The sequence below is a fragment of the Punica granatum genome, chromosome 2 (assembly GCF_007655135.1).
Source record: "Punica granatum isolate Tunisia-2019 chromosome 2, ASM765513v2, whole genome shotgun sequence".
In the NCBI taxonomy this organism is placed as follows: Eukaryota; Viridiplantae; Streptophyta; class Magnoliopsida; order Myrtales; family Lythraceae; genus Punica; species Punica granatum.
Genome location: NC_045128.1, coordinates 39,203,168 through 39,426,344, shown reverse-complemented (window position 1 = coordinate 39,426,344; position 223,177 = coordinate 39,203,168). Strand labels below are relative to the sequence as shown.

The 223,177-nt window shown below is 38.9% G+C and overlaps 32 protein-coding genes, 1 long non-coding RNA gene and 1 other non-coding gene across 59 annotated transcripts; 23 read left to right on the top strand and 11 right to left on the bottom strand.

Moving 5' to 3' along the window:
• The first annotated feature begins 1,424 nt into the window (after positions 1–1,424).
• On the top strand, positions 1,425–3,756 carry LOC116197134 (ubiquitin carboxyl-terminal hydrolase 12-like). The gene is made up of 4 exons (XM_031527169.1): positions 1,425–2,083; positions 2,210–2,325; positions 2,425–2,585; positions 2,790–3,756. The coding sequence occupies exons 1-4, from the start codon at positions 1,886–1,888 to the stop codon at positions 3,044–3,046; spliced, it is 732 nt and encodes a 243-aa protein (XP_031383029.1). The 5' UTR covers positions 1,425–1,885; the 3' UTR covers positions 3,047–3,756.
• A 4,898-nt stretch (positions 3,757–8,654) lies between these two features.
• On the top strand, positions 8,655–12,393 carry LOC116197131 (ubiquitin carboxyl-terminal hydrolase 12-like). Its single transcript, XM_031527165.1, has 10 exons — positions 8,655–8,720; positions 9,313–9,375; positions 9,478–9,597; positions 9,960–10,082; positions 10,360–10,437; positions 10,519–10,607; positions 10,707–10,815; positions 11,103–11,171; positions 11,278–11,385; positions 11,526–12,393. Exons 2-10 carry the CDS (start codon positions 9,346–9,348, stop codon positions 12,192–12,194), a joined length of 1,395 nt encoding a protein of 464 aa, XP_031383025.1. The 5' UTR covers positions 8,655–8,720; positions 9,313–9,345; the 3' UTR covers positions 12,195–12,393.
• Positions 12,394–21,106: 8,713 nt separating this feature from the next.
• On the top strand, positions 21,107–26,205 carry LOC116197128 (ubiquitin carboxyl-terminal hydrolase 12-like). 3 transcript variants are annotated; one of them, XM_031527159.1, is made up of 13 exons: positions 21,107–21,241; positions 21,660–21,756; positions 21,864–21,983; positions 22,373–22,495; positions 22,773–22,844; positions 22,926–23,014; positions 23,117–23,225; positions 23,501–23,599; positions 23,709–23,816; positions 23,927–24,042; positions 24,143–24,300; positions 24,504–25,397; positions 26,008–26,205. In XM_031527159.1, exons 2-12 carry the CDS (start codon positions 21,727–21,729, stop codon positions 25,391–25,393), a joined length of 1,914 nt encoding a protein of 637 aa, XP_031383019.1. In that variant the 5' UTR covers positions 21,107–21,241; positions 21,660–21,726; the 3' UTR covers positions 25,394–25,397; positions 26,008–26,205. The 3 variants fall into 3 exon arrangements, with proteins under 3 accessions (XP_031383019.1, XP_031383017.1, XP_031383018.1); XM_031527157.1 differs by lacking the exon at positions 26,008–26,205 and having other exon boundaries at positions 21,108–21,241; positions 24,504–25,533; XM_031527158.1 differs by lacking the exon at positions 26,008–26,205 and having other exon boundaries at positions 21,112–21,241; positions 21,682–21,756; positions 24,504–25,533.
• Positions 26,206–29,666: 3,461 nt separating this feature from the next.
• Positions 29,667–35,649, top strand: LOC116197129 (ubiquitin carboxyl-terminal hydrolase 12-like). Of its 5 annotated transcripts, none has more exons than XM_031527161.1 (13): positions 29,667–29,810; positions 31,363–31,440; positions 31,542–31,661; positions 32,055–32,177; positions 32,455–32,526; positions 32,609–32,697; positions 32,791–32,899; positions 33,188–33,256; positions 33,365–33,472; positions 33,565–33,680; positions 33,780–33,937; positions 34,131–35,080; positions 35,322–35,649. In XM_031527161.1, exons 2-12 carry the CDS (start codon positions 31,411–31,413, stop codon positions 35,018–35,020), a joined length of 1,884 nt encoding a protein of 627 aa, XP_031383021.1. In that variant the 5' UTR covers positions 29,667–29,810; positions 31,363–31,410; the 3' UTR covers positions 35,021–35,080; positions 35,322–35,649. The 5 variants fall into 5 exon arrangements, with proteins under 5 accessions (XP_031383021.1, XP_031383020.1, XP_031383024.1 ...); XM_031527160.1 differs by lacking the exon at positions 29,667–29,810 and adding an exon at positions 30,643–30,767; XM_031527162.1 differs by lacking the exon at positions 29,667–29,810 and adding an exon at positions 31,002–31,026.
• A 1,200-nt stretch (positions 35,650–36,849) lies between these two features.
• LOC116197132 (MATH domain and coiled-coil domain-containing protein At3g44800-like) lies at positions 36,850–38,998 on the top strand. Its single transcript, XM_031527166.1, has 4 exons — positions 36,850–36,999; positions 37,245–37,362; positions 37,459–37,616; positions 37,973–38,998. The coding sequence occupies exons 1-4, from the start codon at positions 36,903–36,905 to the stop codon at positions 38,917–38,919; spliced, it is 1,320 nt and encodes a 439-aa protein (XP_031383026.1). The 5' UTR covers positions 36,850–36,902; the 3' UTR covers positions 38,920–38,998.
• A 583-nt stretch (positions 38,999–39,581) lies between these two features.
• Positions 39,582–45,262, top strand: LOC116197133. Of its 3 annotated transcripts, none has more exons than XR_004154997.1 (13): positions 39,582–40,143; positions 40,255–40,412; positions 40,582–41,503; positions 42,167–42,237; positions 42,341–42,413; positions 42,691–42,746; positions 42,831–43,006; positions 43,120–43,390; positions 43,756–43,841; positions 43,950–44,033; positions 44,132–44,251; positions 44,351–44,426; positions 44,531–45,262. XR_004154997.1 is itself a non-coding variant. In XM_031527168.1 (3 exons), the coding sequence occupies exon 3, from the start codon at positions 40,736–40,738 to the stop codon at positions 41,528–41,530; it is 795 nt and encodes a 264-aa protein (XP_031383028.1). In that variant the 5' UTR covers positions 39,603–40,143; positions 40,255–40,412; positions 40,582–40,735; the 3' UTR covers positions 41,531–41,760. The 3 variants fall into 3 exon arrangements, 1 of the variants encoding a protein (XP_031383028.1); XR_004154996.1 differs by having other exon boundaries at positions 39,585–40,143; positions 43,319–43,390; positions 44,531–45,261; XM_031527168.1 differs by lacking the exons at positions 42,167–42,237; positions 42,341–42,413; positions 42,691–42,746; ... (5 more) ...; positions 44,351–44,426; positions 44,531–45,262 and having other exon boundaries at positions 39,603–40,143; positions 40,582–41,760.
• A 972-nt stretch (positions 45,263–46,234) lies between these two features.
• Positions 46,235–48,445, top strand: LOC116197611 (MATH domain and coiled-coil domain-containing protein At3g58410-like). Of its 2 annotated transcripts, XM_031527789.1 has the most exons (4): positions 46,235–46,412; positions 46,483–46,648; positions 46,770–46,927; positions 47,317–48,445. In XM_031527789.1, the coding sequence occupies exons 2-4, from the start codon at positions 46,536–46,538 to the stop codon at positions 48,204–48,206; spliced, it is 1,161 nt and encodes a 386-aa protein (XP_031383649.1). In that variant the 5' UTR covers positions 46,235–46,412; positions 46,483–46,535; the 3' UTR covers positions 48,207–48,445. The 2 variants fall into 2 exon arrangements, with proteins under 2 accessions (XP_031383649.1, XP_031383648.1); XM_031527788.1 differs by having other exon boundaries at positions 46,235–46,648.
• Positions 48,446–50,278: 1,833 nt separating this feature from the next.
• On the top strand, positions 50,279–52,471 carry LOC116197506 (MATH domain and coiled-coil domain-containing protein At3g58410-like). Of its 2 annotated transcripts, XM_031527671.1 has the most exons (4): positions 50,279–50,474; positions 50,572–50,691; positions 50,812–50,969; positions 51,343–52,471. In XM_031527671.1, the coding sequence occupies exons 2-4, from the start codon at positions 50,603–50,605 to the stop codon at positions 52,230–52,232; spliced, it is 1,137 nt and encodes a 378-aa protein (XP_031383531.1). In that variant the 5' UTR covers positions 50,279–50,474; positions 50,572–50,602; the 3' UTR covers positions 52,233–52,471. The 2 variants fall into 2 exon arrangements, with proteins under 2 accessions (XP_031383531.1, XP_031383532.1); XM_031527672.1 differs by lacking the exon at positions 50,279–50,474 and having other exon boundaries at positions 50,549–50,691.
• A 1,947-nt stretch (positions 52,472–54,418) lies between these two features.
• Positions 54,419–56,627, top strand: LOC116194107 (MATH domain and coiled-coil domain-containing protein At3g58270-like). Its single transcript, XM_031522829.1, has 4 exons — positions 54,419–54,583; positions 54,682–54,801; positions 54,922–55,079; positions 55,515–56,627. Exons 2-4 carry the CDS (start codon positions 54,689–54,691, stop codon positions 56,402–56,404), a joined length of 1,161 nt encoding a protein of 386 aa, XP_031378689.1. The 5' UTR covers positions 54,419–54,583; positions 54,682–54,688; the 3' UTR covers positions 56,405–56,627.
• Positions 56,628–59,859: 3,232 nt separating this feature from the next.
• On the top strand, positions 59,860–70,000 carry LOC116196205 (ubiquitin carboxyl-terminal hydrolase 12). Its single transcript, XM_031525819.1, has 32 exons — positions 59,860–60,014; positions 60,296–60,362; positions 60,532–60,682; positions 60,785–60,942; positions 61,572–61,837; positions 61,927–62,145; positions 62,231–62,339; positions 62,450–62,565; positions 62,657–62,755; positions 63,042–63,151; positions 63,656–63,730; positions 64,147–64,225; positions 64,308–64,454; positions 64,555–64,635; positions 64,727–64,846; positions 65,401–65,523; positions 65,669–65,746; positions 65,850–65,938; positions 66,018–66,126; positions 66,443–66,511; positions 66,580–66,684; positions 66,988–67,043; positions 67,128–67,305; positions 67,407–67,508; positions 67,603–67,674; positions 68,094–68,159; positions 68,319–68,384; positions 68,574–68,660; positions 68,761–68,877; positions 68,989–69,063; positions 69,149–69,235; positions 69,406–70,000. The coding sequence occupies exons 1-32, from the start codon at positions 59,985–59,987 to the stop codon at positions 69,445–69,447; spliced, it is 3,348 nt and encodes a 1,115-aa protein (XP_031381679.1). The 5' UTR covers positions 59,860–59,984; the 3' UTR covers positions 69,448–70,000.
• A 1,323-nt stretch (positions 70,001–71,323) lies between these two features.
• On the bottom strand, positions 71,324–76,778 carry LOC116198114 (probable glutamate carboxypeptidase AMP1). The gene is made up of 10 exons (XM_031528458.1): positions 75,452–76,778; positions 74,230–74,472; positions 73,832–73,984; positions 73,665–73,733; positions 73,157–73,244; positions 72,987–73,070; positions 72,809–72,897; positions 72,191–72,304; positions 71,944–72,078; positions 71,324–71,802 (listed from the first exon to the last, which is right to left on the bottom strand). Exons 1-10 carry the CDS (start codon positions 76,373–76,375, stop codon positions 71,599–71,601), a joined length of 2,103 nt encoding a protein of 700 aa, XP_031384318.1. The 5' UTR covers positions 76,376–76,778; the 3' UTR covers positions 71,324–71,598.
• A 693-nt stretch (positions 76,779–77,471) lies between these two features.
• On the bottom strand, positions 77,472–80,612 carry LOC116195925 (amino acid transporter ANT1-like). The gene is made up of 3 exons (XM_031525355.1): positions 80,104–80,612; positions 79,152–79,793; positions 77,472–78,296 (listed from the first exon to the last, which is right to left on the bottom strand). Exons 1-3 carry the CDS (start codon positions 80,326–80,328, stop codon positions 77,778–77,780), a joined length of 1,386 nt encoding a protein of 461 aa, XP_031381215.1. The 5' UTR covers positions 80,329–80,612; the 3' UTR covers positions 77,472–77,777.
• Positions 80,613–81,071: 459 nt separating this feature from the next.
• LOC116195926 (amino acid transporter ANT1-like) lies at positions 81,072–84,099 on the bottom strand. The gene is made up of 3 exons (XM_031525356.1): positions 83,531–84,099; positions 82,579–83,220; positions 81,072–81,521 (listed from the first exon to the last, which is right to left on the bottom strand). Exons 1-3 carry the CDS (start codon positions 83,753–83,755, stop codon positions 81,108–81,110), a joined length of 1,281 nt encoding a protein of 426 aa, XP_031381216.1. The 5' UTR covers positions 83,756–84,099; the 3' UTR covers positions 81,072–81,107.
• A 4,302-nt stretch (positions 84,100–88,401) lies between these two features.
• LOC116196522 (myosin-binding protein 7-like) lies at positions 88,402–92,204 on the top strand. The gene is made up of 4 exons (XM_031526279.1): positions 88,402–88,663; positions 88,954–90,528; positions 90,910–90,956; positions 91,697–92,204. The coding sequence occupies exons 2-4, from the start codon at positions 89,155–89,157 to the stop codon at positions 91,809–91,811; spliced, it is 1,536 nt and encodes a 511-aa protein (XP_031382139.1). The 5' UTR covers positions 88,402–88,663; positions 88,954–89,154; the 3' UTR covers positions 91,812–92,204.
• A 5,580-nt stretch (positions 92,205–97,784) lies between these two features.
• On the top strand, positions 97,785–101,886 carry LOC116195410 (calcium-dependent protein kinase 20-like). Its single transcript, XM_031524583.1, has 7 exons — positions 97,785–99,271; positions 99,582–99,725; positions 99,802–99,954; positions 100,344–100,459; positions 100,593–100,760; positions 100,875–101,099; positions 101,363–101,886. The coding sequence occupies exons 1-7, from the start codon at positions 98,404–98,406 to the stop codon at positions 101,435–101,437; spliced, it is 1,749 nt and encodes a 582-aa protein (XP_031380443.1). The 5' UTR covers positions 97,785–98,403; the 3' UTR covers positions 101,438–101,886.
• A 7,545-nt stretch (positions 101,887–109,431) lies between these two features.
• LOC116195409 (ABC transporter G family member 22-like) lies at positions 109,432–114,504 on the top strand. 2 transcript variants are annotated; one of them, XM_031524580.1, is made up of 11 exons: positions 109,432–109,583; positions 109,899–110,340; positions 110,990–111,063; positions 111,599–111,834; positions 111,912–112,067; positions 112,154–112,337; positions 112,441–112,749; positions 112,833–113,120; positions 113,225–113,509; positions 113,681–113,788; positions 113,885–114,504. In XM_031524580.1, exons 2-11 carry the CDS (start codon positions 109,917–109,919, stop codon positions 114,101–114,103), a joined length of 2,283 nt encoding a protein of 760 aa, XP_031380440.1. In that variant the 5' UTR covers positions 109,432–109,583; positions 109,899–109,916; the 3' UTR covers positions 114,104–114,504. The 2 variants fall into 2 exon arrangements, with proteins under 2 accessions (XP_031380440.1, XP_031380441.1); XM_031524581.1 differs by lacking the exons at positions 109,432–109,583; positions 109,899–110,340 and adding an exon at positions 111,199–111,277 and having other exon boundaries at positions 110,993–111,063.
• A 404-nt stretch (positions 114,505–114,908) lies between these two features.
• On the top strand, positions 114,909–118,877 carry LOC116195411 (sucrose-phosphatase 1-like). 3 transcript variants are annotated; one of them, XM_031524584.1, is made up of 9 exons: positions 114,909–115,234; positions 115,857–115,933; positions 116,024–116,323; positions 116,492–116,593; positions 116,791–116,985; positions 117,073–117,363; positions 117,602–117,788; positions 118,305–118,351; positions 118,454–118,858. In XM_031524584.1, exons 1-9 carry the CDS (start codon positions 114,955–114,957, stop codon positions 118,547–118,549), a joined length of 1,575 nt encoding a protein of 524 aa, XP_031380444.1. In that variant the 5' UTR covers positions 114,909–114,954; the 3' UTR covers positions 118,550–118,858. The 3 variants fall into 3 exon arrangements, with proteins under 3 accessions (XP_031380444.1, XP_031380445.1, XP_031380446.1); XM_031524585.1 differs by having other exon boundaries at positions 115,049–115,325; XM_031524586.1 differs by lacking the exon at positions 114,909–115,234 and adding an exon at positions 115,736–115,760 and having other exon boundaries at positions 118,454–118,877.
• LOC116195412 lies at positions 115,067–115,694 on the bottom strand. The gene is made up of 2 exons (XR_004154638.1): positions 115,472–115,694; positions 115,067–115,394 (listed from the first exon to the last, which is right to left on the bottom strand). It is a non-coding gene; the product is annotated as an uncharacterized LOC116195412 (long non-coding RNA).
• Positions 118,878–119,217: 340 nt separating the features above from the next.
• On the bottom strand, positions 119,218–119,289 carry TRNAC-GCA. Its single transcript has one exon. It is a non-coding gene; the product is annotated as a tRNA-Cys (tRNA).
• Positions 119,290–120,111: 822 nt separating this feature from the next.
• Positions 120,112–120,798, top strand: LOC116195408. Its single transcript, XM_031524579.1, has 2 exons — positions 120,112–120,429; positions 120,517–120,798. The coding sequence occupies exons 1-2, from the start codon at positions 120,297–120,299 to the stop codon at positions 120,735–120,737; spliced, it is 354 nt and encodes a 117-aa protein (XP_031380439.1). The 5' UTR covers positions 120,112–120,296; the 3' UTR covers positions 120,738–120,798.
• Positions 120,799–124,153: 3,355 nt separating this feature from the next.
• Positions 124,154–125,693, top strand: LOC116195406. Its single transcript, XM_031524578.1, has one exon. The coding sequence runs from the start codon at positions 125,057–125,059 to the stop codon at positions 125,546–125,548; it is 492 nt and encodes a 163-aa protein (XP_031380438.1). The 5' UTR covers positions 124,154–125,056; the 3' UTR covers positions 125,549–125,693.
• A 1,098-nt stretch (positions 125,694–126,791) lies between these two features.
• LOC116195405 (dihydroneopterin aldolase 1-like) lies at positions 126,792–129,197 on the top strand. 6 transcript variants are annotated; one of them, XM_031524577.1, is made up of 5 exons: positions 126,929–127,080; positions 127,173–127,284; positions 128,002–128,183; positions 128,461–128,761; positions 128,853–129,197. In XM_031524577.1, the coding sequence occupies exons 4-5, from the start codon at positions 128,559–128,561 to the stop codon at positions 129,061–129,063; spliced, it is 414 nt and encodes a 137-aa protein (XP_031380437.1). In that variant the 5' UTR covers positions 126,929–127,080; positions 127,173–127,284; positions 128,002–128,183; positions 128,461–128,558; the 3' UTR covers positions 129,064–129,197. The 6 variants fall into 6 exon arrangements, with proteins under 6 accessions (XP_031380433.1, XP_031380432.1, XP_031380437.1 ...); XM_031524576.1 differs by lacking the exon at positions 126,929–127,080 and having other exon boundaries at positions 127,092–127,284; positions 128,466–128,761; XM_031524575.1 differs by lacking the exon at positions 126,929–127,080 and having other exon boundaries at positions 127,092–127,284.
• Positions 129,198–132,408: 3,211 nt separating this feature from the next.
• LOC116195404 (E3 ubiquitin-protein ligase RHF2A-like) lies at positions 132,409–136,444 on the top strand. 3 transcript variants are annotated; one of them, XM_031524570.1, is made up of 10 exons: positions 132,409–132,551; positions 132,644–132,754; positions 133,496–133,645; positions 133,890–133,936; positions 134,035–134,097; positions 134,175–134,283; positions 134,396–134,769; positions 135,027–135,134; positions 135,231–135,603; positions 136,109–136,444. In XM_031524570.1, the coding sequence occupies exons 2-9, from the start codon at positions 132,740–132,742 to the stop codon at positions 135,547–135,549; spliced, it is 1,185 nt and encodes a 394-aa protein (XP_031380430.1). In that variant the 5' UTR covers positions 132,409–132,551; positions 132,644–132,739; the 3' UTR covers positions 135,550–135,603; positions 136,109–136,444. The 3 variants fall into 3 exon arrangements, with proteins under 3 accessions (XP_031380430.1, XP_031380428.1, XP_031380431.1); XM_031524568.1 differs by lacking the exon at positions 132,409–132,551 and having other exon boundaries at positions 132,558–132,754; XM_031524571.1 differs by lacking the exon at positions 132,409–132,551 and having other exon boundaries at positions 132,558–132,754; positions 135,924–136,444.
• Positions 136,445–144,134: 7,690 nt separating this feature from the next.
• On the top strand, positions 144,135–148,414 carry LOC116195888. The gene is made up of 4 exons (XM_031525283.1): positions 144,135–144,906; positions 145,819–145,977; positions 146,065–146,754; positions 147,068–148,414. Exons 1-4 carry the CDS (start codon positions 144,568–144,570, stop codon positions 148,133–148,135), a joined length of 2,256 nt encoding a protein of 751 aa, XP_031381143.1. The 5' UTR covers positions 144,135–144,567; the 3' UTR covers positions 148,136–148,414.
• Positions 148,415–148,565: 151 nt separating this feature from the next.
• Positions 148,566–150,750, bottom strand: LOC116195889 (putative phosphatidylglycerol/phosphatidylinositol transfer protein DDB_G0282179). Its single transcript, XM_031525284.1, has 4 exons — positions 150,509–150,750; positions 149,997–150,098; positions 149,085–149,245; positions 148,566–148,922 (listed from the first exon to the last, which is right to left on the bottom strand). Exons 1-4 carry the CDS (start codon positions 150,582–150,584, stop codon positions 148,815–148,817), a joined length of 447 nt encoding a protein of 148 aa, XP_031381144.1. The 5' UTR covers positions 150,585–150,750; the 3' UTR covers positions 148,566–148,814.
• Positions 150,751–152,211: 1,461 nt separating this feature from the next.
• LOC116197230 (putative RING-H2 finger protein ATL71) lies at positions 152,212–152,995 on the bottom strand. The gene has a single exon (XM_031527304.1). The coding sequence runs from the start codon at positions 152,873–152,875 to the stop codon at positions 152,333–152,335; it is 543 nt and encodes a 180-aa protein (XP_031383164.1). The 5' UTR covers positions 152,876–152,995; the 3' UTR covers positions 152,212–152,332.
• A 1,865-nt stretch (positions 152,996–154,860) lies between these two features.
• LOC116197403 lies at positions 154,861–157,278 on the top strand. The gene is made up of 3 exons (XM_031527550.1): positions 154,861–155,301; positions 156,603–156,710; positions 156,801–157,278. Exons 1-3 carry the CDS (start codon positions 154,990–154,992, stop codon positions 157,110–157,112), a joined length of 732 nt encoding a protein of 243 aa, XP_031383410.1. The 5' UTR covers positions 154,861–154,989; the 3' UTR covers positions 157,113–157,278.
• Positions 157,279–157,412: 134 nt separating this feature from the next.
• On the bottom strand, positions 157,413–159,538 carry LOC116197402. Its single transcript, XM_031527549.1, has one exon. It carries the CDS (start codon positions 159,439–159,441, stop codon positions 158,068–158,070), a length of 1,374 nt encoding a protein of 457 aa, XP_031383409.1. The 5' UTR covers positions 159,442–159,538; the 3' UTR covers positions 157,413–158,067.
• A 9,260-nt stretch (positions 159,539–168,798) lies between these two features.
• On the top strand, positions 168,799–171,800 carry LOC116195827 (nuclear transcription factor Y subunit A-7-like). Of its 3 annotated transcripts, none has more exons than XM_031525211.1 (6): positions 168,799–169,045; positions 169,719–169,953; positions 170,458–170,516; positions 170,618–170,686; positions 170,832–170,975; positions 171,073–171,800. In XM_031525211.1, the coding sequence occupies exons 2-6, from the start codon at positions 169,773–169,775 to the stop codon at positions 171,406–171,408; spliced, it is 789 nt and encodes a 262-aa protein (XP_031381071.1). In that variant the 5' UTR covers positions 168,799–169,045; positions 169,719–169,772; the 3' UTR covers positions 171,409–171,800. The 3 variants fall into 3 exon arrangements, with proteins under 3 accessions (XP_031381071.1, XP_031381069.1, XP_031381070.1); XM_031525209.1 differs by having other exon boundaries at positions 168,800–169,045; positions 169,719–169,974; XM_031525210.1 differs by having other exon boundaries at positions 168,800–169,060; positions 169,719–169,974.
• A 394-nt stretch (positions 171,801–172,194) lies between these two features.
• LOC116195826 (syntaxin-121-like) lies at positions 172,195–174,304 on the bottom strand. Its single transcript, XM_031525208.1, has 2 exons — positions 173,304–174,304; positions 172,195–172,790 (listed from the first exon to the last, which is right to left on the bottom strand). Exons 1-2 carry the CDS (start codon positions 173,854–173,856, stop codon positions 172,357–172,359), a joined length of 987 nt encoding a protein of 328 aa, XP_031381068.1. The 5' UTR covers positions 173,857–174,304; the 3' UTR covers positions 172,195–172,356.
• Positions 174,305–175,771: 1,467 nt separating this feature from the next.
• Positions 175,772–182,171, top strand: LOC116196206 (DExH-box ATP-dependent RNA helicase DExH1). Of its 2 annotated transcripts, XM_031525820.1 has the most exons (16): positions 175,772–176,140; positions 176,526–176,671; positions 176,974–177,073; positions 177,267–177,482; positions 177,593–177,688; positions 177,776–178,051; positions 178,670–178,873; positions 178,973–179,128; positions 179,397–179,489; positions 179,665–179,879; positions 179,995–180,154; positions 180,239–180,512; positions 180,600–180,792; positions 180,895–181,081; positions 181,290–181,658; positions 181,733–182,171. In XM_031525820.1, the coding sequence occupies exons 1-16, from the start codon at positions 175,817–175,819 to the stop codon at positions 181,880–181,882; spliced, it is 3,159 nt and encodes a 1,052-aa protein (XP_031381680.1). In that variant the 5' UTR covers positions 175,772–175,816; the 3' UTR covers positions 181,883–182,171. The 2 variants fall into 2 exon arrangements, with proteins under 2 accessions (XP_031381680.1, XP_031381681.1); XM_031525821.1 differs by lacking the exon at positions 175,772–176,140 and having other exon boundaries at positions 176,531–176,671; positions 176,970–177,073.
• Positions 182,172–182,313: 142 nt separating this feature from the next.
• LOC116196207 (dof zinc finger protein DOF2.5-like) lies at positions 182,314–184,061 on the top strand. Its single transcript, XM_031525822.1, has one exon. The coding sequence runs from the start codon at positions 183,038–183,040 to the stop codon at positions 183,917–183,919; it is 882 nt and encodes a 293-aa protein (XP_031381682.1). The 5' UTR covers positions 182,314–183,037; the 3' UTR covers positions 183,920–184,061.
• Positions 184,062–189,935: 5,874 nt separating this feature from the next.
• Positions 189,936–191,773, bottom strand: LOC116194648 (E3 ubiquitin-protein ligase PUB22-like). The gene has a single exon (XM_031523510.1). The coding sequence runs from the start codon at positions 191,526–191,528 to the stop codon at positions 190,266–190,268; it is 1,263 nt and encodes a 420-aa protein (XP_031379370.1). The 5' UTR covers positions 191,529–191,773; the 3' UTR covers positions 189,936–190,265.
• A 9,585-nt stretch (positions 191,774–201,358) lies between these two features.
• LOC116195380 (BEL1-like homeodomain protein 1) lies at positions 201,359–206,258 on the bottom strand. 3 transcript variants are annotated; one of them, XM_031524533.1, is made up of 8 exons: positions 205,815–206,258; positions 205,538–205,662; positions 205,095–205,290; positions 204,808–204,900; positions 203,465–204,350; positions 202,863–203,248; positions 202,527–202,587; positions 201,359–202,448 (listed from the first exon to the last, which is right to left on the bottom strand). In XM_031524533.1, the coding sequence occupies exons 5-8, from the start codon at positions 204,323–204,325 to the stop codon at positions 201,654–201,656; spliced, it is 2,103 nt and encodes a 700-aa protein (XP_031380393.1). In that variant the 5' UTR covers positions 204,326–204,350; positions 204,808–204,900; positions 205,095–205,290; positions 205,538–205,662; positions 205,815–206,258; the 3' UTR covers positions 201,359–201,653. The 3 variants fall into 3 exon arrangements, with proteins under 3 accessions (XP_031380393.1, XP_031380391.1, XP_031380392.1); XM_031524531.1 differs by having other exon boundaries at positions 205,209–205,290; XM_031524532.1 differs by having other exon boundaries at positions 205,209–205,290; positions 205,820–206,258.
• Between the last annotated feature and the right edge of the window lie 16,919 nt (positions 206,259–223,177).

Genomic DNA, 223,177 nt, shown 5'->3' with positions numbered 1-223,177 from the left:
GATTGGAGAAAATTCACGATTAGAAAATATTAGCCCCTATTAGACCGACCGCATTCAAATATAGATTAATTGGTGCTTGTTGGTGTTCAATACAAAGCGGCGTAAATCAGAAAAATATATATATAGTTTATTTATAAAAATATCAAAATTTTAAAAAGTATATATTCATTATATGTATAGATTGTTGGTGTTCGGATAGCAAGCGTGTAAACTGAGAAAAAAAACATATTATCTATTTGTGAAAATATCAAAAATAACTTTTATTTAAAAAAAAAAGTTGGGTGAGAGTGGGGAAACCCACCCACTCTCCCCAAGAGGTCCAAAAGGGACCTGTTTTCATTATATATAGAGATTGGACCTGTTTTCATTATATGTATAGATAGATAGATAGATAGATATGTCTAGATAGAAGATAGATATGGATAGATAGATAGATAGATAGATAGATAGATAGATATGTTCATTCGCAGTTCTCCAACTAAAATTCCGCAATTATTACATATGTTTATCGGATAGTCAATTAGTGCCTTCAGCTCTTCTAGTGTTAAATTTCAGAATCATTTTGGAGCAGAACTTTAGTTACTTGCGATATGTTCTTAAATGAATGACAAAATTAATGAGCCACAGGTGAAAATTGCCAGTGTCTTTGGCATACCAGTGCAGTTTCAACTGTTCTGGAGATGGGCACGGCAAGAAAACCATACGTACCGTCCTTTGAAGCCTCTAACACCCGAAGAGGAATCAAAACCTGTAACCATATTTTTCTCTTTTTCATCTTTATGACTGGCCTCTCTTTTTTAATATGAATTGTTTATCGGGAAGGCTCGTCATTTATGTCCTGATTAATCAAGTAAACCCCAAGTAATCTCATTGTAGTTGCAAAACGTACCCGCGCTACGCATGGGCAAAGAAGAAAAAGAGAGAAATGATTAGGAAAAAGAGAGGAAAATAAGAAGGGGAAGGGGTGAAAAAAATAAAGTGAGAGTGGGAATTTGAAAGGAAAGTGGGTGAGTGGACTTGAAAGTTAGTTGATAAAATTAAATTGTCCAAAATATAATGATGGTAATTAATTGGAGATAATGTATCATGGACATTTTGAAAAATAAAAAGTCACATAAAAAAGGAAGGTTTTGGTTTTATATAATAGTACAGATTTACTATTATTTGTTGCTAAATAAAAAAGGATCGTTGGATTAATAATAGAAAAATAAATTCAAAACATAACTGCCAACTACTTGTTTCTAACGTCCCTATTTTTCCTCCATATATTTCTCTCTCAATTTATTTTTCCACTCTCTCCTCCAACATCTTTTCCTTTTCACATTTCTTTCTTTTGTTTTGCATTTACTTAGAAATTCAAATTTGAAAATATTAAAAGTTTTTATTATGATAATCAAAATTGAAATATGCTTAATATGTATGAATACCTACTTTAAAAAATATCTCTCATGCAATTTTTTCTCTTTATATTGTTAATTTTGGGGAAATAAAAATTAACTAAAACTCTAGAAATACGTGTAATTGTGGAAGCGGGTATATCACCGAGCATAGCGCGGACACAAACCTTAGTACTATTATCTATATCTATACTACTATATAATGGAAACCTTTGGAATCCTCCAGGAGTTAGTTTTTATTTGATTTTACACAATTATTTATTTGATTTTACACAATTATCCTCATCATCCTTTATTTCCTCTCTTTTCTTTCTGTATTTAGTTACTGTTAACTGGAAATTTTTTAAGAAAAAATAGGAGCTGCTTTATGTTAGGGAAAATTGAAATGCGCTTAATATGACGTGTATAAGAGTACTTAAAAAATATCCTCGCGCGTAGCACAGACAAAAACTCATTGATGCGGCTGCTTCATTTCGATCTAATCAGATATGTCTTGTTGCTGCAGATCCCTTTTGTTTTTGTTGTTTTGCTTTTTTGCCTCTCTGTTTCTTTGTAATTGCAGATCCCTTTTGTTGTATCTTGGCAATGGGGACATCATTTGCTTTCAGAAAAGCTCCGTTCGGGGTGCCGAAAGTTGCAGATATTTAACTGTTCCTTCATTTTTGGAACACATGCGTGATCACCAGGTTATACCATTCATTCATATATTGCTGATTTCAAATGAGTTTGATAATTTTTACATGAAGAACTGTTTACCTGAGTATATATATATATATATATTTTTTTTCCTTCAACTGAATGTGGAAATACAGGAAATGGAAGCACAAAATCGTCCATCCGAGAGATTTACGTGGAAAATCAGCAATTTCAGCAAGTTAACTTCAAGAAAATACCACTCAGAAGTTTTCACTGTTGCCGGCTTTAAATGGTAAAAGATTAACTTCTAAAAGTTAATAAATTCAATTAGCTACCATGTAGGATATTTTGCGGCATGACATTTTCTTGATATGTGTGGTTCACTGAGCAGGTGGCCGATATTGATTTTTCCGAAGGGGAACAACGCCGATTTTATCTCTATATACTTAGATGTTCCTGATTCCGCATCTTTGCCTATTGGATGGAGCAGAATTGTCGATTTTAGTTTGACAGTGATCAATCAAAATTGCCGGGATTCCTCGATTACAAAGAGTATGTTGATACTTCAAATATAAGTTATTTTGCATTTCATGCCAGTTATGCACTTGAGTATCTTGTGAATGGTCATCATGTAGTTTTCCTTTGGCCATTGCATCGATGGTGTTTCTTCCATAGCTTTTTTTTATTTCATCATAACGAGGCATTTACGAAAAATATTCAATTGAGTAAATATGAGTTGTATTAACGTGATTTCAGGAACAAGTCACAAGTTCACAAGGCTAGAAGCCAACTGGGGTTTCACATCGTTTATGCTCCTTTTTGAGCTTCATGACCAGACTAGAGGCTTCAGAACACAAGATACTGTGGTTGTTGAAGCTAATGTTATTGTCCACAGCGCTGTCGGTGTCCCTCCAATTGTTGTTCCTGATGCGGTTCCTCCTCCATCTGCTCCTTCACTTGATGCTTATTCAGCAAGAGAGATGGACAGAGAAGGACCAACTTCGGGCACTTGAACTTCTCATACACTTCCCAAAGCTCCCAGTTCAGAAGAGGTTGAGAATGCTAAGCAGTTCTTGAAGGAATGCCTTTTGGACCTTTTCAAGCTGAACATGAAAGATAGAATAGCTCCTGCATTGTCTACTCTCAGCATAGCGGAAACTGGGCTATTGCATGAACAGTGGAGATCAATCTTGGAATTCCGGGTTGACTTCGATGATTTTATCTTGGATTGCTTGATTATTGAGCCGGAAACTCCTCTTTTCTGCCATGACGAACAACCGGGAGACCCACCTTTAAATAAAGAATTGTCGGAGAAACTCACCGTGGAAGAGGAAGAGCCCAAGAAGAAGCTGGCAGAGACTAGATCTAGGAATGCAAAATTTATTTCAGATTGGGAGGCTCTAACAGCAAAGTCAGTGGAAACAAAGTCGAAGTACATTTCTCAGAGACCGAAGCTACCAGAGGCTGAGGAATGGAAGATGATATTCGAGGAGAGGATGTCTCGCTTGACAGCTGCTTTGTCATCTTTGAAAGCCCAATTCCTTTGAATAGGCTGCGCATTATAGTGCTGGAACTGGTTTTTTTAATCAAAACATCTGTCAATAGGTAGTAACATTTCCAATGTCACCACAGCTTTGAATAGATTTTCTATCTCGGCGAACCTGGAGTTTTCTTATTCACATCTCTTGATTATAATATCGAATACGTCTTGACTAATGAAGTTATACAGGTTGTTCTTTTCTCTTTTCGTTAATTTTTCACGGAATCTCCTCACCGTTGGATGTGTAGTGGGCCACGAAATCCATGCGCATCTTACACGGGGGAAACCGTGTTAACATGACACACAGTCATGCCAGAGGGGGTCCCCTTTTTATCGATTGGTTTTCCTACCGGGAAGGGAAGGGAGGAGAAAGAAAACAGCGATTTTCCGGCGCAAACCTAATATGATCAAATCAAAGTTCCACCAAGCCCAGAGAGAGGTCCTCATTGCGCCTTTTGGAGGTTTACGAAGAATGGGCTCTTCTCGGTGAAGTCATGGAGAGGACCTCCAAAAGGTGAGGAATTTCCGGTGGTTGGTGGGACATGGCAAGCTCCTTACAAGCGAATAGCGTTTGCTTCGTGGCTTGGGCAGCACCGGGCTTATGCCCCCTGTGCAATTCTGCTAGCGAGTCGCTATTACATGTGCTTCATGACGGTGCACTTAGAGCAGTTATATAAATTAAAAATTGAAATTATGTGTATTTAACGCGTAGTGCGGGTCAAAACTCATAATATATATATATATATATATATGTCTTATATGATTATCTATTACTTAGTAATGTTCAATTTTGGAACCACCTCCTTAGTTATATAGGGTGATTAAAAAGTAAAAATATCCATTACTTTTAGTTTATGTATCATACTACTTAAAATAAGACATTAATTGAAGAATAATATTGTCCATTTTGACATCTATACATGTCAATCTCTTCTTATTTTATTATCTCCTCTCTCAATCTCTCAATCCGAAATTTGTCGGATTATATTTGTTCATTTTATCTCCAACTCATTCTTTTTAGAGTAAATTGGCAAATTGGTCCTCTAGAATTGCATGTTACATCAAATCTGACCTCAAAAATTTTTTACATCAAATTAAACCTTGAGAGATTAAGTGTACATCAAAACCGACCTTAAGAAATTTTTTACATCAAATTGAACATTGAGAGATTAAGTGTACATCAAATCCGACCTCAATCAAATTGAATTTTGAGAGATTAAGTGTACATCAAGTTGAGCCTTGAGAGATTAAGTGTATATCAAATTCGATATTATGTCAGAATGCCGTCCAAAAATGGATGGAAAAATCTGATCTGACATTCAACAACTGATGTGGCATTATTTGGTTGTTTTCTTTCATTTTTTTATTCTTTATTTCTGTCTAGCTTTAAAAAAGTATTTCCTATAGTTTTTTCACTTTTCAGTTGGAGGCGGAAAAAACTTCCTCCTCCCGGCGCGTTCTTGTCAATCGTTGGTGCTCTTGACGTAGACTCGCCAATCGTTGCCGTCATAATCTCTTCGTCACACTCTCTCCTTGCCTCTAGCTCTCTATGCGTTGCCCTGCCTGATTGTATTGTGTGTCCCTGCGAACATAGAGAGTTAGAGGTGCGACGGAAAAGCCCGCATGGACACACGATACAGTCAGACAGGACAAAGCATAGAGAGCTAGAGGCAAGGAGAGAGAGAGAGAGAGTGACATAGAGATTATGGCGACAGTAATTGGCGAGTCTACACCGAGAGCACCAGCGATTGAGGAGGACGAGCCGGGAGAAGGAAGTTTTTTCCACCTCCAACTGAAAAGTGAAAAAACTGTAGGAAATACTTTTTTAAAGCTAGACAGAAATAAAGAATAAAAAAATGAAAGAAAACAACCAAATAATGCCACATCAGTTGTTAAATGTCAGATCAGATTTTTCCATCCATTTATGGACGTCATTCTAATAGAAGGTCGGATTTGATGCATACTTAATCTCTCAATATTCAATTTGATGTAAAAAATTTCTTGAGATCGAATTTTATGTACACTTCTCTTAAGCTTCAATTTGATGTAAAATAAATTTTGAGATCAGATTTGATATAACATGCATCTCTGAAGAACCAATTTGTCAATTTACTATTCTTTTTATTTTTCTCATCGTTTTTTTTCTCCTTTTTCAAATCAATTCATCTATCCATAAGCATATTGAAAAATTTCATTACAATTTCAATAGGTTACACACGGATGGTCTTTGTATATAGGAAGAAAGGGGAAAAAACCAGAATAAGATTATGTACCACGAGGCATTTGGTTTGACTATATTATAAAGATATAACGATAACTTAACCATGAACTATATAGGCTGGAACACAAATATGCGATATTGTTATATTTGGTAGATATATTCGGATTACTGTAAATGTGGATAACTGCATAACATATAATTTTCTTTTACAGAGATAAAGATGTGGCTACCACGATTGTAATTTGGTTGTAACTGACTATCGTGAGAATCTCATGATGTGTTTGGTTTTAGAGTTAAGTAGAGTTTAAGTTTTGATTTTAATTGAGTTGTAATGATTGTGTCGTTGAATTATTAGAAAAAAGTGTAAAAAAGTAATGAATAGTTGAGAAAAAGTAATGATTATATTGTTGAATTGTAAAAAAAAATAATGGATAGTTGAGAGAATTTAATATTAAAAATTGAATTGAATGGTTAAAAAATTAAAGAAAAAAGAAAAAGTAATAATTGTATTATTAATTTTTGTTGTATAGTGAATAGAATTAAAGTTAGAATTAAAATTTTAAAAATGTAAAATCAAACAGAGCATCATAGTTCTCGAATTTAAAGTTACCATCTTTGTTTTTTTGTTTTTATAAATTAAAGTTTAGTTTATGAAGCTGTGATGTGGAAAAGTAATCCCAGTGACTCGCTACAGAAAGTTCAACTTTTGATAAGAAAGTACCCTTTCCTTCTTTTGGATAGATAAACACATATTTTATAGGATTTTATTTTTTATGATTCTTTAATTTAGAATATATTTTCTTAAAATAAGCACGCCTAGGATTTTTCGAAAATCAGAAACTTACAAACAAACTGCCCATTCGATTCAAACTGGCGGACCCCACATTGGGAAAAAAAGAAAAAGAAAAAGAAAAAAGTGACCCGATGCTTTATTAGAACGTACAACCTTTTGATATTTTAATTAATCAAAGTCAAGTCATCGGACAATTTCAAGACTTGCTTGAGAAGATAGCTTCCCCCTTCTCCTGAGAAGCTCCTTCTCCTTCTCTTCAGTGGAAGTTGCAATATGTTTCGTGTTATGTTTAAACAGATCATGTCTAAATGAATTCGTGTCAAATAATTCTAAATTCGAACACGACACCTTTAATTACGAGTTAACACGGATACGACACGTATAATCTATTTAACTAAGCGTGTCTAAATGCGTATATATACTTACCTATGACACTATTACCTTTAAGTATATATTATATATACATGATATGATACTGTTAACTTTAATTTCATATTACTACACGATAAAAGCACCATAAATGAGTGATTTATATAAACAAATTTAGATGATTTTAATGTATTTTCTTTTATAAATTTATACAATATGTGAAACAAATTTATTAACACGATAACATATAATATAAATTGGTTTAACCGTATCTAAATGGATTATAACGGTTGAACTCATTTAAATACGTTTACTTATCGTGTCTAAACTGATTTGACATATTTAAATGCGATTTAGTCTTAACTCAAACCCGCTTAACTCCGTGTCGTATTCATGTCGTATTATCGTGTCGTGTCAAATACTTTTGGTTTTCTACGGTCCTTGAAATTTTTTAAACCTAGCTCGAGCGATTACGTGTTTTTTGCGTCCTTGAAATTTCTTTGTAATGTTTGGCTGATCAACCCAACCTTTGATGAAAAGTTCGTGTTTTGGTTGTAAGTTTATCGAAATCGAGTGGGAGATAGTTATTGCTTCTTGCTGCGGCAGACCTATGAAATCTGTGCTTTGGCAAAGTTGTCACCTTTGTTCTGCTCCAAGTGCCCGTCTGGAGCTCTTATTTACTGCATTGGCTTTAATGATGTCCCATTTGGCTTTCTGTTTCTCCTGATACGATGTAATCTTGTACATTCGTCCTGAGATGGTTATTGCTGCTTACTGCGGAAGACCCATGAAATTAGTGATTCAGTAGTTTGCCAAAGTGGTCACCTTTGATCTGCCCATTTGGAGCTCTTGTTTACTGCACTGTCCCTGATGATGTCTTGTTTGGTTTTCTTATTATCTAGTAAGTAATTTACTAATTTTTTTTTTTAAAAAAGTTTCTTATTAGCTAAAAAGACTTATTATTTAGCAGGAAAATTCACCGACAATCACCTGATATGAAGTGACGGCTCGTCCGATGGGTCGGTAATTTTGCTCCTTTAAGGAGCTTTCTTAGGCAAGTTCATTGACAAGTACATTCTTAGGGAAGTTAACACTCCGTTTGGTTTCGCAATCGAATTTTAAGGCATGTTTGGTTTGTAAGTTAAAATCAATTTGATTTTAATTTTAACTTTAACTCAACATATTACATAATAAAAATACACATTTTCCAAATCAAAAATTTTAATTTTAACTTTAACTCAACACGCTATACAATAAAAACACACGTTTTTCAAGTCAAATTTTTAATCCCAACTCATTTGTCATTTTTCACAATCAAAATCAAAGTTACTTTAACTCTGAATCCAAACGCACCATAAGATTTTAACTCTAACTTTAACTCTACTCACTATACAACAAAAATTACATCTTCAATGTTAAAAAAGTGAACTCTATACATAAACCCACATTCAACTCCATTATACTCAGTTCAATTTTAATGCTAAATTCTCTCAACTATTCATTACTTTTTCACATTTTTTTTCATAATTCAACAACACAATCATTACAACCCAATTAAAATTAAAACTCAACTCTAAAACCAATTAAACTCAACTCTAAACCCAATTAATCCTTTACTACTTTAATACTTTACTCTTTTTTTTTGCTGAAAATTTAATAATTTTTTTTAATGAATGAAACTTTATTAGTTCATTAATAGCTTCTTCTCCTTCACTTCAGTCACCTGCAGCTGCAACAAGCTACTTGAGAATCGTCAAGCCTCAGGTTCTCTGTCATATCCTGTAAATCCTATAGAAGTTCTGATTAACTTGGTTTTTTTAAATAATCTAACTCGAGGGATTAACGTGTTTTTTGCGGTCCTTGAATTTTCTTTTTCCTTTTTTTTTTGGGTAATGTTTGGCTGATGAACCTAACCTTTGATGAAAGTTTGTGTTTTAGTTGCAAGTTTATCGAAATCAGATGGGAGATAGTTATTTGCTTCTTGCTGCGAACACCCATGAAATTTGTGCTTCGGTAGTTTGGCAAAGTTGTCACCTTCGAGCGGCCCTTGTCCTGTTTCCTCTGTTTTTGTTCTGCCCAGTGCCCATCCAGAGCTCTTATTGCACTGCCATTGATGATGTCTCGTTTGGTTTTTTGTTTCTCCCGAGACAATGTAATCTTGTGCATTTGTCCTGACCAGTTTGGCAAAATTGTCACATTGGGTTGGCTCTTGTCCTGTTTCCTCTGTCCTTGTTTTGCCGATTTAAAGCTCTTATTTACTGCAGTGTCTTTGATGATGCCTTGTTTGGTTTTCTGATCCTCCTGATATGATGTAATTCTATGTATTCATCCACTTGATCATTCTTATTTCACGGAGGAGTAATCCCTCAATATTCCGGAGGAGTAGGAAATGGACAACCCAAGTTATAAGATCATAAGGGTAACGCTTTTTTACAATCATAGTTTATAATACAAAGAATATTGAATAGTAAGCCTTATTTGTATTGGCATGAACTAATCAAAGAAACTGATTAATGGTTAGGTTGCCCGAGATCAGGACCTCATCGAGCAAATAGGAAGAGATATCTATTTTGATGTTGTCGACCATGACAGAGTTCGGACTTTCCATGTCCTGAAGCAAACGCCCTTTAAACTTTTCAAGGTAATTACTTATGTAGCTGCCTTTATGACCGTCCTAGCAGCTTCAGAACCGTCTTTTCAGGTTCAGAGGCAAACACTCTTTAAAACAATTAATTAATATTTCCCCCTTTTCTATAACCTTTCTATATGTCGATAATTGTTTTTGTAATTTTGTGTGCATATGCTGTCATTGCTAAGTAGTTTTACTTATCGTTAAATAGTCACTGTGCATATGATTAAAATATGGAAATTACCATGGATGTTTATAGGACATAGTCGATTAGTGCATTTAATTCTTCACTACTTGCATTGAATTTCAGCATCATTTTACGCTTAGTACTAGCAATATCTTCTTAAATGAATGACAAAATTAGTGAACCACAGGAGGAAATTGCTGAAGTCTTTGGCATACCAGTGCAATTTCAGCGGTTTTGGACATTCGCAAATCGACAAAATCATACGTACCGTCCTCGGAAGCCTCTAACGCCTGAAGAGGAATCAAAACCTGTAACTGCACTTTTCTTGTTTTCATTCTTATGACGGGTCTCTCTTTTAATATGAATTGTTTATTCAGAAGTCTCGTTATTTATGTGCTAGTTAGTCAAGTAGACCCCAAGTAATCTGATTATAGTTGCAAATATTACATAAACTGGGATATCCATATTAATTAGAGAACTAGCTCTTCTTTTTGCCAATGATGCTTTTTCTCATATTGAGATTTCAATTCATATTTAGTTGTGGCTGATTGAAGTAGAATTTATAATAGCTTATGCTTTTGTCGTAGGTTGGAGAGCTGAAGGAAATATCAAAGAAGGCTGAGGAAAAGGAGCTGAAATTGTTCTTGGAAGTAGAGCTTGGCCTGGTAAGGTTGCCTTACCTGCACTAAAATTTCAATTTTAGCCAATGACATGATTATATGTTGTCAATTCTGCAAATCTTGCAGCATCGTCGTCCTGTTGCTCCGCCTGTTAAAAGTACAGAAGATATTTTGTTGTTCTTCAAGCTTTATGACCCTGAAAAAGGAGAATTAAGGTAGCTGGAAATTGTTTTTTTTAATCTATGTTCTCTCATTCCTTTTCTCTTCTTCACTGATCCCCCTCCTCTCCTGGAGCTTTTGTTTTTTGCTGCCAGATATGTTGGCAGGCTCTTCGTGAATAGCTATGCCAAACCTTATGACATTTTAGGAAAAGTAAATGAGATGGCAGGCTTCGGTCCAAATGAGGAAGTTGATCTTTATGAGGTTTGTCTTTCTGTCCTATCTTACTTTCGGTAGAAAGAAAGTGGACAGTCTGCTGTACACTTACTCGGATTTTTTTCAAGGCCTTTGGGCGAGTAATCATTGAGTTTATGATCTTCAGGTTCGTACATGATCTTCACTGACCATTATATCATCAACTGTAAAAGAATAGACTCCCCGCCTTCTGTGACTCCAATAGGATCTCTGTTATGTTAAGAGCATGAGTTATGTGCCAATGCATTTACATTTTTAAAAAGATGTATCTTTTGTGCTTTCACGTTGACTTGCAGGAGATAAAATTTGTACCCTTTGTCATGTGTGAGCTCATTGATAGGGCCGCTTCATTTCGAACTAATCAGGTACATCTTGTTCCTGCAACCTGTGCCTTTTGTTTTGTATTGATTTGTTTTGTTTTTTGGCTTTTTGCCTCTTGTTCTTTATAATTGCATATCCGTTGTATTGTAGCTTGAAGATGGAGACATCATTTGCTTTCAGAAACGTTTCGTTGGTGCTGCTGAAAGTTGCAGATATTTAACTGTTCCTTCATTTTTGGAACATATACGTGGTCTCCAGGTTACCCATTCACATATTGCTAATTTCAACCGATTTTGATAGTTAACATGAAGATCCACACACACACACACACACACACACTCACACACACACATATATACGCATACCTTGTTTTCCTTCAACTGAAAGTCGAAATGCAGGAAACAGTCAGATTCGTCTCATATTTCAACAGCCTGGATGAATTCATTGGTGCTGCTGAAATTTCTGGTTCCGGAGAAGGACCAAGTTCAGGCACTCAAACTTCTCATATACTTCCCAGAGCTCCCAGTTCCGAAGAGGTTGAGAATGCTAAGCAGTCCTTGAAGGAATGCCTTTCAGACCTTTTCAAGCTGAACATGAAAGATAGATTAGCTTCTGCATTGTCTACTCTCAGCATTGCGGAAACTGGGCTATCGGATGAACAGAGGAGTTCAGTCTTGGAATTCCGGGTTAACTTCGACAATTTTATCACGGATTACTTGACTTTTGAGCAGGACAATTCTGAGTATGAGTTGCTTAAACTACAGAGCGACCTACTCTCTTCTGCCATGAAGAAGAACCGTGAGACGCATCTTTCCTATAAAGAATTGTCGGAGAAACTCGCCAGGGAAAAGGAAGAGCTGAAGAAGAAGCTGGAGGAGACAAAGTCTAGGAATGCTAAACTTATTTCAGACTGGGAGGCTCTTATGGCCGAGTCAAAGGAGACAAAGTCGAAGTACATTTCTCAGAAACCGAAGCTAGCAGAGGCCGAGGAACGGAAGAGGATAGCAGAGGAGAGAATGTCTCGCTCAACAGCTGCTTGGTCATCTTTGAAGGCGCGGTTCCTTTGAATAGGCTGTGCCATTATAGTGATGGAATATGCTGTTTGGGATCAAAGCATCTGTCAATAGGTAGAAATATTTCTAAAGTTCTGCCTTGTTTGGTTTCACAAACCGACTTTAACTTTAGTTTTAACTCTAGCTCACTCAACTCCACTTATCTTCAATTAAACAACATAATCATTACTTTCTCTCAACTATTCATTACTTTTCCCACAATTCAACAACACAATCATTACTTTTTCTCAACTATTCATTACTTTTTCACATTATTTCTCATAATTCAACAATACAATCATTACAACTCAATTAAAATCAAAACTCAATTATACTTAACTCTAAAATCAAATACACAACCAACTCTGAACTTGATTGTCTATCTTGGCGAACTTGAAACTTGAACTTTCTTTATGTGCTTCTACGGGTGATGTGGATATGAAGTGATCTATGTTATCGTACTAATCAGGTTGAAATTTGAAATTCTCTCTCCGAAATTTTTCCGCCTTTCCTATTGTTGACTAACGATGCGACAGATTTCCTCTATTAAGATTTTCAACTCCTCTCTTTGCTGTCTATGATCGGTTTTGTACCGGGATGGGAGGAGAAAGAGAAAAGGTGCGTTTCCGGTGCAATCTATGGAGAAGGTCCTACTCCCTTGAGCATTCAATAAAATGGAACCATGATTTGATTGGTAATGAGGCTCGGTTAATGTTTAAAATTTGATCGTGCTGTCATGAAGATTGTACAATTTAGCATACATTGATAAGGTAGTATACCAAGGATTCTAGTGGAGTTGATGTTTCTTTCCTGTCGCGTTTGAAGCGAAAGTTCCAACAAGCAAACCGGACGGGTTATATTTGCCCTGTTTTTTACTACATTATGAAAGTTTGGGATCATGAAACAAAAAAAATAAAAAATAAAAAATGGGGGTCTCAATGTAATATAACCTAACTATTGGACGGTAGAGATCGCCGCTGTCCAGTCCCAGAGTACGGGGGCTGCCCGATAGACTATTGTGCTGCACTGGGCTTGCATTTAAACCCGCGGTTCAGACCACCACAGGTCCAATTTCCTGATATTTGACCTTGCATGCACCTGTTGTAGCACCTGAACGATGACGGTCTGACTAGCCAAGACTTGATTGAGAAGATAGGTCGAGTCCACTCACCTGTCCCAAGCTCACATTCGGTAGGCCATGCAGCAGTTATGGAACCACATATTACCAATTTTAGAGTCGGCTCTCCTCGAGTTCAATGAGCTATATGTTAGGCCCAAAAAGCTCTAATTCCGGTTTTTGGAACCTAAAGCTCTTTTCACAGGTTTATCGAGTTATAATTCAGCAAATAATGATATCCATTATAAGTTGGAAAATAGAATTGGGATGGAAACAAAATAAATGATAATGAAGGACACCATGATCTAATGTGGAAAATCCTCACAGCGGATTTCATAGCACATGATGGAATTGAATAGTAATTTCATCATGAATAAGAATTTGTAACGAATGAAATTAATGGAGAATGGAAAATGAGGTCAGGAATGAGGTTTACTTAGTTTGATAGCGTGGAATTGAAAATGAATTATAAATAACATTATATGATTTGGTATGCATGATTAGCTCATAGTAAATGTCCTTAGATACAAATGAGTTTTACTGAACTCTTACATGGTTCAACTATTAAGTTGATTATTAAATTATTTTAATTAATGTTAGATTTTACAAAGAGCATTAATATATAATATAGAAAAGTGGAAGAGTGGAATCGTGTAAGCTCCATTTTGAGAACCCTTAACTTCCGATAATATGTCATATATTGCTCGAATCACTCAATTTGATAACTCTCAACTTCACGTGAATTGATTTTTCATTTTTAGTTAAATGAACATATACTATATTTTATTAGTTTTATATTCAACGAATGTTCAAAATTTGTCTAGATTAATAACATACAATAAATTGTTTTTGAAAAACAAAAAAAGTTTTCTCGATAATCGGTAAAAACTCATCGAAATACACGATATGTTTCAACTTCAATGCGCTCAATTCTCTATAAATACTCGGCAAAATTCATTTTAACCATTATCTTTATATTCTCTATATTTTTTTCCTAAGCACTTATACATATTTCAATATTACGGCCTCTGTATAAGCACACTATTAGCTTTATATGTCAAGAGTACGTGTTTGTTTATTGTGATCATAGTTTTACTTATGCGGCTACTTTTTTCATTATATTTTTATCTATATTTATTTATAAATCACATGCGTTGATTATCCATGTTGTGAAAATAATGAAAAATTACAGCACAAGGCGGGAGAATCAATTAGTTCATTAATTAAGCTTAACTTCGTTTTTTAGCTTTGATACGTGATAGGCTCGGAATTGAATGGGCCATCCATGCCTACCGAATAAGACATCGGATTCGGAGGACGAGCAACTAATGGCTTGTTTGGTTTGGGAATGTGATTTAAAATCACAACTTTAACCTAATTCTACCCACAACAAAACAAAATAACTCATACAAAGTCAAAAAGGGGCCCCATTTATACCACTTTTTTTCATAACAAAACAAAATAACTCATACAAAGTCAAAGGGTGAGTCCCATTTATACCACTCTTTTTCAAAATCAAAATCTGATTTTAAAATCCTACTTTGAAACCAAACGCAGCATAAGAGTCAATGAGTAAAGATTCCACAGTATAATCAACTCCCGACATAAAAACTGGTCTTTTATGGATCGACTATAACTGGATCAAATTCAAAATTGTCTTCCCGAAGATCGATCACGCTCTTTACTTGAAAACCCGATATATTAATTCTTTGGAATAAATATACTGCATATTGCCTTAGGGAAGAAGAAACATTGCTTGAACCACCTTCCCCCTCTCTCGCCCGTACAATTTCAATCTCTCGCTCTCTCAATTCACTTGAGGAGCTCTCCGTACCAATTGCCGTAGGGAAGAAGAAACATTGATTGAACAATTGAGCTAGTGGGCACACTGACATATCTCACTTCTTTGCCTATTGGATGGAGCAGAACTGTCGATTTTAGTTTGACTGTGGTCAATCAAAATTGCCGGGATACCTCGATTAGAAAGTGTACCTTGATACTTCCAATAGTTTATTATGCATTTCATGTCAATTATGCACCTGGGTATCTTATGAATGGTCATCGTGCAGCCATTGCATTGATGGGGCTTCTTCCTTAGCTCATTTTTCCTTTCATCATGATGAGGCAATTATAGAAAATATTCAATTGCCTAAAGATAAGTTGTATTAAAATGATTGCAGAAACAAGTCACAAGTTCACATGGCTAGAATCTGACTGGGGTTTCACTTCGTTTATGCCCGTGACTGAGCTCCATGACCAGACTAGAGGCTACATAGCACAAGATACTGTGGTTGTTGAAGCCAATGTTATTGTCCACAAGGCTGTCATTGTCCCTCCAGTTGTTGCTCCTGACACAGTTCTTCCTCCATCTGCTCCTCCACTTGATGCTTATTCATCGGCGCTGCTGAAATTTCTGGTTCCAGAGAAGGACCAAGTTCGGGCACTCAAACTTCTCATATACTTTCCAGAGCTGCCAGTTCTGAAAAGGTTGAGAATGCTAAGCAGTCCTTGAAGAAATGTCTCTCGGACCTTTTCAAGCTGAACATGAAAGAATAGCTTCTGCTTTGTCTACTCTCAGCATAGAGGAAGCTGGGCTATCGCATAAACAGAGGAGATCAATCTTGGAATTCTGGGTTGACTTCGATAATTTTATCTTGGATTGCTTGATTATTGAGCCGGAAAATTATAAAAAGGAATTGCAGAAACTAATCTTTTCTGCCTTGAAGAAGAACCGCCTTTCCTATAAAGAATTGTCGGAGAAACTCACCAGGGAAGAGGAAGAGCTGAAGAAGAAGCTGGAGGAGACTAGATCTAGGAAAGCTAAACTTATTTCAGATTGGGAGGCTCTAACAGCAAAGTCAGTGGAAACAAAGTCGAAGTACATTTCTCAGAAACCGAATCTACCGGAGGCTGAGCAATGGAAGAGGATATTCGAGGAGAGGATGTCTCGCTTGACCGCTGCTTGGTCATCTTTGAAGGCCCAATTCCTTTGAATAGGCTGCGCATTATGGTGCTGGAATTGGTTTTTTTTTAATCAAAACATCTGTCAATAGGTAGTAACATTTCCAATGTCACTACAGCTTTGAATTGATTTTCTATCTCGGCCAACCTCAAGCTTTCTTATTCACATCTCTTGAATATAATATCGAATACGTCTCGACTAATGATGTTTTGCAGGTCATTCTTTTCTCTTTTCGTTAATTTTTCACGGATTCTCCGCTCCGTTGGATGTGTAGTGGGCCATGGAACCCATGCGCATCATACGCTGGGGAAACCGTGTTAGCATGACACATAATCATGCTAGAGGGAAGGGAAGGGGGAGAAAGAAAACAGCGAATTTCCGGTGCAAACCTGATATGATCAAATCAAAGTTCCACCAAGCCCAGAGAGAGGTCCTGATTGCGCCTTTTGGAGGTTTACGAATAATGGGCTCTCCTCGGTGAAGTCATGGAGAGGAACTCCAAAAAGTGAGGAATTTCCTGTGGTTGGGGGGACATGGCAAACTCCTTAGGAGCGAATAGCGTTTGCTTCGTGGCTTGGCTGGCATTGAGCTTATGCCCGCTGTGCAATTCTGCTGGCGAATCGCTATTACATGTGCTTCGACGGTGCACTTAGAGCGGTTATATAAATTAGAAATTGAAATTATGTGTATTTCACGCGTAGTGTGGGCCAAAGTTCCTATATGTATATATATATATATATCTTATATGATCATATATTACTGTGTAATGTTCAATTTTGGAACCACCTCCTTACTTATATAGGGTGGTTAAAAAGTTTAAAAATATCCATTACTTTTAGTTTATATATCATACTATTTAAAATAAAACATTAATTAAATAATAATATTGTCTATTTGACATTTATACATTTCAATCTCTTCTTATTTTATTATTTCCTCTCTCAATCTCTCAATCCTGAGTTTGTCAAATTATGTTTATTCATTTTTCAAATTCTATCTCCAACCCATTCTTTTATTTTTCTCATAGTTTATTTTTTCTCCTCTTTAAAATCAATTCATCTATCCATGAGCACATTGAAAAATTTCACTACAATTTCAGCATGTTACACACGCATGGTCTCTATATATGGGAAAAAAGGGGGGAAAACCAGAATAAGATTATGTGCCATGAGGCATCTGGTTCGAGCATATTATAAGGATATAACGATAACTTGACCAAGGACTATATGGAACGCAAATATGCGATATTGCTATATTTGGTAGATATCTTCGGAGTACTGTAAATGTGTATAACTGCATAATATGTAATTTTTTTTACAGAGATAAAGATGCGGCTGTCATGACTATAATTTGGTTGTAACTGACAGAATCTCAGGCTCCGTTTGAGAACGGAGTTTAATTTTAGAATCATGATTTTGATTTTAACTCTACCCACTACACAATAAAAACACACGTTTCCCAAGTCAAATTTATAATACAATTTCATTTGTCCTTTTCCAGAATCAAAATCAAAATCAAAATCAAAACTCTGTTTCCAAACACACCCTCATAGTTCTCGAATTTAAAGTTACCATCTTTTTTTTTCTTTTTGATAAAACAATGCTTAGTTTATGAAGTTGCGATCTGGAAAAGTAATCTCAGTGACTCACTACAGAAAATTCAACTTTTGATAAGAAAGTACTCTTTTCTTTCATTTGGATAAACACATATTTTATAGTTTTTTTTATTGTTTATGATTTTTTTAAATTTAGAATATATTTTCTTAAAATAAGCAGTCACGGGATTTCCCGAAATTCAGAACCTTACAAACAAATTGCCCATTCGATTCTCAGAGGCGGACCCCACGTTGGGAAAAAAAAGAAGAAGTGACCCGATGCTTTATTAGAACGTGCAGCTTTTTGATATTTTAATTAATCAAAGTCAAGTCATCGGACAATTTCAAGACTTGCTTGAGAAGATAGCTTCTCTACGTGTGCTGGTCCGAATACTTTTTTTTTTTTTTTACTGTATTCAAATCTTACCAAGAAAAAGATGTATTTTAGGATGTGTTTGTTTTTCAAATAATGTTCAATTCAACTCCACTTATCTTCAATTCAACATCACAATCATTACTTTTTTATTTTTAATATTTTTTTAACCATTCAATTCAATTTTTAATATTAAATTCTCTCAACTATTCATTATTTTTTCACAATTCAATAACACAATCATTATTTAATCATTATTTTCTCTCAATTATTTATTACTTTTTCACACTTTTTCTCATAATTCAACAATACAATCATTACAAACCAATTAAAACCAAAACTCAACTCAACTCAACTCTAAATCCAAATGCACTCTAATGTTTTGAAATCGAATTCTATCCTATTAAAAGTGTGTTTGGATTGAGAGTTGAGTTGAGTTGAGTTGAGTTTTGGTTTTAATTTGTTTGTAATGATTGTATTGTTGAATTATGAGAAAAAGTGTGAAAAAGTAATAAATAATTGAGAGAAAATAATGATTAAGTAATGATTGTATTGTTGAATTGTGAAAAAGTAATGAATAATTGAAAGAATTTAATATAAAAAATTGAATTGAATGGTTAAAAATATTTTAAAAATAAAAAAAAGTAATAATTGTGATGTTGAATTGAAAATAAGTGGAGTTGAGTTGAGTTGAATTAAATATTGTTCTGAAAACAAACACACCCTTAGTCATGAAATCGGAATTTATCTAGAATCTGTATTAAGTTTTGGATACTCTATTGGAACTTGTAAATTTTATCTGGCTAAATAAAATTGAAAACGTCTCATCCATAATCAGTAATCACGCATAACAGAATGTCGACATGAATTTAAATTTTCTTTTTTAAATATAGGAATATCTAAATATAACTATATATATATAATGAGAGAAATTATTATCTGGATCCGGGTATGGGTTCCGGTTCTGGTACCCCATATGCGAGAATCAAAATCGATTTTTATCGGTTCTTTATTTTAATACCGGGACCCTACCTTATTTTAAATACGACTTACCCAAACTCTACCATAACGGGTAGATTACCGATTCCGAGTATACCCGGTATCCGTGCACACCCCTATTTCTCCCTTCTCCTTAGAAGCTTCTTCTCCTTCTCCTCAGTCACTTGAACTGCAACAAGCTTCTTGAGAATCGTCGGGCCTCAAGTTCTCTATCATATCATGTACATCTTATAGAAATTCCCATTTAACTTTCTTTCCTTTCTTTTAAAAAATCTAGCTCGAGGGATTACATGTTTTTTGTGGTCCTTGAAATTTCTTTGTGATGTTTGCCTGATCAACCAAACCCTTGATGAAAAGTTCATGTTTTGGTTGTAAGTTTATCGAAATCGAATGGGAGATAGTTATTGTTTCTTGCTGCGACAGACCCATGAAATCTGTACTTTAGTTGTTTGGCAAAGTTGTCACCTTTGTTCTGCTCCAAGTGCCCGTCTGGAGCTCTTATTTACTGCACTGTCTTTGATGAGTGATTGGGTACCACAACCTACCAGCTCGAGCTTTATGGGCTGAAGATGGATCCAATTGCTTATAAGCCCATGGTATTTTATATGGTATTAGAGCGGATTATGAAGCATCAAAACCACTTGTTACTACATGATGGCGAGTGTTGAGATATATTGTCCTACACTGAAAATCTTATGGGCCGTTTGATTTCAGAGTTTGATTTTAGAATCATGATTTTGATTTTAACTTTACCCACTACACAACAAGAATACACGTTTCCCAAGTCAAATTTATAATACCATCTCATTTGTCATTTTCCGCAATCAAAATCAAAATCAAAATCAAAATTACTTTAACTCTGAAACCAAACGCACTATTAGTCCTGCCCAAGTGTGGCCTCATTATCAATTATCCTCCATCCTCTCGCCCGAGATGTAAGAAGAAGTTCATCTCGTGGTTAAGTCCCAAGCATGGAAGTCAGTCCTGGCTCATAATAAGTTCTTGAGGGCGGGTATTCAAGGCCACATGGCACGTATAGGTGAAACATCAAAGAAATTCTTAGTCCCGCCCAAGTGTGACCTCATTATCAATATCTCCCATCCTAAGAAGTTCATCTTATGGTTAAGTCCCGAGCACGGAAGTCCAGTCCCGACTCGTAGTAAGTTCTCGAGGGCGGGTGTTCAAGTCCACGTGGCACGTGTAGGTGAAGAAGCATCAAAGCCACATGTTGCTACGTGATGGTAGGTGTTGAGACATATTGTCCCACACGGAAAAACTAAAGAGAAATTCATGGGTTTATAAGTGATTGGATATCACAACTTATCAGCTTGAGTTTATGGGTTAAAGATGGACTCAATCGCTTATAGGTCCAGTAAATATTTTACGATAATCTTGTGCATTCGTCCTGAAGATGATTATTGCTGCTTGCCGCGGAAGGCTCATGAAATTTGTGATTCAAGAGTTTGGCAAAGTGGTCACCTTTGATCTTTGGCAAAGGGTTACCTTTGATCGGCTCTTGTCCTGTTTCATCTGGTCCCTGCTCTGCCCATTTGGAGCTCTTGTTTACAGCACTGTCTCTGATGATGTCTTGTTTGGTTTTCTTATTATCTAGTAAGTAATTTACTATTTTTAAGAAGAAAAAGGTTTCTTATTATATAAAAAGACTCTTATTATTTACCAGGAAAATTCACCAACCACCACCCAACATGAAGTGACGGTGCGTCTAATGGGTAATTTTGCTCCTTTAAAGAGCCTCCTTGGGCAAGTTCATTGATGAGTACCTCCTTAGTGAAGTTAATCATTTACTACTTTAATACTTTATTTTACTTTTTTTGCTATAAATTTAATACTTTTTTTTTAATGAATGAAACTTTATTAATTTAAATAAAGTCATGTCGTCTGACAATTTGAAGACTTGCTGAAGGAGACAGCTTCTCCCTTCTCCTTATTAGCTTCTTCTCCTTCTCCTCAGTCACCTGCAACTGCAATAAGCTTCTTGAGAATCGTCGAGCCTCAGGTTCTCTGTCATATCCTGTAAATCCTATAGAAGTTCTGGTTAACTTTTTTTCTTTTTAAATAATCTAACTCGAGGGATTAACGTGTTTTTTGCGGTCCTTGGATTTTTCTTTTTCCTTTTTTTTTGGGTAATGTTTGGCTGATCAACCCAACCTTTGATGAAAAGTTTGTGTTTTAGTTGCAAGTTTATCGAGATCAGATGGGAGATAGTTATTTGCTTCTTGCTGCGGAACACCCATGAAATTTTTGCTCCAGTAGTTTGGCAAAGTTGTCGCCTTTGATCGGCCCTTGTCCTGTTTCCTCTGTCCCTGTTCTGCCGATTTAAAGCTCTTATTTACTGCAGTGTCTTTGATGATGTCTTGTTTGGTTTTCTGTTCCTCCCGATATGATGTAATCCTATGCATTCTTCCACTTGATAGTTCTTATTCCACGGGTGCGCAGAGTTCTGCTATAGATTGATCCCTCAATATTCTGAAGGAGGAGGAAATGAACAATCCAAGTTATAAGATCATAAGGGTACCGTTTTTTACACTCATAGTTTATAATTCAAAGAATATTGAAGAGTAAGCCTAAGCCTTATTTGTTTCGGTATGAACTAACCAAACCAACTGATTAATGGTCAGGTTGCCCAGGATCAGGACCTCATCGAGCAAATAGGAAGAGATATCTATTTTGGTGTTGTCGACCATGACAGAGTTCGGACTTTCAATGTCCAGAAACAAATCCCCTTTAAACTTTTCAAGGTAATTACTTATCTAGCTTCCTTTATGACCGTCCTATCAATTTTAGAATCGTCTATTCAGGTTCAGAGGGAAACACTCTCTAAAACAATTGATTACTGTTTCCCGTTTTTCTATGACCTTTTTATATGTCGATAATTTTTTTGTAATTTTGTGTGCATGTGCTGTTATTGCTAAGTATTTCTCCTTATCCTTAAATATTCACTCACTGTGCTTTTGGCTCAATTTTATGTTCGTTCACTGATTAAAATGTGGCAATTACCACAGAAGTTTATATGACGTAGTCGATTAGTGCATTTGATTCTTCACTACTTGAGTTGAATTTCTGCATCATTTTATGCTTGATACTAGTGATATCTTCTTAAATGAATGACAAAATTAGTGAACGGCAGGAGGAAATTGCTGAAGTCTTTGGCATACCAGTGCAATTTCAGCGGTTTTGGAAATTCGCAAATCGACAAAATCATACGCACCGTCCTTGGAAGCCCCTAACACCTGAAGAGGAATCAAAACCTGTAACCGCACTTTTCTTGTTTTCATTCTTATGACGGGTCTCTCTTTTAATATGAATTTTTTATTGAGAAGTCTCGTTATTTATGTCCTATTTAGTCAAGTGGACCCGAAGTAATCTCATTATAGTTGCAAATATTACATAAACTGGGATATCCATATTAATTAGAGAACTAGCTCTTCTTTTTGCCAATGATGCTTTTTTTCATATTGAGATTTTAATTCATATTTGGTTGTGACTGATTTAAGTAGAATTTGTAATAGCTTATGCTTTTGTCATAGGTTGGAAAGCTGAAGGAAATATCAAAGAAGGATAAGGAACTGAAATTGTTCTTGGAAGTAGAGCTTGACCTGGTAAGGTTGCCTTACCTGCACTAAAATATCAGTTTTAGCCAATGATATGATTATATGTTGTCAATTCTGCAAATCTTGCAGCATCGTCGTCCTGTTTCTCTGCCTGTCAAAAGTACAGAAGATATTTTGTTGTTTTTCAAGCTTTATGACCCTGAAAAAGGAGAAATAAGGTAGCCGGAATTTTTTTTTTTCTATGTATGTTATCTCATTGCTTTTCTCTTCTTCACTGTCCCTCCTCCTCTCCTTGAGCTTTTTTTTTTTTTTGCTGCCAGATATGTTGGCAGGCTCTTCGTGAATAGCTATGCCAAACCTTGTGACATTTTAGGAAAAGTAAATGAGATGGCAGGCTTCGATCCAAATGAGGAAGTAGATCTTTATGAGGTTCGTCTTTCTGTCCTATCTTACTTTCGGTAGAAAGAACGTGGAAAGTCTGCTGTGCACATACTAGGATTATCTTCAAGGCCTTTGGGCGAGTAATCATTGAGTTTATGATCTTCAGATTTGTACATGATCTTCACTGACCATTATATCATCAACCGTAAAAGAATAGACTTCCCACCTTCTGTGACTCCAATAGGATCTCTGTTATGTTAAGAGCATGAGTTAAATGACTTGTTTTCATTGAGTATCTTTTGTGCTTTCACGTTGACTTGCAGGAGATAAAATTTGAGCCCTCTGTCATGTGGGAACTCTTTGATAGGGCTGCTGTCATGTGTAAGCTCATTGATAGGGCTGCTTCATTTCGAGCTAATCAGGTACATCTTGTTCTCGCTATCTCTGCTTTTTGTTTTGTTTTGTTTTGTTTTTGATTTTTGGATTTTTGTCTCTCCTATTCTTTGAAATTGAATATCCGTTGTATTGTAGCTTGCAGATGGGGACATCATTTGCTTTCAGAAAAGTTTAGTTCGTGGCGCTGAAAGTTGCAGGTGTTTAACTGTTCCTTCATTTTTGGCACACATACGTGGTCTCCAGGTTATACCCATTCACATATTACTAATTTCAACCGATTTTGAGTTAACATGAAGATCTGTATATATATATATATATATATATATTTGTATATAATGAAAGTGGACATGCAGAGAATGGAAGCACGAAATCGTCCATCCGAGAGATTTACGTGGAAGATCAGCAACTTCAGCAAGTTGACTTTAAGGACCTACTACTCAGAAGTTTTCACTGTTGCTGGCTGTAAATGGTAAAAGATTGACTTCTGAAAAATTAGAAAATTGAGTTGGCTACTATGTATGATATTTTGCAACCCAATATTTTCTTAATATGTGCGGTTCACTGAGCAGGAGGATAACGATTTCTCCAAAGGGGAACAACCCCGGTTTTGTCTCTATATACTTACATGTTCCTGATTACACGTCTTTGCCTAGTGGATGGACCAGAACCGTCGATTTTAATTTGACTGTGGTCAATCAAAATTGCCGGGATTCCTCGATTACAAAGGGTACCTTGATACTTCCAATAGTTTACTATGCATTTCATGTCAATCATGCACTTGGGTATCTTGCGAATGGTCATCATGCAGTTTTCCATTGGCCATTGCATTGACGGGGCTTCTTTCTTAGCTCATTTTTCATTTCATCATGATGAGGCATTTATAGAAAATATTAAATTGCCTAAAGATGAGTTGTATTAAAATGATTGCAGAAACAAGTCACAAGTTCACATGGCTAGAATCTGACTGGGGTTTCACTTCGTTTATGCCCCTGACCGAGCTCCATGACCAGACTAGAGGCTACATAGCACAAGATACTGTGGTTGTTGAAGCCAATGTTATTGTCCACAAGGCTGTCATTGTCCCTCCAGTTGTTGCTCCTGACACAGTTCTTCCTCCATCTGCTCCTCCACTTGATGCTTATTCAGTGATGGGAACAGACAGATTCGTCTCTTATTTTAACAGCCTGGATGAATTCATTGGTGCTACCGAAACTTCTGGTTCCAGGGAAGGACCAAGTTCGAGCACTCAAACTTCTCATATACTTCCCAGAGTTCCCAGTTCGGAAGAGGTTGAGAATGCTAAGCAGTCCTTGAAGGAATGCCTTTCGGACCTTTTCAAGCTGAACATGAAAGATAGATTGGCTTCTGCATTGTCAACTCTCAGCATAGCAGAAACTGGGCTAACAGATGAACAGAGTAGATCAGTCTTGGAATTCTGGGTTAACTTCGACAAGTTCATCTCGGATTACTTGACTTTTGAGCAGGACAATTCTGAGTATGAATTGCAGAAACTACAGAACGACGTACTCTCTTTTGCCATGAAGAAGAACCGTGAGACACATCTTTCCTATAAAGAATTGTCGGAGAAACTTGCCAGGGAAGAGGAAGAGCTGAAGAAGAAGCTGGAGGAGACAAAGTCTAGGAATGCTAAACTTATTTCTGACTGGGAGGCTCTTATGGCCGAGTCGGAGGAGACAAAGTCGAAGTACATTTCTCAGAAATCGAAGCTAGCGGAGGCCGAGGAACAGAAGAGGATAGCAAAGGAGAGAATGTCTCGCTCAACGGCTGCTTGGTCATCTTTGAAGGCCCGGTTCCTTTGAATAGGTTGTGCCATTATAGTGATGGGATATGCTGTTTGGGATCAAAGCATCTGTCGATAGTTAGAGACATTTCTCAAGATATTTCGCTTTGTTTGTTTTACAATCACGTTTTTAAAATTTTTCCTCTAACTTTAACTCTACTCACTACGCAACAAAAATCAACAACACAATTATTACTTTTCTATTTTTCTTTAATTTTTTAATCATTCAATTTAATTTTTAATATTAAATTCTTTCAACTATCAATTACTTTTTCTACAATTTAACAGCACAATTATTACTTTTTCTCAACTATTCATTACTTTTTCATTTTTTTTTATAATTCAACGACATAATCATTACAATCTAATTAAAATCAAAATTATATTCTATTTAATTCTTAAATCAAATACACTAGTATAGCTCTGAATTGATTGTCTATCTAGGCAAAACTTGAACTTTCTTTGTGCTTCTACCGGCGATGTGGACAGGAAGTGATCTATGTTATCGTACTAGTCAGGTTGAAAATTGAAATTCGCTCTCTGATAATTTTCCCCTCTTCCTATTGGCGACTAATGATGCTATAGTTTGCCTCTATTAAAATTATCAGCTGCTCGCTTTGCTGTCTATGATAGGTTTTGTACCAGGATGGGAGAAAGAAAACTGAGTTTCCGGCACAAACTAAGGAGAAGGCCCAACTCCCTTGAGCATTCAATAAAATGGAACCAGGATTTAATGGCTAATGAGGGTCGCTTAATGTTTGAATTTTGATCGTGCTGCCGTGAAGACTATACAATTTAGCATACGTTGATGAGGTAGTTACATTATGATTCTGGGGGAGTCGATGTTTCTTTCCTTTCGTGTTTGCATCAAAAGTTTGAACAAGCAAACGGGCGGGTTATATTTGCCCTATTTTGACAACATTATGAAAAAGTATAGGATCTTAAAACCAAAATGTATATATATAAATAAAGTGTTTTTGGTTTATTTCGTTGGGGGGGTAGCGATTGCCTCCGTTCCGCCCCAGAGTATAGGAGCTGGGCAATATACTATTTTGCCGCCCCGGGTGCTCATTTAAACCCACAGTTCAGACCACCGTGGGTCCAATCTCCTAACCTTACATGCACCCGTTTTAGCACATGAACAACGACGGTCTGACTAGCCAAGACTTTATTGGGAAGATAGCTCGAGTCCACTCACCTGTCCCAGGGTCACATTAGGTATGCCGTGAAGTCGTTAGGGATCTGCATATTACTAATTTTAAAGTCAGCTCTCCTTAAGGTCGATGAGCCATATGTAAGGCCCAGAAGGCTCAAATAACGGTTTTTGGGACCTAAAACTCTTTTCACAGGTTTATCGGTGACTCAGCAAAGAATGATATCCATTCCAAGTCGAGAAAATAGAATTGGGACGGAAACAAAGTGAAGAATAATGAAGGACACGAGGATTTAAGGGAAAGGAGCGGGTTTCGTAGCGCAAGATCGATAGAATTGAATTGTAATTTCATCATGGATAAGAATTTGTGAAGAATGAAATTAATGGAGAATGGGATGAGGTAAGGAATGTGTCTTATATGGAAAGAATATTCATTTGTGATAGTAAAATAAATAGTAGAATAACACTGTAGCAACCCACTTATTTATTAACCACCGTTTTTTCCCTCAACATATTTTTGAGAACAATTAGCCCCAAACGTTGGTATTCCATCTACCATTTATACCATTCCGTTAACTTCCGTGACGGAAATTTCATGGACGGCGTTACCTTTTCCCTCACTGTTCCATTACGGAAGGGTATAAATGGTAGACGAAATGCCAACGTTTGGGGCTAATTGGTGGCAAAAATATGTCAGAGGCAATAACGGTGACTAATGAATAAGTGGATGGCGACAGTGGTAGTCTACTCTAAAATAAATGGTTAATCATATATAAAGACACGACCTTTATTCAAATTCACAAGTCTAGCACGACCTTTCGAAAATTACACAGAAAGCACGACCTTTCGATGATTTTATCTCGGATCGCTTGATTATTGAGCCGGAAAATTATAAAAAGGAATTGCAGAAACTAATCTTTTCTGCCATGAAGAAGAACCGGGAGACGCACCTTTCCTATAAAGAATTGTTGGAGAAACTCACCAGGGAAGAGGAAGAGCTGAAGAAGAAGCTGGAGGAGACTAGATCTCGGAAAGCTGAACTTATTTCAGATTGGGAGGCTCTAACAGCAAAGTCAGTGGAAACAAAGTCGAAGTACATTTCTCAAAAAACCGAAGCTACCGGAGGCTGAGGAATGGAAGAGGATATTCGAGGAGAGGATGTCTCGCTTGACAGCTGCTTGGTCATCTTTGAAGGCCCAATTCCTTTGAATAGGCTGCGCATTATGGTGCTGGAATTGGTTTTTTTTAATCAAAACATCTGTCAATAGGTAGTAACATTTCCAATGTCACTACAGCTTTGAATTGATTTTCTATCTCGGCCAACCTCAAGCTTTCTTATTAACATCTCTTGAATATAATATCGAATACGTCTTGACTAATAACGTTTTGCAGGTCATTCTTTTCTCTCTTTGTTAATTTTTCATGGAATCTCCTCACCGTTGGATGTGTAGTGGGTCACGGAACCCATGCGCATCCTACGCGGGGGAAACCGTGTTAGCATGACACAGAGTCATGCTATAGGGGGTCCCCTTTTTATTGATTGGTTTCACTACCGGGAAGGGAAGGGGGGAGAAAGAAAACAGCAAATTTCTGGCGCAAACCTGATATGATCAAATCAAAGTTCCACCGAGCCCAGAGAGAGGTCCTGATTGCACCTTTTATAGGTTTACGAAGAATGGGCTCTTGTTGGTGAAGTCATTGAGAGGACCTCCAAAAGGTGAGGAATTTCCTTTGGTTGGTGGGACATGGCAAACTCCTTAGGAGCAAATAGCGTTTGCTTCATGGCTTGGGCCGCACTGGGCTTATGCCCGCTGTGCAATTCTGCTGGCGAGTCGCTATTTCATGTGCTTCGCGATGGTGCACTTAGAGCGGTTAATAAATTAAAAATTGAAATTATGGGTATTTCACGCGTAGTGCGGGTCAAAGTTCCTATATATATATATATATATCTTATATGATTCTATATTACTTAGTAATATTCAATTTTGGAACCAGCTCCATTTTTATATAGGGTGGTTAAAAAGTCTAAAAATACCCATTACTTTTAGTTTATGTATCATACTATTTAAAATAAGACATTAATCGAAGAATAATATTGTCTGTTTGACACATATACATGTCAATTTCTTCTTATTTTATTATCTCCTCTGTCAATCTCTCAATCCTGAGTTTGTCATATTATGTTTGTCCTTTTTCAAATTCTATCTTCAACTCATTCTTTTTATTTTTCTCATCGTTTGTTTTTTCTTCTCTTTCAAATCAATACATCCATCCATGAGCATATTGAAAATTTTCATTACAATTTTAGCGGGTTAAACACGGATGGTCTCTAGTATATTAAAAAAAGGGGAAAAACCATAATAAGATTATGTACCGCGAGGCATCCGGTTCGAGTATATTATAAGAATATAACAATAACTTGACCATGGACTATAGGCTGGAATGCAAATATGCAATATTGTTGTATTTGATAGATATATTCGGATTACTATAAATGTGGGTCATTGCATAACATATAATTTTCTTTTATAGAGCTACCACGATTATAATTTGGTCGTAACTTAGTAACGTGAGAATTTAATATTTCTCGAATTTAAAGTTACCATCTTTTTTTTTGATAAATTAAAGTTTAGTTTATGAAGTTGTGATGTGGAAAATTAATGCCAGTGACTCACTACAGAGAATTCAACTTTTGATAAGAAAGTACTCTTTCTTTCATTTGGGTAGGTAAACATATATTTTATAGTTTTTATTTTTATTTTTATGATTTTTTAAAATTTAAAATATTTTCTTAAAATAAGCAGGCCTAGATTTGTCAAAAATCAGAACCTTACAAACAAACTGCGAGTAAATTCCCTAAAATAACTTTGGGAGATGAAAGTTATCTTAATTGAATCCCGATTCATTTTTTTCATTAAACTAAATCTTGACAGTTGAAAGCTACATCAGATCAGTCCTTCCATTTAAAAAGTTGCGTGAAATATAATCGTATGATGTGACTTTTTATATTGTTTCTCAGTCTGAAAAAAAAAAAAAAGTGACCCGATGCTTTATTAGAACGTACAACTTTTTGATATTTTAATTAATCAAAGTCATGTCTGTCGGACAATTTTTCAAGACTTGCTAGAGAAGAAACTGACATTACACAGCCGAATATACAAATGCCATTTGCAAAAGCTTCATGGGAGAAGGTATCCTTTCTCATAGTCAATTCCTCTCAGCAACATTATAGCTAAAAGGAGGACTGTGAAGCCAGGAGTCCCTGAGGAACCTTTCATCTCAGGTGATTAACTTCGATTATTCGCTTCCCGATCTAATTTGCTTCCCGCTATACCAAGTTTTCAAATTCGAAGCCTTCCACAGACAAGAGCTATCCTTTTATTTCCTTTTCCGGTTAAGCGTATTGATTGTTCCGGTGACTGATTTTAGTTTATCAACCCAACCCAAACCTTGATGAAAAGTTTGTGTTTTGGTTGTAAGTTTATCAAAATCGGATGGGAGATAGTTATTGCTTCCTGCTGAAGCAGAACCGTGAAATCTGTGCTTCAGTTGTTTGGCAAAGTTGTCGCCTTTGTTCTGCTCCAAGTGCCCGTCTGGAGCTCTTATTCACTGCTCTGTCTTTGATGATGTCCCGTTTGGTTTTCTGTTTCTCCTGATACGATGCAATATTGTGCATTCGCCCTGAGATGGTTATTGCTGCTTGCCGCGGAAGACCCATGAAATTTGTGATTCAGTAGTTTGGCAATGTGGTCACCTTTGATCGGCTCTTGTCCTGTTTCATCTGTCCCCGTTCTGCCCATTTGGAGCTCTTGTTTACCGCACTGTCTCTGATGTTGTCTTGTTTGGTTTTCTTATTATCTAGTAAGTAATTTACTATTTTCAAAAAAAAAAATTCTTATCATATAAAAGGACTCTTATTATTTAGCGGGAAAATTCACAGACAACCACCCGATATGAAGTGACGGTGCGTCTGATGGGTCGGTAATTTTGTTCCTTTAAGGAGCCTTCTGAGGCAAGCCCATTGATGAGTACCTCCTTATTAAATTAATAAAGTTTCATTCATTAAAAAAAAAATTGCTGAAAATTTAATAAATTTTTTTAATGAATGAAACTTTATTAATTTAAGCAAAGTCAAGTCGTCTGACAATTTCAAGACTTGCTGAAGGAGATAGCTTTCCCTTCTCCTTCTCCTCAGTCACCTGCAACTGCAACAAGCTTCTTGAGAATCGTAGAGCCTCAGGTTCTCTGTCATATCTTATAAATCCTATAGAAGTTCTGATTAACTTTTTTTTTTTTTAAATAATCTAACTCGAGGGATTAACGTGTTTTTTGCGGTCCTTGAAGTTTTCTTTTTCCTTTTTTTTTTTTGGGGGGGGGGGGGGGGGGGGGGGGTAATGTTTGGCTGATCAACCCAACTTTTGACGAAATCAGATGGGAGATAGTTATTTGCTTCTTGCTGCGGAACAACCATGAAATTTGTGCTTCAGTAGTTTGGCAAAGTTGTTACCTTTGATCGGCCCTTGTCCTGTTTCCTCTGTTTTTGTTCTGCCCAGTGCCCATCCAGAGCTCTTATTGCACTGCCTTTGATGGTGTCTCGTTTGGTTTTCTGTTTCTCCCAATACGATGTAATCTTGTGCATTTGTCCTGAGCAGTTTGGCAGAGTTGTCACATTTGATCGGCTCTTGTACCGTTTCCTCTGTCCTTGTTTTGCCGATTTAAAGCTCTTATTTACTGCAGTGTCCTTGATGATGTCTTGTTTGGTTTTCTGTTCCTCCTGATATGATGTAATTCTATGTATTCATCCACTTGATCATTCTTATTTCACGGGTGTGCAGCGTCAGCTCGGTTAGGAGTAATCCCTCAATATTCCGAAGGAGTAGGAAATGGACGAGCCAACTTATAAGATCATAAGGGTAACGCTTTTTACACTCATAGTTTATAACACGAAGAATATTGATTAGTAAGCCTTATTTGTATTGGCATGAACTAACCAAAGCAACTGATTAATGGTTAGGTTGCCCTGGATCGGGACCTCATCGAGCAAATAGGAAGAGATATCTATTTTGATGTTGTCGACCATGACAGAGTTCGGACTTTCCATGTCCAGAAGCAAACGCCCTTTAAACTTTTCAAGGTAATTACTTATGTAGCTGCCTTTATGACCGTCCTAGCAGCTTCAGAACCGTCTTTGCAGGTTCAGAGGCAAACACTCTTTAAAACAATTAATTAATATTTCACCTTTTTCTATAACCTTTCTATATGTCGATAATTGTTTTTGTAATTTTGTGTGCATATGCTGTTATTGCTAAGTAGTTTTACTAATCGTTAAATATTCACTGTGCTTTTGGCTCAATGTTATGTTCAATCTCAGTTTTCTGATTAAAATGCGGCAATTACCACGTATGTTTATAGGACATAGTCGATTAGTGCATTTAATTCTTCACTACTTGCATTGAATTTCAGCATCATTTTACGCTTAGTACTAGCGATATCTTCTTAAATGAATGACAAAATTAGTGAACCACAGGAGGAAATTGCTGAAGTCTTTGGCATACCAGTGCAATTTCAGCGGTTTTGGAAATTCGCAAATCGACAAAATCATACGCACCGTCCTTGGAAGCCCCTAACACCTGAAGAGGAATCAAAACCTGTAACCGCACTTTTCTTGTTTTCATTCTTATGACGGGTCTCTCTTTTAATATGAATTTTTTATTGAGAAGTCTCGTTATTTATGTCCTATTTAGTCAAGTGGACCCGAAGTAATCTCATTATAGTTGCAAATATTACATAAACTGGGATATCCATATTAATTAGAGAACTAGCTCTTCTTTTTGCCAATGATGCTTTTTTTCATATTGAGATTTCAATTCATATTTAGTTGTGACTGATTTAAGTAGAATTTGTAATAGCTTATGCTTTTGTCATAGGTTGGAAAGCTGAAGCAAATATCAAAGAAGGCTAAGGAACTGAAATTGTTCTTGGAAGTAGAGTTTGGCCTGGTAAGGTTGCCTTACCTGCACTTAAAATTTCAATTTTAGCCAATGATATGATTATATGCTGTCAATTCTGCAAATCTTGCAGCATCGTGGTCCTGTTTCTCCGCCTGTCAAAAGTATGGAAGATATTTTGTTGTTTTTCAAGCTTTATGACCCTGAAAAAGGAGAATTAAGGTAACTGGAAATTGTTTTTTATCTATGTTCTCTCATTCCTTTTCTTTCTTCACTGTTCCTCCTCCTCTCCTTGAGCTTTTTTTTTGCTGCCAGGTATGTTGGCAGGCTCTTCGTGAATAGATATGCCAAACCTTGTGACATTTTAGGAAAAGTAAATGAGATGGCAGGCTTCAGTCCAGATGAGGAAGTAGATCTTTATGAGGTTTGTCTTTCTGTCCTATCTTTACTTTCGGTAGAAAGAAAGTGGAAAGTCTGCTGTACACTTACTTGGATTTTTTTCAAGACCTTTGGGCGAGTAATCATTGAGTTTATGATCTTCAGATTTGTACATGATCTTCACTGACCATTATATCATCAACTGTAAAAGAATAGACTCCCCGCCTTCTGTGACTCCAATAGGATCTCTGTTATGTTAAGAGCATGAGTTATGTGCCAATGCATTTACGTTTTTAAAAAGATGTATCGTTTGTGCTTTCACGTTGACTTGCAGGAGATAAAATTTGAGCCCTCTGTCATGTGTGAGCTCATTGATAGGGCCGCTTCATTTCGAGCTAATCAGGTACATCTTGTTCCTGCAACCTGTGCTTTTTGTTTTGTATTGATTTGTTTTGTTTTTTGGCTTTCTGCCTCTCCTGTTCTTTATAATTGTATATCCGTTGTATTGTAGCTCGAAGATGGAGATATCATTTGCTTTCAGAAACATTTTGTTCGTGGTGCTGAAAGTTGCAGATATTTAACTGTTCCTTCATTTTTGGAACACATACGTGGTCTCCAGGTTATACCCATCAACATGTGTGTGTATATATGTATACACACACACACACACATGCATACGTAGTTTTCCTTCAACTGAAAGTGGAAATGCAGGAAATGGATGCACGAAATCGTCCATCTGAGAGATTTACGTGGAAGATCAGCAATTTCAGCAAGTTGACTTCAAGGACCTACTACTCAGAAGTTTTCACTGTTGCTGGCTGTAAATGGTAAAAGATTAACTTCTGAAAATTAGTAAATTGAGTTAGCTATTATGTATGATATTTTGCAGCTCAACATTTTCTTAATATGTGTGGTTTATTGAGCAGGAGGATAACGATTTTCCCAAAGGGGAACAACACCGATTTTGTCTCTATATACTTAGATGTTCCTGATTACGCGTCTTTGCCAATTGGATGGAGCAGAACCGTCGATTTTAGTTTGACTGTGGTCAATCAAAATTGCCGGGATACCTCGATTAGAAAGGGTACCTTGATACTTCCCATAGTTTATTATGCATTTCATGTCAATTATGCACCTGGGTATCTTGTGAATGGTCATCCTGCGGCTATTGCATTGATGGGGCTTCTTCCTTAGCTCATTTTTCCTTTCATCATGATGAAGCATTATTAGAAAATATTCGATTGCCTAAAAGATGAGTTGTATCAAAATGATTGCAGAAACAAGTCACAAGTTCACATGGCTAGAATCTGACTGGGGTTTCACTTCGTTTATGCCCCTGACCGAGCTCCATGACCAGACTAGAGGCTACATAGCACAAGATACTGTGGTTGTTGAAGCCAATGTTATTGTCCACAAGGCTGTCATTGTCCCTCCAGTTGTTGCTCCTGACACGGTTCTTCCTCCATCTGCTCCTCCACTTGATGCTTATTTAGGGAGGGAAGCAGACAGATTCGTCTCATATTTTAATGGCCTGGATGAGTTCATTGGTGCTGCCGAGACTTCTGGTTCCAGAGAAGGACCAAGTTCGGGCACTCAAACTTCTCATATGCTTCCCAGAGCTCCCAGTTCCGAAGAGGTTGAGAATGCTAAGCAGTCCTTGAAGGAATGCCTTTCAGACCTTTTCAAGCTGAACATGAAAGATAGATTAGCTTCTGCATTGTCTACTCTCAGCATCGCGGAAACTGGGCTATCGGATGAACAGAGGAGTTCAGTCTTGGAATTCCGGGTTAACTTCGACGATTTTATCTCGGATTACTTGACTTTTGAGCAGGACAATTCTGAGTATGAATTGCAGAAACTACAGAACGACCTACTCTCTTCTGCCATGAAGAAGAACCGTGAGACACATCTTTCCTATAAAGAATTGTCGGAGAAACTCGCCAGGGAAGAGGAAGAGCTGAAGAAGAAGTTGGAGGAAACAAAGTCTAGGAATGCTAAACTTATTTCAGACTGGGAGGCTCTTATGGCTGAGTCAGAGGAGACAAAGTCAAAGTACGTTTCTCAGAAACCGAAGCTAGCAGAGGCCGAGGAACGGAAGAGGATAGCAGAGGAGAGAATGTCTCGCTCAACAGCTGCTTGGTCATCTTTGAAGGCCCGGTTCCTTTGAATAGGCTGTGCCATTATAGTGATGGAATATGCTGTTTGGGATCAAAGCATCTGTCAATAGGTAAAAACATTTCTTAAGTTATTACAACTGGATTGTCTATCTCGGCGAACTTGAAACTTGAACTTTCTTTATGTGCTCTACGACTGATGTGGACATGAAGTGATCTATGTTATCGTACTAGTCAGGTTGAAATTTGAAATTCTCTCCCCGATATTGTTCCCCTTTTCCTATTGGTGACTAACGATGCTACAGATTTCCTCTATTAAGATTTTAAACTCCTCTCTTTGCTGTCTATGATCAGTTTTGTACCGGGATGGGAGAAGAAAGAAAAAAGGTGAGTTTCCGGAGCAATCTAAGGAGGAGGTCCAACTCCCTGGAGCATTCAATAAAATGGAACCATGATTTGATGGGTAATGAGGCTCGGTTGATGTTTAAAATTTGATCACTGTCATGAAGATTGTACAATTTAGCATACATTGATAAGGTAGTTTACCTTGTGATTCTGGTGGAGTCGATGTTTCTTTCCTTTTACGTTTGCATCGAAAGTTCGAACAAGCAAACAGGACGGGTTATATTTGCCCCAATATTTGACCAAAAAATATAAAATATAAATGGGGGTCTCAATGTAATATAACTTAACTATTGGGCGGTAGCGATCGCTGCGGTCCCATCCCAGAGTACAGGGGCTGCCCGATAGACTATTGTTTGTGCTGCATTGGGCGTGCATTTAAACCCACAGTTCAGACCACCACGGTTCCAATTTCCTGATATTTGACCTTACATGCACCAGTTGTAGCACCTGAACGATTGACGGTCCAACTAGCCAAGACTTGATTACAAAGCTCACAAAGCTCCCAGCTCAGAAGAGGTTGAGAACGCTAAGCAGTCCTTGAAGGAATGCCCTTTCGGACCTTTTCAAGCTGAACATGAAAGATCAGTTAGCTTCTGCATTGTCTACTCTCAGCAGTGCAGAAATTGGGCTATCGCATGAACGGAGGAGATCAGTCTTGGAATTCCGGGTTAACTTCAATGATTTTATCTCGGATTACTCGACTTTCGAGCAGGATAATTCTGAGTATGAATTGCAGAAACTACAGAACGACCTACTCGTTTCTCCCATGAAGAAGAACCGTGAGACACATCTTTCCTATAAAGAATTGTCAGAGAAACTCACCATGGAAGAGGAAGAGCTGAAATAGAAGCTGGAGGAGACAAGATCTAGGAATGCTAAACTTGTTTCAGATTGGGAGGCTCTAATAGCCGAGTCAGAGGAAACAAAGTCGAAGTGCATTTCTTAGAAACCAAAGCTAGCAGAAGTCGAGGAACGAAAGACGATATCCGAGGAGAGAATGTCCCGCTCAGCAGCTGCTTGGTCATCTTTGAAGGCCCAGTTCCTCTGAATATAGCTGGGCCATTATAGTGCTGGAATTGCTTTTTGTAACCAAAACATTTATCGATAGGTAGTAACATTTACAATGTCAGTACAGCTTTGAACTAGTTACCTGTCTCGATGAACTTGACCTTTCATAAGTGGATCTTATGTCAGATTGAAATCTGAAATTCTCTCTTCGAATTTCTCCCTTTGTCTTTGCCTTGATATACGTTGTAACAGTAATTTTCCGGGGGAAGAAGAGAACATATTTCTAAAGGATAACAAATTAAGAATGATGTTAAGGGTCGATGGTTGGAGCCCTTGAGGGCAAATAAGGAAAACAATATTTGTTAAAAGGACTTGGCAGTTGTATTATACAGTATAGAAATATATTAACAAAGACCAAGAAACAGGGCTATTTATGCTGAGGCCCAATCATGCTTGCAAATGTCAACTCTGCCACTGGACAGAAAGGGGAAGTCAACTGACATTACACAGCCGAATATACAAATGCCATTTGCAAAAGCTTTCTGGGAGAAGGTATCCTTTCTCATAGCTAAAAGGAGGACTGTGACGCCAGGAGTCCCCGAGGAAGCTTTCATCTCAGGTGATCAACTTCGATTATTAGCTTCCCGATCTAATTTGCTTCCCGCTGCACCAAGTTTTCAAATTCGAAGCCTTCCACAGACGAGCTATCCTTATATTTCCTTTTCCGGTTAAGCGTATTGATTGTTCTGGTGACTGATTTTAGTTTCTGATGTTAGTGTTCGTTTGATTCCTGTTAGATCGAGTTCCTCTTCTTCTGAAGAATCTGAACTGCCAAAGTTTTTGGCTATCTCTTCTTTTTTACAGCAAGAATGGATACCCGGAGTCCTTCCTCGGGAAGTTATACATGGAGGATCAACTACTTCTCCCTGATGACTCAGAAGAAGTACTACTCCGATGTGTTCACTGTTGGAGGTTGTAGATGGTATGTTCAATTAGTTCTACTAAACTTTATCAACAGAATTGTTATGCAGCGTTCGAGTAATTGTTTCGTTCCTACAAACGGGTTGATCTGAAACAGGAGGATACTAATTTTTCCCAAAGGAAATAATTCGGACTATTTCGCCATTTACTTGGATGTCCCTGACTCTGCAACTCTGCCATCAGGGTGGGCTAGAGAGGTCTTCATGACCTTCACTATGGTCAATCAGCATGACCAAAGCCGTTCGACAAAGAAAGGTTACATTTCTCTCCCGTTATTTCTACTCACTTCAGTTTGCTGCCGCTTGTTTCCTGTTTCTGGTGCATGTTTGTTGTATTTTAGGAGCTGTAATCTTTTGGATTTTCAGTCTGTTGAGGACAGGATTTGGTATATTGTCTTGATACTTCTGGCTGTTTTTTGTCTTATTTCTGGGGTTAGAAATTCCGTCCGATTTCAGGAAAATGTCATAACCTGCTAATGACAGAAACCGTTTCAGTTCAGAATGTGTGATTCTGTTGTGAAATTGTGAAAACTTGTCTTTATTTTCCGTAAGTACGAAGAAGAAGGAACTTAGGCACAGGTTTTACTTGAGAAAATAAACTATGATTTGCAGATACTCGCCATCGGTTCAATGCGCGGGAGGTTGACTGGGGCTTTGCATTGTACAAGCCTCTCACTGAGCTTCGTGACAGGACCAAAGGTTTTCTCATTAATGACGCTGTAATTGTGAAAGCTGAAGTTGAGGTGCAAGCTGTCGTCCCTCCAATTCCTGTCCCCCCAGTTGCCGTTCCTCCAACTGCCGTCCCTCCAACTGACTTCCCTGAGGCTGGAAGTAGCCCTCCTAACGTGGTACCACCGGCTGTCACTGCTCGCTTGATCACAGATGCAAACCGCTTTGACTCTTTCTTTAGTGAGCTGGAGGAACTTATTGTTAGTGCTGAGACCTCTGCCAACAAAGAAGGACCGGGCTCAAGCAGGAGTAATGATCAAATGTTTGATTTGATTTCCGGGTCTCCGAATTTGGAAGAGGTGGAGGAGGCTAAGCAGTCCCTGAAGGAATGCCTTTCCGACCTCTTCAAGTTGAACATGAAAGATAAGCTTGCCGCAGCATTGCAGACTCTGACCCGTGCCGAGGTCGGATTAACATCGGATCAGCAGAAAGTGGTCAAAGGCTTCTGGGACAATTTTAATGAGTTTATCTCCGATTTCTTAAGCTTTGAGCAGGAGAACTCTGAGTTTGAGCTGCAGAAGTTGGCAAGAGACCAAATGTTCTCCGCCATTAAGAGGAACCGCGAGATCCACCTTTCGAACAAGCAGCTGCTGGAGAGCCTCAACAAGGAGGAGGACGGGCTCAAGAGGAGAATGGAGGAACTAAAGTCAATGAGGCAGAAGCTCATGTCCGACTGGGAGCGCCTGATGACCATGTCCGAGGAAACAAAGTCCAAGTACACGGCTCAGGAGAAGAAGTTAGCAGAGGCCGAGGAAAAAAAGAGGATCGCTGAGGAAACGATGTCTCGGTCTGCTGCAGCATGGTCTTCACTTAAAGCACAATTCCTTTGAAAAACTTGAACTGGCTCTACCAAAAGTTCTCTGTAACCTATATAAATGAATAAAGGATGTGCCGTCCATTGCTGCTTTCTGATCTTTCCTAAGGAAGATTTCAAATGAAGTGCCTATGGTTTAGGAAAGTGATTTGATGTAGCGTTCGATCTTTTTTCACATTCAAAAACAGAGTCGGGAACTGTAATACGAGATCTTAATCCAGCAACCTCGTCTGTTGCTAGAACTCCCGGACTGGGACCCAGGCACCTCAGTGCCGGTATAATTTCTTGTCGGGATGAATATTCCATGATCTGACACAGATCTCTTGATGGGTATTGCTTAGAAGTAATATTGGATTTATAATCCATCCATCAGTATACAGATATGATAAAACTTTAATAAAAAAATTTACATAGAGACGGTTGGATAAACAAAGTTTGTGGTAGACTTTTTAATTACTGATTACGAGAAATTGAAAAAAATGAAATAAAAGGAAGAAAAGGGATACGTATGAGAAATGCTGGGTGACTTTTGGCCATTTTAGGCGCCTTTCTCCCCAAGTTACGCGGTGGTATGTATACATACACACACGCATATATATTGTTTATATTAATTATATCTTTGTGTGGATATATTTGTTGTACGAGTGGGTTGACTTTGCCAACCATGGCTTTCAGCAGCAGGAGTTGACCTTGCAATTCCCACCAGCAAAACATTCATGGCGGAAGCTTACATCGGAGTTGGCGGAAAGTTCATAGCAAATGAATATATATATATATATATATATATTTCAATTGTTTCTCAAAATAATCGAATCCCCCCTAAACTTTTCTTTATTTTTCAGCCCACGCTGAACCAAAACTATCGAATTATTGATCGTGTCATAAAGACATTTATGTCCACGCACCGATCGTCCCCACCCCCCCGGATGAATATGTGCTTCTCAATCGATTTCCATTAACGGAAAGATTTCGAAGTCCAAGCTTTTCATATCAAGTTTCTGTCTTCCTCAAAGTTCCTGAACTTCGAAATGACAAATCTGTAGCTGGGTAGCTACCTCTCCCTGACAAAGCAGTTCTTTGTCCGCTGTTCAACAGAATTTTGCTTCCCGTTGACCAACCAGTCGAGAATGGATTTGCAGAATCATCCGTCTGGAAGCTATACATGGAGGATCAACAACTACTCCTCGTTGACTCAGAAGAAGTACTACTCTGATGTCTTCACCGTTGGCGGTTGTCAATGGTACGTGATTTCAAACCTTAGATTGGAAAGGTATCTTCTGGTAGAATTTGAAACTTTCGAGTGATTCTGTTTTCCTTTCTCATTCAGTGTCAAATGATTTTATTGAAATAGGACGATACTGATTTTTCCCAAAGGGGTTAAGTTGGATCATTTCGCGATTTACTTGGCCGTTCCGGATGCTGCAACTTTGCCAACAGGATGGAGCAGAGAGGCATACTTCACCTTGACCATGATCAATCAGAACGATGGAAGCTTTTCCACCAGAAAAGGTAGGTATCCCCGTAATCTGCTTACCTATTGGTACGTTGGCTGTTTCATCCGCACAACTCATTCGGCCTTTTTTTTTTTTGGCTTTCCGAGAAATTGGAAAAGAAAGAAATTACTTGCACTCTCATACTTCCGAGAAAGCATTATTTAACACCCTAAGAAAAACTGCAGAAACCGTCTACGTGTTCAAGGCACGGGAAGCTAGTTGGGGATATGCATCATTTACGTCGTCAATGACACTGTCATTGTCAAAGCTGAGGTCGATGTGCTTGCTGTTGTTCCTCCGGTTGTTGTCCCTGAGGCTGCTCCTCGTCCCGTTCCTTACATGGCCACATCAGTCGTCAACTCTCACCAAGTCGCAGAGACAAATAACCAACCTAATGCAGTCCCATCAGTTGTTGCTGTCAATGCACGTCCAGTCATGGAGACGAACCATTTTGACTCTTTCTTTACCGAGCTTGAGGAGTTCATTGTTATCACTGAGAACAAAGAAGGATCGAGCTCAAATAATGATAGTAACATTCAAATGTGTGATATGATGTCTGGTTCTCCAAGCTCGGAAGAGGTGGAGGAGGCTAAGCAGTCCTTGAAGGAATGCCTCTCGGACCTCTTCAAGTTGAACATGAAAGATAGACTAGCCGCTGCTCTGTCGACTTTGACACGTGCCGAAGTCGGCCTCTCATGTGATCAGCAGAGATCGATCAGAGCCTTCTGGGACAACTTTGATGATTTCATATCTGATTTCCTGATGTTCGAGCAGGACAACTCTGAGTTTGAGCTGCAGAAGCTCACGAGAGATCAGATGTTCTCTGCCATGAAGAAGAACCATGAGGCGCACCTATCAAACAAACAGCTATTGGAGGCGATCACTGAGGAGGAAGAAGAGATCGGGAAGAGATTGGAGGAAGTGAATTCAAGGAAGGAGAAGCTCATCTCGGACTGGGAGAGTCTGATGACCAAGTCCGAGGAAATGAAGTCCAAATACACATCTCAAGAGAAGAAGTTAGCAGAGGCTGAGGAGAAGAAGAGGATCGCTGAGGAAAGGATGTCCCGATCCGCCGCTGCTTGGTCTTCCCTGAAGGCACAATTCCTTGTAATGCCCCCGTTCTCTGATGCTTAATGGTGCTCTTTGATGCCAACTTTATGAGCAATTGTAAATTGATATTGGTTTCCGCGGAGTGGTATGCTGATGGTTGCACGAAATTTAATGTGCATGACCATAGTTGAACTTTAATGCAGGAGCAATACGAAAACCATTGGCTGAGTTCTATTTCTAATTGAATGTTGATTTTGGAATTATCCGCTACCATGAGATGTAAGGCAGTATGATTTGTATGTATCAGAATTTAAGAATGTGTTTATTTCAACTTAATTAAATAAGCGCTTAAAAGTTAGTTCCAAGTTAGTTATATGAGAAAATGAGTGTAAAGAGGAAAAGATAAAGAGATGAGGGTCTAAACCACTTAATTATTAAGCAAAAAATCACTTAATGAAATAAGTAGAAAATTTTGACTTAATGAAATAAGTCATTATTCACTTATTGTTGCTCTTATCTCTCACAAAATTCTCTTTTCCTTATTCTGTCATCCCTTCTTCCTATACGTTTCTTCCATTAACTAATTAAGTGCTTAATTTTTAAGCACTTAATTTATCAAACACAGCCTAAGATGACGGCCTTTATCATGTCTAAAATTCTAGATGTGATCTACATTCATTTCAACGCGTTTATCTGTTCTGGTTGGACATTTGCTCTTAGGAGATTAAAGTTCGATCCCAAGTGACACATCTGAGCATCAAGATGAGATGTCTTTTGTTCAAATGAGTCAGGTATATACATTGGTGTAGAGCATCTTTAATTCGGAATCCATTGTTTATCAACTTCTCTGTTCCTTTGTTATATACTGAAGATTGGGATATCATTTCCTTTCAGAAAGCTCTGGTTGAAAGCGAGGAAGGAACTCAATGTTCTGATGTTCCTTTACCTATGGAATATTAATCACCAGGTAGTGTCCTACGAACATGTTTCACCTTAGATTGTTAGTCAGGACAAGGAAATTATATCACGTGTAAAATTGTTATTTACCCTTTTTGCTTTGTAAGAGCTGTATACTTGATGATAAATTCGAGTGGGACACTTTATTTGCCTTGAAATTTCTATTTGCTGTTTACTTTTCTCCTTGAATTATGAATGAGGTTGGTATTACAATGGTTGTACCTTTAGTCATTCCTAACTCCTTATGCTGTTTGTTAGCTGATATCTAGTTTATCATTGCTGCACAGATTGTTCACTTCCGATCCTTGGAAAGACCAAATAAGGAAGAATTTGTTCTCGAGTTGTGAGTACTGCTTAAAAATTGCTACATGGATGGATTTCGCAGTAATGCTAGGCATTGATGAAAACGTGTTTGTGATTTTTAAAGGTCGAAGCTACATGCTACGTTGAAGTGGTGGCAGAGTGGCTCATCAAATCGGTTTAGATGATCCAACCAAAATTCAACTAACGTCTCACAACTGCTACTCTCAACAGCCAAAGCCACGACCAATCAAGTACGGCGGCGTGCAGACCTTGGTAGACATGCTGGTTCATCATAACCAGGTAGATGTCACATACTCCATTCGAATTTTGGTTTGTTCTTACGAATTATCATCTCGAGCATCAGATATTACTGGTTTCAAATGGCTCATTACTCTTGCTCTCTCGCTTAGCAGACTTCAGTTATCTTGTATTATGAAGTTTTGGGCATACCTCTTCCAGAATTGGAAGGCCTAAAGAAATTGAAACTTGCTTTCCAACATGCAATGACTGGTCAAGGGCGTTTCTGTTCCCGGCTATCTTCTTCTGATGCCATTTTATGTTCATCTGGTTTTGTCTTGACCTCTTTAGTAATGGTGTATCCCTCTATTTTAGGTTGTGATTCATTATCTTTGGCCGCTGAAACAGAGCACTGTGGGAGACGGGCTCAACAAGCTCAAAAAGAAGGTGCGATTTGCTTATTATTGAATATGCTCCGGGGCATCAGAGTCATTAATTTAACATCTGATACTTTTTATGCATGCTCTCATTCCTGAATTTCATTGTTCCATAATACACCTTGAAGCAGGTTTGAGTTTATCTCATCCAGTAACCGAACTTAGACTGCTGCAAGTTTTTTACCACAAAATCTACATGGTACCATGATTTCCTCTCTCCATTGAATACATGCTCGTGATGAGGCATACATTACGATTCTATATCTTCTCTTACTCAACAAAGTTTGCATCGAAATTGGCAACTAAACAATCAGGTTATGAACGAGCCCATTACAGAGAAATCTTTGGTTTAACATTGTTGTTTCATCCCTGCAGATCTTAACTCTCAGTGACAAGATTGAGAACATAAATGATCAGTACAGGACTTTACGTGCAGAAGATGTAACCTGCCTTTCTATTCAGTGGGTTGAGTTAGCAGTGAAATCCTGTTTATGTATTTACTATTCCGAATTAGAAATTGCCCAATTTTTCCTGAAAGAGGTTCCTCTGTTTATTCCCATCTGAACCAGATCCTAGAAGAGGAGAACCTTGGCCCCTTCCACCACGCGATTCACGCTTATCACTTCTGAAAAAAAACTGCTAAAAACCAGATGGTACCGAGCTCTCCTATTTCCATTTCACCGTTCTTGCTCTATTTGGACTTCATATAATTGGTAAACAGCTCATTTGGTCATTTTACCATCGATCTCAGCAAATAATATGCAACTTTGGGGAACCATTTCTATTGGTCATACATGAAGGTGAGACGTTAGCACACATCAAGGTCCGGATGCAAAAGAAACTGCAGGTTCCAGCTGAGGATATCTCACGGGTAACTCATTCGGTCATCTCTTCGCCTTCTGGCAACTCAAACTAGTTTTCACCTATGATGGCCACTTTTCAAATGTAATATCCTATGGCCATCTTGCAGTGGCGCTTTGCCTTCATGTCGCTTGTGCTTTCCCCAGTATCTCAATGACTCTGAAATCCTATGGAACCATTTCAAGGTTCGAAGTACTGTCTCTCCCTCTCTCTATTTCCCTCTCCCCTCGACACACCATGTTCAGTTCAGTTGCCATTAATACATTGTTGAAATTCATTATGTGAACAGAGAAAAGATTCTTATGAAGCTTGGGAGCAATGCCGCGGCTTGCAGCATCCCGAATGCTCCCTAGAGGTCTTATAAAGGTCTTATACAGAATTTGATGAGATACCAGTCACTAAGGACTTTCGCATGCTTAGTTTCTCTTCTTCGCTTTTCATGATTGTTGCATGCTACGTCGGTCTTATATCATCGGATGGGAAAGAAGGAAAAGGGAAACAGTGAGTTCGGACAAACCATTTGTACCCTTGGCCAAATTTGCAGAACTGTGCCAGCTAAAAGCCTGCCGACATCTAGAACAAAGGTGAAACAGACGATTGTTGATATTATCGTAAATTTCGATGACACTCCCTATAATTTGTAAAATGGCCAGCGATACCCCCTTTCAGAATTAGCCACACACCACCCCTTCTTTTGCCGATTTCTACTATTTTTTCTTAAATCAAGTCAGATTTGATTCGGATAAATGAATCAGATAACCGGTCGATTTGTGCAGTTCCGTGACATGGGATCCATGTAGCAAAGTGAATATTCTCTTAGTGCCACGTCAGCGAAAGTAGGGGTGGGGAGTGGCTAATTTTTTAAAAGAGAGGTGTCACTGACTATTTCACAAACTATAAGGAGCGTCGTCGAAATTTACCCTTCATATTAATGTGGATTTATTGAGATGCTTATGCAATGTTCTTTTGAAACGAAGTTGTTGGGTTCAATCATCTCTCGTGGGACTTATGTGCCACTTTATTTCGCTTTTTTCCAATTAATGGACCTCTTTTAAGACTAAAAAATAAGTAAATATAATTTATCTTTTTAATGAAAAAGAATTTAATTATCCATATATTTTTTTTGATAAAAAAATTATGGGAGACATTACTTTTCCAATTCAAGGATCGAGCATTAAAGTTATTTTCCCTTTCAATAAGTGTTATTTCTGAAACTCAAACTTGTATTCTTCTCCTTATATGGGTTAAAGTTGCTTACTATTCAACTAATACTTTGTTGGTGTATATTTTTTCCGATGAATATTTGTCATATATATATATATATATATATATATTAGGTAGAAATTATATTGATACCCGCCCATTTATTAGGTACTACGATTTTTATTTCATTATACTAAATTCACTAACTTTTTTTGTAACCGAAACAAAAGTTTTCTCCTCCTCCAAGGTCTAGCCACCCTTAAAAGCTATTTATAAAAGTCACTCTCTCCCCTCCAAGTTTTGTTAGTCTTTTATTTTAATCTACATAAACTAATGAATTACAAAAAATTTCTTATCGTTTTATTTCGACGCGTCATCACATGTTTAAATTGAAGAATAGTTGAGTAACTTTAACAACCGAGTGTTAAAGGCACATGTGATGACTAGTATAATAAAATAAAAATCATAATAGTTAATAAAATGCGCATGCATTCTCGCAATGAGTATTGAACTTGAAAGTTATCAGATGAAGATATATGCTATTGTATTACGTTCTCTTCTGTAAATATCATATATTCTTTTAATTTTAATGAAAAGGTTTAAAATTATTCTGAAATCAGTATTATTTTTCATCAATTATCACAACGGTAAGAACACTTCTAAATCAAGTCTAAACTTTACTATCGGTTGGAAATTATTAACACCTCAATCAAAAGAAAAAAGAAAAAGAAAAAATGGATAATATGGGGGAATGATTTAATTATGTAGCATTCCGCTCCTTGGACTATCCGAAAGGTCAAAAAGGTCTCCGGTCATTTTGTTGGAGTTACAGAGGCAGAGATTCCGTCGCGGAGAAGTTTGCTTTCCCTCGCCCATCTTCTTCTCCTCCGTATCTTCCCCACCCCATCAGCTCCCTCCACTATAAAGAAGCTCGATCTGCAAATTCAGTGGGGCTTTGCTTCGTTAAGGTTTGAGCTGATCGTCCATTTACCTTCAGGTGTGGCGTTTCTTCCTCACTGAATCCGAAGCTTTTAACAGACAAGAAGACTTTCCTTTCTGGGTTTTCATCTTGGACTGAGAGCAGGCGAAAAATGGAATCTCTGAACCCGCAGCCGGTGAAGTTCACATGGACGCTCGAGAACTTCTCTCGGCTGAACGTTAGAAAGCTCTACTCCGACGAGTTCACGGCCGGCGGCTGTAAATGGTACCGCAATTCAGCCCCCAACTCGACCGACTTGTTGAAAAGAGCCAGAAAAATTCGTTATTTCTTGCTCCCTTTGCTTGATTCTGTAAAAAGGATGGTTGTTTTGATTGAATTAAAACAGGCGGCTGCTGGTTTTCCCCAAAGGGAATAATGTGGACTATGTCTCAATATACTTGGATGTTCCTGATGCTTCGACTTTGCCGTCCGGGTGGCGCAGGGAGGCCCAATTCAGCTTGATCATGGTGAATCAGAATCACCAGAGCTCTTCCACGAGGAAGGGTAATTGCATACTTTATTCAGTTGTTTTTCCTCGTCGTGAGTCTTTTTTAGAATTTCGAGTTTCTTGTGCACTGGTTGTGCTTTCCGAGCTGTTGTCAACTATGTCACACGTGTAGGATCGATATCGTGTAAATCATTTAATGCAGTAAGATGCTGTAATTTGCTGTGGGGTACTAACAAGCTTTTAACTTTCTTCGCGGATAGTATAGTATCTAAGAACAACAGCAGCAATTGTAAATGCTATTTCTACTTGGGAACCGTTGTTATACATTCGAATCTGCGTCGGTGTTAGATATATAGATAATTTTTCGTTTCACTACAATCGCAGAATACTCTGAGATGCAAACTCTCGGATAGTTTATGTGGCCCTCTTTTTTCTATTTTGGCAGGATCACGCCACACCTTCAAAGCAGGGGAGGCTGACTGGGGCTTTACATCATTTAAGCCTCTCGCTGAGCTGCATACCCATATAAATGGTTTTTTGGTGAATGACGCCTTGATTGTGGAAGCCGAGGTTGATGTGCTCGCTGTTCACCCACCGGTTATTGTCCCTGAGGCTGATCGTAGCCCTCCTGACATGGAACCACTGTTCGTTACAGAGACAAACCGCTTCGAGTCTTTCTTCAGCGAGCTCAAGGAGTTCATCATTACCACTGAGAACTCAGCTGCCAGAGAAGTGTCAGGCTCGAATAGTACCGAGAATGATCAGATGGTTCGTTTGATTTCTGGGTCGCCGAGCTTGGAGGAGGTGGAGAAGGCTAAGCAGTACCTGAAGGAATGTCTCTCGGACCTCTTCAAGCTGAACATGAAGGATAGGCTCTCAGCAGCTTTGTTGGCATTATCCCATGCTGAAGTTGGGCTCTCGTCTGATCAGCAGAGATCAATCAAAGCCTTCCAGGACAACTTTGATGATTTCATCTCCGACTTCTTGACCTTTGAGCGGGACAATGCCGAATTTGAGCTACAGAAGTTGGCAAGAGACCAGGTCTTTTCCTCTGTGAAGAAGAACCACGAGATCCACCTTTCAAACAGGCAGCTGCTGGAGAGCCTCGACGCAGAGGAGGAGGAGCTCAAGAAGAGAATGGGAGAAGTGAAGATGAGGAAGGAGAAGCTCGTTTCTGATTGGGAGATTTTGATGACCGAGTCTGAGGAAGCGAAATCCAATTATGTGACTCAAGAGAAGAAGTTAGAGGTGGTAGAGGAGAAGAAGAGGATTGCCAAGGAAAGGATGTCTCGATCCACCACGGCTTGGTCTTCACTGAAGTTACAGTTTGTCTGAGACTTGGAACTTCACGCCTGTGGCGATGATTAAGCCCGTAGACCACTTTGCATATCCGAATCTGTGAATAAAATGTCAGCACGGTGTTTGATATCCATGTAGAGTAGGTGTGCTTTGTGAATGGACCTTACCTGGTATATAGTTATTAGGTGTTCTGCTATTTGTCGGGTTCGAACTTCAGTGATTTTTCGCTCGATGTTCCATGGAGGGGATTGTTCTTTACATGATTTTCTTCGTTATTCCCGCTTCTCGGAGTTGGTTGTCAGCCAGCCCCATTTTTATTAATTTGCAGCAATGCCCCAAAAACTTTTAAGTAACTGCAGAATGATCCTATTTGGGGACGCGGCTGAGGGGAGGAAGAGTGAGAGAGAGAGAGAGGCACCAGCAGTTGAGGAGAGGGGGTGGTCGAGAGCTCTGATCCATCGTCGCTCCAGAGACCTCATCTATGGCTGTAGTGACGGGGATATGGGCCTCACCCCCTCCACAAACAAAAGCTCTCCAATCTCTATTTTGTTATGGCGGCTGGGATCGGAGCCTCCATCGCCCATGATCTCCCGACTCTCTCTTTGTGACTGGGGAGATCATGGGCAGTCGAGACTCCAATCCTTGCCACTGCTGCTCTATACAAGATCGCTAGAGGCAGCTGCCATCGCTGCCCCATGTCTCTGATGGCTGCAACTTCCTTTTCTTAATTTTTAGCCAAAAAGAAAAATTAAATAATATGAAAATGTTGGGTCAAACTGAAAAGAAAAATGAAAATTATAGGGATGTCAAGTGAATACAAGCTCCCATATTTATGCTACGTTTGGTTTGTAAGTAACATTTTAAAATCAAATTTTAATTTTAAAAAAGAGTTGTATAAATGGTTATGTATGAAGTCCACATTTTGACTTTATACGAATTATTTTGTTTTGTTGTGGAAAAAAAATGATATAAATAGGACACATCATTTAATTTTGTATGAATTATTTTGTTTTATTGTGGATAGAATTAAGTTAAAATGTGATTTTAAAATCACATTATAAAACCAAACAAAGCATTATTAGTTATTGTGATTTTTACTTTATTATACTAAACTTACTTACCTCTTTTCCTCCTCCAAGCTCTAGCCCCTTTAAAAGCTATTTATAAAAGTCACTCTCTCCCCTCCAAGTTTTGTTATTGTCTTTCATTATAATCTACATAAACTTATGAATTACATAAAATTTGTTATCATTTTATTTCGACGTATCATCACATGTTTAAATTGAAGAATAGTTGAGTAACTTTAACAACTGAGTGTTGGACTTTATGGGCAAGAATTGGAGTTATATTAACTAGTTTTTTATAGCACTTCTTTTATCAAGTAATTGGTAAGTATATCGTATTCTTTTTCGGTCATGAATGAGGCTCATACAACTGGTATAATAAAATAAGAATTCTAATAATTAATAAAAGGTAAATGCAATTTTGCAATGAGTATCAAACTTGAAAGTTGTCAGGTGAAAATGTATATTATTGCCTTGCGTCCTCTTTTGAATATATCATATATTCTTTTAATTTTAATGAAAAGATAATCTATTCAATATTAAAATTATTTTGAAATCGGTATTATTTTTCATCAATTATATCACAACGGTAAGAACGCTTCTAAATCAAGTCTAAATTTTACTATTGGTTGGAAAATTATTAACGCCTCAATCAAAAGAAAAAAGAAAAAGAAAAAATGGATAACTCGAGGCAACGATTACAGCCCGTTTGATTTCGCAATCTGATTTTAAGATTTTAACTCAAACTTTAACTCTGCTCACTGTACAATAAAAGTCAACAACACAATTATTACTTTTTTATTTTTTTCAATTTTTTTAACTATTCAATTCAATTTTTAATAATAAATTATCTCAATTATTCATTATTTTTTTCACAATTCAACAATATAATAATTACTTTTTTTACTTTTTCATATTTTTCTCACAATTCAATATTACAACCATTACAAACGAATTAAAATTAAAACTCAACTCAACTCAATTTTAAAATCAAAGATAATCTGTTTGCTACTTAATAGCATTCCTTTCCTTGGAATATCCATAAGGTCAAAAAGGTCTCCGATCATTTTTTTTGAGTTACAGGGGAAGAGACTCCTTCGCGGAGTAAGTTGCCTTTCCCTCGCCCATCTTCTTCTCCTCCGTATTTTCCCCATCCCATCAGCTCCGTCCAGTATAAAGAAGCTCAATCTGCAAGTTCAGTAGGGTTAAAGCTTTGTGCTGATAGTCCATTTACTTTCAGGTGCGGGCGTTTCTTCCACTCTTTCTCTCCGAATCCGAAGTTGTTAACTGACAAGAAGCCGTTTCCTTTCTGGGTTTTTGTCTTGGACTGAGAGCAGGTGAAAAATGGAATCTCGGAACCCATAGCCGATGAAGTTCGCATGGAGAATCCAGCGCTTCTCTCGGCTGACGGAAAGAAAGTACTACTCCGACGATTTCACGGCCGGCGGTTGTAAATGGTACCGCAATTCAGCCCCCAACTCGACAGACTTGTTGAACAGAGCCAGAAAATTTTGTTCTTTCTTGCTCCCTTTGCTTGATTCTGTAAATAGATGGTTGCTTTGATTGAATTGAAACAGGCGGCTGCTGGTTTTCCCCAAAGGGAATAATGCGGACAGTGTCTCGATATACTTGGATGTTCCTGATGCTTCGACTTTGCCGTCCGGGTGGCGCAGGGAGGCACAATTCAGCTTGATCATGGTGAATCAAAATCAACGGAGCTCTTCCACGAGGAGGGGTAATTACATACTTCATCCAGTTGTTTTTTCCTCGTCGTGAGTCCGTTGTTAGAATTTCGAGTTTCTTGTGAACTTCTTGTGCTTTTCGGGCTGTTGTCTACAATGTACAGGTGTAGGATCGATATCGTGTAAATCATTTAATGCAGTAAGATGCTGTAATTTGCTCTGGGGTACTAACAAGCTTTTAACTTTCTTCGCGGATAGTATCTAAGAACGACAGCAGCAATTGTAAATGCTATTTCTACTTGGATACTGTTGTTAAACATTCGAATCTGTGTCTATAGACAATTTTTTGTTTCATTACGATCGCAGAATACTCTGAGATGTAAACTCTCAGATAGTTTTTGTGGCCCTCTTTTTCTATTTTGGCAGAAACACGCCACACCTTCACAGCAAGGGAGGCTGACTGGGGCTTTACATCATTTAAGCCTCTCGCTGAGCTGCATACCCATATGAATGGTTTTTTGTTGAATGACACCTTGATTGTGGAAGCCGAGGTTGATGTGCTCGATGGTCACCCACCAGTTATTGTCCCTGAGGCCGATCATAGCCTTCCTGACACGGAACCACTGGTCGTTACTGAGACAAACCGCTTCGAGTCTTTCTTCAGCGAGCTCAAGGAGTTCATCATTACCACTGAGAACTCAGCTGCCAGAGAAGGGTCAGGCTCGAATAGTACCGAGAATGATCAGATGGTTCATTTGATTTCTGGGTCGCTGAGCTTGGAGGAGGTGGAGAAGGCTAAGCAGTCCCTGAAGGAATGTCTCTCGGACCTCTTCAAGCTGAACATGAAGGATAGACTCTCAGCAGCTTTGTTGACATTATCCCATGCTGAAGTTGGGCTCTCGTCTGATCAGCAGAAATCGATCAAAGCCTTCCGGGAAAACTTTGAAGATTTCATCTCCGACTTCTTGACCTTTGAGCAGGACAATGCCGAATTTGAGCTACAGAAGTTGGCAAGAGACCAGGTCTTTTCCTCTGTGAAGAAGAACCACGAGATCCACCTTTCAAACAGGCAGCTGCTGGAGAGCCTCGATGCAGAAGAGGAGGAGCTCAAGAAGAGAATGGGAGAAGTGAAGATGAGGAAGGAGAAGCTCATTTCTGATTGGGAGATTTTGATGACCGAGTCCGGGGAAGCGAAATCCAATTACACGGCTCAAGAGAAGAAGCTAGCGGTGGTAGAGGAGAAGAAGCGGATTGCTGAGGAAAGGATGTCTCGATCCACCATGGCTTGGTCTTCACTGAAGGCGCAGTTTGTCTGAGACTCGGAACTTCACGCCTGTGGCGATGATTAAGCCCGTAGACCACTTTTCATATCCGAATCTGTGAATAAAATGTCAGTACGTTGTTTGATATCCATGTAGGGTAGGTTTGCCTTGTGAATGGACCTTACCTGCTATATAGTTATTAGGTGTTCTGCTATTTGTCGGGTTCGAACTTCAGTGATTTTTCGCTCGATGTTCCATGGAGGGGATTGCTCTTTACATGATTTTCTTCGTTATTCCCGCTTCTCGGAGTTGGTTGTCGGCCGGCCCCATTTTTATTAATTTGCAGCAATGCCCCAAAAACTTTTAAGTAATTGCAGAATGATCCTATTTGGGGACACGTCCGAGGGGAGGGAGAGGAAGAGAGAGAGAGAGGGGCACCAGCAATTGAGGAGAGGGGTGGTCGAGAGCTCTGATCCATCATTGCTCCAGAGACCTCGTCTGTGGCTGTAGTGACGGGGGTATGAGCCTCGCCACCTCTCACCCCCCACCACAAACAAAAGCTCTCCAATCTCTATTTTGTTATGGCGGCTGGGATCGGAGCCTCTGTCGCCCCTGATCTCCCGGCTCTCTCTTTGTGAATCATGGGCAGTCGAGACTCCAATTTTTGCCACTGCTGCCCCATACAAGGTCGCTAGAGGCTGTTGCCATCACTGCCCCATGTCTCCGATGGCTGCAGCTTCCTCTTCTTAGTTTTTAGCAAAAACTAAAATAAAATAATATGAAAATGTTGGGTCAAAATTGAAAGGAAAAATGAAAATTTTAGGAATGTCGAGTGAATACAAGGTTCCACAAATTTTGAATTTTCAACATTTACTCTACCAAACAATTTTTATTTAATCTATTAAACAATTAAACAAATTTTAAGTATGTAAGCTCATATTATTTTAATTTCAAACGTTTAAATTGGTGGACTAATTTATTATTGTTTTAAGTATAAAGTGTTTTCCAATCTTGAATTGAAAATTATAAATTCCATTTTAAAGTTAAAAATCCTAATTTTATATTAAAATAAATTCATTTCATTTATTCAATTTTTCTAATATTATTTTCAATTGTAGAATTTAATATATTTTTATGTGAATCGAAGTAATAGAGTTAACTTACAAGAATGAATTCAACATTTTTTTGCTTATATTTTGACTTTACTAATAATTTCGCTTAACACGTGGGTGAAGTGATTAGTTGTTTATATTCTACACTAACTTATAATTTATGGGAAATTAGTCATTTTATCTAGGTGTGTAATCACATATCTACATTAAGGAATAGTTGAGTAGCTTTAACAATCAAGTGTTGGACACTGAGCAAAAGTTGGAGTTCTATTAACTAATTTATTAGTAATTGATATTACCTTTTTTTTTCCTTTTTTCTTAGTGAATTGATTGAACTTCTTTATTAGGTGATTAGCATATATATCATTTTTTTTCCTTTCTTTTTCTTTTTTTAGAATTAAAAAATCGCTTTTTATATTACCTCCAATATAAGGGTAATCCTCTCAATTGCAAGTGTCTGGAAATTATCATCACCTCACAAACTTTATATTATAAATCTCTTAAGCTCCGTTTGGATTCAAAGTTAAAATTTTAAAATTTTAACTTTAATTTTAACTTAACACACTACACAATAAAAATACATATTTTCCAAGTCAAAAATTTTAACTTTAACTTTAACTCAACAAACTACACAACAAAAACACATATTTCCCAAATTAAATTTATAATATCATCTCATTTATCATTTTCCACGATCAAAATTACTGTTACTTTAACTCTGAAACCAAACACAATGTTAAAATCTTAATAAAACTAAAAATAGGGGTAATCACACTCCAAAACCCGATATTTTATAGGCATGGCTACTCTTGCGGGGCGCAACCCCCGCCAGGAGGCCATCGGCGAGCAGGAACAACTACCCCGTACAAATTTTTTTTTTTTTATCACACTAAACTCTTTATTAGGAGAGCTACAGTTACACGAGAGCCCCGAGATGTTAATGCAATCGTTGCCCGCTGTTACCACCAGCTGCTAGACCTTAGTGGTCCTTTTATGTTTTTCCACTGTGTTTTCAAAATTAATGACTGGCTCATTCAGTTGGAGTAAGATCGGCTCGTTACTCTCTTAACCAACAGGTGTATCAGATAGACTGCCTAGAAGGTCAACCTATCAAACAACACGTGGACTCTCCAAAAGTCAAAAGTCTCCGATCGTTCTGCCTGTTGCAGAGGAGTACAGAGACTCCTCCTCAGAGAAGTTGCCCATTCCTCGCCCATATAAAAACTCAGTCTGCAAGTTCAGTAGGGTTGGTTTGTTTCCACAGCTTTGAGCTGATCGTCCATTTACTTTCAGGTGCGGGCATTTCTTCCACTCTTTCTCTCCGAATCCGAAGTTGTTAACTGACAAGAAGCCGTTTTCCTTTCTGGGTTTTTGTCTTGGACTGAGAGCAGGTGAAAAATGGAATCTCGGAACCCACAGCCGATGAAGTTCACATGGAGAATCCAGCGCTTCTCTCGGCTGACGGAAAGAAAGTACTACTCCGACGAGTTCAGGGCCGGCGGCTGTAAATGGTACCGCAATTCAGCCCCCAACTCGACAGACTTGTTGAACAGAGCCAGAAAATTTTGTTCTTTCTTGCTCCCTTCGCTTGATTCTGTAAATAGATGGTTGCTTTGATTGAATTGAAACAGGCGGCTGCTGGTTTTCCCCAAAGGGAATAATGCGGACAGTGTCTCGATATACTTGGATGTTCCTGATGCTTCGACTTTGCCGTCCGGGTGGCGCAGGGCGGCCCAATTCAGCTTCATCATGGTGAATCAGAATCAACGGAGCTCTTCCTCGAGGAAGGGTAATTACATACTTCATCCAGTTGTTTTTTCCTCGTCGTGAGCCCGTTTTTAGAATTTCGAGTTTCTTGGAACTTCTTGTGCTTTTCGGGCTGTTGTCGACTGTGTTTCAGGTATAGGATCGATGCCATGCAAATTGTTCGGTGCAGAAAAAAATTGTTACGTGCTTATATTATGTTTAGTGCAGGAGATGCTGACAACCTTTCCACTTTCTTCGTGGATAGTACCTAAGAGCAGCAGCAACTGTAAATGGTGTTTCTACTTGGAAGCTACTTTTAAGCGATCGTTTTTGTCGTATGTTCTGTTGCAAAAGAATACTAATTGCGTCTGTGTTAGAAAATTAGATGATTTGCCATTTCACTTCGATCACAGAATACTCTGAGGTGTATACTCTCAGATAATTTTTGCAACACTCTTTTTTCTTTTTTTTTCCCCAGAAACAAGCCACATCTTCAACGCCGATGAGGTTGACTGGGGCTTTGCGTCGTTCAAACCTCTCACTGACCTGAAGAACCATAGGAATGGTTTTTTGGTGAATGACACCGTGATTGTGGAAGTTGAGGTTGACGTGCGCTCTGTTCACCCACTGGTTGTCGTCCCTGAGGCTGATCGTATCCCTGCTGATGTGGACCCACCAGTCGTTACAGAGATGAACCGCTTCGAGTCTTTCTTCAGCAAGCTCGAGGAGTTCATCATTACAACTGAGAACTCAGCTGCCAGAGAAGGGTCGGGCTCGAATAGTACCAAGAATGATCAGATGGTTGATTTGATATCTGGGTCGCCGAGCTTGGAGGAAGTGGAGAACGCTAAGCAGTCCCTGAAGGAGTGCCTCTCGGACCTCTTCAAGCTGAACATGAAGGATAGGCTCTCAGCAGCTTTGTTGACATTATCTCGTGCTGAAGTCGGGCTCTCGTCTGATCAGCAGAAATCGATCAAAGCCTTCTGGGACAGCTTTGATGATTTCATCTCTGACTTCTTGACCTTTGAGCAGGACAATGCCGAATTCGAGCTACAGAAGTTGGCAAGAGACCAGGTGTTCTCCTCCATGAAAAAGAAACACGAGATCCACCTTTCAAACAGGCAGCTGCTAGAGAGCCTCAGCGCAGAAGAGGAGGAGCTCAAGAAGAGAATGGAAGAAGTGAAGTTGAGGAAGGAGAACCTCGTTTCTGATTGGGAGATTTTGATGACCGAGTCTGAGGAAGCGAAATCCAATTATGTGGCTCAGGAGAAGAAGTTAGAGGTGGTAGAGGAGAAGAAGAGGATCGCCGAGGAAAGGATGTCTCGATCCACCACGGCTTGGTCTTCACTGAAGGCACAGTTTATCTGAGACTTGGAACTTCTCACCTAATGACAAAGATCAATGCCGTAGACCACTTTGCATTTCCGAATCTGCGAATGAAGTGTTAGTACGGCGTTTAGTATCCATGTGTGGTAGGTTTGCTTTGTGAATGGACCTTACCTGGGACATAGTTTTTGGGCATTCTGCTATTTGTCTGATTCGATCTTCATTAAATTTTCGCGATGTCCCATGAAGGGCATTGTTCCTTTCATGATGTTGTTCTTCGTCATTCCCGCTTCTCAGAGGCTCTTGTCAACGGAAATTTGAACTCATGAGCCTTCTCATTACCCAGTTCAAGGGTGACCGACTGTAAGGCACTTTGGGCTGTGCCAGCGTGAATATTGGGCTTCTTGTGATATCCAGGCCCACTAGTAATTATATGCTCGCCAGGCCCAGTTGGCAAGGCCTTGTTGGCTATGTTCTTAAAAAGCATGTTTAGGGGGATGAAAAAAATTCTATATCGTAAACGTCTATGTAATTTGTGAAAAGCCACAAAATGAGGTTCTTCGGGTTCGAGCTTGGCCATGATATTCAAATGCAGGCATGCACTCAGACTGGTCGAATTTCAAAAATACCTGCGTTATTCGTCTACTACTAAATAATGAAAAGCCTATATATGTCAACTGCTCAAACATGCTATAATATAAAAAGCGACAGGTTATTGATTCTGATGTTCCAAATGAGCATTGCATTGCCTTATCCAACGAATTTAAAGAGATTGGATCGATTATTTGGTAGGTTGGTGTAAAGATTTGGATGTCATGCAAGGGAATCAATAAAGATAAAAACAATCAAGAGAGAGTGTAGCGTGATGGTATACGCCATCGCCTGTTAATCTAAATATCACAGGTTCGATACCTAGTGGGACTACCCGTGCCACTTTATTAATTATTGATTTCTCTTGTATTGTACTACGCCTTAGACCTCCTTCGTAACGGAAAAAATAAAAATAAAAATATATAATAACAAACCCACGACTAGCCACCTCATCAAAAGTAACATAAGCATTGCCTTCTCATGCCACCGTATCAACATATAATATTTTTAAAATTGTCAAACTTTTTTCTACAATATAATTTCAATATATATTTTCCAATTAAAATAGAGTTTCTACTATGCAATATATTTTGCACACGATATCTTAAATATTTTAGTCATCTATTTTAAGAAGTTTTGTTTGATAAATAATTATCATATTATCTATAGAAAGGAGAAATTATATATACGTTAGAGCTATAATTAATTTTATAAAAATTAAAATGTTAATTCGGGCTTTGTATACATATATATCATATCTATTTGAATTACACATAGAATTGCCATTATATTTATTAGCATATAATCATAACTAACTCCTCTTCATTAGGTATGTCATATTTTTCTATATGTTACTATTATAGCTTATCCTTACTGTATATATTTCATTTGATCCCAATACCTTTTTGACACATAATATCATGATGGGATATATTCAAATATTATGAGGATTGTTTTATTTAGTAATAAAAAGTAAAAAGTGTATGGGGTGCATTATAGTATTGAAAAAATGCACCAAAGTACAATAATACAACAAACCTGTAAATACGAAATATTATAATTTTTGTAATTTTTATTTTTATTAAGTACATATTTAATTGAAGATTCTAATATTAATCTTATCTCGAAAAGCATACATGACTGTAGGAGAAAATATCAAAATCCATCTTAATAGTATATGGATTAAATATAAAAAGGATACAAATGCAGAAATAAATAAAAATTTAGTTGAAAAGAATTCTTGTTTGAATTAGTGTAAAAATTATCACGGAAAATTCCGTTAATTTTAAGTGATCTTCGAAATTCATTTAAAATGTCTCGTGATCACGACCAATCAAGCGCTGCAAATAGGCTGGAGCAGTCTTGCATTTATTTGAAGAGAATAATTAGGATATTTCCAATATCATGATAAAAACTACTTAAATTGGTGATGATTTGAAATGAATATTTTATATTTAGGTAAATAAATTATTAAAAATATAAAAATAAAACTATTTAATAGATTATAAAGTAATATTAAAAAATAAAAATAAAAGAACCAAAAACTAATAATTTGATATGTGTCCGTACCAACAAGAGAATTAGTTTATAGTAATGATGATTGTTTCAATATGCTATATCTATACTATTAATAATATATGGTCGATATATACTCATATACGTGACTCCATTTATAAATTCATGAGTATATAATATATGGTGGAGAGATGCTTATGTAAACATGTCTTCTATTTAATTACATCATTTTTATCTATGAATATAATAATATATGTAGTTGAGAGACGATGTTTATATTTATCAGGATATATCTTTTATTGAATTATGTAAATAGTTGGAAAATTAATATGCATCAACCAAAAAAAATTTTTAAATAGTATCATGCACACGGGTTGTAAAATCGAATTTAATCGAGGATTCGTATATTTAATTATGTAATTGATATTGAACTCTCTATATATAAAGTTTTTCTTTAAAAAATCATGGTATGCGCTTCCGTGTACTAGTGTTTGAACGCATCAATATTGATTCACCCATAACTAAAGATGAATTTCCTTTTGTTTTCGACAATTCATGAAAAAATGAATCAAATATATACAAAATTAAATGAGGTAAAAGATGAAGTTAAACGAGTCTATCGAATACATTAAACTAAAAAGGAAACATTTAAATGAGCTAATTCTCTAAAAAACCCATAAATTTATAATACTGTTTTCCACTGAATTAGTTAAAAGATTTATTTATCAGTTTCTCTACAAAGCAATGGCATTCTTCTAGGTAATTAACTTCGGTTCAAATGCTCCTTGAAAGGAGGATTTTTCACAGCACGATTGAAGATTGTCACGTTACAATCTGTTGGATAATTGTTGATAATGAAATAATAAGAAACTTGTTCAATAGCAAGAACATTATTATTTAATAAGAAACTTGTTGTTTTTAATACAATTAAATGCATGTTAAATAACAAAAAACTTGTTATTCTATAGAAAACTTATTATTTTGAATACTACACGACTTAAATTAAATAATAAGTTTCTTGTCATTTAATAAAAATTTTATCTTTTTTAAAATACCCTTAAAATCCAGTTTTTAAAGAGGTTTCTGATACTAACAACTCCGTTCTTCTAGTTTATTTAAAAGAGGTTTCCAATACTAACAACTATTTGGAATAGAGCGGAAAAAGAGAATCCGACCAGTCCGAGGATTCACTTCGACCGCCGCCGGGCATCCTCCCCCGCACGTGACTTAAAGCGCTGTCGCCACGTCACATTTATTGTGCACCCCCAGACTCACGTGGTCGCGCACGATTGGGTGTCGCCCTGGCCTCCTTTTCCCTTTATACCCCTGAGTTTTTTCGAAATCCCCTCCATGTCCTGACACCGAGCAAGCTCCGTCCGACCCGACTGCTCTCGGAGGGACACACTACGGCATATATGCAAGGGCTCGAATCGCCATTGAAGGTACTTGCTGTCTGTATATTCTCTCTCTAGCGCCCTCGCTCTCTCTCTCGCTTGCTGATCCAGTTGCTGAATCCATGACTATGATGACTCCTCCGCCATTGGAAGTAATTGCCGCCGCCTCCCCTATCCGTCCCATTCACTGAATGCATCATAGTTGACTGCTCTCAATTGCTGCGTGGCGGTGCCGCTGCCGCCAGTGGCGCTGGCGCTTCCACCATGTACCCTGTCGGAATTGTGATTCGTCGCCGTTCATGTTCCGCCTGGGGGCTCTGAATTGAGTTCAGTTTGGACAGTTCGTTTGTCCAGTGAGCTGTTTCTCTAGGGTTTTTGATCGGGTGTATTGGGTCTCGGTTTTGATTGTGTTGTATTGCTATGGTTCCTGCAGCAGGAGGACGAGGAGATGCTGGTCCCACATTCGGATTTGGTCGTCGAAGGCCCTCAGCCAATGGAAGGTGGCCTTTTCCTGCTCCGCTGCAATTCACTTGCTGCAGTCTTTCCTTTTGCATTTCTTTTTTCCAGTATAATTAGTCTGCTTCAAGTAGGGCAGGGTCAGTGTCGTTGATTTATGTAGTTTTCTGAGTGCCAAGACATATATGAATGACGGTAATCTCGGTTGATCAGTTGTGGCGCAAGTCGATCCTGGTAGCACGGCGGAGAATCAGACGGTGGAGGATCCTCCATCCATGAAGTTCACTTGGACCATCGAGAACTTCTCTAGGTTGAACACCCGGAAGCATTACTCGGATGTTTTTGCCGTTGGCAGTTACAAGTGGTAAATACATTTCCTTTTGAGTGGTGCTCGATTGCAGTTTATGGCTGCTTTGTGTATTCCGTGTTGATTGGTTTTGGAAAGTAATTTATCTGTTTTGGACAGGCGGATACTTATTTTCCCCAAGGGAAATAATGTGGATCACTTGTCCATGTATCTAGATGTGGCTGATTCAGCGGCATTACCCTATGGGTGGAGCAGATATGCGCTATTCAGTTTGGCTGTGGTCAACCAGATCCATAGCAAATATACTTTGAGAAAAGGTATTTCATAGTTGAATCATTTTATTGATTTTTTTTAAGCATCTGTCATCTTTACTTATTTGTGATTCCGCCTTATTTACTTCGTGTACTTCGAGTAAATGCATCTAGCTGGAGAGAATTTGAGTGGTAGATATCTTTTTTGCTCAATTACTTATGCTGACGCCGAAAATCCACAATAATCACTAATAAGGAGAAAAATCAACAGGAAATAATAGAATGCTCTCCCCACTTGGATGTTGGAGAGATTTTCTTAATTCTCATTCCTTAAGTAGATACTTCAGCCCCAACACTCTGGAACAACCAATTGAGGTGTTTGGCTGTAAACTTTTTGCTGGAAGCATGTATTTGGTGAAGTTATTTGCCTAAGGTTGCTAAAGCCCTAAACCTTTCAACAAGGGGAAGTTAATGGCTAGGTGTCACTTTAGGCTTTTCTTTGTTTGCATGGTTAGCCCCTGAAGTTAGAATAGTGTTGTATGGTTGCGTTGGTCTACTGATTATATCATTTTAGAAAGTTTACGATCCAAAATATTGTTACTCATTCTGCACCCAAATTTTCTTTTCATTAGTTCAAGAAATAATTTATGATGAAAACGTCTATGTCAAAAATCTCATTATCCATGCCTTTGCAGAGACACAGCATCAGTTCAATGCAAGAGAGAGTGATTGGGGTTTCACGTCTTTCATGTCTCTCAGTGATCTCTATGACCCTACGAGAGGTTATATGGTAAATGATACAGTTGTGGTAGAAGCTGAGGTTGCCGTTCGTAAGGTATTGGATTATTGGTCGTATGATTCCAAAAAGGAGACTGGCTATGTTGGACTTAAGAACCAAGGCGCAACTTGCTATATGAACTCTCTTCTACAAACTTTATTCCACATCCCTTACTTTAGAAAGGTAACGGCTGCTCCTTAAACTTGTTTCTCCATAGTTGGTATCTAAATCATTATGAACCTCAAGTAAGTCATATATTTGATATGTTTCAGGCTGTGTACCATATGCCAACCACAGAGAATGATTTGCCTACTGCGAGCATCCCTCTGGCTTTACAGAGTTTATTCTACAAGCTTCAATACAATGATAGCAGTGTTGCAACGAAACAATTAACCAAATCTTTTGGATGGGACACTTATGATTCTTTCATGCAACACGATGTCCAAGAACTCAACAGAGTATTGTGTGAAAAGCTTGAGGACAAAATGAAGGTATAAGAGGAGTTTGGTCAACCTCCATTGTTAAGTCTTCGTACTTTGCTATACATCCTGGTTGATTGCTGTTTTGATGGTTCAGGGAACTGTAGTAGAGGGGACAATACAACAATTGTTTGAGGGTCACCATATGAACTACATTGAATGCATTAATGTGGACTACAAATCAACTAGAAAGGAATCATTTTATGGTAATTCTTCTAGCCGTTATATCGGAAATTTAAGCTTTCATTGTTGACATTGCATGATTTTGATCTCTTAAAAATAAATGCAAGTGTCAAGAATTAATGTTTTTCATCAGATCTCCAGCTTGACGTAAAAGGGTGTCGGGATGTCTATGCTTCATTTGACAAGTATGTTGAAGTGGAACGTCTTGAGGGTGACAATAAGTACCACGCTGAGGAACATGGTTTGCAGGTAAGTGACAATTAATGGGTTGGTGACTCGTCCAATAATGATTTTTCCCTAGTACATGAAGTGCTCGTGCTGAAAATTCTATTATCCTCAGGATGCAAAGAAGGGTGTCTTGTTTATTGACTTTCCCCCAGTCCTTCAACTACAACTAAAGCGGTTTGAGTATGACTTCATGCGGGACACAATGGTGAAGGTTGGTTTAGGATCTCTGCATAAGCCTATGTCATTCTTTTTTGACTAACCCATCTAGTGTTTCTCTTTGTAATTTTGGGATCTCTGATCAGATAGTATGCACGAAGAGTTACTACACTAGCAAGATAAAATTGTTTCTTTTTCGTCATGGCATTACTCTCACCACTTCATTTTTTTTCCCTGTGATCAAGCTGGGTCTTGTTTCCTTTTTCAAATAGTAAGGTGTTCCCATATTTCTAATTATATATGCATGTTTTTTAGTGTTAACACATTTCTGTTTGCTTCAGATAAATGATCGCTATGAGTTTCCTCTTCAACTTGACTTGGACAGAGAGAATGGCAAATATTTGTCACCTGACGCAGATCGGAGTGTCCGAAACCTTTACACACTTCATAGGTATTATCATGTCATAACACTGCATGTGTATTGCACTTTGTGAAATTAGAGTCATACCTATTTTGGCTTCCTTTCTGGACTGGCCACATGTGACTTGATTGCTGCTTTCCTGAAACATCATTTTGTATTGATTATTTCTCTTCTTGCTAACTTTTTTCTGGACATTGTTATCTGACTATTTAGTTTAAGCTGTAAATGACACCAGGCATTAGTTTGCTAGTAATTGATTGCTGAAGTAGAGTGGGCTACTCTCATTTAGAATTTCTTTTTTATCTGCAATTCTGATGAAATATCCGATCCACCTATCCCCGCTTCTCCACTCTATTGCGAAAAGAAATGAAGGATAAACGGAAAAGGCAGAATAGGAAGAAAGGCACGGTTCCATGTTCCAGTTGTCGATGTGACTATTAAATTCTGTCTATGTGCCATACTTTTTTCGCGTGCATCCAATTTTTTTTGTATCATCGGTTGCTTACTCATTTGTTCATGGCTTTGTCTTTTCAGCGTCTTGGTTCATAGTGGTGGGGTCCATGGTGGACATTATTATGCCTTCATCAGGCCAACTCTATCTGATCAGTGGTGCGTATTGCTGGACCTTAGATAGTAGTTTTATTTATGTGCATAAGTATTCCCGGTTTCTCCAATACAATTTCTTGCGTCTGCTGCACCTCATATGATCCTATAAACTAAATCTTATTTTAGAGTTGCCTGACTGGTTCTACATGCTTAGATACTGGTTAGATGCATACGCTGTTCTATAATATGTAGAAATTGATACTTTAGGATGCAGAAAGGTAAAGTATTTGAAAGGGCTGGCAGAAAACGTTAGTTTCATAACTTCTGGATTGTCATGTTTATTATTGTTGTCATGGATAGAATGCTCAATTATATTTGAAATGGTTAATGTTTGTCTATGGCTATCTTCTGTTGTTGCTTAGGAGCTTTGCTTGCAACTCCACCATTATATAGCTATTTAAAGATTCTCTAAGTTTCAGGTTTAAATTTGATGATGAGCGGGTGACAAAAGAAGATATAAAAAGGGCCTTAGAAGAACAGTATGGTGGAGAGGAGGAGGTACTATTTTTCTAAAAACTGAAAAAAAATTATTTGTACCTTGAATTCTGAACTGACTGCTTTCCTCTGTTATGTTTAACAGTTACCACAGACCAATCCTGGTTTCAATAATACTCCCTTCAAATTTACCAAGTATTCAAATGCTTACATGCTTGTCTACATAAGGGAAAGCGATAAAGACAAAATAATATGCAATGTCGATGAGAAGGACATTGCAGAACATCTCAGGGTAAATGCTCGTGCAGGCACATATTTCTTGTGTTTATATAACCTGTTATTTCCTTTTCTTTTCTTTCCAATTCTGAACTAACAGTTGCTTCTTATTCCAGATAAGATTAAAGAAGGAACAAGAAGAGAAGGAAGATAAGAGAAGATACAAAGCACAGGCCCATCTTTATACTATGATAAAGGTTTGAACTTGTCATAGTTTTCCTGCGCGCGTCAAAAAAGAAAAAAAAGGCCTTCCCTAGAGATGACTGACATACCCAATTGATGGTCTAGGTTGCAAGAGAGGAGGACCTCGCTGAGCAGATTGGACGAGAAATTTATTTTGATCTTGTGGATCATGACAAAGTTCGCAGTTTTCGTGTACAAAAGCAGTTGCCATTTACTGCTTTCAAGGTACTGCTTGCATCTATTTGTCAATTGCGTTATTTTTTTTCATTTTTTATTTTCTTTTAAGTTCCAATGGTTTCATTGCCACTTTTGGCTGTTTTTGAATGGTATGATCGCATTTGTCACCACTCATGCTATTTCAAGGTCACCTACCAATTGCTGCAGATCTTCTTATAAGAGAAGCTCTATGGATTGTGTGTGCTGAGTATTACTACTCCCCCAGTAAAATGTTTTCTTCTTACTGCCTTAATCTGGAAGTAAATATTTCCAATTATTTAGTGCATTTGTATTTTGTGAATCTCCTTGGTGATTTAATGCTTGTGTCTTGCTCGTTGTTGTGAATAGAATAATCAAACACCTATGACACATGTGAGTGTACATGACAACTGCTGCAAATGTCTGCCCATTTTTGTGATTTGGTAAATTCGATCATCTATATTGTAGCTTATGTCACGTCTGTATAAGTTTGTGGGTTGAGTGTAATTCAGTTTCTTCTAATAATTTGTTTCGGTAGCAATTTAACTGTGAGATTCATAATATAACTGCTTGGTGATTTGCAGGAGGAAGTAGCCAAAGAGTTTGGCATACCAGTGGAGTATCAGCGGTTTTGGATATGGGCAAAGCGGCAAAACCACACTTACCGTCCAAATCGACCATTGACATCCCAGGAGGAAGCACAGCCTGTAATAACATTTGACTTTTTCATCTCGCTAGGGGAATTGTATCAGTATTATCTTACTTTACATCTCATTTTTCCCATAAAAATATTCTAATGGATAGGCCTATAAGTGGATTTGCTTCAATTTCTGACACAGAGTCTCATCGTAGGTTGGACAACTGAGGGAAGTCTCAAACAAGTCATATAATGCTGAACTAAAGTTGTTCTTGGAAGTTGAGCTTGGAGCAGTGAGTTGTTTGCGTCTTGATTCTAGGATGACCTTTCCTAGTAGGTTCAGTGTCATCATATTTGCCTTATGTATGGCTTGGCATGTTTATGTTTGTGTCGCAGGATTTATGTCCTGCATCTCCACCTGAGAAGACTAAAGAAGATATCTTGCTGTTTTTTAAGCTTTATAACCCTGAGAAAAGAGAGTTGCGGTAAGTGAGTATATCTTCTTCACAGTTATCTTTTTTCCCCCCCTTCCCTTTTCATGGACATGGAAGTGGTTACATACAGATATTTGGGGAGGCTTTTTGTGAAGAGTTATGGCAAACCGATTGAAATTATATCCAAACTAAATGAGATGGCTGGCTTTGATCCTGATGAAGAAATCGAATTGTATGAGGTTTGTCTCCTTCCATTTACGACACAATCATGAGGGTCGAATGCTTGTTGTTCAGCAAAGTCATCTTGAAATTGAGTCCAACCTTGCAATTTTTTGTCAATGCGTACATATTGATGACCTGTTATAGTTTGAAACTTGATAACGGGCATGGCAACCTTGGAACTTTGTATAGAAGTTATAGTGAAAACCAAGAAATTCATATTTTTTTATCAGTTGCACTTGGGCCTTTATCATGTCTACAATTCTAAATGGAAAGATATCACCCTAGACCTTTGCATATCCTGAATATGTGATTCTTTATTGTGTTGTCTCTCAGGAGATAAAATTTGAGCCAGGTGTCATGTGTGAGCATCTTGACAAGAGGACTTCGTTCAGAATGAGTCAGGTAGGTACTTTAGTGGGGAGCACTTTAGTTATGAAATCTATTCATTAACCTCTCTATCTTTGTTGCAGATTGAGGATGGAGATATCATTTGCTTCCAGAAAGCTCCAGTTGAAAGTGGAGGAGCTAGATATCCTGATGTTCCTTCATTTCTGGAATACGTGCATAATCGTCAGGTACCATCTTAGGAATTTTAACACCCTAGTAGATGTTTAGGATAAGATTGAAGTATATTATTCATAGGTGTTGTGGATCCTGGGATTTTGTTATCTAAGAGTCTGAATCGTTGATCATATTTGACTGTCGGGATGTATTAGGACATGTTATTTGCCTCAATTTGTCTTTTTCCCTTTTCTTCCGTGTTTTTTGAGTTGCCATCAGAAGGTACTTAGGTGGTATTGCAACAGCAATACCTTTACATTTTCTGCTAACTTTTTTGCTGTTTGTTTGCTGACATCTATTTAATCTGTGTTTGATAGATTGTTCACTTCCGATCTTTGGAAAGACCAAAGGAGGATGATTTTGTTCTAGAGTTGTAAGTATTACTCCAACAGTTGCTCCACAGATTGGACTCTGTAGTAAGACAAGAAATTGACCAACCATATTTGTTATTTTTAAGGTCAAAACTGCACAACTATGATGAGGTGGTGGAGAGAGTGGCCCGACAGGTCGGTTTAGATGATCCATCCAAAATTCGGCTGACATCTCATAATTGCTACTCTCAACAACCGAAGCCAACGCCAATTAAGTATCGCGGCGTAGAGCATCTGGTGGACATGCTGGTTCACTACAACCAGGTAACTCTCCATTCAAATTTGAGTATCTTCTCTGAGTTATCTTGTTTGGAAATTGAATATGACTTGCTTCCAATGGCTTATCATTTTCTGTTCTTTCACAGACTTCAGATATTTTATATTATGAAGTCCTGGACATACCTCTTCCCGAACTGCAAGGTCTAAAGAACTTGAAAGTTGCCTTCCATCATGCAACAAAGGATGAAGTGTGTCTGAATTCGCAATTACCTTCGCAGGGTATATTTTAGTTTTGGTACTTCACCTTAATACTCTTTAGTAATCTCTTTGCATATATGCCAGGTTGTTATACACAATATTAGGTTGCCCAAACAGAGCACCGTGGGAGATGTGCTTGACGAACTTAAAAAGAAGGTAACGTTTCTTGTGAATATAGCTGGTGATCATTACATTGAGGGAGGGGGGAGGATGAAAAATAGGAAGAACGTATGAAGCAGTTTTGCCTTTTTCTTGCCCTGTGAACCTGGCAGCCGGTCTCCTCTTGTGGATCCTTGAGTTGACCGTTTCATCTAATCTAGGAAATATTCTTTGCTCATCTAAGAGCTTGGTTTTCTGGATATTTAAAAGAGATGGTCGTTGCACTCTACCAATCATATCCATCATAGGCAGTCAATTATAAAGTTCTACAATTGCAATTGGAGTATAGGATTTCTCATGAATTATCAATATCTTGAGTTTTAAAGATCTGATACCTTTTTCTACATCCTGCAGTTGTATCTACTTTAATTGCCCTTTTCAATTTTTTGGTATTGTAAAATGCACCTTTTGAACAGGTAGAGTTGTCTCATCCAGACGCTGAACTTCGACTGCTGGAAGTTTTCTACCATAAAATCTATAAGGTACTGTGCTTTCCTCGTCTGTGTGTTTAAATAACTTATTCATTGTAAGAAGTTGACTATCATCTCTTTATCTTATTATATAAAGTTGGCATTGCATTGACAGTTACTTAATCCATTACTGCAAAACATTTTGTGTAATGTTGCTGTTCCGTCCTTCAGATTTTTCCGCCCAGTGAGAAGATTGAGAACATAAATGATCAGTATTGGACTTTGCGGGCAGAGGAGGTAACACAGGATTGGCATCTTATGTGAAATTCTATATGCTTTCATTTAGTTATGCTCTACCTGGAGTGGATTTCTGCTGTTTGCAGCTTTCTTTCCCTTGTCATAGATGCATTTTCCATCTCGGAGGTCAAAATTTCCAAGTTTTGCCTCTAAATGCTAGTGTCTTTGTTTACTTCAAATGTGAACCAGATCCCAGAAGAGGAGAAGAATCTTGGCCCCAGTGACCGCTTGATTCATGTCTATCACTTCAGGAAAGAAACTGCCCAAAATCAGACGGTATTCTTGGCTGTTTTATTCCACTTTCAAAGCTCTTGCTTTAGTCGGAATTCAGATATTTTACGTGCGAATCCATTGTTCTTTCTTTCATTGTTCTCAGCAAGTTCAGAACTTTGGCGATCCCTTTTTCTTGGTGATACATGAAGGTGAGACTTTAGGTGAGGTCAAAGTGCGGATACAAAAGAAGTTGCAGGTTTCAGATGAGGAGTTCTCAAAGGTAAATTTATTCATCTCATCACCTTCTGTAGACCATCCAGCTTTCACTTTGTGAATCTAAATAGATAAGTGGCTGTTTTTCGAGTATATAATCCCCAAAGCATTTTTATAGTGGCATTTTGCTTTCCTGTCCATGGGCCGCCCGGAGTATCTTGATGATTCTGAAATCCTATCGACACGTTTCCAGGTCAAACGCCCATCTCTCTCTTTTTATATACTCCCACTATGTTTAAGTTCCTTGTATATAATATCTGACGTAACCATTGGAACAGAGAAGGGATGTTTATGGAGGTTGGGAGCAGTACCTTGGGTTAGAGCATCCGGACAATGCTCCGAAGAGGTCTTATACGGTTAATCAGGTGAAGTATCGATGAATAATAACTCTTATTTGCTAGTCATTCTTTTCTTAATTCCAGTTCCTCTTCTTTCCTTTCTATGATCATTACATGCTGTGTTGGTTTTCTCCCGGGGAATTAGGAAGGAACGAGGTTCTTATGCAAATTATCCATACATTTAACCGACTTTGCAGAACCGCCACACCTATGAGAAGCCCGTTAGGATATACAACTAAGGAGAACAGATGATTCTGACTCAAGCCCTCACTGAACAAAAGATGATGCCTTTCAAAACCCCAAATCGAACAATGCGGTTGAAGTGTAGAGGAATGACTCGGGCATCTCAGCAAAAGAAGATACACACGTCCTGCAGGGTTTAAGGTATTTGTTGCATTGAGGCGCCTGAGAGAGAGGAAGAAAGATGAATAGGTGATCGGGTCCATGGTGGAGTTCCTACTGATTATTCGCCTGCCCTGGAGCATTTTAGATATATACATATATGAGCTCTTCTTTGTTCATTCAACGAAAGCCTCTACTTTTCTTATATCGGCGCTAGTTCCGTTTGCATATAGAGATTCTTTGTCATTTACAGAGTACCTAGAGACAATTTTTGGACGAGAAGGGGGGACATATATAGTCCGTTGAATATGACATTTGATTCTTTCTTTCCGTCCGCACTTTTCTTCCGACTTTTTCAGTTTTTTACTCATATATAAGTGTAACGGGGATAGATCTTGTAAAGTTTTCTTCTGTTATTAGTTGAAGCATTGACATTTTTGTTCATATAAAGCACATTCGAAGTTTATGTTGAAATCTATGCACATGAAGTCGTCGATTAGTGCCGGGGACTGATCAATCGGCCATTTTTGCAGTACTTACCAGTGTCGATAAAAAATCATAATCCTGAATGCACAAAACTGGAGGCCGCTGCACGCTGGGTTAGTTGTTATTGATAGTTCCATGGTTTGCTCATGAGGGCGCGGCCTGATTGAGCGAATGGCCTGAAAATGGGCCCAAGCTTGGACTCGACTCCTCTCTTTTGACCACAATTGACGCCTGTCCTAAAGGAGATGTTGGGTTGGGCCTGAGCTGGGGCAGTACGAAGTCATGCGAGTAACATTAGATCCGTTATGAATTCCATAGAATTTCCTTCACTTGCCCGAGATTCAGTTATGTCAGCTGCATCAAACGATCTTTCAAATTGGTTGTCTCGAGTTTATGACCGCTCCTTTATGGTATCAGTTGTTGCTTCATTGAATTTGCTTCATTAATAGGCTTGGAACTCGACTTTGATCGTTATGGACTGGTACCGAGATTGAGTCCTGGACAGGCGGACCTAATATTAACAGCTGGCTCAAAAACAGTGAAGTTGATTTATTTTTTAGTGAGATTATATGAACAAATTAAATGCATGAACCGAAATATGTTATTGCTAGGGGAGCGTGTACAATTACAAGGGGAAGCTCAGTAGCGATTTTTGTAGTACTGCTCGAAGAGTAGACAGCGGGTGTGTTTGGTTTCAAAAAAATTTTCAACTTTGCTCAACTTAACTCAAGTTATATTCAATTCAACAAAACAATTATTACTTTTCCTATTTTCTTCAATTTTTTTAACTATTCAATTCAATTTTTAATATTAAATTCTCTTTAACTATTTAATAATTTTTTTCACAATTTAACAACACAATTATTACTTTCTCTCAACTATTCATTACTTTTTCACACATTTTCTCATAATTCAACAACACAATCATTACAAACCAATTAAAATCAAAACTCAATTCAACTCTAAAACCAAACACAATTTAATTCTTGTTGATATCTATTATAAACCGCCTAAACCTTAGGAAGAAACGCCTGCATGTAAGTTTTAACTATGAATATGGCACTAGCAAGAAGCACCCGTGGCTCAGTAGAGCGTCAGTTTCCTAAGCAGAGAGTCGAAGGTTCAACCCCTACCTGGCACGCATTTACTTACATTTTTTTTGTCCCTCTTTTTTTAAAAGAATATATTTAAGTATATTCATTGTTTATTTGCTTAATTCATTTTTCTATGTTTTGCTGGATCTTTCATTATGCAGTAAATTTCATTTCTCAAGCTTATCATTGGCAGTTTACTGCAGAAAATCATAATCCCTTCTATTTCCTTTCTTTCTTTTTTTTCTTTTTTTTTTCCTGTTCTAGTACATTGAACAATAATATACAACTTTGGTTATATATTTACAGTGCAGATACTGCAAGGTACAACACCAACAAGGCAAAATCTCCTCCCTCACATAGTTTTTGTGCCTTTGTAGTGTGCTGCTGTCTGTGGGAGGAATTTGCGGCGACTCTTTCTTTTCCGATCACCATCATATGGCGTAGTCATAGTCAAAGCTTATGAATATATTACTGTGAGAAGACATCTCCTCTAAGGGCATTGGCAGCCCTTTGAATGGCCCTGGAGGCCCTCCATATCTCATGCTGGATCAGTGCATTCCCTTCTTCATTCCCCCTCTCCTTCGCACCCCTTGATTCTGCCGACATCATAGCATCTGCTACACCGGGGAAGAAACCCAGCTTGCTCCTATAGTCACCATGCGGGCCATAGACCTGCACCGAACCAGAGAATTTTGATAGAATAAAAACTACAGGCACTGACTTCAGAAAGAGCATTATGCACTTGTACATGTCTGCAAAAGATGCAAGAAATTTGAATTATAAAGGCAAAGGATCGTTGCAAGTCGAGCTCACCAAGTGCTTGAACCACCGCCTGCCTTGAAGACCATCGGCATCTAAGAAGCCTCTCTCGGCAAGCATCAATCGATCATTCAATCCCCGCATCCTCAATGCTTGAAGTTCCCTTTCCGTTTCTTGTTCCTTCAGATCCTGCAAAATGAAGGTAAAAAAAGACCCCTCAGATAGATTTAACATGAATTTCTGAAGCAGGAAGCTACCTCCACCTAAGTAGTAAATCAACATAAATTGGGTATGGAATTACCCTTGCTTCAGTTTGCACGTCTTTGGCCACAGAATGAAGCGCTTGAACCGACGAAAATAAAGGATACAGAGAGATGCTTCCACTTAAAAGGTTACTCAACACATCCACGTAACCCTGCCAGAAACCAGGAAGAATGTGTTTGTTGGTCAAATTTGAGGGTATCTCCAATAAATACCAAGCACTCCTCATCTTCCCTTGTCCCTTTTAGCAAGAAGTAATTTTCTCATTTATCTTAAGGCTTTTTTTTTTTTTATGAGTCACTTACCTTAAAGCTGCTACATAAAAGTTATCTTCCTATTCATTAATTTTCTTTCTCTTTCTCTTTCTTTTTCTTTTTCTTTTTTTCCATTAATAGGAAATCATGCTTGTCTTCTCAGCTGCGTTGTCCAGCTTGGCACCCCCATTTAGGATATTGGACTTCAAAGCATGCAGACTATGCCATAAAAAGCGATGCAAGTATAATTATGCACCTTTTGAGCTACCATGATCAACGCCATATTGGTGTAGCTCTACTGAGGAAAAGTTTATGCTTAATGAATCAAGGAATATTTGTGAATCATACTTTAATAAGCCAAAAGTTAAATGGCAGAACTATGAACACACTAGACAGGCATGTACCTGTAACTCGTTAGCATAAGAGGTGTAATTGAAAGGTAGGACCAGATCATCAGCCAAGCGAAGAGCTAGTAATCCCCATATTCCTGCGGCTGAGACAATAAAAGACAGGGGCATGCTTCATTCTATCTACTCATTCTTATAGGGAAAAACAAACACGTCAAAAGTTTGAACAGCTTACCAGCCACATGCCGCTGAAATGTAGGATCCCCACGTTTTGCCATCCATTCATATGTGTCATATGCAGTATGATAGACTGGAAAATCTGCATATGATTTGGACAAAATTTTTAGCCTATTATTGACTTTCTGAAACATCAAACATAACAAAGCAAAAATAGCAGCAGTATACCTCTTCCATAATATATATCAATAGAAGGAACCCCAGCGTGCTGCAGAAATGGAGCAAAGTCTGAATCCACCCCACTGAGTCTTTGTATCTATAAAAGGATGGATATGCCTAATCAAAATCTTAGCTGAGAAGTACATACACGCATGCTGTAATATTACCACTGATAAGACAGTTGTTCGGCATCTGTTAAAGCTAAAGTTGGATAATCTTGTGGAAAGGCCATAGGCAAATATCAGAAGATTAAGTTTCTTTCTCTGAGGTCCAACTCCTAATTAATTTTATCATATCCGTACATCACATTGCAAGCCCAACTGAACTACGGCAACTAAAAAGCAGTGTAGACTGTAGAGTGTAGAAAAGCAAAGGTGAGTACAATGATGGAGAGTGCAAAACACCAGCCCATAAAGCTAAAACGTAAACCAAAAGTTGGGGTCCATTATAAGTATCTGCAAGCAAAAAAAAAAAGAAGATTTCATGACCTCTTGAAAAAAGGCCAGAAAGGACTTACATTGATGGCCTTGTTCGCCTTTGTCCACATTTCGTATACTGTTGCTTCTGCGAAGTCAGGATCCTTTACCTGAAAATTAAAGTGTCATCAGTCTTGTTGTATCATCCCATATTTGATGAAATAGCAGATGTCCTACTTATAGAATATTGGCGCTAACTTTTTCAAACCTTCTTTGTGACCTCAGTGAGGAGATCATCAAGCTGAGGAGTAGCCCCAGCAAAAAATCCAGGCCCTTGCACTGCACAATCTACATTGAGGTAAGCCACAGCTTTCGAACCCAGATTCACAAGATTTTGCTCGACCCATTCAGTAGATCCTATCTAAAACAGAGGACCAATGAGAAAATCCATCAGAATTCAGAAGAAATAATACACATTCATTCACAAAAAATTTCTCCGATCGAGCACTCCATATAATTGATTTATGCAACTGGTTTAGTACAATTCAATTAATTCTTCAGCAGAAGATGTTTCAACAATAAGCCAACAGCAAAAGAATCTCAGAAATAATAATCATGAGATGATTACAGAAATAAATAACTGAACTATAAAAGATTTTCCATTACCATTCCGAATTCCTCCGCATCCCAACTACAGAGAATTATAGTCCTTCGAGGACTCCAACCCTTCCGCACCATATGAGAATATCGGTGAGCAATGTCAAGAAGGGCAGTTGTTCCACTGTTTGGATCAACAGCTCCATATGTCCATGCATCTCGGTGATTGCCTAGTAGAACATAGCGATCGGGCTCTTCTAATCCCCTAATGACAGCAAAGATATTTTGGATGGTCGCCATTTTCTTCTCCCCCTGATGGAAAGAAACATAGCCATTTAAGCTGCCGACAATATAAAGCCATAAAAAAGGCTCCAGGTTTTATCTGATAGTTAACCAATATTCCTTAATCTTATGAGGAGTGGCCAAAAATTCTTTAGATGATTCATATAAAAAAATTACAAGAAGAAGTTAAGAAAACAATTGACACATAACTCCAGACAAATTATAACCTACTTGCCGAAGAAAATAATAGGATACTAGCTTAGCATCTTTCTGCCTGGCTATTCTACTTCTTTTTCGTGGACCATTGAATCTAGCTAGGTACTAGGAATTTACTAACATCACAATATCGAGCCTATCGGCGAATATCATTAATCTTTATACTAAGACAACTCCATTTGGGTAATAATCTAGAACGTCGAAACTATGGCAAGAAAAACGTGAACTTGTACAAGGGAACCAATCCCCAAGTCCATGGAAGTTGACAAACTTTTATTAATAAAGTTGGTGTTCCCAACTACCACGATCTCCATCTCCTGCCATCTCGTATAGCATTTCCCGTTAAGAGCCTGAGGTTGATTCATATCCATAGTAGTCCATTTCCAGTCATAACTTCGCATGTCATGTATGGAAATGTTACCCATTTGACTAAAAGCCAGTCGCTTTCAAAGGAAAGCCACTGAATGTTTCCAAATGTATAAAAATTGACTAGTTTCCATCAATTGAGTCACCTATCATTTCATCAAACCATCCTATAAAAGTCAACTTCTTCGAAACAATCCAGGGTATAAGACAACCCCTGTCCTGTTTTATAAGAGGTCCCACTTGCCAGTAGAAAACATCCTCAGTGAATCCAAAATCTTCCTGAAACTCCATGACTGAGACATTCAACTCAAACATTGGCATAAGAGACAATAGAAAGAACAACAAATGAACACCACTAACCCCAGATGTCTAAATTCAACCATATCTGTCCCGTCTGAACCAAAAACAATAAGGAAAGACTACAAACCTGGTAAGTCAAATTCAATACCACAGGGCCGGCCCCCACTCCCCGGACAGTAGACCTTATGGACCCCTTCCACTCTGCCGGCACAGAGGCTCCCCCGAGCTGACGCAGTATCATCTCAGCACATTCCAGGGACAGCGGCAAAGACGGGATTCTCGGGAACCTTGCTAAAACTGCAGTGTCCTCTAACCCCAGAACCTCCCCGCCATTATCAGCCTCGACAGCCCAGCCGGGGCTCACCGGGTCCCCCACGCCGCTCATGACCGTCCCTCTCTCGACCCCACTCCTGACTGTCTTATCCTCCTCCGCGTAAATGAGAACTGCCGCCGCACCTGCGCGCTCAGCCACCCGAACGACCCCACCCCGAGAAAGGTCACCCCCTTTCCTGACCACCACGATGGACCCAGTCACGTCCACGCCCAGCTTAATCAGAGCCTCGTAGTCCTCTTCGCGACCGTAGTTAGCAAACACCGTCTTGGAGCTGACGGAACCCGAGGGGGAGTACGCGTGGTAGGGCAAGACGACGCCCGAGCTCCCTGGCTCGGCCAGGGGGAGGCTGAAGGCGGAGCCGTTGGGGAAGTGCAAGGAGAGGGAGGAGTGGAGAGGGTAGGAGAGGACGGAGCGGAAGCGGGCGGAACGGGTCTCGAGGCCGAGGGACTGGAAGTGGGAGAGTACGAGGCGGGCGGTGGAGAGGGAGGGAGGGGTCCCGGCGAGATGGGGGTGGCGGGTGAGGGAGCGCAGGTAGGCGGAGAGGGTGGCGTTGTTGGCGGAGGAGATGAAGTGGGAGTGGAACCGGGAGGGGTCCCGGGGCCGGTGGGGGCGGTGGCGGATGGTGAAGACAGCGAACGTCAGGACGAGGAGGAAGGAGAGGGCGGTGAGCGCGGCGGGAGACAACCTCGGAGGAAAATGCGATCCGGGGAACTTCATCACCGGAGAGAGGAAGGAGATGAGGCGGAAGCTGAGGAGGAAAGGGATTGATGAAGGTCAGGTTAGGTTTCCAATGAAGATGGCGAGCTCAGACGAGTGCAGAAGAAGAAGCAGAGGAGACCTCTCTCCTGAGACAGATTAATCAGATAGAGAGAGAGAGAGAGAGATGCATGGAGATTGGAGAGGAAGAAAGTGGGGCCCAGACAGGGTGCAGGAGGGGGAAGGTAGGGCCCATCTACCAGCTTTGGGTCGGACACATGATCGTAGGACGCCGTCGGTGAGTGTCCACGTCTGGTGTTTGCACCAAACATGGGCGTGGGCCCATGTCTTAAAATGTAGGCCTCCAAGAATCGCGTGGGGCCCAATACATCGGATCATCCTCTTCTCCTCTCCCGTGTTTAGATTAAGATTGAGTTTGAGTTTGAGTTTGAGTTCGAGGATGCAGCTCAACGACCAACGAAGCTCTTAATAAACGGACTTCATTTACAGTATAAGAGCTTGAAATTTACCGAAGACACAAGTCCATGTCCGTATAGAAACGTATATGAGCAAATCAACTTAATATACTTGGTGATTATATGCATTGCTATCTTTATGCGTATACGATACGGTGAATCATATCATTAGTTTATATTAGGAGGAAGAAGTTTGGTTTTTTGGGATGGTCGTGTGTCTTGTGGCTGTGATTTAAGGGGTGGGAAAATGTCGCGCCCTTCATCATATGTTTAGTCACTATTGATCGATCGGACCGGGGACGGAACATGGATGCTTTCTTTCAAATCGACTCTCAATCACCCGTCCTTGTCAAGGGAATTAGGAATAATTGTCCTTCCTTTGGCTTTCCGCATCACTTTAGCGGCTGATGTTTTTTTGTCCCGACTCTCGACCAGCGGATGGAGCATTTAGTTCCCCACCCAACATGTTAAATGCCAAATGATTGTCCACTCATATGTGAATGCGATGCTCCTCGTGAAAGGCATGTTATCTGGTACGACACGCATTACACGAAGTTTGCTCCCGATGCATTCCGGTCACCGGATAAGGAAATTTTTGGTATAGTGCCCGAACTTTCATGCCTATGATTGCTTCAGATCAGTACTATAAATTTCATGTCAATCCAATTCGAAGTCTTAAAACATCGATGTACAAGGAGTAAGATGAATAACGCTACATTATTCGAAAAGAATCCCATAGCAGCCAGAATCCCAGGCGGAAATTGAGCTGACTATACTAGAGCATGCGACCTACTAGCTGGTCTGTTGCATGGACACAGACTCCCTCTCCCCCCTCCAATGATCGTAAACCGACTCTAGTCGTTCTCAATGCTGCCCGATAACAGGGAAATGAAGAGATCTGAATATTACTATACAGATTCCAGAGAGCTTGACGAGGAGCATATTGCCTACTTACAGCACTTTTGTTCAACTAAGGCGTATCCTCCTCTCGGTGATTCTACCAGACGAGAGATCGCCGTGCTTCCAGTTGAAGTTTCAGTTCGAGATCCTGTTTCTGCTCCGATTGCGGTGTTATAAGTACCATAGGCGGCAAATAGCAACCCACCCAACAGAATAAGAGAATCCAAGACCTTCTGCCACAATCTCATGCTTGGGCCCAACAACTGGAGGTGGAACGAGGCTGGCAACACGAACGAAAGGAGTGCGCAAACTGTACTGCCCACGAGTGAAACAAAGACTCCGAACCCCGGGACACATAACGCCACAACCCCCAAGACTATCACCACGATGGAACGGGTGGTGAAAACTATCAGCTTCCAAATTTTCGTTTTAGAAGAATCGATGTCGTTATCGCTGCGAAGGAGCTTCTGAAACCATCCAAGCCTCTTCAAGTTGTCTTCGACGATCTCGTTGACTGGATGGATCATGATAGGGAATGTGAAGGCGAGCCCCAAGCACAGGCCGATCTGTTGACAAGAAGTGTACGTTAGCTTAAGCCATATAAATCATTGGCTAATCTCTCTAGTCCTCTCTGTTTTTATTTTCGTGGAAAAAGTGCCCCTTACGGAGCTAACCGGGACCCTGCAAGCGAACATGGGTGTCCTGCAAGTCCCTGGACAAACCACGCCCTATGTGGCGAGGGTACAGGAAGGGAGCTAGAGATGTCGCTTCACACCTCTATCGACTTCTCCCGTGATCAATTTGTAGGAGATGGCTTTCTCACTAAGTATCATCATTGCAAAAGGTACGAATAAGTGCAACTAATTTGAACCCAGAAAAGAAGAGTGCAGAAACATGAAGCTGCTGAAAGCGTGAAAGATCTGAAGGTTGTGTTTGCAATCGACTTCACGGAGAAACTACGATTTCTACCTAAATTATTGATTGTGACCAGTTTAATGCACCATGTCGCATATTCTATAGGACAATCATAATAATTCTTCATTGGTTATGCATTGTTATCTCGCTATGTCCTATCCTAAATGACGAGATTATCTATCAGCCTCGCAGACATGCAGATTGCAGGCAACCCAAATACATCGGGAACCTATTTCAGAAATCAAATTGCAGAAAAATGTTGTTGGGGGTCGGTGACAAGCCAATGGCAGCTCAAATATAAGACCGGTATGGCTAACATGTAGTGACTTGGGTAGTTTTTTGTACGAGGTAATTGATTCAGAGGCCTTAATTTCAGAGCGATATCAGAAGGCTGCCAAGTCATTATAACTGCGAGGGGTTCCACTCAATTCCCATTCAAATCCGATGCACTAAATGTGGCAATGCAGTTTGTATATTGTGCTCATCAAAACATGATGGTACATTACCTGAACCGTAATGGCGGTCCAATCTGCGGGAAGGTTAAGCGTCACGATATCCCTGGTCTCCTCCCCGTAAGCCATGTAGCCTAAAAATCCAAACAGAACATACGCGAGAGTTATACCGGCAAAGGCCAGGGCCAATACCTTCGGGAACGTCCTCCTCTCCTTCATCGAAGCCTCAAGAGAAAGTGTCATCCCAAACCCCTCGAAGCAAAACACCGCCATTCCACCTGCAAAGGGCAATCCCCCGATATTTGGCGTTACAGCCTTTCTGTCAGCAAACGAGAACTGGCCCCCTAAAGCTTGCTGTATATCTTGTTTCACCACGAAACCCATTGCTAGTACATTGCAGACATTGGCGAAAGTGCTGAAGGGGGCTAAAGCGGAGAGAGTATTTATCCACGAGAGAAGGATCTCGAGGGGGACCAGCATGAAGACGAAGGACGCGAAGGTGAGACTGTGAACTTTGAATATGGAGGAGAGGTTTTGGCCGATGAAGATGAGGTACGCGACCGAGCCTCCACACTGGGAGACCAGGATGAGTGTTTCGGTGAAGAAGCGGCCAGGCTTCCCCATGCACTTGTAGCCCAGATCGCCGTAAGTTTTAAGGTCAGCCGAGTCCGATGCCATCTTCTCCCTGCACTCTATCTGTTACAGATTGACCCGCAAGTACAGTTACAATGGGACCATTTCCTTCTACATGAAGGACATGACAGAGTACGAGGTTATGAACAATCAAATCACGAGTTGTGATGCAAATGGCGTACTGGCCGCATCTCATAGTCTCATCGAAAGAAAAGAAATGGACAAATCACGAAATCATACGGTGAGGTGTTACGAAAAAATTAGCAAGTTGTTCAGATTTAATCCAGGCAGCTCAACTCAATTGCGAGCCCAATACCAAACAAATCGATCGATGGCCATAGAAAGAACAGAAAAGAGCAGAGCGTCTACTGACGAGAATAAGCATGCAGTAGTAGGTGGCGATGCCGGCGACTGCAACTCCGATCGACCCGGCAAGCCAGCCGGCGATTTTAAAGGCGAAGGGCAGACCAAGAACTCCGGTCCCAACAATGGAGACAATGATATTTCCCAAAGTCTGGATCGACGTCGCCAACCCGGTGCTGGACGAAGGCGACCGATTCAACAAAGGAGCGACCAATTCGTTGCCCTCACGTTCCATAAGCCCACTTTCTTTCAGCAGAAGAGAATAATTGTTGTATGATCGGATTTAGCGTCCGATGATGTTGTCGGGTCGTCCCTGTTCTGCCACGGACGAGGAGGGACTGCTAGCGCCTAGCGGTGGTGCGTGGTGACAGGTGGGATGGAGCAGAAAACCATCTGATGGATGATGCATCACATATTGTCCTGAAAATTCTAACTAATTAATTAATTAATGAAAAATAAACAGAAATGGAAAACGCAATCTCGGGTTCTGCTTCAGCTCTTCCTGTTCTATCCAACTGGATTGGTTTTGGATTAGGAGCAATGGAAAAGAGGGTGGCGTGTCAGAATCTTGGAGGTGAAGCCCACATTCAAGGCCTAAATGACAAAAAAGATTAATTGCCATCAAAGTGCTCGCAGTCCACTCTAATCATTGTACACGTAACCACATTGCGTTCCAAAGAAATATATATGATTTATTTATTGAAAGATTAATATTACTGTACACGATATTTTATAATTTTTCATTACAGAATACATATCGTATTAATTTCATCATTCAATATAATATTTTAATTTTTTTTTATGAAATAACAAAATAAGTAATAATTTCATCAAATGGCACAAAATTTTAAATTTTTTTCGTCATATAGCACAAAAAACTAACGTCATGCTACACGATGAAAAATTTTCAAAATTTTGTACTACTTAGTGAAATTATTGCTTGTTGGGATATGTCACGAAAAATTTTCAAGAGATCTCTGTGCTTCCAGTTGAGGTTTCGGTTCGAGATCCAGTTTATACTCCGATTGCGGTGTTATAAGTACCATAGGCGGCAAACATCAACCCGCCCAACAGAATAAGAGAATCCAAGACCTTTTGCCACAATCTCATGCTTGAGCCTAACAACTGGAGGTGGAACGAGGCTGGCAACACGAATGAAAGGAGTGCACAGACTGTACTGCCCACAAGTGAAACAAAGACTCCGAACCCCGGGACACATGACGCCACGACCCCCAAGACTATCACCACGATGGAACGGGCGGTGTAAACTATCAGCTTCCAGATTTTCGTTTTAGAATAATCGATGTCGTTATCGCTGCAAGGGAGCTTCTGAAACCATCCAAGTCTCTTCAAGTTGTCTTCGACGATCTCATTGACTGGATGGATCATGATAGGGAATGTGAAGGCGAGCCCCAAGCACAGGCCGATCTGTTGACAAGAACTTTACGTTAGCTTAAGCCGTATAAATCTGTTTTTATTTTCGTGGAAAAAGTGCCCCTTACGGAGCTAACCGGGACCCTGCAAGCGACCATGGATGTCCTGCGAGTCCATGGACAAAACAAGCTTTATGTGGCGAGGGTACAGGAAGGGAACTGGAGATGTCGCTTCACGCCTCTGTCAACTTCTCCCGTGACCAATTTGTAGGGGATGGCTTTCTCACTAAGTATCATCATTGCAAAAGGTACGAATAAGTGCAACTAATTTGAACCCGGAAAAGCAGAGTGCAAGAAACATGAAGCTGCTGAAAGCCTGAAAGATCTAAAGGTTGTATTTGCAATCGACTTCATGCAGAAACTACGATTTCCACCTAAATTATTGATTGTGACCGGTTTAACGCACCATGTCGCATATTCTATAGGACAATCATAATAATTATTCATTGGTTATGCATTGTTATCTTGCTATGTCCTATCCTAAATGACGAGATTAGCTATCAGCCTCGCAGACATGCAGGTTGCAGGCAACCCAAATACATCGGGAAGTTATTTAGGAAATCAAATTGCAGAAAAATGTTGTTGGAAGTCGGTGACAAGCCAATGGGAGCTCAAATATAAGACCGGCATGGCTAACATGTAGTGACTTGGGTAGTTTTTTGTACGAGGTAATTGATTCAGAGGCCTTAATTTCAGAGCCATATCAAAAGGCTGCCAAGTCATTATGAACTTATTTGGTTTGGAAATGTGATTTTAAAATCACGACTTTAACATAATTCTATCCATAACAAAACAAAATAATTCATACAAAGTCAAAGAGTGGGTTCCATTTATACCATTATTTTTCAACAACAAAATAAAATAACTCATACAAAATTAAATGGTATGTCCCATTTATACCACTCTTCTTTAAAATTAAAATCTAATTTTAAAATCTTACTTTGAAATCAAACCTAGCTAGGGGTTCCACTCAATTCCCATTCAAATCCTATGCACTAAATGTGGCAATGCAGTATGTATATTATGCTCGTCAAAACATGATGGTACATTACCTGAACTGTAATGGTGGTCCAATCTGCGGGAAGGTTAAGCGTCACGATATCCCTTGTCTCCTCCCCGTAAGCCATGTAGCCTAAAAATCCAAACAGAACATACACGAGAGTTATACTGGCAAAGGCCTTGGCCAACAGCTTCGGGAATGTTCTCCTCTCCTTCATCGAAGCCTCGAGAGCAAGAGTCATCCCAAACCCCTCGAAGCAAAACACCGCCATTCCACCCGCAAAGGGCAATCCCCCGATATTTGGAGTTATTGCCTTTCTGTCACCAAAAGAGAACTGGCCCCCTAAAGCTTCCTGTATATCTTCTTTCACCACGAAACCTATCGCTAGTACATTGCAGACGTCCGCGAAGATGCTGAAGGGGGCTAAAGCGGAGAGAGTGTTTATCCACGAGAGAAGGATCTCGAGGGGGACCAACATGAAGACGAAGGATGCGAAGGTGAGACTGTGAACTTTGAATATGGAGGAGAGGTTTTGGCCGATGAAGATGAGGTAGGCGACTGAGCCTCCGCAATGGGAAACCAGGATGAGTGTTTCGGTGAAGAAGCGGCCAGGCTTCCCCATGCATTTGTAGCCCAGATCGCCGTAAGTTTTAAGGTCCATCGAGTCCGATGCCATCTTGTCCTTGGATTCTATCTGTTACAGATTGACTCGCAAGTACAGTTACAATGGGACCATTTCCTTCTATATGAAGGACATGACGGAGTACGAGGTTACGGCCAGTCAAATCATGAGTTGTGAAGCAAATAGCATACTGACCGCATCTCATAGTCTCATCGAAAAGAAAGAAATGGACAAATCACGGAATCATAAGGTAAGGTATTAAGAAAAAATCAGCAAGTTGCTCAGATTTAATCTAGGCAGCTCAATTCAATAGCGAGCCCAATAGCAAACAAATCAATCAATGGCCATATAAGGAACAGAGGAGAGCAGAGTTTCTACTGACGAGAATGAGCATGCAGTAGTAGGTGGCGATGCCGGCGACTGCAACTCCGATCGACCCGGCAAGCCAGCCGGCGATTTTGAAGGCGAAGGGCAGGCCAAGAACTCCGGTCCCAACAACTGAGACAATGATATTTCCCAAAGTCTGGATCGACGTCGCCGACCCGGTGCCGGACGAAGACGACTGATCCAACAAAGGAACGGCCAACCTGTTGGCCTCACGTTCCATAAGCCCACTTTGTTTCAGCAGAAGAGAATAAACTGTTCTACGATCGGATTCAGTGTCTGATGATGTTGTCGGGTCGTCCCTATTCTGCCATGGACGAGAAGCGACTGCTAGCGCCTAGCTGTGGTGCGTGGTGACAGGTGGGATGGAGCAGAAAACCATCTGATGGATGATGCATCATATATTGTCCTGAAAATTCCAAGTAATTAATTAATTAATTAATGAAAAATAAACAGAAATGGAAAACGCAATCTCGGATTCTGCATGTGATTCTGCTTCAGCTCTTCCTGTTCTGTCCAACTGGGTTGGTGTTGGACTCTATCCACATAAGAGTAATGGAAAAGAGGGTGGCGTGTCAGAATCTTGGAGATGAAGCCCACGTTCAAGGCCTAAATGACAAAAAGGTGAGTTGCCATAAAAGTGCTCGCATCCACAACCTTCATTGTACATGTAACCACATTGTGTTCCAAAAAATATATACCATTATTGAAAGATTAATATCATCGTATAGTACGATATTTAAAAAAATTTTAGATAGTATATATTGTATTAATTTTTTCAATTAGTATGATATTTTGAATTTTTTTTCATGAAATAGCACAATAAGCAATAATCTCATTAAATAGCACAAAAATTTGAATTTTTTTCATCATATAGTACAAAAAATTGACGAAAAACTTACATCGTGCTATTACATGGTAAAAAAATTTCAAAATCTTATGCTATGTGATGAAATTATTGCTTGTTGTGTTATGTCGTGAAAATTTTTTAAATATCATGCAGAATGGTGAAGTTAATACGATATGTGTTATATGAGGAAAATTTTTAAAAAATCATGCTACACTGCGAGTTTAACTCTTTAAAGAACCGTCCATATAGTTGCATGATTTTTGAGAAGTGAAACTGCACTGTAAAATGTCGATCCAAGTAGACGATTGGGACGTCGGTCAAAGAAGCTACAAAAAGGTCATCACTTCTTATGGTTGTAGATCAGGGAAAAGTTATTTGATTATCGAATCATGTGTCAATGAGTTATCTGATTACCGACCTTCCCACTTTTAATCCAACTAATATTGTGTTTCGTTTAGATCGGGGAAAGATTCGTCAGAACTCGAGCTCCATTTCGGAATATCGTAGTTCATGGTTCTTGAATAACTCTGTGGTGGACGAGAGTGCTTGTGACGTTTAAACGTCTCGAGCATAGACTTATCAGCGTATGATTGGGTAACGATCGGGGACTGGATCATCTGTTTGTCCAAGGCGACAAGGGAAGTCCGTTGAGGCCCCATATGTAATTTGATTCGATTCAATATCTGATAGTTCCATTGGATATTGTCCCCTGGAAAAGGTATATGTTGACACATAAATATCAGTCCATTCCATCCGTCGAAATAGGGCATTTCCAAGCTTCTTTTATTTATTATTTTTTTCCCCATTCATATAGACTCTAGGGCTCGTGATGGACGAGCAACTATCCCGTTTGTTTTCTTGGGGCAGGCCCATGGTCCGTCATGACAAGCCCAGGGATCAAGCTTAGGCCCATATCACTTTTTTTTTTTTCCGATTATAAGAAAAGCTCTGTGGATTTAGTATAATCTAATAAAAATCATAATATCTAATAAAAAGACACAAATAGTTTTACTGAATATCAAACCCGGAACCTTATAGTTATCGCGAGAGCATACGCCACTACGCTGCATCCCATTTTAAATTTTCTTTTTTTCCCTTCAAAGAAAAAGTTTCATGAAGTAAAAGCTACGCCCGGACATACTCTTCACATACAAATTTAATAAATAATAAATTAGCATATTTAGTGCAGTAAAACTTACCTACTTCCATTCGAATTGTTTGCTAATTTAATTGTCCCTGCAGAATAGAGTCGGCGCTCTAACGTGTAATCAACTGCACGAACTGATCTCAATCGCATGCCCACGAAATTGGTTTATATAAATTTAATTTAATTCGATAAGCCATACGACGCAATATAGTCTTTTCTGATGATTTGAGCAACCTCGATGTTCTTTCGAGACTTTGGGGGCCCCCTCCTCTCACTGAGCAAAATAAAGTAGCGGCCAAGGAAGCAAGTGAGAATAGAGAAAATTATCACCGAGACACCGCTTTGGTCCTCTCACTTATTTTGTCACCAATTTCACTCAAACGTTGGTATTACGTCCGTCAATTTGATCCTACCATTAATAACACTAATGTAAATCTGACTAGCATAAAAACGACGTCAAAAAAATATTTATTTTTCATCATTCGTGTCAAAACGATATCGTTTTTGTGATTTCTTTTCAAGGAGGGGCAGATGGATGGTGTCTAGTCGATCAGCAACCGCCTCTCGAGCTAGGGATAGTGATCGCTAAGGAGCCCCGATCAATTCCAACACCCCTTCCCTCTCCTACTTTTATGACAAGGGGAGAGGGGGGAAGGGTGCAGACCGGTCATCCGCTACCCCTTCGGCCAAGGTCGTCGAAGGCAAGATGAACCTTCAACGACCTCATCTAAGGGGGTGGCAACTAGCTAGGAAGCCCACAATCGGTCTGCCTCCTCCCCCCTTTTCCCCCATTTGAAAGCCAAGAGGAACCTCTTATGACCTTAACTGAAGGGGTGGCGGTTGGCCGGGGAGCCCCTAGACAACTTCGACCAAGGGGGCGACAATTGATTGTGGAGGTCTTAGTCGATTTGCCCCTTAATTTGTTTTTTAAAAAAAATTTGTAAAAACAACGTCGTTCTGGCAAATACAAATAAAAAATACATTTTTTTCGTTTGTTGCCATGTCAGACTTTCATTAGAGGCGTTGATGGTGAGGACCAAATTGGTGGACGGAATCCCAACGTCTAGGCCGAATTGATCGCAAAATTCGATGAAGGACGAAAGTGGTGAATCGGTAAAAGTATGAGAACAACGGTGATAGTTTTCTCGTGAGAATATCATATTCAAAGGGCCCACTCTTCTTGATAAGCTTGGAGATGCAGACCCGCCGGCGGGCCCCATAGCAGTAAAATCAAAGGGACCCAGACAAAATCATCATCCAGTCACGAATTTCCGCTACTCCTTTATGTTTATAATTCAAAATCAATTATTAAATGGAACTTCAATCAAAATTTCCTCTCGCGCCAAAAGCTTGGAATGAAATTGAATCCCCCATCTTAAAATTTTGAATCCTTTTTATTCATGTTATTCAAAAAATATGATGGAAATAAAGGAATTGCATTTGTATTATCAATATTGACTAATCATGGAGCCTGTGTATTAGCACGGGATAAAACGTGAAACTACGTGTGAGATATTGCTACCAACGTAAAAATGATATATTTCTTATAATGGTGCATTTGTCATCGATATCGCATGCCCTCTCACTCTACCACCTTGAAATTATTGTAATGCTATAAGCTACTCGGAAATTTGATTACCATCAATTTAAACTTAGACACATATGGATCATTAATTTCTCAACATATCGAGTAAAAATTCGTTTGGAAGTGTGGTGGGTGATTCCATAATCATTTTTCTTATAATCTAAGTGATTTTTTCAAGCATGTGAATATGTGCTTGTAAAATCTGATTCTGCTTATTATGTTTCAAGTATTAATAATTGTTTTTTTTACTTTTAACAGTTTTCAATTGTTACGTCCCAAACACTTTTATTTATTCTAAAATTAATATTTAATTTTTAGCAATTATATTTTAGTAACAGCACTCCCAAATCAAGCCTAAGTATACAAGTCGACATGGTCTAATGTAATAATACGCATTAACTAAACTTCACGTCCTTGCCTTAGTAGGAGGAGAAAAAAATGATTTTCTCCATAAACCATTTTTAGAAGTTAGAAAGAGCCTTAAAAGGTAATTTACTGCAAGAAAATTTTAAAATTCCGATTAATTATGTGAAACGCCAAAGTACCTTTCAATAGGTAACTGATAACCAATGGTGTGACTATACATAAAGATTTGGATATTACAGTACAAGTTACAGAGCAAAAATCCGGGCCTTAATCCCCTTTCTTGATCAAATTTTGACAATTCCACTCCACCAACCTGTCGGGAGCTTATCGGACGTCTTTAAACAATCAATCCGATTGCATTCTCATTCTGATTGTAATTACGGTATATAATTCATAACGATATGGAATTCATATCGTAAAAGTTGATTTGATAATCACAGCAAATGCAAACACGTTCTTGAGTGGATCGTGCAGGGTCTAGTTTGGTCTCTGTAGGAGGAAGCAGCTGACCATGCTTGTATTAAGGAAAAAAATTATAGAACGCAAAATCAAGAAAAATGTGATTTTCTCGGAGGAAAAAAGAGAGGAGAAATAATTTACCTGTTAAAAATAAAAGGAAAAATGTGATTTTAAATTCTTTTATTAAAGAAAAATCAACAAATACCCTAAATTCCTTTTTTGAAATATAAAAAGAATAATCCACACAATTGATTTAAACTGTTCGAGTTTCATGATTAGCTTATGTTCCTTTACTAGAGTCTCGAGCTCGAGTCCTGTAACGGAGAAAGTTCATGATTGGAGAATTTTACACTTTAATAGGCTGACTCAGTTCGAACCTATTAGACTTTTAAATATTGGTTCGGAACGCGCAATAAGGAAAAATTAAAAGAAAAGAAAAGGAAATAAAAGAAAATCTCTCTCTTCTATTTTTCATTCTCTCTCTCTTTCTCTCTCTACGTCGCGCGCCCTCCATTTTTGCACCCTCGCTCCTGCCTGCAACTGCAAAGGAAGAGTTCCCATGCTCCATGGAAAATTGATTCTTCCGAGAAAGTTGGAAGGCAATCCATCGTTTTTCTTTCTTCAGTCAGCTCTTCCATCTCCATCTCTCTCGCCATTCTCTCTGGGTTCCATTTTCCCGGGAAGAAATTGGCTCCGTCCCCAGCTCCCCCTTCCCCTCGATTAGGTCAGTCATTCTCTCTCTAGATACGTTCTCCGGTGCCATGATTTTCCGGGAAAATGGTCCCCGCATGGTCCGTACCTGTTCCTCGGGTGGAGCAATTCCGCGGAGAGATTGTTCCAACAGCAGGAAAGAGCGCCACCCTCCCCATCGAGCTTGATTTGTTTTGTAAAGAAGTGGGATCTTGTTTTGTTTGACGCTCGTCAAATTCGCAAGCTGCAAAGAAGAAGATGTTATACGTTTTTTTAATTTTTTTCAAGAAAATAAGAAACAGAAGAATTTCGATTTGGTTTTAGGTTGTGTTTTGGAAGAAGCTGGCGTTATTTGTTGATCTGGTGGGGTTAGAAGGACAGGGGAGGGTCATCACTCGAGGTGTTCATATCAATAGAGGGGGATTTGACGGTTCGACGGGAAAGAAAATATCGAGAGAGAGGAATTCGAGGGGCCAGAATCTGCTCCAGGGGTTGTTTCTGTTATGTTTGATTGTTGCCTGTTTTATGGATTCAGAAAAAATTCCCTCTTCCGCAGATGCGGTCCGGTGTTGCAATTGTGGCTGTAGTGGTTGTTCAATTTACGGGTGTTCGGGGACTTGGCTTCGCTCGGTGAAACGCAAGTACGATGAGTTCGAGCAGGAGAAGTTTTATATTCCTGGGCTGGCCTATGATTCCATCGCCAGAGTTCAGGTCGAGAATGAGATTGTTGCCCTCAGGGAGATGGTTAGTAGCCAGCAGCAGGCTATACAGGATTTACTTTCAGAGCTGGAAGAAGAGAGGAATGCGTCTTCCACCGCTGCAAATGAAGCCATGTCGATGATCCTGAGGCTGCAGAGGGAGAAGGCGGAGGTGCAAATGGAAGCACGACAGTTCAAGCGATTTGCGGAGGAGAAGATGGGGCATGATCAGCAGGAGATCATGGCTTTGGAGGAAGTGCTTTACAAGAGGGAGCAGGCTATTCAATCTCTGACATGTGAGGTTCAGGCTTACAAGCACAGGATGATGAGTTACGGGCTCACAGAGGCAGAGGCTGACGGTGAAAACAGCCGTAGCAGGACCAATGAGGATAGCTTGGATAGCTTGTATGACCTCCCAACCTATGAATACCCTCCTCTAAAATGCAACACGAATGAGAATCCCGGTAATTTAGAGGAGGGCGAGGACAATGTTGTGGACATTGAAAAGTATGCATTTGGGGAGACCCCTCGAGATCATCTAAAGAATTTGGAGTTCCGCATTTACCAGATGGAGAGAAATCCGAGCAGCATTCAGTTCAACAGCGAATCTCCCAGTGCGAGGAATATCCCAGAGAAGATTATAGTAGGTCTATCTCCTCGAAGACCGAGGCATCAAAGAAGGTTTTCCGCTGATAGTTCGAGCTCTTTTTTCGGGACAGGCAGAGACGTTGGCTCCGATTTGCCCACTGAATCTCCGAGGCTCACTAATGCTAGCTTCAAGAAGATGGACTACGTCTCACAGCCTGAAGAATACTCAAAGTTGAGAAAGATGAATGATATATCAGAAGCTGGAGATGACATGAGCGACAGAATTTACACGGTCGATTCCATACATACTCGGGTGCCAAACTCCACTGGTGGTATTGGGATCTGTGAAGATTACATCACTACACCAAGGAATTCTTGGGCCCACACAGACATTGGGGATCCTGACATCAAGAAGCTATATGCGAGGCTTCAAGCTCTTGAGGCTGACAGGGAGTCGATGAGGCACACAATCATGTCTATGCAGACTGATAAAGCTCAGCTTCTGTTACTTAAGGAAATAGCGCAACACTTGTGTAAGGATGTTCCAGCTGAAAGACCCACCCCTGCGAAGACATCTTCTCTGAGAAAATTCTCAATTGGGTCAATGTTTAAGGTAAATTTCTCTATGCTGGTATTTACTGTTTCAGAAGTGCAAGAATCTGCTTTCGGATGGGGTGTGCTTCCTTTTCACTGTTACGTTGATTAATCTCGTCCTAATTTTCTTTTATATAATGGTATATATTTAGCTAATTTATGATTTAAAATGGAACATAAGGATGCGTCTGGCTTTTTAGCTTAGATTTTCCCTGTTTGTCGCTTTGTATTGGTTAAAACTTGATTTTTCCTGGGAGTCACTCGTGTTCTTTGTGCGAAGAACTAAGTCATTAGTCTTAGCATTGAGAGTGTTTGGGGTCTCTGTTGGTGGAACTTCTCGCTGTGCATGGACTTTCTAGTATCGGTCCTTAACATGCTTCCTTCATGTGTTTTTACTCAGTGGATGGGGTCCTTCATCTTCTGGAGGAAGAGAGCTCAACAAAGCAAGTAAGTGTAGTCCTGTACAGTATTAAATTTAAATTTGCATGTTCGTGCCTCTCCAACTGATATTCCAATTCGAAAGAAGCCAAAAGGAAAAGCGGGCAAAGAAAATGATGTGCTGTGTTTTAACATTCTTCATCTGGGAGGAAATGGCTTCAGCTCATTAACTTATAGCGAGAGGAAGCTCAAATAAAAAGATAAATCACACTTGTATTTCACGATTTACGGGAACTGAAAAAAGGAACTAGTAAGTTATAAGACAGGACATATTCCAGTACTTGAACTCAGACGATATTTGTGTTGTTATACTCCATATATTTTGTGATATCGGAGTAACCTGTGGGGTATAGGGAAGATGTTGATTTTCTAATCTGTCGATTGGTAGAAAGCATTGCAGTAGTTCTTCAGGTAAGGATTTTTTCACTTTCATTTCTAGCGAATTCCAGCTAGCTGTCTCGTATAGACCAAGATTGTGATCGGTGGCGGACTAGAAAACGTGACATTGAGTAAGAAACTATACCCCCTGCTCTTATTTAGGAGGAAATAAGATATTCGGAGGGTGGCAAGACATAATGGAAGAGGATGAAAGTTATGCAGAAATAGACTCTGATATTCTTGGGAGACAGTAACTAGCTATTCGACAGTGTCATTATTAGAATCCATCTGCACCTACTAATCAAAATATTTTGGTAAAACAAGTCATGCAACTCATCGAATTGCTTGGTTTTGATGGGCTCTATTTGCAGGTACATGTTCGGGCTCTCACCTCGCAATATGGGATTGCTGATGATTCTAGACAAGAGCCCCCAAACAAGGCAGAGGAAGCTCCTGACAAGAACCATTACAAAAGCTCGAGTCTGAAACTTCAATTTGATGCGAAGCCTCTTCTCCAATGTGATTCCATACCAATCGTTTTCCTGTCACACTGCTCATTAGGCTTTTCAATTCCTTTTTTTATTTTTTTTCTCCGGTGGATTTATTGCTACTGCATTGGGTGTTCTCGCGGCGGCGTTACATATAATGTTGAGGGTTTTAGCATTTGAGCTTGCAACTAAACTAGTGAAACGTGGATATAATGTAGCTCTAAGTGCTCATATGTGTTCAAATTGTTTGTCAATTATGAGGTACGTTCTTGGATTGACCTCTGTACAATAGTTGTTCCTTGTATTTGGTCCTTTGGGCAAATGAGAAATATGTAATGTAATATTTTTACTTGTTATCAACTATGAGGATGTGATGTCCCGCTTTACGCCATCTTATTCCGATGTTGTAGAACATCAGCTGTGTTATTGCTCTTCTGTCGAGTTTCTTCAAAACCCCTTGTGCATCTTTTAAGTTTAAGATCCTCGATGCTGTCCCATGGTGGTTTGGCATAATTGAAACGATGTAAGAAATTGCCGATATGCTTCGTCAATCATGACTTACTGAATCAAGTCTTCATTCTATTGCTAAGTTTCACATCTTTAAAAAGGGAACCATTTTCAAGAGCTAGGCGAAAAATAGAAACAGCTACTAACTGCGTGAATGGGCTCAAGAGTTTGTACACAAGCCTTGGCTGCTGCGGCCCGAGTCATCGGAAGAAGTCGGCCTTGAAGCTGCCAAAGAATCCGAAGATCCAGCCGATGATGCCGGATTATTCCCAGTTAGCAGTTGGACCATCTTCATGAACTCCTCGGGCTGGACATGGATAACTTTAGGGGACCTCAGATACACCACGACCGGGTCGGACTGGTTCCTTCTCTGAGCCACTGGCTTCTTGATGCCGGCCAAGCATTTGTTCACCGTCAGAGCCGCCGGCCTCGGGCCTTGCAGCTTGATCTCCGTGATTGTCAGCCCGGACCTACTAAGCTCACCCAGCACATCCATCTCAAGGTGAATATGTTTCCCCGTCGGAGTGCGTCTGAACCAAAAGAGACTGCTCACGTATCGATGGAAAAGGTTTTGAGATTGTGATAGTAGTAGAGTGGCTAAACGGGTCCATATATATATATATATATATATATATATTTGTCGAAGGATGGCGATCTAAGAATAAAGAGAAGATGGAAGAATCAATTAAACGGTCATGACCTTTATGAATGGGTCATGGGATATTTGAATATTAGTTTTTGCCGTTCCGAGGAGAATTCTTCCCGCCGGCGGTGTTTGTCTTTGCGGTTGACATTGTCGATTGCTTGACGCAATCCGAAAGCATTTTGATTTGACTGTCTGAAGAAGTCCTTTTATTAGAAAACAAAAGGTCAAAACTGAACGGAAGCATACTGGCAATAATTTGATTTGTTAATTAATTTAGCAAAGATGGTCGTTTTGGCTTTGCCTTTTAGACCTGAACTTTTTACATTTGGATTAATCTCGCTCGCACATTCATTCACCTGACCCCATTAATAAAAAGCCGAAAGAGTTGACCACGCCTTGCAGTGGTTGAGACATACAATATGTTTAGTCAAAACTGTATATGTAGGTCTGAGTTTGACCCGATTTATGTGGAGTGATTAAGACAGACAATATATTTAGTCAAAACTATATATGCACGTCTGAGTTTTACCTGGTTTATGTGAATGCGACGGCATTCGTAAACATATGTAAATGATGTCATTCTAGAAAAGGGACTTCCCTATCGTGAAGGTAATCTTTTGGTATATTCCACCCTATAATGTGAATTAATTAATAATATGTTATAAATAATGAGCCTTTTTTTTTTTTTTAATGTACTGAGTAGTATTATCCTTTTCAATTTCTTGTGAAGTTTACATTGTTTTATTGGGTCTACCGAGGTTGGCCATGGACCGGTCCAGATTCGGCTAATCGCCCTTTATTGGGCTTCACAAAGTCAAACACATCTGGCCCAAAACCAAGAACAGGAGCAGCCCTTCGTAATGGATTGTTTGGTCGTCAACTTCAGTACAATCTAAACGGCTAAATGCATACGGAAGTTCTAAACTTATACGAAAAGTTAAATTTAAATCTTAAATGTATTAATTTGGTTTGAGTAGTCCTAAATGTTTAGCCATTAGATATTTTCTGTCCGAAAGCGTAATTGAAAATTAACGTCGCTAAATCAGCTCATATGAAGCCTCCTAATTGATCGATTAAAATTTTTATTTTTGAGGATGCAGGACTTTCTTATGGCCCCTTGCATGACATGAATTCCAGTCCTAGTACTAACCGAACAAACTTTCTATTTGATGAAATCAATTGTAGCACGCCGTCAACTTTTTCATTAATTTGGACGGAAATTATGAACACGTAGTATCGATGTCACGTGACACATGATGATAGGTCGAGTGGGACCCGTTGTATATCTAAGCGGACTTCATCGACCATGTCTTTATATTATATTAATAGTTAAATATGCAATGTATGTTAACATCAATTACCTATACCCATGATTTCCAAAATTAGGACCACATAAAATATAAAAATCTAAAATAAGCATTGCACTTTAAATAAGAGAATTAGTAACAAAATCGTCACTAAATAATTTAAAACTAGTCTAATATTTTAACATATTCATATTTATAAGTTGTTATTCTAAATTTTTTAAATTTTGAATAATTAACGTTGAAAATTAACTCGTACATCGCACGAATTATTTCACTACCTTATTTGTAATTTGATACTTTATTAAGGAAAAAAAAAAGGACCCGCAACGAAATACTAGGCCATTCTTACTATTACATTTAAAATTAACTAGCAGCTTCAATGGAAATCAACGCATCCATAAGCTGGAACATCTGGAACATCGTCGATATGCCACTGAGAATTGAATTGCTCGAACTACAAATTCGGTGTCTATATAGTTTTCTGAATTCCAAGTTCAGCATTTTAGTTTGACTTTTACCTTTTCTCGCTTATGCTTCATGTTGCTGTGGGGGGCCTGGAGTGAATTCCGACATTTTCTTTTTGTGATTCTCAGGTTCGAAGCTGCTGCACGTAGCGAACTATTGTTTGATCCCAACGCCCAAGGGTTGTGAAGTCTGTACTCTCTGATTGATAGTGTCATCAATTCATTCGTGCTCGAGTTCAAGAGCTCAGTATCTGGCAGTTTCCGAGTTTCTACCGGAAGCAGATCCATTTCCCACTCTTTCTACTCGATACATATATTGATGGGAAACACAAGTACATGTTATTCCTTCAGGTCATTGTAAGTAATGATATTAATATGGATGTACACTACAAACTGATCATCGGACTGTCAATTAGGCCCTTGGCGCTTTTCCAGTTAGTGAATTCTTTCTCTTTGTTGTCGTCTCGCATGCCAATTTTAGCAAGAAACATTGCCTTGCTGGAAATTGTGCCGGATTGCTTCATTTGATTCCAAACAGTGAGAGCGTGGCGTCTCTCATCCATTCTCAACTGCTCATACCGAACTTTCACTTGGTCATCGTCTTGTTTTTCTATACGATTTATTTTCTCCACCTTAGGTCGTGCAATACTGCAACTGCAGTGAAGACTCATCACTATTCCTTCTGCTTCATCTGCAAATGAAACTACTACCGCTATCGATGAACATCAATGCAGAGGCTCGGGAGACAATCATGTCCAACACCTCGGGTTATGAGTACATCCCGATGAAATCGAGTCGAGGTGCAATTAAACAAATGAATTGCCGGTCATTAATCAAGGCGACAGCAAAGGAGCCTCGTGCTTGCTGGTATTTTTCCCGCCTTCTGAACTCTAATATGATGTGATATGACTTTAGAGATACAGTCTGTGTCATGTAAACATCTTCGATGCTTAAGTACAATGAAACTGTTATTCACGTTTGAAGTCTGATTGTGGACTTGTCGGTAGTCTCTTTCCCCTGCCTTGCAGCCCGACCTTCTTCGAGGAAGGAGTTTTTGTTTGGACTATGGATACGCGCTTTTTGCTGAGTTGCTCGTAGTTTTCAACTAAAGTGTTCCCGGTTTTTCATAATCTTATGGCGGCGAGGATTTGGCCGAGTTGCCAAAGACAACAGTAGAGACATGTTTGGTTGATCTTCCTCTCAAGGAGCGGAGGCTGTACGATTGGATGGAAACGGGCAAAGAACATTGTCAGGAGTTGTATTCAGGGAGGGTACTTTGACGAGGAACTACACCACGATTCTCAGTACAATTCTACGGCTACGACAGGTCTGCATAAGCTTGGCCCTGCGCCCCCCTGATCTTAAATCAATTCTTCCAGTTGAAACCACTGAAGACTCCTGATGATTTGAATGGTCACGAGCACATACTAAAAAGAGGAATATATTGTTCGTTTACTTTATGTTCATCATTGCGTTAAGTCACATTAACCAGAAAGCAACTCTATTAAACTATATTTCCTGCAGAATGCAATTTACCTACTTCTGCAGTTCTTTGAGAGACAGCGATTCCAACAACCAAAAACAGTATTAAGGAAGATGAATACTACATTTTAGGTAATCAAAAGAAGGAGATTTGGATTGTCGTATTTGCATTTCTCCACCCAGAGATATGGTTATCGCTTGCTGTGCCCATATCTTCTGTCGAGGGTGCATTCTCAAACTTATGGGAAGCACGAACAGCCGCTTCCCCCCCTCCTCTCTCTGTCGCAGCCGACTATTATAAGAAGCCGAGTTGTTCTCAGTCCCATCGGAATCTCTCAAGAAAGTCCGACCAAGAAAATGTGGATTCAAAACCCACCAGCTCAGCCCCGCAGTCTTCCAAGGTCTCTGCTCTGGTAAAACTCCTCGAGGCCTCGAGGGAGATCAAAACCCAGCAGTGGTACTGTGAATGCTAAGAAATCTGGGGAAGAAGGTGAGACCTCTGAATTTGTCCCGCCAGTTTCGGGTAGTAGAAAGAGGGGCAGAGCACCTAAAGGGTACATTGATCGGTCTAAGAATGAATGCAACACCGAGAAGATCAGTAGGCCGAGGAGCAACAGTGCTCAGATAAAGCATAAGATGACATTAGTTGTATGTCCACTGGCACTAGGGGACCATACTATCCCTGGGAAGCTCAAGGTGTATTTGCGTTGCCGCTCTGTTGATTGGACTAAACGATTAGGACTAGTTGAGCCAAATTAGGATTTACGTTTAACTTTTTACATACTTTTAGGACTTCCATAGGAACTTTGCCCTATCATAATTAATCGGATGAATTATTATATAGTGTAAAATATGGGAAATTCTATGTTACAATTTTTTTTTTTGCTGCAATTACTTTTTAAATTGTTGAATTACAAGTATTTATGAATATATAAATAAAAATAATTATTAACCATCGAATGGTCAAAAAACTGATTGCACCGTACGATTGTATTGTGAACATTCCCGTAAAATACATGATTCAGCCGTACCGAGCAAACATGTGCCGCACAGTGTGTTTCAATGCAATGTATTGGTTAAGGGGCGATTCTCATGTGTAAACCAATTCCGACATTATGAAACTATCTGATCAACTTTCTATGTTAGAATGTACAACGTAATCGGTTAATATGGTGCTAGGAGAGAGAGAGAGAGAGAGGGTGGACTTTCCCGTGCGGATAATTTGATTTTAATGATTTTTTTTGTTATAAAAGAGATAAATAAATTCTAAATAATTAATAAATGAGCACGGTAATTTCACTAAATATCGAATCTCTAACTCTAGGTCGATAGGCGATGGAGTGTACTACTGTACTATATCCCATTTTGATTTTGATTTTGATTTTGATTTTAATGATTTGATTAGGCAAAATATATATTTTTTTAATATAATCTTTTTTTATGAAGGAATGATAAATTACGTAAAGGTGGCGCAATTAGACCGCCATGCAAATGCAACGCTATTTTGCTCATCATATCATCGTCGTCGGACTTCGAGCAATGGCTCTGTCACGTAATTGGAAGAATCAGCGGTTCTTTCTCTCTCTGTTTCTCTCTCTCTCTCTCTGTTTCTCTCTCTCTCTCTAACAAACTCTGGACATGGCGTCCTCTCCATTTCTGAACAGGCTCTGATCATTCATCATCATCTTCTTCTTCAGCTCCCTCCTTCTTGCTTTTCTTCTTTCGGTCCATTCACCGTACACTTTCTTCAAGTTCGACCACGAGGTGTTTGATCGTTGTTGAATCAACAGCTAGTCCATTGCTCTTTACACAATTCCTAATTGGAGGTTGAATGGTTGATTTTTTGGGACGCCAAATCCATGATTCATCTATCGCAGGAGATCCCACGGATTACGCATTGTTCCCATCTTGCTTGATCTGGTGGCAGAGTTTCGCATTTTTCCTCTTCAAGCAAGTTCTCATCTTTCAGAAGCTCCACATTTGGGTCGTCTAACATCTCCGCAGCTTGGGGCGATTCAATCACCTCCTTGATTGCATGCTCTGTGGAGCATGAAAACGAAGGTCCGTATTTTCATTCCATTTGGGCTGTTTCCTTTTGAGACTCTGATCGAGAAAGACGAAAATTTGGATGCGGGGAAGGAAACAGGGTGTTGCTGTTAAGGACTTAGAATTGGGGGATATTTGATGGGCAACTCATGTGTAGGACCAAACCTTGGTAAAAATGGTTTCATACAGTCGGTCACAGCTGCGGTCTGGCGTACACGGCCACAGGACAGGCTTCCTGGTAATGGAGAAAGAAGTAAAGCTGCCCCCGCCACTAACAATGACCTGAAACCCTCCGACAGAGAGCCCCCTAGACCTTATGTTCCCATACAAGAGACAGCACCCGAGGCTGTCAAGATTAATGCTCCCGAGGTCAAACCCGCGGAGCCCGAAAAGCCTGCCAAGGCTGAGCCTAGAGAAGGAGCGAGTAAGCCTTCAGAGTCGGGGAACCCGAAGAAACCTGTCCATGTGAGAAGGGTGTCGAGTGCAGGACTCCAAGTGGATTCTGTGCTGGGGAGAAAAACTGCAAATATAAAGGAACTCTACAGTTTGGGGCGGAAGCTTGGACAAGGACAATTTGGTACGACATTCCTTTGTGTGGAGAAGGGGACGGGAAAAGAGTTTGCCTGTAAATCGATCGTGAAGAGGAAACTGACGACGGAAGAGGATGTGGAGGATGTAAGGAGGGAGATTAGGATAATGCACCACTTGGCAGGGCATCCCAATGTAATAAGCATTGTGGACGCCTTTGAGGATGCTGTTGCAGTTCATGTTGTCATGGAGCTCTGTTCAGGAGGGGAACTTTTTGACAGGATAATACAGAGGGGCCATTATTCAGAGAAGAAGGCTGCAGAGCTTGCACGCGTGATTGTTGGTGTGGTGGAACAGTGTCATTCTTTGGGCGTCATGCACCGGGACTTGAAACCTGAGAACTTTCTCTTTGTCAACCATGCAGAGGAATCACCTCTAAAGACGATAGACTTTGGGCTGTCAATGTTCTTCAAGCCAGGTATATGTTTGGATTCATTGCCATAATTTTCACGTTAGCCCTGCTGTTTGGTAGGAGATGTGATTTGGAGGAAGAAAAAGAATGAGTCTCGATCATCGCCAGAAAGGCTCACCACGATATGCAAGAGTAACGATCTGATGCATTTTAATGATGTGGTTCTGATTGATGAGAGCGTGCATGCTTGTCTCTCCGGAGGGACAAGCAGTCTATGGAGCTCCAATACGGACTAAATATTATGTGTTATGGGATTCCTTCTTTCTCATCATGTAGCAGTCCAATCAAGTGGGAAGTGACATCTCTATATTTTCAGGTGAAAAGTTTACCGATGTGGTGGGAAGCCCTTATTATGTTGCTCCAGAAGTTTTGCGGAAGAATTATGGTCCAGAATGTGATGTTTGGAGTGCTGGTGTTATCATATATATCCTACTGAGTGGTGTCCCACCATTTTGGGATGGTGAGAATCTCATTATTTTTCATATTTTCTGGTTGGTTATCTAATTACTTGGGCTAAATGATACGTTCCTGATCAGAAACGGAGCAAGGAATATTCGAGCAGGTCTTGAAAGGCGATCTTGACTTCATATCAGAACCGTGGCCTACTATATCCGAAGGTGCAAAAGATCTGGTCAGAAGGATGCTTGTGAGAGACCCCAAGCAGCGGCTAACTGCTCATGAAGTCCTCTGTAAGTAATGCGTGCATCCTGATTATCAGAGTTGGTTGTATTATTCAAAAGGCCTCTCCTCACAAGTCAAATTTCACATCAAATTTTATCTCGTGCGGTTTTAAAAGAACTTTCTACATGTTCATTCCATTTTATCTGCTAAGTGTGTGATTTTCCAAAATCATGCATGATCCTTTGACGTAGAATTCAACTGCAGTATAAATTCTGGACAACAACATAGACACAGGACATAGTGATGATAGTGGAATATTCACGTAGCAGTCTAATGTGATTTCATTTTGAACTGCTGGATCTTCTAATTTGGCAATATTACTGCGTAAATTCTGTAAGTCCTTAGATTTTCAGATTCATTAATGCTGGCGAGAATATCTCCTTTTTGTCTTGTGCAGGTCATCCGTGGGTTCAGATTGAGGGCGTCGCTCCTGATAGGCCTCTTGATTCTGCAGTTTTGACTCGCTTGAAACAATTTTCTGCTATGAACAAGCTAAAGAAAATGGCCATCAGGGTCTGTACCTTTTTTTTGTCCCTATGTATAATCTTAAACTTGAGAATATGTGTTAACAGAGCAAAAAATTTTGTGCTGGGAAGTTTGTACCATGGCTCTTTGACACCATAATCGTTCGGTGATGTTTCCACAGGTAATTGCTGAGTCCCTGTCCGAAGAAGAAATAGCAGGTCTCAAAGAAATGTTCAAGATGATAGACACAGATAATAGTGGTCATATCACTCTTGAGGAGCTGAAGATTGGCTTGGAGAAAGTTGGGGCTAATCTTCAGGAATCTGAAATCATCGGGTTAATGGAAGCAGTAAGTGCTACTATATATACACAACCAGAGCTCCATGATAATGTTGCTCATTTCAATACCATGATAGAAAACCGATTACTTTCTGTTTGATTACTTTCATTTTTTGTACTACAGGCGGATATTGATAATAGTGGAACAATGGACTATGGCGAGTTTATAGCAGCAATGCTTCATCTTAACAAGGTCCAGAGAGAGGATCACCTGTTTGCAGCTTTCAACTACTTTGACAAAGATGGGAGCGGATATATTACTCCAGATGAGCTTCAAGCAGCTTGTGAACAGTTTGGCCTACGGGACGTTCACTTGGAAGACATCATTCGCGAAGTTGACCAAGACAATGTAAAGAATCTCAAGCTTATAGTCTCTTTCATCTCAATCGCCATCATCATCAGTCTATATGCTTTTAGCAGCCATATGTAGTTGTCTTCAATACTTTCTCAAAGCTCGTGCTTGAAATACTTGCTAAAAATCTTGCTTCGACATACAGGTTGTGAAAAGAAATGTGTTTCCAAGTAGTTTTTTTTTATAAAAAAAAAAACAGAGGACCTAGGAACTAGGATACAGGCTCCACATTGATGTTTTGTGATTTGTTTCCCCTGCAGGATGGACGGATTGATTACAGCGAATTCGTGGCGATGATGCAAGATGTTGATTTCGGCATGAAGGTATTTCAGTAAGAACAATGCATCAGATTAAAAGCTTAGAACCTCCACGCTTTTAATTGTGTGCACAAAAGAAACAAAGTAGGAATCGACACGCAAACTATCCAAGCAGTTCACGCCTGCTTCGTCGAGATCAGAGAGGCTCCACATAGGACAGAGAACAGTTTTTCGCCTATAGCATTAGATACGAGCATTGATTTACAGTTTGGTGTTTCGCTAATCATCTTGACTAGAAAAGGCTGCAAAAGCCTTATTGTACAAATACGTTTGTCGTCCCAGTTTTGTTTTTCGATCCATTAGTCATGCTAAAAGAGTGTTACAGAAGAATGACCTGTAGGATGATTCTAGCTAGTAGTATATCTGCATTGTATGTCGGTGTCGACTCTTTATTATTTCAGACTCGGTTCCATCTCTCGGTGTACTCTCATTCTGATAAACTAATAAAAGTATGTGCTTCCAATTAATTGCAACCTAAGCTGGTTCCTTCTCATGAAACTTTGTTTTCCTTCTTAAGATTGTAGACTTTTTCCTCACTTTCTGCCTGAAGGTTAAAATTGAAATGCTGCGAGCAAGAGAATAATCATCCATGGAAATAGAGCTTTGCCTTTTTGTCCATGACAGGGCTCAAAGCACATGACCCTTTAACCTAACACACAACCCATCTTTTTCTCCATTGCTTTTCTTTCCTCCTAATTAACTCTCTACCCTACCAACCCTTTTTTTTTCCCCCCCTTCTTGGACTCATACTTCATTTTCATGTTCACAGAGGGAGTGAATGACACCTTTTTATCAAGGAGTCCATTTTATCCTTGTGCAATTGGCCCATTTCCTGGTTTCTGGCTTTTTATCGAAAAATTGTTGGGTCTCTCTGTGTTCAGTTGTTAGGATTCTCATAGTATTTCATGATTATGCTCGTTGGCGATTTCTACGTGTCATATATGTTTCTGTACATTTTAATCATGCATGAGCATGAGCATTGCCTTCAGAACATACAGTAATACTGTGGTACATTTATACGCCGAGCATCGAAGAATACGAGCCGAAAGAAAGGAACAGGCTGGTGGCTGGTGGGTGGGATGGAGGTGCTGTATTGCACCTCTTTTTCGTGACTTTTGCTTTGCTTCCTATTGAGATGGCAACATCAAGCAGATAAATCCAGTCACTGTGAAAGCTTCCTTTTTTTTTTCTTTTTTTTTTCATCTTTTCATTATGACAGGTCAACCAATCATTGACTTGTCAGTCTTCCTCTGCCAAATATTTCCAACGCTTGAAATTTTTCCCATTTCCCAATTTTCGACTAAAAACATGGGATATATCTAGCCTCGTATCATACATGCATTGCACCATGCCATGCATGCCAAACATTATCAGCTCGTCATTAAAGAAGATTCGAACCGTTTATGGAAACTTCGACCATTTTATTTCCCATCGATGTACGCGTGCTTCTGTTCCGTGACTTTCATGCGTATGTTCATGCACTTGAAACTCGACTTCCGGAACAGTGCTCGGGATATATGTGATCTCAGATGAGTGAAAGTAACATACTCCGATTTTCTTTTTTGTTCTTCTATAGCAACAGGTTTCATGTCAAATAAATGTATTTTAGATAAGATTATTATTTGAAAATTATTATATTTTTCGCTGTTAATTTTGGCATCCGCAAACTTAATTGAAACCGACCAATTCAATCGAGTCAGATCGACCCATTAAAGATCAAAATTCTCGTTTTATGTATTCACGTGAACTCAAATCTGAATAATATGAATTATTATTGCTGAATCAATTATCAACTTGCTCGTCGGAAAGTATGATAACGACGGGGCTCTGGTCTTGTCATAAAACGTGACATTGAGTGCCGACGTGGAAGAAGGACAAAGGCAATGGGCCCACGTGTGGAGCATGTGCCTCCGAGGAGACAGTTGATTACAGCCATCAGTTTGGATGCTGAGGTGTCCCTCGGAAGAATCTAGGCCAAGCCACGTGGTGGTGGAATGACTGGCTAGCCAAGTAACTGACTAACTAACCATAATTTAACGGTTCCCCGCTAAGACAAAGGCAAAGCAGCCATCATAACGACGAGTAGTGATCCCACCGTTAAATAAACTCAGGCAGGACCCGGAGGGCCGCAGAAGAGACGAGACGGTAACGTCCCTATCACGTGACTCCCGCCCCCTTCCATTGGTCGGCACCGCCCCCGGCTTTTGTTCTCTCTCTCTCCTCCCTTAGCTAAAATTGCAGCATATCGCGGTAGATATTTTATCCTTTAATAAATCTTAGACCGTGTCTCGGAGACGGTTCGATAACGCATATCCGCTGTGTCGGAATCAGTCCGGGCATCATATACCATTTTTGTTAATGTAAATGTTATTCGATGAGGAAATGGACGTTCTGACTCCAGCTTACGTGATCAGTTTGACGAATCTATGTCCATCTTTTTGGTTGGCTTTGCCTGCTTCGTTAAGTGTGTACGTGAAATTTTATCAAAGTTATTTTTCTAGCTGTATTGTGTCCATTAATGCAAGTGGGGTTGATCATTATTGAGAATGTCACTAATAATAAAAGGTACGAATACGAATGTGGGTGTGTGTGTGTATACATATATATATATATATATATATAAGTAGTGGAGACAATAATGGATGCATGAGTAGTGCAAACAAGTGTGCTCGTTGAAATTTGAAAATTTCAATCATAGCATCAGAACTTATTTCTTCCATTTTTTATTTTTAGTTTTTTTTTTCTTTTAAAACGGCAGAGGTTCCCACTGATCAGTCCTTGCTTGTCAAGTTTAAGTAAAAGAGGACATCAATTTCACAATTAGGTATACGGAAATGTAGACTAAACCAAAAGTGCCAGGATAAGGTAATTTTTGTATCACGTCAGTGCCTGTCAAATAATCAACTTTTCGTTAAGCTACCAATCAGAGTTTGCAAGAGTCGGTTGTGGTCTATTCAATTTTTCACGTGATATTGCATATAAGTTTGAGTCACCGTATTGGTAAAAATTGAAATATATGTTTATCATACGTACCGTCTGATATATATTTTTTCGATTATAATGAGGTTTTATGGATCTAATACAATGATATTGTGAGATATATTTAATGAGCCGGTTTTGGTTTGTTGTTAAGAGTGCTGTTGGTCATACATGTAATTGTATGTGGGGGATCATTACAAAAAGAATCATACCTTAATTGATTTATCTATGTATCATGTGTAAAAGTGATTATGTTAGCTCATTTAATAAAAAAAAATAAAAGACAAAGTGAGCATTATATACACTAGACTTCATGCCACGTGGCTACTATGGGAAACAATTATTGACAAGGCATCTCGTCTGGTGCACGCGAAGCTTGCAATGCAAGACCGACACATATATAAAATAATCTCCTATTCAAGGAAAATTCTACAATATATGCACTTGAAATGCACGCATGATATGTATTTACTTGAAGAATTTCAAATAATTTACTTATAACTCAAACAAATGTATGTAAAAAACAAAAAAGTAAATTACTTAAGATTAAATAATTTAATTGAAAAAATACAAGTAATTTATTGGATTCGATTCGATATATGTATTGTAGACCAATCCTTGAAAGCCTCCGATTCGATTCTTCTTCATGGCTAGCTTTAAGTAATGCTCATGAATGCGATAACTCGGATTTAAATGGCCTTACTTGGACATGCCTATGATAGGATAGTCTTGGTTTAATCTCAGAAAAATTCTAATAATATAAAAATGAAACCAATGATAAAAAAAGTTATTTGAATTTTCTTTTCTAGTGAGAATATGATGAGGTGTTTCTGTGAGTTCGAACCTCACACTATAGATCAAATTTGTGCATACAAAATATTATTTATCAATTGAATTATACCTCGTGATTTGCTCTCCAACGAATATCTTCCCTTTCCTGCGTTCTTCTCTGTCTTTTTTTTTTTGGTCTGTACCCTTTTCCAAGTGGTTTGAAGATCCCCAGATCTCGAGTTTGAATCCCCCAGGGGACATATGCTAGGGTAAGCTCTTTCGCTTGGGCCTGGGGTCATCTCCGATTTCTGTGAATTATACTAGACCTCTGGTGGTGTTACGCTGACGGAGCCAGTACTTGCGTTAATTGTTCAGTTCGTCTGAGATATTCGCGGTTGAATACGAGAGCCTGAATACTGCATAACGGGTGTGGCAATGTTGCCATCACTGCTGCCAACAAAAAAAAAATTCATCAAAAAATTTGATTCTAATCGGGTCGATTCATTAAAGGATAAAGTCATTTCAATGTGACGAACGAGAGATATTATTTAAATGGAAGGAATATCAAATCAGTTTAACCATAATCGACAGACAAATCAGAAGACATTTAGGGGGCGAACTTTCCTTCTCTGGACAGCCCACGGCCACTAATCTTTTCATGCATTTGGAATTTGGAGGCTCCACCACAATTCGCAAACTCCTCTTCTACCTTTACGAATCTTGCGCTAATTACACATAAGCCACTGCCCATCCAATCTTAATATTTTGATTCGATATTTTTAGCTTATCGAGCTAGTTCTAATCTATATATAATATATATAAAAACTCAGATGAGAATAAGAAACATGCCACTTAAGTGAGCTCTAATTCGTGATCTTTCGAGTCGTCATGAATAATACTTGTAACAAATATTCATGTTTTTCGCCTATGAATACCGCGCCGTTTTTGGCAATATTCATAGGCGAAAAAACAGGATGATGGCTTGATTGGTGGGTATACAAAAAGCCTTTGCAGCGGGGATCAAATCGCTTTCTGTCTGATATGGAAGGTTCTCTTCTTAAGAGATAAATGATTAGTGTTGAGTAGAGTTTCAGTTTATGACTTGAATTGTGTTTGGACGGCTTAAATTGCTAATTCAATAGCCTTAAGCATATACATATATACAATATACAGATTTAGTTGCTCATGGAAGACAAACCTAATAACAACAATACAAAGATTGGAAAAAAGGTGTTCCGATATATAAATTCATAATTAAGATTATTTTTTTTTAACTTATGAAGGGTCTGTTTGGTTTCGCGATAATATTTTAGAATTACAATTCTAACTTAATTCTACCCACTACAAAACAAAATAACTCATGCAAAGTCAAAAAGTGGGTCTCATTTATATAACTTTTTCCCACAACAAAACAACAAAACTCATACAAAGTCAAAGGGTGGGCCCCATTTGTACCACTCAAAATCAAAATCAAAATCTGATTTTAAAATTCTATTATGAAACCAAACGCAACCGAACTATGTCACTTTTATTACTGATCAACAATTATTTCCGTAACCCAACGATTCTAACCCGTACACAAACACACGCCTTTTATCTGGCTCTAATTAGTCCAAGTCCTGGACTAAAAAGGAACAGAAAATGATCTCTGGCGAGAGAAAAATACATTAAAAGGAAAATTTTCAACTTCTTAACTCGAGAATTTTCTTCGATTGTGTATCGGTGTCCGACTTTGTACCACCTACATCGTATAAAAATTTTCTTCCTCATGTATATTTCTCTCAAATGAGAGATGGAATGAGGTGGGGCCATCCTAATTGGAGTGTATGATGATCGTATTTAAACGGGGCGACACTTTTCGACCCTTGAAATGATTCTGACGATGGCACCGGAAAGTGAAATCATCGAGGCAAGAAAAGGAGGGTGTTGGCTTTTACCAAAGTTGGGATAGACCCGCCAGATACATGAAGATCTGACGGTCGCTGCCTGTCATTTGGCCGTCCGTATCTCGGGGACGGCCTTTTTCATTTCTTACAAGCCATAGCCATTGATTAGAGAGACATGATGTTGAAGGCACGTAACGAAAACGAAACGAAAGGATAAGAAAAAGGAGATGAATGTGAGGAAGGCAAGAAGGGAGAGGACAAAGAGAAAGGTAGGCAGAGGCAGGACAAGGCCAATTATGTACGATGTACAATGTGTGCCTTCCCATTCATGAGCTCCTAAATTTTTTGCGTTATGGTACCACAAGGGTACATTCCGAAAATCTGTACATTTTGTAGCCGTGCAATAAAAATTCCAAAATTTAATGACTACTATTTATACAGTAGCGCCACATGTTGTACGTCGAAACGACATCTCAATAGTACTGCGGATAGGGCGTTGCTATGCCCTTATCAATAGGTTAGATTCAAGGAACCGATAGGTCCGAACTTTACAACTTATATGCCCGGACTAATAGCTTACGCTTTCGGTGGATTAGTCAAATTACATAATTGATTATCTCATAACCGAAAGAGAAAATAATTAATGATCTCATACGACAATTAGCATATATATCTTTGAAGAGAGGAGGAAATATCAATCGATCGATTATTATTAATTATTATCTATACTATTATTATATATAAAAAACTGAAGAATGAGATATGTAACCTCCATTTTGATACCTCTCAGTTTCTGTAATTAAATTAAACTCTCATTTTTTGTCATTTTAATTGAGCAAAACTACTGTATTGGAAATTGCGTACAAATGTTAAAGATTTTCTTGAAAAAAATAGAGAGCATGCATAAAGTCTTCTAAATAAATTAAATACTATTATAAATTTAGAATAAATTATATACTTTATTATTTTTTTCTTTTTAAATTTGTATCAGTGCGGATCTGTACCTCATTAATAATTAAGTTAAGAAATACTCAGTTGCTGACGACACGATGATCCAAGTAGCCTGTAACATGAACGATCCGACAAAATATGTACTCACGTGTCATCGACATCAGACAAGGCAAGCGTCATGAACCGTGAAATAGTATTCCACGAGATGGCCAGGCCGGAATTTTTCCATGGAATTTATAGGGGTGGAAAATTATTAATACTTAATTTGCACATGGGGCTCGTAAGAAGAGATAGCTAATGTGTATAGTTCCAAAAACATTGGGGGTTCCCTGTTGGGGAGGTAATGTGAGATCGAACATACACCGCATGTTTGGAACAGGGACAAAGCAGGTCCTCAGGATCCAGCAAGCCAAATCTAAATGGGCTATTGTATAATTTTTGAATTACACATTATCACCATCTTTGTGTGTCCCTTTACGTTGTGTAGGCACATAAAGTCTAGAGATCATTAATGCTAAAAGCTGGGTGATCGACTCAATCATGTATCGATCCAAAGTTGACGAGATCGATCGACATCCGTCCAGAAAATTCCGCGTAAAAATTATTAAGCTGTAAAGTGGTACACTGTCGTCCGCAGACATCCGTGTCATGGAATGGTCGTGACTGATAGTGCATCCAAGCTGGATTGTTTCTCGATGAAATGAAAAACTCGATGCTACGAGGAATTTGGGGTGACAAGTCCGTTATCGACCCCCATTCTTTGGTATGTTAGAGGAGTACAACTGGACCTTTGTGGGATAAGATCGAACTCTTGTATTAATTATTTACAATGCAACAGCCCGAATGCCCTTCAAAAAGTACATGTATAATGTTCGATGGTCGAGCGTATTGTTCTAATTTAAATTAGAAATAATGTCCACATTACCAAGTGCTAAACTAGCAAAAAATAAACCCGATGAAGCAAGATCCTTAAATAAACTATAATCTTACATTGGTTAATTCTTCATCTTTCAGCATTGCAAGAACCTAGCAAAAAAGTAATCCAGCATCAAATTTTCAATGAAACAGTATTCTAAAGTAATAACGGAACAGCTTAAGTTAACCACTAATCATAAGAGCTTATCATTGCATTATTAAACCTTTTTTGTTTCTCGATTTCAAAGAAGACTCGTGAGTTTGATAACGATAAGAATATAAGTAAAGAGGCATATGAATTTTCATATTAAAAATTAACGACCCAAATCTCAATTGAGGGATGTTGTCACTGTACTAAACTTCTTTTCTCAGACGACTGTACGCTCATGATTTTATGGCTCCTCCAAGCACGACTCTGTATTTGTCGAGAAGAGGGGGGGGGGGGCAGTTCCGTAATTACAGATAGGCCCTTCATTAAATCATCCTTTATAAAGGAAGGGAGAGTGCATATATTTGCACCACAGAGAGAGCATCAGTTACAGTTGAAGTTCCAAATTTATAGTTCTCACCCCCCCCCCCCCTCTTCCTAGCTCAAAAGAAACGGCTCCTCCTCCTCCTCATCTTCTTCTTCTTCTTCCTCCTGCAAATTTAACCAAGAAAAGGTATGGAGATTTTCTTGATCTTAATCCCGACTCGAAGTTCATCTTGGTCTGCATTGGAAAATTATTATCGAGGTTCCCTTTTGAAAAAAGGAAGCACCCGGTCGTATACTCGTCTTTGGCTCGCTGTAATATATCTTATAGTCTTGTCTAGCTGATAGAAACGATACAATATTTACAGACTCAATCAGACACTCCACAAACCACATGAAGTGGACCATATCTGTGTTTCTAACTATGGAATGAACATGTGTATGATAATTATGGGAAGAATGATTGATTAATTATTATATGTCTGTGTGCCTGTATATGGTGTAGCGTTGGGGTGATTGGTCGATGACTACGATGGAGAAAGCCAGCCCGTCGACCGGACTAGCGAGGACGATATCGGACCACCTGCTGGAGACGGTGGTGGCTGCATTCAAGTCCCCGCCGCCGCTGCCGCCGAGCGGGCACTCTGCGGAGAGCGGAGGGGCAGAGGGGAGCTCTGGAAGCGGAGGGACCCTATCGAGGAAGTCAAGCAGGAGGCTGATGATGTCTCCGGGGAGGTCAGTAGCTGGGGGGAGCGGTGGCAGCAAGAACACCCACATAAGGAAGTCACGGAGCGCCCAGATGAAGTTTGACGTGGACGAACTGAGCAGCGGCGCCGCTCTGAGCCGGGCGTCCAGCGCCAGCTTGGGCCTGTCCTTCTCCTTCACTGGCTTTACTATGCCCCCCGAGGAGATAGCCGACTCTAAGCCCTTCAGCGATGATGACATACGTAAGCTTCATTTCCATCTTCTCTTTAGTTAAGTCAATCACAACAGTTGATTGTTGTAAGTCGTATCAAACCAGTATGGAAAAAAGCCTTTTATTTTACCCAATCTAGTAAAGGAAAATAACTAACCTGGTTCGTAATGATCGTGATTGTACGATTTGCTCATCACTCCGTAATCTACTATGTTACGGTTGCAAAAGGCACCACCCGGGTTACCTTTTAAGCAATTGGGTCAATGATGGTTCATTTTTCTATCTGTGCTCTGGACCATCTGCAGCTGGTCACCTCCTTTTCCAATTTGATTTCAAGAGGTAGGTGGTCACTCATTGACAAATCTCATCCAGGATGCAATCACTGAACCCATGTGACGAACTCGTGCCACCCTTTAGTTTCCTGATATCCCAGTAATGTCATATCGGCTTCGTAGAAATTAGCCACGGTCGCATTCTTACGTTGCTGGGCCGAGGTGGGACCTTGACATTCATACCTTGAGGTCTTAGATCAACTAGAGTCATTTAAGTCAACCTAAACAGGCTCGGAATTCCTCGGAGCCTCAGAAAAAAGTTCCTGTATAGATTTTGACGTGAATAGAACTTTTTATCAGAATATCTTTTTTTTTTAGTACTAAAATTAAGGTTAATGCATGTTGCAGCAGAAGACATCGAAGCAGGTCTAGCCAAGAAGCCAAAGTTTCGCACAGAGCCGACTTTGCCCATCTACCTGAAGGTCATTTTACTAAAAATTTCGTCCCTGCCATTTTATTCTGCGATATCAGCACATATGTGGAGTTCGAAGCGCTATATGTTCTCGCATTTCCAGTGGCACAAGGATTGATCGGGTTACTACTATCTATTTGGACAGGCAAAAAGGATGGAGGTTTCATAGCTATGAGTAAAGATCAACGAACGGAACCTCCTCTAGAACATGATCCTAAGATATGGTCAGGTTATCAAATTAGTCTTGTACCGAGTTTCATCTTATATGATATTTGCGTACAAGACTTTCTCTTCTTTCTCGCTTAGTGCAGCGTGTTAGTTCACAAAACTAGAAAAGATTGTGTACTGGTTCTAGGATCGAACCTGAGTCGAGCTGAGCTAAAAAGACTGACCTCAATGGTGGAATAAACAGAAGAAAGAAAGATGAAGCACGCTGCTGAGGAAGAAGAAAAGAAACCGACGAGTCATAGCATATCATCATAGAGATTTTTCTATTTTTACACAACTTTGCTGTTGTTCTCACTCGGAGTTGGTTCATGTTGCAGTTCACGGATGTCACGTACAAGGTGGTTCTTAAGGGCATAAGGACCAGCGAAGAGAAGGAAATTTTGCATGGAATTACCGGTTCCGTGAATCCGGGGGAAGTTCTTGCTCTGATGGGACCCTCGGGAAGCGGAAAGACAACGTTGCTGAATCTGCTAGGAGGCAGGTTAAGGCAGTCCACTGTCAGTGGTTCGATCACCTACAATGATCAGCCTTACTCCAAACTCCTTAAAAGCCGGTACACTTTTGAAATTCGGGTTGCTAATTTTCCCCCGACAACGATTTTGGATGCTTATAAATAATGGTTTCTGGCAGGATAGGATTTGTGACTCAGGATGATGTTCTGTTTCCTCACCTTACTGTGAGAGAAACATTATCCTACGCAGCTCGACTGCGACTACCAAAGACACTGACGAGAGAGCAAAAAGAAAAACGAGCGATAGATGTTATCTACGAGCTAGGCTTGGAGAGGTAAATTATCCGGTTTCCCGCAATCCATTGTCTGTTTCAATCTCTCTCGACCTTAAAAGGGACTGACTTCAAGGTGCGATAATCAGGTGTCAAGACACTATGATAGGAGGCTCCTTTGTCCGGGGAGTATCAGGCGGGGAAAGGAAGAGAGTCTGTATAGGAAATGAGATCATAATCAATCCTTCTCTTTTGTTACTCGATGAACCGACTTCTGGCTTGGACTCTACGACCGCTATGAGGACCATTCAGATGTTACAGGACATTGCAGAGGTATTTTTGCAAAGATCAATAAAACAATCTCATAAGTGTCGTTAGTTCCAGCTCGGATGATAGATGCCTTGTCTATGGTTTAAGTGTCCGAAGTGAATGGCAGGCTGGGAAGACGGTGGTGACGACTATACACCAGCCATCAAGCAGACTCTTCCACAAGTTCGACAAGTTGATCCTACTTGGGAAAGGAAGCCTTCTCTACTTTGGGAATGCCTCGGAAGTCATGGTTTACTTCTCATCAATTGGATGTTCCCCTCTCATCACGATGAACCCTGCTGAATTCTTGCTAGATCTTGCGAATGGAAATATCAACGATGTCTCAGTTCCATCAGAATTGGAGGATAAGGTTCAGATGGGGAATGCGGAAACACAGACTAGGTCTGGGAAGCCGTCTCCTGCAGTCGTCCACGAGGTAGACTCTTTTGTTCTTAATAATGTTTTAGTAATTATTTAGAAATGAACTTAATTTGGCTAAGATACGTTGCATTTGAGCAGTATCTCGTGGAAGCATATGAGGCTCGGGTTGCCGAGAATGAGAAGAAGAAGCTCCTAGTACCGATTCCTCTCGATGAAGAGCTGAAGTCAAAGGTTGTGTCTTCCAAGCGGCAATGGGGGACAAACTGGTGGCAGCAATACTGCATATTGTTCTGCCGGGGGATCAAAGAGCGAAAGCACGACTATTTTAGTTGGTTAAGGATCACTCAAGTCTTAGCGACTGCGATCATTCTCGGACTACTCTGGTGGCAATCCAATAGCAACACTCCAAAAGGCCTGGAAGATCAGGTAGGATCTCACCTTGAGAAAATAACCGAAGCCTCTTACCATCACATTCGCAATCCCATTCAATCGTCAAACAAAGTTTTTACATGGCTGCCTCCGGTTTGCAGGCAGGGCTGCTATTCTTCATTGCCGTCTTCTGGGGATTTTTTCCCGTCTTCACTGCCATCTTCACGTTCCCTCAAGAACGAGCCATGCTCAGCAAGGAACGCGCTGCTGATATGTACAGGCTCAGTGCATATTTCCTTGCCCGAACGACGAGTGACCTCCCACTCGACCTTGTGCTCCCCATACTCTTCCTCCTCGTTGTCTATTTCATGGCGGGCCTCAGACTGGACGCAGGATGCTTCTTCCTCAGTTTGCTTACAGTCTTCCTTTGCATAGTAGCTGCTCAGGTATGTTCAAAAATCTAGCAAGCTACTTACAGAGAGCTAGTTCGTGTTCGGCTGGATTCAGGTTACTCTCAGGAAATTTAATTTGTGTAAGGCTGAGTCATGTTGCCATATCGTACAAAAAATTACCAGCCCTTTGAACTCTCCGATATGATACCATTAATGCAATGGCAGGGTCTTGGGCTTGCTATCGGGGCTACACTGATGGACCTAAAGCGGGCCACCACGTTGGCTTCGGTGACAGTCATGACCTTCATGCTTGCTGGCGGGTACTTTGTTGAGGTGAGCGAGAGCGAAGCATTCGCTCAACTAAAACTCGACTTTCCATTTATATAGGAGAAGAGATGCTAACCGAGGTCACTTTCTCTTTGCCTGCAGAAAGTCCCGGTATTTGTGTCCTGGATCCGGTACATGTCGTTCAACTACCACACCTACAAGCTCCTCCTGAAGGTGCAGTACCAGCATTTCACACACTCCATCAACGGGATTGTACTAGACAGCGGGGCGAAGGAAGTGAGCGCCCTTGTCATTATGGTTTTCGGATACCGATTCCTTGCTTACATCTCCCTCCGAAGGATGAAACTTCAGTCCGGTTAAACAAGCTAGGGGATGTTGTACGTCAAGCGCACCGAGAAGGGAACAATATTGGAGGTGATTGAGGTTACTTCAGGGGGCAATTAATGGAACTAGGAAACAAGACTGAACATCGACTTGCAACGGGTTGCAGCAAACACGGTGCAGCCTGCGGAGATCTGATATAGTGCAGAGTAGCTTTCTTAGTGTTACGCGACGAGACATTAAGATGCAATCGAGTTTACGGCACAGTCACGAGAATTTCTTGACTGAATCGGTCCTAGAGCTATATTGTGATGTGATTGCTTGTTTTGAGATTTTTAAGTGGAAAAAACCAAACATACAGTGAAACACTTCCTGATAAAATGATTTATGGCTTATGCTATGCAATGAATGACAATGGAATGTCAGCATCGTTCTGAGAACTCGGAATATTCTTGAGCATATGCACATTCTGCAGAATAGCGTAAATTGGAAACCATGACGAATCCTTTCACGTGCCTAACGAATTCGATATTCCCCCGTCTCTTGTAATTTGATCGATACATCATTACACATCACCGCAAGGCAAGATCACCCGATCGCTGCCCGATTCAGAGTGACCTGCCCAAAACTACACACCTAAATTACCATTATTAAGTAGTTCGTACATGCGCAGATCCCCACGAAAGTCACTGTTAGTTATGCTGACAATCCTCCCAGTTGTCAAGTGGCTTTCTATTTTCCATAAAAATGTCTAACTCGATAAACCCGCGATGCTGTGCCCGGGCCGGTACGTGCTAGGGCCATAGGCTATCGATAAAACCCGATTATTGATAAGGAACTGGAGGGCAAACGTCTTTCAATTAGTGCAACTAGAAGCAGCAAAAGCAACAATGGTAGTGGTCCTGACCGTGCCGAACTCCCCGCGGCTCGGCTTTCCCGTATATATATATACACATGAGGATAGAGTCCGACGGTTTTTGAGATGGGGAGTTGATTGTCGTCGTTTCCGTTTGTCGTGGGGGCGGTGGGTATTGGGAGACGCGCCAAGGAATGAGGATCGGGTTCCCAATCAGCTAACTGATCGCAGGGCCACACAACCGAATCTCATCACTCTCCTCTCGACACGTCGCCACCCGCCACCTCTCCTCTCGCCTTCTCCATCATCATCAGGTGACCTCCCGCTGCTGCCAGTCTGATTGCTTCCTCCATTGGAGTGGCTGGCTGTTCGATCTCGTTTCAGTCTTGTGCATGCAATCCGCCGGTAATTTCTTGTTGGATCGAATTTGGCTGAGTCGGGTACCTCCGTTTGCTTGTCTGAGTTTCGATTTAGCTTAGAGCAGGAGACAGGTGTGAGTTCGAAATGAAACTGAAATGAAGGGTCGGGGGTCGGTCCAATTTTCGACGTACCTTGTTCTTTCTTCCTGTTGATTAGCCTTCTGTCGGTTTCAACTGTTGTTGCTCTTTCATGTCGGATTGAATTGTCGGAAATGATCTCCTGGCGAAATCCTCTGTCAGATGCATTCGTCTGTGGTTTTTCACTTAGACGTCACTATAATGATGGAGGAATTTACTGATAATTCCATATAATCATCTTCAATCTTCTTTCTTTAGCTCCTGACCTCTTTCAAGCTCTGATTTTGCTCGGCGAAGTATCGTGACTGTGAGAGTATTTTCACGTTTATAATGTCTATTATCGGTGAGACAGCCCAAATTGAACATCCAGTATCATCCTGTGGAGCTATGGTGTTCTGATGAGGAAGTTTATATGTTTTACTTTGGTTTTCTTCTGAAGGTTGCTATAGAGTAACCATGGATCGGCTCGAAACTTCTGCCCGGCTAATGATAGTTTCTGACCTTGACCATACAATGGTATGTGATTTTGTTTTGCTTAAAAGGTTTTGATTCTTATTAACTCAATGCCGAGAGTTTTCATCTGATCTGAATCATTTCTCCTTGCAGGTTGATCATCATGATCCCGAGAACCTCTCGCTTCTCAGGTTCAATGCTTTATGGGAGTCCAGCTACCGCCATGATTCCCTGCTTGTTTTCTCGACCGGCAGGTCACCCACACTTTACAAGCAGCTGAGGAAAGAGAAGCCGATGTTAAGTCCTGATATAACCATAATGTCTGTTGGGACTGAGATAACGTATGGCGTTTCGATGGTGCCAGATGAGGGATGGGTTGAAGTTTTAAATCAGAGATGGGACAGAAATATAGTCGTAGAAGAGACAAGCAAATTTCCTGAACTTAAGCTTCAGGTATGGTTTGCTATTGAAGGCTTTCTCACTGTTGATTTTTCAGTTTGGCTGCCTACTGTGATAGAAGAATTTCTCGATACAAGAATTGCTGATATCATTGATTTAATTTTACTAAAATAAACATGTTAGCGTATGCCATTGCCTAATCGAGTACATGTGACATTGTAGTCAGAAACAGAGCAACGACCCCACAAGGTCAGCTTCTATGTCGACAAAGACAATGCCCAGGAAGTGACAAAGGCACTTTCAGAGAAACTAGCTAATCGTGGGGTAAGCATTTCGAACTCAAAAAAAAAAAAGAGGAGATATTTCTGCCCATGTACGTGTAGCTTATTTTTTTTCAGCCCAGCAAGTTTTCCATTTATTACATCTGACATAATTAGAGAGTCTCTTTGATATCTTGCTCCTCATTCATCTCCTTTAGTCACCTTTATAACAGGTGCTACTTTTACATATTTTTCTGTCAGTTGGATGTGAAAATAATTTACAGTGGAGGGATGGATCTGGATATCTTACCACAAGGTGCTGGGAAAGGACAGGCTCTGGCCTACTTGCTCCAGAAGTTTAAGGAAGAAGGGAAGCCTCCAAAGAATACTCTAGTCTGTGGTGACTCGGGAAATGATGCTGAACTCTTCAGCATTCCAGAAGTACATGGAGTAATGGTTAGTATTTTCTAGTTTTATCTCCTGATGCTATCTGAAACCATACAATTACTGTGATGTTCATATTATCTATATGGTTCTATGCAGGTTAGCAATGCTCAAGAGGAATTGCTGCAATGGCATGCTGAGAATGCCAAAAATATTCCTAAGATAATCCATGCTTCAGAGAGGTGCGCAGGTGGAATCATACAGGCCATTGGTCATTTTGGTCTAGGTCCTAATACATCTCCAAGGGATGTTGCAGAGACTGCAGACAGTCATCTGGAAGATGCTGGTCCTGCTCATGAGGTCGTAAAATTCAACTTGTTCTATGAGAGATGGAGACGTGCCGAGGTTGAACACTGCGAGACTTACATTGCAAGTCTGAAAGCATCTTGTGTATGTCCATCATCTTGCCATCGCCAATCGTATAGACTCATAGCATTTGAAGTTTATCATCTTGCCATCACCTATATATTAGCGTTTCTCCTAATCTGTTAATTAGCATTCTTGGTTTGAAATAATAAATAGATAAGGAAAAGAATGGAAGGAAGATGAGGGTTTTAGAACTTTTCAGATTTCTTGCATTTTGATGGTTCGCTGGTTAATCTCTTGATATTTGCTTGTACTTGGGCAGCATCCTGCGGGTTCTTTTGTACATCCATCGGGTGTTGAGCAACGTCTGCATGAAAGCATAAGTGCAATGAAAAAAATCTATGGGGACCGACAGGGGAAACAGTATCGAGTTTGGGTGGATCGTGTCTTACCATCTAAAATCAGTTCAGACACATGGCTAGTGAAGTTCGTCAAGTGGGAATTACTCGGTAAGCTCATATAATTCCCTCCCCCTCTCTCATATCATGCAAATTAAGCTAATCATCTTACATTTTTATTTATTCATATTACTTGATGCATTCCATATTATTAGTTATAGTGCAAACCTTGTCAATAGATTTTAGGTTTAGTGAGTCTGTGATCTTAATTTTATTTTTCAAGGGGTGTCGTTGTGAGAGCTCTCTAAGTGCGGAAGTCATCATGAAGGAGGCTACATTGTTCTGAGATGAAATACCTATGGTTTTCTGGACTGATGCGTTGTCTTGGATATATGACTGCTTCTATTTCTATTGAGGTTGATTGCTGTATATTATAATTAGTATCCATGCAAAAGCCAAGCAATCCGTGCGAACTTTACCTGAGAAACTACACGCACTACTCTGATCCTTTATCTTGCGAGAAATTCAGAAAGCTGTAATTGTCATTGTCGCGTTGTTAGTTATAGTCGATTTGCATTTTCCTGACACCCGATACTTTCTGTTGACTTCTCCTTTTAAATTCCAAAGGTGAAGAGCAGCAAAGTTGTATCTGCACTGCAGTGTTGACATTTGAGGTACGGCATTCCATCATAATGCTAAAGATTAAGCCATGCGAATAAACTCTATTTGTATTGATGGAAATCATAATGCTTGGTTCCGGGCCATTTTGACTGTAGGTGGTTAATGGCTTGCACCTCTACACGTGGGCGCATTTGCACGAAACATGGTCAGAGGGATCAGGAGCCAAAGACAACGGGATGTGGCTCCTCTAAAGAGAATAACCCCGGAGGCGCAAAGCTCCCAAGAAAGCCACATCTTATTTCATCTCGATTTAAAAGCATTGATTACTCATTTACTCTTAGGATTCGACTTCGCAACGCTGGAGAACAGACATTTGTATGCAGGTTCATTTCAGCGGTAATAAGATGAAGATACCAAATTACATATGATAGAGATTTTTCGGCTTTTGTGTTTCATCTTTGTTGCCGAATGTGGCTGGCAGGCCCGGCGATTTATTGAACTGGTTCTTTAATGGGGAGTGAGATGGAAACTTCCTGTGAGAAGGAAACTGTTGTCGTGAATAATATGTTTCTTCTACCTCATTTTATCTCCGTTACGGGTATAATAGCTAACACTAGGCTATAATAATTATCGGACGGAAAGGGAATTTCCGAGCAATCAACTGTATTTGGGCACGCCTTATTGCCCCCATTGTTTATCATTTCTGTATCGTCTCTCCTACACCAAGTGAACGGCTGGTAGGAGTATGAGGGAATGGGGGCTTAGAGAATGAAATATTGCAATCAATCTCAATTTGATTCCTCCACCTCGGCTTCCAAACTATCAGGAACGAAAGAGGTCATTAGATTATGGACTCTGGAGTAGTGAATGGATGGGCAATTTGTGAAATTGATAGAAAAAGTTTTTTTAAAAAAAAAAAAGGGCCCAACTGGGATCGAACCGGTGACCTCTTGATCTGCAGTCAAATGCTCTACCACTGAGCTATGGACCCCCTTTTTGTTTGGTTTTTGATCTTTAATGATTTAGTACCGATTAAGTCGAGAGAGGCCAAGAGGAATTATGGTTGCATAGCATGGGGCCTGCGACAGAGAATCAGCCTCTACCCATTAGTCAGTTCAGTGTCTCGGAGTCAGACCAAAAGGATAATCTTCAGTCCAGTCGCCGCAATTAATACAAATTATTACTATTATCAAACAATGTATATAATGCTAATTAATGATCAGCGAATAAGCCTTTGCTCTGCTAGCTAGCTAGGACACCTATGGCCTCCTAACACAATCCATGACTATCGTCATCCTTCGCCCCGTCATTTTCTTCGTGACCACCACCACACTATCACTGAAATGGCAGCATCATCCGGCGGAAGCTGGCCGCAGAGATTCTTGAGCTTCCTCTTCATCCTCGTCGCGTACTCCTGATCCTTGCCTGCCCGAAAAGCATTCATTAACAAGTTAGGATGCGTTCAAGATATTGTGGTTCGAATAATGAACTGAAGGTACATACATATATCCTTACAACCAATATAAACTTGACATAGCTCGGGCTTGCCACCTTCCAATATACGACGGCTTTAATTAGTTTAGGATCTACCTTAGGCACAACGAGAAAATCGTTAAAGAAATTGGACCCCCCCTGAATTGGTGAGACCTAAAAATAGTGAAAGAAGGTTGACTGTCTTTTCTTCCTGGTCAAAGGACACAAACGAATATAGTTACTCGCCAGTTAACCTGCTTACGGGAAAGAGGTTAAATAGATGGTTATTTTTACCAATTTCCCTTCTGCTGGTTGTTTGTTCGTTCGTTCGTTCGGCTGATAGATTGATGGAGGCCTCTCCTTCCATTTCCTTGTTTTTCAACGTCCCTTGAGAATCAAGCCCCTCAGGCATTCATCCATCCATCCATTCCCTCCCTTCGGATTGCCTCGTATCATGTATTTATACGAGTCTTAATTGCCGGTTCCGAGACGGGGAGAGAAAGAGACGGAAACACGCGGGAAGGGATGGATCATTCGCCCGATGGAGTCAGCCTGATGGCTGTCTGTGCGGTCTCCGGGAGCGTAGCTCTTCTGGCAGTTCAAGCATACAAGCGCCTCTTATCGGATTTCATGAAGAGGATGGAACAAGAACTCGGTGGTACAGAAAACGTTCCCATGTTAATTTTTTAACGTATTGCATGAATTCCTGGTTCAAATACTCACATAGGTACGGATGTCTATACAGGTTCTGGGAAATCTGAAATTAGTAGAAGGCCGAGGGTTCGTTTCACAGATGATACGATCATGCCATTACCAGATGAGGCGGAATATTGCGGCGCCAAACAAGCTAAAGGCGACCGCAGTAGAACCGAGCAGACGATGCCCGTAAATCGACAAGTCTTGTACAGAGGGATACTGCAATATAGGAACTTTAGGGGGCATCACGTATCATCAGATTCCTTCTAATTATGTAATTTAATCTGCCCAATGTACCATTCTCGAGAAACATTGATAAAATTTCACCATTAAGAAAGTAGAAACTCTTCTTTTCCCTTTGCTTTAATTATTCTGATAATGCCACCGGAAAAAAAATATTCTGAAAATAAAATTGACCGGAGATTAATTATGTGCTGAAGATGGTTAATTAAAGGATTTCAATTGTCCATATGATTTTTTTTTTGGTGTGCAATATGGTATTTGAGTTAAACAGACCCCAACTAATTCAGTTTGAGTCGGATCAATCTATTTTGACAAACGAGGTTTACAGAAAATCAAGACGATGATAACTCTTGAATCTTTATTGATATAATCCCTAATAGGTGATGAAACCAGGACCCCGTTGGCATTCGCTCTCTCGGTCTACGTGGGACATTTTTTTTTTTCCATGTATACCGTGACTTCCAAATGCATATTAGGTCCCCACTAATCAAATTCAAATCTAATCAGTTTACTAAGAAATAAAACTCTTTCAAATGGAGATTTTCTACGTTCTACGGGGCACAATTTTACATATCACTCTCGTCTCAATGCAAGAACTGAACGAATGAATTTCACCCTTAAAAAAAAAAAAAAAAAAGGTACGAGCACGACGTGACGTGGCAGTGGGGGGAAGAAGACAAGAGCAGTCACTTTACCACGACCGGCAACTTCAACTATTGCTCATCTTCTCTGACTCAGTTTTGACTGTACGAGAGTGGGGGGGGGGGGGGGGGGGGGGGGGGGGGCACACTAGGTTTTGTGTTTGGACGGACAGTCGACAGACATTGATTAACAGACACGAGAAAAACACAGTGGGCGGGGCGGCCCGCCCGAATAGCACCATTTATCAACAACCCACATGTGCATGTTTTGGGCCTTTCCGTCTCCTCACGGGCCCTCCCCAGCAGCTACATTGGCCCACCTTACTTATGGATTAGCTCGAACTTTGTCTTTTTCTTCTTCTTCTTCTTCTTCTTTTTTTTTAAACAAAATTTGAGAAATCATATGTAAATTTCTTTAAGACGCCGTAATTTTAGGTCGGGAGCATCAGCTCCTCCTCGATTCATCTCGGTGTGAAATCATTCTAACCGAGCTTCGGGAGGCTTTATGTTGTCTAGTGCATGCAGCTTCCAAGTTCCATCTCCCCCATAAAAAAAAAAAAAAAGACTCCATCTAAAAATCCAACTAATTCAAAAATCACTCACAATAGCAAATTGTTGTTTACAGAATATCCAAAATCATTAAATAGATGTGAGTGAATTTTTAAAAATTAGGAAAATTTTTAGGCACCTATTTGAGAGGACTGCACCGAAAGATGAGTTAGCCTTTGGCGGTGGAATAGTTAACACCCGTATCAATATTGATTTGCTCGTGTCCAAAATACACATAATAAATATATCTTACTAGCCTACGTGTACACATACATATATATATATAGATATATATTCATTTCTAATAAGACTACCTGATATATTTTTGAAAAGCACACGAACTTTCATGTTGGGGGCATAAACCCCGCATTCGAAAAGTCCAACCGGTAACCATCAAAGACCATAATTCAACTTGTCCATTTATAAGGGTCATAAGCTACGTGGTAAAGGAGAAATGTTCGGCCCCTTCTTATTCTCATTACATGAACCTATATAATGTTACGTTACCTCCTAAGACACACCACCCTAGATAAAATTCTCTCAATCTCACCATATATCTGAGGGCTGACTTAATCATCGGAAGAGAAATCTGGTAACACCTCCTGACCTCCCTTCCTTGCAAGCACCCGGAGCCAAAATCACTCGTGGACACAACCTGACACTTGAAAGATTGTGGACTTTTTTCTCACCAACACTTCGCATACAATTTTCTATCTTATGTTTCATATGAAGGAATTTTGTTTGCGTGTGTTCCTTGTTCACGTTTTCAATGATTATTGTCATCATATGATTATATATGAAACTTATAAGTCTGAGTCATACATGTCCGTATGCTTTGATAAGTTGTATCACGGAACGCAACAACTTCAGATAAAAACATGTATACAACTATCAAAAGAAGAATTATCAGGGTTTCTAATGACAAATTGACAAAAACTTATGAAATATACTATATGCATCGGCGCCCCACGCTCCAGTAGAGTCCAGAAAGATGACGGGCTTCGTGCTTCAACTTGTTACACGATAACTTTTACGAACTAATATGATTTTCTTTTTTGGGAAATTGACGCTTATTGTGTAAAGTTACATTTAACAAATGATTGATGATCTAGACCTTCAATCATCTTAAATACATTATTATATATGGGATATATAAAGAATGAAATTAGCCGAAAGGACAAGCTCATGATCCTCAACTCCATTTAAAAAAAAAAATTCACGATCCTCAAGAATATCATTATTTTATATATTTTTATTATTAAAGGGCCCCACATGGATTCAAGTAGCTTTACGGGAAACCCAAGGGCTGCTAATCCAATCTCAAGAGGTTTGATTTAGTGATTAATGTGTGCCTAAGTTTGTACTCGAATCCGGATTCGAATCCCTTTGAAATCACCGGAACACTTATGGCGTGATTAATCGTTTTGTGCGTCGCCGGGAGATCACAGAGTCCCAAAAATTAGTCGCGCGAACCCAGGACACCCTGGATTAACAAAAAAAAAAAAGGCTGCTAATCCTTTGTAACCGAAAGGCTGCTAATCCTTCACGGCTGCTTATTCTATGAACTTATTTGGACTGATTTCAGAGGTATCACTTGTTGGGATTTTACTTGATTCTGACCAAAGTGACCAATGAACCAAATTTCGGATTAGGTGAATTCCATTCCATTCTCATACCGAACATCCCAACAGAGGCATTATTTTCCAAGAATTAAAATGAGAGCATTGTGATTAAGGGTGTTAGGTAAGTGTATTTTCCATATGAAGAAAAACCAGATTGGTCATCAACTAATGACCGATTCGTCTCCTTTCTTCTGATGGTTAGACTTAACTGCACTATTGGCTAGTTAATGACCCACATTAATGGTTGATCAAGACGTTTTTCCATTATTTCTTGAAAAAACAAGATTGGGGAAAATTTGAAAATTCTTATCAACGGGACCGAATAAATTTTGCAAAGAAGCTCCCGCCCCACTTACTAAAAGGAATTCTTTGATGATCCTATCGAATACTGTAAATTTTTCTTTTTCTTCTCTTATTCGTCTTCAGTGATACAATGAAATACTTTGAGTGAATTTCAAAACAGTCGAGGTCAACCATGGAATTTGGGGTTTTATTCCCTTCAACTTTGTCAGCCGAAGACCATCAATTTCGTGATTTCGGCATTTCATGCCTAAATTATAAAATTCATTTATTAATTGTTTAATAAATGCTATTGGTATAGAGGAAGAGAGGTAGGAGTTCATCTCATCCACAGGCAACCGAGAGACATCCCCTTCCCCCTTTCGTCGTCTCCTTCCTCTGCACTGCAGTCTGTGTACTATCTAACCATTGATTGCTATTTGACCCTCCCTCTCTCCAGCCCGCCCTTTCTCTCTCTAGCACCCCTTTTTTCATTTTCTCGCTAGATGTTTCCTTCTGCTGCGTCTTCTGGCAGTTCAAAGTTTCTTGCTTTAACCATGGAAGGAAGATGATGGTGATGATGACAGCAATTACACTCTCCCATTTCTTCTATCCACCGCTCTCTCTTCATTCCTTCTCTTTATATTTCACTCTCTCTCTCTCTCTCTCTTAACCCATAACAGCTCTCTCCCTCTGTGTAATTGACTGTTTGAGGAATTCAATTCCTTCCCATAATTTCAGGAAATCCCGACTATAGAAAACGAGAAAAACCAGACCAGACCCTCCTCGATTTGATCCCGAAGCTTCAGCTCACCATTAAATTCGGAAAATACAGAGCATAGTCACCGAGCTCGCCTCTCTGTCCTCCCTCTCACGGATCCCCCGCTTTCGGGTGGCTCCGACCATATTCATATTCCCAACCGGCGGAGGAGAGAAACACCCCCCCCCAAAAAAAAAAAAAAGAAAAGAAAAGCGTCCCAGGTTTTCTTCTTCGTCGTCGTTGTCTTCTTCGTAGTCTTTTTTTTTTTTTCCCCACCACCACCAGCCATGGCGGCCCGCTCCCTTCTCTGACCAATCCCCGCGGGCTCCGCCTCTCCGCGGTGGTGGCTGGGGATACCCGACCGACCCGTCTTGTCAATTTTGATGCACGAGAACCGAAGACGAGACAACCGGGGAGAGACCTTTTTTCCCGAAAGGGTCAGAGGAGGAGGAGGAACGAAAGGAGATTTTTTCTTTTTTTGGCTGATCCTTTCAAATGACGAGGCAGATAGTCCTGCGAGGGGCTTCGTCGGTGAGCCGGCGGCAGCCGCTGCTGAAGGCGAAGTCCACCTCGTCGTCGTGCTCGTCCGTAAGATTCGCGGAGGTAGCTGGGGGGACGACGGCTGAGTGCGCTGCGATCTGGTGCTGCTGCCCCTGCGGGATCATGAACCTGATCGTGCTGGCGGTGTACAAGGTGCCGGCGGGGTTGTGCCGGCGGGCGCTGAGGAGGAAGCGGCGGCAGCGGCTGATCAAGCAGGGGCTGCTGTCCCCTAAGGGGTCTCGGCTCTCGTCGAGGTTCGAGGAGAGGGAGGATGCTCTGGTCCACCCGATCACCCTCAGCGACCTCCTGGAAGCCAACAAGTCCGCCCGGGAGGTGGAGATGGAAGTGGCCCAGCTCGAGAAGGAGATGTGGGAGCGCTTCTATGGGACCGGCTTCTGGAGGAGCCCTTCTCAGAGAGAGCAAAACTACTCGATCGGATCGAATTGACCCCGATGACGGCAACGACGAACAGAGGACAGTAATTGAATGATTGTTGAATTTTTTTTTTTTCTGGACGAGAATGTAAAGAACCAAAATGATTGAGATTGAAGTTCACTTGGGATTTGTAGTATAATGTCTCTTCTTTCACTCATCTTGGAAACTCAACTCGAGATTCCTCATCGGCTTGATTTCGATCAGTACAGGACCGGATCATCCCGTCATAGTCTCGGCTGTGCTCCTCCGGTAAAGATTTAAGCAAGTAAATACTATTAAGTGTCCGATCACCCGACCGTCGCAATGCTTGGTTAGCTAGTGTTGGACAATGATCCTATTCATTTGCTTCGATCGGGGGCATTTCAAAGGATTATGTTCGATAAACCGACCAAGGATCAAGAATAATCAGTAGTTTACACTTTACAGGAAAGCTAGCTCCCTTGCGATACCAAAAGAACGGGACTTGATTTTGACCCATATCCATGATTACATCACACTCCACGAATCCCTTACCCGATGCATAGCTACAATCAATTGCAGCGGGCCTACAAGGGAATATTTGAAGGAGACGGACAAAAATCTTTCAGCTTTACTGATGGAAAAAGGGTTTTTCAATTCACTTCACCTCTGTCCGTTCTGGATTTGTCGGGAAGTCGTCTGTTGTCGGATCAGTAGTCAGAGAGAGAGGGTCGCTCTCTCAAATTGTTATGGTGAAGGAACAGGGGAAGTTGAGGACGGGCACATCTCGAGTTGTGGTGTCGGGCTAGCAGGTCCGATGGGATATCCGAAGATGAACGGAGGACATGCTGTTTGCATTACGGCGGAGGCGGGCCATCGGGGTCGGGCATTTGTTGCCGTCCCGTGCCTTTTCGGGTGGCCCTACCTAAGTAGATGGTCACAAAATCGGATTTCCTGCCGCATCCTTCAATTCATCCCGGCATCTATGATCCCATGGACACCATTCTCGCAAGTCGAATGGCTCAGTGGGGGAACCGGAGAACATTGACGTGATCAAGCATGTCAACATCAATAATGCGTCAATTTGGCACTGAATATGTCAACGATCACTGAGCTCATTCCCTTGAAATTATCTTCCAATTTAAGATCAAACTATCACCGACGTACATTCTAAGGCATTGCGCACTTTCTATCGGATTAAGAAATCGCTTGGATCTGGAGTTTCGGGTTTTTTGAAACGAAACTCGGAAAAGGCATTACACTACATCGCGAGGCTAAGCCCAAACTCTTTTTGGATAGCTCTTGTACAATCATGCCTTATGAGTCGAACTGGCCACATAACAAAGAAGGTAGGGTTAAAAGGGCAGGTCGTATCATTGATAGCCGCAGGCCCGCCAACTTGACCATCCATACGAAGGCCCCGTCAAATTGGGCTGAAACCCGCCATCATCAACATCGGCATTCATCATCATCTGATGCTCTGCTCTGTGTTCAGTTTTCCAACACACGCACACACACTAAAGACCATAGAAAAAAGAGGAAATGGCACAAACCAACCAAAAAACAAACCCACCCCATAATTAAAGGTAAAGCTTTTACATATCCCCCTCCCTCTTTATTCTCTTTCCCTCCTCTCATCTCTGTTTTGATCAACACCGTCTCTCCATCTGAATTCTAGGGTTTCCATTTCCCTGTTTTAATGGGTCCCTAGCAGTGTCCTCCATCTGCGCAGGATTGGATTCCCCCCTGCAAGCCCATCTTCAGGAGCTTTCCCAATGTCTTCAATGGAGGTATTGTATATTCTGTATCCCGTTGCCATCAATATCCGAATTCTTCAGCTCTCTTGATGTTTTCAGGTCCATTCTCCATCAGGGTTGATTTATTTGGTCATTCATTTCCTTTTCCCTTTGCTCTTTTTTTTTTTTTTTGGTGTATTCTACAAGCTTGGGTAATGGATCTCTGATTAAAAGTATCAGATTCATGAAAAAGCGTCTTTTTTCTCCCAATCATATGTGATTTACTGTTGTTCTTGGATAGATATTCAGTCATCATATTACATATTGGATTAAAATCGTGAGATTCATTGGCATATGAAATGCAAATTGCTGATAATTATTACAAAAATGAGAAATTTGAGATGTCAGAGTAAAATTTTGTCCCAAACGAGAGAGAAAGTTGGAAGTTTGAAATTGAAGCAGCTCTCTCTTTCTTGACCTGATCATCTATCGTGTAAAAAAAATTATGTAAAGCTTTCACAATATTTGCTGTTGTCTTTATGCGTGCTGTTTTCTTTTATGTGTGCATGTCAGACAACGTGGAGCTAAGATTGGATTGCTTACTGCACTGTTGCATTCTCGTGATAAACTGATGATGTCTTTCTATGTGAATGGCACTACCATATGAACTTCCCAAATTGTTCTTTTTTCATGATTTCGAGCATTCCGAAGATTATTAAGCATTGTAGACTCAGAAGTTCAGCTAATGTTTCGACTCGAAAAATCAAACAGGATCATACAAAGCATTAATGGTGATGAAGAGAGGAAGAAGTATGGGAAGATTCTAGTTCTGCATCAATGTTTAATGTTCGAATCCAAAAGTAACTGAGCCATCACTCATCGATCACCGAATCGGTTGGTCCCTGACTCATAGAAAGCATCACATAACCGCACGCACTCTTGTATTTCTTGAGGTAAGCTCTCGAGACTCTGATAGATACTTCGATCATCCGCGTTCCATCGCTTTCGGTCCGACCCAAACTGAACCCAAAAAAATAAAAAAAAAAAAATAAAATCCATCTCCCCGCTCACTACGTGTATAGTCTTGTTTGAGTTTGATATTCAGCCCATATGATGGGCCATGTACTGTACGGATGGGCCCATATAGAATGGGCTTGAGTTCGGCCCATCGCAGCAGCTACTGAGACTATCGGCTCTCTCGCTTTCCTGTCGGACCTGCCTCTCTCCCAGCTCAGCTCTGCAGACTCGAAGCGCAAACTCTTCCGCATCCGGCAATCGCTTCGCCGTCGCCCAGCTGAATTGACCCACTTTATTCTCATCGGAAAAGAATGGAAGATGACGGCGGGCCACGGCCGAGGGGCGACAAGTTGGTACTGAGGGGTCTGATGTTCCACGGGTTCCATGGCGCCAAGGAAGAGGAGAGGAAGCTGGGGCAGAAGTTCTTGGTGGACATCGACGCTTGGATGGATCTTCTTCCTGCCGGGAAGTCAGACTCCTTGTCCGACACCGTCAGCTACACAGACATCTACCGGTGAGCTCTTGTTTTTCTCATAGTAGACATTGTTGGGTGTGTTTGGGTTCTTGCCCAACGAGTAATGGTTGGAAGTGGGTAAAAATGGCAGAATAGCGAAACAAGTCTTGGAAGGGCCTCCCCACAATCTGCTCGAGTCAGTGGCGGAGCTCATCTCCTCTACCACTCTGTCCAAGTTCCCTCAGATATCCGCCATTCGGGTGAAGGTCGGAAAGCCCCATGTCGCAGTCCCCGGCCCTCTGGACTACTTGGGTGTCGAGATCACCAGACACCGAACCACCAGCAGCGGCAAGTCGAGCTAAGATTGGATTGCTTACTGCTTTGTTGCATTCTCGTGATAAACCGATGATGTCTTTCTATGTGAATGACACTACCATATGAATTTCCAAATTTGTTATTTTTTCATGTTTGCGAGCATTCCGAAGATTATTATGCATTGTAGACTCAGAAGTTCTGCTAATGTTTCCACTCGAAAAAATCAAACAGGATCATACAAAGCATTAATGGTGATGAAGAGACGAAGTATGGGAAGATTTTAGTTCTGCATCAATGTTTAATCTTCGAATCCAAACGTAACCGAGCCATCACTCGTCCATCACTGAATCAGTTGGTCCCTGACTCATAGAAAGCATCACATAACACTTGCTTTTCCGATAATAGTTATCATTTGGTTTAAAATTATTTCACCCGGTCAAATTATCATCAAATATCTGAACCGCCATGTATCTTTCCAGAACAGTAGATACGGATCCTGTCGGGAACATCCGATTTAACATAATATTAACAAATTTACAAAGAACATATAGATCCACAACTGAAAATGTATGTCCAGTTCGAGACCCTCCTGCCCCTCTCAAAGTATCGACAACACAGGTCAAACCATTGCCTCCCCCATTTACTTTGATGAGCACCCGAGCACCTTAAGAGCCTGCGACTGCAAACGCAAAGCATCTACTTCCTCAGCATGTCATATCTGAACAGATGCATAAACTCGTCATGTAAACCCAAACTAGATCAGATCTTTTGAGGAAGTGATAAAGTAGTAACAAAATCATAATAGCTTGCCGGTTACGATGGAATGAAGGATTCGGTTCTATCTCGCCAAACATGTAGTCAGAAGCATACATGAATCGGAGATTTAATAGATGAAACAAAAACAGGTCCTTATGCCTCTTGCTAAACAATGGAGATGAAAAGTTTAAAGGTAAATGTAAAGAGTACGAAAGCTGAAGATTAAAGTTATTCTACTACGGTGCGTTCGAGCAAGAAAAACTACTGCAACGAATTCCAGTTTGCGAGGGAATTCTCATTTGAATATAAATTTGGCAAAAACTCCACCTGGTTGTTATATTCAAGGTCCAATTAGAACATAACTTAATAATGATCTCAGTCATGCATAGGTTGTTTTACGAGTAATTTGGCACTGAATATGTCGACGACCACCGAACTCATTCCCTTGAAATTATCTTACAAGATAAGATCAAACAATCACCGACGTACATTCTAAGGCATTGCGCACTTTCTATCGGATTGAGAAATCGATTGGATCTGGAGTTTCGGGTTTTTTGAAACGAAACTCGCAAAAGGCATTGCACGACATCGCGAGGCTAAGCCCAAACTCTTTTTGGATTGCTCTTGTACAATCATACCTTATGAGTCGAACGGGCCACATAACAAAGAACGTAGGGTTAAAGGGGCAGGTCGCATCATTGATAGCCGCAGGCCCACCAACTTGACCATCCATACTAAGGCCCCTTCAAATGGGGCTGAAACCAGCCATTTCTCACATGTATACGTTTGTAAAGAAAAATCATCTCCATTCTCTATAGGCGATTTGATCAACATTGACGGGGTAAGAGCCATAATAAGAAGGTTGTTTTGATGGCTTATATGAGCATATGAGACGGTTTCTCGAAGAAGCACGCCGATTTTCCACGCTACGATACATCATATGGCAAGAAAGATCCTTTTTTCCCTATAAATTGATCTTCATTAGATGACACGAGTTTTTGTTGACATTTCAAATGGGCTGTCATTTTCCAAGAATAAGCGCGTCCCCAATAAGATTAGATTTTCCTAATGATCTTAAGTGCGATCCCTCTTGAGTCGCAGTCCTGACAAAAACATTTGATCATTTATCATAGTCGCAATTTGCGCAAAGCTACCGGCGGAGGAAACGATGGGATACCAATCTTGACCTATTGAGATTCATAAGATCGGTTTTGCCGACTCAACAACAGAGAATCGTGAAACAACTTTTGACTTGCCCGATGGGCTAACTTTGTCATATGCAGTTAATAATCCTTGTGTCCATGTTTAACCCTGATTCGAACATGTATGTGGATATGGTCGACGTTTCTGGTTGAATTAACAATAATCGGATCTTCGGGGAATTCCATGATTCTGGCTTTGTTTGTCCAAGTTTAGCTGGTGCAATTTGTTTATTATTGCAATTTATTTACTAACTAATTTTTTTCCCTTACAGCACAGCTTGCAGGGTGTGAAGGACATGACCTCAATTGTTGACTTTTTCTTCAGCAATTGTTGACCCGTAGGATAATAAGACATCCCTCTGAACTATATCCAATTTCTGTTGAACTCCCCTGTCATGCGGATGCGGAGGTGATTTGTTAATATTAGTTATCTTTCTTTTTTTTTGCTGAATATTAGTTATCTATAAACGAGAATAGCGTGTTCGATTATATTATCCTTACTAACATTCGTGAGGATTTTGTGATAACGGATAAGAAAAATGACTCGTAAAAAGACGAAATAGATATATGTAACGTGAAAGAAAATGGCGAGAAAGTAAAGAGAAAACGATTGATAATTAAAAATAATAATAATAATTCAGCTCATTAATTGTTTGATGTTATCAGTTAAATAATCAAACACATCATATTTAGAGGGCAGCAAATAAGTTGTTGGAGTCATCTCAAACATAGAATCCAATCTCTTTAATTTTGTGATTTATAACTTAATTGATATCTACTTTCAACACCCGCCTTAGGTGCTACATATATTATTGAATATCAGCTCTTAACAACTGCTCCGTATTCAAGCGAGAGGAATAAAGTGACCATGAGATGGCCATTACACTTTTCCATTTTCGTATTTTTACTTGTCTCATGTTTCACACTCGAATCTAAACTAAAGTGAAGCACACTTTTGATTGTCTCGATATTGGAGTTGTCGCGATATAAGCCCTCTCAAACACACGCTGATCTTAAAAAATCAACCCTCTGTCATACCATGTACAAGCTCCTTTTAATTACTATATATCGCATTAAAATCATCAAAATTCTTTTTTTCTAATTAATTTTTTGTTAGATAAAGAATTGTAAAGAGAATAAGAGCCGGCCAATGGTGAATATGAGACAGAAAGATGATAAGATGCTTCAATTATTCAAAGTGAGCTTTTGACGTGAGAGAGGAGAGGGAGAGGGAAGAGAAAATTTTAAATAATTTTATTTCATATAGCGTGTTGAAAAAAATTAATAAGAATATTTTAATAAAAAATAATTAATATTAAATTTTAAGTTTATGATTGGTGCTTCTTTCGGTAACGTGATGAGATGAAATTACCTAATAAATTCGAGAGAGAGAGAGAGAGAGAGTACAGATGGGTTGGACCCAACAACGACGACAACGTCGGCATCATCATCATCTGATGCTCTGCTCTGTGTTCAGTTTTCCAACACACACACACACACACACACACAAGGGACCATAGAAAAAAGAGGAAATGGCACAAGCCCAACAAACAAACAAACCCACCCCATAATTAAAGGTAAAGCTTTTACATATCCCCCTCCCTCTTTATTCTGCCTCCCTCCTCTCATCTCTGTTTTGATCGACACCGTCTCTCCATCTGAATTCTAGGGTTTCCATTTCCCTGTTTTAATGGGTCCCTAGCAGTGTACTCCATCTGCGCAGGATTGAATTCCCCCTGCAAGCCCATCCTCAGGAGCTTTCCCAATGTCTTCAATGGAGGTATTGTATATTCTGTATCCTGTCGCCATCAATATCCGAATTCTTCGGCTCTCTTGATGTTTTCAGGTCCATTCTCCATCAGGGTTGAGTTATGTGGTCATTCATTTCCTTTTTCCTGTGGTTCTTACCTGTATAATTGCCCTTTTTTTTTATTTTGGGTGTATTCTACAAGCTTGGGTAATGGATCTTTGATTAAAAGTATAAGATTCATGATAAAGCGTCCCTTTTCTCCCAATTATATGTGATTTACTGTTTTTCTTGGATAGATATTGGGTCATCATATTACATATTGGATTAAACTCGTGAGATTCATTGGCATGTGAAATGCAAATTGCTGATAATTACGACAAAAATGAAAAATTTGAGATGTCAGGGTAAAATTTTATCCCAAAAGAAAGAGAAAGTTTGAAGTTTGAAATGGTAGCAGCTCTCTCTTTCTTGTGAAATGTACCTTTTACATCGATGAATTCGCGGTAGCTTGCTGACCCGATCATCTATTGTGTGAAAAAAATTATGTAAAGCTTTTCACAATATTTGCTGTTATCTTTATGTGTGCATGTCAGACAATGTTGAGAGACTTCACCTGCTCTCAGAACTTTGAGACCTATTCTCAACTCAATTTTTCTGTACTGTTATTTATTTCACGACCTCTCGCAGCACAGTTTTTAACGTCTAAATTGCTCGATTCTGCGTTGATCGAGTCTTATACAATATATGGGTCGACTTTTGTTCGTTAAAAAGGTTCTGAAGATGGAGGAGACTCAGGATAACAAGAAAATTGATAACCACTTGAGTTCAGCAGCTGCTTTTGTGGAAGGAGGGATACAAGAAGCATGTGATGATGCTTGTAGCATTTGTCTGGAGGACTTTTGCGAAAGTGATCCTTCAACAGTAATTACATGTTCTTTTACTCGTTATCTTTAGTTTTATGTTTCCGAGATACCTGCATTCAATCTTTTAGTTATATTTGTATAAGCAATAATTGTATCTTCATTCAGGTGAGCTAAGTGCGTTGTTTCAACTAAAGTGAACAACATGCCTCGACTTTTCCATCAGAACTCTTTCATTGTTTATCTTTTCTGTTTTGTTTTCTGATACTTTAAATAGCATTTTAGATTCTCCATCTTCTTTTCAGGTGACTACTTGCAGGCACGAGTTTCATCTCCAATGCATTCTTGAGTGGTATCTCTCTCTCTCTCTCTCTCTCTATCTCTATCTCTCTCTCCCTCTCTCACTCCTCTTCACTAATTTGCAGATTAACCTCACTCTCTTATTGGCAGGTGTCAAAGAAGCTCTCAGTGTCCTATGTGTTGGCAGTCCATTCATCTGAAGGACCCTACCAGGTTTGCTTTCACTTCGTTCCAATTTTATCTGCCTAAAATTTACGTCTTTTGCCCTCAAGTAGTTGTTTGATATGCAGTCAGGAATTGCTCGAGGCAGTAGAGCGTGAGAGGAACATCCGACTCGCTCCACCGAGACATGCCACAATATTCCATCATCCCACTCTTGGCGATTTTGAGTTGCAGCATGTAGGAAATGATTTTATTTTGCGACTCAGTGATACTATTCATGTAATCTGACTATGAAACTGCACATATGTACTAGTTTGAGGGATTGTCTTTTGCAAATTTGTTAATACAGTTACCAGTTGGTGCAACTGATGCCGATCTCGAAGAGCGTATCATCCAGCACTTGGCGGCAGCTGCTGCTATGGGGCGAGCACACCACCATTTTGGCAGGAGGGATGGCCACAGGGGACGGCCTTCGAGTCATAATCGTCCTCATTTCCTGGTCTTGTCCGCTCATCCCAGCTCTCGTGAGGGTTCTGTGGCACTGTCGGGAGATGACCCTGAAGAACCTGTAGGTGTTTCTAGTCCGTCAATGCCCATTATATCATCCAGCAGGGACGGGTCATCGAGGCACATATCTGTTCAAGCCAATCAGATATCTTCTTCAATGTCTGGAGCTACCCTTGTGCCCCCTATGAGCAGACAAGGGATTGCTTTTGCTGATAGGTACGTGGAACCTATTTTGATATAATGTATTTTTGTATGTTTAGGAAGGATTAATTGCTGCAGGTTGTAATTGGATGGAAAGGATAAGATAAAATAGTTGGCATAAAACTGTCATAATTACAAGCGAGGAGAAAAGTTAAATGAAAATCTACTTGAAACTTAGCAGACGCCCAATTTCTTCAAATCTGTCCCTAGATGCTACCTTATCAATATTGCTATTTCTTCTATATTTATCAAATTGATTGTTGCTGTTGTAGGGGCTCCGTTGGCCACCATTCTCCACCAATACAAGACAGAGCGGGCCCTTCCGACTTTCAATCTTTTTCAGAATCTCTAAAATCTAAATGGAATGCAGTCTCTATGAAGTAAACTTCGAGACACGATTCTCTCAGATGGCATTGAAGTTTATCTTTTCTAATGACTGAGATTCTTATCCCTGTACTTTCTGAAAATAACTTCAGGTACAAGGAGTCGATTTCAAAGAGCACTAGAGGGTGGAGAGAGAAGTTCTTCGCTCGCAATACTTCGATGGGAGATCTCAGTCCTCAAGTCAGGAGAGAAGAGAATGAGGAAATTAATAGCATTACTTGTGGAATGGAGCGCCTCGAGGCTCGGGAAAACACCAGAGCTAGCATTACTCCGGAGTCATCTGATGACACTAGCAATGTTTCTGTTCTTGACACAATAAATCAGAGGAATGCTGAGAATCAGGGAAACATTCCGTTGACTGATGGCAACACATCAATATCCCACGCTGCTGCTGGTTCTCTCTCTAATTGAGTTGCTGGAAAGGTTTTAGCAATCACATCTATCCTCAGCATCTCATATCTGGAGGTGAGCCCAAAAATTCTTGTGCAATCTTTTTTGGCTTGCCATGCTGATATATTACTGGTAAAACAACTTATACGTGACTGAGATAATTATTAAGTTACGTTCTCATTGGACCTTTAATATAATAGGTGGAGTTTTTGCCAAATTTATATTCAAATGAGAATTCCCTCGCAAACTGGAATTTGTTGCGGTAGTTTTTGTTGCTCGAACAGCCCGTAGTTGAATAACTTAATCTTCAGCTTTTGTACTCGTTCCATTTAGCTTTAAACTTTTCATCTCCATTGTTTAGCAAGAGGCATAAGAACCTGTTTTTGTTTCATCAGGTTGTGCAAACAGAAATAGCTGGTGACAATAGATATCTATTATATCTGTGATTCATGTATGCTTCAGACTACACGTTTGGCGAGCTAGAACTAAATCCTCCATTCCATCGTACCCGGCAAGCTATTATGATTTTGTTACTCAATTATCACTTCCTCAAAATATCTGATCTAGTCTGGGTTTACAGGACAACTTTATGCATCTGTTCAGATATGACATCCTGGGGAAGTAGATGCTTTGCGTTTGCAAGGTGCTCGGGTGCTCATCAAAGTAAATGGGGGATGCAATGGTTTGACCTGTGTTGTCGATACTTTGAGAGGGGCAGGAGGGTCTCGAACTGGACATACATTTTCAGTTGTGGATCTATATGTTCTTTGTAAATTTGTTAATATTATGTTAAATCGGATGTTCCTGACAGGATCCGTATCTACTGTTCTGGAAAGATACATGGCGGTTCAGATATTTGATGATAATTTGACCGGGTGAAATAATTTTAAACCAAATGATAACTGTTATCGGAAAAGGAAGTGTTATGTGATGCTTTCTACGAGTCAGGGACCAACTGATTCAGTGATGGACGAGTGATGGCTCGGTTACGTTTGGATTCGAAGATTAAACATTGATGCAGAACTAAAATCTTCCCATACTTCTTCGTCTCTTCATCCCCATTAATGCTTTGTATGATCCTGTTTGATTTTTCAAGCGGAAACATTAGCAGAACTTTTGAGTCTACAATGCATAATAATCTTCGGAATGCTCGAAAGCATGAAAAAGGAACAATTTGGGAAATTCATATGGTAAAGACATCATCAGTTTATCACGAGAATGCAACAGTGCAGTAAGCAATCCAATCTTAGCTCGACTTGCCGCTGCTGGTGGTCCGGTGTCTGGTGATCTCGACACCCAAGTAGTCCAGAGGGCCGGGGACTGCGACATGGGGCTTTCCAACCTTCACCCGAATGGCGGATATCTGAGGGAACTTGGACAGAGTGGTAGAGGAGATGAGCTCCGCCACTGACTCGAGCAGATTGTGGGGAGGCCCTTCCAAGACTTGTTTCGCTATTCTGCCATTTTTACCCACTTCCAACCATTACTCCTTGGGCAAGAACCCAAACACGCCCAACAATGTCTACTATCAGAGTGTCGAGGGCTTACCTTAAGAAATACGAGAGTGCGTGCGGGGTCCACCATACGAAACTTAGACGGAAGCGTCCGAATCATGTAAAAGGTTAAAAATAAAGGGATTTTCCGTAGCTCGGAAGGGAAGCCCGACCCCGTCGCAGATCGCCCGGTATCTTTAGAAGGGGGTCAACTCAACTCAACTCAACTCAGTCGGGCGGTTCGTGCGGGGGCCAACACGATATTCATGTGCGTACCCGTTTGTCTAGGCCGATCGAAGCACACGAGGCTGGGAAAGGAAAAGGAAGAAAGGGCAAACATAATATCATGATTGCAATTACAGCGTGCTGCCACTTTCCTATTGTCGTGTTCAAAAGAGCAGGTCGATTGGGTTGGGACATTGTCTCTTGTCGAAACCGGACAATATTGGCGTCAATGGTTGGAGCTCCATTTGTCACCGCATATATTGGATTCCATTAAGGAACAGAATATATAAAACCAAACCTGCCAGCCTGTCGGCTACCAATATCTGATGAACTCCATCCACTATAAGAAAAGAAAATTATACATAAAAATCATTCGACAGATCATCGAATGAATTGACGAAAACAAAAAAAAAAAAAATAGAACTTTCCCATGCCATAAATGGAGAGGCAAACATGGTGGGAGAAGCCATAAGTAACAAAAGTGGCATTAGGATTTTTTCGGTAGGTAAGGTGGCATTAGGATTTTGTTGTCTGTAATCTTAGAAATCCCGAGATTTTGGGTCTGAAAGATGCTGCTCGACGTCTCTCGTTGGGCTTCCATCTGTTCCGTTCCCGTACGAGACGAAGCGACGTAATACTGATGTTGACCTTTGTTTCCTCTTCTTGGTTTCTATGTATTGGAATCTATCTATATATATATATATATATATATAAGTTGTATCCTCGTAATTAATAAAGTTAAAAAGGTAATTTTATATATATATATATATATATATAGTATAAGGTTATAAAGATAAATACTTAAATAAACAGTTTGTATATACAATTAGAATTAAATTAATAAATGCATATAAATTATTAAATGGTTAATAATTTTATTATACAAGCACATTCTTAATTTTCAAAAAAGTAATATAAAAATTTATATAAAAAAATACAATTTCTTGAAATAACATGAAATAAAAATATACTGATGTGCAATAGGCATGTTTAAATATTGAACACATTTGAAACAATAAAAGATAAATCTATCTATAAAGTAAGAATTAGCAATAAAAATTTATGATGATAGATCATTTGCACTTCTTTATTTTTAAACAAAATACATGAATATTATCTATTATATTTTTCTAAATAATATTATTTTCTTCATCCATATTTCGTAGTATAATTCATTTTTTAATAATCCTTAATTTGTTATTGTATGTACTAATGTGTGGATTGTTTCGATTTAAAAATATATATAACTTAATGAATATTTGATGAATTTATAAAAATTCATATAAAAATAATCACTGTAATCAAATGATCCATGAATAGCATGGGCAAAAAAGGTAGTTAACATGAAAACACAAAAATAGCTAGCCATTCTTATTGCCTAGGTAGGCATGTATACATCTATCTATATATATATATATATATAATATGTTTATACCATCGTGTGTGGTGTGTGGTGTTCGTTTGGTCCCATCCCATCAATGGCTTTTGTAGCCATAGCTAGGGAGTGTCAATGGATGCGATTATATTGTCTCACTTCAACGACTGTTAGAGGCCCACCTGGTTGTTCATAGCATTGCATTTCTTTAGCTGGCCAGCACTATACACGCATTGCATGCATTTGCATCCACTAGGGTCAATATATATATATATATATATAGAGAGAGAGAGAGAGAGACATAGAGCTCGATGAGGGATTAACATGTGAATGACTATTCTTTCTCGGTTATCATTATCTGCGCAATACTTTTAGGGAATGATATACATATACTAGACCATACGAATGCATGTGTTTGAATCACCTTTGATCACCTATCAACCTTCACTATGGATCTTCAACTCAGATTTAACCTAATTTGTGAGAGCTACATGAGAGATTAGTTTGCATGCAATTGGCCCCCGAAGAGCACTGGCTAGCTAGCTACTAACGTTACTTTCCTTTGCTTTTCTTTTCTTTTTTTTTTTTGTGGTATTATTTACGTACTTATTATTAAAATTTTCAAAATGCTTTCATAAAAATTGATGGACGAATAGCATTCTTGTGAACTGTTAAATATATTGTCAAAATTACATATGATATAATGTCGTGCTTTGATTTATAATCTTATATAGGGAAATTCTTGGATCCAACATCTGAATATTCATTCGATGCGCCCATATGAAATATTTTTGTATTTGGAAAATAATATTTCGTACAAGGGAAATAACGTTTCGTACAAAACGATCAGTCGACTGCATATACCAATCAGTCGACTGATGTTTTGTAGGAAATATTTTCGTACTTGAAAAATAATGTTTCGTACAAGGAGAATAACTTTCAGTACGAGCCCTGACTGAATATTCAGCTGTTGAACCCAAGAATTTCCCTCTTATATAGACTACATATCGATGTGTAGTCGGATACTTAATTATAGTGATTAAACTACCTGATCAAGTTTACAATTAGGATATTTCTTTTTTTTTTCTTTTTTTGCTCTTTGGCAGAAAAAAAGTGTGTGAGGAAGAATGAACTAATTTCTGGGAATTTGTGGTTGTACCAAAAAGCATATAGGGACGAGGACAGAACAATTCATTCAAAGCCAAAGTGATCAAACATATTTGTTTAGCATAGGATTCGGTCAAAAAACCCAATTTCAAATTTGCTTTCGATGGACCAATCCCAATCCCGCTGTTATTGATGTTAGAGTATTGGTCAGCTGTGCGTTCTCCTTTGGTCCTTCATGAGAACTTTACGGACAAAATTATTTATTATTTAATAAAAAATATTATGTTATATATTGTATTATGCATGCATTGAATTTCTTATTCATTTTAATATGAAAAGAAAAACCTAGGAAAATAGAGTGAAAATAACATGTTTCTCTGGACAAACCAACCGGCCGGGATGATCCATCCAAGAGAATCATATGAATTAATTAAAAAAAAAGAATTAATTAGCAGGACAGCTCGGTAAACGACATGCACACGCTCGAGGATTCTATCTGCGGACATGAATATGTACATACATATATATGAGTGTCTATAAACAAAGCTTTTGCGAAAAATAGACTTATTTTTTAGACATATTCTTAAATTAGATCCCTTTTAAGATAAATCCCAATCTAAACTTGTATATTTGCAATTCTTTTCAATTCAATCCTTATTTTTTTTCATTCTTTTAAACATACCTTGAAATATACTATTATGTCTTATTTGCCAACCGTTTCCCCGATTCGCTTAACATATTAACTTAATTTTTAAAATATTGAAACCTAAATATGAATTAATCGGTTCGAATATGTTGTACGCAATTCTTAAGAGTCAAATGTAAATTAAAGTCGATGTTCGTACTTTAAAGACACTCATGCATCTTATTTACCAAATATAATTGTTTTTCCGATTAGGTAAACCAATTAACCGGATGTTTTAGCAAACATCAAAATTATCAAATTTAATCGAGTTCAGCTACGTTGGAGCCAAACTTTAAGAATTCATAATATGTTTGACTTATGAATAAAAGAAAGACTTAGGGTGTGTTTGTTTCAACTTAATTAAATAAATGCTTAAAAGTTAGTTACAAGTTAATTATAAGAGAAAATGAGTGCAAGAAAGAGAGAAAAATGAGAGATAAAGATCTGAACTACTTAATTGTTAAGCAAAAAATCACTTAATGAAATAAGTAAACATTTTTAATTTAACGAAATAAGTCATTTTTCACTTATTAGTACTCTTTATCCCTCACAATTTTTTTTTCATCTTTATTCATTCGTCCCTTCTTCCGATACATTTCTTCCCTTAACTAATTAACTGTTTAATTTTTAAGTACTTAACTTATTAAACACTACCTTAAACCTTGAAATTTTAAGAATTCCTAAAATGCCAAAAATAGTATTCATAAAATAATTAAAAAATTTAAAAGTAAAAGTAAAATAAAAGGCTAAAAAACTGCTTCAGTTTATGTTTGATTGTTAAAATTTTTGTGTAACGTAGCCGAACCCAATTAAATTTTATCTAGATTTTAATGTTATTTAAAAATTTTGATTAACCGATTTATTGAATGAAAAAACAGTTATATTTGGTAAATAAGATGTAGGATTTTCTTTAAAAGACAAAAATCGTCTTCGATGTACTTTCGACTGTTAAGAATTTCGTACAATGTAGCCGAACCGACTAATTTTTAACAATGTTTCAATATAAAAAAAATTACGTTATCCAGTTAACCAAATCGGGGAAATGGTTATATTTGACGAATAAGATATAAGAGTATCTCTGAGGGTATTTTTATAAAGGTTAAAAAAGATAAGGATTGTATTGAAAAGAATTTCACCCATACAAGTCTAGATTGGTAATTATCTTCAAAAGGGATTTAGTTTGGGACCAAGTTTAAAAAATAAGTCTATTTGGGGCAAAAACTCATATATACATTAAGGAGAGAGAGAGAGAGAGATAACATGCATGGATATATATTTTCTCTCTGTCCGCGTCCTTATTGACTGACGTGCTTAGTAAAATAATTTTTCGTTCATTTTTTATTGATGTCTAATCACAAATTAGTATAATAAAATGGGCAATGGATCATTTTCAGCCAATTGATCTTTAATTCATCTCGAAAGCAAAATGACATGGACGAGGACGTCTGCTTCCACTGGATAGTCTTGTGTGGATCGAATGGATCGAATGGGACAATGACTAAGAAAACTCATTAAAAATTAACTCGTATAGTGGCCTTTCATATATTATAATTCTATCAAACCTAGTCAATAAATTCTCATGAACAACAATGACATTAGTGATGATAAAGCTGTTCTCGATCTCAACCACACATTGTTATAAGTCGCAAATATTATATATATATATATATATATGTATATGTATTCAAATAAGACGTATGCATAAATAGAAAGAATTTGCTTGATTTATTTCCATTAATTAATTATTTACTATTTAAAATATATATAGTTTTAAGGGTCATGCTCACTTCTTTTCTGTACATGAAATAATGCATACTCGCACTATGTGCAGAATTATTTAGTTGATAATATTTTTATTAATTTAATGATTTCATACATGAATCTAGAGATTCAGAGTGTGTTTGGATTCGCAACAATTTTCAACTCAACTCAACTTCACTTTACTTATTTTCAATTCAACATCACAATCATTACTTTTTTTATTTTTTAAATATTTTTAACCATTTAATTCAAATTTTAATATTAAATTCTCTCAACTATTCATTACTTTTTCACAATTCAACAATACAATCATTAATTAATCATTATTTTCTCTCAATTATTTATTATTTTTTCACACTTTTTCTCATAATTCAACAATACAATCATTACAAACCAATTAAAATCAAAACTCAACTCAACTCAACTCTCAATTCAAACACACCAATCTCAATATTCGGTCTGTTTTAAGTCCGAATTCAATTAAGATCATACCAAATATATATATATATATATATGTGTGTGTGTACAATACCTTAATAAGTGAACCTTTACACGCTATAATCAAAATAAATGAATAATAAAAGTAATAAAATAACTAATTAAATAGAAAAAGTTGAAGAAAAGTAAAATTAATTAAGGGAGAAAGGGGTGACAGTGGAGAGAAAATAGGAAAGGTGAGAATATGGGTGGAAAAGAGAGTCCGTGGGTAGTTAATTTTTACGTTTTACTATTTTATTTTTATCTATAATGGTTATTATAAATTCAAGCATATACAATACAAATAAGAGTAATACCGGAAAGAGAGAGACAACTAGATTGCATAAGCGCCACCCATGGTATTTATAATTTTTTTACACTATTAAATTAATGCAAATCTTTACAAATAGTATAACATGGATTAAAATTTTGCAAATGTACGTAGAATTCCTTGTAAAAATTAAAAGAAATATTTTTTCTCAAGAAATTATGAATTGATAAATTGGAAATTGAGTGAATATAAGAGGAAAAAAATGGGAGGATAGCAACCGCTGAGGATGAACAAAAGAGGAGATATAAAAGAGGGAGAGAATAGTGGGAAGAGCAGTTCAGTGGTAATTTAATTTGTTAAATTATTGTTATAGAATTCGAAAGTTGGAAAAACTTCCTCTATCTTTTCTTTATAATAGTGTAAAGATGATAGATAATTAATAGACTGCATATGAGGATACTTCATAACAAGCATATATAAGATGTGCTTTTTCTTGTCGAGTATTACGTTAACCATCACCGAACTGATCATATTTTGAATCTCAATAAATCTCGATTTGTACCGAAAATTGGCTTTGGGATACATCGATATATCTCATGCAAAGGATTTCATAATAGATTCGCGCACATGTACCTCTTCTTGTCCAAGTCTCGAAAGGGTGGGAATATCGTGAACAATAGCTTGCCCATATTGGACAACATTGCCAGGGGCATTACTTGCAAAATGGTGAACTGAAAAGGAAAGTCCCATGTAGCAAGACAACATCTGAATATGCCCATGATCTGCCAAATTTAATTTAAGAAGAAAAAAATCAAGAATGAATTTAAAGGAAAGTCAAATTAATTCGGAATGTTAAAGATGAATCAAATCAAGGCAAAAAAAAAAATGTGGCATGTTTGGATTCACCTCGATAAGAAAAACTTATTTGAAGTTTAACGCGAAGGTGGAATTTTTCCAAAATCCAGTAAAAATGGTCCAAACGGGCAGCGTAATCGGGTGGGTCTATTACTATGGTCCGATCAATGTCAACCCTCGAGCTTCGGCCTCATATTTCACCCAAAAAAAAAAGTTAATGTCAGATACGTTCCATTTTAGCAAACAAAATCGAAGCAATTAAAGTCAGAATCAAGAATCTGCATTTCACCAGCTACTGATCCCGACCCAACACAAACACCAAGACATGTCCGAATGTAATGCACTGCTACATAATAGTCACTTCCCGGGACGAGGAAGGCGCTGAGGCAGTGGTAAGTCAACGTCCTCCTCCTCCTTCCCTCCCTTTCCTCCCCCGAGTCAGTCACGGGACGGCAACCACTGGTGACCGGACTGGATCCTTGACGTCCGTTTTACCATATTCCCCTTCACCCAACCAATCAGCCCTTTTCAAGAAATTCATCATCCTTGACTCTCTCTCTCTCTCTCTCTCTCCCCCTCTGTGATAAAGTCTCAATCTTTTCTCTCTCCCTCATCATTAACGGCTCTCTCTCTCTGGGGAGTAATTTCCCGTTTCGGGTTATCCTTGCGAAGATCCCAACCATCAGTCATTGATTCCGCTCTACCGTTATCCGCGTCGACAGTTTCTTGCTCGCTGGGGGAATCTTGTCGGGGTCTCTGATTCTGGGGTATCAGGTCGTCTTCCCCGACAATGGTGGTGAAGATGATGCGGTGGCGCCCCTGGCCGCCCCCGGCAACGAAGAAGTACGAGGTGAGGTTGGTGGTTAGGACCCTGCAGGGCTGCGATCCGCTGCCTGAGGGCGCAGGGGAGGACAGGAAATTGACGGCGGAGATCAGGTGGAGGGGGCCCAAGCTGGCCCTCATGAGCTCCCTGAGGCGGGCGCCGGTGAAGAGGAACTTCACCACCGAGGAGGTTCTGGCCCAGAACGGCGCCGTCGTGTGGGAGGAGGAGTTTCAGACTGTTTGCGGCCTGACGGCCTACAAGGAAAACGTTTTCCATCCTTGGGAAATTGGTTTCACTGTCTTCAATGTGAGTATGCTTGAATCCTTCTGCTGGGTATTCCATTTCTGCTGTGATCTTGGAAATTGATCTTTGAATTTTTCTTCTTCCGGGTTTGTTGAGTTGATCTGTGGTTGATAAAGGTCAAGTCTTTTTCTTTTTCTCTTCCATTTCCTTTGAATGATGTTTGAAATTGCGGGACGGAAGCCTATAATCAGAAAGGGCAGAACTTGGGCCTTCAATTGGATGCGGAGATGATGATGCCCGATGGTTGAACGGTCATATTGAGATTCAATTTCAAGGGGGCAAAATTATTCCAAAAAAGAATGAAAGAAAACACCAAGAATTGAAAGGGGACCAGAAATTGTGGGTTGTTGAGGCAACCCCTTGTCCATTGGAAAAGAATTTGAATGGTTTTCCGTTTGTTGGAAAATGGCATCAATTTGAGGGAGATTAGTCTGGTGGCTTTTGGGGGATCGGTGGTCATTGGATATCCATCTTGATCAAGATTATATCCTTGAGGAGTTTCGATGAGCTGTGGGCTATCGATTCTGGTCATCGAATGATCTTGAACCTGAAAATGGCAGGGATTTTCTTTAATCTTTGTTCTCTCGCTCACTATGCAGCTGTGGCCTTTGAATTGTTTGTTAATTCCTCGGTTGACCTGGCTAATGTTCAATCGGAATAATTTCGCCTCTCTGAAACCTTGACCTGTTCTTCTTCACTTCAAGATAACCGTCATGTTTTGGATTCCTGCCAAGGATTTCAGATTTGGACGTCTTTGGCTTAGCTGGTATTTTTAATCCAGCTCTTTCTTGACTTTTAATGTTTAACATCAATATTGCAGGACAATTTGTTCAATTTCTGAATATTCTCTTTTTTTTTTTTCTTTTTTTTTCCCTTCACTCATTCTCTAACTAAGGGGTTTACTGGATCATTCAGGTATCAAGCCAAGGGTCAAAAAATAAGGTTCCTATCATCGGAAGCTCGTCAATAAACCTAGCTGAATTTGCTTCTGTAGCTGAGCAGAAAGATTTTGAACTCAGTATCCCCCTTGTTTCGCCTACTACTCCTCCTGCTGAGTCTCCTCCAATGCTCTCTGTAAGTTCTTCATGAATACTAATTTGTCACTTTAAAACCAATTTTGATCTTCTCCGTTTGCAAAACTAATGCTTATGCTTGATGCAGATATGCCTCAGCTTAGTGGAACTGCAAACTGTTGCAGAAACCTCTGACTCAGTACAGAGGCAGATAGTGCCCATCACATCTCCACCTCAGTCGGGGGAAGCTGCTCCATCGGAAAAACATGAGCTTTCTGCTCTAAAAGCCAGTCTTCAGAAAGTAAAGATTATCAGAGAGTATGTTTCCAATAGGAAAGCGAAGAAGGCCTGTCATGAGGAAGAGGGCAGTGAGGAAAGATGCTCTGGACAGAGTGAAGATGATGACCTTAGCTGCCCAATCGAGTCTGAATCTCTTGATGATTCTGAGGAAGGAGACAGTTCAGATGAGGGCAAAGAAGGCCCTAGTGCTAGAAAGTCGTTCAGCTATGGCCCACTCGCGCATGCAAATCATGTTGGGGGTTCATTCTATTCTGGTGCAAACATTGTTGGTGAATACGAGGATTGCGTTTATTACAGCAACCGCAGGTCAGATGTGGCATCCATGCCTGTTGAGGATGTGTCTGCTTTGGTTTCTGAAGAGCCACAGTTGCAAACCTCAAAGCGTCGAATCCTATCATGGCGGAAGAGGAAGTTGAGCTTCAGGTCTCCTAAGACAAAGGGAGAACCTTTACTGAAGAAAGCTTATGCAGAAGAAGGTGGCGATGATATTGACTTTGACCGTCGTCAGCTTAGCTCAGATGAATCACCCTCTCACAAGGTAAAGAGTCTTTCTTGCATATTTGACTGTGATAAGTCTCAATTATCTCTTCAGATAAATGTTGTGATGACAGCTTCTTGGAATCATAGTGGGCTATGAATTTACAGAAAACGGTAGTTGTTGCTTCAGTCGGTTCTTTTTTATGTCCACTGTTCCGGTGAACTGGATGGGCTGGGGGTCTGGTTTCCAGTCAATTTGGTCTGTTTACTTCCAAAAGTTGTTTTCTTTTCCGCCTGAAATGGTCAATCATATGGTAAATTGTTTCGTTGTGGAGCTTATTGCCCCTGAACTAATTGTAACCTGTTTTATGCAGCCGCCAAAGGTCGACGAAGATACTTCTGCAACTCATTCTTCATTCTCTGACTTTGGAGATGACAATTTTGCAATTGGAAGTTGGGAGCAGAAAGAAATCATAAGCCGTGATGGGCACATGAAGCTTCAAGCCCAAGTGTTCTTTGCTTCCATTGACCAGCGGAGTGAGCGTGCTGCTGGAGAGGGCGCTTGCACTGCCCTTGTTGCGGTGATTGCGGACTGGTTCCAGAAGAACCATAAGCTCATGCCAATCAAATCTCAGTTCGATAGTCTAATCAGAGACGGCTCATCGGAGTGGAGAAACCTCTGTGAGAACGAAAGATACAGAGAACAATTTCCTGACAAACATTTTGATCTCGAGACTGTCCTCGAAGCCCATATACGTCCCCTCTCAGTGGTTCCTGGGAAGTCATTCATTGGTTTTTTCCATCCCGAGGATGGTGCAAGAGAAGAAGGGAGGTTCGACTTTTTGGAGGGCTCATTGTCTTTCGATAACATCTGGGATGAAATTAGCCGTGTTGGATTGGAATACTCTTCCAGTGGAGATCCTCAAGTTTATATTGTTAGCTGGAACGACCATTTCTTTGTTCTCAAAGTCGAGCCGGAAGCTTATTACATTATCGACACGCTCGGTGAGAGGCTCCATGAGGGTTGCGATCAGGCCTATATATTGAAGTTCGACAGCAGCACATCAATTTCCAGCCTTCCTCCAGAAGATGAGAAATGTGATGATGATCGGACAACTCCAGTGGCGAAAAATTTGCAGTCAGAGCAGGGCGATCTGAAGGAGCAGTGTCCCGAGACAGATGGAGCAGACTCCAAGAAAATAGTTAAGAGTGCTGAGGCCGAGATTATTTGCAAGGGAAAGGAGTCCTGCAAAGAGTACATCAAGAACTTCTTGGCAGCGATCCCAATAAGAGAGCTGCAGGCGGATATACAGAAGGGTTTGATTGGATCGACACCACTTCATCAGCGGCTACAGATTGAGTTCCACTATACGCAGTTTTCACAACCACCCGTTATAGCTCCAGCGGCACAAGCGACACCCCGAGGCCCCACGACCATTTGAACCTTTTGCAGCAGCAGAGGTGGTGGCCTCTTGAAAGAGCTAACAGCCGGGTGCAGGAATCCTAAAGTGCACAGTTTTTTCCCCCTGACATGTTTTTTGCTTTGTCCAAGGTTGATTTCTGACAAATGTGAGCTTCTTCGGACTTCAGCAGGGTTATGTAAAAATGATGTCTCTTTGCTCGACATGTTTTTCTAACAAGCTGTCAATCTCTCGGAAGAGGTCCCCCCTATGAATGATATGTAATTTTCTCAGTGAGATTAGATATTTTCTCGATGTTGATCTTGTCGATTCTTACTTTAAAATACCATTTAGAAGCCAGTTTCGGAGGTAAACTGCACTCCCGTTGTTCTTGCTCATTTGGTAATCAAACTAAATCTTACAATACATTTGGTAGTCAAGGAATTGATCACAAGTAATAATTTCACACTCATTTTGGTGATAAATATATTACAATACATTGGAATCTGATAAGTGTGACACTGCAAAGAATATCATAGACACTTGACATAAGCTCGAAGCGCACTCTTATTATGACACAAGTACATAGAATGGTCATTTAATTACACGGTCATAGTAGCATATTCGTTCATTCAAGGAATCGATGGACTGTGATAACAAATTCTTTTCAAACACCAGCACATACAAAAGACATGTTTCCATGGCACCAGCGAGCGCTCATTTAACTATCAGCCACGGATGATGCGAGTCCAATATCAAAATCAAAGCCGATGCACGTTAACTCTTTCTTGTTTCCATCATACATCTTCATCTTGAGAGAATATGAACCCTGCGTTCAAAATATACAATGTCAGCTAAGCACTACATGTAATTGGAGAGAAGCGGGAATTCCTCGAAGAGGTTTCGCTAGAAAATAATGATACTGAATATATAAAACCAAGTTTCTAATGGGTAAATTAACAAAAGATAGCTCATGAAGGAGAAGCCTTACCGGAGGAGTGTACCCTGGTAAGACCTGAGAGTGAGCAACCACAAAGTCACCAATTGACACAGGGCAAGATGTCTCGGCGCAAAGGTCATGTGTCTCACTGTGGATGTGCCATCCAAAGAATGATACATCAATTACCAGTTTTCCACCAGAGATTGTTTCAGCTGCAAATATGGGATGAGGAAACACTAATGAGCACATGCATATCTGAATTATTCCGCCTCAAATGTATTGCCATCAGAAAAACTTTTCTTAGTCTGAATATGGGGGAGGCCTGGCTTTGCCAATTTCATGAGTAGAACACAAGCATGGAGACAGCTAGACAGATGCAGAATCTCTTTAAAAAAAAAAAAGTTTTGTATCCTTCAGAAGGAATAGGCATTCGTGATAAGTTTGAAGAACAATGTTACCAACAGTCATTAAGCAAACATAGAGTGATGACTTTAAGGGACAGTGGAAATTAAGAAATCCACTCAGACTAAAGGTAGGACTTATACTTATCAAAAAAAAAAAAGGGAGGACATATCGGCATATATAAACTGTTTAATATTTCCAAGAAAAATCAGGAGTATACGGTACTCTCCTTCTATCACTCATGCATAAGCTGTATGATATATTTAATCAAATGTGCCAGCAAACAAGAAAAGAACGAATCTACTCTTCAAAGGCAAATGTCAAAAGGAACAAGCCTGGTCGAGTGAAATGTCATAGAAGAAGGAAGCATGCATTTCAATCCTAATTTAATGTCTATCACGGACAAACCCACAGCATCCATATATTAAACATGAACGAACACAAAGGAGAGGAGACAACTCGCATAGCAACTCGGTAATCTGTGAAGATGCATAAAATTAGAAGCTTCAACTCACACAAGTGACCCGAGTATCTCTTCGACTAAGCTTCACAGAAGCTCACCTGTAGATGCAGATATGCTGAAGGTAGCTGCTTTGCCTCTCGCCACCGGATAAGGCGAGATCTCAACTCCACTAACCTTTACATCATATTCAGTCTTCTTATCTAAAGTTCATCAAATATAAGCAAAACCCGTGAGAAAACCACTTTGCCAATCCATATCTCCACCAACTGCAACATCAAGTAATAGAAAAAAAAATAAAAAAAAATATATATATCTGCTTGTTTCTTATCATCATCAACGAAGCCTCATCCAATGACCGCTAAAGAAACCAACCCCATGGAAGTACGACATATTAGCTTCTAAATCAGAAACAAATCCATTGAAATGGAACCCGGGCATCAGCTGAGCATAATGAATCCCCAAAACCCAAAATTTGGAAGGGATCAAATTCAATAGCTACAAGCGAGTTTCCCTCAGTCAACATAGCTGGCAAAAATCCAAAATCAAACGAATCGATTGGCAATCAGAAGAAGAAGAAGAAGAAGAAGAAGAAGAAAGAACAGAGACTGACCGCAGTAGCTAACGGTTGTGGCCCGCGCCAGAGGCACGATCAGGCAAAGAGCCAACAGAACTCTATTCGGCTGCATGATCGTCTCCCCGTTTGATCTCTCCTTCCGCCGGCGTTGATCAAATTATCAAGGAGTGAAGGAAGAAGCTTGAGCGGGAAGTCAGGGATTCCTATGAGCTTCAATGCGAAGAAAATGTGGACTTGAGGAATCGCTTGCTTTTGTTGACCTCTGAGAATATTAATGCCGGTTGGGGGTGCCGGTGGCCTAACTAACAGCTTCTGTTACGTGTTACAATTGCCCCCAGCGGTGTCGTTTTAACTCCCCGTATTAGTTTTAATTTATTTGCAAGTGATGTCCAATACTTCGGTCGACTCGCGTGATGTTCCCTGTACTTTCCCATTTGCTGGTGCGGTCCCCATTTCGTTTTTTAGGTGTGCACCACCCGATACCCCATAGTCTAATGGATGCTGGCTAGTCCATATTTAAGCCTAAACGGTCCATTAAGGGTTCGTATTCTTTTAACTGTGAATTCTTTCTATTTACAAAATTCGAATATTTGATCTAAATTATGGGAAAGAGGTATTTGGATAAATTTATAACGATAGATATATGTATTTGTACACGTGTATTTCAACATTTTCTATGTCTAATTTCTCTTGAAAGCATTTTTCTACGACCTGTTACTTGTTGCATCTTACAATGCTATAATGGGACCTCCATGGGTAAAATTATGTAGCTTTTTTTTTTTCCTTCTGAATTGTACGATTTCTGGAGCTCCATTAACCTAATAATGTGATAAAGAAAGGAAAATAAAGGGGAACGAAAAAAAAATATTACAAGGGAAAAAATAAATCAAGATCTCTTCATTTTAGATAACAATTACGTATGGTTTGCGCACCGCAAGGGTTTATATAAAAATTAGTGATGTGGAATGGTATAGTTTTGACAATTTTATTTTCTTTTGTCTTTGAGAATTACCAAAAGGTAACTATTTGAAAAATTAAAATAACAAGAACTTTTCATTAACACGGGATTATTTGGAGTTTTATAATTATAATCATATTATGAATAATTAAATAGTTATATTGGAGAAAATCGTATCAAATGTTGATGAAGTTAAGCCTATTTTTTTTTTGTCAAGGGAGACATAGAGGTAGTTATGTAATAAATATTTTGTAGGAATTTATTTCATCGTGCACTCTAAAGCGATGATGAACTGAGGAATGAGAATCAAGCCAAAAAAAAAAAACTGAGGAATGAGAAAATGAATGTCATGGCACTTTCCTATTACATTTCTCAAATATATATACATAATATAATGATGTGTATCCCTGCGTCTAATATCAATTTTTTTTATTTATAGTTGACATATTATTGATAGGAATGTGGTTTTGCAAAGATGGCAAGCAAGTCCACTAGTGTCCTTTTATGCATCCTTTCATTCATTGCATTATTCAATTCTTTACTTCACTGAGAAGAAAAGGGCAAAAAAAAAACGCCATAAAGAAAAATGAGGAACTCCTCGGGTAATTTTCCCGATAATTTTGTAATGTTTCATTTTTATTTGACTCAATAATCGAATGTAAATACGGCCAGTCTAACTACATGAATTAATATATATTCCCACCTTCGTGAAAAACAAAAAAAAGTCGACTAGAAAAGCAAAATCTAGCCAGTTTAGTAAAAGGGATTAAACAAATATTCATTAATTAATTTTTTGGAGGGAAAAAAGAGGGCCTCATGGCTCAAACCGGAAAGTCCACCTAAGAAATACATCGGGGGAAAAAAAAAATATCCTTCGATCGGGGGCGCTGTAAGACGACAGCTCATGTGCGGTGGCTCGCCAGCGGGACCACCTCCGCAAGAGGAGTGGAGAACGGCGTTGGCATAGGAGAGTTCCGGCAGACGGGACACGTCGCATGCAGCCTCAGCCACGGATCCACGCACTTCTGATGGAAGAGGTGGCTGCATTCGGGCAGCACTCGGAGCTCGTCTGCCGCCTTATAGTCCATCAAGCAGATCGAGCAGCAGGATGTGTCGGTTGAGCTGTAACGTGGGCTCTGCTGGGCCTTCGTTGCCATTGCCTCTGCATAGAGCAGCCTCGGGTAGCTCCTTATGGTGGCCTCGTCGAGCCCCACCTCGACCACCGTGAACTGCTCCTCAAGGGGCGTCTGGGGCTGATGGGCTGGGCGGCGGCCGACCCCGGTAGGATGGAGGACCTGGAGGCCGCGTGTGCAGAGGTAGGAAGCTAGGGTGAAGGCAGTGATGAGAAGGAGGATTCCGACAGAGACGCCAATCCCATACCCGAGTCCACCGATGTAGTCCCTGCCGTTGCCATGTCCAGTGCCGGAGCCGGAGACGGCGTTCATGTCGGGAGGAAAATGGTCATAGAATAGGCGGAGGTTTTGGTCATGGGACAAGGACCATGGTATGAGGGGTTTAAACTATCAGATTCAAAAAGTCAACGGAAGGATTGATATGGCGAAGAAACCTAATTCGCAGGAAAATCTAAATTGATTAATTAAACTAGAAAATAATTCTTAATTGGGAAAGATTTACGAGAAGTTTTGGTAATTCAATAGAATGCTCCTTATGATCGAGAATACAATAATAATATTTTCCATTCTTTGGCACTGGATAGCAGCACAAAGAGGTGTAAATTAGACGAGACGATTCGCGAACGGTTTGGACTCGGCTCGATGAAAGGTCAAATTCAATTCGATTTTATTGAGCTTGAACTCTGCTTGGCTCGAGCTTGCAAGTCAAACGAGCCAAGCCAATCTCAATAGTATTCAGTTTGAAAGTTTCGTGAGCCTAAACAATTTATTATTATTATTATTATATGTATAAATTATTAGTTGTCACAGCCCAAACCAACCGCCACATAATAACAATAATAATAAAAATAAATTTTATTTCTAGAAAAATAACAAAATTATACTTGATATTTCGTTGGAATCGGTATTGTTGGATTACATTTTATAGGCTTAATTACAAAAAAAGTACGACAGTTGCACTTTTTTTCTTAATATAACACAACATTTGAGAAATAGTACAGAATGCGCAACATTTGCATTTTTTTCCTAAATGTAGCACGAAATTTGGAGAGTAACATATAAAGGCATAACCTTTGTACTTTTTTTTCTAAATATAGCACGACTTTTAGATTTAGTTACGTATTTAACATAATGTAAATTATTCAGTCAAATTGTAACGATAATGGCTAGCGGGAGTTAACCATGCAATGTGGCACGACATGAATGAACGATTAGCACCTGGCATAGCTAGCTCCATGTTAGTTGTTATCGTCTAATCATGCGAAGTCTACTCGTTCAATCATGTACTGTCATGTGACACAGTTAAACTTTATGTTAGCTGTTTTCATTACAATTTGACTGAATAATTTACATTATATTAAATGCATAACTAAACCTAAAGGTCATGCTATATTTAGGAAAAAAAATTATAAAGGTTGTGTCTTTATATGCTACTCTTCAAAGGTCGTGCTACATTTAGGAAAAAAAAATGCAAAAATCGTACTTTTTTAGATAATTAACCTTATTTTATATGATATTGTTGTTGTATAACAATAGTATTCGGCTAAAGTGCTCAATAGCATCCTGTTCGAAAAGTTTGCAAGTCTAAACGAGCCTTCGATTTTCTTGATGAGCCAAACTCAAATTCAGATGGTCAGACTCGACCAAACTTAAGCCCAAGCGTAAGCTCATGCCCAAGTTTGAGCTTAGGAGCACATTTACAAGCCAAGCTTGAGCTTTGTAGATTCAAGTTCGGCTCAATTCGTTTACACCCTTAACAGCAGACTTATCTCAAATGATAATACTTTGTAAAAGTATACGATGTGAAGACGTTATTTGTATATAGTAAAATGAAATTGTTGAAATAGTCTCATAATCATAATGAAAAGGATAATTAAAACACGAGTAATGAAGGGATATCAAAGTATTGGTTTTTATTCTGTTGTTACCAGGACACAGTGAATCCCGATATCCAAAAGTCCAATTGGGTCAGCACGCATTTATTTGGGACCGTGTATGCATTAGCATTTCTTGTCACGTCTCTCTATGGGAACGCGGATTGCATGGAAGTGGTTGGATATAAATGTTTGAGTAGATGGTGGGGCCAATTGGAAGGTGAGTTTTCGAAGGGTGTAGATTGCAAAAGGTTCCGCTTTTCAATCGGGGGGTCTTTATGCAGTTAATTTAAGTACTTATGGGCCTAATTGGGCTCTCTGCTGATTCCGATGTCAGCCATCGGAGACTGAGCCCATTGACGGCCCAATGATAATGCGGCCCAACTCCTTTTCTCCCAGCTGCACCTGCCTCGTGCCCCTGCCTTCAACTGCAGTGAGACCGCCCGGACAAGACAACTAGCAGAGTTGACTTCACCGGAAGGGTAAAGGAAGAGGAACGGGAAAGAAGACGTTCATCTGCCGCCGACGCGGAATCTCCGTTCTCTGGTAACAATGGCGTCGCCTCACCTCTCGGCGACGATCAGCCTGCTGATACTGACGGCGGCGGCGTCGTTGCTCTCGGCCGTGCAGTCGAGCGACACGAATCGCGTCTACTCGCCCTGCTCCGACACGAAGGTGCAAAGATCAGACGGCTTCACCTTCGGGATCACCTTTGCGTCCAGGGCCTCGTTCTTCTTGAACAGCAGCCTGCAGCTGTCCCCATGCGATCGCAGGCTCTCTCTCTCCAACTCGCAGATCTCCGTCTTCAGGCCCAAAGTAGATGAGATCTCACTCCTCACTATCAACACATCCTCCTTCTTTCCGGTGCGTAGCTTCTCCAATCGCCGATTAAAATATCGATAGAGTTTCATTTCTGAGCTGTTTACTGATATGGAATGTGATGGCTTGATTTTGCCCCATCTTTCTACTGTGAACACTGTTTCAAATTAAGCGTAGCTCAAGAAGCTCTCACATCGATTGATGAAATTGAATGAGCCGGCTAATTTTGGTTCCACTTAGCAGCAAATTGAGCTTCTTTAAGCGGTTCCTGAGTTTAAGACTGTCATGAGTTGATTATCGTGTCGACTTGTTCGGTTCAATCCTTTAAACGGTCTTCGGGAGTCGATGATATTCGTCCTACAGCAGGATGTGTTCTTGCCCGGCGTTTACGCATTGTTCCCAAGTTTTGAGGTGCTTGTTATTGTTTCCCGACAAGGAGGTTTTAGTAAGTTTGGTAATTAGCCAGAGTTTCTGTGGTATCAGATAAAAATTATACTTTTATAGTTTGAGCAAGTGAACTTTTCGAGTTAAGTACCTGAAATCAAACAATAGGTTTGTTGGTCTTTCCTCTCTTCAGCTGTAACTCGCCTTGTTCTGATATAAGACCCTGCACGTACAGAACGCCTTTCAGATCCTCTGTTCAGTAGTAATTGCTTGGGGGATTTCTTGTTAGTGTTTACCCATCCTCGGTGTTGTGGGAATAGATTGCTGCAGGAATGGAAGAATAAGATGGACTGTTCTATCGAAATAGATATTCTTCATGTTGGAACAGGCAGATTGGATGATAAAATTGTTTCTGCACGTAAGTTCATAGCTGCAGCCTGGAACAAGTGAACTTTTCGAGTTAAGTACCTGAAATCAAACAATAGGTTTGTTGGTCTTTCCTCTCTTCAGCTGTAACTCGCCTTGTTCTGATATAAGACCCTGCACGTACAGAACGCCTTTCAGATCCTCTGTTCAGTAGTAATTGCTTGGGGGATTTCTTGTTAGTGTTTACCCATCCTCGGTGTTGTGGGAATAGATTGCTGCAGGAATGGAAGAATAAGATGGACTGTTCTATCCAAATAGATATTCTTCATGTTGGAACAGGCAGATTGGATGATAAAATTGTTTCTGCACGTAAGTTCATAGCTGCAGCCTGGAATATGTTAATTTTATGATGGGGGGTTTGGAATAGTTCCCCAATCAGTTCTGCCTATTGATTATGGAGTTGTGCATAGTTGCAACCCTCTCTCAACTCTGTTGCTGCTTAAATGAAACATCACAATTCTTTTTATGGTGCTCAAATCTCAATGTAAATGTTGTACTTGGTATCGTCTCTGATATATCCTGTATGATCTTCGCAGGATAGTTATGGTGGATATATGGTTGCATTTGCTGGTCGAAAGTATGCTGCAAGATCTATCCCTGCTTTTGTTGCCAACAGCACATACATAGTGACCAGTTTTACTCTTGTAAGGGCAAAAATGCCGATCTCTTTGAGCGTGGCTTCTCTTCACCTCTCTCTTGATATGTTTACCATGAACTTTTTCATGACGATGCAGGTTCTTGAGTATAAGAAGGGGAGACTGCAAAACCTGTACTGGAAGAGGGATGGGTGCTCTTCATGTTCCAAGAATTCGAACTTCGTGTGCCTCAACAATCAGGACTGTGCAATAAAAACTACTGACTGCAAGAACCGTGGTGGGTCAGTAGACTGCAGCCTTGGGATACAACTGGCCTTCTCTGGGACAGATAAGCACCTCTCAGCTCTGAATTCGTGGTACGAAGTGGAAAAGCTGCGCCAGTACTCTCTCTACGGCCTCTATGCGAACTTGAGAGATTCCCTCACCGGTCAGTACAACAAGATATTCTAAGTATGTTCAGGAATTGTGTAGATTTTATAAAATCAGCGTCATGTACCATATGTGTGTATACAGTTACTTTCCGATGCGCCCCTGTCGTTACATTTGGAGTTATTGACGTTTTGGACTGAGTTGTTCTGATATCAAGTTTCGGCCTTTCTTTTGGCAATTATTGAGATCTCTTGGGTTTTTAACTTTTGATGAGAAGTCTAGTCGTTCAATACTATTGTCAGATGAACCTTAAGTATGTCCATCCGATTTTATGAGTAGAACCCGAAATCCACCGACTAGCTTCATCAGCAGCTGCTGTCCTAGCTGAATTGCGGGAGTCTTGGTCGGTCTCACCATGTTTGGGATCTTGGCCTTAGGCAGGTTTTTCTAGAGCTTGACTCCGAGGTGGTCTGCAAAATGATCCAGGGGCCTCACGGCCCTTACCTACTGTCCGCCCAGCTCTTCTGCTTTGGTGAGGGACATTCGTCGTATCCTGACCAAAGAGTGGCATGTTATCGTTGAGAGGGGAACTCTAACGCCGATGGGAGGGCAAGATGGGCTTTGCGCCTTCTTCTACGGAATTAGTTTCATTTGCACCCCCGGGTGGTGTATGCCCGCTATTCCTTGGTGATTTATCTGGGGCTTCCTTATCCTGACGTTGTATTTTTGAACTTTTAACTTCTATAACTAGGCCTCAGGCCTCCCCTTTCACCGGGGAGGGAAAAAAAAAAAACAAGAAGAAGAAGAGGAAAAGCCAAAACACTTGCTGAATTCTTATTCATGAAACATAGCAAAAGATTTACTGTGACAAGCTAGGACAGAAGACGTAGCTCTTTTCCTAGTACAACGCACAGCTCCCAATTAACACGAAACATAGCAAAAGATTTATTCTAACAAGCTAGGACAGGAGATATAGAGCACTATTCCTAGTACAACACACAGCCCGCAACGACGACTCCTGACATTTGATGAACCTCTAAGAATAGAACAGCCAATCGGTGTTGAACCCGGGAGTCTTGGTTGGCTCCACATCACTTGCACTGCGGCTGCCTCCATCGCCTGTGCCTCTGTTCATGATGTCAAAGTGACTCATTAAGAGGGGATTCTGTGGGTAGATATCATGCTCGAAGTTCGGTTGAGGCAGCACTATTCCATATCCGCCCCCAGCTTGATCTCCCGACCCGACCTGATGATGAGACTGAATGCTTTCTCCACCTACAGTATCGTCATCCTGCAGAACAAAGGCATAGTCGCTCTCGTTGCCTCGGGAGTCAGGAATTCCTCTGGCATCTTCCCGGGTCTCCACCTCCATGTTGTGTAAACCGTCACCTCCTCCCATGTTGTTACCATTGTGGAGGCCCAAGCTCTGCTCCCTGCCTTCAATGATCCCAATGTCTACCTGATCTGGTGCCATATTAGGGGCAACACTGGTTGGGACACCAATATTTTTCGCCGCCAATACCACATTAGGATCGGAACCGGATACATTGGGAGCTGTGGTTGGGGCCCTCAATATTCCTGCTCCCATCAGATTCCTTGCGTTAGGAGCTGTGTTTCGGGTCATTGGGTGATCATTCATTAAACCTGAGATAAACTGCTCCCACATCAAGGCATCATGGCTATTGATCAGACCTGTCCCAGTGTCGACTCTCGAACCAGAAGGAGGAACTTGGAGGGTACTCATCCCTGAACTCGATGTGGGAGGACGAGATGCCTCCGAGTCCGAGTTATCCAGCCCTGCATTGAATTCAGGCAGATCTTCCTCATCATCCTCTCCCGAAAACCTGACCTGAGGGAGATAGATTTCGAGTTCCGGGCTGGATGGAGGAACCAAGTGATCAAGTGGGGAAGGAGGACAAGATGAAGCTGCAGCAACGTACTGCGACAAGTTCCTCCTCTTGGCAACCTCCCTCCTCTTCTCATCTATCAACCAAACAAGTTCGTTGAGATCTCCTGAGCTGAAGCCGGAGAGTTGTGCCCCGTCCCATTGGATCCGGTTCATGAAATGAATGGCCTGCAGCTCCCTGTTCCGTCTTGCGTGCTTCGCGATCAGCTCCTGAGATTTTGTGATCCTCTCCCTCAGGTAATGCTCGTGGTCCATCATCTTCCTGCCCCTCTCCATGTCGGAGACGCTCATGAACCGCTCGAGCAGCTCTTCAGCCACTGCCGGGGATGGCCAAACTGTGGGCTCCTTGTCCTCTGGACCATGAATGATCAAGAAGCCATGGACATCACAGAGAGTGTTGAGCTCTTCCATCTTCTTCATCAGGCCCCCCTTCCTCTTCCTGAAGCTCGCCTTCCTTGCCATGTCACTCGGGATATAAGCCATCTTCACCTTTTTCCTAGTCATGGTGTAAGTTATACGTACCCCTCTCTGTTTGTCTGTTGGATAGATTGTGTGGTGCTCTGTGATCAAACTCAACCTTGCGAGGGCTATATATAGGATTGTGCTCCGTCACCCTGAGCGCTAGATATCTTTCCATATATTAGCAATTCAAATTGCTTTTCGCTTTGAAATTAAATTTTTGGTTTGTAATTGCATTGCAGACATGCTGTGTTTCAAGCGCGCGCTTGAAAGTCGATACCATGTCACACGGAAAACACTTACGGAAGGGGAATGGTTTATTTGCTACCAATTATGAGAATGTCATATAATATGGAAGTCCGACAATGTTATTAGCTGTGTGATTTGGTTTCCACTTGCTATCAAGGAAGGGAAGTTACTGCCAATTAACGCGTGCGCGGCAGTTGAAAATTCAAAAATCTTGTTTATTGTAGATAGGTTTTGTTTCAAGCGCGCACTCGATAGTCGATACCATGTAACACGGAAAACACTTATGGAAGGGAAATAGTTTATTTCCTACCAATTATGAGAATGTGTCATTTGCAATAGTACGGAAGTCCGGCAATGTTTCATTAGCAATGTGATTTGGTTTTCACTCGCTATCAAGGAAAAGAAGTTATCGTTAATCAACATGCGCGCGGAAATCGAAAAATAAAAAACCTTGTTTGTTGTAGATAGATTTTGTTTCGAGCGCGCGCTAGATTATGTAAAGAAACATTGAAAAATTTTATACTAGGAAACAGCATGACATGTTTCCATATTACTCGGTATCGAGCATGTGGTTAAAACAGAACATGTTCATGGAAGGTTCAACAACCATTACTATGGACCGCGAAAAACACGTTTCCATATTACTCCTCATCGAGCAAGAGGAAACTACTTTCTTTCCTCTACCATGTACCAGTTACGCTAAAATGATACAGAAGTCCGACAATCTTCGAATGGCAAAACACCGTTCCGAGGGCAAAACGAATTCGACACTAATAAAATTTCCAATATCGAAACGCGGGATTTTTTTTTTTTTTCAAATCAAAAGCGAGTGCCGGGAATATGTACAATCTGTTCGCTTAACTAGTCAATCTTATCCACTTCCCTCGAACACAGAAGGTAACTAAAATTTAAATTTGCCGCTAAAACCCACCGTTGATAGGGGACTACATACGGAATGTCTCTGGTTTTTGCAGGTCAGTTAATGGATGCAGCATTCCGTATTTGGAAATCATTCTATTTGAATTTTGTGCCGTTGGGTAGCCATTTCCAGCGTTAACTCCTTATTAGGCATGTCAATGAAGCGCGCGCCTCAGTCCTCACCTTGTTATGGCAGGAACTTGTTATGTCTGTGGTGGGGGGAAGGAAAAAAGAAAAGAAAAGAAAAGCAAATGCCCGAAATATATACATCAAGGAATTCTATCCGATTAAGTTGCAAGGCGCGTACTTCAGTTTCAAAACAATTCTTTCTATTATTGTATCACTAGATCATACACCTGTGCTACGTGCGACTGTATTATAATTGTAATGGTCGTGCGTGCTAAATATATAGTTGTATCGTTCTAAAATTCTAGGATAAATGCGATTTTCTTTTTCTTTTTTCAGTGAAGGATAAATCTATTTTTTTTAAATAATAATTTAAGAGATTTAATAGATAGTAAAAGGAGAAGGTGAAGGAGAACTTGGGAAAGGAATTAAGAATTAAGAGAGTAGAAAAATCAACAACTTGATTTAAACTTTTCGACATATATTTTTCATAAATAAGATTTCGGATTCGAATATTATGAATAAAAAAAAATCTTTGATTATGAGAGTTTTACTCCTTAATAGATTGATCCAATTCGAACTTGATTAGTCAGGATCCGTTGGGTTTTTAGATATCAAGATACCCACCGAAAAAAAAAAAAGGTTGAAAGAGGTAGGAAGAGGTAACTTACCGAAAAAAAGGTCGAAAGAGATAGAGAGGAGACAGGGAAAGGTCGTCAATGCTCAATTTACAATCTTATCCATTACTGTCATATGTATATTTTTTCATGCCACCCGATGAAGGACAATTTAGGTAATTCACCAAAGTAACTACTAAAGGTGACACCAAATTCTCCATTTATATAGAAGTATAGATAAATGGGATACAATTTTAATATAATATGATGGGGCCTTTGTCATATTTTCTTAACGTAGATTGTCGTTTTGGAGGCGCATTAGAAACTCGAGTTTCTACATATATAAGCACGAACTAATGTGATTTTTCTGAAAAATTTGAGTGTCATACTTAGTTAACCTTTTTCTTCATTTTCCATACATGTACATAGTGTTTGGTCCGAGCTTCCACACCACGAGCACACTTCACCAGTATATATGGTTTAGATACGAGCAGGGATGGGGACAGGATTTTGGTCAGGGGGGAAGTTCTCAAAGGGACGAATAATAAGATCAATCTTTAAAGTTGGGGATGCGAATATAGATATTATATAAAATATCTAAATAAATTATATTATTTTCTTTATAACTTTAAAATTTTAGGAGTATGATTGTCTCCCTTAGTCCCCTCGGTCCATCTCTGGATATGAGAAGTTATTATCGAGTCGGATGAAAATCATCAACTACTATTCAGGAGATAGCTAGGATGAGGGAGCGCCCCTTTTATATATATATATATATATATATATATATATATATGCCTGGTCCCTCCATTAGCAAAGAATCTTGAATTCAGTCTAAATCCAATAGAGTGGAGAGATTCTCTCATATAATTCTCTTAACTTGTTTTAATAAGTAATATAATTAAATGCACTTTGCCTCCCAACATATGAGATGAGTTTGAATTTATCCTCTCACCTTCAAATTCTTGCGGCGTATCTCGTGATATTACTGTAAAATAAGTAAAGTGTCCCCTCAACCAAATTCGGGCCAAAAGATGGCACATGCCACCCACATGTCAATCAAGAATGGGCAAAAATGTCACACTAATCAAAATATTTGGAACAAGAAAATAATTGTTAGGGCATGAAATTGTACAACAGCACTCCCGCTGAAGCTCGACTGTGAATTGTACAACCTTGATGTCTCCAGATCTCGCTGAAACCATGAAGTTGGCTATGCTGCTAATGGGAATAAAATTTTGTGTAGTTGAATTCTGAAACAGTGGATTATAAAACAATTACAGTGCGTTTGGATTCAGAGTTAAAATAACTTTGATTTTGATTGTGGAAAAAGACAAAATTTGACTTGGGAAACGTATGTTTTTGTTGTATAGTGTGTTGAGTTAAAATTAAAGTTAAAATTTTTGACTTGAAAAATGTGTATTTTTGTTATGTAGTGTGTTGAGTTAAAGTTAAAATTAAAATCAAAGTGATTTTAACTCTTAATCCAAACATGCTAGCATCTCATTTCTTAGTAGCTCTAGCACCGCATATATCTTAGGCAACTGAGACTAATAGACAGACTCTAATAATTGGGGAGCAATTTCGTGCCCTAGTGATTTTTTCATGTTTGTTATTTTTGATAATTAAAGTATGACATTTTTGCCTTTTATGGATTGACATGTGAGTGGCATGTGTCATCTTTTGGCCGGAATTTTAGCCGGAATTTAGTTGAGGGGGCTCAATGCTTATTTTACGGTAAGGTCGGGAGGTACCTCGCAAAAATTTGAAAGTGAGGGGGCAAATCCAAACTCATATCATAAGTCAGAGGGCAAAGTGCATTTAATTCTAATTAATAAAAGATAAAAAAACATTGTTTAATTAATTAATTTAAATCAATACACCATGAGATTGAGCAGCCTCCAATTCCACTTGGTTATTTAGTGACCGTCCCATTTGATCCGCATTATCTCCAATTAAACATAAGGTGCTCCGCTGCAGGGGAGAAAACACTAACTAAATTTTTTAAAGAAAAGAAGCAAAGCAATACTATTTGTTAATTAATATTGATTTGAGGAACCGAAATGATATAAAGGAGTCTACAAAGTAGTATAAGAATAATCAAAATTAAATAAAAGAATACGAAACTCTTATTAATTAGAATCAAATCCGAAACTTCATATTTCCAAGTCAACTATTTATATCATTGTACCAATCCTCCTTCGTCAAGCAGTTCTCATTTCGAGTGCTTTCCAATAAGATTTAATAATTAATTAATATTATTATCACGAGACCGATAATGCATCAACATGTGGCAACGTCACGTTCCACAAATGAAGGAAAAGCAGAGAGAATTTTCCTCTTTAGTTATTTTTTAGGGCATGATGGAATTTATTCCTTTTTTTTATTAATTCATAAAAACTTTTCTTGCGATTTTCATTATCAAATTGACATTCGATTGATCACTAGCCCATCATACGTACATACATATATACGCTTGAGATGATTGACTTGCGTGTAAGGACATTCACAGATGATCAATTTCAATGCTATTATCGAACATGCCATTGGGGAACAGGAAGATCGTTCGATTTTGTTCCTCCAACTATTAAAAGCCTCTTCACATATGTAATTTTTGCAACATGATCTAAAATAGCGTACATACATATATTTATCTCTAACATATCATTCATGCCAGACACTCTTTCAATTCAATTACAAGCACTTATAATAAGCGTTCCTTTTAAGAAATCGAGTTGGAAATATTTAGCTCGGGCTTGTCATGTTTAAGTGTAATCTTTTCGACATATAAATGGTACAAGAGAATAACTTGTTCAGCTGACTTGGGCTAGTCATCGATGCTTGGTTTCATAAAATATATCACTCACCTAGCAAGCTTGACTTACCCTATGCTTTGAGATTTTCATAATCAATTGGACCCAAAAGAGAAAAAAGAAAAAAGAAAAAAAGGGAAAGGTTACCGACCGTATTATAGTGGGACAAGGATAAAGAGCCTAAATTTGAGCATTATACAAATATAAATAGATCTAAGAGAGAAATTATATATTTGGAGATATTTTCTATCTCATTCCTTAAAAAAAGAAAAAGAAAAAAGAAAAAGAAAATCTAATAGCGACCTGGAGAAATGACCAATTCCTAACCTAATTAGTACTGGCCAAAAAAAAAAAAACTAAAGAAAACCTAATTAGTTACTGGTAAGTCGGCCATGCTGTGGACCATTTATTAATAAGGGTTTTTTTTATTAATGCAATATTGTGCTCCTTTACAACAGTACATAAGATTCTAGCTTATCACCATTTCATATAGAATCATAAGTTCAGAGGGGACCATTTCCTTTTAGCTGTTTACGACTGTCGAAAGAACGATAACGATGATAATATCCATTGATCCACATTAATTAATAATATTTCCCGAGTTAACTATCTATGCAACATGTATCCGGCAAGTTGTTTACTTATCATAGGAGCTAGCTGAACATAATTAAGACTCCTAGTAAAGGTAGCTAGCTCCGCTGATGTTGCTTGGTGCTCTAATCATGATTGATGCTCCGGTTGCCTGAACGCAAAGGATAACTGATAAGGCTAGGGGGTTCCACGGTCTCTCCTTCAATGCCTAAGTCAAAGAGAGCTTTTGAGAGGGAAATGTAAAGGCGGGAAAATGTAGAATTGGATGTCTCAGTCAATGAAAGATTACCTAATGAGTGGTGTACTTCGAGTATTTATATATTTACCCAAGGACGTGGTCGAGTCGGTCAGTCCAACTTCCTTATCTCTTCTAGGCGGATATTGGGTTTTGATTTTTCTAGCAGGTGAGATGACTAAGTAAGTATTGAGAGGGATCATCATTTTTTGGTGATTTCAAATATTGTTCACATGAATTTGTATAGGAAAAAGACTACTTTTGGCCCTCGACCTTAGATTGCTTTTCCATCTTCGTCATCATTTTTTTTTTTCGTTCAACCTCTTTCTTAACATTTCATGTTTTGTTCGCCTTAGTCCTCCCGTCCGATTTTTCATTAGAAAATAGTTTTTCCATCCAAAAAATACGTAAAAATTTAACAAACATATAAACAATAAAAAAGGAAAACAAAAACAGAATTCCTAATGCCAAGTTATTGGGAGAAGTAAATAGTACCTCTGTATCTCTCATCCCTAAAATTCCTAATCCTTCTAAGATGACAGATTATAAGCCTATATCCTGTTGTAATGTGATATATAAATGTATGACAAGGATTTTGGCTAGTAGATTGAAGAAGCTGCTGCCTAAGGTGATTTCTCCTAATCAATGTGCTTTTGTTGAGGGGAGGAGCATCGGAGATAATATCTTCTTAGCACATGTGCTGGTTAAAGACCTGGTATTTCTCCAAGATGTGCAATAACAGCAGATATAATGAAGGCATTTGACTCACTGCATTGGGGGTTCATTGCAAACGTACTCAAGTCTATTGGAGTTCCTAACAAATTCTCTATTTGGATATCTTGCAGAGTCAAATCTAATGTTGTTAGAGAGATGATCACCTTTAGTGGCTTTAGGAAAGGATCATTACCTGTTAGATACTTGGGAGTTCCTCTCATTTCAGGGAGACTCATTGATAAGGATTGTAAGCCACTCATTGAGAAGATAACCTGCAAGATAGATAGCTGGGCGACAAAGCAACTTTCTTATGCAGGGAGGCTTCAGTTAATCAAATCTGTTACCATTCCCTCATGAATTTCCGGTACAGTGCTTTTATTCTCCCCAGGAAGGTGATTCGAGCTGTGGAACAAAGATGCAAAGCATTCTTGTGGAAATGGAAGAATGGAGATTCTAGAGGGGCAAAGGTCAATTGGGATTCAGTCTGTCTACCAAAGGAGGAAGGAGGATTGGGTATTAAAGAGTTAGAGGTATGGAATAAAACTTGTGCCTTGAAACTCATTTGGCTTTTATTCAAGAAATCATACTCTTTGGATTGCTTGGTAAATGCGTATCTTGTGAAAGGTAGAAGTTTCTGGAGTTTAAAACCTCAAAGTAACAACTCTTATGCTTGGAGGAAGCTCTTAAAGTTAAGGAGCACAATCTATCCACTTTTTAATCATAGTATGGGTAATGGTGAATCAACATTCTTTTGGTTTGATAACTGGAGCACATCTAGTCCTTTGGTCCATCTACACAACAGGTGTGGTATCCCTCTCAATGCAAGTGTTGCTCGAGCCGTTGCTAAGGAGGATTGGGAAAATAGAAGATTTAGAGATGTTGAGAGGCAGCCTATTCAGTCAATTCTTATTGCAGTTAGACTGATTGATGAAAAGGAGGATGAGCATATGGAAAGCAGATAACAAAGGCTCCTTCTCCCTCAATACTGCTTGGAATGCCATGAGAGTGAAGCACAACAGGGTCCCTTGGTTGAAGCTCATTTGGTTCTATCCTAGTGTTCCAAGGCACTGCTTCATTAGCTGGTTGGCCATTCAAAATAAGACTCAACACTCTAGAGAAAATAGCAGTTTGGAATAATGGGGTGGACACTACTCGTGTTCTTTGTGGTAAAGAGGTTGAGTTTAGAGATCATATTTTCTTTGCATGTTCTGCCACAGGAAAAATATGGGAGGAAGTCTTAAGAAGTTGCGGCATTCACGAGAGGGTTAGAAGCTGGTATTATGAGCTCAATTGGACTGTCATGAATCTCAAAGGCAAAGCAAATCACAAGTTGCTCCTCAAGATTGCATGGAATTCATATGTTTATCATGTATGGAGGGTTAGAAACAATTGGCTTTTTGGAGACAAAACGATCTCTCTGCAGCAACCTTGGATATCTATTCGAAATACAGTGCAGGGAAGACGTCTGGGCATTCTTGACTTAGAGAAAAAGATAAGGAATGAGGCACAGAAGAAGCTCTTAAGAGATTGGGGTGTTGTCAGATAGATGTTGCTGCTGTATTTCGTTTAGGGCTATTTTAAGGGCTTTTGTTTGGGCATGCGTATCCGTTGGAATTTAATGCCTTGTATTTGGTCGCTTTATTTTATCAATACAGAGCTAAGCTGGTTTCGACCCAAAAAAAAAAAAGATTTAGGATAAAAATGAAAAAAAAGAAGAAAAGATTGAGGACAAAAGGTGACTTCTCTTTCTTTTATATATATATATATATTTATTTATTTATATATATTTCGATTACAAGGAAAATTTATGGATTTAGTATAGTGAAATAAAAATTCTAATAACTAATAGAAGGGTAAGAATAGTCCTACTAAAAATCGAATAAGAAACCTCTTGATTACCAGACGAGAGTATGCACCTTTCTCTTTAATATATTATTTCATAGTTGTCTAGCTACATATTGTATTAGTAAAGCATATCATGTAACTATAGATACAGATAATATTCTTTAATATATTGTATATTCTGGCGGGAAAAAATATATATATATATATATTTCATACTAGAAAATTACAAACGTATATAATAGCTCACTAACGATGAAAAACTCAAAATCAAAATGGTGTGACATGAATGTTATTAAATTCATTGAGCTTGATTTGAGGTCATGAACTTATCCCTTATAACATAACTTTAGTAAAAAAAACTAATATGGATTGGTTTAAATAATATTCGATATTTATTCTCCTTAAATAATATCTTAAATTTAAATTTTATGAATGAAAACAATATGTAATTGAGAGAGTTTTATTTTTTAGTGAACTAACCTAGTTCAAACTGAATTAATCGGGTCTTATTGGGCATCCAAATTCCAAGAGTGCATACCGAAAAAACTTCAGTGAGAAAACAAAGAAATAGACACATGAAGTAGCAAACAAGTTAATTAATTCCTCCGTCCATGCATGCATGAAAGCTGTCTATGACCATGAAATCTTGTCCAACATAAGCCAGCCGGGAATAAAATAATCGGACAATAAAAGTAAACGAAAAATCAAAATTCACATACAAAGTGATAAGATACATATATTCACTCATCACGACGATACATTTTGATATTTTTAATTTAATTGATTAGTTTTTCAGTTTAATTATTTGACACTATAAAATATAAAATAATTGAATTAAAATACTAAATACTTATCAAAAGAGTAGCATAGTGACATACATTATTACTTGGTAATAATGAGATTTCAGATTCGATATCCAGTGAGACTACCAATACACTTTTATTAATTATTAGGATTTATATTTCGTCATAATAGATACAAGGACAAGCCATTTCTTAAACACTTAAATTGAAAATAGTGAATGTATCATCTTAACCTTTTACTATATTAGATATTTCCATTAATAATATATATATATATATATATATAATTGTAAGCTGGCTATGGATAAATGAGACAAAATTGGACAGGTAGCTCCCAAATGTGTAAGTTTTGGTGAAAAAAAAAGTTAATACGAATAATTATTCTTTTATGTACCCCAGAAAAAAAAATTATGAGATATTGAAGGCTTGTGCATGAAAGCCAGACCTCATTGGCTAATGAGCATTCCACTTGTTCTTTATTTAGTCATTGTCACCATTTCCGTTCTAACCCTAGAACAGTTTCTGTGTCTCTCTCTCAGTTGATCTCTTCTGCTCCCCCTTCTGCTTCAACTATTATACCGACATGCCTCCTAGTACTTCTCCTCTCTCCAACTCGAAGCTCGGATAACCTACTCGAGGCAGTTATATTCAGGCAAAGTCATGTATCTTGCTTGAAGGGAGTTCGTGTTCTTCATATATATTCTTCACTGCGGTGGATCGATTGTTGCGTCGACTCAGGTTCCTGTTTGACTCGTGAGATATATTTGTTCAAGTTTACGTACTCTTTCTCATACCGTTCCTAAAGGGGTATATTTCTCTAGTACTCGTTCGGTTGAGTTTGCCGAGCGTTTTTAGGGTCAAGGATCTGAGTAAGGTTTCATCTCCTATCTTCGGTCCAAGGCTTTATTGAATTCTTTAGCTTGCTCCTGTTAAGTACTTTATTTTCTGGTTACATATATCAGCTGAAGAACTATCTGGGGTTTCGATGTTACTGATGATTTCAGGTTTCTCTCTACTTAGATAACACGGCGGGAAGAATTACCGTTAAGTTCTTAGATTTCTCCATATAATGGAATCCTATAGGTTTTCGGTGAATTTAACGAGCTCGAGTGTTCACTAGTGTTTTGAGTGATTATACATATGTATCGGCTCCGATCGTTTCGAAATTAGGCCTAATCGTGGTTCGATACTAATTATCCAGTTTCTTTGCTTGTGTATATACTGCTAAAGGATATTTCCGAAAACATTACCCTCCTTTCTAATTAGTTCTTTCAGAAATTCTAATCAATTAAGGCCTAATATGTTGTACATGAAACTGGTTTTCGGAATATTAGAGATCTTCTCTGAATACTTCATAGAAGCCTTCGGTGGTTTGTATAACATGGACCCTCTGGACTTCTTGGAACTGTAGGAACTGATTTGAGGATTAAACAAAGAAGAAAAATCATATATTTGGGAGGGTGCAATGCAGATGATATATTTCAGAGGTGAAGAAGGAATCCGCAGTGACAATCCGAATAACGGGCGCTTGTCACCCATGCCATCCGGCCTGTGGTGGACCGGCTTTGGATCTCATCAGGCAGCTCAGGTCGAATCTCCACCACCACAATTGAAGTCTTCGAAATCTAACAAAGGACATGTGGCCGGTCAGTTCACCATCCATTCTGGTAATTCAGTTGGACTCACCGTGATTACATTTACTATACATATACATATACATATACCAGTCTCTAATTTGACAATTCTAGCTTATAAAGTGGACGTTCGATTTACGTTATATGGTTTTTACATATTCTTTGGTAATAAGACGAGGACATTCAAACTTCCTTTCTGGAACCACTCCGATGCAGTACATAATTTTCAAGGCACATTTTTCGCGTTGGGTCTCACTTGAGTATATAGCATGCATGGCCTTGTGAGATGTTTTCAAATAGCTATGCAACAGTGATTGCTGATAAGGAGCCTACGTTCTCTTAATGATCAAATCACGAAAACTCTGTCCTGCGTTTCTAAAAAATGCCTCATGTTAGAAATGGGATTGATGTTTTCGTTCGTCTGGTTAATGGATTGAAATTTAACTAGTAAGTGCCGGTTTCTTACTCTATTCTCGGTTCCTTTATTAATATATCTTGGGAACCAAATGGTTGCAGGGGACTGCAAAGATCTGATGCCGGAACATCGTCTCAAGCCAGCAATTGCCCAGCATGCGGTAACTAAAAAACACAAGGAAATGCAACATTATTGCAATGTCTGTATTACATTAGCAAAGGCTAACTTCACTGCTTTCTTTCTACTCCGATGTATCTGCAGACTTGTGCAAAGTATCAAAGCATAGATCCCTGGTATGGTGTCTTCTCGGCTTATGGACCTCATTTGTCGGTTAGTCTCCCTTCCCTTCGTCGCTTACTACATCATCATGATTCATTGCTGTAAAAGGATTCTACTTTTCTGTACTTAAAAAGCTTTTTGTGGACAGCAGTATCAATTTTTGTCGACTTTTACGTTGATAATCTCGTCCCTACAGGGCGGCATTATGCTTCCATTGAGTTCGGCAGCATCTGATGGACTGGTAATATATGTAAACCCGAAGCAATATCCTGCTATTATTAGGCGTCGTGAATCTCGTGCAAAGGCAGAGCAGGAGAACCGACTTTCAAGGGTCAGAAAGGTAAGATGTTTTCTTTTTTCTGGCTATATTCAGTTAACGTTTCTCTGCTCCCTGTATCTTCAATTATTGGCCTGATTTCCCCCTTCAATGGATACAGCCCTATATGCATGAGTCCCGGCACCTTCATGCTAAGCGCCGACCCAGGGGATGTGGCGGTCGCTTCTTGGACACAAAGAGTTCCAATCCCAACAACCCAGAAGGGGAGACTGAAAAGAAGAAATCCTTCGAACGGTATCATTCTAGTTCTCAGAGTTCGGAGGTTCTGCAGTCCGAGAACAGAACACTTAACTCGTCATGGAGAGGAACAGACAGCAGCAGGGCAAGTCTCTCCGGCTACAACGAGGTCACGAGCATGTACTCTGGGAGGGATACTGTCGTCAATCATACTCATTGGCCCTTCCACTTTCCCAGTATCTCGAAAGGAAAAGTCTAAATAATGGCAATGGAAGTGGGAAACCCCATCCTAGAAGCAACCAGATGGCGAAGCTCGGTCCATGACTGGTTTCAGTTCCTTGGATTGTCCTTCATTTGGTTGTTTGATAGGCAAATCATCCTTGGCTCATCGCGCTGAGGTACTCTCGATCCCTTGAAGGGTTGAAGTATCCTCAGTGCACTAATAAGAAAAAGAGACAGTACTGGTGTGAGAGATGTATCTGTTTGTAGAGAGAGGTCTAGACAGGTGTTTGCCGTGAAATAGAGACAGTAGTGGTGTGAGAGATGTATCTGTCTGTTGTTCGTTTTCTAATCTCGAATGTATTATACAATATGTCCTGTTGCCTGGCTTTCTGTAGAAAGGGTGTGGCGTTCTCTGCTAGCTATTCTTCATTTATGCTTACATTGATCCATTGTGTATGTCAGATGAACGGGGTTTTGTTGCAGTAGAACGACTCTCGATCTGAAACCAAATAGTTTTGGTTTCGATTCCCATCAGCAGGGTTTCACATGCCTCCTGTATGTCCTCTTCCCCAATCTATGACATGCCCATGGCCGTCCGTCATAACTAGAAAGTTGCGTTTGTCCATCCAATGTCCTTACTCTGGTCACAACGGGGACACACTGACAAGCTTAGCTAAGAGCTTTTATATGTAAATGGATCTCAGTGCAAAAGAAATACCGTGTTCGTCAATATATCCTTATCTTCTGGTGTCAAAACCTGTTTTAGTCTCTCGTTCTAAAAGTTGGTTCTCTCAATGATGAGTAACTAAATCTTTAGCAGTCATGCATGAAGCCTGCAAATCCAATCCAATCGAAATTCATACCTCAAAGATAAAAAAACAAATGAACTAACAAAATAATGAGAACAGCAGAGTCTCAAAAATCACAACTCTAGTCGAAGCAATCTGTGTAGCGGCTATTAACATATAAAACAGGTACATATAACTCAGCGTCGAGCTTGAGGAGGAGGAGGAGGATTTGTTGCTGCTGGGGTAGATGGGCTGCTGCCACCACTGCCATTGTTTTCCCAAGGCCGCACAGTGAAGAGCACCACAAATAGCACAATCACCAGCAAGAGTATGATAGCGTAGCAGGTCCATTTCCGGGAGCTGATCTGGTACTTCCTTGCTGTCTGGAGCCTCTCGGTCCCTCCCCGGACGAATGAATTGGCCCTTGCCACTTGGCTCTCTATGTCGTCGAGCTGCTCCCCTTGGGCCTGCACCAAAACGGCCATGTCCAGGAACACCTGGTGGAGCTCCTTGAGGTTCTTCTCCATGTCCTTCACCGCGTCGTGCCTCTCCTGAATCTCATAAATGGTGTCCAGCACTCTTCCTCTGCCCTGCTCTTGGATGGCCTTTTGCAGGAATGTCTCACTTTCACCTGCATAGTCAAGGCTATAACTTTAGAAAACCGATGCCATCGATCAGACAATGATCAGAAGCTGGCAAGCCCGAAGATTGACAGACTCCAGTCTTCCGATGAACGATTTTCTTTCGAACTTCAAATCTTCAGAAACTCTGGATTTCTCAATATTTTCAAAATGATTTTTTTGAAGGATCATCAGTATGCAATGTCAGCAAGCATCTAAAGTTGGATTATGAGCAAAAGGCTGACAATCATTTCTCTTCCACTGCAGCAGTGCATCTGAATATGCAAGAATTCATCATGAATGAATCGAATTGAGCTGAAACATCTAACAAAAGACAGGCATATGAATGTCTCAACCGCCCAGAAGAGCTTCCATGACAAGCAACATATGATGAAGAATATTCCCTTTGTTTCTGTGCATTTGACAGATTGATGGAAAAGAAGAAAAAAAAAAGACACCTTTTTGTTTGGATTGAGAAAAAGTTTCATATGATTGCGATCTGAAGTGATTAGCAAGTGACCCACCAGTAGAAATCAAGCGATCTAGTATCTTCTCATCGGGATTCTCGCCGGTGACGGTGAAGTATCTCCGCTGCACGGTCTCTCGGTACTCCGACGAGATCTTCTGCCTCAGGGCGTTGAAGCTCTCCATCGAGTCCTGCAGCTTCTTCCTCAGACCGTTCACGACCGACGTCCGCGTCCGGTCCGAGGACGACCCAGGCCCACACCCGGGCAGGCTCCGGTTGGCGGCGTTGGACCGCTCCAGGGCCTCAAGCCGGACCTTGATCATCTTAGCGTTCCGGAGGGCGGTGGTGACGTCGGCCTCCATGGTGGCCCTCAGATCCTTGACGGCCCTGGAGTTGTGCAGGGTCTTGCTCTGCTCGTGGGCGGCCTGGAGCCGCTGGTGGAGCCGCTCCAGCTCCTTCAGCTCGTCCTTGACGGACTCCACGTCCTCGAAGAACCTGTCGAGGTTGACCCCCGCCCCGGCCGCGGAGGACGACATCTCGACGGTGTGGTGCGGAGGGGACTGGTCCTCGCTCCGGAAGCGGGAGAAGGAGCCCGAGAAGAGGTCGTTCATGATGGGCAGTCACAGAAATCCTTCCACAACCCTTTCAGCTATATACTCGGAGATTCCGATGATCGGTGTTCGATAACCCGGCGAGCTCTTTCCTGCAGAAATGTCTGTCGATCGGTCAAATGGGTCGCCTGTGCAACTGCCCTTTTGAAAGCAGGTGGGAGAGAGAAGAGTCAAAGGGAGGATGAAGAGGGAAGGCGCGGACACGTGGCGGGAGTTGGAAGGAGTCTTCGTCTTCCCCCTTTCCCCCCGCCCCGGCTGGGTCAGAACTTTCGCCGGAAAATGTCAGACGGAAAGATCCAAGAAAGTCCAGTGGGGAAGGACCGGAAGTGAAAACCGAGTGAAGGTAGAAATTTAGGTTTTTTTTTTTTTGGCTGAATGTGTGTAGGTAGAAACTAAAAAGGGAAAGGTGGGATTTCACTATGCCATTGGAGGATGCGTGAAGGTTTATCTGATTAGTCTTGAGTCTCTTGACAGTTGGATGATTTGGGGAGACGGGAACAGGAAGGAAGGAAAGGAAGGTTCCTCGTCCTTTAAGATTGATGGATGATGTGGGACAGTGGGAGACTCGGTCTCATGCCTCTATGAATATTGATGGAGTATATCTCATACGTGGGACGTACCGTGAGGGAGGATTTGCTTCGGACGGCACGGTGAGGTACACTTTGGACATTTACAGTCCAATTGATACGCATCAGCAGATTGAATAATGTCGTTTTGAGTGAGAAGTGGTGGCCTATTCCGGTTTAATGCGAAGACTCTATGGCATATGGAATAATACCCTTGTAGCGGCGTAAGGTGACCGAGGTTTAAGCTAGAGTTGGCTTGGCCTCACTTTCATATGATGGTCCTAAAACGAGACTGAGCCAGTCTAGAACTATGATTTAAATTTGACTATCATGAAATAAGTAGTACATGAAATTGTATGTACATCAGAATGTTGATGAGATGCGAGAATATGAACTTAGATCTTATAATCTAGTCGTACTCGACCCGCTCTGGGGCTCGGCTTAATTGACGAAAAGGCAAGTTAGACTCGAAGCATAAGCGGTTAACCGCCCGGGTCTGAGTAGGTGAGGAGTAGTTTGGATATTGATCTCTCCGTTGCGAGTAGCTGGCTGACCCAATCCCCATCCATGACCATGACCATGAAATGATCATGGAAGTAGCCTGGTCATGGGCTAGGCCCTCCATTCGTGGGCCTGAATGGAGAAAAGGGTCTCACGTGGTCGGGCCTTTTCGGAGATCCTTGTGGAAGAATCCGGCCCGGATAATGAACAAGTCCAAGCCAATCCAGAAAAAAAGGCATATGAAAATTGCAAAGCATGAATAGCAATCCTCGGTATCCTTGTTTTGATTTTCTATTTATGCGCCCACTTAGTCCTCCTAAGTCCTATGGTAAATGCTTCGTGCGTGGTCGGTTATAATAATTATAGGAAGGTCATGTTCTCAACTCGAGGATTTCTGGTTGGCAAACTCCTATCTACCACTAGCATCTCGGTAATGTCGTTTCCCGTGTGAATAGTTATCCCGATTAAAATTGCCTCGTATCAAGAAGATGTGATTAGTCACTCATCCAAATCGTTCCATCTTCGGTTACAAAACAAGGAAAAATATAAGAGAGACAATTTTGTCATCTTCCTGTGAGAATTATAACTCTTTCAATTTCTTTTTTCACAATTAGCATAGTCTCGACATAATGCTTTGACATCTTCGTCGATATGGGCTACGGTATTAGTCTATAATGATGGGAGAAAAAAAAAACATTTGTTGTTTTCCAAGAAGGGAAAATTGAGAAAATGGAAAAACGAAATGCGGAAGAAAACGGGAAAACAATTTGCAAATGAGTTGGAGAAAACTGAAAACTGAAATCTGGCGGAAAAATGGGAAAACAATGGCTCCTCCAGAATCATATATAAAGCTACCGACCGACCGGCTGCCGCCACTAACAGCAGTGCGGTCCATGTGCATGCGCTCGCTGCCCTTCCGGTCCTTGGGCGCCACCACTCACTACTGCATCCCTTCCCTCTCCCGATTTCTCTACCCCTCTCTCTCCTTCTCTACCTCCGCCGCAGCACCTGAGCTCACTCCCACTGACCTCTCATCTGGCCTTCCCACCGTTAAACCCATGTCCTATCGCCCCAATTACCAAGGAGGTCGCCGGGGAGGAGGCGGCGGCGGAGGCGGTCGCCGTGGCGGGGGCGGTAGAGGAGGAGGCGGCCGCGGGGAACAGCGATGGTGGGATCCCGCGTGGCGTGCGGAGCGTCTCAGGCAGAAAGCAGCCGAGGTTACTTGCCCCTTCTTGGAAATTTATCTCCTTTCCCTGGTTTTCATTAGAATTGCTGTGTTTGGTGGTTTCCGATTTGACCAAGATTAAGGCGAGTGCTAAAGATTGAAATTTTGCGATTCATCCTACTGTTCTTGCATGAATTGCGGTGAGCTGAGGGAGGGATGTTGGATTCTCGATCACAGAAAAGTATGAATATCATTGTGGAGTAAGAAAGCAAGAATGCTTTACTAGCCAAATGATGATCAATGGAACTGTGAATAACTCCCAATGGAAAAAAACAGGCTGAACTAAAAACTCCTACTTTGGCGCTTCTATGCCATGTCGCTGTTGATGGATCGACTAATAATTTTTCTCCAATGTTTGAACATGATGTCTCATACAGATGGAAGTGTTTGATGAGAATGAGTGGTGGGGTAAGATTCAGGAATTCAAAAGAGGTGGTGGGCAGGAGATGATAATTAAGCGCAATTTCAGTCGATCTGATCAGCAGACCTTGTCTGATATGGCCTATCAGCTGGGGCTTTACTTGTAAGTTTTTTAGCATTATTATTGACATTGTCGATATTAGCTTGCTTGTCGTCGATGAAAGCTTTCGAGTAATTCCGAGTTCCCATATCTTTGGAGGAAAAGACCTGCATCCTATTCATATGCCATTCTCTCTCTTGTATTGATTTCTTTTCTTATGAGAGTGACCAAATCAGGAATTAGGACACCCCAATATAAGACTTATGAATGGGATAACTCTGTAGTTCATCAATTATGAGCTCGTATTTTTCATTCTTTAGTTATTTATTTATTTTATTTTATACTTTTGAACTTGTGAAAGAAAGCCATGCGTATAATAAAGGGAAGGCACTTGTGGTTAGCAAAGTTCCACTGCCAGATTACAGGGCTGACCTTGATGAGCGTCATGGATCCACACAGAAAGAGGTAAAGACTTTCATATGATACGAAATAGCATTTGTATACTATATGGGGTTGAAACAATGAGGAAAGTAACAAATTTATTATCAAATAGGTAGTTTGAGAAGTCAAATGAAAATTACTGGAGTTGACTTGGGCTAGTGTTTCTTCATACTATACTGAATGTATCTGTTTGATCCTATCCTTTTAACTTCTGCAGATTCAAATGTCATCCGAAACTGAGAGACTTGTGGGTAGGCTTCTCGATAGCTCCCAGGGTTCTGTCACAATCAGCAGCACTTCTACGTCATCTGCTCAGGGAGTCAAGCAGCCATCACCTGATGGAAATATGTCGAGATCTGTTTCTGCATTGGAGATCAATCCCGACAAAGATAAACTCAATAGAGAGCTCAAGGAGCGGCAGGAAAAAATGAAGGTAACATATTTTACACGGAATTATTTATTAGATTACTCCTTGATGGTTTGTTTTCAAGGATTTTGAAAATGAGTTAATTATTGTGTATTTCAACCAATGAATAAATGCAGGCAAGGGAAAGTCTGAAGGCGATGCAAGCTTTTAGAGAAAAGCTTCCTGCATTCAAAATGAGAGAAGAGTTTCTGAAAGCTGTTGCTCATAATCAGGTCAACTTCCCCAGCTAAATATGATTACGATGAGATTGTTCCATAGTTGTAACAAAACTTTTGCTTATTTAATAGTTGTAAGTATAGGTGCTTGTAGTGTCTGGAGAGACGGGTTGTGGTAAGACAACACAGCTCCCTCAGTTCATAATGGAGGAGGAAATATCGTCTCTTCGGGGTGCCGATTGCAACATAATATGTACACAACCTCGTCGTATTTCTGCAATATCGGTTGCTGCTCGAATATCATCTGAGAGGGGAGAAGCCCTTGGTGAAACTGTTGGTTACCAGATCCGCCTCGAATCAAAACACTCTGCAGAAACAAGACTATTGTTTTGTACCACTGGTGTATTGCTCCGCCGCTTGGTAAGGCATTTCAATCAGCATTTCCGTTCACTATGGGAAATATTAAAATTATGTAATTACTCTTTATTGTTTGTTTTGATTTCCTAACAGAGTTGAACGTCACATATTATAGCTTTATGTTACTTTGTCCTATGAGCTATCTCATTGCGTTGCACTGAACAGGCCATTAAGTTTTCATATTTGTACATGTGCATCTTATAAGTTTACAAACTAAAGGATGAATCTAAATGGCCAAGGCAGTATTTAGCCTCCTTGGAGTGTAGAAAAACTGTTTTACTTCTAATATATGCTTTCTGTTTTTGGCAAAATTCTCACTTCACCCCTGCAGCCTCAGTAAGTGTTCACTATAAACCAAATTCCAGGCCTTTCCCTGATCCAAAGTATGTATACCATGCATGCTACTTTAGTATGATGAACTTTGTTGTGCTTATTCTGGAGAACTTTCATAGAACATAGTGTATTAGTGACATGTTAGTCACAAGAAAGCCAGTCTCACAATGCTTGTTGGTCGATATTCTGCAATTGCACGAATGGATGTTTCTCAGCATTCTTTAGATTGTGTTTTATTTTCCTTCCATTTAAAACATTAACATAATGTTTCTATGGATGGAAATACAGGCCCAAGAGCCAGAGCTGACTGGTGTGAGCCACTTGCTTGTGGATGAAATCCACGAGAGGGGCATGAATGAGGACTTCCTGTTAATAATTCTCCGGGACCTTCTGCCTCGGCGCCCTGATTTACGGGTTATTCTTATGAGTGCAACCATCAATGCTGACTTGTTTTCCAAGTATTTTGCTGACGCCCCGATGATGCATATACCGGTATCTCTGAGTATTCCTAAGATGGTTGCAGTACTTATCTTATTCACATTGATTGTATTCATTCATTCATAATATATTTTTCCCCTGAAAATTATGTAGGGATTTACTTTCCCTGTTGAGGAGTTTTTCCTGGAAGATGTGCTTGAGAAAACTCGATATAACATCCAGTCTGAGTCTGACAACTTCCAGGGAAATTCACGGAGGAGGAGAAGGCAGCAAGAATCTAAAAAGGATCCTTTGACAGAAGTTTTTGAGGCATGTCATAGTACCCTGGTTCACAATTTCAGTTGGTATCTTTGCCCCATTTACATTTCCCCACAAGATTTTTTGTTCCTCTATATGATAAAAGGTATTTACGTTTTCAATTGAGATGGGATGATTCCTTAAATCAAAGAATGATCAATAATATCAAAGTATATTTTCTCCTGCTTAGATTATTGACAACATATTTTTTTGCATATGGGTTTTATCTTTTCTATAAGATTTTGTCCAGTTGATGATGGTGGGTTCTTTCACTCTGCAGAATGTTGATATCGATTCTCATTATAAAAAGTACAGTACAACTGCTAGACAGTCTCTAGAAGCCTGGTCTGGATCGGAGCTTGATCTCGGTCTGGTACGTGCTCCTGGAACTCTCATAGTACACAGTCAGCCTGAAGAACTCTAGCATTGCTTATTTCTTGCTGTGTGTTGAGGAATTTTCTTTTGCTCGTATGTTTTATATTAATTTAAGATAATTCATAGGGTCCCTTTCAAGCAGCGCAGTTTGTTGATACTGAGAAATTTGTCAGGTTGAGGCAACTATTCAATATATATGTCGCCATGAAGGTGATGGAGCCATTCTTGTGTTCCTGACGGGTTGGGATGACATTTCTAAGCTGCTCGACAAGGTCAAAATCAATAACTTACTTGGAGATACAAACAAATTTCTTGTTCTGCCGCTACATGGCTCTATGCCTACTGTAAATCAACAAGAGATATTTGACCGTCCACCTCCTAATAAGAGGTAAGTGCCAAACTTAGCGAAGTTCTTGTGATTGTTGATTTTTACCACCTGTTACTTATGCAGTGTTTTGCATTTATACCAACAACAAACTTCTCAAATATTTCTTCTTTTGCAGGAAAATCGTGCTAGCGACAAATATTGCAGAAAGTAGCATCACCATAGATGATGTTGTTTATGTGATTGACTGTGGGAAGGCGAAAGAAACAAGTTATGATGCTCTGAATAAACTTGCCTGTCTCCTACCTTCGTGGATCTCAAAGGCTTCAGCACGTCAGGTAATCTTTGAAGTTTCTCATTCCATTTTCCTCTCATATTCAAATTTACATATTCAACCTTCTCTTTCTGTTTGATGCTTCCAGAGGAGAGGACGTGCTGGTCGTGTACAGCCCGGAGTCTGTTACCGACTTTACCCAAGAATTGTTCACGATGCAATGCCTCAGTATCAACTCCCTGAAATCCTCCGCACCCCTCTTCAGGAACTTTGCCTTCACATCAAGAGCTTGCAGCTTGGATCAATTGGATCATTCCTATCGAAGGCGCTTCAGCCCCCCGACCCTCTTGCAGTCCAAAATGCCATTGAACTGCTGAAGACGATAGGTGCCCTTGATGATAAGGAGGAACTTACTCCACTTGGTACTGCACCTATGACCTATTCTCTTCTTTTACTAAAAAGCTGGCTTTAGCGTTACTCTACTAGTAACTAAATATATTTATCAACAGGAAGGCATCTCTGCACTTTGCCCGTGGACCCGAACATTGGAAAGATGCTTCTGATGGGGTCTATATTTCAGTGCCTCAACCCTGCCTTGACAATTGCAGCTGCTCTCGCTTATCGTGATCCTTTCGTCCTTCCGATTAATAGGAAAGAGGAAGCTGATGCGGTAAAGAGGTCCTTTGCTGGTGATTCTTGCAGGTGGGTCCACTTATACGAGCAGAAACTTCATGCTTGTCCAAGGGTTACACTAGAAAAGAATGTCAATAATAAATTGGGATTTTCATCATATTTCCTTTGCAGTGACCACATTGCCCTTCTGAAGGCATTTGAAGGGTATATGGATGCAAAAAAGAGTGGGAAGGCAAGAGCCTTCTGCTGGGAAAATTACCTGTCTCCAGTGACCTTGAAGATGATAGACGACATGAGAATGCAGTTCCTCGATCTGCTCTCCGATATCGGTTTTATAGACAGATCCAAGGGCGCTAGTGTAAGTTATCCAGGTTACAGTCATTTTTTATTTTGTTCTAGTTAAAAATCTAAAACTAGAAGAGACAACCAAAGTGTTCGATCGCTCTTACTAGGTTTCATAATCCTACCGTCCGACATGCTTTATAAAGGTGGTCTGTTTGGTTTAAGGTTCTATTTCTATGGAAGATCTTGATTAAGATGAACAGATTTTCCTTTTTGTTTGGCAGGCTTACAATCATTACAGCAATGATCTCGAGATGGTGTCTGCGATTCTCTGTGCTGGGCTTTTCCCAAATGTGGTTCAGTGCAAGAGGAGAGGAAAAAGAACCGCTTTCTACACGAAGGAGGTCGGGAAAGTGGACATCCACCCTGCTTCTGTTAATGCGGGAGTTCATCTCTTTCCCCTCCCATACTTGATTTACAGTGAAAAGGTGAAAACAAGCAGCATATACATCCGAGACTCAACGAACATATCAGATTATGCTCTTTTACTCTTTGGTGGTAATCTCTCACCCGGAAAGAATGGAGAAGGGATCGAGATGCTCGGAGGTTACCTTCAGTTCTCTTCCTCAAAAAGCGTCCTAGAGTTAATAAGGGTATCTAACATCAACCTTCACCTCCCGTAGTTATAGTTACTGTGATCAAGTATTGATGATTCCTTTTCTGGCAGAAATTGCGAGAGGAGCTCGACAAGCTCTTGAACAGGAAGATCAAGGAACCGAGCCTCGACATCTCAACCGAGGGCAAGGGGGTGGTGGTTGCCGCAGTCGAGTTGCTGCACAACCCGAACATACGGTACCATTCCGGCCCTAATAGCTAAAGAAAAGAGACATGCTTCCTCCCTGCAAGATGAGCAGGAAAGAAACATTTGACACCGGAATTAGCTATTACCCATTTTCATTTCCGTTGGAAACATATGTCGGTGGAAGCGTGTAGAGTTTTCTTCACATCTTAGTTATCTTTTTAGGTGATCCACTAGGATACAAATGAACAGCATGATATGTCACCGGACTGTTGCATCATGTAGCGAAGAGAGGAAGAATTTGTTTTGGTATATTATGGATTTACAACGAGCTCATTTACGAAGTTTAATTCGAGATTCTGAATCATGGGCAGTACTCCAAGATATTGAGCCCGAACTTGGAAGCAATCGAGATTGAGCAAGTTTCTGCAGAAGGGGATATGATATATAATCATCATTATTTGAATATTAATCTAAAAGGGGGAATGTCTCTTTGGTCGGCAGTTTAATAAGCAGTTACTTAAGGAAGTATCTCTTGGATCATGGGCTTCTTGGATCATGCACCTTTACCTCTTCTTCCTGCAGATTTCAAGATTCGATTCAAATAATAATACAACTCTTTTATTAACGTTATCAACATCATTTGATGTCTGCTCTTCTACGGCATCTCTGTGGCCCTTCCGAGGCCATTGCTTCCCCTCTCACTCTCAACCTTCACCTCTACCAAAACACACCACCCCACCTTCCCTCCACAACACAGACACCTCATATCAGCCAACGGGACTGATACTCGGGTTTCCCAACACCACACGTAGTTGTCGCTCCATCCTGCATCAGCAGCAGCAGCAGAGATGGCAATTCGATCATCGCACTTTCTGCCAGTTACTTTATGTATATCTTGTGTTATAGGATCGTGTCAGATATCGGTATGTAATATCTGGTTATAGCTGTGTCGCGGAAGTGACTTACATCACACACCACTCGTTTGCACGAGTGCGTGTCAACGTATTGCCACACACTCCATGCTTCTTTCATGTGCATATGGAAGCTTAAGTTTAATTATTCCTTCTCCAACACACCATTTAACTAGGCCCCCACTTCACTTAATTAGGATCTTCTCCCTCTCCTTCCCTCTCTCAGTTTCTTCCTTCCATGCTTCAAAGGGATACACAAGACAAGGGAGAAATTAGAGGGCTAAGGCTTCTTCTTCATATCTCCTAACGATCCAGGCCTATGCACTATCAGAGCCTTCTGCTGATGGAGAGAGCTGGATGGAAGCCCAACGTCGAGATGTCACCGAGCTGTCCTCGTTGCGGCTCCTCCAATACCAAGTTCTGCTATTACAACAACTATAGCCTCACCCAGCCTAGGTACTTCTGCAAGGGCTGCCGGAGGTACTGGACCAAGGGCGGATCGCTAAGAAACGTCCCTATGGGCGGGGGTTGCCGGAAAAACCGAAGGGGAAGGTCCATAAGGCTATCAACCGACATCATGTCCTCTAAGAGTACAGGCTTCAGGGGCCTGTCAAACCACCCACTCGGGCTGTCTCACGGGTCGAGCTCCTCTACCGGTCCCCCCAACATCGATCTCGCACTCGTCTATGCAAACTTTTTGAATCCTCAGCCTCCTGGTTCTGAAAATAGCAGTGGATCTGAACCTCAAGAGCCCACTAGTAGTAATGGTGGGCTAAGCATGGTTCCGTCCGTTTTATCAGGCATGACCAATGGGCCAGACTCGAGTATCGGGCTACTCGAAGCTGGGAATGGCTGCATTTTCGGGTGGGAATCTCTATCAGATCTATTTGTGGACAATCACTTGGGCAAAGGTGGTAACACTCCAATATTCGATCATCCGACAATAATCGACTCTCTTCAAGCTTCTCACCATAGCACGGTAATTCAACAATGTGGCACAGACGACATGAGTTACTACGTGTTACCTCCCCTTCCTAACGAGGATATAGTCTTGTCTCAAGAAATGACTGCACCGTGGTCGGTTACTCACCCTCTAGTGGTCGAAGACCATAGCCTGCAAGCTCCGGAGCTGCCGGTTCTCGGTCCTGATCATCAAGCCCAAGCTGATCAGGATCCAAACCTATTGATCACTGGCAGTTAATTACAGAGATGAGTTCAATTTTCTCGGGTGAGGAAACTTTTCCAAGGTATTGAGGCAAATGTCTCATTACATTCTTCTTATCCAGCATGTTTCACTTAATTATATACTTATTCATGTATAGGATATGTAGAGAAAGACATCAATAATTCCTGTGTAAGAGAAACCAATGCATATATATACTTACAATCATAATAAAATATCTCATATGATGAATGACTTTTCCCGAACAAAAAGGCAATTCATAAACTCAAACATATGTGTGCAAAAAGAAAAACTACTACTCAGTTGATTTTTATGGTAACTAGATATAATTCTCGTCTAGACATAATCCTCTGATCGTTTTTCTGTATCTGGTTGATTTATACATGTGATCGCCGGCAATTGCGTTGAGTTATTAGATGCTTGAAGTGATAATAACTTGACATGCAGCTTGATATAGTGTAAATAATTTCAATTTACTTGACAATACACATTAGTTCTGTCCCAATTAAATGATTGAAGTTAAGCTAATTAAGTAGTAATTAACCACACGATGGAGGAAGTAATAGAACTCCCTTCAAATAATTCAACTTGGACTGTTGAATAATTGCGAAGGTGGTAAGAAATATAAGGCGAGATTTTGGGGCTATTGGTCTCTGTATTTTGTAAGGAATTTTTTTTTTAATTATTTCAAAAAATTGTCACCCCAGTCAAAGGCAACCATGTGCACCCATAAGTGCAGCTATGATGGTACATGGCATGTTCACATAGATTTAATTTATTTATGTATATATGATATATATACCTTCATATATATATATATATATTTCATTTTTTTTTTCCGGTTATAAATGATGTCCAAAGCTTAATACAATAAAAGAGTAATCCTAAATAATTTATAAAAGGACACGGTAGTCACATTAGATATCCAATCTGCAACCTCTTAGTCAAGAAACGAATGTGTACATCACTACGCTATACTTTTTTTTAATTATCTATTTTAATTTTATTGATCAAGCACCCAGTCAACTATGTGAGAGCTTCTGATAATATATATATATATATATATATATATATATATATATTAAAGAGGACCAATATGAATTTGATCAAGTGATTTGATACTTGTTCCGCTTAAATAAGACTCAAGTTCGAGTCATTGTGAATGCATAAAATCTATACTTGAAGAGTTTTACCCCTTAGTGGGCTGACCAATTCGGCTGTATTAGTCAAGGCCTAATTAGCCTTCCAGATACTAGGGTTCATACACAAAGAAAAGAGGGATAGCGCAGTTGCGTACGCTCTCGCCTGGTAACTAAAGATGTTTCAGATTCGATATTTGTGATGGGACAATACATGCATTTATTAGTTATTACGATTTATATTTCATTATAATAGACCAATAGGTATATCTTGTAATGAAAAAAAAAAACTTTGAGAGCCACCTGTTTGTCAGTTATTGAATCGTGCATAGTTATAATTTTAGTGTACATATATATATATATATGGTTTTGCTTTAGTTAAATGAAAACACGACCGGTATATATTTATCGTTATTCGTTCTGTGATATCATCAGCCTTATTAAAAGAAACATGAAAATGAAACTGATGATCATCTCGCAATGTTTCATTGAAGCACGGTGGTGGCACCCCTGGAAATTTTTAAAGACTCATGACCAGAAACTTCAAAGTAATAATGAGTTATGTTTATTTCATATATATGTAATGCAGTCCTCTGAGCTAAATTTCATATTTCCTTGTATTGGTGTCAAATAATGTGTGCTTCATGGGTTGTATCTAGTTGATGATCCGTATAATTTACAATTAAGCATCGCAAATAATTAGCTAATTAGTATAAAAAAAACCTTCAGACTAGGATAACAATATATGAGCTAATGAAGTGATTTTTTAACTATATATACTTACCAAAACAAGGAAAAGAAGGGACACATAGGGTTTACATATAACAGGTCATGTCAGATTATGTCTATAAGATGAACTATACGAAGTTGTTAATCCACATAACTAATTGTTGAAATATTGCTAGTGAGAAGACTGATTTGCAGGTTAAATTAAGTCATCATAATTCATTAATACACCCCATTATATTTATGGGAAAAAAGAACAGTGTTGATTTGTTCATGCGGGAGAATGCTCCATGTGCATGACAAGGGAACCGATATATATTTATGTACAATATATAAAGCCAGAAACAAAGCATAGGAGTCGACCCGAAATCAAGACCGAAAGAAACAAACCATTGGAGCCGATATATATTTGTTCATTCTGGATTCAATTCTTATGGGTTTATGTGTTTCTTTATTTCATTTTATTTTATACCCTTATATTACATCTATGAGTTTTCTTTAAGATTGAAAGAAAAAGTATAAGAATGTGATACGTAAGATAAGCATGTTTATTATTGAGTGATCTTTCGAGTACACCTCGAATGACAATGTGATAAATGGAGTAACCGTCTCACTTATGGAAGTCGAATAGAAAGACATAACGCGTATACTCAACACGCACACATATATATATGTAGTGGCTTTTTAATTTTGGAGAAGTAATTTTCGTTTGAAAAAATGGCCTATATTTAACAAGTACATCAAAACATTTGAGAAAATGGTAGCAATTAAAATGATAAAGAAAGACTTACTGGAAAAAAAAAAAGGAAAAGAAAAAAAAATTGAAAGAAAGAGTCAACAAGCAAGTTGAGAAAGTGAAAAATTGTTGGTTTTGGATCGAATTAGGGAATCGGGTTGTTTTTTGGTGATTTAGATTTTTTTAAATGTTTTAAACATATTATAATAATAAAAAAGACACAATTCGATTGATTCGACCAGACCCAACAAACGACAATAATACAAAAAAAAAAGATGAAAAGATGTCCAACATCTATAAATTCATGTTTTTAGATATTGTTTCTCATACTTAATATCTGTTTAACAATATTTTTATAATAATTTTTTTTATCTTTTGTTATTAATAGCGATCATTACTTCAATAAATTTTTGCCCGCCCATACATGATGCATGCTAGCCTCTAAATTGAATACTTCTTTTTATTTTAATCAGCATGACCCTTGGTAATATTTTTTCTTTTCCGTCAAACTTCCTCGTTAATAATTAAGTCTGAGAATCATCCAACGACTCTTTTCTAGAATTGATATATTAAATACTTCTCTTTTCAATTATAGGTGCTGATGCAAAGGTAAAAAAATAGTGATGAGCTATTGGATATATATGATGAATGATTTTGAATAAATCAACATTTCAAATGCTGCAACTGATTAAAAGATAAAGCAGATTATATGTAGGTGAACGGTTCTGTTTCTGAATATATTGATATATTATTTTTTATGGGTGAAAATATATATTGATATAATTATTAAGAATAATTTTTGCAGTTCTTTCACTTTCATGATATATATATATATACATACGTACGTATTTATCTGTGCATTTTATATTTGTGCTGACTAAAACAATTTGAACTTTCATTAATTATTTCATTGTTCATCTGGGATCGTTTTTCTGACCTATAAAAAAATCGACTAATGTGGGTTAATTCAAGCGATTCGACACTTGTTCCTCTTAAAAAAAGTCTCGGGTTCGAGTTATTGTGAATGCAAAAAATCCACGTTGTGAGAGTTTTACTCCTTAGTGGGCCGACTCGGCTTAACTAAATTAGTCGAAGCCCTATTGGGCTTTTCGATATCAGGATTTACACCAAAAAAAAAAAGAAAAAAAATTGTTTTTCTTGTAAGGACTGATGATGGTAAATGCCTCCAATTATTTACCAACAAAATTTTAGGTAGTATAATGATCTCATTCAAATTAATTGAACGCAATCGATCATGAGTATATATTTAAGGAAGAGGAAAATTAACAAAAGAAAAATGATATAATGCAAGGTAGTATACGTTCTCGTCTTGATTTCAAGATCGATTTTTGTTGTGAGATTTAGTATGTCATTTTATTTAACTTTTTTTTTTAAAGGAAACAAACGTGAATTTGGCGCACTTGCATGATCGCGGAAACAAAATTACACTCTTATCGCATTCTAACTTCCTTTAATACCAACTCCAAGGAACGGCAAACGCATGATATATAACGCATACTTCCCATTTAATCAGATAAAACATAAATCTCTTTAGCCATATACTTCTCGGGGCTTCCATAAACTTCTTTCGGTTGTAATTTTCTGAATCACATAATTGCGTCGACAACAATATGAATGGGATTAGGGACAATTTAAGATCTTAGGATACCCGAAACTGATTTATTATAATCATTGTTCTTTTTTCTCAAAGAGCTGACCCGTCCCCCACAGCTTTCGGCATATGGTAAATAATATATGTCGTACAACGCATGCATGGAAACCCCATTATCATTTTCGTATTCGAGAAGAGCCAAAAAAAAAAAAAATTAGTGATCAGTGCTTATGATTAATCGTCATCGTCAACCCGCGCCTAGCCGTCCAGTAAGAAATATTCCATTCCTCTATGTTAGAAAAGGTAAGAAAGTGTTGGCTTTCGGAAGCTCCGGCTGCCCTTCCCATGATCATTAACCATCATTATAATATGTTATGTTATTATATCCTTTCCTGCAATTGACCGATTAATTAACTTTCTAGAGGGTGTAGGTGGTCCCTGATGATCTAATTATTATTTGAGTGCTAATTAAATAAATCTTAGTCATATATATATATATATATATATTTACATAAACTAGACGAGCATGCCCGCGTATATATATATATATATGCGTGGATTTTAATTGTTGCGATAATTAACAAAAGTTAGTGTTATAATATAAGTTTTTCCATTTATGACCTTATCGAAATGATTTTTTGTTTTCTCAGACATATTTACAACATCTTATCAGTGCAATCACTCATCTTGAGATGTTGAGCGATTTAAAACACTCAGCCCACTGTAAAAACATGCATCTAGCTAGTCATATCAATTCTCAATTGAAAAAATCCCTCTATGCATATATATATTTATTCCAATTGATCGATCCAAAAATATAGTGTACGATGGCTGCTTCACAAAACCTTTGGTCTTTAGTTAACACTAGAATTATTTCCAGCAAATTTATTACAAATATAATTTATTCACCTCAAAAAGATGGAAGAGTAGACCTTCATATACTTTCTGTTCAGGATAGTCGATGAAAAACTTTTTGCTCAAATTTCCCTCGTCTTTGTTATAGATCATAAAACCAAAAATGATTTCCCTGGATCGAACATGACACTAAATTAAGTCCTCAATAATCAAATCCGATCTATTCATAATAAATACATAACTTAAAACTTTCCATCAAATGAAGTTTTTTCAGTTTTTAGAACCGCAATGACAGTATGAAACCGTGTCAATTGCCACAACCTTGTTGATATACTGACTGAAACAGTCTCATCATCAAGGACATATTTTGTTTTACATGGCACCTTATGGTACTGTCATTCCTACTTTTATATATTGTATACATATAGTAAATAAATTATTAAGTCCAAAATAGCCGTACTATATCCATGGGAGAAATTAAGTGACCAATGTGTGGACATAATGATTGATCAGCACGAATGCGATAGCTTTCTCGATGCTATATTTGCTGGACAGCTAAAGCGTTAAATTTAGTTAAGCGATGATCGAGCATAATGCAGTCGTCCTTTTTTTTTTTTTACCCTGTTCTCCTGTTTTTCAAATTGTTTTTTTCGTAAGAACCAGAATCATCAATTATATATTTTCATGGTGTAGTTCTCGTTGCAATCTATGCATTACGAGTAGCTATATGAGGAAGCCCGATTTATATTTTTGGCAGCAATATCACAGATAAGATCAGTATATTATATAAAGCATGTTTCAAGTTTCTACTTAAGCACACAATATTTTTTTTGGGTTAGAAATTATGCAATTTTAATCCAATACACAAAATAAAAGTTTTAGATATTGACTATATATATTTTTATTTTCAATTACAAAGAAGGAATATGGAGCTCATACAATAAAATAAAAAGCATAAATAACTAATAAGGGACAACATGTAGTCCTATAATGAGTATTGAACTTGAAACATCTTAGTTATCGAGCGAAGTAAAAGCATGTACCACGGTACTACGCCATTTTTTATGGCGATATATCAGTTTGTCTAATTGACTCTCTGCAAAAGTACTGAAACTCTTCAATCTTTAACTAGAAAGAAAAATGGACATCATTTCATGTCCATGTGCACAAATTTTTTTTCCTAATTAAGTATGGCTGATAACCCCCGTCTATCTGCGTATAATAAAATGTACAAGATTACCCTAAAAGCGGCCAAAAAAAGAAAATGACAGAGAGAAGAATCACGAGAATCATAGCTCATGATGGATAAGAAGAAAGCAAGCTCATGGGTATGCATGAAGAGTTCTTCCAAGCCCTAGCATGCAACTTGAGGATCGCCTTGGCCTTCTCCTTCGTTTTGTTTCCACATTCAACTTGAAGCACCAAACACAACTTAGCCACAACTCCCAACTGCAACATCTCTTGTAGGATGGCCGGGGTTGCAGAGTATTTCGATATGGACAGCAGTATCCTAACAGCCCTCTCGCTTGCCACCTGCGAAACCCTAAGTATCTTCTTCGACACAACAGCCAGGCCTGCCCCGTGCTTCAGGAGCTCAGCACGTCCCTCGGCACAGTGGCACATCATCTCCAGCAACATGAGGCTCAACTCGTTGACCCTTCGGCTATCAAGGGAACAGTCGAGAAGGAGCCCTACAAGGACGGGGATAAGGCCCGCTTCCACGGCCTTGATCCGGTTCCGGCTCCACGGGATGATCTGAGCGAGAAGCTTTAAGGCATCTTTGGACGCCTGAGGGGAGATCTGATCGTGTAGGAGTTGCACGACCTCAATGAAGATCTCCTGCCTTAGAGTTATCACCTGTATCGGTTCAGCAACCTCAAACATCGATTTCAGGAGCATCACCGCATACGCCCTGGACTCATAGGATCCGCGTTGCATGACTCGCATCAAAGACTCGATGAACTCCCCATTCTTCTTTCCGACAAGGGTCTTGAGCCCCTCCTCAGAGAGTTGGAGATTGTAGAGGATGCTAAGGGCCTCATCGCTGGGCCTTTTGACCTCGAGTAACCCATCAATATCCAATAAGTCCTCTGACGATAATGAAGTGGAGCACCTGTTGTTGCTGCTTATGATCCCGGCGAGAAAGTCAACTGCGCCTGCGGCTTCGATGCAACGTTTATTCGCATTGTTCTGGGACGAGATCGATCTGAGCCTCCTAAGGCACTTCGACTGCGACTGGGTCGACTTGCCCTCATTCAGGATCTGAGTAATCTGGGCCTTGCTGATGGGAACCTTTGGGGTGGGGATCCGCTCGATGCCTCGTGAGGCGTTGAGGGTGCACCATGACTGGATCAGTCTCCGGAGGGTGTGGTTGGGGGTCAGCTCGGAGTTGGAGATGGGCTGCTTTGTGACGGGGCACGCGCCGTTCTTGGCGTTGGACAACCATTTCTCGATGGAGTCCCGGTCGTACGTGATCCCGGTAGGGACCGTGACGGGATCCCTCATGATATCAAGAGAGATGGGACATAGGAAGAACTGAGGGACATCAACTTCTTCCATAGTTCGAGTAAACCGAGTAGTGAAGATGACGATGTACTAGGGTTCGTCTGTTTTGAGAAGAGAGATCAGTACGTAGATGTGTTGGGTGAAGGAGAGATCAAAGATGGGAGAGATGTGAATTGGGTTGAAGAGAGATGATAGGGTTCTTTATATGAGTAAGTGTGGGAGGGAGAGAGGACATAGAGACAGAAAGATTCAAAAAAACAAAGTCAAAACACAACACGGCAAGAGAGAGAGAGAGAGAGAGAGAGGACTTTTCAAAGGGGTATTGAATGGCTCAAGAATGGCCAACTTTGGGATACCGGGTCCTTTATAACAGCCATTAAAAAAAACCAGAGATGGTATACTCAATTAGGGGAAAAAAATAAAAAGAAGACAGATTGAGGAAGAACTATATCATTACGTTACGGCGAGGGCAAAGTGCCAAGAGAGAGGGGAAGTCGTCCTTTTTTCTATACCTCGAGGTGTTTATGATTTATTAGCTATAATTAATTCTCGTTCAAATAGGGATTTTATTATGAGGTTCGACTTCTTGAACGAAGGATAAAATTTGCTGGTGTTATGCATAGTTCGTTGACTGTGCTGCACTAATACACCCAATATATAGTTGCAACTCCACGTTAATATGCACATGCAGTGCCATGCCCACCATCCTCAATTTTGACTTTCTCTCTCTTTTCCTCTCTCTCTCTCTCTAGTTAAACTTTTTCCTTTCTGGGAGTTGGCAGACAAAAAACATTGATCGCATGTCTGTTTTGAGGCGTGTTTCTTCGTGGCTGCTGCTTTTGCCTTTAATAGTATTTGCTGCTGATTTGGGCAGGAAAAGATCAATTTTAATTAGGACGACCCGGCCCCTTTGAGCACTCCATCTCCAAGCTTTTGACCATTAATAAAATGTCAAAACCTACTACAAATCAACTACCATATACGTACGTGTATATATCTACCCATGTCATACATGTCTTTGTTGTATGGGTAAGATAAATCATCATCTGGTATGTGTTTATGAACGTGTGTAATGGATCCATGAGATTGGACTCTTGAGTTTTTTTTTGGGTAGAGATTTAAAAATTGTGGGAGACATTGCTCTCACAATCCCGAGTGAACGATCAATAAAGATTATTCATCCTCCCAAGTGCGTTTGCCGAAATTCAAACTTATTTTATCCATGTTAATAACAACTTTCAAAATGCAAATCTCTTGTTCTATGCATGTGCCTCACCCAAAATTTTGATATTGGCGATTGACTCACTGTTTGACAATTCATTGATATAAATTCAAGGGAGATAAACTATTTTCGGAATATGGCCCCTTATTTTACCCCAAAAAACGGAGATTTACTATTTACATGACTATAATTTATTGCAATGTCTCTCAGGATCTCTTGTTTTCGCGTTTTCCTCCATCTCTTTTATATAATCAGACGTGTATATGTACCATATACATTTATGCATATATATAGCTGGCGAATAGTAGAGCACCAGTTAATTTGATCAGAGGGTAACTGGTCAACTGCTCGACCTACGACGCAACGAGCAATTTAGCGCCAAAAAAAAAATTGAGATTCACCAAGTACTTGCATCGTATGATTGATTCAACTCCCACAAATTAACTCACATATTCTGGGCTTGGTTGATGTCCACATAGCTGGATAGATAAGGTGTATTCATAGAAAAACTAGATAAGACCTAAAAGACCCCTCTTGATGGTCATTAACTTAATTAGTTGCAGTGCTCTTGACTTCCAAATACATTTTCCCGATATATCATCCGAATGAAAAATTATCTTTTAATATAGAAGAGAACCCGGCAGTGAAATATAACAAGTACTTAGTATATATTGGCACAAGAATCTCGACTTCGAGATCCACTTAAAAATTTAGGAAGTACTACTGCTTTGACCGTGTATTTTAATAAAAAAAGAAAAAAAGAAAAAGAAAGAGAAAGTACTCATATTGATTCGAAGCGTTGAAAAATCAAATGAATTCAAAAGAAATCAAAGGAGGAGGGATCAAAAGAAACAAACAAAAAAGGAGTGTACCGTAATGATTTAAGAGATTTCAAATTCGATATTTAATGAAATTATTCGTGTTTTTTATTAATTATTAAAATTTTTATTTTATTGTATTGAAGACCGAAGACACTGAAAAGGAAAGAAGTGGGGATGTAAATTTATGAGGAGGATGGTGTGACATGTCTGAGGGCAGTGTCTGTCGGCGATGAAAAAACGTGCGAGGTAAACCCAAAGTCAACAGTCAGAATTATCGTTTGATCCGATGTTTTTAGGTGGTTAGTTAATTTCCAGCCAATCACCGACGTCGACGTCACAGCCGCCTTCCAACTCAGCCTTCAAACAAGCCACCTCCGACAAGATCATGTCCCTCCGTCCGGTCAAAGCCCACATGTTCTCCTCTTACCTTTTTCAACATATAATGTATATATACTAGTATAATAAAATATAATAATGTAACTTCCGGTAAATATATATATATATATATATATAATAAGACAATTACAAGAAAATTTCAATCGCATTTGCTTGTGTTTTTGATATGATCCAGCTAGAGTACCCTTCACGCGGGCATGTGGAAGTATTCCAGGATGACGGGGTATGGCATGAAGTCGAGCATTGGACCATGCACGTGCTAGTTGGATTAAGAAAAAGAGCACTAGCCAAGCGAATCGAACTAGCCATGCAAAGGATGTTATTGCATGTCCATGGAGGAGTAGTCAAGCTCTTGGGCGGGCTGCACGTGGAACTAGAAGCCACGACCATTCATATCCTAGAAATCTATTTAGAAGATGATCCAAGTTCAAAAGGCTGAATTTAGTTACTTTTCAATAACTTAGGCCTATTTTATTTTGGGCTCATTACACTTAGGGTTTATTTTAGTCAAGCTCATTAGCCCATTTAGGTTATCAGCTAGAATCTCTCTATAAAAAGGCATGTGGCCTCCCTAGAAAAGACGAGTCAATATTCTATATTATAATATTGGTTTCTGGCTCTTTATAGTCAGCGGATCAATATTCCCTATTCTTGAAACCTTCATTGGACGATTCCGGGTTTGATCTCATTCTATTGTTGTTGGGTCTCGCGGCAGGTTCGTCGAGGTTCGCATCAGTTTTGCATTGCGTTACCTTTTTGTATATGCATTATGCTTGATTATCAATAAAAGTTACAATTGACGAGAAAGAAAGTTACTCCATATAAAAGAATTTATCAAATATCCAATATTAGAAAAAAAAATTGTAATATATTTATTTTTTCTTTTTCTCCTTTTTTTTCTTCTTTTCTTTTCTTTGTAATGTTACAGTCTGTATATATATAATAGCAGATAACTAGAAGGCCGAAAAGAAGATACCGAATGAAGGAGTGTAAATCTAGATCATATATACAATTCATATATCCAATTCATTCAAGCTAAGAGAAAGCTGTTCAAACTTCATTCATAAATTAAAAAATTTGAAAATCTAGAAGAAATAATTTGCAGATCAATGATGATAATAATAATTAATGTATTTGCATATTTGATTGGAAGGGGAGCATAGAGCCAGTCTCCACCTAATGGTTTAAGAACCATCACGATATCATGTGGTTCACATATGATATTGATAAATGGTTCCAAATGTATTTCCAGCCGTGAATTAATCAATAATAATCAAAGGTCAGCTAATTGTACAATTTGACCGCCAACGAGCGGAAAGAATATTATATGTATATATTCTGTCATTTCCGGCGGTCAACTGAGAGCTACGAATTGATTAATACGATAGCTCCAATTTTCGATCAATGAATTATTTTGTAAATTGAAATTTACAAAATAATTCATATAATAGTTCTGGGTGTATATTAATAGTCGACTTCTGAAATTTCCAAGGGAGATTTTATTTATATATATATATATATATATATATTCCAATTATTGATTGTTCAGAAAATTCATTTATTGATCTCTTTCTTCCATCTCTCCTTCCAAATGGACCACACGTATCGCATGTTGAGGAGTTCATCACCGACGATCCAATGTCTTTGTATTGTATGTAGGTCAAACTCCATAGAGGCACCGTCAGGGATGGCTTTAGGCGGTGCGAGGTGGTCGCCCCTTGGATTCTAGAAAAATTACAAAATTTTTATATTTGAACTCATCGAATTTATCAATTTTTCAATGAAATTATCTTATTTCACCCCTTGACTTTATGATACAAAATTCATTCGAACTCCGCCCCCCTTAGACAAAATTCCTAGACTCGTCCATGGGCACCGTACTTGTTAAATTAATTGGAACATATATATCAGTTCTTCATCGACCAATAATTAATGAAACCATGGCAAAGTATGTGTGCGGTGCCGCTGGGTTGAAATTTTTCAATTACTAATATCGTAATTGCAAAGCAATGTTCGTTATCACCCATAACCTCAATATATAGTAATGGAATTAAAATTATGAACTCTTAACTGTTAATAAAATTTTAGACTTCTTACAAGGTATACTATTAATGCATGTTACCTGATGTAAAAGCTAATATCTCTTTATACTATGTCGAAATTTTATTTTTAACAATTACAAAGTCATTTTTTATTCTATTAATTAGTTCATTTTGCTCGATTGACGTGCTTTAGGATATTGAAATATAAGAAAGAGTATATCTGATATCATTAATAAGAAGAAAATCATTATGATATGTTAGGACTTTAACAAAGTATTGCAATAAATTTGTAAATAATATCACAATTAAAATATGATTAATGATTGAAATTCACGAGAAAGTAGGGAAAAAAAATATGACCACAAGAGAAAAATTTTATGAGCACTCATGGAAAAATTTGAAACTCACTATAAAAAACTAAACAATAAAATTTTACTACAAAGAAGAAATAATTTTATATAATACGTAGTGGCCTTTATATCTTAACTTTAATACTCTAAATAAAATATATGGTCGTCAAAATTACTTCCAAACATCTATTACTACAATAAAAGTATTAAATGAATTACCAAAAAGATGCTTTATTATTATTTTTTAAATAATTCTCTAGAAACCACATAAATGTATAACTGATTTGATTAATTTTCAAAGAAATAAATACATTATGACCATCTTTCTCCCAGCCACGTCAACTCTCGAACAACCCACTAAATGCCATCTCTCAGCAATCCACATGAACCTAGATTCTAAAATACATATTTAGGCAAGAAAATAGAAAAAAAAAATAGTACTTGCCAGTAACTGCCCCTGATTAAGCCATTTTGCTTCCTGTAAACATATAAATTAATTTTTATTTATTTTAATGATTCATTATATATCATTGCAATATATTTTCAACATTTGTTATTTTTTAGTTAAAAACTATTATTTTGATATATTCTTTTTTATTAATTATTTACATTGCCGTGCAAAGCACGAGTATATTTTCCTATATACATATGAAACATGAAACAAAAAGAAAATACTTAATATATATATATATATATATATATATATATATATATATGGGAAAGTAGCATAGGCAATAACAAAAATATGTACATAATTCTTTCTGAAATTGAAAAAGAGAATACTCCATATGCCTCTATACTATTTGTTTGGCCAAATTTGCCTATTTTGTGGGTTTACAAGATGTTCACAAGAGCTCTGGGAATAATCTGGCAAAACATGGATACTCCTTGCAATAAAAAAGTAAAAAGTATGAAACTACAAAAGAAAAAAAGTTAATAAATTATATATATATAAAAGAAGCATACTGGAAAAAAAAAACCCTACTTAGTGTGTCATTCCCATGGGCCAGTTTTAATTTATTAAGATAACTGAATTGCAGCTTTTACTGCAGAAAGAAAAATGAGGAAATGAAATCGTACGTGGGTTTGGCCTAATGAATTTTGGTGGTCCCTTTTTGTACTTTTTGTTCATCTTTTTTTTTTTATATAAACTCCGGTATCCAAAAGTTCAGTTGGACTTCGACTAATTCTGTTAGGAGAAAAGTAGCTTAATCTGCTCTTTATTTCTTCCACGAAGTGCACGTGTCGCATTAAACTTTGTCTTACTCGTAATCTGGTATCGTGAAATTGGTGGTGGGATTTCATGATTAAAAAGAAAAGAGACACCACATGGAGTAAATAGATTTTTTTTTTGTCATTGCATGCTACAATTAGTTGAAAGTGGGATGATGCTCGACACATTGGTGGTGGTTGAACCTATATATACATATATTTTGGATATAGTAATGGGAATACTCAGTTTGGATGGTCCATGAAAAAAATTGTTATAAAACGATATATTAGTGCAAAATCCCCCCATTTTCGAAGGAGGCAGGGCCCATTTTTTATTGTTTGTGTAAATCTCTCATATATTATTTTCCATATTATTTTGATTGAGTCTAATGAAACCTATATGTTGAATGATATTAAATTTTTGGAATTATATTTCAAGCATAAATTTTTTAGTCGAATTTGAATTATCACTATTGTGATATAGATTCAATTAAATTGTTAATATTCAAAAGATCTTAGTATTTGTATTAAAAGATAATCAAATGAGAAGGTGAAAAAGAATGAAGAAACGCAAGGTATGTTTGAATTGTTTACCAAAAAAAAAAGTTATGTTTGATTTAGTTATGCATATATTACAACTATGAAATTAGTGAATTGATTTGCACAAATGAATTTGGTATTATAAAAGATGAGATAAGAAAATTAAAAATTTATATGAGCGTTGAAATTTATCATTAATTGTCACTAAGTAAAGAAAAATGAATATATAAATAAATAAAATTGACATAGAAGGGAAAAAAGGTAAAATTAATATATGGAGGGGAGAGAAGAAGAGAGATTTGTGAAAGGAGAGAATAATGAAATTGGAATTAGTTCAAGAACTTGCTTGAATAAAGATTGGGGACATCTTAGTCCATCAACTAATAATAGTTGTGGAACTAGTAAATTTGGTTGTGGAAGTAGTCCCATCTTACTGAATTTAAATATCATGTCTTATTTAAGTATTTAAAAATAATGTAGTGGTCGGCACCTAAACAACTACTACGATTATTTTATTCATGATTGTTAGATTCCTTACTTAAGATTCTAATCGTACAAGTGTCTTAAATTCTTTTAATTTATAATTCACCTCTCACAGTTTGACATTTCATATTTTCGGCCACGCATATACTTGTCGACACTCGATCTCGTCTGTGAAAGAATCGGATCCGGTCTGCTATTAAATCGAACTGAATTGCACCAGTTCAATCAAATAAAAAATAATTTAATTACTTTAAAAAATAAAATTAAGAAAAACACAATACAACTTTGTTTTTGTTCATCTTCTCCAATCGAACAAAAAAACAATTGAAGATAGCGTGCAATCTCGAAGAATCCGTCGATGATTGTCACCGTCCCAAGGCCGCCCGCCCTTCCTGGCTCTATTAAACAAATGAAACAGAGCAGAGGGGGCAGCAAAGCAAGAAGGATTTTCCCCGTGACGGAGAATCAATTTGCTACAGTTCAATCCCTCCCCCCCCCCCCCCCACCTTTTTTTTTTTTTTGGGCTGAAGCTCCAACTCAATTCAATTCGACAGTTGTATGTAAATATTATATCCCTCCCCCGCAGTTGTCTTATCCAACAACGGACGAGAATACATGCAGAGAGAGAGAGAGAGAGAGAGAGAGAGAGAGAGAGAGACGAGTCGTCCTTCACGCGTTCGTTCGCGTCCGCACTTTGGGAGAGAGAAAGGACGCATGCTCGCAGCCTCTACTATCTCTTTACTTGGGTTTCCTAAATAATTTAGGGGGCAGAGCCGGGAAGGGTGGGCGATCTCGGGGGTGATAATGGCGACGGATTCTTCGAGATTGTATGCCGTCTTCAATTGTTTTTTTGTTCGATCGGAGAAGATAAACAGGAAACGACGTTGTATTGTGTTTCTTCATTGTTTTTTTCAAGTAATTAAATTTTTTTGGTGAATTAATTAAATTATTATTTTTGGTTTACCGGTGCAATTTAGTTTGATTTAATAGCCGACCGGATCTGGTTCGTTTGCGGACGAGATTGAGCATCGACAAGAAGATACATTATCGAAAATATGAATTATCAAACTATAAGGATTGAATCTTAAATCAAAAGAATTTAAGATAAATATATAGTAATGATGGAGATTTAACGGTCATGAATAAAATAATTGTGGTGGTTCTTTGTGGGTGTTAACTGCCATACAATATCTAATATATTTATATATATGTTTAATAAATTACACTGCAGTCATTTTAAGAAATGATAAGGCAAAATTTCAAAGCGAGGCAAAATGTTTGATTGTATAACAAAAAGTCCAGAGTAATTAGAAAAGGTTAGAAAAAAAATTTAAGACAAGGAAAAAAAATTAAGAAAGCTTCGTCTCCCAAAATACACAGTCTAATAGTACGGCAACAATATTATAACAATTTAATGTTCGGTTTGATTTCGCAGTTAAAATCACAGAAATTTTAACTTTAACTTTAACTCAACACACTACACACAAAAAATACACATTTCTCAAATAAAAAATTTTAATTTTAACTTTAACTCAACACACTACATAATTATTTGTCATTTTTCACAATTAAAATCAAAGTTACTTTAACTCTGAAACCAAACGCACCATAGAATTTCAAAATCTTATCATTAAGCATTCGATTGAGAAATATAGTGCACTGTCACACGCTTTTACCTTGAAATCAATATATTTTAGGTTTAATTATCATTAATAGAACTATCTTTCTCCTTTATTTAGCTCTCTATTTTTATTACATCCGTAGATTTTCCTTATAAAAGAAAACGCAAAGAAAAGGAGTCGATCAAATGTTAACAACTACTATGGTTCATATGAACTTTCCTAGCTCCATAGTCAATGTAGGACGGGTTTTACTGGGCCCAAAGACCAGGCCCAGGGCCCAACTTCAATGGCCCAACCTTCTAGGGCTTGCCATATTCTAAATTTGGTGATGGCCACACATCGATACCACTTTGCCAGGATAGCATTTATGAAAGGTTATAGAGGGGTGGGGTGAGTTGTGGAGGTATGGGATGGGGTGAGTTATGGAGGGATTCTTTAATTCTCCATAACATGTGTTTGGATAAATTTCATAAAATGAGATGTGATGGTATGAAAATTTAGAAAAGATCTTGACCCTTGATTATTTTTTATAATTTTATCTCAATTGTTGATCTTATAATCTCTCCATAACACTGCAAATTGGTGAGATTAAAATACAAAGGTTATGAAGGGTTATGGTGGGATTAATTATCCCTCCATAACCCTCCCCTCTTAAAAATTTTAAAAGCCAAACATAGGTTATTATAATCACTCCATAACTCATACCTTCATAACCCTCCCTAACCTTCAATCAAAGCAAGATCAATTCTAAGAGTTGATTCCCAAGATCAGATCTAAGAAAGATATATATGTTGCATTTGGTCTCAAAATAGGATTTTAAAATCAGATTTTGATTTTATAAAAGAGTGGTATAAATGGAATCCACCATTTGATTTTGTATGAGATATTTTGTTTTGTTGTGAAAAAAAATTGTATAAATAGGGCTCATTCTTTGATTTTGTATGAGTTATTTTGTTTTGTTGTTTGTAGAATTAGGTTAAAGTTGTGATTTTAAAATTATATTCCCAAACCAAACATGCCAATAAGTAGTGAAGCAAAATCTAAACTTTCACTCACTTGAAAAAGATCTATAGATAAATAGCTATTTACACACTGTTTCTTAATAACTACATGTGTTTCATTTGCGGGAGACTGCAGCAGTAAAAATGGTGCAAAGGTGAAAATTATAGGTAAGATCACCTGGGATATAAGATCAATAACAATAAACGTTATTCTTATCGATCATATATCCCAAATTAGATATGACAATGGGGAGTTCTAACTGATACATGTTGATGAACTAACTACTCGTACTATACTATATGGGAGCAGTTGTTTGAACGTGTTTCGATCGGGTGAAATCTTCCAAATCTCTGAAAGTTGTAGAAACAATATATTTTACAATCCTCCACTATGTTCCCAAAATCAATCCTAAGTTCTATGATCACCTTCTACATCGAGAAGTATATATTGCCTATTTTCTCCTATATCTAAGTCTTTCTTCTTCCTTTGTCAAGCCACGAAGTCCGGCATCAGTTGGGCCGCAAACCTCTTCCGGTTGTTTTGAATGTTCATTCCTTCAAAAGCAGTTGAAGAGTTCGGGCCGGATGAGCTTAGCCCGCTTAGTTCGTGCTGTTCATCTCCCATTTCCAGTCTCCTTCCTAACTGGATGCTCTGACCATGAAGGAAGTTCTGATGATGATGATTTCCGGGGATAGACAGGTTTTCGCAATGAGGGAGGCCGAGAGTCAGAGAAACACCATTCCCCGGGAATCTTGGAGCAGTAAATTGCTCTGCGCCAAACCTCCCGATATCTTCGATCGGGTACTGCTCGAACCCTCCGATAAAGTTAGCTGGGCCCCTCAGCATCGGATAGTTATGCCTGCTTTGCCTCTCATCATTGAATCCCATGGCCAGCGGTAACTGCTCGGGCTCATTATTGGTCAGATCTCGGGGTTTGTTGTCCACTTCTATTGCTTGGGCTTGAAGCAACTGCGAGCTCCTCAGTTTCTTGTTACCAACCTGTGCAATTCCTTCTAGTTCCGATGAGCCAATGAGAGAAAACCCTGTATTGGTCCCGAGATTTCCTCCCATCGGGGATGTGGAATTTGCCGAGGTTGAGAGGGACGGGGTTCTGTTCTGTGGAGGACATGACTTTGATGTTGAGTCCTCATTATTTTTGTGGCCGGTCTTGCCTGGTTTGTCACCTGATTCATTTTTTTCATTCTCCTTGGTCTCCTCAAGGTACATCTCCTCGACCATCGGCTTCCAAAGCCGAACTCGGGCATTTATGAACCAATTCGACACCTGCATTTGTTATGAACATGTAAGTGAATGGAAGACCTAATAGTTACAACTCTCGAATAGGTAACTATATATCTTTACCTGGCTCCGGGTAAGCCCAGTCTGTTTCGCAAGCGTTTGCTTGTCCGAGTCCTTTGGATATCTGCAACAAATTAAAAGTCCTGCCTTCATCAGAGAAAGCTCATGCAGTGGATGTTCAACTATTTAAAATCATGCGCTATACATCCGACCATATAATTCCAAATTTCAAAATATTATCTCGAGTCATGTCTGCACTGTCGGTACAACTGTTAGAAAACCGAAGGGCATATCACTAACAACAACATCTAATCAGTTGCTTAGGCGGCTATCCGAAATATTTAGTTGCACCACAGTAAACATTCACGAATGATGCCAAGTCTAAACACAGATGCTTACGGGTGGAGAAAGTGCTCAAATAGCCAAGCTCGGAGGACAGATACTGCTCGCTCAGGCAATCCCCTCTGGGGCCTCCAAGCATTACTGTTGTGCGGGACCATGCCCAGCTGTTGGAGCGCTTGTTGCTGTCGGAAGTGGTGGTCGACAAACTTGAGCCTCGAGGTTCCTTGGAGCTTCCCCTGGGGACTGCTCTCTTCCTCGCCCAAGCTCTGGCTCGCGGCTTTTACCTGCCCTGCTATCGCGTCCCTCAGGCAGCGGAACTGCTTTGAGATCGTCTTCAGTGCGAGGGATGTATACGACCTTGCCGACCCAACTCCCAATGCCTGCTCGAAAGAAGCGACCACGACCTGCATGTGGTGGTGGTATTGTCTGTATCTTTGCTCCACCTGTAAAATAATAGGAATGTACCAGATTGTTTCGACTTTCGACTTTCGAGGAGATCGAATCATATATGCAATAATCTCAATTGATATAAAATCCTCTATCACATTCACCAATTATATCTGTGACCTTCCGAACTTGACAATAAACATCGATTGCTGGTTAACAATCCTAGTCAATTACCGATTATCCGTAGCATTTATATGTGAATATATAATTACCTCATCAAGCATGGTCATTAGCTTTGCCTTCTTCATCTGAACTTCCTGCCTCTCCACTGCTGTAAGCTCAGCACCACTCTTCCTACTAGTCCCTTCCCCACTGGCCGAACCATCACCAGTTTTTGGTCTCGCTGTCAACTCTCCACTCATTTTCTTCTCCTCACCATCTTTCTTCGATTTATCTTTCTTGTGCATTATCCCATGTCCAACATTCACCACTTCATCAAGAAGCTCTTGAGCCGCCTTTAAGTACTTAGAGCTCAGCACCGCGCTTGGCATCCCCGAAACACCTATGGTAACACCTGAAGCTGCCGGTGATAAACCGCCGGGTGAAAGCCGGATATCTTCCGCTGATACGACAGCTGAGGCTTGAGGTCTTGATGCTGCAGCAACTTGATCTCGTTCACTGCTTCTGAAGGCCCCGTAGTTGGGTAGCGGCGGCTGCCGCTGTTGTTGTGATGAGAGGCTCAGAGACAATCCCTGCTGGGATCGGGGAGTAGTACTCTCAAGACCAGTCGCATCTGCCGCCGGATCAATTGGGTTCCAAAGATTGCCATGGATGCGCGACGCAAAGCCATGATAAGGAGACATCTCGTGGTGCATGGACTGGGAATTCGAATCCCCGGTGACCGACCCAGGAGGCAATGGGATGCCGACAAGATGTTGGCTGGTTTGAGGGAAGGAGGATGTGGAGGCAACCGAGTTGAGGAATATGAGGTTGTTCCCCGGCAAGGAAGATACTTGCGTAGGAAGCGGTTGCTCGCCGGAGTATTGGACATAGGTCGGTGGGTTCATTAGTACTAGGGTTTGTAGGCCATCGCCTGCCTGGCTTTCAGAGTTGTGCTGGAAGTATGCTGCCATCACTGGTCCTTATTATTGAGCTCCACTGGAAAATGACGATATTATTTCAGTGGGCTCACACACAAATATATAGTTGGAGCATTACACAACATATACACCCAAGTGGATCAATATTCAAATCCATAAATCATGATGAATAGATAACCTAATTTACTAATATTTAATTTCCACATAAATATTATCCTATCCAATCGTTGGAATATTCCATTCGAAGGTCTTTTAGTTCTCTCGATATCCAACTGATCTATGCAAAATGGAATGCTAACTCCCAGCGTGTTTGGTAGGTATTGTACGTATATCTCATATGAGGATGATTAGCTAGCTTTTCAACCTCGAGATCAACTCATTTTCATTCTGCTCATTAGACGACAATCAAATGGTCACTCCTATAACTAGTCGTAAAACTAAATCTTATACTGTTATAATAATATACATAAACGCCCATATATATAAGATTGTTCCGAGTCTGTGGGGTTACCAACCTTGGGCAGCGGTGATCAGAAGGGCTCGCTAGTGACGATAAGAATAATCAACCCATCAGATAAATCGACAAACTGGTGCAACTCGAACTCACGCTACAAGCACAAGGGAAGCAAGATGGTACACATGAGATGGGTCGCTCATTCCATCTGCTAGACAAGAGCACAAATATCTCGACCGCGTACACATGGAACATGTTCAAGTGTATCAGATGAAAAGAAACATGCTCGAAATGCTTGAAAGTAGAGGAGAGGTGGAGGAGGATGTGATGACACTAAGATATACTTACTTGTGCAATTCGAAGACACGCACGCACACACGCACAGAGAGAGAGAGAGAGAGAGAGAGAGAGAGAGAGAGTAGATATAGTTAAACTGTGGGGGGCGGGTTTGTGTGTCGGTACCTGTTATGGTAAAAATCTTGTAAGGACAAACGCACACGTGCCCTACCCTCATGTCACTTTTCTTCTTTTTACCCTCAGCTTCCTGCCCAAAGTGAAAAAAAAAAAGCATTAACTTTTACTGATCCTTAAAAAAAAAAAAAGAACGCACAAAGAGAAGATTTCGCTTCATTTCATTTCACCGGAGATCGATCGATAATATCTGTACGACATACGTTAACTGTATATGCTTAACATGTTGCTAAAATCCATCAGATATTAAAGAAAGATGAGATGACCGAAGCAGCTCGCAGCCACTAATTCATCATCGAAATCGATGGATCGCCACCAACCTTCTTCTCTGTCAGGAGACTGACATCAAAGTACGACGTCTGTGTGTGTGTGTGTGTGTGTGTGTTTGTCTGTCTGTCTGTGGAGCTCTCGATCTTCAGTTCACGGAGGAAAGCTGTGTCCTTCCCTGACAAAGTCATGCAAACAGAAAAAGAGAGAAAAGAAAAGATAATCAAGTTGATGTATGTACGACTGAAAAGTAAAGGCGGCTCGGATCATCCGAAAAGAAAACGCGACCATATTTAGAATCAATCCCCCTTAATTATTCATCGATCCAACCTTACAAGCAAGTTCATCCTCCGATGATCTCTTTGCTGTCTGTATCGGTACTGTCAGCGGATTGGAAAAGACGTGGGGGATCTTATACAGCGAGATATCGACCAGGCGCCGTCGCTCTGTATCTCCTTTCAAATCACTTTGATTCAGTGTACTTCTCAAGCTATATAGCTTCCGCTGATGCTCTGATGATGATGATGATGGTGAGCAAAAGCAACAAAGAACACTTAATAGAGAAGAGAGAGAGAGAGAGAGAGAGAGAGAGAGAGAGAGGGATTGTGAATATAAAAGAAAAAAAAAGGAATATGATAATACTAATATGTATGGATATTGAAACTGAAAGTTTATTATGTGTCAGAGGAGATGGGAACAGCTGATGGATTGATGATTATTGATCAACCGAGGAAACGTCCCCCTCCCCCCATAGCCCCAAACTCTCGAAGATAATATATGTGAGAGAGAGAGAGAGAGAGAGAGAGAGAGAGCTTGAATATATTAAAAAAAATTAACGGAAAAAAATAATTTTATAGAGAGAGAGAAGTGATGAAGAGATGCACACACGATGAAGATCAACAGGAGACTTTCCCTATTATTATTGATTGTTTGTCCCCACTAAAAAGAAAATAAAGATACTATGTATAACACAGTGACACGCATTTTTATTTGATAAATATGATATTCGATACTCGTAATGAAATTATCTATACCCCTTATTAGCTATTAGGAATTTCTATTTTTTTCTATTACAATTAGAAACTTCTATTTCAATATAGTAGATTCTGCATCAACCTTTTTCTAATTGAAAATAAAATAAAATAAAGAAATGAATTTTCCATAATTAAATTACAAATATCTCTTTGTCCTCGTCCTTTTGGGTTGTTTTTCTTCGGGTGGGGGGGGGGGGGGGGGAGAACATTTTTTGTGGTTGGACGCCACAGTTCGAAGATAAAGCAATTAAATTGCTAAGATAACACAACCGAACCCCACCCCCAACCCCGAACCATACCAAAAACCAAACCAAACCAACCACCTAAGTCAGTGCTTGCCTTTTTATTAATCATCATTAAAATCTAATTACTATAGAAAAAAAAATAATTTTACGTAGCAATACATGAACATGAGAAGTTTGTATTGACGATAATTGAACCAGGATATATGTTTTTATTGATTCTAGGCTGATGGCTAATATGATGCACTGGACCAGCCTCATTCCCTATACTTCTACGATTAATAGAAAAGCATTTATTTGAGTTTTGTGGTCATGCATGAGTACTCACAATCACGGTAGCAATCTTCGACGGCTCAAAAAGAAAGAAAGTTCCAGTTTTAATTCTCACCTCATTTGACACTAAATGGTTATCGGTTGAGTTATATCAAGTCCAGTACGAAGCACGTAGCAAAAAGTGACTCGAGCATATCGGAGGTGGGCATGCATTGATAAAAATTTTCCCATCAACTGGAAGTACTAATTAGGTCTTGTATTTTCATCAATAAATAAATAAGGTATTGTTATTGCGCAGTGGACACGTCCTGGGTTTAATGGATTACTGCCGTGCAATCATAGTATGATTATTAACTATAAACATTCCGTCTGACTTCGTCAACGAGATATCTTTGTACGTACCACATGTACAGTTTCTGACTTAACTTTCTGCATCCAAAAGGGAAAGCCCTTTTTAATTAGTTTAATTTTTCAATAATTATTTAGCAAAAATACATGTACGGGTACGATGATCATCGATCAGGTTTTTTTTTTTTTATCTCTGTCACCTGAGAGAGAACTTTGTGGAGAGGCCATCGATATCAATCAACATCTTCTGCCTTATCTTCATATTAGCGTCGTACTTAATTATTTGTTTGACATATTTGTGCGCATCAAATCAGGCGCGAGTTCACTGAATTTCTCCAACAATACATACGGGACCTCATTCGCTCATCGGCGGATATTCGGTTAATTTCCGGCTCCTCTGAGTGGCTCTAGTAATCATTTCTCAATCACAACGCGTTCTTCTGTTTAGTGATCGAGCGGCAACCATTTCCTAGCTGGAAGTTCATTATTATTAGTAAGAAAAAAGGCTCATTTTCGATTTTGAAACATTGAATAAATATAGCACATATGCGTGCATGTGCAATGGACCTGCCCTCCCAAATAAAGCGGAAAAAAAAAGGCTGTAATCAGTGTAATGAACTATTGAAGTTCTGAATATTAGGTTAAGACAATGTCTTAGAAAATCAATTATTAGAAAGGCATTATGATGCTGTAGAATCTTAGACGAGGCATAACATATTTCTCAAGTAACTCGATACATTTTAGACTGCTAGCTATAGCATTAGTTTTGTAATTCAAAAGCGGGTCAAAATATCACACTCGGCGTCCTCATATAATTGGCACCCTACGACTCTACGTTGCGACTTGCGAGAGACTGCCTGATGCAGACAAAATGGATAAATAGTAAACCAAAAACATTCAAAGATATTTTCGATGTTCAAGATACACGTCCACAGTATTTTCATTCGAATTCTTATCCGTCATCGCGTCTACCTATCCCCGGCATGTCCGTCTAGATTTTACGAGCAGTCAATGACGTTGTGTTTTAGTTGTTAATGATGGACTTTTGGAGATCGATGGGGGCTCACTTAAATAGTGAAGGAGTGGTCCCATGATTCCACAACAATTAGACACGCGTCACGCGGAGGGGTCCTCCGCTCCCTATTCTTCCTGCTTCAAAAGAAGATTCGCCCTTACTTTTTTTTTCTCCCACTGCGGGCCCCGCCATCCAATCAATACCCTCTTTTTTCCTTTATTCACGAATCCGAGGGCCCCACGTGTCAACAAGTCAAGAACGGGACCAATCAGAGGTGAGCTACATTTCTGCGCAACTGACATCTTTTTTCTGTCTTCTTCTTTTTCTTTTTTCTTTTTTTAAATATTCCTAATAAAACAAATACCTGAAATAATATTGTCCGTAAAGTACTAATACTAATTGCCTCCAATATATAATTAAGAACCAGTTGTTCCCGGGAAGGATTGTAAAAGACACTTGCATCTTGATTCTCCAATCAATTTTGAGTTTCTCTTCGTGTATGTACTTTCGATGTCGATTTTAATAGAGGCCCCCTGTAGAAAATCTATGTGGAATAGTCGGAAAAGGATTTTGTAACGTCTATTGAATTTAGCATATATACAGAAGGATTCTCCATCACTCTCGGAAAATTTATATTGATTTAAGATTTACCATATTATCATGTTGACGTGATCGAGAATCCCAAACTATTACAAACAAAAATTTTGTGGACGAAAAGAAAACCGGAGTCTCCCATGGAGTATACGTCACGCAATCGGAAATGACGATATATTATGATCTGCCTTTAATTTGCATGGTGAGGGGCTGTGTGTTTTGAAATAGCTAATTATTATTATGGAAGTTTAGTTTTTTTTTTATGTAACGGAGATAAGATTAGATTGATTTTGAGGTCTGACGAGGGTCAATTAAGAAGTGATTAATCTTTGACCTGATGTAATCCGAAGTTAATTAATAATAATTAATCCATCAATCCATTATGATCATGACAACAATGAGAAATCTGTTAAAGGCATTGGATGAGAGGGGCTATTATATAAACGGTTAAGTACGTCAAATCAAGAAGGAGCAATTAATCAATCCATTAATTAACCGCCACCTAAATGTGTCTTATACCAACATTTTCGTGCTTTTTAACATGACAGGGACAACGTTATTAATTTCGGTGCCCACTTTGTCGTCTCGGCCCTCTGCAGTGCGCCATGTACACATGCGTATATTTGCATATATTTCATTGCATGACAAAAATTTTTGTTCTGTAAATTCATCCAAATCTTCCAATTTTCGGAACTTTTATGTCAGTTCAACAAACAATTTGTTTAGCTTTGAATTTTATTTTATTTTTTGCAGTTGTCAATTTTTGAAGTCGTCCATCGGTATGATCACGTGGCCCCTCAACATTGGGCACGGCTATGTATTGCTACCGGCCTTATATATATAAATATCTCAAACAGTCTGCGATAGAAAATTTGCGCAACACGTTAGATTTTACATGTGTAACAATAGTGGTGATTATTAACTTTAGTCTGTTCAATCAGATATAAAGTTCTTGTAGATGGGGGGAAATTGCAATTATCAATCACCAATTTAAATATTGATGTGTTAATTAAGCACGTTATGGTAATATGCAGTAAATTAAGCCAACAATCTATACATACATATATATGTATATGTATATGTATATGTATATGTATATATATTGCATGGTAATGATGAAACATGGCAGTTGTCAGCAAAGAGATTTTTTTTTTCGTTTTCTTCTTTTATTTATTTATGTGATTATGGTGGACACACTAATCTCCAATTATTGGTGGATTAGATAAAAGATCATAAATCTTTAAAGTTGTCTAAGTGTGGGACGTGGCCCTCCTACGTCCACAGAGAGGAACTACAACTTGGGTTAGTTAGGCAGCCACTTTCTGATCACCCACAAGCATCCCCTCAAATACCAAATAAAATCTTTGCTTTTCGATCCTCTCTGTCCGTGCCACTTAATAGAACCGATCGATTAACATGTTCTTTATGTTCCAAATTATATCGATCTATTGTGTCGGTGATCGACAAAGGTGTTAATTTCATGCCTTATGCACCAAGCTAATTCATTCCCGATCCATTTTCAATCGGCTCATCATAATTACAGCTTTCTGCGCCTAGGATCTCATATATTGGTCCATCGATGTTATAATCAGGGGTGATCAGTTCCGAGTGCCCTGTATTTTTCACGATATCCGAACCCTGTCCTGTAAGGGACAAGTTTCAAGATTTTAGTACCGGATCATACCTTGTTAAATTTTGGAACCGAAACCTACCTGGAACCTGTATTATACCACAGGTTCCGGGTACCCTATTGGAACCTGTAAATTTTTTTCTCTGGCTAAATAAAATCGAAAATGTCACATATATAATCAATAATCACTTCAAATAAAATATCAATAAAGATTTAGATTAATTCACAAAAAAAAATGTCTTATCAATCCATCGACAAAATTAAACATCCACAATATGATCCCACACAACAAAGTGCTTCTGTTCTGATTCATTAGAAAATACAGTAACTTTACTCTTTTCTATTTTTTTAATAAATAATTGGTTCCGGGTACTCGTAGACAGGAATCGGAACCGGAATCGATTTTTATTGGTTCCTGTTTTTAATACCCGAAACTTATCATATTTTCAATACGAGCTACCCGGACCTTACCATAACGGGTAGATTTCGACTGGTTCCAGGTATACTCGGTATCCGTGCACATCCCTATTTTTAATTATGGGATCGATGGTTTTAACATGTTTATACCACATGAGGCAAAGGGGGAAACCCCGCATACACCACCATCTGTTGTAGCCTACCCCAATTCGTGCTGTTGCACTACCTAGTTGGTTTTCATAGGTTAATCATACGATTGACGTTGACCCTACTGGTCCATGTATTGAAACAATGGCTTGTGACCTAATATAGACGGCACTCTGCGTTAGCGTGATAATTACATGTGCAATGGCACGGATCATCAAGAGGTAGGTCTTGTAGTGAGTGTGTTTCCCGGCCGGAATAAAGTAGGGGCCGGGCACAATCAATCTGTCGTCCGGTCATGCAAAGGATTTGACTATTTCGAGATGCTTATAATGGGTCGAACGAGAAGATTTGCAAAACCAAACTCTCTGGGACATCTTTTTAAACCGTAGGATCGTCCCACGAAACATGTCCGAAAAAATGACTACATTGCACACGTGCCGATATGTCTAGTCATTCCGAAGAGAGGTTGATTAAGTCTGGCTCTTTTTGGACATTCTAAACTTGATGGAAAAACCTTTAATTATTTGCTTAGTAGTGGAATGATCTTTAAAGAAGAAATGGAAAGATAAAAGGGAAAAAGAAGAGAAAGCGGCAAGTGATCGATTGATAGCTCATTGGAAGCTGATGACAAGCAACAATAATTATTTTTATTTTTATGTTGTTTAATATCTTCATCTAAGAAATAATGCGAGCTTCAAATCTCTTGATGCCACGGAATCTGAAAGCTTTAAAAAGCCACTCATATGGAACAGCCTAACCTTCATCCACCACTTCATCAGCAGAGATATTATTATTATTTATTGTTGCTATTAATATTTATTTAGCGAGCATTCCCTTAATAAAATATAGTATCTAATGACTTTCTCGATGATGTTTATTTATTGTTCTCATTCAAGGAACTGGGAAGTCCCTTTTGTGCCTGTAAAAGTATGGACAGACACTTGATTTATATTATATCTCCATGAATAAGATGCTAGTGACATAACCATATATACGTCCTATGCCAATGTCTCCATACCTCTTATAGACAAGAAAATTCCCGTTGAAAATAAAAGTATATATAAGTAACTGCGTCATCAAATAATACCAATTATACGTAAAAGCAATGATTTCGAAACCGGAAGTTGATCGGGCAAAAATATGTAGAGAGTTTTAAACATTGGATGTCTACTACTTCAAGCCATTTTCGAAGAATTTAATTTGGATACTCTGTTGCTCATGATGAAGCAGGCGGTCCACCAAGGCCCAATGAATAAATTGGCTTAACTTTATATATACAAAATTATATAAATAAAATAAAATACTGTGAAATAACAAGTAATTGCCACAAAGCCATTAGCTAAATGGGCCCAACAGTATTTGGGCCCGCTTCTGTAAATGCGGGCTAAGTGTTAATGGAGTTAGGGATACTTGGGCCTTATCGGGCCCATATATATCCGCGAGATAATTACTCTTCCAAGCTGCATTTTGATTTACAAGCCGAAAGTTTGGGATATTGCATGAGAAGAGAATTAGAGTGTGTTTGGCAAATGAGTAATATTCATTATTCTACTCTATTTTAACTCTACTTATTTTCAATTCAATAATACAATTATTACCCTTTTCCTTTTTCTTCAAATTTTTTATCTTAACTGCCATTTAATTCAATTTTTAATATTAAATTTTCTCAACTATTCATTACTTTTTCCGTAATTCAACAACACAATCATTACTTTTTCTCACTTTTTTTCCATAATTTAACAATACAATTATTACAACCTCAAATAAATATAATTATTTATTGCCTCCACTCCATTCTCAAACAAAAATTCTATCATTTTTCTTGAGTCTTCGTGCTTGTTTTGAAAAAACTTAATTGGTTGATGTCTGAAAGTTTATAAAGATCCGCGATTGATTTAAACGGTTCGGCACTTATTTCCCTTTAAAAGGTCTTACATTCTAGTCTTGTGAATAGAGAAATTCATAATTGAAAGAAATTTATCCTATAGTTAGTGGATGCAGCTCGAATTAAATTAGTCGAGCCCCACTCAGTTTTTAAATGTCATACTATGAACTAAAAAAGTATTTTGTAAAGGAGAGTATTCAAGAGGGGAAAAGAAGGGAACCTAACCATATATTTTACTAGACAATTGTGGATACATAAATAAATAAGTCCAACTTTCTACATACGTGGACAAACTGATAACTAGTCTTTAAAATACATAAATATCTTGTTGTGTTGACGAAAGTGCGGTCACGTAGGACTCAAGGATTGGAAGGATTTGTTTCTAAATATACCAATGGTTATTGCGCCAAGTGACCGTGTCGGTGCACATAATTTTTTTTAAATTCAAAGATGATATAACACAATCGTGGATATCTCGTCTGTTGATCTAGAGGTCGCGGGTTTAGTATCTGATTGGACTATTGTGCCATTCATTAGTTATTTAGGGGCCGTATGGATTCAAAGTTAAAATTACTTTGATTTTGATTTTGATTGTGAAAATGACAAATGAGATGTGATTATAAATTTGACTTGAGAAACGTGTGTTTTTGTTGTGTACTGTGTTAAGTTAAAGTTAAAGTTAAAGTTAAAATTAATTTTCTTTGAATCCAAACGGGACATTAGGATTTCATTTTCATTGTACTAGATTTTGAGCCTACTTTATAATTTTTTTTTTAGGTAATACGGACGTACGTAGTTTAATTGTTGATGGAGACACTAATCAAAATTAACTGACGATCACGGTATTCAGCAAAAAAGATGACCTGCCATCACTCAGTCTCAAGATTACCTGGAAAGTGGGACAATTGATCGGCCCATTCAAGACCATACACGTTGACCCCCAAACACAATCACTCAATCAATCAATATTATAAATTGGAAAATTATAATATTTATTTAAAGGTAAATTGCACTGGTGATCCAAAAACTTTTACAAATGTTTCAATATGGTACAAATTTTTTTTTTCTACTTGATAGTACAAAATGTTTCAAAGTTATTTCAGTATAGTACAAATCGTTATTTTGCCATTGACGCCATCAAATCGACGCTGATTATACAAAATCAATTTTTGTGGGACGTTATATGATGGTGCAAAATGTTTTGAAGTTGTAACTTAATAATACAAAATATTTTATGTAAGTTATATGATGGTGCAAAATTTACAGTCTTGTAAAGGACGGCTTGACGGCGTTAATGGCGAGATGACAGTTTGTACTATACCGAAACAATTTTGAAATATTTTGTACCATCAAGTAGTAAAAAAAACTTTTTGTATCATATTGAAACATTTGTAAAACTTTTGTACCACCAGTGTAATTTACCCTTAAAAGGTAAAGAGTGCGACGAAAAACGCCATTTTTATTTAAAACGCCAACGCTCAATATTTATTGGTTTTTCGACATTTTATTTTTCAAGTAATATATTACTACTTCAAAGTGTGCAAGGACATTTAGAAAATTTATAAACTTTTGCATTTTCACATGTAACTATTAAGTAGATTTAAAAAATACATAAAATATTCTCAATTATAATATAAGATTGATTGATATTTGAAATATCTTTTCCATTATATTTTTTCACTTATGTATATGTATATCTATAAATATATTGACATAACTTCTTATAGTAAATTCTAAATTTTCTAATTTTAAATTTTTTATAAATATTTGATATTATAAAAACTATACGTTATTGTTTATGCTTTTAATTATGGTACGATAAATATTTTTTATGATATCATAAAGTACCTATATTCTTTTCGATCAGAAAAATAAATTTATTTCTAAAAATTTAGACCTATAAAAAATTGAATTTTGAAGAATATTTAATTTAAACTTAACAGAATTTGACTTTTTATGTAACTTTAATGCTTGTATATATCTAATACGTAATATGGATGAAGTTATTTTGTTTTAATATAAAATTCGACAATAAATTTTTAGTTATTATAATATATATATATATATATATATATATATCTATAACTTTTAAATTAATGTGTCCATGTACGTACGATTGTGACTTGAGTTACTGCTGAGTCCACCGATGTTTTTTGTTGGATGGCGGAACCTAATTATCTGACCTAATTTATTGGCTGCACGACACGAGCAGGAATTGTTAAAGACCGTTGATATCGAAGATTAAGATATTTTTATTATAAGATGAAGGATGGTGGTGGTGGTGGCTGAAGTCAAAATGCGGATCTCTAATTCAAATTAGCCTCGTATTATTACCAATCGACAGATGCATTCGTGCAGGTTTTGTTGCTGCATGCATAATTTATTATATATATATATATATATAATGTAGTGCTATGTTGCCACAAATCACAAATAGCATCCATACATATTGTTTATTGGTCATTTAACTTATCTCGACTTACGTCCTCTTGTGAGAATTTGTTAGGTCACCGCGGTATGTTGCTTCGTCACAAACATCACTTCATGTATATAAATTCTTTATTGGTCATTTATCCCGACACTGACGTCTTTCTACAAGAGTTTGTTAGGTTTCCCGAAGTATTTGGCGATCTATGTCATGCACTTTATGCAACTCGCAGAAGTATACGATAATGAAAAGTTGCATATTTGGGAAAGGAGTACCACTTGATGATGAAAGTGTTCCGTTTATGAAATTTTCTTTTCTTCTTCCCCTATATTGCATGAATTTGTATAATATGAGCGGGCTAATTCGTGCATGACATCTGACCCTTATCATACGTACGGGATATCAAGCATATGTTAAATTACACACCAATGTGAATTATATATATATATATATATAATTTGTATAAATAGGTTTTTATTTCTGAATTATATTCATCCATCAAAGCAGATGAACCTTCTTTTTTTTTTTTAATTAGTGGGTTCGCGTCACTCATCATCATCAAAGGAAAAAGAGGATTTTGTTTTTCCTACTTCTTGTTTGAATCAACGCACGAAGTACAAAACCATGTCCTGATCAAGTGGAAAGTACAATTACCGTGCATATATGGTCGAGTTAAGAGTTTTTCGGCTCTTGTCCTTAATAATGGCTATAGGTTTCGTTTTCCAACTTTTGTAAATATGTTTGTATTTATTGGTTTGGTTAATTGATTAATTAATTAACTTATTCGTGGTTTTTCTCCTTTTTAACTTGACTGGATGAAATAGAGCATAGTTGAATTCCACTAGGAATGCATTCATAAGGAATAAATAAATAAATTGTCATTTTTCTTCACCTAGATAGGGTTTTTTTGTTTGGCTGGTAGAATTTTTGGTGATGCCAATTGATTTGACTACGAAGTATTAAACATTAAACAAGATATAATTATAGGTTCCGTTCTGAGACACCATGAGACCTGGTGGCGAGTGAAGACATTTTCATCCATTAGCCTTTTTTTAAAATTTTTAGATTTTTTGAATTTCATTTTTTAAAAATTTTACCCCTTTCTTTAGTGTTTTTGAACTGGATCCAAATAAGATATTAGGTGTTCTAATCACCTGTTAAGCCAAATGATTTGATCGCTATAGTCAAGCCATTTTATTTTCATTTTTTAAAAAATAATATATTTTTACATTTCTATTTTTTTAAAAAAAATTCCATCTCTTCAATGTTTTCAAATTCGACCGGAATAAAATACCAGATAATTCAATCGACCTGTTAGGCTAGTTGATCCGGTTGTTATAGTCGGACCACTTATTTCTAAAAAATATTTTTTCCCAACTTTTATTTTGAAAAATTAGAACAAATTTCGTATTTGAAGTATACAGACTAATATGCAATATTTTCTTTTCCGAATTATAGATTGTGAGTGGGAACCTTTTCATCTCTCAAGTGTCTCTTTTTTATTTTGTTTGAACTTCCTTCTTTTGTCCGATGTTTTTAGGCATCTTCGAAAACATAGCAATGTAACTTGATTGACTTGTCATGTTTAGACTAGTTTTTTCCAAAAAAAGAAAAATATGTTTCCCTTTGTATCTAAATTTGTCCTTATTACATGCAATTTTCCCCTCCGTTTTTTTCCTTTATGATTGTCATATATAGAAATAATGCCGTCTATGAAAGCAAACATGTAGCATTCACAGGACAATATAGCGTCATATTTTTCACCCATATGATGCGCAATCTTTTCTCCCCCTTTTCCGATGACCACTATAGGATTAGAAACCATACATTTTACATTATTCTCCTTAGATATTTTACCTTCCTAAAGAGTTATACGTTTTACCTTCCTTAAGGAAATATACTAATTATACGCATATATTTTAGAATTACAAGTAATATTTTTTCTTCCTCAATCCATACAAGAAGACCCAAAGATGAAATTAATTTCGTTGTTAAATTATTTTTTATAAATTTATGAATGCGAGTGTTTTCATTTTCTTGAAGTACATCATGTTCTCTTTTACTTAATATTGTTTGCAAAAATTCAAATCTTATTCATACCTTTGTTTTGAGAACAAAACTATAGGATTTATAATCAAGAGTCAACCCACTTAACGCATTCAAGACACACTCCGTGAAATAAAAAATATATATCATATATGACGATATATATATCCAATTGAGTTATTAGCTAAAAATCACATTTAAAAATTAAGAGAAACAAGTTTCACCATGTATTAACTAAATTTTAGATCGGATATGTACCAAAAGATTTATCCGTCATTAATCTCTTATATAAAAATATATACAATAAACTTAATTGAATTGGCATGATAAATTATAATAAATATAAAGGCCTCAAAATTCAAGTTAAATTGTAATGATTAAAAAACAATCATGACGTTAATATATCGGAAAAGTCTCATAAATTTGAATGAGTCTATGTAAAAAAACACATTTAAAGATAAAACAGAATTATAGATATAATTTTATTATTTTGTATTGTCTAGATATATATAGAGATGTTTATAATTCGTAAAAAAATAAATAAATAAAGGTGTCATCTAATTTGTAAAATTTTTGTAACTGTGGAAATAAATAAACTAGACTCATGATGATTTACGGGTTGATTGTATTAAAAAGTACCACCATATCATGTTTTTATCATTTTTATATTGAATTGTTTCAAATATTTAAATTTATATAATAAGATCAGTTGAAGATAATAATGATAGTTTTTTACAATGATGAGTTTATTATTCTTCACAGACGCATGAACACTCTAGATCTATTGCCTTGAGATATTATAATCATTTAAAAATAAGCAAGTATAAGAAATAATAATTTTTGGACCCGTGTCAAAGTGCAGGGATGTTATCCAGTATATAGAAAAAGGGCATGACATAATGCGCAATTTGCCAATGGCTTATAAAATTTTTATTTAATCCGGCTAAAATAATTTTGATTGTTCATTTAATTTCTTCAAATTGTTTACGTCTTCAAGAGATATAAATCTGCATACATGTATAAACCTGTGAGCTATACTGCCCCTGCACAGACAAATGCATGGTGCATGTGTTTCTAATTATGCACATTCTACCATCAAGCATTATTATTTGTTAATTGATACATACACATCTTAATTGGCGTGAGAAGCGACTTCCCCTACCACTACTTGCTCTTTGTCATTTGATTCATTAATCCTATGCGCGTATAGCTGCGATTGTCGTCTAGTTGTATAGATAGTTCTTGCATCTCTATGGGCGAGGTTTATCTCATGATACATCTAGTTTATCTCATGACACATCTTATCAACAGTTGATCGATCACCGGCGGCAACCAATTAATTCCTGGAGCTTTCAGATCTCGATTGTTTTCCGGAAGTAAAAGGACTGTTTATTAGCGAGAGTTATAAGTCCATGATTCATGATAACAATGATCTTACCGTCTTTTATAATTAGTATCATTTCACTGTATATGGTTCGGTGATAATATATATATATATATATTATAGAACGGTAGTCTAGTTATAACTATTTGGGAGGGGCTAGCAATATATATGGAGAAGGAACCATATATGCATATATGTATGGAATTTTTCGAGTCGGATCCAACTTGAACAATAGTGAAATGCTGACTTGGCAAAGCCCCATCGATCTCTTCCATTGGTACGTAGATGTCACAAAATATCGAGAAACATTAAAAAAATATATAGTACTAGATGCTGCGCAAATTGTTATATTCCAAAATAGCTTTGATCGATATAGTAATTCCCCTAGATTTCTTCATCAAAATTATAATTAAATTACTAATATAGGTTAATTCGAGTGATTTGGCGCTTATTCCCCTTAAGTAAAGTCTCGAGTTCGAGTCTTATGAATGGGGAAAATTTATACTGTGAAAGCTTTATCCTTTAATGGGCGAACTCGACTTGAACTGGATTAGTCAGATTCTGTTGGGCTTTCGGATACCATAGTACATACCGAAAAAAATTATAATTATATTACCCACCGAAAATATTATAATTAGATTATTAATTACCCTTTAGAGTCCGACCATGATGCCCTACACCAAAAAAAAATTGTAATTAAATGTTCTAATTCAATAATCATATACCAAGAAACATAACGCACAAGATACATATATATTCTTGGACGGTAACATATGTATTATTGTGCACGTCTCTCTATATATAAGGACGAATATACAGGATATATGTAATGATCGCAGGTCAACACATCATATGAAGCACAAAATATAAAATGTACAGGACCTAATTACATACACAAACTTAGACGAATTATTATGTGGTTTATCATCATTGTTCGACTTGCACCATAATTATAGCTGCTTTGATCTACGCATGAGATATCTTATAATGTCAACAACGTAAAAACTTTTTACTTTTTCGACTCAACAAGCTAGTGGAGCTCTTCATCATATAATTACCGATTAACATAAAAAATTTGTCGGTGAAATCAATTAATTAAGTGTGAATTAATTATCGCAGTAATATTATATCTCATAACACGTACAAATATGAGTTATTATTTTCTTTTTGTAATTTAAAATTTCCTTTTTAGCTTTTTGTCCTCCCTCCATGTCATCATAGTGTCACTGTGACTCATGGTTTAATTCTAAGCTAATTAATTAATTTAATCTTCTGTTGAAGCCAACAACTGCTTCTTGGTGACATAATGATTCTTTCCTTTTTCGTGTCAGGACATCCCATATTTACACTAGTTCTTGTTGGAAAAAAACATCTTTAATTTCTGCTTTTTTTTCCAGTGAAAATTATTTTTGAATTATCCTTTGTACAGTTAATTAAATTTGGAACACACATATGCACGACGATTAGTCGCCCTGTATCCCATCACTAATTAATATATAGGTGAGTCCATGCTTCCTGCATTCAATTAATTAACATGGATACCAACCACATGGAACATTCTGTTTCTGAGATATCATCAATCCCAATTGAGCCATCCCAATCCCGAGTTTGATCTTTACAGCATTGGGACCTGTGAAGTGATTTTAAAGCGTGGCTATATCTAAATTAGGCTTTACTTATGTGCTTCCCTTGTTAATTATTAATGAGCTTGGCTTGAGTTTAGCATATTTGTGTGCATGGCATAGAAGTGTACGCATGCATACACATACATACATACAAAAACACACGCATGTCCAAAAGTTCATGAAATTAGAAAATGAATAATATCATCCAAAATTAGTAAATAGTCGAAAACTTTGGATACTGTTTATAATCGAGAAAAGAAGTGGATAAATTAAGTCCTGCGGGATATAGTCACCTCGTAGTATACTTCCAAGACCCTTCTAGAGCTACAGTGATATTAATTAATCGTGGACATATATTAATTACATATACCACCACATGTGGCCCATCCAACTTAATGGGTATCACATTGCGGTATTAAGGATACATTTTTTTTTTCGATTACAATACAGGCTCATGGATCTAATACAATAAAATAATAACCTAATAGCTAATAAAAGAGTATGAGTACTCTCACTGAGTATCGAATCTAAGACCTTTTAATTACGAGGCAAGGCGTGCGATACTGTGTTATGCCGTGTATTCTTTATTTACCAATATATAGCCATGCACATTGCTTATTAAATAAACAATCCTTGTAATTAATCAACTTGTAAGGGCTTATATGGGGTATTGTTTTCAGATGCAATTGGCTCCAACTCTTACACAGATTCAAGAAAGGTGAAAAACAATAATAATATTATTATATGATAAAAAAAAAACGTCATTCTCCCACTAACTGAGCCCTAAAAGACAAAAAGGAAGAAAGAAAAAAAAATCCTCATTTAAATCTATGGAAAAAAAGAAATTTCAGGGACTAAATTAATTATGAGAACTCCACTCATCCCCCTCAGGCAACTTCTTGTCCTGGTTCGGCCCCTAGCTAGTGCTTGCTCTTTCTTCTGTGGGATGCAGTTGCTTTCATTTGATGTTATCAACTTCCTTAAGTATATACCATCCTAGGTTAATTTATATGATTCGGCTCTTATTTTTCTTAAACATCATATCGAATTCGAATATTGTAAATAGAAAAATTTTACGTCGGGAGAGTTTTGCTCTTAGTGATCAAACGGGACTTGAACTAATATACATACCAGAAAGACTTCGTTAATTATATATCTATTTTTAGTATACCTAAAAGAACAAAATAAAGAGTTGTGCACAAGAACCATCTGTAGTTAGACTTTTCCACATACTTGGTGTTCTGGGAAAGTTGCTATATATATGTTGCCTGGCTGCCACAACCGCACACAATGTGCTCCGAAAACAAGATTCCGGAAAATGACCCCGAGTCAAGACCATCGGACATATACTGAAATCCCTTTGGTCTTCATTCAACCCATCTTGATTCACTACATCGATGTCTTTACTGGTATGTAGCCCCCCAAGATGACAGAATACTGAAATCTCCTTGTTTTCAATCTCATTTTCATGGAGAAATTGTTGGCCAATGGAAATGCCTCTCTCACTTTCTAATTTTTGTTTCAATTAGCGGGCTGTAACTCTAAATTTTCGTCACGAACTCTTTTCTGGGCCGTGCTTCTGTTTTGAAGTTGAATGTGTATATATTTAAATACACTAGTATAATAATCACACGCGAATTGAAGCTCGTAAAGATAATGTGATTTATTACTAATTGCATTTTCAAAATAAATATAAGTTATTATCAATATAATTAATATATTTTTTTACTTATGCTTACACTCTGAAACCTCTAAGTTCGTTCGAATTTCAAAGTATTTTGTTTTAGAATAAGTTATTTCAACATATTTTGACTATTATTTATCTACAGTTAATAATAAAATAATTGAGAAATATATTGTAGAGCAAATGATATATAAATAAATATAATGATAATGGGAACAAACTCTTCAATAGAACGGTTGTCATTGTCAAACTCACTTATTAGAAAAATTAAGGTGGGAGTTTTCGAGCCAAAAAAAAAAGGCGGGAGTTGTTTTTCTCCTTTTTTTAAAAGTTAAAATTGGATATTAACATGAAAAATAGAAACATATACAGTGGAAAGGCATCCACTGAAATAATGGAAAGATGTGTTTATTCGCAAAGATATATAAATATTTATAATTTTTATTTAGATACTCATTATAAAATTCTTACAAATTATTGGCAAAAAAATACTTATAAAGTTTGTATGGATACATCGAAAACGTAAATTTAACAACGAAATAAGATTATATAGACTGAAAAAAATAATCCAGATATATATGACATACATTAAAAATCTATCTAAATATTTTTAGGGTGTAAAAATAATCTAAATACATCAAAGTCATGAAATACATATTAAATATATGTCTAGATTTATAAAAAGGACAGAAATGGTCTTGATTTATATTGAAAGTACGTATGAGATTATATTGTTATTATTATTATTATTATTATCATTATTTGATGTAGATGTGTATAGTATATATATGGTTGTGAAATTTATATACCTTTCTGACTATATATGATGTTAATTTTTTAATCACCCTCTCCATACAAAGAATAATATAATATATCTGTTAAAAAGTAAAAGCCTAGTCAGCAGCATTCAACGCATATTTCTGCTGCCCATAGAATTCAAA

Bases quoted from the DNA above. Each gene is read 5' to 3' on its own strand.
- LOC116197403 (XM_031527550.1), top strand. From the start codon at position 154,990: ATGGCGTCGCCTCACCTCTCGGCGACGATCAGCCTGCTGATACTGACG. The intron at 155,302-156,602 runs GTGCGTAGCTTC...TGATCTTCGCAG, and splicing joins ACACATCCTCCTTCTTTCCG to GATAGTTATGGTGGATATAT. The intron at 156,711-156,800 runs GTAAGGGCAAAA...ATGACGATGCAG, and splicing joins TAGTGACCAGTTTTACTCTT to GTTCTTGAGTATAAGAAGGG.
- LOC116197133 (XM_031527168.1), top strand. From the start codon at position 40,736: ATGGCCACATCAGTCGTCAACTCTCACCAAGTCGCAGAGACAAATAAC.
- LOC116197128 (XM_031527159.1), top strand. From the start codon at position 21,727: ATGAACAATCCAAGTTATAAGATCATAAGG. The intron at 23,015-23,116 runs GTAGCCGGAATT...TTTTGCTGCCAG, and splicing joins CCTGAAAAAGGAGAAATAAG to ATATGTTGGCAGGCTCTTCG. The intron at 23,226-23,500 runs GTTCGTCTTTCT...GTTGACTTGCAG, and splicing joins AGGAAGTAGATCTTTATGAG to GAGATAAAATTTGAGCCCTC.
- LOC116197131 (XM_031527165.1), top strand. From the start codon at position 9,346: ATGGACAACCCAAGTTATAAGATCATAAGG. The intron at 9,598-9,959 runs GTAATTACTTAT...AGTGAACCACAG, and splicing joins CGCCCTTTAAACTTTTCAAG to GAGGAAATTGCTGAAGTCTT. The intron at 11,172-11,277 runs GTACATCTTGTT...GTTGTATTGTAG, and splicing joins CTTCATTTCGAACTAATCAG to CTTGAAGATGGAGACATCAT.
- LOC116196205 (XM_031525819.1), top strand. From the start codon at position 59,985: ATGACTATGATGACTCCTCCGCCATTGGAA. The intron at 60,943-61,571 runs GTATTTCATAGT...ATGCCTTTGCAG, and splicing joins CAAATATACTTTGAGAAAAG to AGACACAGCATCAGTTCAAT. The intron at 67,044-67,127 runs GTAAGTATTACT...GTTATTTTTAAG, and splicing joins GATGATTTTGTTCTAGAGTT to GTCAAAACTGCACAACTATG.
- LOC116195827 (XM_031525209.1), top strand. From the start codon at position 169,773: ATGCAGATGATATATTTCAGAGGTGAAGAAGGAATCCGCAGTGACAAT. The intron at 169,975-170,457 runs GTAATTCAGTTG...AAATGGTTGCAG, and splicing joins TCAGTTCACCATCCATTCTG to GGGACTGCAAAGATCTGATG. The intron at 170,687-170,831 runs GTTAGTCTCCCT...TCGTCCCTACAG, and splicing joins CTTATGGACCTCATTTGTCG to GGCGGCATTATGCTTCCATT.
- LOC116195380 (XM_031524533.1), bottom strand. From the start codon at position 204,325: ATGGCAGCATACTTCCAGCACAACTCTGAAAGCCAGGCAGGCGATGGC. The intron at 203,249-203,464 runs GTAATTATATAT...ATTATTTTACAG, and splicing joins TAATGACCATGCTTGATGAG to GTGGAGCAAAGATACAGACA. The intron at 202,588-202,862 runs GTAAGCATCTGT...AATTTGTTGCAG, and splicing joins TTTGAGCACTTTCTCCACCC to ATATCCAAAGGACTCGGACA.
- LOC116196207 (XM_031525822.1), top strand. From the start codon at position 183,038: ATGCACTATCAGAGCCTTCTGCTGATGGAGAGAGCTGGATGGAAGCCC.
- LOC116197134 (XM_031527169.1), top strand. From the start codon at position 1,886: ATGTCTTGTTGCTGCAGATCCCTTTTGTTTTTGTTGTTTTGCTTTTTT. The intron at 2,084-2,209 runs GTTATACCATTC...GTGGAAATACAG, and splicing joins AACACATGCGTGATCACCAG to GAAATGGAAGCACAAAATCG. The intron at 2,326-2,424 runs GTAAAAGATTAA...TTCACTGAGCAG, and splicing joins ACTGTTGCCGGCTTTAAATG to GTGGCCGATATTGATTTTTC.
- LOC116195889 (XM_031525284.1), bottom strand. From the start codon at position 150,584: ATGCAGCCGAATAGAGTTCTGTTGGCTCTTTGCCTGATCGTGCCTCTG. The intron at 150,099-150,508 runs GTCAGTCTCTGT...GATGAACTTTAG, and splicing joins CACAACCGTTAGCTACTGCG to ATAAGAAGACTGAATATGAT. The intron at 149,246-149,996 runs GTGAGCTTCTGT...CCATATTTGCAG, and splicing joins CAGCATATCTGCATCTACAG to CTGAAACAATCTCTGGTGGA.
- LOC116195826 (XM_031525208.1), bottom strand. From the start codon at position 173,856: ATGAACGACCTCTTCTCGGGCTCCTTCTCCCGCTTCCGGAGCGAGGAC. The intron at 172,791-173,303 runs GTGGGTCACTTG...TTGACTATGCAG, and splicing joins AGATCGCTTGATTTCTACTG to GTGAAAGTGAGACATTCCTG.
- LOC116195404 (XM_031524570.1), top strand. The intron at 134,284-134,395 runs GTAGGAAATGAT...TTGTTAATACAG, and splicing joins GCGATTTTGAGTTGCAGCAT to TTACCAGTTGGTGCAACTGA. The intron at 135,135-135,230 runs GTAAACTTCGAG...AAATAACTTCAG, and splicing joins TGGAATGCAGTCTCTATGAA to GTACAAGGAGTCGATTTCAA.
- LOC116197506 (XM_031527671.1), top strand. From the start codon at position 50,603: ATGAAGTTCGCATGGAGAATCCAGCGCTTCTCTCGGCTGACGGAAAGA. The intron at 50,692-50,811 runs GTACCGCAATTC...GAATTGAAACAG, and splicing joins ACGGCCGGCGGTTGTAAATG to GCGGCTGCTGGTTTTCCCCA. The intron at 50,970-51,342 runs GTAATTACATAC...CTATTTTGGCAG, and splicing joins GAGCTCTTCCACGAGGAGGG to AAACACGCCACACCTTCACA.
- LOC116196206 (XM_031525820.1), top strand. From the start codon at position 175,817: ATGTGCATGCGCTCGCTGCCCTTCCGGTCCTTGGGCGCCACCACTCAC. The intron at 180,513-180,599 runs GTACTGCACCTA...ATTTATCAACAG, and splicing joins GGAGGAACTTACTCCACTTG to GAAGGCATCTCTGCACTTTG. The intron at 180,793-180,894 runs GTGGGTCCACTT...TTTCCTTTGCAG, and splicing joins TTTGCTGGTGATTCTTGCAG to TGACCACATTGCCCTTCTGA.
- LOC116195406 (XM_031524578.1), top strand. From the start codon at position 125,057: ATGACGAGGCAGATAGTCCTGCGAGGGGCTTCGTCGGTGAGCCGGCGG.
- LOC116195411 (XM_031524584.1), top strand. From the start codon at position 114,955: ATGGTAGTGGTCCTGACCGTGCCGAACTCCCCGCGGCTCGGCTTTCCC. The intron at 116,986-117,072 runs GTTAGTATTTTC...GGTTCTATGCAG, and splicing joins CAGAAGTACATGGAGTAATG to GTTAGCAATGCTCAAGAGGA. The intron at 117,789-118,304 runs GTAAGCTCATAT...TAAATTCCAAAG, and splicing joins CGTCAAGTGGGAATTACTCG to GTGAAGAGCAGCAAAGTTGT.
- LOC116195925 (XM_031525355.1), bottom strand. From the start codon at position 80,328: ATGGAACGTGAGGGCAACGAATTGGTCGCTCCTTTGTTGAATCGGTCG. The intron at 79,794-80,103 runs GTCAGTAGACGC...AATCTGTAACAG, and splicing joins ACTACTGCATGCTTATTCTC to ATAGAGTGCAGGGAGAAGAT. The intron at 78,297-79,151 runs GTAATGTACCAT...TCTTGTCAACAG, and splicing joins GGACCGCCATTACGGTTCAG to ATCGGCCTGTGCTTGGGGCT.
- LOC116195408 (XM_031524579.1), top strand. From the start codon at position 120,297: ATGGATCATTCGCCCGATGGAGTCAGCCTGATGGCTGTCTGTGCGGTC. The intron at 120,430-120,516 runs GTACAGAAAACG...ATGTCTATACAG, and splicing joins GATGGAACAAGAACTCGGTG to GTTCTGGGAAATCTGAAATT.
- LOC116196522 (XM_031526279.1), top strand. From the start codon at position 89,155: ATGGATTCAGAAAAAATTCCCTCTTCCGCAGATGCGGTCCGGTGTTGC. The intron at 90,529-90,909 runs GTAAATTTCTCT...GTTTTTACTCAG, and splicing joins CAATTGGGTCAATGTTTAAG to TGGATGGGGTCCTTCATCTT. The intron at 90,957-91,696 runs GTAAGTGTAGTC...CTCTATTTGCAG, and splicing joins AAGAGAGCTCAACAAAGCAA to GTACATGTTCGGGCTCTCAC.
- LOC116195926 (XM_031525356.1), bottom strand. From the start codon at position 83,755: ATGGAACGTGAGGCCAACAGGTTGGCCGTTCCTTTGTTGGATCAGTCG. The intron at 83,221-83,530 runs GTCAGTAGAAAC...AATCTGTAACAG, and splicing joins ACTACTGCATGCTCATTCTC to ATAGAATCCAAGGACAAGAT. The intron at 81,522-82,578 runs GTAATGTACCAT...TCTTGTCAACAG, and splicing joins GGACCACCATTACAGTTCAG to ATCGGCCTGTGCTTGGGGCT.
- LOC116197402 (XM_031527549.1), bottom strand. From the start codon at position 159,441: ATGACTAGGAAAAAGGTGAAGATGGCTTATATCCCGAGTGACATGGCA.
- LOC116194107 (XM_031522829.1), top strand. From the start codon at position 54,689: ATGGAATCTCGGAACCCACAGCCGATGAAGTTCACATGGAGAATCCAG. The intron at 54,802-54,921 runs GTACCGCAATTC...GAATTGAAACAG, and splicing joins AGGGCCGGCGGCTGTAAATG to GCGGCTGCTGGTTTTCCCCA. The intron at 55,080-55,514 runs GTAATTACATAC...TTTTTTCCCCAG, and splicing joins GAGCTCTTCCTCGAGGAAGG to AAACAAGCCACATCTTCAAC.
- LOC116197129 (XM_031527161.1), top strand. From the start codon at position 31,411: ATGGACGAGCCAACTTATAAGATCATAAGG. The intron at 31,662-32,054 runs GTAATTACTTAT...AGTGAACCACAG, and splicing joins CGCCCTTTAAACTTTTCAAG to GAGGAAATTGCTGAAGTCTT. The intron at 33,473-33,564 runs GTTATACCCATC...GTGGAAATGCAG, and splicing joins AACACATACGTGGTCTCCAG to GAAATGGATGCACGAAATCG.
- LOC116197611 (XM_031527789.1), top strand. From the start codon at position 46,536: ATGGAATCTCTGAACCCGCAGCCGGTGAAGTTCACATGGACGCTCGAG. The intron at 46,649-46,769 runs GTACCGCAATTC...GAATTAAAACAG, and splicing joins ACGGCCGGCGGCTGTAAATG to GCGGCTGCTGGTTTTCCCCA. The intron at 46,928-47,316 runs GTAATTGCATAC...CTATTTTGGCAG, and splicing joins GAGCTCTTCCACGAGGAAGG to GATCACGCCACACCTTCAAA.
- LOC116197230 (XM_031527304.1), bottom strand. From the start codon at position 152,875: ATGAACGCCGTCTCCGGCTCCGGCACTGGACATGGCAACGGCAGGGAC.
- LOC116195410 (XM_031524583.1), top strand. From the start codon at position 98,404: ATGGGCAACTCATGTGTAGGACCAAACCTTGGTAAAAATGGTTTCATA. The intron at 99,726-99,801 runs GTGAGAATCTCA...GTTCCTGATCAG, and splicing joins TGTCCCACCATTTTGGGATG to AAACGGAGCAAGGAATATTC. The intron at 100,460-100,592 runs GTCTGTACCTTT...ATGTTTCCACAG, and splicing joins TAAAGAAAATGGCCATCAGG to GTAATTGCTGAGTCCCTGTC.
- LOC116198114 (XM_031528458.1), bottom strand. From the start codon at position 76,375: ATGAAGTTCCCCGGATCGCATTTTCCTCCGAGGTTGTCTCCCGCCGCG. The intron at 73,734-73,831 runs GTTTGAAAAAGT...TTTAATTTTCAG, and splicing joins TCACTGAGGTCACAAAGAAG to GTAAAGGATCCTGACTTCGC. The intron at 72,305-72,808 runs GTACATGCCTGT...GGTTTCTGGCAG, and splicing joins CTTATGCTAACGAGTTACAG to GGTTACGTGGATGTGTTGAG.
- LOC116194648 (XM_031523510.1), bottom strand. From the start codon at position 191,528: ATGGAAGAAGTTGATGTCCCTCAGTTCTTCCTATGTCCCATCTCTCTT.
- LOC116195409 (XM_031524580.1), top strand. From the start codon at position 109,917: ATGACTACGATGGAGAAAGCCAGCCCGTCGACCGGACTAGCGAGGACG. The intron at 110,341-110,989 runs GTAAGCTTCATT...TGCATGTTGCAG, and splicing joins CTTCAGCGATGATGACATAC to CAGAAGACATCGAAGCAGGT. The intron at 112,750-112,832 runs GTAGACTCTTTT...GCATTTGAGCAG, and splicing joins CTCCTGCAGTCGTCCACGAG to TATCTCGTGGAAGCATATGA.
- LOC116195888 (XM_031525283.1), top strand. From the start codon at position 144,568: ATGGTGGTGAAGATGATGCGGTGGCGCCCCTGGCCGCCCCCGGCAACG. The intron at 145,978-146,064 runs GTAAGTTCTTCA...TGCTTGATGCAG, and splicing joins AGTCTCCTCCAATGCTCTCT to ATATGCCTCAGCTTAGTGGA. The intron at 146,755-147,067 runs GTAAAGAGTCTT...TGTTTTATGCAG, and splicing joins ATGAATCACCCTCTCACAAG to CCGCCAAAGGTCGACGAAGA.
- LOC116195405 (XM_031524572.1), top strand. From the start codon at position 126,807: ATGCCTTATGAGTCGAACTGGCCACATAACAAAGAAGGTAGGGTTAAA. The intron at 127,081-127,172 runs GTAAAGCTTTTA...TCTGAATTCTAG, and splicing joins AACCCACCCCATAATTAAAG to GGTTTCCATTTCCCTGTTTT. The intron at 127,285-128,001 runs GTATTGTATATT...AAAATCAAACAG, and splicing joins TCCCAATGTCTTCAATGGAG to GATCATACAAAGCATTAATG.
- LOC116197132 (XM_031527166.1), top strand. From the start codon at position 36,903: ATGCCATTTGCAAAAGCTTTCTGGGAGAAGGTATCCTTTCTCATAGCT. The intron at 37,000-37,244 runs GTGATCAACTTC...TCTTTTTTACAG, and splicing joins CGAGGAAGCTTTCATCTCAG to CAAGAATGGATACCCGGAGT. The intron at 37,363-37,458 runs GTATGTTCAATT...GATCTGAAACAG, and splicing joins ACTGTTGGAGGTTGTAGATG to GAGGATACTAATTTTTCCCA.